The sequence below is a fragment of the Cryptomeria japonica genome, chromosome 3, assembly GCF_030272615.1.
Source record: "Cryptomeria japonica chromosome 3, Sugi_1.0, whole genome shotgun sequence".
Taxonomy (NCBI): domain Eukaryota; kingdom Viridiplantae; phylum Streptophyta; class Pinopsida; order Cupressales; family Cupressaceae; genus Cryptomeria; species Cryptomeria japonica.
The window spans coordinates 242,155,370-242,443,727 of NC_081407.1; the positions used below are offsets into that span (position 1 = coordinate 242,155,370).

At 36.6% G+C, this 288,358-nt stretch overlaps 1 protein-coding gene across 2 annotated transcripts; it reads left to right on the top strand.

Moving 5' to 3' along the window:
- The first annotated feature begins 23,520 nt into the window (after window positions 1-23,520).
- On the top strand, window positions 23,521-31,722 carry LOC131074373 (CBL-interacting protein kinase 5). 2 transcript variants are annotated; one of them, XM_058010981.2, is made up of 2 exons: window positions 23,521-23,719; window positions 29,592-31,722. In XM_058010981.2, the coding sequence occupies exon 2, from the start codon at window positions 30,071-30,073 to the stop codon at window positions 31,412-31,414; it is 1,344 nt and encodes a 447-aa protein (XP_057866964.2). In that variant the 5' UTR covers window positions 23,521-23,719; window positions 29,592-30,070; the 3' UTR covers window positions 31,415-31,722. The 2 variants fall into 2 exon arrangements, with proteins under 2 accessions (XP_057866964.2, XP_057866965.2); XM_058010982.2 differs by lacking the exon at window positions 23,521-23,719 and adding an exon at window positions 23,865-23,990.
- The last annotated feature ends 256,636 nt before the right edge of the window (window positions 31,723-288,358 follow it).

Below are 288,358 nucleotides of genomic sequence, written 5' to 3' on the forward strand. Positions count from 1 at the left end.
TGTGGGTCACAAATCCCACCGTGGTTTTTCCTCTTTGATGTTTTCCACATATAATTCTCTGTGTTATGGTATTCATTTGTGTGATTGGTTTATTGATTTCTTTACTTTTTTCAATCTTATATGTATTGGTATACCGGTTGGTGTATGCATGTTTTAATAAGGTTAAAATTGATCATTCTGGTAGAAAACTAAGTCACCCCCCCCCCTCTCAGTGTTCTTGGATTCCAACACGTTGAGCTAATCTTAGTTTCTTAATTGTAGATTAGGTTTATCTTGATTTCTATAAATCAAGTCATTCATTCACTGTAATATATCAAATTCATTTATAGGTTAATCTAGCTATTAGATTCCTCTGTGGATCAATCTCTGTCAAGGTTGCATAAGCATCAATCATGGCCTTTTCCCTTTATATGTGACAAGCATTTTTCTTGCAAGTGATTCATGGGCTTGTGGGGTTGAATAAACAACTCCAACAAAGTCCTCTCCGAAAATGAAAAATTCATTTGGGAAAATCACCATGAATTGTTCTAGCTGTCTCATGTTTCCTTTTTTTGTGCATGGAATTGGACCATAGATGTTTCTTAAAAGGAATTGCAAATTAGAATTTACACTACTCACCTTGCAACCCATCTAGTTCTTGCTTGTTCCTATCATTTCTAGATTGGTTGTTTGAGGCCTCCAAAGGTGGCAATACTACTTGATGCACCTTTTGCCCCAATCATGACTACATTCTAGAACCTCACTTTCCTTTTAAATTACTCTAATTGAACACTTTTCATCTTTGTATCCTATAACATGACTATGTTAGCCCTAGAATAATACATTTGATGCTTAACCAAGCATTTTTGCAAGAGATGTTTAAGCCCCTAACATTCCACAAAAGGATTTTCATCACTCCTTAGGAAGGGTGACACCCTTCACTGATCTCAATAACCTTGTGATTTTAATCCATCCCTTAACATCCCCATCAACATTTCATTTCTCTTGATGTGTTTTCCTTCCCTTGCCCTTTGTTTCACCACAATATGAAGGTAGTTTTCTACAAATGGACTACTATTTGATGCCCAAATTATCTATCCATTTTTTGTGTTTGACTTTATCAACATACTAGGAAGGGTTGACTAGAGAGGGAATTTCCTACTGTTCTACTAACTCTCCTTCCTCCAAGGTTAACCTTATCCAAGAAGGTGTCTTATGATAGTTCTGATACTTAGTATAAGTATAGATCCAATAGCCAACAAGATGAGAGGGGGGGGTGAATCATACAAACTTAATCATCAATGAAAACATTAGATTCAACCTCGGTAACATATATCAGTCATAGAATAAAACTGTCAAACATGCAAACTCAAAAGCATATGAGCTATATAAACCTCATAACACCAGATTTAACATGGAAACCCAATTAGGGAAAAACCACTGTGGGATTTTGGACCCACTAAGAAATATATTCTTCTAGAGTATGCTCAGTTAAAAGCCAATCCTGTTAAAGATTACAAAACACATTGCTAGATGTTACCCAGTTAAGGGATTTCCCTCAGATCTGTTAGGATCTTCACTTTGTTAAAAGTGACCTTGTCAAAGGATTTCAAACACTCATTTAGAATGTCACCTTGTTAGAGGATTTACTTATAAGACTGTTAAGTCCACTCAGTTAAGAGATTTCCTATTACTTTCACAAGCTAACAGTAATACAATCTATCTGCAACTTTACATCTAAAATGCTAAAGTAGATTCTTATTTGTTCAATCACAATCTAGACATAGAACTAATCTTGTCTATTTGTTGGGCATCAATACTCTGTTATTACAATAGATCTTCAAGCTTCTGTGCTCGGTGATCACTATGTAGCATCCATGTGCATACACTTGCCCACATACATTGTTTATCAACAATTCCTTATTTATAAACAATCTTCTAACCACTTAATCTCCTTGATCACATTTCCCATGATCAATCATAGCCATCAGATCTTCAATCTTGTCCAGGTTCATTGTATCTTACAATCTGAAAAACATTTTACCCTGCCTTGGAACTTGCATAATCATCTTGGAACTTGTGTTACGATAATGCGGTTCAATCCGAACTATAGATCTTCTTGCCGACTTTCCATTGCCTTAGATTTGTTAACAAACTTCTTCCACGACTTGCCAATCATTGATCCGCTCCAGCTCATTAGCTTCTTTCATTAAATATCACATGTAAACATTTAATGCATTCTGTTATAGCTCGGTTACAACTCGGTGAATACTAAACTTTACTCGGTAGACATTCTGTCTTCATTAACCGACTGCGATAACCTTAGGGTTTACCGACTAGGTTCCTTAGGGTTTACTGACTAGGTTCTTTGCCTGATATCATTTTGTAGTATTAACCTTTACATTTTACAACATATGTATGATGTTAAAACAATCTAAAACATTGAGATCTCATCATTGTCTGACTCGGTAGAGTTGCCCATTGAATAACTTATCCTCTTATTCATCATATTCTTTCCTGTGTCTTTACCGACTTCTTTATGATCTTCATATCATGTTTCTTAAGATATGGCAACATCATACTGAATTAGAAAATCAATTTCTTGACATCAATGACAAAATAATAATATCAAGACAGTAAAACATCTTTAATCAGTTATGTCCATAATCATCAACAACCTTCTCAATATCCTTGTTATATTGCCAACAATCTCCCCCTTTGGCATTGATGGCAAAACCAATTGATTTGATCATTAAGAATTCAGATTGCTATGATTCTAAAATGCTGAAATGCTCTCCCCCATACATTAGACTTCTCTTCTGGTTTTCTCTCAATCTTCTCAGGTCTTCTCCCCCTTTAGTCTTCTCCCCCTTGGGTAGTCTTCTCCCCCTTTGACAAAAATGCCAAAAAGAAAAGAACTAAAACATAAGTTGGTTCTGTAAGAAGTTATTCCCTGCTATTATGTATCAACTAAGTCTCGATCAGAGCATTTGTTTACAATTCCTGTCCCTTGTATCATTGTCTGTATTATCTCAATATTGTTCTAGTACACTTTCAGAAAAGCATTCTTAAAGTGTATCACTCCAGCATCAGCTCCCTAAAAGATATTCAATAGATTCATCGAAGTGATGCTTTCACCGAACCCAATAAGTGAGTAAGAGATAGGGGTAGAACACCTAACTTACTTTTGAGATATTCAAAAATGTCCTTTGGTAGTGGCTTGGTGAAGATATCAGCTATTTGTTCTTCTATGTTAACATATTCCAACACCACTTTCTTTTCATGAGATTCTTCTCTAAGATAATGATATTTGATAGATATGTGCTTTGTCTTAGAGTGCATAACAGGGTTCTTTGAAATATTAATGGCACTAGTATTGTCACAGAATATAGTTATTGGCTTGATAACTTTCTCATTTATACCTTCCAACAATTGTTTGATCCATGCAATGTTGGTACAATTCAGTGTTGCAACAACATATTCAGCTTCGGCTATTGACTGAGAAATGCATCCTTGTTTCTTGCTAAGCCAACTCACTAGTCTTTCTCCTAAGAAGAAAGCTCCTCCACTTGTGCTTTTCCTGTCATCAATGTTGCCTGCCCAATCAACATCAGTATAGACTTTCAAATCAAAATTACTTCCTTTCTGATATACTAAGCCATAAGCTTTAGTGCCTTTCAAGTATCTGAAAATTCTTTTGATTGCTGTCATGTGTGTTTCCTTAGGATTTGCAGAGAATCTTGCAACAATACCAACTGCATGTGCTATATCAGGCCTGCTGTGAACAACATATTGTAGTTTTCCAATCATGGATCGGTAGAGTGTCTCATCAACAGATGCAGATTCATCATTCTTTGATAGTTTTCAGTTTGTAGTCATAGGAGTACTTACTGGCTTTGAATCCTCCATTCCAAATTTCTTCAAGATTTCCTTTATGTATTTGGATTGAGTAATGAAAATTTCATTTTTCATTTGCAGTATATGTAAGCCTATAAAATACTTTATCTCACCGATTAATGACATCTCAAATTCTTTGCTCATTTCATTACCAAAGTGTTTGCAAAAAGAGTCATTTCCACAAAATATAATATCATCAACAAATATGGCTGAGATTAGTATTCCATTTTCATCATTCTTCATGTACATGTTGTTGTTCTCACTTGTCCTTATAAAACTAATCTTAATAAAATAAGAGTGCAGTCTTTCATACCATGCTCTAGGTGCTTGTTTCAGACCATATAAAGCTTTGTTCAATTTACATACCTGATCTTTATTATTGTCTTCAACAATTCCTTCAGGTTGTTCAATGAAAACTTCTTCTTCTAATATTCCATTTAGAAATGCAGATTTGACATCCATTTGATGTACCTTGAAGTTTTTGAAAGCAGCATATGCCAACAATGTTCTAACTCCTTCAAGTCTGGCAACAGGTGCAAAAGTTTCACCATAATCAACTCCTTCTTCTTGTGCATAACCTTTGCAAACCAATCTTGCTTTGTTCTGAATGACCTCTCCTTTCTCATTTAGCTTGTTTCTGAAGATCCACTTTATACCGATTACATTTTTTTCCTTAGGTCTTGGGACTAATGTCCATGTGTCATTCTTCTTGATTTGATCAATCTCTTCAGTCATAGCATTTATCCAATCTTCACTGTTAAATGCCTCTTTTACTATTCTTGGTTCAAATTCAAATATCAAATATGTGTTTTGTCTTAGTTTGTTCCTTGTCATCACTGGATCATCCTTATCTCCTATAATCTGACTTGGTGCATGATTTCTTCTGACATATTTGGCTAATACAGGCTCGGTAGGCTCTGTATGATCCTCTTCATCACTCGGTAACTAGATATCTTCCTCATTTCCTTCAATAGTTATCTCGGAAGGACTTTTCGGTTGCACATAGACAAATTCATCATAGTCTTTTGGTTCTTTGGAATCCCTATCATTAGTTCTTTCTGCAAATTCATCAATTTTCACATTTGCACTTTCTACTATTTTGTTAGATGATTTGATCAGACATTTAAATGCTTTGCTTCTAGAGGAATATCCTAGAAATGTTCCTTCTTCACTTTTCTGATCAAACTTGCCATTTCTATCATCTTTATGAACATAGCATTTGCTTCCAAATATCTTAAAATAACTTATATTAGGTTTCTTGCCATACTAGATTTCATAAGGTGTCTTCAAAGTACCTTTCTTCAATTGAACTCGGTTCAAGGTGTAAACAGCTGTGCTTATTGCTTCTCTCCGAAATGTTTATGGAACCTTCTTCTCAATCATCAGTGTTCTAGCACAATCCACAATAGATCTGTTTCTTCTTTCAGCTATTCCATTCTGCTGTGGAGTCCTTGGTGCAGAGACTTGTCTTTTAATACCATGATCATTGCAAAATAGATTGAACTCATCAGATGTGAACCCTCCTCCTCTATCTGATCTAAGACATTTTAGTTGTCTTCCTATTTCATTTTCAACTCTAGCCTTGTACCATTTAAACATTTGAAAAGCTTCTAATTTTTCTTTTAAAAACATTACTGACATCATCCTTGAATAATCATCCACAAATAATATGAAATATTTGTCACCATAATAACTTTTAACTTTCATAGGACCACAAAGATCAGTGTGCACCAGATCTTAAATTCTCTTAGAAGTGTAGGACTTACTTGTAAAGCTGGATCTTGTCATCTTGCCCATTTGGCATCCTCGACATATAGCATTCTCAGGTTTTTCAAGACTCGGTAGACCTCTTACTCTGTGCTTCTTACTTATCTTGATCAGATTATCAAAATTAACATGACAAAACCTTTTATGCCATAACCAGGTGTTATCAATCTTTGCATGCAAGCACTTGTTGTGAGTAGAGTCAAGGTGAAATGTAGTACCTTTTGTTTGTGTCCCGGTAGTAGCTAACTTTCCATTTTTGTCATGAACTTTGGCAATTCCTTCCTGAAATTCTATTCAGTAACCTGTGTTGTTTAGCTATGCTACACTCAACAAATTATATTTCAAACCTTCAACCCAATAAACATCATTACATCTTTCTTTATCAAGAAGTGTTATGGATCCTTTACCTTTTACCGGACATGGTGCATCATTACCAAATCTAACATAGCCTCCATCATAATCTTCTAACATAACAAACTTGTGTTTATCTCCTGTCATATGATGTGAACATCCACTATCTATAATCCAAGAATCATTAGTGTTTATGTGAGATATTAAGGATTTTTATTCATACCTTTCTTCATCTGATCCATCCTTGATAGCCACATAAACAACTTCCTCTGTATCAGTCTCATCTGATTTATCATCTTCAGATTCCTCATCAGCAATTAAGCAGGTCTTTCTATCTCTTCTTCTAAAGTCTCAGTGACCTCTGTAATTATTATCTTTTTCTCTGTCATCTCAGTAATCTCTCTTTTCAGTGAAATCTTTGTCAGGACAGTTAGAAGCCATATGTCCAATCTTATCACAATTGAAACATTTCAAGGGTAGTTTTCCCCTATACTTACCTTTGCCTCTTGGTAGCCTTTTGGCCAATAGTGCTTCAAACTCTTCTTGCTTTCTGATTTCTTCATATAGTTTGTGTACCTCCTCCATGTTCTTCCAAAATCTTTCACTTGCTCCACTATGATCTCCTCTAGAGTACTTATACTTTCTTTCATTGTAATCATTAGATTCATTCAAATGAAAAGAACTAAATGCAGATTCAACTTTATTTACCGATGACCCACTGTTATCAAAATTACTTAACTCAAATGCATGTAGCTTACCAATAGTAACATCCAAGGAAACTGGCATATTAGGTATAGACCTTAATTCATTGATTGCAGAGACTCGAATTGCATAAGCAGGTAGAAGGGTTCTTAACAACTTACTTGTCACATCCTTTTCTTTAATAGTTCCTCCTGCTCCCTTGATTTAATTTACAATCTCCTTTAGTCTTGTACTGTACTGGGTTATGTTCTCGCCTTCATTCATCCTCATAGATTCAATTTGTCCTCTTAGACTATCAACTTTTTCTCTTTGAACATGTTCATCTCCTCCATATACAGATATGAGCTTAGTCCACATAGCCTTCGCATCATTGCAGCCTTCTAGATCATTAAACTTAGAATCAGTCAATGCAGATGTTATTTCAATCATTGCTTGAATGTGTTCTTGCTTTGCCTTTATCTCTTCCATAGTCAATGGATAGGTGCTCGGTGTAACAAAATCATTTTCTAGATAGTATATAGCATATTCTCCAACTCCTGATAGATGTAGCTTCATCCTTTTCTGCCATGTAGAGAAACTTGACATATTCAGCTTGGGTGCATCCCTCTTATACATCTTTGGATCTTTAACTCAAGTGCCTTTAAACTTTCCTTTCGGAGTCCAAAGCTTTGATACCAATTGATAGTTCTGATACTTAGTATAAGTACAAATCCAAAAGCCAACAAGATGAGAGGGGGGGGGGGGTGAATCATACAAACTTAATCATCAATGAAAACATCATATTCAACCTCAGTAACATATATCAATCATAGAATAAAACTATCAAACAATAGCGTCAAAAATTGTACGCACTTGCTAAAGTGGTACAATTTCACACTTGGTTTAGCTCCCGCCTTGGCGCATCTTGCACTTTGCATCGTATTTTCCCTTTAGCACTTAATTAATCAAATTAATTAGGTCTAAGGTCCTATTTCATCATCTTCCAGCTGGGCCCTTTCATTAAAGTGTGCCCTTTTCATTTTATTCCTCCAATACATCATTTAATCAAAAACCCTAATTAGGTCCTATTTTGAACTTGGGGGCTTGATTTTGGGGGTCAAAACATCTTGAAATCACCTGTAACTTTGGGATTCTCTCTAAAATCATCATATCCGACGGCCCTGAAAATTTGGTGAAAAGTTGTCGGGACCATGGTGCCCGGAGTGCACACGGTCCCGGACATTTTTCTCAAAATATTAGGAGCGCGATCCAATCATAAAATAAAGCTTAACCCCAATAAATTGGCAAGAGATTCAATCTCTAGGTCGGCCAAAAGTTGAAATTAAGACCTAGGGTTTCATATATAAGAGCTCTCTTTCTTCATTTGAAAGGATCCGAATTTTGGTTTCAGGGACCTTCTATGCAGCGGAAGAGCAGATCTTTGAAGACTTCAATAACATTCAACATCCATCCATCAAGCATTCATCAATTTCATTCATCCATTTAGGGCTTTGAAGGCATTGAAGAGCAATAAGGGATCAACGACTAAAGATTGGCTTGTACCCCTCCCTTGGGGTTGGGTATGATTTCATGTTGTTTTCATGTTTTTGCATAAGCCTCATTATATCATTTGTATTCATGCTTTAGATCACTTTGAATTTTGATTTGGAGCATTTACATTATCATTTACAAGCAATTAGGGTTTACTTTCTAGGTTGCTCTAGTTTGCTTACTTGCATTTTAGGATCTTGCACACACACAAGGTGTGTACACACACTACTTTTACAATACAAATTGGCTATTCGTGGAGGTGAAAATCACCAAAGCGGGGGTTTGACTAAGGCAAAACCCTATATAGCCGCCCACCATACCTTTTCAGATATAAGTGCAGATTTCAGGATTCGGACGACGCCGCAAGTTGCAGATCCGGTAGAAGCATACAGAAACTGAGCTACACACCGAAATTCAGGGCAAAAGACTAGGACAGGGGCGTGGGGTGGCTTGGTCCTGCCAGGACAAGGGCACTGGGCACCTTGGTCCCTAGGACAGTGGCGCTGGGCGCCCTGGTCCCTCTGTCAGACAGCAAGTTTCAGCATTTCTGACAGCTTTTCAAGTTGCAAAACAACAGTTTCAGGAGCAGTTTCAGGGGCAGAATCAGGACAGTGGCACCTATGCCCTCGTCCTGAACATTTTCACTCAGATTTTAACTCCAGGTACACATCTGCATTCTTATCTTGTCCTTGTGCTTACAGCTTTCCATTGTTTAATTTCAATTCTGCAATCTTGTTATTAGTTCATACTTGCACTTTGGGGTTAGGAATTGAACTTGCATCATTTTATCTTTCAATTACAACAAAGGAATAGAAACCCTAATAGGTAGCCCGTGGCTCTCTCTTCCACAAAAAGAAGTAGCCAATTGTGTGATACCTCTAGGCTCTTTCGTATTCCACAATGTGTGTCAAAAGGTAGGATTAGGGCATGTTAGCCTAGTCTCACTTTTTCCCCTACACATTTTGGTGAACCCGACGTGAAATTATTATTGCTTTCTCTTGCATTGCATTGGTTAGATCTAGATCTAGATTTAGTGTGTTTTATTTAAGTTTCATTTTCATAAAAAAAAGAAAAAAAAAAGAGGGAAAAGAAAGAGTGTGTTTCTTTGTTTCTTTGCATTGTGTGTTTAAGTTTAATGCAATTTTTATTTCAAAATGTCAGATTTTTATTTGCAAGATGTTCATATTTATGATGATGTATGCAATTATGTTGATTATGAGTATAGCCAAGATGAGTTAGATGAAGCTTTAGATGAGTTTTTGAACCCTAAAGATACCAAACCTTCATTTTACCAAAAACTTATAAACATTGTTACTATGCCATTTCGGTGTGATGAGAAAGATAAGTCGAATGATTCTTCTCAAGGGTACATTCCTATCAACTCTTCCACTAAATCTAGTAACATGGTTGTTTTCAATAATCCCCTCTATGAAGAGATGTCTCCTTTTGAATCAAAAGATAAACCTTTTAATAGATATGATCATGCTTTGTTGGATGATTCTCTTGATGACTTTGTGGCTTTATCGAAATCTTTAAACAAGAACAAAACTTCTAAATTAGTTAACATGATAAACCTGAAGTGCATAATAAGCCTCTCTTTGAAGTCCAAGGTGCTTATCCTTCTCCCACCTTTCAAGTTCCTAAATCACCTCTCCTTACTGTCCAAGGAGGGTATGGTCATGATTCCTTTCTTACTCTGAATAAACCTATCATCACTGTGCAAGGAAGAAAACCTATGAGTCCTTATAGTTATGCCAAGCAATTAACTAGAGAGAGTTATCATGTGGTTGCCCATACTTATAATACTAGAAATAATAGGCAGCCTAATCCTCCTCTTGTTACTCCAGTTTCTCTTCCTAATCCTCAACCAATTCTTCCGCAAGCTCCACGTATTTCACAAGTTCTTGGTAAGGAATATGATCTCATAGAACAGCTTAAAGCTACCCCTACTAAGATATCCCTTTGGGATTTAATCCAAACTTCTTCCACTCATCATGGAATGTTACAAGATGCCTTGAAAGATTTGAATGTTCCTCCACCTAATACAACTAGTAGTATAGTGTCTTTGGTTAACTTTGTGATGAATCCTAAAGCTCAAATTGTGTTTTCTCAAGATGAATTGCCTACTAGTGAAATTCAACATCAATATGATCCCTTGATGATTGTGGTTATCATAAATGACACTGCTATAAGACGAACACTGGTAGATAATGGCTCTGGCCTTAATGTGTGTAGCATTAATCTATTGCATAAGATGAATGTGGATACATCCCTTATTGAGCCTGACTCTCGTCCCATTCGAGGCTTTGATATGTGACTAAGTCTTCATTAGGTATTATCACCTTACCCATCACAGTGGGACCTGTTACTTTACCTACTCCTATCCATGTTATGTTGGGAAATCTAACATACAACTTGTTATTAGGGAGACCTTGGATTCACAGTATGCAAGCTGTCCTCTCTACATTGCATAGACAAGTTAAATTTATTTATAACAATAAGACATATACCTTGATAGGTGATACTAATTTTCAAGCTTGTTTGCAAACATCTACTTCCAAAGGGAGTTCCTCTAAACCTTCCTCTTCTAGTGATGACTCTTTAAACAAGATACCTATGGATGAATCATCACCCTCTGATAATCAAAATTCTTTGGATGAGTCTGAAGTTCCTGAAGAAGATTCTTCTCAACTTGAATCTACACATGAAAAGGCTTTTGATCCTGAGAAGGTTCTCGTAGAAGATGATTGGGGATCTCTTGATTTTAATCCCACCTTTGTAGGTGAGTATAGGGTTCCTCCTAGAGAGCTTAAAGTTAAAAAGAAGGAAGAAACTAAAGATCAATCAATCTTACCTGAACCTATGAACAATAATTTTGTGGCCGCTTCTCAAACTTCTTCTCCTCACACCTCTAATTCTGAAGAATTTGATTCTTTGTCTTATGAAAATCCACATTCTCTTTCTGAAATGGCTAATCGTTATGGTCATGGTTTTCATATTTTAGCTAAGTATGGGTTTAATGGAAATGGTTGTGGTGTTCATGAACAAGGGATAAAGGTTCCTCTAGGGAATAATCTTTATGATGAGACCTTTGGACTTGGTTATAATCCCTACAAGCGCACTAAAGCTTCTAAGAGACCATGTATTAGTGTTAATATTATTTCTACGTCTCTACTAATGAGACACCCTGAGTATATTGATAGGGATCCTTCGTGTGCCTATGCTTTGGATGTCTTTCCTACCGATGATGCTTTAGCTGAGTTTTTAGGAGCATATGATACTCTTCCTCATTATCATCACAATAGGGGATTTCCTTATTGTTTGAACATTGAAGCTTATTTTGGAAGAGAGATTGATAATGATGAGATTGTAGAAGAATTCCCTCAGTTAAAAGATATTCCTCAACAAAGTAATCTTCTCATAAGTGACACCATTGATGTTAAGATGGATCCTTGCAATGAAGAAAAAGTTATTAAAATTGGAAAGTGTTTGGATGAAGAAGAACAAAAACAATATGCAAATTTATTGCATGAATTCCCTGAGATCTTTGCTTGGACATACTCTGACATGCCTGGTATAGATCCTAATATTGTTACTCATAATATTGTCTTAGTTCCCAATGCTAAGCCTGTGAAACAAAAGATTCAAAAAATGAATCCTAAGGTAGCTTTGCTTGTTAAGGCTGAGATTGAAAAATTATTGGAGGCTGGATTTATCCGCCCTATTGATTATTCCCCTTGGATTTCAAATATTGTCGTTGTGGCTAAATCAAATAATAAAATAAGAATGTGTACCGACTTTCGAGATTTAAATAAGGCTTCTTTAAAAGATGATTTCCCTCTCCCAAACATTGACATGATAGTTGATTCTACAGCAGGACATGCTTTGTTATCCTTCATGGATGGTTTTTCAGGATACAATCAAATTTTCATTAATCCTCAAGATCAATTCAAAACTGCTTTCACCACTCCTTGGGGTACGTTTTGTTGGGTGATGATGCCTTTTGGACTTAAAAACGCCGGCACAACTTATCAACGAGCGATGACCCTTATCTTTCATGATTATATGCATAAGATTTTAGAAGATTATGTTGATGATATTTTAGCCGAATCCATTCTTCGTATAGATCATATTAAGATTCTTCATCAAATCTTTGAAAGAATTCATAAATATCACATGCGCTTGAATCCCCGAAAATGTGTTTTTGGTGTGGATAGTGGAAAACTATTAGGATTCATAGTTTCGCATCGTGGGATTGAGGTGGACACTAAGAAAATAGATGCTATTGTCAACATGCCACCTCCTAGAAATGTGTCTCAACTCAAAAGCTTACAAGGAAAGATTCAAGCTATTCGTAGGTTCGTATCTCAACTTGCGGATCATACTTTTCCTTTTACTCAACTTCTCAAAAAGAATATCACTTTTCAATGCAACGAAGATTGTCAACAAGCATTTGAAGATTTAAAAGTATATTTGGCTAATCCTCCTATCCTTCAACCTGCTGAACCTTCTAAACCCTTTCTTCTTTATACAGCTGCTTCCTCTCATGCTCTCGCAACATTATTGGCACAACATGATAAAGATGGTAAGGAATGTCTGGTTTATTATATAAGTTGTACCTTACTTGATTATGAGACCCGATATTCTGCGATAGAAATACAATGCTTGGCCTTGGTGTTTGCAACTCAGAAATTGAGACATTATCTTTTAAATTCAGAAGTCCACGTCATGGTAAAGTTTGATCCTTTGAAGCATCTTTTCTCTAAAACTGATTTATCAGGACACCTAGCTAAGTGGGTTATGATGTTAACTAAATTTGACCTTAAATTTGTTTCACAAAGAGCAATTAAAGGGCAAGCGTTGACCGATCACTTAGTTGAGGCCCCTTCACCTTTCTCCTTCCCTAATCCTGAGTCTTTTCACGATGACTTCATCCTTTGTATAGAGAAAGATGAAACTTGGAAGTTATACTTTGATGGCTCTAAGTGTCGTACAGGATCAGGGGCAGGTGTTGTTCTAATTTCTCCTACAAAGAAATCCATTCCCTTATCTTATCGTCTCAATTTCCTATGTACCAATAACATTGCTGAGTATGAGGCTCTTATAGCATGAATAAAGGAAGCCTTGGCTTTGAATGTAAAGCACATACATATTTATGGAGATTCTCAATTGATTATAAGACAAGTAACAGGACTGTATCAAGCAAAACAAGACAAATTATCACAATATAAAGACCTTGCTATCTCTTTGTTACAAAAATTCGATTCTTATACCATGGAAACTGTTCCTCAAAAAGATAATCGACATGCGGACACAATGGCATGTGTGGCTTCTCTTGTATCTTTAGAGGACCCTATGGTTGATCTTAGATTTGTTATTCACAACCTTATTTCTCCAGCTATTATAGATGATTCTAGCTTGGTGACATGTTGTGACTTTATAGACTCAGATGAATGGTATTCGCATATCGTAAGATACTTGACCGATGGTACCTTTCCTGATTCCGCCAATAGGAACACTAGGGCTAGAATCCACAAGCTGTCTGCTAGATATATCATTCTTTCTAATGTTCTTTACCGAAGGGGTTATAACGGTCTTCTCTTTCGCTGTCTTAACAAACCGGAAATCCCTATTGCTCTTGAAGAGGCACATTCAGGTGCTTGTGGGGGGCATTTTGGAGGCAAATCCTTGGTTCAAAGATTGCTTCGTATGGGATACTATTGGCAAACTATGCAGAAGGATTCTTTTTCATTTGTTAAGAAATGTCATCAATGTCAACAACACAATAATCTGATTCATGCTCCTGCCTAAGAACTTCGTTCTCATGTAGCTTCTTGGCCTTTCTCTGTGTGGGGGTTGGATCTCATCGGTAAAATCTCTCCTCCTTCATCTCAAGGACACACTTTCATTATAACCGCAACAGATTACTTTACAAAGTGGGTAGAAGTTGTTCCCCTTCGCTCTACTACTGCTGAAGTGATTTGTCAATTTCTTCTAGAAAACATTATTTCTCGATTCGGGATACCTTCCACTATAATCTTAGATAATGGGACATCATTTAAGAACAAGGACGTGAAGAAATTCTTTGAGAAATATCATATCAAACATCGATTTTCTACACCATACTATCCTCAATCAAATGGTCAAGCCGAATCATCCAGTAAGATAATTGAACAAATTCTTCGCAAAACAATGAATAAGCATGGTAAGGATTGGAGTACTCAGCTAATCTATGCTCTTTGGGCCTACCGAATGAGTGTACGAATTGCTACAAGAACTACTTTTTATAATCTTGTTTATGGTGTTGATGTTATTATGCCTTTAGAGTTAGAGATTCCATCACTTAGAGTTTCTCTCAAAGGTATAGTAGATGATGACTCTTATAGAGAACAAAGACTTCAACAGCTTGAGATGCTTGATGAACAACGTATAAATGCTCTTGAGCATATTCAAGCATATCACAAAACTCTACAACGAAGCTATAATGATAAGGTTATTCAACGTTCCTTCTCAGTAGGGGACTTAGTTCTCTATGAAAATCAGCGCAATGTGAATACCTTACCTGAAGAAAAGGGAAAATTTAGTCCTAATTGGCTTGGACCGTATATTGTTATTGAAGATTATGGATCAGGTGCTTACAAAATAGCGGATGTAGATGGTACACCTCTTAAAGAACTTATAAATGCTATACACTTGCGTAGATACTATGCTTAATTCCTCATTCCTTATCTTTCATTTCATCTATCTTCTTTTCAGTTCTTCAAAATTGGGTAATATGTTAGCATATCTTTGTTAGAGAAAATAGAATTAAATGATATTTTGTTTAATCTATATTGCTTTGTTCTTGACAAGTGTGTTTCTTTACTCTATAGTTTGTCTTGAATTCATTTATGTAAATTGCAAAAGATTTACATTTCCATTATGTTGGCATATTATACAATGTCTTTATGTGTTAAAGTAGAATTGTATCATGTTGTGTTTAAATTTAAATTAAATCACATTAGTTATATGATTCTTAGGTTTAATACATATTTCTTCTCTATCATCAATGTAGTACTTGATTAAATATTTTATTTTAATTAAGTCACGCATGTATCAATTTAATCATGGAGTATTGAGAAATCAATCAAATGGAAATTAAATTCAGAACATACATGTACATCTACCAAATGTATTAACTTTAATCAAAATATACATTGTTTTAGGCATTAAAGATAACACGTTTGAGACAAAGAGAAGCATGTATATATATATGTGGATCATGTTTTCATATACAAAAGTCACTATACATCATGAGATCATCTCCCATCCCTAGGGCTAGTGGCTGGAGAGTGACGACTAGATGCTCCCTCCTGATCCGGCCGTGAAGGTGGACCCATAGGTGTATAGCGTGATATAGACCATGAATGACTCCGAGAGGAACTCCTACGATCCCTATCCATAAGGATCGCACGATACGAGGTAGCCTCGGCCTGAGTTACTGCTAGGTCAGGCTGTGCCCGCTGAAGGTTCTCTGATAGAACTCTCTCTCTCCCCCTCCATATTTCCACCTGTACTCGAAATGGGGAAAACAAGTCCTCATGCCGACCCGCGTTCCCCTGAGGCCTATAAGCAACCTGTGAGGAACTAGGGATATGTGCCATCATAGAAATATCTGTCACTACTTGCTGGATCAAGGAGCACCACTCCTGCACATTAGCTGTAGCAGTAGAATAGATTTTGTGTTAGTACCATTCTATATCATCAAAACATTAATCAATCAATATAAACCTACTATACTTGGATCTCCCTCGCACCAGTAGGGATCGTGATATGGTAGCATTTGTGACTGGGAACTACTAGGCTCCCCATGCTCAAATGATCTGTGCATGATGGGTACAAGTCTCCGTATCACCTCGTGTTCCCCCTTTTGGGGAATAAGAGGAGGATCCAAGGCTATGGTATCAACTCCTGAATGGTGGGGAGCTGCATCTGACTCCTCCTCCTCATCATCTCCATCCTCATCTGCATCATCATCCTCATCCTCATTCTCCTCATCATCATCTCTATCTGTGTCATCCTCTTCTCCTTCCTCCTCCTCCTCGGCACTAGGCTGATCTCCTATGGGTGGATCAGGATCTCTTGCCTCCTCATGACCCTCTCCCTCCTCTGGCTCCTCCGATCTGGATCCCTAATCCTCATCTCGGTCTCCATGTCTCCATGGACCTGGATGGCCTGTCGGGTAATCTGGTGGAAAGATAGGCCCTGGGTATGTCCTCACAAACCATGAGAGATACCTGCGCTGTGCTCCGGGATCTGTAGAGTAATCAGTGACCACATCCTGATCGGACCCCTCTATATCTGTAATCTCGATATCATCTATCATAGGTCTCGCTACTACTCTAGGTCTGGGAAGGACTTGTGAGTGTCGAGTATAGATAGGTACATCGGCTGGAACACACTGCTCTAGCCCAAACTGCCTCCGTACTCCGTCAAAGTAGAATGGGACTATGATATGTGAGTATCGTCCTCTCAGTAGGCGGTTCCTCTATAAGCATGCTAGCTGCCTCTCCATTCCATCCCATCTGTGCATCCACAGATATGGTCTCCATACTGTCACCTCAGCTATCAATCTATCGAATGTCACTCTCCAATATAGTAGATCCCCAAATCTCCACTCATCGGTAAGTGGATAGGCAAACACCCTAGGTCACTCGCTAGCTGCACTCATCAGATAGCCGATAGGCCTGGTGCATGTGAAGTGCTCAAATATCCACACCTGCAAAAGTGTGCATGTCATCAAGCTACAACACTGTCCAAACACATACTCCTCGAGGTCGTGATAGAGATGTGCAAGCATACTCTGACCCCACGCATATACTCTCCTATGTCTCTCCATAGCCTTGATGCACCATGTGAGACCCCCATGCATGTGCGTACCTTGCCCATTAGGGCAGACGACTAATGCAATGATGGCAATCATAAGACGTCTCATAAGGGGCACCTCTCCTATAGGATGTAAGAGCCAACTAATCATGATGCGACCTCTCGTCTCACTCGGCATGACTCTCCCTATGTAGTATATCTGCTCCCTTTGACAGTCCTCCGCTGACCAATCGGTCGCGTATGTCATGGTGGCTCCTCTGATAGGTAGGAGAAGTATGCGGTACACATCCTCAAGTGTAACCATCATCTCTCCTACTGGGAGATGGAATGTACATGCATCAGGATCCCATCGCTCCATAAGTGCCATCAACATCGTAGGATGGAATCGAATGGCCGGCATGAGGATCACATACCATAAACCCGCTACCGATAACGTATCCCTCTCTGCCTAAGTTAGCTAGGGAATCTGATCTCGCAGACTATGAAGAATCTGCCCCGTCGTGTGCTCTCTCATGTATGGGAGACCCTGCGATGCAAAAACATTAGTGAAATCAGTACTCAATCATCAAAATCATCTACGCGAAAAATGAAAATAGTTGAACATCGAAAGCTAGCCCTGACACCCCTTGCCAAGTCTTGATTGGGACCATGGTGCTCTGTCAGGGACCAGGGCGCCTTGAGAGGACCATGGCACCTTTCAGGGACCATGGCGCTCTGTCAGGGACCATGGTGCCCTAAGAGGACCATAGCGCCCTTCAGGGACCATGGCACCCTGATAGGACCATGGTGCCCTGGGTGGGACCCAGGGTCAGATTCTAGGGCCCGCATTCGATCACAAAAAATCAAAGTCAACACAAAAAGTCAAAATCAAAGTTCAGTCAACTCACCTCATCCAATGGCTCGTCACTGATCACGGCCTGTCGCATGATCTCCATCCTCGTGGGACGCTCCGATCATCGTGAAGGCATGATGATGGCTATGTGGGCTCCGCTGCAATGAACAATACTCATAAATCAACAAAGTGACAAATGCAATAGTCACTTTCAAGGTATATATTTTCATTCCTTTACCTTTGGTTTCAAAACCCTAATTTTCCTCTATCACTCATTTCATCATAACTTGAGTTTGGGAGATGCGATTTTCGAACCGTTTGTTGTGTAGGAATCGTATTTTCGTTCCCTTACTCCCAGGATGTTCCAAAACGTGCTCTGATGAAGCCTCTTCAGTGAACATCTCTCATCAATAATCTCTCACACAATTTGTCGTAAGTAAACATACTATCCTTTTTCACCTCCCTAATAAGCAAGCTGAAATAGGGGGGGCATATAGCTACTCGCAAATTTCATCACTTTCCTTAGTAAGCATTAGGTGATTTTGTGATCTAACGTGTGTTTTGTAGGGTGCGGTTCCTAACTGTGTACTGCAGATACCGCTGGGGGCTTCGTTCGATAGACTTATGGATATATCCTTTTTCAAATAATATTTACTTTCCTGTACTTTAGCTTGCATATGCACATAGTACTCATATGACCGCTAAAGTGGGGGCTAAATGTAGCGTCAAAAATTGTACGCACTTGCTAAAGTGGTACAATTTTACACTTGGTTTAGCTCCCGCCTTGGCGCATCCTGCACTTTGCATCGCATTTTCCCTTTAGCACTTAATTAATCAAATTAATTAGGTCTAAGGTCCTATTTCATCATCTTCCAGTTGGGCCCTTTCATTAAAGTGTGCCCTTTTCATTTTATTCCTCCAATACATCATTTAATCAAAAACCCTAATTAGGTCCTATTTTGAACTTGGGGGCTTGATTTTGGGGGTCAAAACATCTCAAAATCACCTGTAACTTTGGGATTCTCTCTAAAATCATCATATCTGACAGCCCTGAAAATTTGGTGAAAAGTTGCCGAGACCATGGTGCCCGGAGTGCATACGGTCCTGGACATTTTTCCCAAAATTTTAGGAGCGCGATCCAATCATAAAATAAAGCTTAACCCCAAGAAATTGGTGGGAGATTCAATCTCTAGGTCAGCCAAAAGTTGAAATTAAGACCTAGGGTTTCATATATAAGAGCTCTCTTTCTTCATTTGAAAGGATCCGAATTTTGGTTTCAGGGACCTTCTATGCAGCAAAAGAGCAGATCTTTGAAGACTTCAATAACATTCAACATCCATCCATCAAGCATTCATCAATTTCATTCATCCATTTAGGGCTTTGAAGGCATTGAAGAGCAATAAGGGATCACCGACTGAAGATTGGCTTGTACCCCTCCCTTGGGGTTGGGTATGATTTCATGTTGTTTTCATGTTTTTGCATAAGCCTCATTATATCATTTGTATTCATGCTTTAGATCACTTTGCATCTTGATTTGGAGCATTTACATTATCATTTACAAGCAATTAGGGTTTACTTTCTAGGTTGCTCTAGTTTGCTTACTTGCATTTTAGGATCTTGCACACACATAAGGTCTGCACACACACTACTTTTACAATACAACTTGGCTATTCATGGAGGTGGAAATCACCAAAGCAGGGGTTTGACTAAGGCAAAACCCTATATAGCTGCCCACCATAACTTTTTAGATATAAGTGCAGATTTCGGGATTCGAACGATGCCGCAAGTTGCAGATCCGGCAGAAGCAGACAGAAACTGAGCTACACATCGAAATTCAGGGCAAAAGACTAGGACAGGGGCGTGGGGCACCCTGGTCCTGCCAGGACAGGGGCGTTGGGTGCCCTGGTCCTTGGGACAGTGGCGTCGGGCACCCTGGTCCCTGGGATAGTGGCCCCGGGCACCCTGGTCCCTGGGACAGTGGCGCCGGGCGCCCTGGTCCCTCTGTCAGACAGCAAGTTTCAGCATTTCCGATAGCTTTTCAGGTTGCAAAACAACAGTTTCAGGAGCAGTTTCAGGGGCAGAATCAGGACAGTGGTGCCTGCGCCCCCGTCCCGAACATTTTCACTCAGATTTTAACTCCGGGTACACATCTGCATTCTTATCTTGTCCTTGTGTTTACAACTTTCCATTGTTTAATTTCAATTTTGCAATCTTGTTATTAGTTCATACTTGCACTTTGGGGTTAGGAATTGAACTTGCATCATTTTATCTTTCAATTACAACAAAGGAATAGAAACCCTAATAGGTAGCCCGTGGCTCTCTCTTCCACAAAAAGAAGTAACCAATTGTGTGATACCTCTAGGCTCTTTCGTATTCCACAATGTGTTTCAAAAGGTAGGATTAGGGCATGTTAGCCTAGTCTTGCTTTTTCCCCTACACACAAACATGCAAACTCAAAAGCATATGAACTATATAAACCTCATAACACCAGATTTAGCATGGAAACCCAAATAGGGAAAAACCACTGTGGGATTTCGGACCCACTAAGAAATATACTCTTCTAGAGTATGCTCGGTTAAAAGCCAGTCTTGTCAAAGATTACAAAACACATTGCTAGATGTGACCCGGTTAAGGGATTTCCCTCAGATCTGTTAGGATCTTCACTTTGTTAGAAGTGACCTTGTCAAAGGATTTCAAACACTGATTTAGAATGTCACCTTGTTAGAGGATTTACTTATAAGACTGTTAAGTCCACTCGGTTAAGAGATTTCCTGTTACCTTCACAAGCTAACAATAATACAATCTATTTGTAACTTTACATCTAAAATGCTAAAGCAGATTCTTATTTGTTCAATCACAATCTAGACATAGAACTAATCTTGTCTATCTGTTGGGCATCAATACTTTGTTATTACAACAGATCTTCGAGCTTCTGTGCTCGGTGATCACTATGGAGCATCCCTGTGCATACACTTGTCCACATACATTGTTTATCAACAGTTCCTTATTTATAAACAATCTTCTAACCGCTTAATCTCCTTGATCACATTTCCCATGATCAATCATAGCCATCAGATCTTCAATCTTGTCCAGGTTCATTGTATCTTACAATCTGAAAAATGTTTTGCCCTGCCTTGGAACTTGCACAATCATCTTGGAACTTGTGTTAGGGTAATGCGGTTCAATCTGAGCTATAGATCTTCTTGCCGACTTTCCATTGCCTTAGATTTGTTAACAAACTTCTTCCACGGCTTGCCAATCATTGATCTGCTCCAGCTCATCAGCTTCTTTCATTAAATATCACATGTAAACATTTAATGCATTCTGTTATAGCTTGGTTACAACTCGGTGAATACTAAACTTTACTCGGTAGACATCCTGTCTTCATTAACCGATTGCGATAACCTTAGGGTTTATCGACTAGGTTCCTTAGGGTTTACTGACTAGGTTCTTTGCCTGATATCATTGTGTAGTATTAACCTTTACATTTTACAACATATGTATGATGTTAAAACAATCTAAAACATCAAGATCTCATCATTGTCTGACTTGGTAGAGTTGCCCATTGAATAACTTATCCCCTTACTCATCATATTCTTTCCTGTGTCTTTACCGACTTCTTTATGATCTTCATATCATGTTTCTTAAGCTATGGCAACATCATACTGAATTAGAAAATCAATTTCTTGACATCAATGACAAAATAATAATATCAAGACAGTAAAACATCTTTAATCAGTTATGTCCATAATCATCAACAACCTTCTCAATATCCTTGTTATATTGCCAACAGTCTTGATGATTCACAAGACTCGAACCTTTGAAGATTTATGATGCCAAATAACACACATCCTACTTCTAGTATTGTGGCATTGTCATTTATCAGATTATGATTCATAATTCATTCCAATGTGGCATTTATAGGATAGAACTCTTTTGAAAAAAGATAAATAGCTCTGATACTAATTGAAATAAGCAAAAAATATAATAAAATTGCTCTCAAAAGTAGATAAATCCTTTTATAGATCGATTACAAAGCTTCTTGATTGTGTGATCAAGGGTGAATTGATCTAATGATCAGAGACAAAGAAAACAATACAAATTTCCTCTATATATAGAGGAATTGAAAAGGTAGACGAGTAACTAAATTTAGACGAACACACATGCACAACTACAACTAACAACTTCATTCTAATTTTAGAATTTTTTTTTAGCTCCATAAACTAGATTTCTACTTCATTCTATATTTAGAAATCCCATTTTTATATATGCAGAAAAACTGCAGTTGACTTCATGCATCATGGGAAAATTAGCATGCCAACATCTTGGTCAATTTGAAAGTGCTTTTCACGCTCCTCTTTAAATTGCCTTGTCTCCTTTGCCTCAATCTCTTTAGCCTCATTTTATAGAAGATCCACCTCTTCAATCCTCATTGGGTCTATCTCAAGCGCCTATTGTGAAGCTTCCCTAAGCTAGTTGGTTAGCATCCTCCTTGCTCCGGTTACCCTCTGACAATACTCCTTCCTTATTTGTCGTGATTGAATTGTTGCATTTTGATGTGGAAAGGCCCCTGTCTTCACATCCTCTAGTTTTGCCGATCCATATTGCTCCCCTATTGCCTTCTCTGAATAGTCTTCAACACTCTACCACAAGCTTTGCTTTAATTTCCATTCACATCAATTTAGTTGCACTCCATAGATTATCCTCCCATTTGAAAATAGGTAAATATAATATATTATTCTAATTTATATTATTGATATATATATCATATTATAATATTTATTATAAACATACAAATTGATTTTTAGTATTTTAAAAGATTGAATAGACTTGTTTCTAAATTTTAAAATATTATTAATATGAATTCTTAAAATAATTTCTAAAATGAATTTAGAAAAACTCATTAATTTAATTTTTAACATATACAATTATTTAATTTTTTATATTATATTATTACATTTTATATTTTTTATTAACATTTTGAAAAATATAATTCCTATTAAGAATATTTAGTTATTTTAAATTATACATAATAATATATTTTAAAATAATAACAAAATGATTTATATATCTTTATTAATAAAAAATAGGTATAAAAGATTTGTACCCCACAAAATAATAAGAAACAAATTGATAAATCATATGCCCTTGAAAAAAGGGTGCATAAAGACTAGTGCTATGAACTCCAAGTCACAACTATCCCTACTTGATGATTGCATGTTATCATTGGAATCTTCAAAACTCATATCTTCAACCTTTGAAGTGGAGATAGATCACTTTAACAGCTAAGAGATAACTCTTCTCAATCGATAGAATTGATAAAAAAGTATTTAAATATATAATATTTAATAATTTTTTTTTTTAATTATTTATATTTTTCTTAAAATGTGAAATAAAAGATATTCAAATGACCAAACTATCATTAAGTTTTCATAAATGACAGGTAAGGGCGACCCTCAAATTACAAATGTAATATTTTATAAATTATATTTAAGATATGCTAATTTTTAAAATCACCACTGCCGACGAAATTCTGTGGGGTAATGACACATATAAACCCTAAATCTTATTCCTTAAAAATCTCGCTTATCAACATGCCGTTTCATGAAAATGACGTGGATATTAATCAGTATTAATAATAGTACTTAAATATTTCAAAAAACAAGTGCATGGAAGAGACGTACGAAGTGCATTTCGAAAATTAAGTGCATGTAAAATCCCTTCAACCCGTAGGTGCTGGTATATTCGATTTCTCATTTTGATGTTGAACACTGATTTTGCGGCGATTTTGAAGAGGTAATTCGATTTATTGTTAAGTATCTCTGTAACGGTAAAATTCCATCGTTTATGGTTAGAATTTGGTACATTTTCTTATGAAGGTTTTATTGGCTTGTTTTTCATCGATTTCTTGGAAGGGTTTTTTTGGCTGTTATAAAGAAAAGAGTATGTGATTTGTTTTGTAATTTTTACTCAGAAAATTATTACTGTTTTCCTTTCCTTTTGTCTGCGTCATTGTATGTAAATCAGGAGATTGTCATCTGCAATGTACGAGGATTTTCTTTTTCATGTGAGATCCAAGCATTTCAATTTTTTCAATATTCTGATTTTTAAGTAGCAATAGATTTGTTATTTAGTTGTTTTCTGATATAAAATGTTGCTGTTTTCTGATTTCATAATATATTATTTGATGGCTGCAAATTTGCCTGAGCTTAAGTCCTGTCTGGGGATTAGCTAGAGATTTATGGTGATTTTTTTGTTTTGAATAAGCAACTCTCTTCCATTTGTTTAGTAGAAAGGTAAGGTGTCTTTTTTGTTAATCAGTGAAATGCTTCATTTTTACTGGGAGGGGCTTATCAGCATTTTGGATGCCGCCACTCAGGTTATCTACCTGGCCTTGTGCGTTGAGTTATGTTGAACCTTCCTCTGTTTCAACAATTTATTAGGCTCTAGGAAGTTTGAAACTGCGGCTTGGATGCCATGCTTTCACTCAGGATTTGCGCCTGGCCTTGTCTGTTGAGATACAGTGTACCTTTTCCAGTTTCAAATAGGAGGTTTGAACCTGTGGCTTGGATGGCACACTTTCACTCAGGATTGCACCTGGCCTTTTCTGTTGAGGTACACTAAACCTTCTTCTTTTTCAACAATTTATCAGTCTCTAGGAGGTTTGAACCTTAGGCTTGGATGCCATACTCTCTATAAGGATTTGCACCTGGCCTTGTCTGTTGAGGTACATTGAACCTAGAATTGGATGCTGTATATTCCTCCATTTCAACTGTTTGACAGTCTCTCAGAGATTTGAAACTGGGTTCCCCAATGAAAGTTACATTGCTATACAGCTTGAGGTCATCCCTTTGATCAAATTGATCTCTAAAGACATGTTATTTCCATGGCCCACTAGGGTATAGTAGTGATTTTCTGGTACGTAACTGCATCACTGTTTTATATTGAAGCATTCTGGATCACATTCTATGATCCATCATCAGAGTGATGAATTTGTCCTTTTTTTTAATTATTTGGTAAAGTACCGGGCACATGTCTTCTGCCAAATTTTCCGTGTAACGTCTCTCTAGGGTTCAAACAGAGGGATCTGCAACGAAAGCTCCATTGATTTATCACTTTCAGGCTTCGGCTCATTTCATTGACATGGTTGATGTCTTCTTTTGTCAGTGCTATTTAGTCTTTTCTCTTCAATTTTCTTTGTGATGGTTCAAAAATTGCAGCTGCACTTAGACGACCCTTTGACCGCCTGTCAAAAAATCACATTTGAGGGGAAGATCAATTGAGAATCAAGACAGAGGGATCTGCAATGCAAGCTCCATTGATTTATCACTTTCACAGCTCATTTCATTGACATGGTTGATGTCTTCTTTTGTCAATGCTATTTAGTATTTTCTCTGCAATTTGTTATGTGATGGTTCAAAAATTGCAGCTGTCTTTAGACGACCCTTTCAGCACCTGTCAAAAAATCACATTTGAGGGGAAGATCAATTGAGAATCAAAACAGACTATTTCATCACAAGACACTGATAGTATCAAAGACTGAAAAGTCATTAAAGATTGACAATGACAGACTAAATAATCAAGTAGAATCGAATATCATGGCCTTTTCTGCTTCATAGTATTACTCAAATATTGTACATTAATATGCAAATTGTAGACTTAATCAGAGACTTGCTACGAAATCCCCATTTATTTAACATTTGAGCTCATCCTATTCTATCGATTTCAAATTTTTAATGTCTTCTTAGTTAATGCAATAATTGGGATGGTCATTAGGGAATATCTTTCCATCTATCAATTATTTTTGCAGGGCCGATCAACTAAAGAATCCAAAACAATCTGTCTCCATCCAAAGAATGTAAAGGACTGATAATATCAAATTCAACAAAAGAACTTTGATAATGTTGTTTCTTATTTATTAATAAATGGCTGCAAATTTTCCTGACTTAGAGCTCTGATTGGGATTTTGTAAAGAATAAATAAAGGCCTAGGGGCTGTTCATTTCTAATATATTGATAAATGGCTGAGATTAATATGAAGAGTTGAAACCCATTCCCCAAGGATGTGCACTTGCACTTGTTTGTTAAACTACACTGAACTGAATATAGGATGTGATACATTATTCAATTTCAACAATATGGCATGTATCTCAGTGATTTTTAATGCATTTATAGATGCCTGTAAATTCTTTTAAGAGTTCAATCCCTGATTGGGGTTTGATGTAAAATTTCAATGTGTTTTTCAATTAATTGCTACCTTCTAGGGAAACATTCTGCTCAGATTTCATGACATTCAAATTCATCCTGAACTAGCTCACTACCTCATCCATTAAGGTACGCCAAGTCTATAATAAGATGGGTCTGCGACTCAAATATAAATATAAAGTTAAACATGTTTCTCAAGGGGGGTATGCTTAAAGGTATGCCAAGTCCATTTGTTTTATGGTTTTATTACATTTCTTCATCCCGACAGACAATTTCCATTTCCTTTTTGTTATGGCTGTTTTCTGGATTTTCTTATTTTGATGGTTGAAAAGTTGGGGCTTTCTAGGGGGTGTGCTTTTTCACCTATAAAAAAATTATATATTTATGTCTGATCATATGAAAACCCAAAGTAATCTGCTTCCATCCAGAGAATTCGTTGGAATGATGATATCGAAGACTCAAGGACTTAAAAGGAATCACGTATTGAACAATCAATCAGGACAGAACATCATAGTCTTTGCTGTTGCATATTGCATATACAAAGGCACTGGATGCGGTATTTTAATCAATATTAGGCATTAATGTCTTTCAGGAATTTGAACCCGCAGCTTTGCTATTTAAGCCCATTAATCGAATACTTGATCTCATCTCAATTGAGAAGATTTCATAGTCCTTTTTGTTATCACTATTCTCTGCAATTCACTTATCATTGACAAATTGGGGTGCTCTTCCAGGGATACCTTCCCAACTGTAAAAGAAATTTTTATAGGGAGCTGATCAACCAAAATCCAAGATCCAAAATTATGTATCTCCACCCAAAGAACTTACAGGATTGAAATGACAAAGACTAAAGGACTTAGAGAGTGAGAATAATTTCTCTTAAACAACTAATTAAGATCCAAAATCACAGTTTTTCTTGCTGCTTGTGAGGTTATTCACAATAGATCATCATTACTGTGAGAATATTGAATAACACTTTTTAATCTTGCTTACACTGGGGAACCCACGTAAATATCATCATAATCATTAAGTTTTTCATTTAAAAACTAAAATAAGCATTTCAGTGAGAACTCTCCCCGTCTCAAAAAGGGCCTATTGTATTCTGGACACTATTTTCTTTCAAGTCAATATCATATCTTTATGGTCATTTTAAAATGTATCCTACACTATTACAGGAGCATTTGAAATATTAATCAGCCAGGAGTGATCTGAAACATCAAAAAAATAGATGAAAGGTTTCTTAGGTTTGCCGATGTAAAGACATTAAAAATAACGGTTGTTGTGATGTAGGAAACTGCTGCCTCACCATCATAAAACTTAAAAATGATATAAAATCCATGAACCATCAAAAGTTGGAGAGGATCCATCAAAAAATTTCCTAAAGTTTAGTAGCAAGCCTTGCTGGAGCTGCGATGCCATCTCTGCGTATGAAATCTTTGCTGGAGCTGCAAAGCCATCTTTGCTTTTGCTATAATCTTGAAAGAATTAATTGATTGGCTTCAGAAGATCATTAATTCCTACCCCTCGTATCAAATCAGATGAAGATGACCATCACCGATTCCATATTTTCCTTGATCTTGTCAGATCAATTGACAAAGTGCTACACAACCATTCCTTGTGTTTTGTAATTTTATTGCTGAAGTTATGTTACAAAACATATGAAAATCTACTTGCTGTAATCAGAGAATCTTGAAATAGAATGCTGGCAAAATAATGACATTACCTGTGACTGCAGGCAGTGCCTTTCTCTACAAACAGCTTCTTCATTCCAGCCACTTGTTATATTGTTCCTTATTTTTCAGTGTCTTGAAACCCAATTTGGAATTTTTCAAATGTCAATTTTATTGAGTTCGAGGATAGACACCATTAAATTCAGAATACATGAGTAAATGAATAAGGGAACAGTTATATATATAAATTAGTCACCAAAAGTTGAGTGACAGGAACATGGTCCCCATTTGCATACTGGAGTTTCCAGGTAATTAGTCTGTATTCCTTTCTTTGCATGATTAACCAGGCCTCACATTATTCTTTGCTTTAGAAATCTTTACAACTATCTCTGGCATTGCCTCTTCCTGCTTCACATCCTCAGGGAGTTCAATCGAATCAAATAAATCTCTTGCATTCTTGATAGAGTTTTTTAATTACCCTTCAATAGAAATAATAGCAATAAGCAAATTAAAAACAGAGGATACACATAACATTTTCCAAACATCATCCTACCAGAAGAGAACAGTACAGTCTTGACAGGTAGGAACAATATTGATAGCAGTTTCTGGATTTGATTGTGTTGAAATTTTTTTGACCATCAACGTTTTGAATCACACTCTGTGATTCATCATTAGGATGCAAGAGAGTTCAGTCTTGACAGGTAGGAACAAGCCAAAGCTCAAGAACTGAAAATGAGACAAAAGAGACACCAAACCCAAGGCTGCTGAGATTCCAACTTATAAAATCCTGTAAAGGAGTGAGTCCATTATATTTGAATGATACCTTTGAAAAAAGAACCAAACTCAGTAAATAAATACCCCAACACTAAGAAACTCCTTCAAAGTTTTCTTTAAAAGGCCAATAGCAGAGATTGCTTGCTTGACCCACAGAAGCAATAACAAAAGGATTGAAGCTATTGCCTTAAGTTTCTTTGACTTTTTTCCTAGCATAATCAACCAAGTTGGATATATAGAAAGATAGAAAAAATAGATTTATTTTTAATTCCAAAGTTTGTCTATTAACAGAGGAAGGTTATTCCAACACACATTTGAATTGGCCTTAGAGTTTAAAATGAGAAAACTCTGAGCATAACACTGACGCTAGAATTCATCTTTTGAGATGAAATCCTTTGAGAAGAAAGAAACTTGTTATGAAGCTACCTGGACATCTTTCTTGATTTGCTTAACAATATAAAAATTTTCATCTATAAAAAATATGTTCAAATATATGTAAAAAGTTCAAATTTCAATTGCAAATATGCTTAAGATTTTGAGGATAAATCTCCTAAAGAAAATACCTTTAGAAGTTTGTCAATTATTGTAGTCGTAAGTTTATGCTGCTCATTTGAGCTTGTTTTAAAAGCATTGCTGAATGCTGACATGGTGGAATATTATGATAGTTTGGTTTTTCTTTTCTAATTGAATGTGTCGCTAATTCTAAGATACTATGTTAAATAATAAATATTAGGCTTTTACTTTCTGGCTTAAGCTAATGCTAATTGTTGCTAACACTAAAATTTCGATTTTTTTATTTTCCTAGAACAATCAATAATGTCACTTTCTGTGATCTTCTCTGAACTTTTTTGTTTTAACGTGAGAAGTTGGCACTTAATTGTTTTTTACAAGAGGTTTACGATTATTTGTTTATAACATAACTTATTTTAGGGAAATTTACAGAGGAAGTTCAAACCATGATTTGATTATTTTCTCATTCTGAAGTATTGTGCTAAATAGTTTCCTTTTTTCCTCTGGCAGGAACTTCAACTACATTGGCAACAAAAAAAATTGAGGGGATTCTCCTATAAGAGAGTTTCTTATTTGTTCTTTATTAAAATGATTCATACTGTAGCCAATTATCATTAACTTTGATTCAGCTTGCTATGGTTTGGGTTTTGTGGTGTGAAAACATTGGATATTTGGCAAGATAGTTTCAGTTAAAGACACCCACAGGGGATGCTGAAAGATGTGTTTCTATGTTAATATTTTGGGCCTAACTGCCAATGGTGTAGCTCTGGAAAAGGTTACTGGAGTACAGCCAGATTGTTTATGGCAGCAATTTTCTGATCGAAGGTTTTATGAACCAGATCGTGTGAATGAGCTAATTCAAAGGAGCTCAACTCTGGAGAAGGTTAGGTTCTTGCTACTGCCAAGATGATGGAGTAATCTATTCAATTTAAGTCTTTTTTTGAATAACTATTTAGTAAATAATATTCCTGGTGAGAAAGGGATTGATTATGGCAAAAGTGGAAAACAAAGGAAGTAATATATTGATGGGAAAGTATGAACTAGGCAAGCTATTGGGACAAGGTGCATTTGCTAAAGTGTATTTAGCAAGGAATTTTAAAACAGGGCAGACTGTTGCCATAAAGGTAATGGAAAAGGAGAAAATCCAAAAAGTTGGCATGAATGATCAAATCAAACGTGAGATATATATCATGAAACAAGTGAGACATCCAAATGTTGTCCAGCTTCATGAGGTAATGGCGAGCAAAGAGAAGATCTATTTTGTAATGGAGTATGTCAGAGGAGGAACACTTTGCAACAAAATAATTGTGAAGGGAAAGCTAAGAGAGGATATTTCAAGGAAGTACTTCCAACAACTCATTCATGCTGTAGACTTCTGTCACTGCAGAGGTGTCTATCATCGTGATTTGAAGCCTGAGAATATCCTTCTTGATGAATGTGGGAACCTCAAAGTCTCTGACTTTGGCTTGAGTGCAGTTTCAGAACAACTCAAGGCAGATGGGTTATTGCACACTACTTGTGGTTCTCCAGCATATATTGCTCCTGAGGTGATTAAGAGCAAAGGCTACGAAGGTGTCAAAGCAGATATATGGTCATGTGGAGTTGTTTTATTTGTACTTGTGGCAGGTTATCTGCCATTTTGTGACGACAATTTTGTGCACATGTACAGGAAGATATCCAAGGGAGAGTTTCATTGTCCAGAGTGGTTTTCTTCTGGGGTATGCAAGCTGCTTAAAAAGCTTTTGGATCCCAATCCCAAAACACGAATTTCAATTCCTCAGATAATGGAAGTTTCGTGGTTTAAAAAAGGTATACGACATGCTAAATTAGAAAAGGAAGATGATGATTTTAGTAGCCTTGCTGATGTGAATTCAGTATTTAATGCATCTAACATCCATCCCAGCAGCACTGAAAAAGAACCAGAAGCACTTGAAGAGAAACCATCATTGTTTAATGCATTTGACATCATTTCTCTTTCACGAGGCTTTGATTTATCTGGGTTGTTTGAGGAAAAGGAAAAATTTAAAGATGAGATACGCTTCACATCCATGCAGCCAGCTTCATTGATAATCTCAAAGCTTGAAGAGATAGCCAAAAATGTGAAATTCAATGTCAAAAAGATAGATTGCAAAGTGAAGTTGCAAGGACCAAAGGAAGGGAGAAAAGAGCATTTATATATTTCTGTAGAGATATTTGAAGTGACATCTTCTTTATTTGTTGTGGAGATGAAGAAAATAGGTGGTGAGACTTCTTCCTATGAAAAGTTTTTTCAACAAGATCTTAAACCTGGTCTCAAGGACATAGTATGGGCTTGGCACGGTGATACTCAATAGTTGCAGTTGCAGTAGGCATTTTTTGTCAAAATTTTTTAGGCAGCTGTCGGAAAGATTTCAAACTTAGCCTCAAAGGCATTGAATAATGGCTTGGCGAGGTGATACTCCATAATATAATTACTTCGGGCATACCTGATTTCAAGCTACAGTCAGCTGCTATAAGAGCTTCCCATTCACCAGGCATTTTTCTTGAAAAAAATTAATTTATTGATATTGTATGTACCAACTCTCAATCTTTCCTCGGGAGTCCAGTATTTGTTCTTTTTCAGTTTGAAGATATGAATATTATGACATTAGTTTTCAAGTTATTATGCAATAGCTGTAGTCACAATTGCACCTTTGTTTCAAAATTCTGCACAGTTATAGGGAAGATTTCAAACCTAGCCTTAAAGAAACTGTGATGGGCTTGGCAAGTTGACAATAACTCTAGTTTCTTCTGGCATATTTCTTCTCATTTTTTAATTCTTTGTAATCTATCTCTGTTTATGTACTCATAAACTTTACTTGGAAGTCCACCATGAGTAGATAGTTGTGATGCTTTCATTTTCTTTTATTCAGTTTGAAAAAATATGAATGTGTTAAAGAAGTTACATCATGAGGAACATTCTGTCTTTCCATTATCGTTGATGATGTAGGTGCTTCTTGATGTACTTATAGACAACTATGTATATCTGTAAACCTTATGGACAAACATAGCGAAGAGAATTAAAACAGCTATAGTAGACATATTCTGGAACTAGAAAATGACAACTATGTCAATAAAAGGTTTCTCTGTCAAGGAATATGGAATACAATAGAGGTAGGCTATTTATATGCATGACACTGGGGTTGCAGAGTTTATCTGTTTTTGTAGTGTTGGCATACTGGAAGAGAAACATAATCCTTATAGCTTTCTTCAAAAGGGACGACTTGACAATGCTTGCATCTCCTCATTCTTGTTCACTAGGGAATTGGTAAAAACATGCTTCCCTTCCCCGGGATGTGTACAATACAACAGTGCTCTTAAATTATGCCATTGATAGTTGGATATAAATTCTTTCCAATTTCTATTGCCAACTCTCAGAGGGACCAGGAGATTTGCATGCTTGAATCATTGGGCATGCCGTAATAGCCTAGTGGAAAAATATAGAAGCAGAGTTTTTATGTTTATGAATTAGATTTTTTTTTGATCGGTAAAGGCAGAGCCAAATTATATTGATTATGTAGAATTTACAGAGCTAAGATAGCAATAGATTTTTTAGCAGAATCCAAACAAGAAGCATCAAAATTCCTTCTAGTAGAAAAGAAGGAATGCTAATGCTACCAAGCATTCTATGGAAGGCATAAGGAGTCCTTCTTAAAAAACATATGTAAGTCTGAGGAAACCCTTTTAAAACAAAAATTTAAAGTCTAAATGGCAGAAGCTTGCTGCCCTATTAACAGAGATTATGTTGATGAAAGCAAATACCCGCTCGAGAGACAAAACAGAAAGCTTAAGGTAGCTAAAGGGGACCTAGCTTGCACTTTCCTTGTGGGCTTCAGATGGCAGATGCTCCTTCCTCGCACGTCCACGGCCTCTGCTCGGAGGGCGATCCCTACCATGGCCAAGGTCGGACCCGCGACGACCCCTGCTAGCACCACCCCTCCGAGCCTTTTCCAATTGAGGGTTTTCATCTTCTGGTTTCGGAGGCAGAATGCCGTTGAGTCTTGCAAACTGAATTAGATCCTCCTCTTTGCCCGGGTCGTCTGAATTCTCTCCCAGGAACCGCCATTTAAGGTAGCCAAGACCAACTCCCGCAAAAACTCGATGCCTATCCAAGTCTTTCCCTTTCAGGTCAAGCAGGAAAGGATAATAGTTAATTAGTTCTCCATGAGCGTTGAAGAGGATTCTATCACATGGCCGAGGAGCCCTAGAGTCATGAATTGCCTTGTTTAGAATTTCCTAGAGGTCTTGGGTGACCTCTTGTGGAAAAATCTTCTTGGTGAGAGTCCAAACTGTCTGCTTGGCGAGTTTTAGGTCGAGTAGAGAGGCGACGAACCTTGATGAAATGCTGGTGTTGTCCCAAGGATACTCGTCTCTGTTCAGGTGTCCGCTACCCAAGATCATCTTGATTGCCAATATGAGAGGGAAATCCGAGTAGAGGAGGAGGCGCTTGAGCCTCAAGTCTGAAATTTTCCTGAAAGAGACTTGACGCGTCGATGCTGAGAGGGAGATTGGAGTGTCTGCTCCAAAACAGGAAATGGGTCTGGGATACACGCTCATGATGAAACCAGAAGGGGGCTCGAACGCCATAGATGGCAGAGCAGGCTAACAACAAAGGAGGAATTCGGACACTGAGAGAAGATAGCAAAGGGATGGGAATGAGAACAGAATGCAGAAAACGAATGCGAAGAAGAAGGTTGGCACACTCTTTAACGCCGAATAATGAGGGTCGGGTTTGCAATAAATTTGCCAGCAAAGGTGGCGAGGGATGTTTGTCCTTGGCATGCCAAATCTCCCGTTCAGGCCATGCAAACCATAAGTTGACTTGACAATTTGTCAGCTATATCTCGAGAGGAGGATCGGAGAAAGCATAGGAATTGATATAACTCTTAAACTTAGCCGCCAAGGTTAAGTTTAATGTTGTCCATAAAGCAAAATGTTAAGTAGCTTCTGCATGATCCTGAAGGGATTCTCGCATCTGAATAAACCTCTGGGGCCCTAGCCTGTCAATTGCAATGGTCTACATGAGTAACAAGCAAATACCCTTGACCCCAATTGCAAAGATAAGATCCTTGAGTGGCTAATTTCGAAAGAACATCTGCCTTTGAGTTTGCTTCTCTGTAGATGTGCTTAGCTTCATAGTTGTCAATCCTGTCCAGGCTTGTGACTATGCTTTCTAGAATTCCCTGCAGTCTCCAATTTGGAGTGTTTTTCCTCTTGATGGCATTTATTGCTATCTCTGAATTGCCCTCCACTAGGATGTTATTAAAACCATGGTTAATGCAATCTCTCAGTCCAAATTGCAAAGCTTTGAACTCCTCTATGTTGTTTGTGTCTGGGGGGATCGACTTTGCCATTTTCCCAAGAGTTGCTCCTGTGTGATCTCTGATTACATATCCCATGTCTGAAGGGCCCGGGTTGCCTCTTGAGGCGCCATCGAAATTTAGTTTTATCTAGGCAAGCTTTGGAGGAGACTAGATAGCAGTCTTTCTCCTATTGTCTTTTTGCCCAAAAGAGGGAGGAATCCTGATTCCATGCCAGTTTTTCCTTATGCTTTCATCCCAAGATGAGAAAACTTTCGGCGGACCTAAAGAGAAGGCTATCTTATAGTTAACTAAATCCACAATAATCAATTCAATTGAGTTCAAGATTGTTTCTATTCTTCTGGATTTGTTGTCAAATAGCCTACGATTCCTCTCCTTCCAAATTTCCCAGACTAAACTTGAAGGGGACAATTCCATGATTAAGCTCAGGGTGGACTCCTTAGTTGGGATAGGCCAGCTTTGAAACAGGGATTTGATGTCATTTGGTAGAGTTGTGATCAAGCCAAGTTTAGCACAGAGCCATCACCAGCATTTGGACGCAAAGGGACAAGTGAGTAGTAGATGGTACATTGTCTCTGATTGAGCTTTGCACATGATGCACCTAGAGGGTCCTGCATACCCCATTTTTGTGAATTTTTCTGCAGTTAAGATCTTCCTTTGATAAGCTAGCCATGCAAAGATCCCTGCCTTAGGGATGACTTTAGAGCTCCAAAACAACTTCTTGGGGAAATCCAGTTGATCCTAAGCAGCATTGTTAACCAGTACTCTGTAACCATCTCTAGGATTGTAGAGCCCTGTTTTAGAAGGAGCTCAAATTAAAGAGTCATTCCCTCTTCTCGGATTAACATTTCTTGCTTTTAAGAGTTCTTTGAGTTGGTCTATATCATTCCTTGTGGTTGGAACTCCTTCCAATGATTTCCATCTCCAACTTTGAGAGCCGAGTGAACCATCAAATTCAGATAATCTCTCACTCTGACACCCCAGTGGTGCTTAAGCCAGTTTTCTGTTGTTGGAATGTTGAGTGAATTAGCAATGGGAGGGTAGCCACCTCAGGAGTCTTCCCAAAAGAGGCTTGAAGCTCCATCTCGGATATCCCATGAGAGCTGTTCTGAGATCAATTTTTTGCAGGAAATTAAAAAATTCCACTTTTTAGAACCCTTGGGGAATGAGTTTGCTCGTAGAAGATTGGTTGGTTCTTGATCTGGTAAATATTTAGTAGCTAGCATTCTGGCCCATGTGATATTAGGATTCCTGATGAACTTCCATACTAGTTTGGCCCCTAGGGCTTTGTTTTGCAATTTGAGATCCTTAATGCCTAAGCCCCCCAGGACTTTAGGCTTGATTATTTTTTCCCATGCAATTAGAGCTATTCTGTGTTTCTCCTCTGAATTTTGCCAAAAGAAATTCCTCATTTTCTTAATAAGAAAGGCATTTGCACTTGCTGTGAGAGATAGGATGGATAATAGATAGATGGGCAGGGCCGATAATACTGCTTGGATCATCACAAGTCTGCCAGCCCAAGACAGCCATTTCCCGTTCCAAGAGTTTGAGATCTGATCCACTTTTAGTTTAAGAGGATCCCACGATTTAGCATTCCCAGTGCCATGATCAATTGGGATTCCCAAATGGATACAAGGGAGGGATCCTTCACTACAATCCAGAATTGAAAGTATTTTAGACTGCAAGAGTCTAGAGGTAGAAAAGAAGTAAACCTTAGACTTGTACTTAGTCCTTATTTGGCCTGAGGCTTTCCCAAAGGTGTCTAGAATTTGTTTTAGATGGGAAGCCTCTTTGATTTTTGCTGCCCCCAAGAGGAGGTTATCATCTGCAAACTACTGATGTGTGACTGTAAAGTTTCTGGTTACTTTGATTCCCTCTAAAAGATTGTTCATATGGCTTCTCTTTAATGTCCTACCCAAAACCTCCCCCATTATAATGTAGAGAAAAGGAGAGATAGGATCTCTTTGTCTAATTCCCCTTGTAGAGGAAAAAGAAGCCTTCTGGTTTCCCATTTACCAAGATTGAAAATTTCAGAGTGGAGATGCATTCAAAGACCCAGTCAATCCATTGTTTTGCAAAACCAAAGGCTTGCATAACCTTGCAGAGGAAGTGCCAATCTACACTATCATAAGCCTTTGAAATATCTACTTTAATCATCATACCTAGTCTTTTAGTACTTTGGAGAGTATGGATTGCTTCTTGTGCTATTATGGCTCCATCAAGAATTGAACGACCTGCAACACACCCTGTTTGTTCTTTTGATATGATTGATTCCATGAGGGGCTTCATTCTATTCATCATGACTTTTGAAAGGATTTTATAAACTGTGTTGCAAAGTGAGATGGGTCTAAAATCACCCAGCTTTACTGCATTCTCCTTCTTAGGGATGAGGACGATGAATGTGTTTTTTACTTCCTTAACCAGCCTTCCTGATCTTCTTGAGCATTCCAGCGTTGCCACAAGATCTTGACCTAAGATGTGCTAGCACTTCTTGAAAAAATCCGCTGGGAAGCCATCCGGGCTAGGAGCTTTACCCGAAGGCAGTTGATTGAGGGCTTGAAATACTTCATCCATCTTTAATCTCTCATTTAGATTTTGGTTCTGCTTATCTGTTATGATCTTTGGTATCACATCCAACATCTTTCCTTGCTCTGATAATTGAGAACCTTCAAAGTTGTTTAGGAGATTGAAAAAGAAAGAAGTGATTTCCTTCTTGATTTCATCAGGATCCTCTATGATCTGGTTGTCCTTGGACTCTAGTTTTGATATCCAGTTCTTACTCCTTCTAATCTTTGTTACATTGTGGAAGAACTTAGTGTTTTTGTCTCCCATACTAAGCTAGTTCTCCCTCGATTTCTGCTTCCAAAAAATCTCTTCTTTGGACAAGATATCCTCATATTCCAATAGAAGCATCTTTTCTTGTTGGAAGGATTCTAGATCCATACCTTCCAGGATGATCTTATCATTTAGGGTTGCCAATCTTCCTTTTATCGAACTTTTTGTTGAGAAGATATTTCTGAAGTGTTGGGAGTTCCATTGAAGCAGTTTGTGTTTGACAATTTTCAACTTAGCACTAAAGAAGAAGAGTTTTGATCCTACCACCGTCGCCTCCTGCCACCAGTTTTCTATCAAAGTGAGAAAGTTTTGGTCCTTCATCCACATGTTCTCGAACCTGAATGGGGCTTTGCAATTTGACTTATTGTCAAGCAAGGAAAGCAATATGGGGTAATTACCCGATCCTGAATAGGGGATAACCGAGCATGAAAGGGTGAATGGGAAGCTGCTTAAGTCTCCTTGCCAAAAGAATCTATCTAATTTTTCGGCAATATTGCTAAAACCTTTCTTTCTATTTGTCCAAGTAAACAAATCACTTGAGTCGATTTCCATCAGACCATTCCTATCAATCCAGTCATTGAAGTCCTGCTGAGATCCACCTAAGCGGATTAATCCTCCCCTTTTATCAGAAGTTCTTCTAATAGCATTGAAGTCACCCCCTATAAAGAGTTGTTCCTTAGTATTAGAAGACAGGACTACATCTAAGGAAGACCATAAAAGGCGTTTGTTGAGGGGGGAGACTGGGCCATAAGTATTAATAACAAAGAAAGATGAATTGGATTGGAGGTGGGATACTTTTACCAGGATCCAATTCCTGTTTGAAGCAATGCCATCAACTTTAACTTGGGAAGGCTTCCAGATTATCATTAGGCCTCCTGAAGCCCCATCTGAATCCACTGTCATTTGTGAGGAAGTAATGAAATGGGGGCTAATTCCACTACCAAATGCAACTGCTTGCATGTTATCCAGCTTTGTTTCTTGTAAAAAAATGATTTCTGCACTGACCAAAAGAATCCTCCGTTTGATCACCCTTTGTTTGTTAAGGGCATTGAGACCCCTAACATTCCAAGATAAGATTTTCATTGTTGTTTAGGAAGGGGATTCCCCTTCCCTACTTTCCAGAGGTCTTGAAGTTTTGATTGGTTTTCAGCAGCACCATATAAAGTCTTGGCTTCAATAAGAGATTTGCAGCCTTTCTTAGGAGGGGAGGAGCCAAAGTCTGGTTTTTCCAATCCCTCATGGATCTGATGAAGGCCTAACTTTCTTTTTTCTTTGACCTAAGAGTACAGTACTGCTAGAGGGGTATCTAGAATTGAGTCCGGGTCTTCATCCTGGATCATTAGATCCTGCAGTAGTTTCTTAGCATTTTGATCTAAAGAAAGGCCTAGATCTTGAGGAGCTGGAATGGGAGAAAACATAGATGGGATTGGGATACCCATTGAGAGACTAAGAATCTGTTCTGCTAGGGAAAATCCAAGGGAGAGTGGATCTCACCATCAGATAGAAGAGGCTCATGATCCTCTTCTAAATCAGCTATAAGATTGTTTTCAATGACCTCTTCTTACAGGATTTTGGCAACATGCAAAGGTTTGAGGATGGGTTTCTTAAGATGGATGGAACCTTTCTGTTTGTTGTGCCTGAGACTATTTTTTTTTTTTTTGAACCTTGGAAGGAGGCTGAGAGAAGATATTAAAAGCTCCTCTGGAGAGGGAAGGAGTTTGCTTTTGGCCAAATAGGCTTCTAACTGCTTTTTGAGGCTGCAACTTATGAATTGGGGAGAGAATAAGAGGAGGACAACTATGAGGGGAAAGAAGAGGGGATGGATAAATCATACCTGTGCTAGAGGGCAGCAACTGGCCAAGAGAATCTTTAAGGCGGGGGGAAGAACTAGGAGTTTATGAATTAGATTGATGTCCATGCTTAGATGATGAAATTTTAATTCTAGATGAAAACAGATGAGCATGTGATGTTTAATTGGATGAGTTGTTAAATGCATATGGCCCGAGGTCCTAGTTGGTTATCTATCTACTAAATTAACATTAAACTATCATGTTTACAGTTTAACACATTTCCATGTGTTGCGTCAGCTTTAAAATGCATTTGGTAGCTCACAGAAAACAATGGAGAAAATAGAACTCACATATTCAACAGAGAGATTGAACACCAATATGCTATATAAAGCCTTTCATCCTTTTAACCTCTCTCAACTAACCAAAACAACTATCATACAACCGACACGTGATTAATAAGCTGATCGGATGGTGGACATGATAATGGATTCAAGGCAGATTTATATGGCTTATTTGCCTGTGAAAAGTCAATATTCACTTCAGGTTGAGGGGTTGTAATATTGCGGCATTTGGCATTACAAGTTGGAGCAACATATAGTGCAACACGTGACAAGTGGGATCTAGAGAATGCACAAATCATAAGAAATGAAGGAAGCTGGAGCCAATTCAAATTGTTGAACTTGGGTTATATTGTTTGATTTGACCGAAGATGTTGCAATGGAAAAGAGGACATGATAAAGTTTAGTTCTTAAATTTTCATGTTAAGAATTCAATGCAGTAAAATCAGATTTTATAAGGGTTTCATGTCCATTTCCTACATTGCTACTAGATCTTAAGGGGCCATGTAACCATATATTTGGTCGAGTTAGAATCCATTCAACTTCTAAGCTGGTGAGAGTGGGCCCTAGTGTTGAATCAAAGTTGGTCTTTAGGCACAAATTAGATTTAATCAACCTCGGGTCTACAAATTTTTTACTCTAGAATAGAAGAGCATTTGTTTCCATTTAGAAATGTAGACAATTTGATAATTACAAAACTCAAAATCTAGAAGTCAAATTAGATGAACAACCAACACCTTGTCTAATTGACAAAAACCATGATGCAATCCATTTTCCTCTATCTTTTTCTAATGAAATTGACATAGACCAAGCAAAATTGGGTTGATTCTTTTACAGGAGAAAGAAGCAAATCAGCTTTTCTTCTGTCTTTTGACTCCAAAATTAAGATGCCCAGTATGGGCAGAATGTTCGTGTAGCAGATATTCTTCATGGGTTTTGTTGAAAATCAAATTTATTTCGTCAGGTCTAGCTTCGAATCAAATATTAATTTCTTTTCAAGACTCTGAATCTATAGGCTTCTTTTTAACTTTGTTAAAAGGGTCATTGAAGGGGGGTGGGGGAGTTTAAACAACTCTGGTTGATTGTTGTCAAGACCTCCAACAATCTTTCTTGATGTACAATTAATTGCAAACAAATTTGATTCCTTTATGTTGTTTGCCTTTGAAATTCAACCTTTTTTCATTGTGATTTATATTTCATACCATTTCATATTTAAATGCTGGATATATACTTGTTTCTCAAATTGTTGAGTTTCTAGAACAGTTTAAAGACAAAATGAATTCCTTTACGTTTTGTTGCTAGCAAAACTGTATCACTTTTTTTTCGGCATCCAGTTTTATATATAGCGGATGAAATTGCCTTAAAGTTAGTTGAATTGTGTTGTTCTGAAGACATTTCTTTTGTTTCTCATCTTCTTTTTCTCCCAAGAGTTTCTTTTTTATCTTTTATGTTAACCTCTTGAAATGAGTCTAGATTTGGACAAAATGACTCCGTTGACTCAATGAATAAGGGAAAAATTTGGGCTAAAATTGTTATTTTGATCCCTTAGAAGGGTAACTAAGCAAGTTCAACCTCAGGTATGGTTCTTTCAAATGGGTGTCAAATCAATGGACTTCAACTTAATTTATAAATTGTAAGTCCATTGCTTGCTTAAATTACATTGTAATAGGGAGGGCTCTTGCATAATCAATAAGTTGAGTCCATATCTTTATTTTATTTGCATTTTCTTTGAATAGTTTGATTTTTTGATGAAGCGAAGTGAATGAACTTTGTGTATAGCAAGGATAAATAATTGATTTCTTGTATGATACAATGACAATAATAAACCATGTTTATATGCTAATAACCAATGTATACTTCAAACATGGAAGCACTATATTTAAATAAATATTGCATGAAATCAATATAGATATGTAACGTTATTATGGTCCTTGAGTTGTTTCCAATAAATAGTAGAAAATCACTTAGTACCTAACTAATTTGATTAGAATATACCTTTAAGCTTTTCTTTGGTGTTGGTAATTAATTTTTCTTTAATTACCTTGTCACCAACCTCAAATTCTTGAGTGTCTTTCATAATAGAGTCTCCTACACTGTCATTGGTATACATAAAAGAATTCTAAAGAATTCTTATATTATTCATCCTATAGTTTTACTTTTTATAGGTTTTGTTTTCAATAGGCATCATCGCCTATAATAGCTCTAAGAAAAATGTATAAAGAATTCATATCAAGTTTTTGAGGCATGCTAACCTCAATTCCATATATAAGAGAATATGAGATATCATGCAAAGGTGTATAAATACTTGTGCAATATGTCAACAAGGTTGGAAATAACTGTATATCCAACTTGTATTATGTTTATTTACCATTTTATCTAGAATTTTCTTATTGGTTTTATTTAATTGTAGATATTGAAAAATCACTTGATAAAAAATGTTGCACATACATTTTTTTTGGGGGGGATAAAACGCGATCACATACTATTTATATTAATTATGAAAATATATACATTACATTAGAGAAGTTTGATAAAATTGATTAACCAAAATGAGCAAAATACAGAGAGCCTAGTTCCATTTATGAGTGCTATCTTCGAAGCTAGAGACCTAAACTTTATACCACCAATACGAAGGAAACATAGAGCATGGCTCAATTTGTACCTAGACCATACAATAATTTCTTGCAAAATGTAAACAAAAAGATCATTTCTCAATTTATTAACCAAGATTATACCCTACCGTGACACCACAAAATTGAGAATAGTAGAGAGTTGTGCTTAATCTACAAATAATAACTAGCATAATATCAAGAATACACAAAAATACTATTCCCTGATAGAGAAAAAATACCACATCCAAATGTAAGGAGGGACCATTGCTAAACAACAAACCAAAAGGGAGAAACCCTGTAAAGACTATGCACCCAAATAATACCACAAAACCCCTAGCTAGTTTTGGAGGTTTCTCTCTCCAACACCTTTGTCATCGCCTGGATCCCATTGCACATGGGAATCACCAAGCTTGAGGCCTACATTACACTGTACTTGGGAGTCACCAAATTTGAAGCCCACAAAGAAATCTTTCAGACCCCTGCATAGACTATCTTTGAAATGTGCCTTTTCAGGCTTCTATGCAAGTGGGTGGTGAAGCATGAGCTGGTGGAGGGTGTAAAAGAGGCCAGAGAAGAGAGAGGCTTTTGAAGAAGATATGATTTATGAGAAAATACCCAATTCTCCCTGAAAGAACTTGCAATTGTTAGACTCTAGGCTAATTTTCATGGCATTGTAAAGCTTGGCATACTGGGATTTCTTTTTTAGGAATTTCCTAGGGAAAATGCCACCAACCCAACCATTGCCATTAAACAAGTCATACTTTTCATAGCTTTTTCTAGGTTTCCAAGGGAAATGAAATCTTGCTTGATAAATTGAGACGCCAGAAGCAGCAAGGAGCCATAATTTTGCAAAATGTCAAAAGAATTAGATAGAAAAATAAATACCACTTGGGAAAGGTAGATATTTCGTGGGGCCTTAGCGTAGATCACCTCTTCTCCAATAACAACGATGATGACTCTTTGAATCTTGCCACAATCCTAGGAGAAGATGTGCTCCATGTGGGGTATGGAGTGAAGGCAACCGAGGTTGGAAACTCCCAACTAGTGAAGGATATGGATATTATTTGGTTAAGGGGCTTGTACTCCATTAATTCCTCCTTAGCTACATGCAGGGATAGTAATTAACATTAGTATGCGAAGCCTTGAGAGAACCCTTATCCTACAGGATAAGAAGGAACATAGACTTTGCAGCTCTAGTGAATAAGTAGATAATGAGTCACCAAAATGCCTTAACAAACACCCCCACTCTACTTTCGCACAAACCTCGACATGTGTTGACATTAAGAAAAATAAATCACACACAAGGGAGGGGTATGAATTGGTAAGAAATTTCAGTGGCATGGTTTGAAATCCCTTCCATGTACCCAACTGTGCACTGATGGTATGATGAAATAATGAGTATTTGGTAGAATACTGAGAGGGGGGGAGGTGAACTAGTATACAGAAAAACTGATACAAAGTTCCCAAACTCAAATTCAATCACACAAAGTAAACATATTAGAGTCAAGATCAATATTCATAAGAATACTTGACATCAACCGATTTGACTATTATGACAACTTAACAGAAAATATCTCCAATCTTGTAAACATCAACAATGCTTAATCATATCTCAACATATTCATCTCTCAATGTTTCTAGTTATCATGCCTTATCAAAAGTTAATCAAATCAACAAATAAGATCATAACCACAAAAACATTCACCACTTGACACAAATGTTTATACGTGGAAAACCCAAATAGGTAAAAACCACAGTGAGATGAGACTCACAAGGATAGCTATCTGAACTCTTATGAAGTTCGCCCTATTAGGAGTCAAGCCAGTTAAAGCCTTACAATAAGTCCTATTAAGAACTAATTCCAGTTAGGAATCACCCGGTTAAGGGATTTACAAATATGCCTTGATGAAAAGCACAATACCTTGTTAGGAGTAACCTCGCTAGAGGATTTAAGAATCCAAGCTAATGGACCACCTTGTTAGAGGATTTAATAAGTAACCAAGCTTGTTAGAGCTTACCCGGTTAAGGGATTTCACTTTTGCTGTAATTGCTATAAAACAATAGGTTTTCTTGATCTGTCTAAATAGCACTACATTTGCTTGATCAGATCCTTTTAAGCTTCAATATGCCTTTACTCAAAGTGCATATCCATTCACCAGTTAGGCAACTACACACTCAACAGGTTTCTGCCAATCTTGCCAACAACTTTTACAAACAACTTCATCGACCTTAAATACAAATCAATTAGGTCGGTAACACAACAAAAACCTAACTCTCGTCATCGAGATTACAAACAAGTCGGTACAATCTTGACCGTTAGAAATCATAACAATCTCTTCACATTCTTCAAGAAAATTCCAACCGCTCCATGATCACCACTTCATTCGACTTTGTAACTCATCATGCGCTATGCATTAGATGCAATCCACTTTGCTCCTTCCCTAGACAAAAAAAAAACGCGCCAAAACAATTTGAACTTATCCTCATAGAATGATCACACGTGTCTCCATCATTACCGCTCATCAGATAATAAACCAACAAACTTGATCGGTTAGGGTTTAACAACTGATAGGGTTTACCGGTTACATTGCATAGAAAGGTTTAACCCTTTACACCGGTTTACCAGTTCAACTAACAAACTTAACATACTAGTTTACAACATCTTCCACAAAGCTCTTCTTATTGATTACTAGCCAATATAAAAAACAACAATATCAACAATAACATGAATACCATTACTGGTTCAATTGACATCAACGACAACATATCATTAATGCAATCTATATGCAAAATTCCAACAAACTAAAAATGCCATCATGCACATCTCCCATGAAAAATTGTCCTTTCTAAGTGCTTTCCACTACTTGATGTGATACCATGCGATGTCAAAAAGATGCCGAATGGAATATATGACTCCAAAAATGGCACATTCCTTAAATGGGCACCGTCAGATGTTAATCAAAATCATTTAATGATCATTTAGAGAGAATGGACACATGGCCCTTGACATGTGGAGGCTACCATATGTAATGATGACATGTTAAGGTTTCAATAAGTCCTGCAAAAGACAACAAATGTTAGGTAAAAAATCAAAGGGATTCCACTCAAACAATTGGTGCCCAATGTTTCATATTTTTGAATTCTATCCCATTTCATTCAATTTCCCCTTACATGAGCCCATGCCCTTTGTTTGCTAAGGCATCAACTAGCTTGTTAGTTTCTCTAAAAGAGTGTTTGATAGCGTAGCTTTGAAGTTTTTGAAGAAGAAGCTAGGTCTCTTGAAGAACATAATTAACTTTCCACGTAGGGGCCTCAAAATTTTTGAGTGCCAAAATGATGTTCAAAGAATCTCCTATAATCAAATTATGGATCCCAAGCTCATAAGCCATGCACAGATCATATACTAGTGCATAGCCTTCTGCCACATTATTGGTGGCATCAAGGATTCGTGCCACTCCTACCTCTAAGATTTCAACCTTGAAGTTGTGAATGAGGAAACCAACCCCTGAAATGCCAAGGCTTCCTTTAGTTGCTACATCAAAATTTAGTTTCTAGTGAAGTCCATTCGGTGGTTCCCATTTAACATCTTTTCTCCTTGCTTTCCTTGTAGAATTCTTAAGAAGGATACCCTTAAAAGGAAGTGAGATACCCTTCCATTTCTTAAGGATTGATCATCCCACGAGGTAAAGGGGGATTCAAGGTTCTTGTATCTGGAAGTATAATCTTTGACGACCTTTGATATTGAGTTTTCTATGTTGTTGATGACATGATTAGCTTCATTGCTCTCCCTTCTAAAGATACTCCTATTTCTCTCCCACCATATGTTCCAGATAAGAAAAGTTGTTGCAACCTCCCATAGAGAAGTAAAGAAAGATTCCTTGAACAAATTTGACCAAGCTTCAAAAACCCTAGTTAGACTCAAACCAATGGAGTTTGTGACATAGCCATGACCAACATTCATAGCCTGAAAAGAGACAATTAAGAAACAAATGATCAATTGTTTCGACCTCCTTATTGCATAAAACATAATTGAAGGAAGGGGATATACCTAAATGAGAAAGCCTTTCACTTACAAGAATTCTTGCCTTGAGAGCTAGCCAAACAAATGCATCAGCTTTGGGAAAGCCTGCATCTATCTAGCAGAAAGAAAAACATCACATTCTAGTGAATAAATGAACTTGGATACTGAGAGATTCATGCCCCTCCTTTACTGAATACGATCCCAATTTAGATTGTGTCCAAATGAGCTTGTCTTGCTAGCTAGATAAATGAATATGTCTATGAGAGAGAGCCTCTAACGAGGTTGTCTTCTGGGATTAGGCAACATCAAATTTAGTAGATAGAAAACTGACTAGACTTTCACCAAACTCCAAAACAATCTCTCAAGTAAATCTCAAAACTAATTGGTTCAAACATTGAAATACAAACTTCAATAGCATTAATAGTTTACCGGTTTGACTGGCATATCAAAATAATAGTAAAATAGCTCTGAAACTTCCAAACCATTTAACCAAAACATCAAAATACTTTACTAATAATAGTAAAAGCACATTTCAGATTACTGCCAATCATCTTATCATATCTAAGTGAATTTAATAGTTAAGAAAATTAACCATATCAAACATAACCACAAAAACCATTCACCACTTGACACAATGATTTTTGACGTGGAAACCCAAGTGGGAAAAACCACGGTGGGGATGAATACCCACAAGTATTATGAAATCTTCTGAAGTTTGACCTATTAGGAGCCAAGCCTATTAAAGCTTTACAAAAGTTCTGTTAGGAATAGATCTTGTTAGGGACCACCTAGTTAAGGGATTGACTATAATGCTCTGTTAGAAGCAATACCCTATTCGGAGTAACCTGAATAGAGGATTTGAAATCCAAGCTAACGGATCACCTGGTTAGAGGATTTAGATAGGACTAAGCCTGTTAAAGCTTACTCGGTTAAGGGATTTGACTAATGTAATTGTTAGAGAACAACAAGAGTTTTCTGATCTGGTAAATAAAACTACTCTGCTTGATCAAATCCTTTTTATGCTCCTATCTGCCTTCACACATACTGTAGATACACCTTCTGGTTCGACAATCAATCACACTAACACTTAATCAAAATTGCCAACACTACATCAAAACAACTCATCGACCTTATAAGCAAAACAACAAGTCGGTAACACATCACAATCCTAAGATCTCATAGAGATTACAAACAAATTGGTTCAAGTATGACCGTTATATTACATAACAATCATTGCGCATTGTTCAAGACAACCTTGACTGCTCCTTGATCACCGCTTCATCGAATCTTGTAACTCATCACGCGGTTTCCTCTTCATGCAATGTACTCACTCATTCCCAAGATAAAATCGTTCTCTACATGCCAAAAACCATTTGAAACTCTTCACATACAACATGCATACGTGGCATAATCATTATCGTTCACCATTTGATCATAAACCAATACAACCGATTCACCAAGCTCCATCGGTTAGGTTTTGGCACATCAAAAGGTAGGGTTACCAGTTGATCTCATTGCTTCTTAAGTAATATTGGTTTCCTTCACTAGCTCACCTATCGGTTGCAAAACAACATCATAACCGGTTACAATTGACATCAATGATAACACAATATTTCATCAATGCAATCCTCAATTAAATACCAACAATCTCCCCCTTTGGCATTGATGGCAATACAAATATCAATACCCTTGTGATGATTGAGAATAGGAATCCTAGTTTACATTATACCATGTACTCTCCTTCAACTAAGTAACCATGTCTTCAGCTGGTAACTAGCTAATTGGTTATTGTCGACCTCTCTATCAATCATACAATTCTTCTCCCCCTTTGAAAACAATGCCAAAGTGAAAGTAAAACATGCAGTGTCATACTTCATTGTTTTGCATCAAAAATCTACAACTTGATGCTCCCCCTGTGGAGTAACTCCACTCTACACCAATCCTGCTTCAAGATTCTTCAATTAGCTCAGGGATTGATGTATTCCATATCTTTTCAATTGACCTCATGTAGGGGCACAACCCCTAGCTGACCTCTAAGATACTCAAAAGTAGTCTTAGGCAGAGGAATCCTGGTTTATATTTTACCATGTACTCTCCTTCAACTGAGTCACCATGTCTTCAGCTGGTAACTAGCTAACTGACTACTGTCGACCTCTCTATCAATCATACAATTCTTCTCCCCCTTTGACAACAATGCCAAAGTGAAAGTAAAACATGCAGTGTCATACTTCACTGATATGCATCAACAATCTGCAACTTGATGCTCCCCCTGTGGAGTAACTCCACTCTACACCAATCCTGCTTCAAGATTCTTCAATTAGCTTTGGGACTGATGCATTCCATATCTGCTCAATTGACCTCATGTAGGGGCACAACCCCTAGCTAACCTTTAAGATACTCAAAAGTAGTCTTAGGAAGAGGTTTAGTAAAGATATCTGCTAGCTGCTCCTTAGTAGATACATGCTCCAATAATACATCTTTACTCTGCACTTTCTCCCTCAAGAAATGATATTTTAGCTCAATATGCTTGTTTCTAGTATGCAAAACTGGGTTCTTTGAAATATTTATTGCACTGGTGTTATCACATAAAATATTTACCGATTATGTAATCTACAAGTTGAATCCTTCCAGAATGTGTTTCATCCAGATTGCCTGGGTACAATTCATATATGCTGCAACATATTCAACTTCAGCAGTGGACTGTGATATACAACTCTGCTTCTTGCTGCTCCAAGATGTAAGTCTTCCTCCAAGAAAGAATGCCCAGTTGTGCTCTTCTTGTCATCAACATTTCCTGCCTAGTCTGCATCTGTATAAACCTTCAAATCAAAGTTACCTGCATATGGATACCATAATCCATAATCAATAGTACCTTTCAAATATGTGAATATCCTTTTAGTTGCAATCATGTGTGTCTCCTTTGGGTTCTTCTGAAATCTGACAACTAAACCAACTGCATAAGCAATATCCGGTCTATTGTGAACAACATAATGTAGTTTTCCTATCATTGATCTATACTCCTTTTCATCAACAGATGCAACATCATCCTCCTTAGACAATTTACAACCTGTAACCATTGGTGTCCCAACTGGTTCATTCCAAATGTCTTCAATACCTCTTTCACATATTTGGACTGTGTGATAAAAATACCACTCGTCATCTACGAAATTTGCAAACCTATGAAGAATTTTATCTCTCCTACCAGAGACATTTCAAATTCACTTTTCATCTCATTTGCAAAGTCATCACTCATGTCATCATTGCCTCCAAATATGATATCATTGACAAACACTTCACTAACTAGTATCTTATCTCCTTCAGTCTTGAGATATATATTATTGACTTCACTAGTTCTCTGAAAACCTATCTTCATCAGGTGTGAATGTAGTCTTTCATACCATGCTCTTAGTGCTTGCTTCAAACCAAATAGTGTCTTGTGTAGTTTACACACCATATCCTTTGCATCAATCAAAGCATAACCATCTTCTTGTTCAATGTATACTTCCTCTTCCAGTATTCCATTTAGAAATGATGACTTCACATCCATCCAATATACTTTGAATCCCCTATATGTTACAAATGCAAGTAAAGTCCTAACACCTTCCAATCTAGCAACTGGTGCAAATGTCTTTCCATAATCTTCTACTTTTTCCTGTGCATAACCTTTGCATACCAATCTAGCTTCATTTCTGACTACTATTCCATCTTCATTCAGTTTATTCCTGAATACCAATTTAGTACCTATCACATTTTTGTTCATCGGTCTGGGTACTAGGGTCCATGTATTGTTCTTCTCAATCTGGTCAAACTCCTCTTCCATAGCTTTGATCAGGTGATCATCTCTGAATGCTTCCTTAGCAATTCTAGGCTCAATAGTGGAGATCATGCAAGAATTGTCTCTAATTATTCTTCTGGTCAACACTCCATCATCCTTATCTCCAATAATCTGGTCAGGATTATGATTGAGTCTCACATACCTTGGAATAACATGATCATTATCTCCATATTCTTCTTCCTCACTATAATCATCTTCTTCTTCAGAATCTACCTGTTCCGGTTGAACTGGTACTACAACATTCACTATATCAACTTTTGGCTTCATCGGTTCTGGTTCCAAAATTAGAATGTAAGGTTCATCTTCCTTTTTCTCCTCACTGGTTTCTCCTAAAACTTCAAGATACTCATCTACTCAAACATCAACACTTTTGATGATTCTCTTTGTCCGGTTGCTGAGACATTTGTAGGCCTTACTCTTGGTGGAGTAACCAAGAAATATGCCTTCATCACTCTTAGCATCAAACTTGCTAACATAGTCACCTCTCTTGATAAAACAATTACTGCCAAAAATCTTAAAATAACTGACATTAGGTGATCTACCATACCAATATTCATAAGGAGTTTTATCCTTACCTCTCATAACCATTTAATTCAAATGCACTAAGTTTACCAATGGTGGATTCAAGAGCTATCTTAGTTTTATCAATAGACTTTAGCTCCTGTATGGTTGCAACTCGGATAGCGTAGACTAGTAGAAGGGTTCTCAACACCTTACTGACCACTCTGGCATCTTCCACTTTACCACCAACACTGTTGATCTCACCAACTATCTCCTTGATCCTCTAACCATACTGTTGAATATTCTCACCTTTAGCCATCTGCATGTCATCAAATTTACCTCTCAATCTCTCTTCTTTGGCAATCTTCACATGCTCATTATCGCTATATATTTCCTCAAGTTTCTTCCATACATCATAAGCAATCTCCAGACCATGGACATCAACATACTCTGAATCAGACAAAGAACTGATAATGGCCTCTAATGCTTGATTATTTTCTTGTTGCTTTTTCTTTTGATCATCAGACATAGTCTCACTAGGTGCAATATATTGTGTAACAACATGTTATCAGTATTGACTTCCTAGACTCTTGATATAAATTTTCATCCTATCACTCCATATTCTATAGTTTTCCCTATTAAACTTCGGACCTTCTTTCTTCATCATGTTTGTCTAGATCTTTACCTTAAGCTGTTAGGCTTAGACACTAGAGGACCTGAAATGCTCTGATACCAATTGATGGTATGATAAATCAATAAGGATCCAAACAATTAATGAGAGGGGGGAGGAGGGGGGGCGAATCAGTAGATAGAATACTGACTAGACTCTCACTAAACTCCAAAACAATCTCTCAAGTCAATCTCATAACTAACTAGTTCAAACACTGAACTACAAATTTCAATAGCGTTGACAATTTACCGGTTTGACTGGCATATCAAAATAACAGTAGAACAACTTCGAAACATCCAAACCATTTAACCAAAATATCAAAATACTTTACTAACAATAGTAAAAACACATTTCAGATTACTGCCGGTCATCTTATCATATCTAAGTGAATTTAACAGTTAAGCAAATTAACCATATCAAACATAACCACAAAAACCATTCACCACTTGACACAATGATTTTTAACATGGAAACCCAAATGGGAAAAACCACGGTGGGGATGAATACCCACAAGTATTATCAACTCTTCTGAAGTTCGCCCTGTTAGGAGCCAAGCCTGTTAAAGATTTACAAAAGTCATGTTAGGAACAGATCCTGTAAGGGACCACCCGGTTAAGGGATTGACTATAATGCCCTGTTAGAAGCAATACCCTGTTCGGAGTAACCTCGATAGAGGATTTGAAATCCAAGCTAATGGATCATGTGGTTAGAGGATTTAGATAGTACTAAGCCTGTTAAAGCTTACCCAGTTAAGGGATTTGACTGTTGTAATTGTTAGAGAACAACATGAGTTTGTTGATCTGGTAAATAGCACTACTCTTCTTGATCAGATCCTTAACATGCTCCTATCTACCTTCACACATACTGCAGATACACCTTCTGGTTTGACAATCAATCACACTAACACTTAACCAAAATTTCCAACACTACAATTAAACAACTCATCGACCTTATAAGAAAAACAACAGGTCAGTAACACATCACAATCCTAAGATCTCATAGAGATTACAATAAATCGGTTCAAGTATGACTGTTAGATTACATAGCAATCATTGCACATTGTTCAAGACAACCTCAAACTCTCCTTGATCACTGCTTCATTGAATCTTGTAACTCATCACGTTGTTTCCTCTTCATGCAATGTACTTTCTCATTCCAAAGATAAAACCATTATCTCTACGTGCCAAAAACCATTTGAAAATATTCACATACAACATGCATACGTGGCATAATCATTATTGTTTCCCATTTGATCATAAACCAATACAACTGATTCACCAAGCTCCATCAGTTAGGGTTTGACACATCAACATGTAGGGTTACTAGTTGATCTCACTGCTTCTTAAGTTATACCGGTTTCCTTCACTAGCTCACCTACCGGTTGCAAAACGATATCATAACAACATCATAACCGGTTACAATTGACATCAATGACAACACAATAGTTGATCAATGCAATCTTCAATCAAATACCAACAAATACCAAGGTCCAAAAGCTACTCTTGTTTCTTCCCAGAAAAAAAAGGACACCTGGATATTTGTAAGGAAGGATCTCTAGCTTAAAACCTAGAAAGTTAGTCAATTTGGTTGATAGAAAAGGGGAACAATTTAAGAAAAAACCCTTGGATTTAGATGCATTGAATTTCTACCCTGAGATGCTACAATATTTGTTTAGAGCTTGTTTGATAGTCTTTGCCTCCCTCATGGTGGCCTCCCCAAAAAGAAGTGTATCATCTGCAAAGAGAATGTGTGTTGTAGTAGCCTGCATATGATGCAACTCAATACCTTTCCAAGACTCCTTAAGATGGTGTGCTGTGATGGATCTTTTCAAAGCCTCAACCATTATTATAAACAAGAAAGGGGACAGTGGGTCCCCTTGCCTTACAGGCTGGGAGGAAGAGAATAAGCCACATGGGATACCGTTTACAATCACTAAGAACTTTGCACTAGATATATAAGAGATAATCCATTTGACCTAGAGTTCAGAGAAACCAAAACACAACATAACTTTTTCCAAGAATTACTAGCTGACCCTATCGTATGCTTTCATCATGTCTAATTTGAGAATCATTGCTTGGGATTTGACTCGATTTACAAAGTGGAGGATTTCATGTGCTATAAGTTCTCCCTCCAATGTCTCTTTCCCTGGAACAAAGCCCCCTTGCTCCTCTAAGATGAATTTGGGGATTAGTTTGGAAAGTCTTTGTGAAATTGCCTTCGTGAAGATTTTATACACAATATGACAAAGAGATATAGGCTTGAAATTCACAAAAGTAGCTGGAGAAGAAGATTTTAGGATGAGGGAAATGAGAGTAGTATTAAATTGCTTGAGATTATTACCATTCCACCTTGATTCTTCCATTGACAGCTATAAATCTCTACCCACAAAATGCCATTATTTCTGAAAAAACAAAGTAGTGAAGCCATCAAGTCCTGGAGCTTTGTTAATTTTCATGGAGAAAATTACCTGTTTTATTTCTTCTAAAGAAAAGGGTTTGAGAAACTATACATTATCTTGGTAAGAGATAATATTTGCGATAAAGCCTATAATTTCTTGAGGGTCCAAGGGATGACTTTTAAAGGGTGCTGAAAAAAGATTGGAAAAGAATTTTATTGCCTTTGATTGAATCTTTTTAATATCATATAAAGTATGAACTATAAAGTCTTTAATCTAAAAGATGGAATTACTAACCTTTCTCATGGTGGCCGATGAGTGGAAGTTTTTTGTATTTCTATCCCCTAGAGCCAAATTTGCCTTGATTTCTACCTCCAAAGAATCTCTTCCATTTTCAAAGTTTCCTCTAATTGGAGCTAAAGGGAATTTTGTTTAGAGTAGGAATTCTCATTAATACCATTAAGGATAATCAATTCGTTGATTTCCTTGAGTCGATCTTGAATATATGATTTTGATGCAAAAATGTTTTCAAACTCCCTAACATTACATTTTTTAATTTTTGCTTTAATATACTAGAGATTTTTGCTAAGCTAAAACATTCTCGATCCTTGAATGATGGGAGTTATTTGCCACCATTGTTGAAGAAATGGAATGAAAGACTGGTCTCTAAACCACATATGCTAGAATTTAACAGAAAATTTGGCTTTTTTATGGTGAGAGGCAAATGACATTTCCAATTGAATAGAATAGTGATCCAAGACCAAAAAGGGAAGGATAAGGGTTGAAGAGGTGCCAAATTTTGAAAGCCATATGGGATTTGAGAAGAACCTATCCAGCCCCTCAACTATGTGGAAAAAAATGCTTCTTTTGTTAGTCCAGGTGACATTGCCATTAGAAGGTGAAACGAATGTCCAGAGAATGGAATTTTGACATGAATGAAGTTTTCCTTTGACTACAATTTTTGAGCTTGAATTTGTTTTCTATTCCAAAGGATGCAAGGCCACCCAAGGCATCTAAAGAGGGGGAGGCCACATAGCTCCAATTCTTCCATGTAGAAAATGGTTTCTCCTTCTCTCTCCTTCCAAAAACTTTATTTCTTGTAACAAGATCAGATTTGCCCCACAAGAATCAATATGAGATTTGATGAGGTGACATTTGTTAGGAGAATTTAAGGCTCTAATATTCTATGAGATTTCTTTCATTGATTTCATGGAGAAAAACATGTTCTCCATGGTCTCATGTTGTCATCCAGGGTAGATTGAATGCCTTCTCTTATCTCCTCCACTATTTTGTTGTGCTTAAGTTTCCTACTCCCTTTGAGCTTTTGATATTTTTGACTTTTAATAGGGATTTTAATAGAAATAGCTAGAGGGGTCTAGAAGATGGAAGCTTTAGAATTGGGGATATTGAGAGAATCATTTAGATAGACCTCTAAGAGTATCTCCTCTGCAACTAGTATTTCTTGAGGAGGCATGAGGGGGAAAGAAAATTCAACTTTCGTATTAGAGTTTATTTCTTGTATGCTAGGGGAAGAAATTTGAGCTTGCAATTCAACTAACCTAGAGAGAGGAGGCTGCAGGGGAATATCATCTTCCTCTAAAGAACTTATTCTACAATTTCAATTATCCGCCAAGAACAAACTTTAAATAACATTTCCTCTACTATCTGGGGTTGTGTGCTTAATGCAATTATGGAATATATTACTGTGGAGGGTCATTTCACCAGGGTCCACACCTACCATTTTGTGCTTCTAAATCACATTAGACATGAGAAGATGATTTCTCTTCCCTATTACCTTTTTAGGTCTTTGTCGCGGTCTCTGAACAACCATAGAAAGAACCCTTCTTCGCATGTGCTTCATTACGACCTTATTTTGCTCATTTATGAGCATTGCAAGATTCTTGCTATCCAGGAAAACAAGAGGTTGTCGGCGTCACCGGGGAAAGGAAAGAGGAAAATTGAGGAATGTGGGCCTAGTAAGGATGAGTTGATATAGAGAAAAAAGGTTAAAAAAGCCACTGTGGAGAAAATTCAAGAGGACATGGGTAAACAAAAAGATATAGAGGTTGATTATGAGGACATGGAAAAAGATGGAAGTGAGATGGAGACCGATGAGTCTGACGGAGAGGGGAGCTGGAAAGAAGAGGAAGTGGGGGAAGAGGAAGGAGGAGCAGAGGATGTTTCTGATCAGAATAGCCCTACCCACAACGTGAGTATTGGTAATGTTAACAGCCAACCTATGGAGGAGCAAGACAATCAAATTAATAAGGAGGAAAGGGAAATGGAAACTGAGAAGGAGAAGGATAAGGAGGAAATGAGAAGGGAACATGATAAAGTTGGAGATGGGATTATTCTCGATAAAGTCAAAAACTAGTCTAAGGCTCGAATGGGTTTTGATAGGTGGGTATATGAAAGAATCAAGAATCTCAAAAAATTTGATAAGCAACAAGAAGAGTAGGGAAAGAAAGATGAAAGTAACCAGGAGCAGTGGAAAAAGGTTATGGAGGAAAAAGTGGAGAAGCTGGAAGCTCAGATTAGTAAGCTAGAGGAAGGAAAAATTGCCATGAAGAACTTTTTGGTTATGATTCTGGATATCCTTACCTCTATGACTATGAATATGGAGGAAATTGCCAAGTTTCTTAATGGCTCCAACACTTCCAAACCTGTTGTGGACCTAGATGTTGATGAGGAGGCTATTGAGGCAAGGAACGTGGAAAATGCTCCTGGTGGCGCGACAAAAAGGACTAGGGCGAGTATGAAAAAAGTTTCTTTGGCCTCTTCCAAGGAAATCCCTATGCTCAGGGATAATATTAAAGATTTGCAAGGGATTAGCGGAAATTTGGCTAATGCCATTAAAAACATTAAGTAATTTTTATTTTGTCTTTTTTCTGTTATGGCTGGATGTTGCTGGTTTTGTTGGGCTTTTATGTTGGTTTTTGCCCAGAACTGTGCTGGTTTTTTTGCAGAATGTCTTTTCTTGTTTCTTAATGCTCTTATCTTTTAAGGATATTTTGTAAAGGGTTTTAGGATCCCTTCAAAACCTATTTTTCCCGTAATCAAAAACAACATTTCCTCTACTAAAAAATCCAAGTCACCTTCTAGGAATGGTTCTCAGAACTCTTCTAATTCTTTGACTATAACAACCTTCTTTATTGGGGCCAATGACAACGTGGAACTCTGTTTACCTGTAGGCAAAAGTAGCAGAGAAAAAAATAGTTTATGAAGCCCATTGTACCAAAACTAGGCGAGGAGGAGAGGACATCTCTAGAAATAGATCCTTTGACTTGAAAGTGAGGTTTAGGGCTTGGAAGCTAAAACAAAATAGTCATATATAGAGAATGATGGAGGTTGAGCAATAGAGATAAACTAGAATGGGACCCAAGATTGATGCCATGAACAGTCACATGAATGGAAAGAGGGGACAATGGGGTAGAGGGTGTTGGCAATTGCCACTCATCCGGTAGTCACCTTCTGAGGTGAATTTCATTTTGGGTTGTCATTGATGGCAACTCATCTTCAAGAGATGGTATTTCTTCATCCGAATTCATCATGTTATCATTTTGTCTAGTTAAGACTAATTGGTATAAACCCTATGATCTACACTTGTTAGCCGCTTATTCTTGGTACCGGTAATTCATATTATGGGACCCAGTAAAGTCATTTGAGGAATTGATGGTAGTGTGCCAGGCCAACATCAAATAAGATCATCGAGATAATTTTCAATATACTTTATGATCTGGGAGGAACCCAACAGGTTTATTTTATTCTGAAGGCTGACATGATGAACAAGTTATAAGGGTATATAAGAGAGATCACTTAGCGATGGATGAGATACATTTATATGATGTGACTTGAGATGCGAAAGAGTCAGAGATTTATTATGTGTGAATTGGTGAGAAAATGTTAGCATATGTGTGTAGTTGCATGCGCATAATCCTAACCAGTAGCAGCATAGAGTATCAATTTCACCGATTCAAATTAAAGAACTCAGAGCTACAATCAAAACTTATCCAGTATGGTCAGATGCATCATTTAAGTTCAATTTTGTTATAAATCATTTTGTAATGATCTGTAAGTCAGTGAGACTTCCATATTTGTGTATTTGAGTAGTGAACTCTAGGCGGTAAGCCTATATGCATGTGCATACCCCTCTATGTAATATTTGTATACCTTGATCAAGTATATAGATATTGTGGGTATCAGCCCCACCATGATTTTTCCCTTTACAGGGTTTTCCATGTATAAATACTGGTGTTATGGTATTGATTTATGTGTTCATTTGGTTATGCACTTTAATTTTATATTCTGTCATTCAGTTAATCAACAATAAGTTGAGAAATTCATTAACCAATAGAACACTGATTCATACCCCTTCTCATTGTTCTTGGATTCCAACAATTGGTATCAAAGCCTAGTTCCTCGAAAGAAGTTTAACAACTTGAGGAATATAAGGAAACTTGGAAACAACGGAAACCAGTTTGTAGCAACAACTCCAACTTTCTCTTGAGGATCGCGATGATGAAAAAGATAAAATCAATAAATTAAAGAATGAACTAAGGCAAGCCAAAGAGTACATCATTTCATTACAAGGAAAGCTATCAGCTGCTCAAGCTAAGAGGAAAAACTCCGTGATCAATTGCAAAATCAAAGTAGTGATGAAGAAGATACTTTGAAAGATCAATGTCAGAAACTCACTCAGGAAAATACTACCTTGAAGAATGAAATGCAAGCCCTAACTATGAGAATGTGCACGGAGATTGAAGACATAAAGAAGAATGAAGAAAACCTAGCTCAAGAATTGAAGGATAGATCAGATGAATGCAATAGACTGATACATGACAATGATATGCTAAAAATTGAATTGATTCAGTCTAGGAATAATGAATAGGAACTTGAAAGACAAATCACAATCATGCGAAATGATTTGGCCATTGCAAATGAGTACAACTTAGACAAGTTCAAAACCATCTCCGCAAGACTTGATGAATTGCTGAAAAACTAGAGAGATTTTAATGACATGAGAGGTCTTGGATATGAAGTAGGAGAAAGATCCAGAACTGCACAACAAGATCAATCATCCGATCAAAAGTTGAATCATGCCAAAAATCCAAATAACTGGAACCAGAGATCATTGGTAAGATAGCCTAATGCTCATAAATTCAATGGTACATGTTTTGTTTGCAATAAATATGGTCATGTAGCAAGCCAATATAGAAATAGGAATAATCAGGACAATGCATCATTCACCGGTCAATGCTTTAACTGCAATAAACATGGTCATAAGTCAACAAAATGCAGAAGTATTAGAAATGTCAGATGTCATTCTTGTAGTAGATAAGGACATATGGCTAACCAATGTAGATCAAAGGAAAATCAATGGTATAGAAAATAAATTCAAAAGAAAAATATTACCTGTTATGCATGCAACAAGATTGGACATATTGCTAAGTATTGTAGAAATAATAATCCTTCAGTAGCTAATGGAAATTCAGATGAGAAAGGAAAGACAAAGGTTGAAGATATCAAAAAACAACATGAGAAAAGATGGGTCCTACACTGGAAGTAGGAACTTCAACTAGTAACTTTAATTAATATATAAATACTAATGAGGACGAGAATACTGAGGACCTGATTCAAGAGGCCCAACAACACGTCGGCTTCCAAAAACTTATGGAAAAATCATAGAAGCTGACAAACAAAAATAGTTCCTCATGCTAGCAAGCAAGGGTGTCAAAATCCCTACATATTTTCACATGGATCAATTAAGGAAAACACATCACGAAAAAAGAGATGAGCCAAGAACACATCATGAAACAAGAGAAGAGCTGAGAACACATCACTGTGATAACTAGGATGAAAATGACCCTATGGCTAACATCACACAACAACTCCAAGCTCTTCAACAATAGATGCAAGACATGCAACAAGGGACAACAAGAATATATTCCTTGGAGGATATTTGCCACTACCCATTTGATAGAATCTTGAACATGATACCATTTCCACCCAATGCGGAAATTCCCAAATATGACAAGTATAATGGCAAAACTGATCCCCAAGCTTATGTAAGGGAGTTTTGCACCATAAGTTTGGAATTCACACACAATGACACTTACATGATGAGATTATTTCCAAGAAGTCCAGGTGGAAAAACTATGTAATGGCTCTCAAAACTCACACAGGCCCTAAGATCATTTGAAGAATTAGTGAACAAATTTGTGCCACGATACTCTTACAATATCCCACATGAGATAACCATGCTCAATCTTCGCAATACCAAACAAAAAACAATGAGCCTTTCACTAAATTCCTACAAAGATGGAGATGATTGATTTATAGAAACCCTCATCCAGTACTTGAAAAGAAAAAGATGGATATCTTTATTGACAATCTTAGTAGTGAAATGAGTTATCAACTCCAATTGCAATGTTCGCCTAGCTTCCAGAAATCGGTCGATAATGGTATCAAAATAGAAGAGTTCTTGATCAAAAAAGGAGTTTTGAAATTCCCTAAGGAAGACACCAGTTCTTCAAACAACTACAATTACAAAAACAACAACAACAACCCCGACAAGTCTAAATTCTAGACAAATAACAAGAATATTGTCAATGATGGTGTAGTAGATGCTCACAATGTGAAAGAAAAACAACCACTATTTAACTTATTAGGTTCTACACCAACCAACAATCAAGGAAACAATAACAAAAAACCAACTCCTACACCATATCGACGGAAATTCACACCTTTGGGGAAATCACTTGAATCCACATTCAGAGAAATTTTGGCAAAAAAACTCATCACATTGCCAAAAAAAAGGGATTTTGAACAACAAGTCAAACCATCGTGGTGGAATGACACACATTATTGTGAGTATCATAGAACCAAAGGTCATTAGATAAATGATTGCCTAATATTGAAGAACTTGGTTCAAGATCTACTAGACAAGGGCGACATAACAATAGACCGACATAAAACTAACGATGATCATGAAGCATTTAAAAATCCCCTTCCCAAGTATGACAAGGGACCAATATCATCCTCAAATAACAAGGGGCCTCATATAAATTATGTGTATGACAACATCATCAATCACATATCAGTATGTGAAAATCAAGTCAATGTCATTGAGATCAAGGACAAACAAGAGCATGTCTCGGTAAATATAACTATATGAGCCCAATCCAAGTATGTATTGAAAGGAAACACCTCCAAAGCATATAATCCTTTGAAAAATCAATACAACTTGGTAGATCAATTGCCGAAAACCCCAACCCAAATATCTATACTAGAGATTCTCAAGATTTAACCGGCACAGAAGGAAATATTAGAGAGAGCTCTTGTAGACACTATGGTTCCAAAAAATTTGGATATTGATCGATTCCAAGCCATGGTGGGACATTTAACCATTCCTCATAATCTATCATTTTTTGAACATGATGATGTCTTTTTAAGTAATCCACATAATACCCCTCTCCATATCGAAGTTTTGGTCTGTAAACAATGGGTAAAAAGTGTACTAATATATGGAGAAGTTGGTCTAAATATTTGTACTCTAAATCTTATCCATGCATTGCTATTTTCAAAAAAATCTATTGATCCAAAGAAAAAGATAACCATAAAAGCATATGATGATGAAGAAAGATCATCAAAAGGATTAGTTGTACTACCCATCCAAGTGGAACCAATTCAAAAAGAAACAATTTATCAAGTCTTAGATATAGACTTGTCTTACAACATACTCCTGGGTCGTCCTTGTATTCATGAGACACAAGCAATACCATCAACATATCACCAATGCCTAAAATTTCCATACAATGGCTAAGAAATATCTGTATCAGCAGGAACCAATCGCTTTCAGTATTGCAACAATCTTAAAATATATCTGAATGTCCTAGTACCACACAACATAGAAGATCTTGCTTCTACATCATAAAGAAGCAAAGTGTAATATCAAAAATATTATCCTTTGTAGTTAATGTGATAAATGATGTTCTTCCTCTATGTCATCAGAGGTCAAGATCCACCACCAAGTCCTTCTGCCCACTCAAACCATCCATGTCAGCTTTGGACGAAGCGTTACCAACTCTGTCAACCTGTCACCTTCGGGGACATAGGTGCAACACAGATACATCTGCATGGCATGCTAGCGTCTTATGAATCTGATAGTATGTAGGTGGTTGTTCGAGCTTTATGCCTGCACTTGGAAAGAATTGTAACGCTTCTGTATGCACCAACTGATGTCTGAATTCTTTCCTGGGACTTTATCTTTCACTTTGGAGGCATTTTGAAAGGATTCTTTGGAAAGTTTGGTAAGCTTCTTGCAGGTTGAGCTCTTGGAGACCATTTTGGATAGCATACTATCAACACCATAATTGTTATGGCATTACCAAGCATCCCAAGCACACCATTCCAAGCACTTCTGAGCATTCCATTCTTCGTTCATCATAGGGGAGTTATCTTAATCTTCTCTCTTGCATATTTATCAACTTTATTTCCAATTTCATATTGCATTGTTATTCTCTTTATCATTTATCTTTCCAGTGGCTTTCTTGGGTTGTCTGTGGAGGTGGAAACACTAAAACAGGGGTCTGACTTAGGCAAGCTCCAAAACACAACTCCCAACATTTTTCATTCTTGCATGTGTGTAGGTACATTGTTGTGAAGAGGAGATTGACTTTTGGGAGGCTTTATAGCATGGACCTTTTTTTTGTCTGCTTCTTTCCCTTTTCTCCTTCAATTCTATTTTGGTTATTTCACATATCACATTTACTAGTTTAGTTTCATTATTTTGTGTACTTTTATTGCATCATAGTCACACTTAGAGCTTCCTATACAGACTCTATACCTCATGTGTATAGGATGTAAATGCACCGCGTTGGTGTCCCAGATCTACGCACTCATCTTAGGGATAGAGGCTCTGCAGAGAAGTCCAAATACACTTCTTGGGTGTCCAACACCTCTTGCATAAATCTGTCATGCCCTGGCTCATCTTAGCACCAGTTTACAAAGGTAATTGGAAGGATAATTTGTCCTCAAGGATTTATCATCCTTGAGGTTGCAAATTCCTTCCATTACACAAGGATCAACTCAACTCTCTATCCATAGATTTGGAGAAGAAGATGTAGTTAAAGGACAAAGGCATGGGAGGGTACTCTTTTGAATCATACCTATGTCTATCACAGTTGCCAATTTCATCGAGGTCTCATGGACAACCATCAACATCAAAGCAAAAATATATACAACCCATCAAGATTTTTAATGGTGCATTTATCCAAGCAGGCACATTAGCAGATGAAATAGAAGATAAGGACATCCTAAATTCGTTAGACAAGGATGAAGAAGAAACCAAAGCAATAGATTTAGAGGTCACAATCCCCAAAGAAAAATATGGAAATGGATTTAAGATCATTGAAAGGATGGGATACAAAGGAAAAGGTCCTATTGGCCAGTGTCAAGTAGGTATCATAGAACCAGTTCAACCTTACTTGCAACTTGCCAATGATAAATCTAGACTAGGATATGGACAACATCAATATCAACTTGATCAACAACATCAACATCAACAACTAAATGAAGAACCCACATGACATCAACAACAACAAAAAGTAACACAACAACAAGAAACAAAAGAAGCAGTTCAAACACAATAGGAAGAGGAGTATGGACAAAGACAAGAAGAGATTTCCATCCAAAGGGAAGAAGCTACTAACAACTTCTATGAGTAGATTCATAGATTACACATTGGTTTAGAATAAGATTCACATGATTGGGAGTGGGATTCAACTACACCTTCATATTGGTCCTAGGATGATATTGAGGTTGATGTAGTCCACACATATACACTCACAGTCCACACAAATCTCATGGTATAGAACATTTGAATTTGGACCACTATATATTTATGATGCTAGCGAGGATGAGCATATTTGATACGAGACGAGAAATCCCAAGGAGAGTATTATCATAGACCTTGTTATTACCGTTGATAACTTTGATAATGTCTCTATCATGACCCTTACAATATCAGACCTTAATCTACCTAACAATTCCTTACTCCTCGTACATCTTGAACTCATAGGCTGGGAACAAATTGAAAAAATCAATATACCTATCTTCCAAAATGATGAAACCATTATTCATTACCTCTATTCAGTAAACCTTGTAACATGCTCCACTAGTGAATCTCATTATGATATCTTCAACAAGGGAGTACCAAGTATTTAGTCACAAAACAAATAAAACACAAAATAGATCTAATGGTGAAAACCATCTAATGGCTGTATTAGATCACAAAAAAATAAAAAAGAAAGGATGTATCCAATGGTGAAAACCTCTTTGAGGTGCTCTAGTGGATGAGAGACTTGACACTCTCCCTGAGCATTATTAGGATAGTGTTGGCATTATGTGAACCGGTATGAGGACATAATGATATTGTATGTTGTCATTGATGTCAATATGTGATATGAAGAGAGAAACGACATATGTGAGAAGCGGTATATATGCCAAAGTAAAGTGGTATATTTGTTCAAGATAAACCAGCATGTCAAGGTGAACCGACATGTAGTCATGGGAATCGGCACATGAAAGCATTGTATGACTACCGGTTGGTAGGTAGTTTCCACTTCAGGATTTCCAGTTGGAGTACCTCAAGCTTGTGTGAGTTAATCGGTGATCTTTGTGTGATGAGTTAGTAGTATAACAAAGAACAGATCATGTTGCCACGTCAGCCTTGTGCGCATGAAGGATCTTGCATGAAGAAGACTATCCCTATCTACCTCGGGAATGTGTGAAGTTTGTAAACCGTGAAAACGCGTGATGGATTATTAGCCACCATGAAATCGATGGATAATGAATGATGGAGAATGTATTGAGATTTATTCAAGATCTGTTGCATTTAATACAGTATGATCAATAGTTAGGATTGAACCGTTTGAATTCCTTAACCTAACAGGTCTAGGGTTTAGGGTTTATGCCACCGACATGTTTGTTGTCCTATAAGGTCGATGTTGTGATTCTTTTAGAAGTTGTTGGGAAAAGTTGTGTGTGAGTATCCAAGATAAGGGATACGTGATTCTTGCTAGACCAGAGGAGAGAAGTGATACCTGCAGAGTGTAAGTGTAGAAGGTGAAGAGGAGCTTAAGCGGATCTGCATTATCATTGAGTGCTGTTACTAGATCATTGTAATACCTATTGATCTCTAACCACCTCAACAGTTGGAAAATCCCCTAACAGGGTAGCCTTAACCGACTTGCTGTAAATCCCTTAACAGGGTAACTCAAAGTTGTTGAGATCTGGGAAGCTAGAGAGCTCTGGAAATCCTTTAGCTATTGAGTTATGGAAATCCTCTAACAAGGTAACTTGTAACAAGGTTTAACTCTTAACTGGGTGATCCCTAATAGGATTGGTTCCTAACAGAACCTATTGTATCTATCTTTAACAGGGCAAGGCTCCTAACAGAGTGGACTTCCAAATAGTTCAACAACAAGCTTGTGGGTATTCATCCCCAACGTGGTTTTTCCCAGATGGGTTTCCACATGAAAAAATATGTGTGTCATGTGTGATGCTTTTATCTTGTGATGCTTTGTTATTGCCTGTTAAGCATATGATGGTTCTATGTTTTATGCTTGTCAATAAAACATGTTGAACTAGCTGTTGTGAAGATATGATGATAGATTACCTATTATACATAAGGGTGAAATGGTAGTGTAGTTTTGAGTTGAGTGGAAAGCTAAGTGAGTAACTGGTTTATGATTGTTTTAGTTGTTCTGGGTTTCATCGGTTGCACTCTGTTTCCAACCGGTGTCACTGTTTGCCAGTCATTTGGAGTAATTGCTGTTGAACTAGTTTAGGTATGTGTTTTGTCTGTACTGATTCACCCCCCCCCTCTCAGTACCGGTTTGGTACTATTCATTCATCATTGAGTTATCAATTGGTATCAGAGCTTCCTCCAGGTCCTCTCTGTTGTAAGCTTAACCGCTTGAGGGAAAGATCCTGTTGTAATGATGAAGAGGGAAGGTCCAGAGTTTAACAAGGAAAATTTTAGTATATGGAAAGACAGAATGAAGATATTCATCAGAAGCATGGGTGCTCAACACTTGAGCTATGTTGAGAATCCCTATGTTGTCCCTACCGGTACTCTCACTGATGATCAAAAGAGAGAGATATAGGAGAATGGACAAGTCATGGAAGCCCTAATCAGTAGTTTATCTGATATTGAGTTCATTGATGTCCAAGATAAGGTAAATCCCAAAGAGGTATGGGATGCTCTTGAAAATATCTATGGTGGTGATGAACATGTAAAATAGGCTAAGGAAGAAAGCCTGAGAGGGAAGTTTGAAGATATGCGGATGGTTGAAGGTGAGACCATTCAACAGTATGGTATTAGAATCAAAACTGTTGTTGGAGATATCAAGAGTGCAGGTGGTAAAATAGAAGACTCCACTGTGGTAAGCAAAGTCCTGAGATCTCTATTGCCAGTCTATGCAATAAGGGTTGCTGCTATTCAGGAGCTAAGATCAATAGACAAGACTAAGGTATCCTTGGACTCTATCATAGCCAAGTTGATAGCCTATGAGCTAAATAGTTTTGATGACAGTGTTCAAAAGACTGAATCAGCTTTTAAAGCCTTTGCTATACCATCCAAAAAAGGAAAAGAAGCTAGCACTAGTGGTGAACCTAGACAAAGCAGAGAAATGGATGATGAGGAGATTCTGATGGCATTTGAAGCTCTCCTTGCCAGGAAGCTTCCTAAAGGAACTGGTAAATACAAAGGTAAGCTACCTTTGAAATGCTTTTATTGTAATCGGATAGGACATATTGCTATAAACTATCCTAATGGCGATAACAAGGACAAACCGAAAAGGTTCAGGAAATTCAAAGGAGGAAACCAGAGAAACTATTTTGTGGCAGTTGATGAAGGTGTCACAGATGAAGAATTAGAGGATGAAGAAAATGAAGATATTGTGTTTGTTGCTGTCAAAGAAGATGTGTCAGACAAGAAGGCTCTTGTCTCCCAGTTTGATAATTCCAATGAGTGGATCATTGACAGTGGCTGTTCTCACCATATGAATGGTGACTGGAGCAAGTTTCTATCCTTAGACGAGTATGATGGTGGTGTGGTTCGCTTTGGCAATGATGCACCATGCATGGTCAAAGGTAGAGGGTCCATCTCTCTGAATGGAAAGAGTAGTGCTGACAATGTGTACTGGGTTAATGGTCTCAGACACAACCTTCTAAGTGTTGCCCAGCTGAATGACAGTGGCCTCACTCTGGAATTCAAGAATGGAGTTTGCAGAATCAAAGGAAAAGATGGTGAATTGGTGGCCACCGGCATGCAGACCAAAGGTAACTTATTTCATCTGAATGCAAATATAAGTACATGTCTTATGGCTAAATTTGATGATAGCTGGATATGGCATAGGAGACTCTGCCATGTAAACTTTGATAACATTGTAAAGGCCAGTAAGATCAAGATAGTTAGAGGGTTGCCGGTGCTAAGAAAACTGGATAATACCTTGTGTAGAGAATGTCAATTAGGGAAAATGTCTTCCTCAACCTTTAAAGGTAAATCTTTCACTGCTAACAACTTGCTTGACCTTGTGCATACTGATTTGTGTGGTCCTATGAAAACTAGGAGTGTGCAAGGTGATAGGTACTTTGTGATTCTCACTGATGACTACTCAAGAATGATGTGGGTCATAATCTTGAAAGACAAGTTTGAAGCCTTTGTAAATTTTAAAGCTTTCAGAGCATTAGTGGAGAAGGAAAGCGGTAAAAGGATCAAGTGCCTGAGAACTGATCAAGGAGGGGAATTCACTTCTGGTGAATTCAACAAGTACTATGAAGAACATGCATCAAGAAGCAATTATCTTCCCCCCAGACTCCACAATAGAATTGCCTAGCAGAGAGGAATAACTGGACTGTGGTTGAAGCAGCTAGAACCATGTTGATTCAAGGAAAGGTTGCTCACACCTTTTGGAGAGAAGCGGTGAGCATTGCAGTCTACACAATGAACCGGGTACTCATCAAGAAAGGTAAGGATAAAACTCCTTATGAGTACTGGACCGATAAGACACCTATGGTTAGCTACTTTAGAGTGTTTGGTAGCAAATGTTACATCAAGAGGACTGAACACCAGAGCAAATTTGATGCAAAATGTGATGAGGGAATATTCCTAGGATATTCTAGCAAGAGCAAATCTCTCAAGTGTTTCAACAACAGGACTCAGAGAATTGTGGAAAGTATCAATGTAAGAGTTGATGAATCCTTTGAGAAAACTGAGGAAACCGACAGTGAGCAAGCTGTAAATGAACCGGTTGCAACCTTCTAGGAACCGGTTGTCAGTCAACCAAGTACTAGTAACAATGTTCCTGAACCCGTGAATGTTGATACTGATGAAGATGAGGATGAAGAGGAAAAGAAAGAAGAACCAGTCAAGACTATTCCTCGGTATGCCAAGCTGAATCATGATCCTAAGCAGATCATAGGAGATAAGGATGCAGGAATCCTTACAAGAAGAAAGATCAGAGAAAACTCATGTATGATCTTTGAATTTGAGCCTAAATCATTCAAAGAGGCTCATAAAAATGAAGACTGGATCAAGGAAATGGAAGAGGAATTTGACCAGATAGAGAAAAATGGTACATGGTCCTTGGTACCCAGACCAGAGCACAAAAATGTCATTGGTACCAAATGGGTCTTTAGAAATAAGCTGAATGAGGATGGCACAGTGATTAGAAACAAAGCCAGACTGGTGTGCAAAGGATATGCCCAAGAAGAAGGAGAAGACTATGGAGAAACCTTTGCTCCTATAGCCAGATTGGAAGGAGTTCGTATGCTTTTTGCACATGCAGCTTTTAAAGGCTTCAAAGTATATGAAATGGATGTAAAATCTGCATTCCTAAATGATGTACTTGAAGAGGTGTATATTGAGCAACCAGATGGGTTTGCCTTATCTGAAGACAGTGACATGGTATGTAGGCTACATAAAGCCTTATATGGTCTAAAGCAAGCACCTAGGGCATGGTATGAGTGCCTACATTCCCATCTTGTGAAGATTGGATTTGAGAGAACAAGTGAAGATAGCAATATCTACTTGAAGTCTGAAGGAGATCAGATCCTAATCTGTGAGGTATTTTTTGATGACATTATCTTTGGTGGAGATGACAAGATGAGTCACGAGTTTGCAGATGAGATGAAGAAAGAGTTTGAGATGTCACTCATAGGGGAGATTAAGTTCTTCATTGGACTATAGATCTAGCAGATGAAGGATGGAATCTTTATCACTGAGTCCAAGTATGTCAAAAAGGTGTTGAAGACCTTTGGCATGGAAGATAGAAAACCGGTTGGTACACTGATGGTGGCCGGTTGTAAACTATCCAAAGAGGATGACTCAGCATTGGTTGATGAGAAGGAATACCGATCAATGACTGGTAAATTGTATTATGTAGTGCATAGTAGACTGGATATTGCACATGCAGTTGGCATTACTTCAAGGTTCCAAAAAAATCCAAGAGAATCCCACTTGGTTGTAGTCAAGCAGATTCTTAGGTATCTGAAGGGAACTGTTGACTATGGATTGTGGTATCCATATAGCAAGGACTTCAACTTGAAAGTGTTCACAGATCCTAATTGGGCTGGTAATGTAGATGACCGGAAGAGCACAACCAGTGGTGCATTCTTCCTTGGTGGTAGACTGGTCTCATGGATGAGTAAGAAGTAGCGTTGTATCTCTTAGTCTATAGTAGAAGCAGAGTATGTTGCAACCTTCATGAACTGCACTCAAACAATTTGGATGAAGCATGTATTGAAAGGCTTCAAAGTTCCTGTATCGAAACTGGTAAGAATATTCTATGATAACACAAGTGCTATCAATATTTCAAAGAATTCGGTTTTACATTCTAGAACCAAGCATTTTGAGCTTAAGTATCATTTCTTGAGGGAAAAGGTTTAGAATAAAGAGATTGCATTGGAACATGTTTCTAGTAAGGAGCAGTTAGCAGACATATTCACCAAGCCTCTCCCAAAGACTACATTTGTGTAATTAAGAGGTGAATTGGGGGTATTGCCCCTTCAAGAGGTAAATTAAAAGTATCTGTTCCACATCAGTCAGGTATTGCATAGTCAAATTTTTTTTGTTGATTGATGTGTTGAAGGATGCTATTCCTCAAGGGGAGCAGCATAATGGAACATGGATGTTTGTGCCTCCGCTTTGGCATTATTGTCAAAGGGGGAGAAGAAGTGTAGCGAAGAAGATATCTGTAGAAATAGGGGAGAAGATGAGTTAGCAGAGAGATACCTTTGTATATTGCCATCAATGCCAAAGGGGGAGATTGTTGGCATTATGTGAACCGGCATGAGGACATAATGATATTGTATGTTGTCATTGATGTCAATATGTGATATGAAGAGAGAACCGACATATGTGAGAATCGGTATATATGCCAAAGTAAAGCGGTATATTTGTTCAAGGTGAACCGGCATGTCAAGGTGAATGGACATGTAGTCATGGGAACTGGCACATGGAAGCATTGTATGACTACCAGTTGGTAGGTAGTTTCCACTTCAGGGTTTCCGGTTGGAGTACATCAAGCCTGTGTGACTCAATCAGTGATCTTTGTGTGATGAGTTAGCAGTATAACAAAGAACAGATCATGTTGCCACATTAGCCTTGTGTGCGTGAAGGATCTTGCATGAAGAAGACTATCCCTATCTACCTCGGGAATGTGCAAAGTTTGTAAACGATGAAAATGCTTGATGGATTATCAGCCGCCATGAAATCAGTGGATAATGAACGATGGAGAATGTCTTGAGATTTATTCAAGATCAGTTGCATTTAATATAGTATGATCAACGGTCAGGATTGAACTGTTTGAATTCCTTAACCTAACAGGTATAGGGTTTAGGGTTTATGCCACCGACCTGTCTATTGTCCTATAAGATCGATGTTTTGATTCTTTCAGAAGTTGTTGGCAAAAGTTATGTGTGAGTATCCAAGAGAAGGGATACGTGATTCTTGCCAGACTAGAGGAGAAAAGTGATACCTGCAGAGTGTAAGTGCAGAAGGTGAAGAGGAGCTTAAGCAAATTTGCATTGGCATTGAGTGTTGTTACCAGATCATTGTAATACTTGTTGATCTCTAACCACCTCAACAGTTGGAAAATCCCCTAACAGGGTAGCCTTAACCGACTTGCTGTAAATCCCTTAACAGGGTAACTCAAAGTTATTGAGATCTGGAAAGCTAGAGAGCTCTAGAAATCCTTTAGCTATTGAGTTCTGGAAATCCTCTAACAAGGTAATTTGTAACAAGGTTTAACCCTTAACTGGGTATTGTAGCCATCCCTTAACCAGGTGATCCCTAACAGGATCAGTTCCTAACAGAACCTATTGTATCTGTCTTTAACATGACAAGGCTCCTAACAGAGTGGACTTCCAAAGAGTTCAACAACAAGATTGTGGGTATTCATCCCCACTGTGGTTTTTCCCAGTTGGGTTTCCACGTGAAAAAATATGTGTGTCATGTGTGATGCTTTTATCTTGTGATACTTTGTTATTGCCTGTTAAGCATATGATTGTTCTGTGTTTTATGCCTATCAATAAAACATGTTGAACTAGCTGTTGTGAAGATATGATGATAGATTACCTGTTCATACATAAGGGTGAAATGGTAGTGTAGTTTTGAGTTGAGTGGAAAGCTAAGTGAGTAACCAGTTTATGATTGTTTTAGTTGTTTTGGGTTTTACTGGTTGCACTCTATTTCCAACCAGTGTCACTGCTTGCCAGCCATTCAGAGTAATTGCTGTTGAACTAGTTTAGGTATGTGTTTTGTCTGTACTGATTCATCCCCCCTCTCAGTACCGGTTTGGTACTATTCGTTCATCATTGAGTTATCAGATAGATCACCAATATTGATTGAGCCAACACAATTAATAAATATTGGCACTACAGAAACACCAAAGCCATTACATCTGGCTGCATACTTAATAGATCAAGAGAAGCCAAGTTTCATAAAATTTTTTAAAGAAAAGAAAATCAACTTTTCTTAGTCATATGCAGATATGCCAAGGGTGGATCCAAATTTGATTAGGCGTGATTTATCCATAGCTTTAGGAGCTAAGCCTATCAAACAAAATTTGAGAAAAATGAATCCACATGTGGCACTACTAATCAAAGCAGAACTAAAGAAACTACTAGATGTTGGTTTCATTCGACCAATAGACTATGCAAAGTGGATCTCCAACATAGTACCTATTTCTAAACCAGACAAAAGTATTAGGATATGCACAAACTTCAGAGATTTGAACAAGGTTTAGCCTAAGGATGATTTTCCTTTGCCCACCATCGACAAAATTGTAGATTTAACAACAGGACATGCCATTTTATCACTTATGGATGGTTTCTCAGGCTATAATAAAATCAAAATAGCACTAGAAGACCAAGATAAAACAATATTTACATGTCCATGGGGTACCTACTACTGGAATGGCATGCCTTTTGGCTTAGAGAATGCAAGGGAAACCTATCAGCACACAATGACCATAATCTTTCATGATATGATGCACACATTCATGGAAGACTATGTAGGTGACCTATTAGCCAAATCAATTAGAAGAGAGGGACATTTGGAGATACTTGATAAAATCTTTTCAAAGGCTAGAACAATTCAATGTGCACCTAAACCCAAAAAAGTGTGTCTTCAGTGTAACATTTGGAAAACTATTGGGATACATAGTATCAGAAAAGGGCATCGAGGTGGATCCTGCAAAAGTATAAAAAATCATGGAGATGCCACCTCCTAGAAATATCAGTCAATTAAGATCTCTAGAGGGATGACTAAATCTATCAGAAGATTCATCGCTCAACTAGCTAACAAGTGCCTCCCTTTCACTCACCTACTCCACAAGAATGTTCCTTTCAAATGGGAGGATAGATGTGCAAAATTATTCCATGAATTAAAGCAGTACCTAATGAATCCACCCATATTGGTGCCATCAATAGTAGGAAAACCTCTACTCCTCCACATATCAACCACCAAGGTATCTTTAGGAGCTTTATTAGCACAAGAAGATTCAACAGGCAAAGAAAGAGCGATCTACTACATTAGTAGAACATTGAATGGATATGAGCTCAACTATACCTTCATTGAGAAATCTTGTTTAGTTGTGGTGTTTTCTTCCAAATTTTTTTGGCACTATATGATAGCTTACATGATCAAGCTAATAGGAAAAATAGACCCATTAAAGTATCTACTCAGTAAAGATGGTTTAGCAAGAAGAATAGCTAAATGGGTGATGATTTTGAGTGAGATTAACACTCTATACACAGACAAAAGAGAAAATCAAGGATCAAGATATAGAAGATCAGTTGGCAGAGGCACCATTACAAGACAATCATCCATTGCATGTTGAATTTACCGATACAGATGTTCTCACAGTCACAACACAATCATGGGTCTTGTACTTTGATGGATCATACACACAACATGGATCAGGTGCCAGCATCCTATTCATCACCCCACAAGGACATACCATCCCAAGATCTTATAGATTAATGTTCACTTGCACGAACAACATAGCTGAGTATGAAGTCCTGGTCATAGGAATCAATGTAGCAGTAGAATGGAAGATCATGGAGTTGCAGGTCTTTGGAGACACCTAATTGGTCATCAATTAGGTCAATAATGACTATCAAACAAAGGATGACAATATGATCCCATATAAAAGAATGGTGGATGACTTCAAGAAATACTTTATGGATATCAAATTCAAACAAATCTTAAGGTTGGATAACAAAGCTGCAGATGCCATGGTGAGCATCCCCTCAGTCTTGTAAATACTGGAAAAACATAATCATTATGAGTTATTGGTGGAACAATTGTTTTCCCCTACCTATGACAATCCCGAATCCCAAGTCATATGTCACCTAGTTGAGGCTGACTCGCCACTCTATGGAAATATCTATGCCTACCTAAAGGATACTACCCTTCAACTAGATCTATCTAGGAACTAGAAATGATACTTTATACGTTAAACAACCTATTATATCCTAACCACTGATACACTTTATCGATGAGATCTTGATGGTACTCTCCTTTGGTGTCTTGATTGTAACGAATTTGAAATAACCTTGCAAGAACCTCACAAAGGTATTTGTGACACACATTCAAGTGGTCATAGTCTAGCCAATAAAATTCTAAGGATGGGATATTATTGGTCGACCATGGAAAAGGAATCTTACCAATTTTCTAGAAAATGCCCGAAATGCCAAATCCATTGCAATATTATACATGCACCGACATAGGAGTTGCAACCATTCACTACATCATGGCCATTCTATCATTGGGGACTTGACCTCATGGGTAAGATCCATCCTTCCTCATCCAATGGACACAAGTTCATAATCACAACTACTACGTATTTTACAAAGTGGATTGAAGCTGTTCCATTGACTACTGTTACCAATAAGAAAATATCCTCTTTCATCCTAAACTATCTCATTTGTCGATATGGAATCCCCAACTCCATTATCACTAATAATGGTAGACCCTTCAAAAATCAAGATGTGCAAGAACTTTGTGAAAGATTCCATATCCAACATTGTTTCTCCACACCTTATTATCCTCAGGGTAATGGCCAAGTGGATTCTTCAAACAAAACCATTTTGAAAATCCTAAAGAAAATAGTGAATGATGCTGGCCGTGATTGGCATATTCAATTGAATCTTGCCTTATGGGCATACAAAACTAGCATCCACCCACCAATAAGAGCCACACCATACTTGCTTGTATATGGATTGGAGGCTATTTTACCCATTAAGGTCAAAATTCCATTTCTTAAAGTGTCACTAAAAGGACTCATTCTAGATGAGGGTACCAAGTAAACCACCTGAAAGAATTAGAGTTGCTAGATGAATGCATTCAACATGCTTTTGATCACCTCAAAGGATACCAACAACGCATGTGCAGGAGCTACAACCAAAGAGTAAAACAAAGGGCATTTCAAATTGGTGAGTTGGTATTGAAGGAAAATCCTTGCAATCAACAGGATTGGGAAAAGAAAGGAAATTTTGAACTAAACTAGTTGGGTCCTTTTGTCATCATATTAGCATATGGATTGGGGGCATATCAACAATCTACATTAGAAGGAGACGCATTGGATGAGTCTATCAACAACATACATCTCAAGAAGTTTTACACCTGAGTCGTCCAATGCATGGTAAAAAATCACAAAAATAAAAAAGATATAAAAATCATCACTATGGTGAAAACTTGGCAATCAAGCACTTTGTGACAAAAAATAAAAATAAATCATAAAAATCAAAAAGTACAATAGAAGCAAGTGGTGAAAATTGGCAGAAGGTGCCATTTGTAATAGATTGACTCTTCTATCTATTAGTGCATGCATCATACCTTTTGCACCCATCTAATCTAAGCCATCGGTAAGTATAGAAAGCTTGCAAAAGCTCTTTAATGTAGTACAATCTTGGACACTCTTAGCACAGTCACTATCCTTCATTGTCTATAATAGTTTTTCCGTATAATATCTCAACATGAATTGGTGATCAGTGTCAAAATCCTAACCTCATTGGGGGCAACTCACCTTATTGGGTTTAAACAAGTGAACAACCACACAAACAAAGACATATCTCACAAAGAAAATATCATGAAACTCAATGATGAATATCAAAACAAGATTCGAACACACCAAATGACATCTGTAACAAAACCAATCAAAAATCTATGGTAGTTTAATTTTGTTATCAAATTTCCTAAGAAACTCAAGGATGTTTTGAAACTAGTTAAGCAAGGAAGGAGTTTGATATTTTCATTTGTCTCTTGTTTGTGAGTGAATACTTAATACTATGCAAAATTGTCTCAAGAAATTAATGGTAACACATCATTGAGGATATTTCAGACTTTTACAGAATGAAGGTTACCTCTTTCCTATTTTATGCAAGCAACACTCAAGTCATCTTGGTTTAATTATACCTCAATTCTTGTATCATCTTGCAATATTAAAATCCATGTAAGTTATACTTAGATCATCATGGTTCAATTATACCATTGATGTTTGTATCAGCGAGTTTTGTAGTGGTGAATCTTCACCAATTGGCGAATTTTGCATTTTTCTTTTGAGGAAACGGTGAATAGTCAGGGGAAACATAATGGTCAAATCGCCCAGAATTTTGGGGTTAACGGTCCACTATATTTTGGCTTCACCATTGACCAAACACCATTCGACGTGCATGCTCATAATATTCACTTGGAATCACTTGGACGTGGGTATTAGATCACCTCCATTATTCGCCAGAAATAGTAAAATGACCCTGTACCCAGGACGTACTTTGCCAGTGATAAATTAAATGTTCATTGCATGCGTCGGCCAATTTTGCCTATTGTTAAATTTAATGTTAAGAATAATGAGGCCCAATTCACCAATATTAATTAAAATATTATAAGCATTTGAGGACCCATTTCACCCCGCGTAAATCAAGATGCATTTTGAAACATCTGCGGAATTTGCCAAAAATGCAATCATGAATTGATATATATACAATTGAAAGTTTGAAACACTCTTTCTTACAATTTGGGAGCTCTCGATTCGCATTCCAAAATTTGAGTTGGAACATCGAAGTTCATTGTAGGGTGGAGGGCCAGAGTTACAATCCTGAAACACAGGCCCAGGCATTCCTGATTCTTGATTCAAAGAATTGAGAAGGCATAAAGGTGAGTAATCATTTCTTCATACTTGATAGTATTATTTTTAATTCGTAGTGAGAGGTCAAGACTCAAGATGTCAGACATGGGTGAGACTCCTCAAGGTGGTGAAGGGATTGAGATGTCAGACAAGGGTGAGACTGAGACTCCTTAGGATGGTGAAGGGATTGGGATGTCATACAAGGGTAAGACTCCTCAGGGCAGTGAAATTGAAGGGATTGGGAGGCCATCAAAATACCCAAAACTTAAAGATACTACCATAAAGTCTTACTTTGGAATTGGTAAATTTTCTAGTCCATCAACTTCTGTAGTTACAGAAGCCATTCACAGTAGCTCACCACCACCACAAGGTGGTATTGCCATTGAGTTAAATGCATCAAATTAGGATGACAATATGAACATGACATAAGATATTATAAGGGACACACACAATGAGATAATTCACTCGGATGCAAATGCTAGTACTGAAGATGATGTTGGTAGGAAGAAAAGAAAAAGGAAAGTAAAACTAGGGTGGGAGTGAGAAATGACAAGGAGTTTTAAGATTGATTGGGTAGAAAAGTACCCATTCATTTAACCAGTCCCAAACAATGATGAGCAACCAACATAATGCAGGTGTAATATTTGTAGTTGGAAAACTAAAAGAGAGAAGAAGATGCAGCTAAATCTTGATACCGTAGAAAAGCATATTGGTAAGCTTTATGAAAAATAGATCATAGATGGAAAGGAAACACAAGTAGTAAGATGGAAATCAAAGGAAGAATGTATTCATGTTAAGTAGGCCGCAAAATATGAAGATCATAACCACAAAATGACACTGATTGGTAATAGTGGACTTGGAAATACAATCAAGGCTAGGCTTGAACATGTAGCGAAAGATGCAAACCTGGCAAAGACTATTCAGATGAGTGTTATTTTTTATATTCTCTCGAGAGGGCGTCCTATGAAATATTTCCCAGAATATAGTAATTTATTATCTTATTTGAATGTTCCTCACTATCCTATGTCACATTGGTTAATAAACGCTGGATGCGAAATGGCAAACTGTCTCGCTGAGGTGGAAAAACAAAATTTATAGGAGAATGTAAAAGAGTAAAAATTACTTTCATTATCCATAGATGAAGTTACTGCGGTAGATAACACTGCTTGGGTCTATATGCATGTGTATATCGTAAAAGAGCATGTTTACTGAGCTCATCTATTGATGATTTTTGATATTGTATTCCTTGAATTTGTCAATCGAGAAAGATACTTATTTCATATTTTTAATTGTGAATTTGAATTATTAGTAAACAATTACAATTTAGTCTCTAAATTATTACTAAACAATTGAATTATTAGTAAATTGGTTCCACATTATGTTGAACATGAAATGCAACAATTTGTGTCACAAGATCCATAAAATTATTCATATTGCATAACTATTTGAACCTTTCTACTATTCTACATTAAATGCTTAACATGATGTTTATGGCGATTAGGGTTTTGTGTTTGTTTTTTGTCTTAGTTGGCTAGTAAATTGAAGTTGTCGTGCGTTCAAAATCTGAGTTGTCCTCTCTTTATTTGTCCATGTCAACGTCAAGTGTGGTCAAATGGTTGGTCAGAAAATGAGACAAGTTTAATATTTCATCTCTAACTCGTAGATAAATTTCATGTTTAATAATTTAAGTGGCGAGTTAGCGAGTGTTGGTTTGGGTTTAAATCGCGAGTTCTCTAGTTTTCTGGGTGTTGGCATTTTATGTTAGCGAGCTAGAGATTGTTAATGAAATTGCTTTGGTCGCGAGGTCTCGAGTTGGTCTGATGCCATGCATTATAGCCGTGAGGGTAAGCGAGTAAGTCATTAATGGTCTATGTGCCATTGCTCGCGCCTGTTTATGAAGGTAATTAACACAAAAAATCAATTTTTGTTGGTACTCGCTAGGTCGTCATAGTCAAGAGATAAATAGTTTGAGATTTTATGGTTATCGCTAGCTTGCAGGTCCTTTATCATCAAGTCAATTTAAGTCGCGAGATTATGAGTACCGAGAGATTTTAGTTGTCGCTACCTCACAAGATGTTTTGCACTTGACTGATTTATATTGAGAGGTTGCGACTGGGTGTGATTTTATATTATTGCAAGGTCGCGAGGTGTTCGCAGTTAAGTCATTTTAATTTCCAATCATACGACGTGGTTGGTATCACATCTTATTTGGTTTCATCGCTTGCTTGTAGGTTTTGAAGTTGTTTAGCATTTTATGTTGCGATCTAGTGACATGTAAGTTTTGGTCTGATTTTGTGGTCATCACATGCTTGCAGGTTTGTAAGTCTTAAGTCAAAAAGTGTTGCGAGCATGCAATGGCGGTTAAGTGTCTTCTTGTCACGAGCTCACAAGAGTTTAAGTCAAGTTAAGTTTTGAGTTGCGAGCTTGCGATGAAATAAGATGTTTTGTTAGATTTGCAGTGGTCGCCAACTCGTAGGTAAAGAAAAAATATTACAAATGCTGTTGTGAGGTTGCGACTAAAGGGCTTGATGAAGATCAACGACTCTCGCTCACTCACCAGATTCTTTGAGGATTTGTAAAATGGGTTGCAAGCTTGTGATTAAGAGGATTTTGTAGCATTGTCGCTAACTCACTGGTTAGGCGGTTACTTTCCAAATTGTTATAATTGGTTGCTAAGCAATCAAGGATTGACACGTGGACTTTTTTGTCGGGTTTTGTAAAAGTTTTGAATGGAAACTAAATAGAAGGGCATGAATTCAAATTTCGCTCCAGTACTTCAACTTTGAATTAATTAATAATTCCACAGTAGCTAGTTCATGCAAGTGTGCCAATTAATGAGAGAAGTGACGATGCCCAAATACCATAAATTGCATGATCGAGCTGAGATTTTGTATAATTGAATTCTATGATTCTATCTTCGAGGTAATCTAGTGAATTGAGCTCTGCAACAACAATGGAGAATTCAGAGTGTTGGTTGTGGGAAATGAGCAAGGCGATGAGTTTAAATGTTTTTTGACAAGGTTGAAACAAAATCAATTAAGACAAAATATGATCATAGAGGAAGGAAATGTAGAAAAGAAAGAGGAGACCATGAACGCACTGTAGGAATATGATCCTGATAGGGAGCAAATAACTGTGGAACAGGCAAGATAATTGATTAAGAGTACTGGTATGATTATGATGCGTGTTTGGGATATCCAATCTATTTTTATTATTGATCAGATTAGGAAGTAAGAGGACCCAATGTTTAAAACTGAATTTGAAATTGGAGATATAATAAGAGGATCAAGATTTAATCCTAGGTCAAAGACACTTGCTGCTTGGTCTTTGGCCCCTTCCACTCAAAAGCCCCACCATTTAAATAACCAAGTAGAAAAGAAAGCTGGCAGAATGATTTGGAATTTGTAGAACACAAGTGACACGAAGATTGCCTCATTTTTTAATCAAGTTTCTTTCATGAATTTATAAAAAACAGAGGATTTCTCAAGAAGATATACAGAAACATATAACCAATTGATTGCATTATCTAAAAAATATGAAGAGACACTGATGAAGAAGGGTGCTCTGGAGGAAGAGTTAGTGGAGTTGAAAGAAAAAATTGCAAATGAGCCCCTCCAATACAGATTATAGAACAAGTACAAGAAATACTAGCTGATGTAACAACAAAAATGGAGGAATACATAGAGAAAATTGAAAAGCTTGAAAAGAAACAAAATGCAAGGCTATCTCTATTGTGTCAGGAATCCTAAAAAATAGGATTAATGTATTGAAAGGAAAATTGATGGTAGTGCATGATTTTCACATTTCTTTGAAAGAGACAAGTAAAACATCCTCTGAGGCTATTGCTTTTCTTGGACCTTTGTTTAATGTTTGGTTAGGAAGAAGCAGATTAATGGATAGGCTAGATACTACAATGTTGTATAGTGATGAGTTCCCTCCCAAGATCAGTGACACTAAAGACATGGTGGAGGTAACGAATGCAGCTTATGAATTTTTCACAGGGAAGGATGTGCTTATAAATGAAAAATTGCAGACATTTGGGGAAGGAACTATAGTAAATTGGTGCCTTCAATTTATGGTAGTAATGGAGAATTGAAATCAGTTTCTGATTGGGCCAGCGAATTTATTTGATTCCAAGGAAGAAGAAATAATCAAGCATATAGACGATCAGGTTGATGTTGATTTCCTTAACGGTACGCTTGATTCACTGTTCAAGGTTGAGGTTGACCATGCAAAGTTTATTGTTGAGGCCAAGGCTGTTACAGATGCCAGATGGACAGATTTAGTTGCAAAGTTGGAAGAAGTAAAGGCATTCAGTTGGCCAACAAACAAAGATGTGGACAGGTGGCAAGCCATGCTAAAGAAAAATAAGAAATGTCAGGTTGCTACCCAAGATTCCTCAAAGTAATTCTAAGCTTGTTCCATCCTCATCTTATAAAAAGATTCCAAGATTAATTTGAGAGGGATGGCCACTATTTTTTTTATCGGTAGAGAGGGATGTCTAGTTGACCACTTTTATTGATGTTGGAAACTCTGATATAGTTATAATAGTTCAACTCTTCAAGAATTTGATAAGTGCATAGCTGAATCACATTTTGAATTTACTTTATGATATCATTATGAATATAACATCAATATCATTTGCAGCTTGAGATCGTCACATAATTGTCTTTGTGTTGAAATTATGTTTTCACTATGAATTGAATGGTCAAGGGTTTTTCAATTTACGTGTCTGCAAGGTAGATTATGGAATTGTTCTAGGATTTATTTTAAGGAAAGAATTAAAGTTCTTGGGGCAGTTTCAATGAAATCAGTTTTTTAAATACGAATCTGATGATTATATCATTTGTATGAATCTAGGTTGTGTATGTAATGGCATATTCATTCTTGTTTATCTGCAAATGAATCTTATTGAAGTTTATTATCAGGTTGTTTTTGAATTGTAAGTGACTCTATGCCCTATGATAAGACACTGGTTTATTGTCTTGATGTTGTCTTGGTGAAGTGACCTTCCAATTATAACAGTTGATTCATTGTGGGTGAATATGTTTTCTTGTTTTCCTTTGATTATGAAAGTGTGATTTGTCTATAACATCTATCATGGAATTGGATCCTCAAAAGAAGTTCTCTTTAATTGAGTTGCATGCATGTTTTACTAATTATGTTGTATTCCTATCTATTGTGGTGTTTGATACTTTCATTCTTAATACTCTTATGATTTTATATGCTATGGATATTTATGTAATATATATGGAGGTGTTCTATGACTATCATGTATGTGTTTTCCCTCCTCCATAAAGTTGGCATTTCCTCATACCTATAATCAACATGTATCTCAACCTTTGTATCCTTGCCATTATATGTGTATATATGACTATAAATTATATATATATATATATTCCATTTTGAACATTCAAGATTTCCTGTATCTTATCCATCAGTATGTTCAGCAAGTTTTCTGGGACCTCAAAACCCTCTTCCCTTAAGTAATTTGCCCACCAATTACAATGAGGTGAATCCTTAATGTGATTCCAGACTAACATAAATTCTGCATTCCTAGGCATAATAGGAAGCATTAAATGAAAAATTACATACATCATAACATTGCAACAAATGAAAAAACTCATGATTCTGTTCATTTGAAAGAGAGAATTATACATGGGAGAGAAATAGATCAGAATTTCATTTCTATTGATTAAAATTACTACTTCCATCACAAAATAAATTTATATATAACTCCTTCAAGAACCTGCACAAAGATTGACACTAAATGCTTTTCATTTGCTCTGTAAATGGCTATACAACTTTATCCCTTCACGTAGAGTCTAGAATCACCACTGGAACTAGAAAAGGAACCCCAAAGGCACTAGAATTTTGGAACCCTCAAGAGACCCCCTCAGAAGGAACCCTTCTAATGGCCTTGATTTCCCTTTTATAGAAGCAAAGGGAGCAACAAGCTTTAGGTCAAGAGGCACATGTCAACAAAATATTTACTCTCAGCAATTAGGCCTAAAAGGCCATATACAAAATTCTGTTACAAAAATATTCTTTATCCATGCGTTGGCCGTGAATCAAAATTTTCAACTGAAAATTGGTAGAAGCAAAACTGCTTGAGCCATGCCATTATCACCCTGATGCCTTTGGATGGAATGTGAGATTTTACGTTCTGTCCAACAGATCATTTCCCTTCTCGAAAGGGATACTAGGACTTGGCAAGAAGTAAAGTCACCCCTAAAAATTAAAATAGAGGAGCTTCAACCTTCATGCCCAAGAACAAAGAAAATGGAAAGAGGAGCTTGAGCCTTCATGCCCAGGATCAGGGAAAGTGGAAAGAGGAGCTTTAGAGTAAATGCAATATGTTGGGGAGGGGTCACAACTCCCATTTCGTCACAACAATGACTGGTTTCCACTCCCCACCCAAACAAATCCTTCTTTCATTCCTTTGTGGGCTCCTTCTTCAAACCCCCTGCCATCCCGTGGCAGAGTAGAAGTAGAGTATGTGCCATGCGTGTCCTTTCTTGATAAGAAAAGGCTTTCACGCCCCCTCTGGCAATCCTTCTCACTTTCACAACCCATCTGACAATAAACAAACTCACATAGGAGAAAAAAAAAACACTCATCCGCTATCATACAACACACAATAACTCCATGCATGATCCTTCTCAAACATCATCTTCCTTTCTCAGGAAAAAACCACTCTCAGAAAATGAAAAAGGTTTCTTTTCTCTTCTACCAATTAAGTCACCACTCCATTGTATTTATAAATTTTTAACATTTCATTTGGTGATGCTCATTCATGTGAAAAATCATCATTTTGGTGCTTTTGAACATGACTCTAAACTCTAGAAGTCATGCATATCAAATCCACTACATCCTGCTAAGGCTCATCTTATGTGAACGATTTTGTTCTAATTTTATTGCTCCTTGATTGTAAAAATTCTTCTTTAGAATCGCTGACAACAAGCAACCTCTGATTTCTCAGAGAAATCCATGATCTCCCATCTCTAACTCAGAAGCTATCCAATTCTTTTTATGCCTCTAAAACCGTCGTCCTTGCTTGTTTAATCAACCTCGACTCAGTAGAAACCTTCAAACTAGTCCCTCAGGAATGAGTCGGTATCCAAGCCTTAAAAATTCCTTGTACATATTAGCTTTCCACCATAGTTGTCGCTAGCTCTCATGTTTATTTAATGTTAGCATTTTTAGGTCGCGAGCTAGCGACTAGATAATTTGTGGTTAAGTTTTATGGTTATCGCTAGCTTGTGAGGTTAAATGTCCAAAGATGTGATCAAGCCGCGAGCTGGTGACAAGTTGGTTTGGGTTTACATCATGAGGTCTCTAGCTTTTTGGGTGTTAGTGTTTTATGTTAGCGAGCTAGAGATTGCTAATGAAATTGCTTTAGTCACGAGGTATCGAGTTGGTCTGATGTCATACATTATAGCTGCGAGAGTATCAAGTAACTCATTTCATACAATTGTCGCTAGCTCTCATGTTTGTTTAATGTTAGCATTTTTAGGTTGCAAGCTAGCGACTAGACAACTTGTGGTTAAGTTTTATGGTTATTGTCAACTCGCTAAGTTAAATGTATGAAGACCTGATCAAGACGTGATCTTGCGAGTGAAGTGCTAGTGCTTAAGAGAAATAGTTTTATGCTGGCAAGTATGGGACAAGGGTTAAAGTTACCACTATCTCCATGTCGTTGTGGTGACGAGGACTTAACATTTTGTGGTTGAGAATTGGCGAGTAGTGGTTCAGTTGCCCTCAGTTGCTAGATCTCGAGGTTATGAAGGCTTAGCATTTTCATCTTGCGAGCTGGAGATAGAGTCGTAAGGGCTTGTCGCTAGGTCGCGAGATTTTCTAATGGGTAGTCTTTCAGGAAGAGGGTTGACGACTATGTGCCACGTTTTTTAATGACTTGACAGGGACTATTGAGGTTCCAATATTTTTTTTTTACATTTTGGAAAAAGGTTGAAATCGTCAATATTTTTTTTTAATGGTTTGAAAATAGCTTGAAATCGCCAATATTTTTTTTTTACGGTTTGAAAATAGGTTGAAATTGCCAATATTTTTTTAATGGTTTGAAAATAGGTTGAAATCGCCAATATTTTTTTTAATGGTTTTAAAAACATTACAATTCACCAGGATTTTTCACAAACTTTGAGCGATCACAGATGATTCACCAAAGGAGATTATTATTTTTTCTCCGTAAACCGCAAAATTTTGCCAATAAAATTAAAATTTTCCTCGGCAATTATACAACTTTCGCCAGGTTTTTACACCATGTCCAAGGGGGGGGTTCTTAAATTTTTCCCTAGTTTGTATTAACTTTAAACATTTAAAAAAGTTCAATGGTGATAAAAAGGGCATAATAATTTGATCAACATAATGACTATCTCTGCAACATTGCATTTAGTTGCATATTATTTTTAATCATCACATTAGGTTGCATATCATTTTAAACATTGTATTTAGTTGCATATCATTTTAAATCATCATATACCAGTACATTAGTTGTATATCATACATATTGCATTTAATTATATTTATTATAATTATTTACATCATCATATATATACATTCCATATGACCATATAAGCATTCATCCATGTGTAAATGCATCACATCATATAAGCATTAACCACATACATATAAAACATCTATCCATAATATCATAGAACATTATCATATACATATCCATATGCATCAGCATCATCATATATAAATAATCATCCTGCATCATCATGAAATCATTCTTCACTTTAATATCTTCATCATTCATCCAACGATCATCTGTATTTTTCTTATATAGGATGTGTCCTTCCTGAAAATCGATGTGATCAAGTATCTTCATCTTATACAAGATGTATCTTTTGTGAAACCAGATGTTTTGATCATCTTTGTCTTATACAGGATGTGTCCTTCCTGAAATCAGACTTTATATAAATCCCAACAATCAATCAATATTATCAAATCATCAAAATTGGATTTTTTATCATAAACTCTTATCAATTAGGTGGTCAATCAAACCTAATCTTATCAATGACGCAGCCATGCACTCATCAAATTTGGAGTTTCTATCAAAACCTCTTATCAATCAGGAGGTTAATCTAACCTATCCTATAAGTGGTGAAGTCACATAATCATCAAACGTGGAGTTTTTATCATAAACTCTTATCAATCAAAAGGTTCATCAAACCTATCCTATCATTGGAATTCATCAATCATGAGGTCATGCAATCAATCATCCAATTATCAAATCTCTAATTTAAATCATTGACACTCATCAATTACCTAGTCAATTAAACTATATCAATCATTTGATCAAGAAAAGACATCAAAGAAATCAAATACTCATACTTTTATTAGGAGATCAATCCCAAAAATTCAAAAATTAATCCGATTCAGCTCTCGAGGGGGCATACTCACATCATCATCCAACAATCAACGTCTGGGGCAAATATATATATATATATATATTGGTAACATCATCAAGCGTATTTTCCTTTGAATCAATGTGTAGCCACAAATCACTTCAAAGAGGGGCAAAATGTATACACCTATTTTTGTCCACTTGATTAAATAAATTTTATACGTATTTAATTATCATTTATCCAACTATTAATTAAATTCATATTTAATTAAGCGTTTCTCCTTTTACAACTATTAATTAAATTAATATTTAATTAAATCATTGTAACCCTCTTCTCCTATTAATTAAATAAATTATTTAATTTATTTGATTTAATTTACTTTAACCAAATTCAAACCATTAATCAAATAAATAAATAATATTTGTTTACTTAAATCTTATTTCACATTTAAATAAATTAATATTTATTTAAATCCCCCTCTAACATTTAAATAAATAAACATTTATTTAAATCCCTTTAGCCTTCACCCACTTGCATTTTCTTACAAAATTCAAGTTGCACTACTATTTAAAATAAATAAATAATTTATTTAAAACCATATTTATCCTCACCTAATGGTTTTCTTCTAGAGTCTTCTCAAGTCTTTAATAGTTTCCCTTAAAGTCTTTAAGCATTTAATGGCTTCCGTCTAGAGTATTCTTAAGCCTTTAATGGTTTCCCTCAAAGTCTTCAAGCATTTAATTCTTTATCCCCCTTTTTCTCATTTAAATAAATTAATATTATTTAAATAAAATCCAACATTCACATGACATTTAAATAAATTAATATTTTTTAACTATCTATCCAAATGCAAGTTGCACCATTTAATTGAAATAAATGATTTTATTCTAATTGAAAACCCAAATTTCCTCCCACTTGCATTCTCCTACAAAATCCACTTGCACACTAATCATTCTTATAGAATCTCCTAATCATTCTTAATTAACCAAATCCTATCCTAATCATTGTCACATTCCTAAATAAAAGGAAGTCACTTCTCAAAAACCTCCAAAGCCTTCAATAATCATTAAAAGCTTTATGTCTTCAAATGGTTAACCTCTAAAGTCTTCCAAACCATTAAAGACTACTACATAACTATTAATGGTTAACTCACATTTGACTTTTGGTGTAGTACCCCGTTTTGATCGGACTTATTAGACTGATTTTGTGTTTCAGTTTACTTTTCAGTTGGCACTTGATTGCTCGTCATTTTGCAGACATATTTGATATTATATCATGTTTATCTGGATATTGGATGCATGAGTTACTTTCAGTATTTCAGTATTGGAGATTTCTAGTGTTTCGTGGATTATTGCTCGTACTGACATTTTACTTTATCTAGTTGATGTGTCATATATATGTTGCGTGTTTGCTATTGTATTGGATGCAAGGGGACGATTTTCCTTCACTCGTTTCGATGAGACAGGGAACGTCGCGATTCTCCTTCATCGGTGTGCGTGCCGTGTATTCTATATCTATATGCATGTATGTGTGCTTCGGTGATGCAGGATATTGCAGGTACAAGTACCGGGTAGGTACGGGGTATCGTCTCCACCTGGCTTCACAGGTCTGAGCGTGCCTTATATGTCCGATGGGAGTGGAGGAGATAGCTTTTGACCCTAGTCCTCACCTCAGTCTGATATTGTGAGTGCCGTCAGTCGGTCGTTCATCCCCTCTGTCTGAATTTCGAGTCTTTTTACTTTTCCTCGATTTGCGTGCTTTGGTGGTTCGGTTAATTATTTAAGTTTAAGTTGTCATTATTGTTGATTTGAGCGATTCATTCCTTTTATGCCTTATGTTTTGAATCAAGCGAAATTGATTAGTTATTAAATTTTAACTGTTAGTTGCTTATTGGAAAAGAAATCGTGTTTAGATCCAACTCACAACTAGGAACAAAGGCATCTACGACCACGCGCACCCCGGTAGCCAACTCTACCTGCCACCTATCCGCCTGCTTAGCAGACGTGAGTCCACACCGCTCCACAATGGATGAAGAAATAAAAGAATCCGATGCACCGGAGTCAAAAAGTACTGAGATAGGGATACCACACAACACACCTGAGGCCTCAATAACTGTCCCCTGATGCTCAGCCTGGCGGTTATCAACCGCTGCAAACACTCTGTGGGTCCTACCGGCATCCCCTACTGTAGGCTCTGATGCAACTGGCCCCTGATTCCCTGTCTGGTGGATACGCTGAGGACACTGCACGGCTATATGACCATACTGCCCACAAGAGTAGCAAGCTCCTCTACCAGGTCCTCTACCTCCAGTCGGCCCACTGGACTGCTGAAAGCTTCCCCTACTAGGGGCCTGTGATGCACTCTGAGAAGACTGTCCTGGAAAACCCTGTTTGCTTCTCCGCCAGTTCCTGTTTCTTCTATGAGGAGGGTTGCCACCCTGCTGGCCCTGAGACTGTTTCGGTTTCTGCTGCTGCGGTTGCTGCTGCGGCTGCTGCTGCTGTCCACCCTTAGCGGGTGCCTGAGGAGTCCTGAATGGTGCCGCTGACTGGGACTGATTCCCACGAGCTCTGTTCCCACTGGAAGGAACACTCCCTATCTGAACTCCTGCCTGTCCACCATGTGCACGGATGAGGTTCTGCTCAACCAATCTGGCTTTCGCCACCGCTGCCTCCACTGAAACTGGCTCAAAAACTCTAACCCCTCCACTAATGCGGTCGTTAAGACCTCTCAAGAAATGCTGTACGAGCATAGCCTCATCGTTGCCAATCCCGGCATACTGCTTCAGCTCATAGAATCTATGCTCGAACTGGTCAACTGACATACCAAACTGCCGCAATGAATAGAACTCATCTGCCCGAGTCTGTCTCCACTGCGGTGAAAGACTTATTAGACTGATTTTGTGTTTCAGTTTACTTTTCAGTTGGCACTTGATTGCTCGTCATTTTGCAGACATATTTGATATTATATCATGTTTATCTGGATATTGGATGCATGAGTTACTTTCAGTATTTCAGTATTGGAGATTTCTAGTGTTTCGTGGATTATTGCTCGTACTGACATTTTACTTTATCTAGTTGATGTGTCATATATATGTTGCGTGTTTGCTATTGTATTGGATGCAAGGGGACGATTTTCCTTCACTCGTTTCGATGAGACAGGGAACGTCGCGATTCTCCTTCATCGGTGTGCGTGCCGTGTATTCTATATCTATATGCATGTATGTGTGCTTCGGTGATGCAGGATATTGCAGGTACAAGTACCGGGTAGGTACGGGGTATCGTCTCCACCTGGCTTCACAGGTCTGAGCGTGCCTTATATGTCCGATGGGAGTGGAGGAGATAGCTTTTGACCCTAGTCCTCACCTCAGTCTGATATTGTGAGTGCCGTCAGTCGGTCGTTCATCCCCTCTGTCTGAATTTCGAGTCTTTTTACTTTTCCTCGATTTGCGTGCTTTGGTGGTTCGGTTAATTATTTAAGTTTAAGTTGTCATTATTGTTGATTTGAGCGATTCATTCCTTTTATGCCTTATGTTTTGAATCAAGCGAAATTGATTAGTTATTAAATTTTAACTGTTAGTTGCTTATTGGAAAAGAAATCGTGTTTAGATCCAACGAAAGAAATGGAATAGATTAGTTAATTGCTTTTAAATATATTCAATTAAGTTAACTCATTGCTTTCTTATTTAGTAAAGAAAAAAAAATTGATTAAGTTGATACTTATGAAAATGTAATTTTCAAAAAGAGAATTTTTCATTTATTGTTTTGAGAAATTTGAAAAAAAAAAGGAAAATAGAAAAAGAAAAGAAAGTCAATGGGGAATTTTAATATTTTTTTTTATAGAAATTTTGGGCAACCTAGAAAATTAGGTTAAGAGATTTTTCTTCTAAGCCATTTTGGAGGAGATTTTGGGGATTATGCTTATTTTGGAGGAGGAGAAAGGAATTTTGGAAAATTGGCTTGAAGGGAGGATTTGGGTGTGAACCAGTTGGGATTCTTGCTTGGAGATCAAAGGTTGGTTGAATCCTTGCTTATTGCAACAAAAAAAATCATTGCTTTCCTTCCTCTTGCTGTTAGTTGTTTTAAAATCTTGAAGTGTTTGCTTGATATGGGTTTGGAGGAAGAATTCAACTATTTTGGTTATCAAATTTAAACTTAATTTCTCCCATGAAGCTTCCTTAACTGAATTCTTAATGTTTCATCTTTGCTATGCAAGAAATTTCTTAGTTTATCATGCTGTTTGTAATTAGAAATTTGATGGATTTTGGGTAGTGTTATGCTGGCAAAATTTTGCCAAGCATTCATAAAATCTCTTTCCCTAAATATTTCCAGTCTTAGAAATGATAGTTATGAGTTAAAACTCCTTGTTTATGCTTGATTTGAACAAATAGCTTCAATTGGGGTTTGGGGATTTAGTCTATTCTCATTTAATTAAACTTTTAAAACAAACTGGGCAAATTTGAATGAAATATGAATGCCCCTGTTTTGTCTCAGAACATTTGTTAATGCTGGTAAAATTTGCATTTCCAGTGACTCTTTTAATTTATTTTTTTGGTTGTATGTTTGTTAAAATGCTGTGGCTGGGATAATTGATTGCTAATTTTATTTTAACAGAGGTTTTCCCCTCTATCCCTGTTATTAGTTCTTGAATTTTGTCCCAGGCGTTTTCGCCCAAAAAACGAAATTTAATTATTAATTAAACAAAAAAAAATTTAAAATTGATAGCAAAAAAAACTGCAGGTTTGGTGTTTGGGGATTGGGGGGCGGTGGCGGGGGAGCTGGGCTCAACCCAGCCACGCTACTCCCCTCTCCCAGCGCTCCCAGCAGCCTTGCTGCTTTCCTCAGACTGAGAATGCAGCAAGCGCTGCATTCCCAGTCTGGGAACAGCAGCAAGCTGCGTGGGAGGTTTGGGGGGGGGGGGCCCACGTTGGGTTTGAACTTTGTTTTTTTTTACATTTTTTTGTTAGTTTTAAAAAAAAACGAAAATGTTAATTATTATGTTAGTGGTAAGTAAGATGATTAGTGTTATTGTATATTTAATATTATGTGATAAGATATTGTTATTTTAATAAAAATAATAATATGTTATCATTTAATATTAAATAACAATATTATGTTAATGGTTTTTAATAAATTCAATAAGCTTTATTTTGTGTTAGTATTAAGTAATAATATATTGTTATTTTGACAATAATGACAATATGTTATTATTTAATATTAAATAATAATAACGTGTTAAATGTAGTTTATGATGATGTTAAGATTAATAAGTAATTCTTTTGATTTAGTAATGAGGATTAATTGATTGGTATCGTGAAAATATAATCAAATGATTTAGAGGTTAGTGGTAATGTTGGGATTAAGGAAAGTCGGATTAAATTTAATATTGGTGTTGTTATCCAAGTATTATAAAATAGTTGTATGAGGATTGTATTCGTCAAATAGATGTTATTGTGGAATTATTTTATAGTAGCTTGTATACATTTGTTCAATTTGATTTAAATGATTGACTGCTCAAAGAAAGATTGTTTGTAGTGTTTTTATCATTGCAGTCTAGTCGTTTTAATGTCGTCGCATTATGTTTAAAATGGTCATTATGTTGTCGATGTTTGCCCTTGGTCAGGTGTCGTTGTTCAAACCTTGAGGAAGTGGGCTTTTATGTGATATGTCCCTTAAGGTTAACTCTGGGTTTGTGACTGTGAGTCCTACACCTGCGTCATGTCTGGATAATTTATGGTTGTAGTCCACCATAGAGTTCTCATAGTTAGCCCTATCCAGTTAGTGACCTAGTAGAGAGAGTGGCTTTCGGGCGGGGGCCGCACCCAAAGTGGATGGCAGGATAACCCCTCGAAAGTCAGCTATTAAGTGATAACCTAATAATTGTTTAGGGGGTGGGTAGTTATTAATTTAATTAAGATAATACACCCCGTACACGGTTGAGTGCTTGTATAGGCTCAAGGTGTTTGGGAAGGCCTGGAATGGCAAACCTACCACCTTGTCTTCACGAAAGGATGGTAGGGTCCGCATGATGCTTAGATGGAGCCGGGGGTTCGGGAGAGGTTACCAGGATAACCCATGATGGGGGCCGGGACCTATGGAGACCTTCCTAGGGTAACCATGTTAAGCCATGTGATGACACTCTCTCTCTAGGGTCGCTAGTGTTTTGTGAGTCGAGTCACTTGTGTACTGCGGAGTCATCTGTACTGTTGTTCTTTTCTTGCTTGCTTGAGGGTCGTCTGCTATCTCCTAGCACGGTGGGGTGGTTCCATTTTGGGATCACATGGTCGGGTGGTAGTGCCACTTCCCATCGGATGCCTTGTTCCTACCTTCACGCGAGGATTGGCTTCGCCGGTGCATCTTGGTTCGTGCTTCTTGTAGCACTTATATTCTTGATTTTGTACTATTGAGGCCGTATGGTCATTGTATCAACAACTTGTAAAATTGTAATTTATTGTTCTATGGAAGCCATGTAATTTTATGGAATATTGTAATTTAAGTCATGGGATGTATATTGTTTCAGTTATCTTTCCTATTTGTATAAATGAATCTTTGGAAGTATGTATGTTGTAATTCTGTAAGCCTATCTTTTGAAGATCAATTTATGAATATGAATTATTTTATCGTTATTGGCTTTCCTAGCTTTAAATGGAAGATTGGATTAATATTGTGATGTGGTTTTTATTTTGAAGTAATCTTCGTTGGTAACCCTTTAGGATGTAATGTTAGTCTTCCGCTTATGTTAATTATTGAGCAAGGTTATGATTATTTCCCTTAATCTTTAAAAAAAAAAAATTTATTGCGCCTTTTAGTTGCCTTATTGTGTTGCTATCCTTTAGGGTTCCTGGCGGGGCATTACATTTGGTATCAGAGCCCATGTTTCAACATTGGGTACTCTGGGATTGTAGTGAGCCCATTCAGTTTGACCTTGTGTGTAGATCTTAGTGTTTGGATTTCCCTTGCTATATCCTTGTCATTGATCTGAACCGTTTTCTCTTTTGCAGTTTTGGTCATGGTTAGGAAAGCTAGGGGTGTTGGCCGTGTCGGTGGCCGCAATAGAGGTAGAGGTGGGAGACGGGGCCGAGGTTCAGACCGCCATAGTCCTTCACCACCTCCTACTCATGTGAGTGTGGATCAGGAACAGTCAGTGCATCAGGAGTTACCGCATGTGGAAGAGCCGGTTCCCGAAAGGGAAGAGTTGAGGCAGATGTTTCAGGAAGTTCTAGCTAGGCTAGGCCCCAGGCCTGAAGTTGAGCAGCCCATCCATGCTCAGGTTGGGGAGTCGTATCAGCATGTTTCAGAGGAGAGAGAGAGAGAGAGGTCTCCTAGGAGGAGAGAGGTTCCTGTTGGTCATGATTCAGCTCCCTCGAGTCACATCAAGGATCTTTTGAGGACCAACCCTCCTTTCTTCGATGGCCGAGGCACAGGTCTCGAGGCAGAGACTTGGTTGATTAGTTTGGATAGGTGTTTCGCTATGTTTCCATACAGTAGCAACACCCGAGCGAGATGTGCGATCATGCGTCTCGATGATTTTGCTTCTATATGGTGGAAGTTAGAGGAAGAGAAGATTGGTCTGAATATCAATACTGTTTCTTGGGAGATCTTCTTAGAGAGGTTCAGAGCGCGGTTTCTTTCACCGCAGTGGAGACAGACTCGGGCAGATGAGTTCTATTCATTGCGGCAGTTTGGTATGTCAGTTGACCAGTTCGAGCATAGATTCTATGAGCTGAAGCAGTATGCCGGGATTGGCAACGATGAGGCTATGCTCGTACAGCATTTCTTGAGAGGTCTTAACGACCGCATTAGTGGAGGGGTTAGAGTTTTTGAGCCAGTTTCAGTGGAGGCAGCGGTGGCGAAAGCCAGATTGGTTGAGCAGAACCTCATCCGTGCACATGGTGGACAGGCAAGAGTTCAGATAGGGAGTGTTCCTTCCAGTGGGAACAGAGCTCGTGGGAATCAGTCCCAGTCAGCGGCACCATTCAGGACTCCTCAGGCACCCGCTAAGGGTGGACAGCAGCAGCAGCCGCAGCAGCAACCGCAGCAGCAGAAACCGAAACAGTCTCAGGGCCAGCAGGGTGGCAACCCTCCTCATAGAAGAAACAGGAACTGGCGGAGAAGCAAACAGGGTTTTCCAGGACAGTCTTCTCAGAGTGCATCACAGGCCCCTAGTAGGGGAAGCTTTCAGCAGTCCAGTGGGCCGACTGGAGGTAGAGGACCTGGTAGAGGAGCTTGCTACTCTTGTGGGCAGTATGGTCATATAGCCGTGCAGTGTCCTCAGCGTATCCACCAGACAGGGAATCAGGGGCCAGTTGCATCAGAGCCTACAGTAGGGGATGCCGGTAGGACCCACAGAGTGTTTGCAGCGGTTGATAACCGCCAGGCTGAGCATCAGGGGACAGTTATTGAGGCCTCAGGTGTGTTGTGTGGTATCCCTATCTCAGTACTTTTTGACTCCGGTGCATCGGATTCTTTTATTTCTTCATCCATTGTGGAGCGGTGTGGACTCACGTCTGCTAAGCAGGCGGATAGGTGGCAGGTAGAGTTGGCTACCGGGGTGCGCGTGGTCGTAGATGCCTTTGTTCCTAGTTGTGAGTTGGATCTAGGTCCCTTTGTGACTTCTGTTGACCTTCGTGTCATTCCTTTGGGATCCTATGGAGTAGTGTTGGGGATGGATTGGTTATCATCCCACAGTGCTCATGTGGACTGTCGTCAGAAGACAGTAGAGTGTTTAGATGACCATGGCAGGAAAGTGGGGATCGTTGGAGTTCAGAGATCGATATCCTTACGTATGATTTCCGCTATGCAACTTAAGCGGTGTATGCGTAGAGGATGTCAGCTTTTTGCAGTAACTCTTGAGGATATGGATGAGGGAGAGAGTCGAGAAATCGCTCTTAATGGTCACCCTATTCTTCGAGAGTTTGCTGATGTGTTTCCTTTGGAGATTCCTGGTATGCCTCCGAAGCGAGACACAGATTTCCGCATTGATTTGGTTCCTGGTGCAGAACCTATTTCGAGAGCTCCATATCGGATGACTACTCAGGAGTTGAGTGAGTTGAAGTTGCAGGTGGAAGAATTGTTGGCCAAGGGATTCATTCGTCCTAGTGTCTCTCCTTGGGGTGCGCCTGTTATCTTCGTAAAGAAGAAAGATGGTTCTCTTCGGTTATGCATTGATTACCGACAGCTGAATAAGGTAACCATCCGGAATCGATATCCATTGCCTCGTATTGACGATCTTTTCGATCAGGTGAAGGGAGCCATGGTGTTCTCTAAGATTGATCTAAAATCCGGGTACCATCAGTTGCGCATTCATGATGCAGACATTCATAAGACAGCGTTTCGCACTCGTTATGGTCACTATGAGTTCACAGTAGTACCATTTGGGTTGACAAACGCGCCTTCAGTTTTCATGTGCCTCATGAATGGGGTTTTCCGTGCATACCTGGATCATTTTGTCCTTGTGTTCTTGGATGATATATTGATTTATTCCAGATCTATGGAAGAGCATGAGGGTCACTTGCGTCTAGTTTTGCAGTGTTTGAGGGAGAATCAGCTTTATGCCAATTTGGCGAAGTGTGATTTCTTCCAGACTGAGGTGAAATATCTTGGTCATGTGGTTTCAGGAGAGGGTGTATCTGTGGATCCTTCGAAGATCCAAGCCATCGTGGATTGGCCAGCGCCGACCAATGTTTCAGAGGTTCGGAGCTTTATGGGATTGGCCGGATATTACCGCCGTTTTGTTAAGGATTTTTCCCGTATAGGTCACCCGATTACTTCTCTTCAGAGGAAAGGGAAGAAGTTTGTTTGGTCAGAGCAGTGTGAGTCAGCGTTTCGTGCCTTGAAGGAACTCCTTGTCAGTGCTCCGATTTTGGCAGTCCCTGATCCATCCAGAGAGTTTATGGTATGCACAGATGCCTCTTTAGAAGGTATAGGTGCGGTGCTTATGCAGGATGGACGTGTGGTTGCCTATGAGTCTCGCAAACTCAAGGACCACGAGTTGAACTATCCAGTTCATGATTTGGAGTTGGCAGCTGTAGTGCATGCGTTGGTTAGGTGGCGTCACTTTCTGTTAGGGCGTCGGTTTGAGCTGCATAGTGATCACCGCAGTTTGCAATATATCTTCACGCAGCCGAACTTGAATGCTCGACAGCGAAGGTGGATGGAATTCCTCTGCGAGTATGATTTTGAGGTTCGATATATTCAGGGGAAGGAGAATGTAGTGGCTGATGCCTTGAGTCGTAGGCGGCATGAAGTCTCAGCTTTGTCCCTTGGAGTGGACTTGAGACAGAGAATTCTTGGAGTTCTTCCTCAGGACTCTTGGTATCAGGATGTTAGAGCCGTGTTGGAGTCCGGAAGGCCCGTAGAGGGTAGATTCGCTGGGTTTAGTCTTGAGGCGGATGGCATTCTACGTCATCTTGGTCGGATCTATGTACCTCCTTTGGAGGGTCTTCGCACTTTGATCATGACTGAGGCCCATCGTGCACCTTATTCGGCACACCCAGGTGTCAAGAAGATGCATGCAGATCTTAGACAGATTTATCATTGGGCTGGTATGAAGCGTGACATTGCCGATTTTGTGTCGAAGTGTTTGGAATGTCAGCGAGTGAAGGCGGAGCATCAGCACCCAGCAGGGCTTTTACAGCCTAATTTAGTACCGGATTGGAAATGGGACATCATTTCCATGGATTTCATTGTTGGGTTGCCTGTTTCTTCACGTCGTCATGATGCCATCATGGTCATTGTTGACAGGTTGACAAAGGTTGCTCATTTTGTTCCTATCCGAGCTTCCTATACAGCAGCAGTGGTGGCTCGTGTCTTCTTGGAAGATGTGGTGAGATTGCATGGGATTCCGAGGCGGATAATCTCGGATAGAGATCCAGTCTTTACCTCAGCATTGTGGACCTCACTTCAGCATGCTTTGGGAACTCAGTTGAACTTCAGTTCAGCTTATCACCCAGAGACGGATGGTCAGACTGAGCGTGTGAATCAGGTTTTAGAGGACATGCTTCGCATGTATGTTATGGACCAGCAGTCGCGTTGGGAGGATTATATTTATCTTGTGGAGTTTGCTTATAACAACGGATATCATAGCTCCATAGGTATGTCACCCTTTCAGGCTTTGTATGGTCGTCCTTGCCGTACTCCGTTGAGTTGGGATCGGTTAGAGGACAGGGTGCTCATAGGCCCGGATATCCTTCGAGAGATGGAGCAGCAGGTAGAGCGGATTCGTGAGCATTTGGTAGCTGCACAGGATAGGCAGAAGAAGTATGCAGATGCTCACAGGGTAGATCGTCAGTTTTCTGTTGGCGACCGTGTATTCTTGAGAGTGCGTCCGCGTAAGAGTCCGATCCGTTATGGAAAGGATAGCTCATAGGCCCGGATATCCTTCGAGAGATGGAGCAGCAGGTAGAGCGGATTCGTGAGCATTTGGTAGCTGCACAGGATAGGCAGAAGAAGTATGCAGATGCTCACAGGGTAGATCGTCAGTTTTCTGTTGGCGACCGTGTATTCTTGAGAGTGCGTCCGCGTAAGAGTCCGATCAGTTTTCTGTTGGCGCCTCGTTTTGTTGGCCCGTTTGAGATCCTTGAGAGGATAGGACCTGTTGCCTACCGTCTTGCTTTGCCACCGAGTCTATCCCGCATCCACGATGTCTTTCATGTTTCAGTTCTTCGGCCTTATCACCCAGATGTGACTCATGTTCTTGATTGGAACGCTTTGCAGGTCGAGGACGGGCAGCTTTCTATGGAGCCCGTGCGCATTCTTCAGCGTCGGGATTTGACCCTCAGGGGACGCACCATCGACCAGGTAAGGGTCCTATGGGACCCAAATGATGAGACCTCGGCGACATGGGAGGATGCAGCGAAGATGAGAGAGCTCTATCCTTATCTGTTTTAGGCTTCCAGGAGTAAGCCTAGTTTTGTGGGGGAGAATGTAGTACCCCGTTTTGATCGGACTTATTAGACTGATTTTGTGTTTCAGTTTACTTTTCAGTTGGCACTTGATTGCTCGTCATTTTGCAGACATATTTGATATTATATCATGTTTATCTGGATATTGGATGCATGAGTTACTTTCAGTATTTCAGTATTGGAGATTTCTAGTGTTTCGTGGATTATTGCTCGTACTGACATTTTACTTTATCTAGTTGATGTGTCATATATATGTTGCGTGTTTGCTATTGTATTGGATGCAAGGGGACGATTTTCCTTCACTCGTTTCGATGAGACAGGGAACGTCGCGATTCTCCTTCATCGGTGTGCGTGCCGTGTATTCTATATCTATATGCATGTATGTGTGCTTCGGTGATGCAGGATATTGCAGGTACAAGTACCGGGTAGGTACGGGGTATCGTCTCCACCTGGCTTCACAGGTCTGAGCGTGCCTTATATGTCCGATGGGAGTGGAGGAGATAGCTTTTGACCCTAGTCCTCACCTCAGTCTGATATTGTGAGTGCCGTCAGTCGGTCGTTCATCCCCTCTGTCTGAATTTCGAGTCTTTTTACTTTTCCTCGATTTGCGTGCTTTGGTGGTTCGGTTAATTATTTAAGTTTAAGTTGTCATTATTGTTGATTTGAGCGATTCATTCCTTTTATGCCTTATGTTTTGAATCAAGCGAAATTGATTAGTTATTAAATTTTAACTGTTAGTTGCTTATTGGAAAAGAAATCGTGTTTAGATCCAACGAAAGAAATGGAATAGATTAGTTAATTGCTTTTAAATATATTCAATTAAGTTAACTCATTGCTTTCTTATTTAGTAAAGAAAAAAAAATTGATTAAGTTGATACTTATGAAAATGTAATTTTCAAAAAGAGAATTTTTCATTTATTGTTTTGAGAAATTTGAAAAAAAAAAGGAAAATAGAAAAAGAAAAGAAAGTCAATGGGGAATTTTAATATTTTTTTTTATAGAAATTTTGGGCAACCTAGAAAATTAGGTTAAGAGATTTTTCTTCTAAGCCATTTTGGAGGAGATTTTGGGGATTATGCTTATTTTGGAGGAGGAGAAAGGAATTTTGGAAAATTGGCTTGAAGGGAGGATTTGGGTGTGAACCAGTTGGGATTCTTGCTTGGAGATCAAAGGTTGGTTGAATCCTTGCTTATTGCAACAAAAAAAATCATTGCTTTCCTTCCTCTTGCTGTTAGTTGTTTTAAAATCTTGAAGTGTTTGCTTGATATGGGTTTGGAGGAAGAATTCAACTATTTTGGTTATCAAATTTAAACTTAATTTCTCCCATGAAGCTTCCTTAACTGAATTCTTAATGTTTCATCTTTGCTATGCAAGAAATTTCTTAGTTTATCATGCTGTTTGTAATTAGAAATTTGATGGATTTTGGGTAGTGTTATGCTGGCAAAATTTTGCCAAGCATTCATAAAATCTCTTTCCCTAAATATTTCCAGTCTTAGAAATGATAGTTATGAGTTAAAACTCCTTGTTTATGCTTGATTTGAACAAATAGCTTCAATTGGGGTTTGGGGATTTAGTCTATTCTCATTTAATTAAACTTTTAAAACAAACTGGGCAAATTTGAATGAAATATGAATGCCCCTGTTTTGTCTCAGAACATTTGTTAATGCTGGTAAAATTTGCATTTCCAGTGACTCTTTTAATTTATTTTTTTGGTTGTATGTTTGTTAAAATGCTGTGGCTGGGATAATTGATTGCTAATTTTATTTTAACAGAGGTTTTCCCCTCTATCCCTGTTATTAGTTCTTGAATTTTGTCCCAGGCGTTTTCGCCCAAAAAACGAAATTTAATTATTAATTAAACAAAAAAAAATTTAAAATTGATAGCAAAAAAAACTGCAGGTTTGGTGTTTGGGGATTGGGGGGCGGTGGCGGGGGAGCTGGGCTCAACCCAGCCACGCTACTCCCCTCTCCCAGCGCTCCCAGCAGCCTTGCTGCTTTCCTCAGACTGAGAATGCAGCAAGCGCTGCATTCCCAGTCTGGGAACAGCAGCAAGCTGCGTGGGAGGTTTGGGGGGGGGGGCCCCACGTTGGGTTTGAACTTTGTTTTTTTTTTACATTTTTTTGTTAGTTTTAAAAAAAAACGAAAATGTTAATTATTATGTTAGTGGTAAGTAAGATGATTAGTGTTATTGTATATTTAATATTATGTGATAAGATATTGTTATTTTAATAAAAATAATAATATGTTATCATTTAATATTAAATAACAATATTATGTTAATGGTTTTTAATAAATTCAATAAGCTTTATTTTGTGTTAGTATTAAGTAATAATATATTGTTATTTTGACAATAATGACAATATGTTATTATTTAATATTAAATAATAATAACGTGTTAAATGTAGTTTATGATGATGTTAAGATTAATAAGTAATTCTTTTGATTTAGTAATGAGGATTAATTGATTGGTATCGTGAAAATATAATCAAATGATTTAGAGGTTAGTGGTAATGTTGGGATTAAGGAAAGTCGGATTAAATTTAATATTGGTGTTGTTATCCAAGTATTATAAAATAGTTGTATGAGGATTGTATTCGTCAAATAGATGTTATTGTGGAATTATTTTATAGTAGCTTGTATACATTTGTTCAATTTGATTTAAATGATTGACTGCTCAAAGAAAGATTGTTTGTAGTGTTTTTATCATTGCAGTCTAGTCGTTTTAATGTCGTCGCATTATGTTTAAAATGGTCATTATGTTGTCGATGTTTGCCCTTGGTCAGGTGTCGTTGTTCAAACCTTGAGGAAGTGGGCTTTTATGTGATATGTCCCTTAAGGTTAACTCTGGGTTTGTGACTGTGAGTCCTACACCTGCGTCATGTCTGGATAATTTATGGTTGTAGTCCACCATAGAGTTCTCATAGTTAGCCCTATCCAGTTAGTGACCTAGTAGAGAGAGTGGCTTTCGGGCGGGGGCCGCACCCAAAGTGGATGGCAGGATAACCCCTCGAAAGTCAGCTATTAAGTGATAACCTAATAATTGTTTAGGGGGTGGGTAGTTATTAATTTAATTAAGATAATACACCCCGTACACGGTTGAGTGCTTGTATAGGCTCAAGGTGTTTGGGAAGGCCTGGAATGGCAAACCTACCACCTTGTCTTCACGAAAGGATGGTAGGGTCCGCATGATGCTTAGATGGAGCCGGGGGTTCGGGAGAGGTTACCAGGATAACCCATGATGGGGGCCGGGACCTATGGAGACCTTCCTAGGGTAACCATGTTAAGCCATGTGATGACACTCTCTCTCTAGGGTCGCTAGTGTTTTGTGAGTCGAGTCACTTGTGTACTGCGGAGTCATCTGTACTGTTGTTCTTTTCTTGCTTGCTTGAGGGTCGTCTGCTATCTCCTAGCACGGTGGGGTGGTTCCATTTTGGGATCACATGGTCGGGTGGTAGTGCCACTTCCCATCGGATGCCTTGTTCCTACCTTCACGCGAGGATTGGCTTCGCCGGTGCATCTTGGTTCGTGCTTCTTGTAGCACTTATATTCTTGATTTTGTACTATTGAGGCCGTATGGTCATTGTATCAACAACTTGTAAAATTGTAATTTATTGTTCTATGGAAGCCATGTAATTTTATGGAATATTGTAATTTAAGTCATGGGATGTATATTGTTTCAGTTATCTTTCCTATTTGTATAAATGAATCTTTGGAAGTATGTATGTTGTAATTCTGTAAGCCTATCTTTTGAAGATCAATTTATGAATATGAATTATTTTATCGTTATTGGCTTTCCTAGCTTTAAATGGAAGATTGGATTAATATTGTGATGTGGTTTTTATTTTGAAGTAATCTTCGTTGGTAACCCTTTAGGATGTAATGTTAGTCTTCCGCTTATGTTAATTATTGAGCAAGGTTATGATTATTTCCCTTAATCTTTAAAAAAAAAAAATTTATTGCGCCTTTTAGTTGCCTTATTGTGTTGCTATCCTTTAGGGTTCCTGGCGGGGCATTACATTTGGTTAGAGACTTTCCTCTAACTTAACCATCCTTTTAATTTATAGGTCTCTTCAAATAATTTATTGCTTTAACTAAGGTAGCCATTTAACCCTTGTGCATTCATTTATCCCTTGGATAAAAGGAATATCCATTAACCTAACCCTAACCCAACCCCATAGGGTAACCATCATGTCCCCTCAAGCATTTAATTCTCCTTATCTTTCCTTTAAGCCTTCTCATGGTGACACTTATCAACATGGGATTGGGTTAAAAGTCTCACATGGATTTATTATCCTTCAATCTTAACCCTTGTTAAGATTATTCAATCTTAACCATCCAATTTCCCATTTCTTCTATAAATAGGCCTCATTTCTTCATTATGATGATCCTAGGTTTTTTCATCTAGGTTATGCTATTTGCTTGTGTGCAGGTTATCCAACAATCTCATTTTCTTCTCTTTGCAAGTTTGATCACTTAGGGGAATTTTAGTGTTGAAAATCATCAAGTTAGCATAGCATATCATGTTAGGGTAGCATATTATGCTAGGGTAGCATATCATGTTAGCATAATATTTATTTTAATATCATCATCTTGATAATATCTTAGCTTCATCAAGATCATATTATAGATCTTAGTTGCACTTATATTTAGATCTTTATCAATTCATCCCTCATTCTTTTGGTAGTCATTCTAAAAGATCAAGTGCTCAAGTAATTTGAGAACAACCTTGATTTGAAGAATCCTTGGAGATAGAGAACAATGGAATGATTTTAGGAGAATAATAGTTTAACTTGTTTTGTTCATTTGATCTATTTCATGTAATGTTTCATTCGTATGCAGGTTGTTTGCACTCTTGATTGACTAACCCCTCTTTCCTGCATACACTAACATTTCTATAGAAATCAATGAAGAGTTTTACAATTATGTTTATGATGGTATGATAGAAGAATAAGTATCCAGTAGAATACTGAGAGGGTGGGGGGTGAATAAGTATACTGAAAAAATTGATACAAAGTTCCCAAACTCAAGTTCAATCACACAAAGTAAACATATCTCAGTCAAGATCAATATTCATAAGAATACTTGACATCAACTAGTTTGACTATTATGACAACTTAACAGTAAACAAATTCAATCTTGTAAACATTAACAATGCTTAATCATAACTCAACATATTCATCTCTCAATGCTTCTAGTTATCATGCCTTATTAGATGTTAATTAAATCAACAAATAAGATCATAGCCACACAAACATTCACCACTTGACACAAATGTTTATACGTGGAAAACCCAAATAGGTAAAAACTACGGTGAAATGAGACTCACAAGGATAGCTATCTGAACTCTTCTAAAGTTCGCCCTATTAGGAGCCAAGCCTGTTAAAGCTTTACAATAAGTCTTGTTAAGAACTAATTTTGGTTAGTAATCACCCAGTTAAGGGATTTACAAATATGCCTTGATGAAAACCACAATATCTTGTTAGGAGTAACCTCACTAGAGGATTTAAGAATCCAAGCTAATGGACCACCTTGTTAGAGGATTTAATGAGTAACCAAGATTGTTAGAGCTTACCCAGTTAAGGGATTTCACTTCCATTGTAATGGTTAGAAACCAATAGGTTTTCTTGATTTGTCTGAATAGCACTGCATTTGCTTGATCAGATCCTTTTAAGCTTCAATCTGCCTTCACTCAAAGTGCAGATCCATTCACTAGTTAGGTAGCAACATACTCAACAGGTTTCTGTCAATCTTGCCAACAAATTTTATAAGCAACTTAATCAACCTTAAATACAAATAAATTAGGTCGGTAACACAACAAAAACCTAATTCTCATCATCGAGATTACAAAAAAGTCGGTACAATCTTGACCATTAGAAATCATAACAATCTCTTCACATTCTTCAAGAAAATTCCAATCGCTCAATGATCACCGCTCCATCGAACTTTGTAACTCATCACGTGTAGTGAATTAGATGCAATCCACTTTTCTCTTTCTGTAGATAATAAAAAAACATGCCAAAACAATTTGAACTTATCCTTATACAATGATCACACATGTCTCCATCATTACTGCTCATCGGATAATAAACCAACAAACTTGATCAGTTAGGGTTTAAGAGCTGATAGGGTTTACCAATTACATTGCATAGAAAGGTTTAACCCTTTATACCGGTTCAACTCACAAACTTAACATACTAGTTTGCAACATCTTTCAAAAATCTCTTCTTATCGGTTACTAGCCAATATCAAAAATAACAATATCAACAATAACATGAATACCATTACCTATTCAATTGACATTAATGACAATATATCATTAATGCAATCTCTATGCAAAATGCCAACAAACTCAAAATGCCAACAATCTCCCCCTTTGGCATTGATGGCAATACAAATATCAATGCCTCTGATTGCTGCTGAGATTGGTGAATATGAATCCTGGTTTACATTACCAAGTATTCACTTTCCATTGTCTGTCTTCAGCTTGCCGCTGGTTCACCTAATCAAACACATAATTCTTCTCCCCCTTTGACAACAATGCCAAAGTGAAAGTAAAAACATGTAATTCTTCTTTCACTGTGCATAAGCATCATACTGCAACTTGATGCTCCCCCTGTGGAATACATCCACTTCTTCATCAATCCATGTAAGATTCTACGAGTAATTTCAGGGACTGATCCAATCAACATCATGCTCAACTAACTTCATGAAGAGGGACAACCCCCAATTGAATTCTAAGATACTTAAAAGTGGTCTTAGGTAGAGGTTTGGTAAAGATATCTGGAAGCTGCTCCTTGGTAGAAACATGCTCCAAGATAACATCTTTACTTTGAAATTTTTCCCTCAAGAAGTGATACTTCAATTCAATGTTCTTAGTCCTTGCATGCAAAATAAGATTTTTAGAAATTTTTATTGCACTTCTATTATCACATAAAATCTTTATTGGTTCTGAGATTTCCATCTTCAAACTTCCAAAATGTGCCTCGTCCACATATCTTGTGTGCAATTCATATAAGCTACTACATACTCAACTTCAGTAGTAGATTGTGAAGTACAACTCTGCTTTTTACTACTCCATGAAACTAACCTTCCTCCTAGAAAGAATGCTCCAATGGTAGTACTCTTCCGGTCATCAATATTTCATGCCCAATCAACATCTGTGTATGCTTTCAAATCAAAATTTCCACCATATGGATACCATAACCCATAGTCAACAGTACCTTTCAGATATCTAAGAATTCTTTTGGTTGCCATCAAATGTGCCTCCTTTGGATTCTTTTGAAATCTAGCAACAATACCAACTGCATGGGAAATATCCGACCGACTGTGAACAACATAGTGTAATTTGCCAATGATTGACCTATATTCCTTTTGATATACAAACTTAGATGCATCTTCCTTGGACAACTTACAACCTGTAACCATTGGGGTTCCAACTAGTTTACAGTCAGTCATACAAAAAGCCTTCAAAACCTCTGTCACATACTTGGATTGAGTATTGAAAATACCATTCATGATTTGTTGTATCTGCAAGCCTATGAATTTTTCTTTTTCCCCTACTAATGACATCTCAAACTCATTCGTCATTTCATCTACAAATAAATTACTCATGTCATCATTACCTCCAAATATAATGTCATCAACAAATACTTCACTAACTAGTATTTCATCTCCTTCAGACTTGAGATAAATGTTGTTGTCATCACTGGTTCTAGAAAAGCCTATCTTCATCAGATGAGTATGAAGTCATTCATACCATGCTCTGGGTGCCTTCTTTAATCCATACAAAGCTTTATGCAATTTGCATACCATATCTTCCTTATCTATCAATGCATAACCATCAGGCTACTTTATATAAACCTCTTCTTCCAATATCCCATTCAAGAATGCAGACTTAACATCCATCTCGTATACTTTGAACTTCTTATGAGCTGAAAATGCAAGCAATGTTTTGACAACTTCTAGTCTTGCTACTGGTGCAAAAGTTTCTCCATAATATTCTCCTTCTTCTTGCGCATAACCTTTGCATACTAATCTTGTCTTGTTGCGAACTACAACACCATCTTCATTTAACTTGTTTTTGAACACCCATTTAGTACCTATAACATTCTTGTTTACCGATCGGGGTACCAGGGTCCAAGTGTTGTTTTTCTCAATTTGATCCAACTCCTCCTCCATAGCTTTAACCCAATGATCATCACCAAATGCCTCCTTAGCAGTTCTAGGTTCAAAGGTGGAGATCATACAAGAGTTCTCTCTTATTCTCCTTCTAGTTAGTACTCCAACATCCTTATCCCCAATAATCTATTCAGGACTATGATTCAGTCTCACATACCTAGGAATAACATGATCATTCTCTTCAGGTTCAACTTCTTCATTATCATCTTCTTCTGAATTTATTTATTCTGGTTGAACAAGTACATCAGGATTTACTTTACCGGTTTCTGATTTAGAAGTTTCAGGTTCCAAAACCAAATGCAAGGATCTTCATCCTTCTTCTCAGAACTAGTTCCTTATGAAACTTCAAGACATTCATCTACACGAACGTCAGCACTCTCAACAATTTTTTGTGTCCAGTTGTTGAAGCATTTATAGGCCTTACTATTGGTGGAATAGCCAAGAAATATGCCTTCATCACTCTTAGCTTCAAACTTTCTTATGTAATCACCTCTTTTAATAAAACATTTGCTTCCAAATATCTTAAAATAGCTAACATCAGGTGATCTCCCATACCAGTATTCATAAGGGGTCTTATCCTTACCTCTTTTCACTAGAACTCGGTTCATTGTGTAGATAGCTGTACTTACAACTTCTTTCCAAAATGTTTTTGCTACACCTGCTTATATCAACATAGTCCTAGAAGCTTCAACCAATGACTGGTTGTTTCTCTCTGCTATACCATTCTACTGTGGTGTCCTTGGTATATAAAGTTGCCGCTAGATACCATTCTCATCATAGTACTTAGTGAATTCCTCAAAAGTAAATTTACCGCCTTGATATGTTCTCAAACATTTTATATTTTTGCCACTCTCTTTCTCAACTAAGGCCCTGAATGCCTTGAATTTTCCAAAAGCTTCATTCTTATCCTTCAAGAATGTGACCCACATCATCAGTGAAGATCATGAAATATCTGTCACCTTGAATGCTTCTTGTTCTTATTGGTCCACATAGATCTGTATGAACCAAATCTAACAAGTTCTCTACTGAGAAGGACTTGCTCTTGAAAGTTGAAGAAGTCATCTTTCCTAACTGACATTCTTTACAAAGAGCATTAATTGATTTTTCTAGCTTAGGAAGACCTCTTACTACCTTAGACTTGCTTACTTTAACAATATTGTCAAAATTTATATGACAAAATCTCTTATGCCAAAGCCAACTATCATCCATTTTTGCAATCAAATAGTTGCTAACTTTAGGATTAAGATGAAATGGATTACCTATGGTCTGTTTCTCGGTTGCAATCAATTCACCTTTGTTGTCAAAGATTTTGCACATACCATTTCTAAACTCCAGTGGGTATCCTTTGTCATTAAGTTGTGCCACACTCAAAAGATTATACTTTAGGCCTTCAACCCAATAGACATCATCATCACTACTCTTCCCATTAAGAGAAATAACTCCCTTACCTTTAACCATACAAGGTGAGTCATTGCCAAATTTGACAACACTACCATCAAATTCCTTCAGGGAAAGAAATTTGCTCTGATCATCGGTCATGTGATGTGAACAACCACTATCAATGATCCAATCATTAGAGTTATCCATCCTGGATACTAGTTCCTTATGATCTAATATTTATTCCTTAATAGCTACAAACATAATATCTTCACTAGCATCATCATCAGATTCTTCATCAGTAATACCACTATCCATAGCTACAAGAAAATATCTCTTTCCTTTACCCTTATACTTCTTACATTTGTCTCTCTTGTATTCATTTTCACCATTAGGCCAATTAGCTACTATATGACCAATCTTGTTGCATGCAAAAAATTTCAAATGTAGCTTACCTCTATATTTACCAGTGCCTCTAGACAATCATTTTGCCAACAATGCTTCAAGTTCCACTAAGCTATCTTCATCATCAACATCTCTTCTAGATCTAGATTCATAACCATGGCCGGTATCTCTACTTCTTCTCACAGATGGGTTAGAGAAAAAAGCTTTGAATGCATATTCAAATTTTTGTACACTACCATCATAGACATTTAGTTCAAAAGCAGTAAGTTTAAGAATAATAGAGTCAAGAGTTACCTTTGTCTTGTCAATGAATTTCAACTCCCGAATAGCTGCAACTTGGATAATGTAGACCGGTAGAAGGGTTATTAGTACCTTACTGATTACTATGGCATCTTCCACTTTCCCTCATGCACTCTTTATTTCACCAACTATCTCTTTAATCCTTTGACCATACTACTGGATATCCTCACCTTCAGACATTCTCATGTCATCAAACTTTCCTCTTAAACTCTCCTTTGGCAATCTTAACATGTTCATCACCGCTATAAATCTCTTCAAGTTTTTGCCACACTTCATGTGCATTTTTAAGACCATGAACATCTACATATTCAACATCAGACAGGGAACTGATAATAGCCTCTAATGCTTGGTGATTTTCTTGTTGTTCTTTCTTTTGATCATTAGTCAGGATTCCAGTAGGTATAATATACTTAGTTCCTATATGATCCCAATACTGACTACCAAGACTCTTAATGTAAATCTTCATTTTGTCGCTCCATATTCTATAGTTATCTTCGTTGAACTTTGGACCTTATTTCTTCATCATGATCTACAAGATCTTTTCCTCAAGCTGTTAGGCTTTTAGATTAAAGAGGACCTGAGATGCTCTGATACCAATTGATGGTATGATGAAAGAATAAGTATCTGGTAGAATACTGAGAGGGGGGGTGAATTAGTATACTGAAAAACTGATACAAAGTTCCAAAACTCAAATTCAATCACACAAAGTAAACATATCTCAGTCAAGATCAATATTGATAAGAATACTTGACATCAACCGGTTTGACTGTTATGACAACTTAATAGTAAACAACTTCAATCTTGCAAACATCAACAATGCTTAATTATAACTCAACATATTCATCTCTCAATGCTTCTAGTTATCATGCCTTATCATAAGTTAATCAAACCAAAAAATAAGATCATAACCACAAGAATATTCACCACTTGACACAAATGTTTATATGTGGAAAACCCAAATAGGTAAAATCCAAGGTGAGATGAGACTCACAAGGATAACTATCTGAACTCTTCTTAAGTTCTCCTTGTTAGGAGCCAAGCCTGTTAAAGCCTTACAATAAGTCCTATTAAGAACTAATTCTGGTTAGGAATCACTTGGTTAAGGGATTTATAAATATGCCTTGATGAAAAGCACAATACCCTATTAGGAGTAACCTCGATGGAAGATTTAAGAATCCAAGCTAATGGACCACCTTGTTAGAGGATTTAATGAGTAACCAAGATTGTTAGAGCTTACCCGGTTAAGGGATTTCCCTTTTGCTGTAATTGTTAGAAAACAATAGGTTTTCTTGATCTGTCTGAATAGTAATTCATTTGCTTGATCAGATCCTTTTAAGCTTCAATCTTCCTTCACTCAAAGTACAGATCCATTCACTGGCTAGGCAACAACACACTCAACAGGTTTTTGCCAATCTTGCCAACAACTTTTACAAGCAACTTCATCGACCTTAAATACTAATCAATTAGGTCAGTAACACAACAAAAACCGAATTCTCATCATCAAGATTACAAACAAGTCAGTACAATCTCGACCATTAGAAATCATAACAATCTCTTCACATTCTTCAAGAAAATTCCAATTGCTCCATGATCACCACTCGATTGGACTTTGTAACTCATCACGTACTGTGCATTAGATGCAATCTACTTTTCTCCTTCCCTAGACAATAAAAAAACACGCCAAAACAATTTGAACTTATCCTTATATAATGATCACATGTGTCTCCATCATTATTGCTCATCAGATAATAAACCAACAAACTTGATCGGTTAGCATTTAACAACGGATAGGGTTTACCAGTTACATTGCATAGAATTGTTTAACCCTTTATACCAGTTTACCGGTTCAACTCACAAACTTAACATACCAGTTTACAACATCTTCCACAAATCTCTTCTTACCGGTTACTAGCCAATATCAAAAACAACAATATCAACAATAACATGAATACCATTATTGGTTCAATCGACATCAATGACAACATATCATTAATGCAATCTCTATGCAAAATGCTAACAAACTCAAAATACGAATGGTTTATTTGTTCTTTTTTTTTTTTGATCGATAATTGGCCGAAGCCTGAATAGCTTTTGACTGGAGCTATGAACCAGTGGGGACATAGTAGGGGGCCCCATTCCCATTACATATATTTGAATTATTTTTATTATTATGTTTGATTAGATTGACCCCAAGACCTTCCCCATCCTATGGAAGGCCAAGAGTCACAGCTTAGAATTCCACTTCAGATGTCCCTATTGGGAATTGAACTTGGGTCTCCACAGTGAGAACCCCATGTTTTAGCCAGTTAAGCTCAACCCCTTGGACCGAACGGTTTATTTGTTCTTCATAAATGATAATGGTTAGAATTATAATAGGAAATAAATATATTCTCTCAAAAAACCCGTTGCACATAGAATTGCAACAAAAGTTAGAACTATTAATGCAATTGAAGGATGTTCACATGACGATCTTGATATGGATTTATTGGTTAGTAAGAATGGAAGAGCAATGCTAACTTATAATCTATGCATATAAGCGGGTCTTGTAAATGGAGCATTAATTTATATTCAAAATATTGTATACAAACTTGGAAACATGCCACCAGAACCACCAACATATGTAATGGTTAAGTTTGATAATTACTCTGAATTTCCATTTGAGGATCACAATCCACAAACAATTCCAATTACTATAAGACAAAGAGGTTCTACAATCCAAATACCATTAAGACTAGCTTGGGCATTGACAATACACAAATAACAAGGTTTCACACTTAGAAAATACGCAGTTGATGTAGGACCAACTAAAGGAATAAGAATGACATTTGTCACTATATTTTTGTGTAAAGTGTTTATGAGGATTTATAATAATGCCACCTTTCACATATGATCGCTATGAAAAAATGAGAAAGGGAAAACAACTTGGAAAGCGAAAAGATGAAGAAAATATATTGAAAGCTTTAGAAATAAGTTGATGTAATACATTTTCATAAACATTCATTATTTCATGCCATCAATATTAATTTTGCATACTTTATTTGATTATTTAGTAATCTCCATTTCTTTTTATCATTCTATTTTTAATCAATTTAACTACATTTACATGTTTATGCAATAACTATCATTCTATACTATATTATTATTAAACTAATGTTAATTCTAACTCTAATGCCAACATTCAACCTTATTGTAACCCTATCATTAATATAACTATTAATAATAACCTTAACACTACCACTAACCCTAACATTAACTTGGATCTTGATTTTCATATGACCAATTGAAATTAAAGTTCACGCCATTCTATACTCTATATTTTTTTCAAAAATATTCTAACAAATTTGAATATGTTGACATGTTGCAGGTTTGATGGAGGATAAAAGATCAAAATACATGTGGGAAGAGATACCAAAATAATTGGTGTTGATGATTAAAGCAAGATTGTTTACCAGGCTTTTCTCAAAAATGAAGTTGGTATGTAAGAGGTGGAAGGAGATCTTTTCTTTACCCAATTCTTTGAAAACCATGTTTATAGATTATTCTCCTCCAAGAAGTACTTTCTTATTACACTTTTTTCTGTTTCGGTCCAAAAGGATCCAATCATGGGTCATTGAAGGTGATGCGGATTTTTATAGGGTACCTTCAGTAAAATTTCCAAACTATTGTAAGTGCATAGATGTGGTTTCCAACAATATTTATTGTTGCTCAAAATGGATAAAAGATTTTGATTCTAATTTATACATATATGATAAATTGAATGCAAGCACTCCAACTTGGATAAAAATTTCTCCCATAAGACATATTACAACAACTATACATATTGATTTTATTGCAACAAGTTATGTATCCTCTAGCAATCGGCTTATAATCTTGCTTGGGTAGTACTATAGGAATTGTAATGGTTGAAGCTATGTTGAAATTTAAGAGTCAAATTCTGAATCATGGAATCAATTGTTTGTTGAAAATTATTATTATCCTTTGGGAAGAGGTTTTTGTTGTAAAGGAATATTTTACTGGATGAGAAATCATACAAACAATGGTGAGATTATTAAATTCAATTATGCTACATTGAGTTGGACTATAATTCCATCACCATTAGATACTACTACAAAGCACACACCAATTGCAGATTTTGCTTCTAAAGAAGTACAAAAAAAAGCTTATGAAAATTATTATGATGTTATGGTTCATTGGAAAAGTTCTACTACACCTTGGGAAATAGTTGGATGTGACAATTGCATATTGTTGGTTGACAAATAGCATCATCAAATTTGGAAGCTAGAAAATGATGATAAATAATGTGAAGAAATAAATAAATGGTCTCCTTTACAAATTAATTTACCCTAGAAATTTATAAGGAGATAGTAAATAACAATAGATGCATATTAATTGTGGGGGAGAAAGTACCATTATATAATACTGAAAGAAGAATAATATGAACCATTGAATTTCTAGAGTTTGACCCATGACTTCTTATTGAAATGAATAATTATGGAAGTTATATACCATTGCTTAGCATGTCAATATATTGTGCGAATATATGGTGGCCACAATAATTTTCTCTACTATGTTGTATGAATATATGGTAGCCACAATTATTTATAAAATTTAATATTTTGGAATGTGGAATTAGAATTTTGCAATGACTTCCTATAATTTTTAATGTACTTTTACATTTTGTATTTTGAAACTATGCTAACATTTTATTGTTATTATTATTTTCACATTAATTAAATTTACACAACTATATACATATTTAATAGCATATATTAAAAATATTTAATATATTAAGATTATTCACTGTATTTAAAGAAATTTGTTAAAGTTATAACATTTGTTAAAATTATATTAGTATACTTATTAAATTTATTAAAGTTATTTTAATAAAGTTTTTAAACTTATTAATATTATTAAATTTATTAAACTTATCAAATTTACAAAATTCAATAAAGTTATTGAGTTTACTAAATTTATTAAAATTATAAAATTTATCAAACTTACTAATATTAAATTTTGTAACTTAATAAATTTATTCAATTTATAAGTATTTGTGGTACTATTGCAATTGGTTGTCATTGTTTTTTGTTAACTCATTATTATTAAAATATTTTTTCACCAATTTAAATTATGAATTTTTTATTTTGGTATATGTTTTTAAATTTTTATAAAGTTAAGATGCGTCATTTTTAAGTTTATAAATTATAGAAATTATTTTTCTCCAATCTAATTGACTTATTAGCCGATTTTCAGGATCCACTAAATGAATTCTTTTAGCAAGTTTAATTTTTCTTATCAAATTTATTTTACAGATCCACTTTTAACCAAATGTTTAGGCAAATTACTAGGTTTTTAATAATAATTATGATCATCACTGTTCAAAATAGTTTTTACGTAAATTAAATAACTCAAGAAACACATAAATCAATATTATAATACTAAAAAAAAGTGAGAAAATTAAATGACATGGTAAATATTATGTGTTAAAATAAGAAACACCTAAATAAATATTATAATACTAATAAAAAGTGAGAAAAGTAAATGACATGGTAAATATTATGTGTTCAAATATTTGGTTTAGTAAAAATTGTAGAATGGTAAGAACAAACTAACATAGTAAATCAATTCAACAAATGTAAAAAATTTGTAAGTGAAAGAAAATTATTTTATGGCAAATTTTAGATTAGAATTGTTTAATTGTATTATAATTTTTTAACTATAAATAGGTGAATTTTTTTTATGATAATTAATTAATCAATTTAGATTTAAGTACTTGCCTTTTTAGTATTTTAATAATAAAATAATAATAAATTTTTTGTTTAGAGGTAGGTTGGATAATAATTTTAGCCTAGCCCAAATTTTTAACCTAATTTTAACTCTAAATCTAACATTAAATACAACACTAATCTTATTAAATACAACTCTAGTCCTTTTTTTTCAAATTTTAACCCTAATTATGAATCTAATTCTAAGCCTAAGAAAACTTATTACAAATACTAGCTCCTTTCGAGCACCAAACTAGAAAAAATAATTGGAAGACCAAGGGTCAAAACTTAGAAATCCACTTTAAATAACCAATGGAAGACAAGGAGTCAAAACTTAGAATTCTACACAAAGGTGTCCCTCATGGGAGTTGAACTTGGGTCTCCACGTTGAGAACTCAATGCTTTAACCAACTAAGCTCAACCCTTTGTACTTAATAAAATTATTAATAAGAGATTTATTATTATTATATTTTGGATAATATTTTTGAATAAGGGAAAATAGGTTTTGATGGGCCCCTGAAACCCATTACAAACAAAAGATCATAAGATATACATTAAAGCACAACAAAACACAAAAAATAACAAACAAGAAAAGGATAGCTGACGAGCAAAATAGTCAGCAAACTAGAGACACCTAACAATAAACATGAGCGATAGAGAAAGAACCCAGGTTAGGTAAAGTTTTGAAGCATCTCAGTAGCTTCCAACTCCAGTTGTTCCATATTATTAGTCGCTCGCTTGATATCATCAATTTCTTTTCTTTGGCTATGCATCTTTTTGGTGCTCGCTTGAGTTCTTCTACCAAGCCCTGTCTCCTTATCATCAGGGGTGTCTTTCTTCACATCAATGATGCCTGTAGAGGCCTTATCCCCATTGTCATTCTCAATCTTATTGAAAAGAGTCTTCATACTAGCAGAGGCTGCCTTAAGGATCTTATGACTTTTCTCACCAATCTTCTGGAGCATGTTCTCAACTCCTTCGAGTCTTTTTTCAGTAGCCCCTGCTCTATTCTCCAAGATTTCCAAGCTATTCTGATGATCATTAATGATCTCCTCAGCATTACTGATAAATTTAGTAAGCTCATTAAGACATTCAAGGAGGGAGTTAAATTTACCCATTCCAATAGCTTCTAAAGTCTCAATTTTTTGGGCTGCCTGGGCTTGCTTGGTTTTTATGTTAGTAATTTCCTTTTGCAGCTAGAGGAACACTTTGTTCAATCTATCCATGCCATTTTTGATGCAAAGTTCGATATCTAGATGATGGCCTTCCCAGGCCTTGTCTCCAGTAGGCTCCAAATTCACCTCAAGACCCACCTCCTTGACATTAGAGCTATAAGATTCTTTCATGGCTGTGTCCTCCCCAACCAAATCCTTATCCTTAGAATGAGTCATGAGAGGCGACCGATTCTTGGTTCCCACATTCTCATTTTTAGGAGTTTTCTTTTTCTTCTTCTGGCTCGAGAAGATTTGGACCTCCTCGCTTTTAGTATCCATGTCATCATCAGTCTCATTATCCTCCTCATACAAGCTATCATCTCCCCACCCCCTCTACTTCCTTTTGGCCGACCCTTTGTTCTGTAGCTCATGCCTTGTTTTCCTTTTTCTCTTTCTCGACCCAACAATTTGGGGGTCATCCTCTGCCTCAACTTTTGTTTCATAGCCATCACCCTCCTCATCATCAAAGTCATCCAAATCCTCTTGCATCTTAGAAACCTCAGCAATGTTTAGATGAACGGTAGTATTTGTGAGGCCCTACCCCGATTCAGTTTGACATTTTCAGTTATTTGCATATTGAGACTATTATGGATGCTTTATTTTATGCATTATGGACTTAGAACACATATGATACCATGATTTGGACCGCACTGACATTTGTTGATGTTTTATTTCATGCATGATGATTATGGAACCTTAGATATCTTACTAGAATAGAATTACATTATGATGGTGAATGTCATTTGCAGGATTTTATTTTGATGAAAGAAAAATGATGCATATTTATGAATGGTTCATTTTTGGGAAATTATGTTGTTTGCTTATGTGAAATTGAATGTGAAAACAAATGAGATATTGAATCATTGTTGCCTAATGTATGAGTGATTGAATTGCAATGGAATCCATGTATTTGATTATGAATAATTGTGATTATTTGGAGTTACTAATGTGTTAATTGAGATGCGCAGGAAATTATCCATGTGACCATGGAATTTATGGAGAATCAAGCCTAGACCAATGTGCGTTTGTTAAGCCGGGAGTTGTCTATTTGGAGAGACAACACCCCTCCCCTTGTAATGTATTTTATTTGTGATGTGTATAATGCTTGAATGTAAAATTTAATTTATATGTAATTGTGTAATCCTTCAAGAGACCAATTTTCCATGTGTGATTTTTATATTTTATTTTTGTTGTGTCACTTGACACATGTGCTGATTAAGTGTCATTGAGTTGACTTGTCGCTTGGAGGGAGTTTTGTTTCTACCAAAGCCATTAAAAAACATGAGTGTGGTCCCAAATTTGTCTTGGGTAGGGAGTCATGGGAGTGGTCAACTCAAGCTTGACCCGTAGGTAAACTTCAGTGGGGTTTCCAAAGGGTTTAATGGACTCCTAGGGTAAGTTTTTAGGCTTTTCCAAAGGTCCTAAGGGTATACCTATGGGTTAGGGGTGTTTTGCAACATGTGGCTTCTCCCATGTGACTATGAAGTCACTTCAAAAAGTGATAATTCCAAGATGCACGAAAATTGAACTTAGAAAGTTCTTCCTAGGATAGAGAACCTTCCCTTTAGGAGTTAAACTCTCTTCCCCATCTTCTTCCACCTTTTTCCCTTTCCAATTTGAGTAATGTGCAAGAGTTTGGGAAGGGCAACCAATGGGAACTCTCACCTCACCCAATGGGATTGGGAAGTGTGTGAGAGGCCTTCTTAGGCAAGAATTTGCAAACTTAGTGAGTAATCACCCACTCTCCTTTCTTGGAGATTTTGCTTGTTTTGAAAAAAATTAGTAGGAGTTTGACATTTTTAGTGGAATTTTGGAGAAAGATAGGGTGGAATTGGGCAGCTCATCCCCAACTAAAGTTAGCAAACCTTTTGGCAGAATAAGGTTGGTTACTCCCTTCTTTCTCTTGTTATGTTGTAAATGATAGTTGTGTTGTTTTGTAAAAGGGAAAGAGTTGCTTGTAAGATTGTGTTTATGAAGTTTTTAGTTGAAGTTATTATGTGTAGTTTCTTTTCTATGTGTTTGTTTGTGTTCTTGTGGTTTTTGGGAGTGTCCAAGATCTCCTATCCTTGGGAGGGTAGGAAGATCTTGGGGTGGAAGAAGTTTGACAGCCATGGGTGAGAGGCTCTCCTTATGGAGAGTGTTCTCAAGGGAGTCCTTGGTGACCCTTGATGCATAGCCTTGTGTATGCATTTGGGGGTCATAAGGGGAGCATATATGGCCTTGAGCCTTTTTGGGGGGCATAAGGTTGGAAAGTATTTGGGTTGCATTTGTGTTGCCATGAGGTGGCTAATGTAGTATTGTTTTTTTTTGGCATGCATTCTCCCCATAGGTACTTGGTCCACTTCCACCCATGGAAGAGTCACCATGAAAGTGGTGAATGTGAAGCTTGGGAAGGGGAAATTTGATTGTAAATATGTTCCTATGTTTTGTAGTGGTTTTGCATGTTTGTAACCCGTCTAGTGCTTGGTTCTCCAAGCTCAGGGGTGGCTTCTTGTAAGGCTAGGCTGGGAGGTGAGCTTCCCATGGTCAAAAAGTGTTTTGTTGCAGATTGCAAGGGGATGGGACAAGATGGATTAAAGAGCTATGTGGCTGATTTTGTTGCAGAATAATGTCTAAAAAAAAAATAGGGAAGAAATGGAAGCATTCAATGTTGTAGTATTCTCCGTCAAAAGTTGTATTGTTTCCAAGTTATTATGTAGAAGAAAAAAAAAAAAGTATTGTTGGGACTTCATCCCATTTGTAATAATATTTATTTTGTACCCTTATCAGTTTGTATTTATATTTGACAAGGGATACTCATGTTTTCTTTTTCCCCTATTGGTAGTCTTGCAAAGAAAAGGAAATATATATGATTTTTTTTAATTTTATTTTTGTTAGTTGCAAATGAAAGAAATAGTATACTAGATTGTATAAAAATTTGTGTTTAACAAGGAAGGAAAAGTAGATGCATTTTATATTCTTGTATCCTGCAAGTGAAAGAAGTTATGCTGCTGTAAAATTAATTTAAAAAAAAAAAAAGCAGTCTGTTAATTTGCTGTTTATTGCAGAAAATAAATCTGTTTACAATAGTTCATATCTTTCAAAAAAAAATATACATGTAGCAAGTAATTTTAGTATGTTTGTAAGAAAATATAAATACATGCTCCTTTCTCATTAATAAATCTGTAGTGAATATAAGCATGGTTCTTATGTTTTTTTCTAAAAAAAAGATGCCCTAGTAGTTTAAAGGGAAATACACTATATATATATATATATATATATATATATCCCTTCAAAATCAGATATAATAAAACAAAACAGTAATGCTTGGTTACAGATTTTAACATTACAAGAAAAGAAGAAATCTGTTAAGATGATATATATATATATACATAGACTTATATATATATATATATATATTTATATATATATTCCTATTTTATTCCTTTGTTAAAAAAAAATCTGACAGTTCAGACAGTGAATCCCCAAGCATTTTAATCTACCAAAGGAGATTTATATATATATATACATATATATATATATATATACATATATATATATATATATATATATATATATGATATTAAATAAGAAAGAAATAAAAAAAAAAACCACCTATTAACAAGAGGGTTTGAAACCCCGTGTAAAACATCATACAACTTTGCCACGAAAACGTTTCAAACGCAGGTATCATGCAATGTGCGGGCCGCAGCACCTGGCGGCGACCGGCCGCAGCCTGCGGCAACCGCAGACTGCGGGCGGCGACGCCGCAGCCTGCGGGAGCCGCAGACCGCGGCGGCGCCGTCCGCAGCCGGCGGTGCCGCGGCTGTGGCGGCCGCTCCGCCTCTCCTGCACTTTCCCCTCTTTCGCTGCGGTGTTAAAAAAACAAACACGCACACGCCTCGTTAAATCAACAAAAAAAAAATAATGTAAATCGAAACCCCCACGGTAACCCGCCGAGTTGTAAGGAAATAAGGTGGGGGGGGGGAAACGTGGTGGCCCGGGTTCGGCCCTGCGCGCCCTCCCGCGGTCGCCGTCTCCCCTGCACCACCTGCACGCGAATGAAAAAAAAATATATGGGGTTTCATCCCCCTCTCTAAAAAGGGGGTTGGTCATTAACGTGTTCGCCCTAACCCTAATTTTCGGGTTAGGGCAACACTCTCACAGTTTAAAAAAAAAAAGAAACTTGTGGGGTTTTTGGGTTATATGAAGTTTCTACATAAATACATCAATGATTATATATAAATTAATATATATATATGTGCATATATGTATATATATTTAGATATATACATACATGTATATACATATATATATAGATATTTAAGTAGTCGTAAATATAAAAAAAATTGTTTTAAAGGGGGGAATTTATAAAGTGGAATTTAAACCCCCACTTCTTTTGGAAATATACCCATAATCAGGGTATGTAAATAGACAACTATGTAAAAATGTACACACATATATATATGTATGTATATATATATATATGTATATGTATATATATATATATATATATATATATATATATATATATATATATATATATATATATATATATATATATATATATATATATATATATATATATATATATAAAAGTAGAATTGTATTGATTTTAAATCTGAATTAAAATAGTTAGGTATAAAGTTAAGTTTGAAATACTGTTGCGTAATACTGGGCTTATGTAGAGAAATTTCATAAGCGGGGTTTTAATGATTAGGTAAATTAGAATTAATAATAATGGGGAATAACCATTAAGTTCTTGTAGGGCCGAGAAGGCCAAATCAAGTAAAAGGTTATAAAGTGAATTTTAAATATAGATGTTTCAAATTAAATAAAATGTTTTTTTTAAATTACCAGGATAATTAAATTAGGAATCCTAGTGGGTTAGATAGATTAATAAGATAAATTTTAAAAGGGTATATGGTCAAGATTAATTCGCCATTTTGGAATTTTTAATTATTCATTAATGAAGTTTAGAGGATTTCCGTTTTGGGAGAAATCCTAGTTCATTGATAACTTAGTTACCCTCTCTTCTTATTTTGGATTTAATTATCTGATTGACTCAAACATAGTTATGACCTAACCCAAATTGCATTATTTATTTAAGTTAATCGCACTAAGATGCGTTATTTTAATTTAGTTAGTGGATAATTAGTTAAGTATTTTAAAAAAAAAATTATTCCGTTCGTGCCCAAGAGTGGGCATGACATTTTGGTATCAGAGCAAGGTTGCCAACACTAGGGAACCTTACTCCATTACGTTTCGCTATAATTGTTTAATTATTTAGATTGTATTTAATTTAATTTTTAAAAATTAGCTAAAATATTTTCGCCTAAAATTGTTATTTATTTCATTTTATTTTATTCTCTTAAAAAGGATGCCTCCAGCTACGCGACAAGCTCGCAAACGTGGTAGAGGCCCTAGGCGTGCACGCATGGCACGCGAAGAGGTCATTAGGGAGGAATCGGTTCAGGAAGTGGACCCAGCAGCTCCTCCCGAGCAACCAGTTGACCCAAACCGAGACATCTTGGTAGCTCTTCAGAACCTGATTGGATTAGTACAGGATAGGCTTCCAGCAGTAGACCACAATGTTGAAAACCAGAACTCAGGAAGTCATAGGACAGTGGAACGGGAACGGAGTAGGAGTCCACCTCCTAATCCCGTAGAGAGTCAGGCTGTGCATGAGCCCGAACCCATTCACCTACCAGCACCACCTCCAGCCGTAGCACCAGTGTATATTGAGAGGGCACGTAGAGATCCAGGGGATCTAATCAGAGAGGTTATGCGACTTCAGCCACCATCATTTGGAGGATCTACCGATGGGGTAGAGGTAGAGGCATGGCTTTTAAGCCTGGATAGGTGCTTTGCATTGCGCTCTTATGAGAGCAATCTAAAAGCACGTGCAGCGGTCCACCTATTGCGAGGAACAACCTCCACATGGTGGAGACAGGAAGAATATAAGTGTGGCTTAGAGATAGAGACCCTCACTTGGGAGATTTTCATAGAGAGATTCAGGGAGAGGTATCTATCAGAGCATTTCAGATAGCGTAGGGTGGATGAGTTTCATGACCTCCAGCAGAAGGGTATGACAGTGACACAGTACGAGAACAAGTTCTTTGAGCTCTTACCTTATGTAGACTACCTGAAAGATGAAAAGCTTCTCGTCAACCGATTTATCAGAGGATTGAATTCCGGCATAGCAGGACCAGTGAGAATGGCCGCTCCAGGGAGCCTCCGGGTTGCCGTGGAGAAGGCTTTGATAGCCGAGGAGATTCAGGCCAGACCACATGACTCGAAGGATCGGTTTCAAAACCGTAATCCTTCACCACAGACTTATGGGTTTCAGAAACCCCATTGGAAAGGTAACAACAGGCACTCATCGGGGTTCTCCAAACCCCCTCCTCCGCAGCAGTCACAGCAAAACCAGAGGCAAAAGCCTCCGCAGAATCAATAGGGCACAAAGCCCAAGCAGTGGCAGTCACAAGGTTAGAGGCGAGATCAGAAATCTTAGGCTCCTTACACACCTCCGGCTAGGACTCAGCAGTCTTCTAGAGGTGGGTACAGTGGTTCTAGTAGGACAGGGGGACAGTCTTTCTCCAGACCATAGGGAGTACAGTTTCAGGCACGAGGCCCTTGCTTCACATGTGGAGCCATGGGACACATAGCGAGAGAGTGTCCCCAGGGTCAGATGACAGGAAATCAGAGGATGGCAGCATCAGAGCCGACAGTTGGGGACATGGGCAAGTCCCACAGAGTCTTCACAGCGGTTGACAACCGCCAGGCAGAGCATCAGGCCACGGTCATTGAGGTAGCAGGTATGATCAGAGGTAGCAGTGTATCTATATTATTTGATTCAGGAGCTACTGATTCTTTTATATCTCCATTGGTTGTGGAGCGTTGCGGGCTAGTGGCAAATAGGCAAGAGGTCAGTTGGGAAGTTGAATTAGCTTCAGGAGCTAGAGTGTCAGTGGAATCAGAGGTTAAGGGATGTTAGCTTCAGATTGGTAATATCACCACCTTAGTAGACCTTAGGGTTACACCACTTGGATCATATGGCGTTGTACTTGGCATGGATTGGCTTTATGCCCACAGAGCCAAGATGGATTGTCGCTTGAAGAGGATCGAGTGTGAGGATGATCATGGCTCTCCTATAGTGATCACTGGAATTCAGAGATTCGTGTCTCTTCGTATGATCTCCGCCATGCAGCTTAAGCGGAGCATGCGAAAGGGATGTCAATTATTTGCCATCACCATTAGTGATAGAGAAGAAGAAGAGGAAAGAGAACCATCTATTGACGACCATCCTATCCTTAGAGAATTTGTAGATGTTTTTCCTTCAGAGTTACCTGGTATGCCGCCCCGTAGAGAGATTGATTTTCATATAGACCTTGTTCCAGGAGCCGAACCTATTTCTAGAGCACCATATAGAATAACTACAAATGAGCTTAATGAGCTCAAGATTCAGCTTGAGGAACTCCTAGAAAAGGGGCACATTCGCCCTAGTGTATCCCCTTGGGGTGCACCAGTTATCTTCGTAAAGAAGAAGGATGGATATCTCCGATTATGCATGGATTACCGTCAGTTGAACAAAGTAACCATCAAGAACCGATATCCATTGCCCAGGATCGATGATTTGTTTGACCAACTTCAAGGTGCCAAAGTATTTTCCAAGATTGATCTAAAATCAGGATACCATCAGTTGAGAATAGTGGAAAGTGATATCCACAAGACCGCATTTCGCACTAGATATGGCCACTATGAGTTCACCATGGTCCCATTCGGTCTTACGAATGCCCCAGCAGTTTTCATGAGTCTCATGAATGGAGTATTCTGTACATTCCTCGACCGCTTTGTGATTGTATTTCTCGACGACATTTTGATATATTCGCGGAATGAGGAGGAACATGAGGAGCACTTGAGACAAGTTTTGCAGTGTTTGAGGGAAAATCAGTTGTATGGCAGTTTGTCGAAGTGTGCTTTCTTTAAAACTGAGATCAAGTACCTTGGTCATGTTATATCCGGTGATGGGATCTCAGTGGACCCATCCAAGATCAGAGCCATTATGGATTGGCCAACACCGACCAGTGTGACAGAGGTCAGGAGCTTCATGGGCTTAGCAGGTTATTACCGACATTTTGTTGAGGGATTCTCTAGAGTTGCTCATCCTATCACTTCTCTTCAGCGCAAAGGGAAGAAGTTTGAGTGGACGGAGAAGTGCGAGAAGGCCTTTCAGGAACTTAAAAAGGCACTTACTATCGCACCTATCCTTGTAGTACCAGATCCTTCAGCTGATTTCATGGTTTGCACAGATGCTTCCCTAGATGGTTTAGGAGCAGTACTTATGCAGAATGGCAGAGCTATAGCGTTTGAGTCTAGGAAACTCAAGACTCACGAGCTTAATTACCCCACCCATGACCTTGAGCTTGCAGCCGTAGTGCATGCACTTGTGAGATGGAGACATTTCCTTTTGGGTCATCATTTTGAGTTGCACTCAGACCATCAGAGCCTTCAGTACATATTCACTCAGCCGAATCTTAATGCACGACAGAGGAGATGGATGGAATTCTTGTGTGAGTATGATTTTGACGTTCACTACATCAAAGGGAAAGAAAATGTAGTTGCAGATGCCTTGAGTAGGAGACGTCACGAGGTATACACCATGTCTATGAGCACGAATTTGAGAGATCGGATCATGCAGCGATTGCCAGAGGACAGATGGTATTTAGAGGTTTGCGAGGCTATTCGATCTCAGGAAACTTTAGAAGGGAAATATGTGGATTATTCCTTAGAGCCCGATGGTTTATTACGCCATAGAGGGCGCATCTATGTACCTTCTTCCGGGGGATTGCGAGAGTTCATTATCACAGAGGCTCATAGAGCTCCTTATGCAGCACATCCCAGGGTCAAGAAGTTGCATGCAGATTTGAGAGAACTATATCATTGGCCAGGAATGCGACAGCTTATCGCCGAGTTGGTAGCCCGATGCCTTGAGTGTCAGAGAGTCAAGGCGGAGCACAGCCATCCAGGTGGGTTGCTCCAACCTCATGCTATACCAGAGTGGAAGTGGGACACTATATCTATGGACTTCATCATTGGTCTCCCTATGTCATCTCGTCGCCATGATGCCATCTTGGTGACGGTTGACAAGTTGACCAAAGTGGCTCACTTTTCACCAGTTCGTACCACCTTCACAGCACCAGCAGTAGCACAGGTGTTTTTGCGAGACATTGTCAGACTACATGGTGTTCCACGTAAGATCATTTCCGACAGGGATTCCCTCTTCACTTCCTCTTTTTGGAAGGCGTTACAGGCAGCTATGGGTACCAAGCTCAACTTTAGTACAGCCTATCATCCGGAAACGGATGGCCAGACAGAGAGAGTTAATCAGGTGTTAGAGGATATGCTTCGCATGTATGTCATGGATCACCAGACCAGATGGGAGGAGTACCTTCCTTTAGTGGAGTTTGCCTATAACAATGGGCATCACACGTCCTTGGGGATGCCACCCTATCAGGCATTATATGGTAGACCTTGTAGGTCACCATTGAGTTGGGACCGCATAGAGGACAGAGTTGCTATTGGTCTAGAGATAGTCCGGGATATGGAGCAGCAGGTAGATTTGATTAGGCAGCGTCTTAGAGAGGCACAGGATAGACAGAAGAAATATGCAGATGCAAAGAGGGTTGATCGTAGCTACTCAGTTGGGGACAGAGTCTTCTTGAGAGTGCGACCGCATAAGAGTCCAATCCACTATGAAAAGGGTTCTAAGCTCGCACCTCGATTTGTAGGACCATTCGAGATCCTTGAGAGGATAGGGCCAGTTGCCTACCGTCTAGCATTGCCACCTAGCCTGTCACGCATCCACGATGTGTTTCATGTTTCAGTTTTGAGGAAGTATATCTATGATGAGTCTCATATTCTAGATTGGGATGCCTTGCAGGTGGAGTCGGACGGGCAGCTAGCTTTGGAGCCCATTCGCATTTTGGCACGCCGGACGCTGAGCCTTCGAGGGCGAGAGCTGGACCAGGTTAGAGTCTAGTGGGATTGCTATGATGAGGTCACAGCCTCATGGGAGGATGCAGCACTTATGAGATCACAGTACCCCCACCTTTTTGATGAACTCCAGGAGGAAGTTCATGCCTAGAGGGGGAGGGTGTGAGGCCCTACCCCGATTTAGTTTGACATTTTCAGTTATTTGCATATTGAGACTATTATGGATGCTTTATTTTATGCATTATGGACTTAGAACACATATGATACCATGATTTGGACCGCACTAACATTTGTTGATGTTTTATTTCATGCATGATGATTATGGAACCTTAGATATCTTACTAGAATAGAATTACATTATGATGGTGAATGTCATTTGCAGGATTTTATTTTGATGAAAGAAAAATGATGCATATTTATGAATGGTTCATTTTTGGGAAATTATGTTGTTTGCTTATGTGAAATTGAATGTGAAAACAAATGAGATATTGAATCATTGTTGCCTAATGTATGAGTGATTGAATTGCAATGGAATCCATGTATTTGATTATGAATAATTGTGATTATTTGGAGTTACTAATGTGTTAATTGAGATGCGCAGGAAATTATCCATGTGACCATGGAATTTATGGAGAATCAAGCCTAGACCAATGTGCGTTTGTTAAGCCGGGAGTTGTCTATTTGGAGAGACAACACCCCTCCCCTTGTAATGTATTTTATTTGTGATGTGTATAATGCTTGAATGTAAAATTTAATTTATATGTAATTGTGTAATCCTTCAAGAGACCAATTTTCCATGTGTGATTTTTATATTTTATTTTTGTTGTGTCACTTGACACATGTGCTGATTAAGTGTCATTGAGTTGACTTGTCGCTTGGAGGGAGTTTTGTTTCTACCAAAGCCATTAAAAAACATGAGTGTGGTCCCAAATTTGTCTTGGGTAGGGAGTCATGGGAGTGGTCAACTCAAGCTTGACCCGTAGGTAAACTTCAGTGGGGTTTCCAAAGGGTTTAATGGACTCCTAGGGTAAGTTTTTAGGCTTTTCCAAAGGTCCTAAGGGTATACCTATGGGTTAGGGGTGTTTTGCAACATGTGGCTTCTCCCATGTGACTATGAAGTCACTTCAAAAAGTGATAATTCCAAGATGCACGAAAATTGAACTTAGAAAGTTCTTCCTAGGATAGAGAACCTTCCCTTTAGGAGTTAAACTCTCTTCCCCATCTTCTTCCACCTTTTTCCCTTTCCAATTTGAGTAATGTGCAAGAGTTTGGGAAGGGCAACCAATGGGAACTCTCACCTCACCCAATGGGATTGGGAAGTGTGTGAGAGGCCTTCTTAGGCAAGAATTTGCAAACTTAGTGAGTAATCACCCACTCTCCTTTCTTGGAGATTTTGCTTGTTTTGAAAAAAATTAGTAGGAGTTTGGCATTTTTAGTGGAATTTTGGAGAAAGATAGGGTGGAATTGGGCAGCTCATCCCCAACTAAAGTTAGCAAACCTTTTGGCAGAATAAGGTTGGTTACTCCCTTCTTTCTCTTGTTATGTTGTAAATGATAGTTGTGTTGTTTTGTAAAAGGGAAAGAGTTGCTTGTAAGATTGTGTTTATGAAGTTTTTAGTTGAAGTTATTATGTGTAGTTTCTTTTCTATGTGTTTGTTTGTGTTCTTGTGGTTTTTGGGAGTGTCCAAGATCTCCTATCCTTGGGAGGGTAGGAAGATCTTGGGGTGGAAGGAGTTTGACAGCCATGGGTGAGAGGCTCTCCTTATGGAGAGTGTTCTCAAGGGAGTCCTTGGTGACCCTTGATGCATAGCCTTGTGTATGCATTTGGGGGTCATAAGGGGAGCATATATGGCCTTGAGCCTTTTTGGGGGGCATAAGGTTGGAAAGTATTTGGGTTGCATTTGTGTTGCCATGAGGTGGCTAATGTAGTATTGTTTTTTTTTGGCATGCATTCTCCCCATAGGTACTTGGTCCACTTCCACCCATGGAAGAGTCACCATGAAAGTGGTGAATGTGAAGCTTGGGAAGGGGAAATTTGATTGTAAATATGTTCCTATGTTTTGTAGTGGTTTTGCATGTTTGTAACCCGTCTAGTGCTTGGTTCTCCAAGCTCGGGGGTGGCTTCTAGTAAGCCTAGGCTGGGAGGTGAGCTTCCCATGGTCAAAAAGTGTTTTGTTGCAGATTGCAAGGGGATGGGACAAGATGGATTAAAGAGCTATGTGGCTGATTTTGTTGCAGAATAATGTCTAAAAAAAAAATAGGGAAGAAATGGAAGCATTCAATGTTGTAGTATTCTCCGTCAAAAGTTGTATTGTTTCCAAGTTATTATGTAGAAGAAAAAAAAAAAAGTATTGTTGGGACTTCATCCCATTTGTAATAATATTTATTTTGTACCCTTATCAGTTTGTATTTATATTTGACAAGGGATACTCATGTTTTCTTTTTCCCCTATTGGTAGTCTTGCAAAGAAAAGGAAATATATATGATTTTTTTTGATTTTATTTTTGTTAGTTGCAAATGAAAGAAATAGTATACTAGATTGTATAAAAATTTGTGTTTAACAAGGAAGGAAAAGTAGATGCATTTTATATTCTTGTATCCTGCAAGTGAAAGAAGTTATGCTGCTGTAAAATTAATTTTAAAAAAAAAAAAAACAGTCTGTTAATTTGCTGTTTATTGCAGAAAATAAATCTGTTTACAATAGTTCATATCTTTCAAAAAAAAATATACATGTAGCAAGTAATTTTAGTATGTTTGTAAGAAAATATAAATACATGCTCCTTTCTCATTAATAAATCTGTAGTGAATATAAGCATGGTTCTTATGTTTTTTTCTAAAAAAAAGATGCCCTAGTAGTTTAAAGGGAAATACACTCTATATATATATATATATATATTGCCCTTCAAAATCAGATATAATAAAACAAAACAGTAATGCTTGGTTACAGATTTTAACATTACAAGAAAAGAAGAAATCTGTTAAGATGATATATATATATACATAGACTTATATATATATATATATTTATATATATATTCCTATTTTATTCCTTTGTTAAAAAAAAATCTGACAGTTCAGACAGTGAATCCCCAAGCATTTTAATCTACCAAAGGAGATTTATATATATATATACATATATATATATACATATACATATATATATATATATATATATATATATATATATGATATTAAATAAGAAAAAAAGAAAAAAAAAAACCACGTATTAACAAGAGGGTTTGAAACCCCGTGTAAAACATCATACAACTTTGCCACGAAAACGTTTCAAACGCAGGTATCATGCAATGTGCGGGCCGCAGCACCCGGCGGCGGCCGGCCGCAGCCTGCGGCAACCGCAGACTGCGGGCGGCGACGCCGCAGCCTGCGGGAGCTGCAGACCACGACGGCGCCATCCGCAGCCGGCGGTGCCACGGCTGTGGCAGCCGCTCCGCCTCTCCTGCACTTTCCCCTCTTTCGCTGCGGCGTTAAAAAAACAAACACGCACACGCCTCGTTAAATCAACAAAAAAAAAAAATGTAAATCGAAACCCCCACGGTAACCCGCCGAATCGTAAGGAAATAAGGTGGGGGGGGGGGAAACGTGGTGGCCCGGGTTCGGCCCTGCGCGCCCTCCCGCGGTCGCCGTCTCCCTTGCACCACCTGCACGCGAATGAAAAAAAAATATATGGGGTTTCATCCCCCTCTCTAAAAAGGGGGTTGGTCATTAACGTGTTCGCCCTAACCCTAATTTTCGGGTTAGGGCAACACTCTCACAGTTTAAAAAAAAAAAGAAACTTGTGGGGGTTTTGGGTTATATGAAGTTTCTACATAAATACATCAATGATTATATATAAATTAATATATATATATGTGCATATATGTATATATATTTAGATATATACATACATGTATATACATATATATATAGATATTTAAGTAGTCGTAAATATAAAAAAAATTGTTTTAAAGGGGGAAATTTACAAAGTGGAATTTAAACCCCCACTTCTTTTGGAAATATACCCATAATCAGGGTATGTAAATAGACAACTATGTAAAAATGTACACACATATATATATGTATATATATATATATATATATATATATATATATATATATATATATATATATATATATATATATATATATATATATATATAAGTAGAATTGTATTGATTTTAAATCTGAATTAAAATAGTTAGGTATAAAGTTAAGTTTGAAATACTGTTGTGTAATACTGGGCTTATGTAGAGAAATTTCATAAGCGGGGTTTTAATGATTAGGTAAATTAGAATTAATAATAATGGGGAATAACCATTAAGTTCTTGTAGGGCCGAGAAGGCCAAATCAAGTAAAAGGTTATAAAGTGAATTTTAAATATAGATGTTTCAAATTAAATAAAATGTTTTTTTTAAATTACCAGGATAATTAAATTAGGAATCCTAGTGGGTTAGATAGATTAATAAGATAAATTTTAAAAGGGTATATGGTCAAGATTAATTCGCCATTTTGGAATTTTTAATTATTCATTAATGAAGTTTAGAGGATTTCCGTTTTGGGAGAAATCCTAGTTCATTGATAACTTAGTTACCCTCTCTTCTTATTTTGGATTTAATTATCTGATTGACTCAAACATAGTTATGACCTAACCCAAATTGCATTATTTATTTAAGTTAATCGCACTAAGATGCGTTATTTTAATTTAGTTAGTGGATAATTAGTTAAGTATTTTAAAAAAAAAATTATTCCGTTCGTGCCCAAGAGTGGGCATGACAGTATTCTTGATGTGATTATACAAAATCACCATCAGGCCCTCATGCATTGCAGGATTTATATTGGGGTTGGAAATTGCATCCTTTATCCCAATATTTAGGACGTATAAAAGATAATATGGAATGAAAATTTTCTCTTTATACTGAAAATAGTTAAGAACGCCAAAATGATAGTTGTAAATCCTAGTAAATCTCCCATCTAAAGTGATAAATTTCATAATAGCAAGAAAAATCCTTTCGTTAATTACCTTTGGTGAGTAGTACGTATGGATGCCCTTCACCAATCTAGCTTTCTCCTCCTCATCCTTAGGAAATTTCTTCACAGCCACATCATAAATCTTTCTATCCCTATAGAGCTTGATTCCATCCATCAGAAGACCCATAGCCTTAGCGATCATAGTTTCAGTCACCTTGACCTTCCTGTTGCCTATGGTCAATGTGCCTTTATTCCAACCCTTTTTAAAAATTCTAGTAATTTTGGTTCATTTCTCTTGCATTCTCTCCATAAAATAACTCATCTTGGTAGCTTAAAGTACCGCCCAGACCTAAGGATGGTTCCTCCATTTATCAATAGTGGTAGCCTTCGTTCTCTTGTAGTTTCTACCCATATTGTTATTGAAATCTATCAACTGTGATTTCCTGCAAATAACTTTCTTTGCTATGAAATTTCTATGAGAAACCATTAGAAACCTATGTAAATTTCTAATGCTTCCGCTCGATAGAGAAAAAAGCACCCATAAAGCATGCGAAGTGATCCTGCAATTATTAATGTAACTCTTTCTCGGCTGCATACAAAACCGACTCTTGTTGCCACGAACTCCCCTATCATCTCGGGAAATGATTTCAAATCTGGCCTTGCTTACCATGATATATTTCATAAGTTAAGATGTCACGTGCCACACGAGGGAGCTCCTCCTTGCTATTCCAAATCTTGATTTGCTCACTCCGTACTGCCTCATTGGCAACCCAGTCAACACACCTCTTGGCCTCTCTGTAATCATGGGATATGTGGCACTTATGAAACCCCTCAAGCAACTCCCTAGCATAATCAATGATGTTTTTAATCATCCACAAGGGTTGGTGTTTACCAAGGACATAATTAATAATGTTTTTAGAGACCCCTTCCAACCATAATACTTTGACACCCATATTACAAGCTAGTTTAATAGTTTTTAGGGTGCCCATAGCTTCAGGCAGATGATTAGTCTAAATCCCCAAGGGAAAGACAACCACCCCAATATAAAAGCCAACACCATTCCAGATAACTCCACCACAACCAGCAAGCCCTGGGTTACCTTTTGCAACACCATCAAAGTTATCCTTAACCCAATCATTAGGGGGAAAAGACCAACTGCACATACTTCTTTTGATTTGGTTGATGTTGATGTCCATAAAGGCTGGGATATTCCAGCTCTTGAGAACATCAAAGTCCTCCTCCTTATTATAGCAATGCTCTCCCCTCACCATCACATTCTCAATGCAGTTATATATTATCTTGGACCACACCACTTCAAAGGTGTTAATATCATTCCTGAAGATTCTCTTATTCCTCTCTTTCCATATACTCCAAAGGATATGAGTGATGGAAAACTTCCATAAATTTATTATGGTCGGATTGTTAGTAGTGTAGTGCCAGTGTAGTGCCCCTACCCTAGTCAGCTTTGTAAAATCGGTTTGACCTTGGTTGACTTTTATGTGGCATTCTTGAATGGTTGAATTATAATGAGGTAATGTTGTAGTTAGATATTATGATTATTGTGCGTACCTGTTAATGTGCTTTTGCATTGATTCTTATGTAAGTTTAATTGTCCTCCTGATTCTTGTTATTAATCTTGAGCTAACACCTTCATTAAATATATATATATATATATGTATGCTTGTGTGACTCTTGGTTGCAGGAGATTGTAGGTACAGTACCACCTAGGTGCGAGGTTTGTCTTCACCTGGATTCGCGGGGTTGAGCATACCTCTTTCATCCTTAGAATTTGGGTTAGGTGGTCGTAAAACCCTTAGTTTACCCTAGTCATGCTCAAGTGAGCGTTGCCTATGATCCGTCAGTTCCCTTTTCATTTGGGTTTGCGGGTCGGGTATTTGGTTGGCTTTCTTGGGTTGCTTGCTTGGTGTGTGGTTAAACCGAGTATGTAATCCTAAGTAGTTATTTTCATTTAATGTGTTCATTTACGCATTAGTAATTAAGAAACTAAAGTAAATAGGTTTATTTCATATAACTAATCATTACTTAAAATTTGCTCTATTCATGTTTGTAGAAAGTTTAATTTAATGGTTAATTTTAAATAATAAAGTTATTCAGTTTATGCATTTTGAAAGGAAATATTTAAATTTATTCGAAATAGAAATAATTTAATCTCTTTTGCTTTTTGGAATAGAAAGGTTAATTTTAATTATTTAAGAAAATCAATTTTGATTAGAAAAGTAAGTTTTATTCATATATATTTGTTATAGTGTAAAAGATTGATTTTGAGAATTTAATTTAATTAAAAATATTTTACCCTCATTAATATTGTGAAATACAAATATTAGCTTTGTTAATATTGAGAAAATTAAAGTTAAATGAGGGAGAGAAGCATTTTGATTTTTAATTAGAAAAACAAGTTTAGATTATTTGAATAGTTGAAAAGAATAATTTTTCTTTTTTATTCAAAAGTTGTTTAAATTCTAAAATAAGGGATTAGGTCAGGGGATTTTTCTATTTAACCCTAGGTTTGGAAATATTTTTGGGGGATTATTTTTGGAGAGCATTTTGGAAAATATTTTGGAAGAAGGAAGGTTTTATTGAGTTGCAGGTTGGACCGTTCATCAGATCTTGGTAGGAATGCGAAATGAGGTAGGATTCGGGTGCATCTTTTTGATTTCTTGTGTTATTGGGTTTGTCTCTTAAAAAAAAAAAACAAATATTGGGGGAATGGTTGTTCTTAAAGATTTTTTTCTTAAAACCTACATGAATGATCTTAAAATTTAAGTTTTAGTTTTCGGAATATTGGTTGTTTTTGGGCCAAGATGGGTTAAATAAAGTAGATAAATGGGTGTAAATCCATCTTAGGTAGCCAAATATGGTTTTGTGGTTGAGAAAATCTTACCTATTTGAAAGTTATTATGTATTTGGAAAAACCATGAATCATGTTGGGAAAATTTTCATTATTGTTGTTTCTTGATCATTCTGGAAAATATATTAGACTATGAATAAAAGAAAATTTGGAAAAACCATGAATCATGTTGGGAAAATTTTCATTATTGTTGTTTCTTGATCATTCTGGAAAATATATTAGACTGTGAATAAAAGAAAAATTGGGGGTTTTAGTTGATTTATAATTTTATCTTATGGGGTTGTTGTTTTAATTTTAAAATCAAATTTTTTTTATTGTAAACCAAATTTATTTTATTTTATTTTTTTGGGGGGGGAGTTAGGGTTTGGCAGGCGGAGGAGCCAAAGCTCAGCTCACGCCACCTCCCTTCCTTCCTCCCCATAGGTTCCGCAGAGACCTGCACCCACAACAACCGTAGGGTCCTGTGCCCGCGGTGGCCACAGGGACCTGCGCCTGCGATGGTCGCAGGAGCCTTGCGAGCGGTGGCCACAGGGGAGGCTGCAGAGGTTCCCACCACTCCCGTGATGGGAGGTGGGCCCTGCAGCGGATCCCCATTTTGTTTTAGTTTTTTTTTTTAAATAAAACTTATTTTATGAAGAGTTGATTTTATTAGTTTTTTATTTATTTAATTATTATTAATTATTATTAATATATATTTTATCAATGAGGATTAATAAATATATATTAATTAATATTTAATTTGAAGACGGTGTATTATTAATGAGGATGAATGGTTGTTCTTGAAGATTTCTTGCTTAAAACCTCCATGAATGATCTTAAAATTTAAGTTTTAGTTTTGGGAATATTGGTTGTTTTTTGACCAAGATGGGTTAAATAGAGTACATAAATGGGTGTAAATCCATCTTAGGTAGCCAAATATGGTTTTATGGTTGAGCAAATCTTACCTATTTGAAAGTTATTATGTATTTGGAAAAACCATGAATCATGTTGGGAAAATTTTCATTATTGTTGTTTCTTGATCATTTTTTTTTGGGGGGGGGGGGGGGGGTTAGGGTTTAGCGGGCAGAGGAGCTGAAGCTCGGCTCAGGCTGCCTCACTTCCTTCCTCCCCGCGTGTTCCGTAGAGACCTGCGACCACAGAGACTTAGGCCCACGGTGGCCGTAGAGACTTGCGCTCGCCGCAGCCATAGGACCCCTACGAGCTATGGGCATAGGGGAGGCTATGGAGGTTCGCACCACTCCCATGATGGGAGGTGGGCCCCGTAGTGGCTCCCCATTTTGTTTTAGTTTTTTTTTTTAAAAGGTTTTAAAAAATAAATAAAAAATAAAACTTATTTTATGAAGTGTTTATTTTAAAAGTTTTTATTTATTTAGTTATTATTAATTATTATTAATATATATTTATTAATGAGGATTAATAAATATATATTAATTAATATTTAATTTGAAGACGGTGTATTATTAAATCATTATTAATATATATTTTATTAATATAGATTAATAAATATATATTAATTAATAGTTAATATTAAAATTATCTATTATTAAATTATTAATTGTTTATATTTTATTGTCTAGGGATTAATAAATATATAACAATTAATATTTAATCTAGGTATCTATCTTAATGAGGAAGTATGCTTTGGAAATAGATAGAACACTATTTTAATTGGAGATTTTTGAAATAAAAACATATTTATTATTTTGGATTTTTAAATAAAATATTATTCAGGAATATATTATTTTTTGATTTGAATGATATAGGTCATTTGGGAAATTTAGAAATGGAATACTAAAGTATATGAGTAATTTGGAAAAGGAAATATTTATCATTGGATATTTTGAAAGTTTAAATGATATGCTATTATAATTATTGGAAATTTAATAATGTATCGATCTAGAATTGGTAAGTTAATGACATCTACATTTAGTAAAATAAATGGCTTAATTATATTCTTCCTCTGTATTGTAAAATAGACAAATGGTAATATTGCAATTTTAGTATTGTATTCACCTTGTAATGGCGATTTTTTTGTTAATGTATTTTTGAAAACTTAGATCATTTAGAAAACTTGATCGACTTTTATTGTTTATACCAATAGGAAAGAAGATTGTCTTTTTCCAGTTATTGCCTATGCAATGTTTAATTTTTGTATTCGCTTTTGTTTAAAGTAATAACAAGGCCTTGATATGTTTGTTTAGACCTTGTCGTTTGGTTGATTTGGGGTACCTATTTATGTCTTTGGTCTTTAGTTTGGCTATTGCCTTGTGATGGTGTTATAACTGGTCTTGTCCTTTATGCAGGTGTCGAGTGTTGATTTGTGATTGACCATAGCGGGTCAGATCTCTAGTTAGAGTACTATCGGGCAATGGACCTTGTATTAGCTTTTAATATGTTTAGTTGGATCCGTTTCTATGTAGGGATCATTTATGTATTTATTGACCGATGTGGTCGATTGTTTATTGGTATGATTCGCCTGGATGGCAGGAATGTAAATGATGTGAAACTTATGTACCCTTAACTTATTTAAATGATCAGAGGGGTCTTGCAGTTGAGCAGACCCAAAGATGTAGCCTTTACAGGTGAACTCCGATATCAATTTGGTGTTATGTGTTGCTTTTGTTCTTATGCTTCATGCTTTAGTGTTAACATGTATGGATGACATTTTGATGGAATGTATAAGTGGATTAGATGAGATTTATTGTAAATGCATGTACGCAGTTGTCTCTTAATGCAATAAAGTGGTTAATGAAAGAGTGTAGTTTGATTAAAAGAATGAATTCTATTATTGTTAATAAAAATAAGTATGCATGAAAAGTTCTCATTAGTTATGATGAAATTATAGTGCGCTTTGAAACAAGATGCATGGCACGTGTTTAATGTAAAATTGAATGATATGAATGGATAACAATTGTTGGATGAACTCGTCATGTTACCTAAATTGTAATTCTAATGGATGAACTTCATTTTGTTACTTACATTTTAACCTTAATAAATGAACTTCATTATATTAGCTATATTTTAACTAAAATGGATGAACTCATCAAGTGAACTATATTCTAACCTTAATGGATGAATTCATATGTTATCTATGTTTTAACTTCAATGGGTAGATTTCCTCATGTTAGACTCATCTTCAACCATAATGGATGAACGCATTTTATTTATCTATAACTTTAAATTACTAAACAATTATATCCTTGTTTAAAGTAAAAACGTGAAATTAAATTAACCTGTTTTATTGGGTCAGACGTCTTGAGTTGAGTTATATGTTAAGTTACGTAATCATGTTGGGAAACTCCTTAGGTTTTGTTTAGTCTTCCATTATGTTATCGAATCTTTTGATAACTCATTGTATCTTTATGTTGTGTCTTATTTAAAAAAAAATATTTGCACTCCATTTGTGTGTTTTAGCTTTATCCCTTTGGGGTTTCCTGGCGGGGCATTACATTTGGTATTAGAGCCAAGTTGCAAACACTGGGATCTCTCATTTCGCTTGTGCCCTTAGTTGGTGTGTGGTGTATCGACCTTATGTGTATGCTTGTCCTCCTTTTTATATGTGTGTGATTGAGTAGGCCTTAACTTGTGTGTAATGTGTGTGTTCACACCTTGTTTTCACCTTCTTGATGTGGGTGCTTTGGAGTGATTGTATGTGATATGTCTGTTTATTGAGGTCTTGGTCTATGATTTCTCTTATTCTGAAGGAGAGTCATATGTACCTTCCTTATTGATTGTTGTACTCGTTTGATTAATCCATTTGGGTTGGTTAGTGTTGTCTTGAATCTAAAAGCATGAAATGTGCATGTTTAAGAGTATTATCTAGCTTAGTGTTGTCCACTTGAAGGACTAGTATGGTAAATATTGAATGCTTATTTTGTAGTAAAATGAATAATTATCATCCTTCCTCTTCTCTCTCTCTAGGAAATTAAAATGTATCTGATATGTGTAATTATCTCTTATTTGAGTTTTCTTTTTTTTTTGTAAGAGAAGGTTGTGACTTCTTGAGCGTTGTGTGAGCCGTATAATGCTTATGTGTTTTTAAATTATAAAAGAGATTTGGTTTGAATGTTCATATTGGTTATTGAGAAGAATTATATGTTTACATTACGGAATTCTCCATGTGTTTCATAGGAGTAACATAATTAAATTCTATCTTAAGTAATGTGCATTAAGGTTTGAATAGCTGGATTTTGTGGAACTACTTTTTTGTAAAAGAAGTACCAAAAGGGAACATGCTATAGTATCTTCGAGAGTGTATTAATGTGTTCCATGAAATATTGTTCTATATGTTTCATTAAACCGGTTTGATTCAGGATCTATTTTAACAATTCCCATTGAACTTGTTTTTGGGTATATGTAATTAACTTAATATGTTTATAAAGTGCAAATGAAAGACTTGTTTGATGCATATACATTAATGTGTATTATTTAGTTGATAGTTCCTCCTTTACCTTCTTGTCATAGTTTGATTTTCAATGATAGGTTGTAGAGTATGATATGTTTTTGTATTGAACTAAGAATAGTGAGTGTTCTCAAGAGGTCTTGTATTATTGAAGGATTGTCTATCTTGATTTCTTGTTCAGAAAACTAGAAAATTTAGTTGCAACCATAATGATTGTAAATGTCATGTTAGGTTCTATGGCATCCTCCTAAAATGATAGCGAAATGAGAACCATACAACTAAAATGATAGACTTATAGTGAGAAGTTTTAGCTTGTAGTGTGATCTTGTTAATCTTGTGCCTTTGTAGGAAATAGTTTGATTATCAAACTCTCTTTCCCTTTTCTTTGCCTAAATCATAAGATTTTTAGAAATTCCACTAAGAATGCATTGATTTAAAAAGAATTTTTATAATGCATATGTAATTGTATGTTTGCTTTTGGGCCTCTTATAGAAAGATAAAATTCTTAAGCTTCATAAAGAAAATTGCATAGATAGTAAATGTGAATTTGAATGATTAGTGGAATTTGAGAAGGATATAGGAATGATGTTATTTCCTTATGTAATGGTGAATTGTTAAGAATTTCAGTACTGATATCTAGAGTAAACTTTATTCAGTGATTCATGTGGAAAGCATAGGTAAAACCTTTCTTGAGTAGATGATAGCATATTGAAAAGTACTCCCCGTAAATGTGACTAAACTAGTAATGGTGATATTCCTTGTGTATTGTAAGAAACCCGTGCTTACTATGTGTGCCCATGGGATGGTGAAGTAATCAACCATAACGGAAATGTTTACCTATGAGTATGGGAAACCATATTGTTTATGTGATGTTGCTTATTTGTTTCCTTACTGAGTGCCAACCCACTAGTTGTTGGTAAGTCAGTATATGAAGGGGTAGTATTAGAAGTCAACATTCCTTGAGTAGTATGGAATGACATACGAGTAATGTTGATGCGAAGTGACTTTATGTTCTCTATTTCAAGGAAAAATTTAGTTATGTAATGAAACTGTATTATAGGTGTACTCAATACTTTCCCTTGTGATGAACCGATTTATAAGGTTCATGTGTGCCAGCCTATTCCTTTCCTTTATTTGAGCACGTTGTTGTCAGTTCTTGAGTAGAATGATGGTTTTATTGGAGGATATTTTGCCTTGTCTTCATGAAAGGTATGCTATTTTTCACATGAGTTGCCAATTATCCAGCGTTGGTAGACATGTGAGTGGACCTTAGCCATGCATACCTGTGGCTTACAATGAGTATCTTGAGAGGTACATCACTATGCAAGGTGTGACCTATGCGTGCCCTTTTTGGTGAGGTACACTACGATGCAGGATACGTCCATTGCATGCCCTTTCTTCTTGGAGTATTGTTATGCCATGCTGAGACACGATGCATGATGTAGTAGACATTGCCATGTGTCCTATCGACAGGTTTAGGGTACATCCATGCCACGTGATGACGTGATGCGGGGTGATGTTGAGGTGCACACTACCATGCCATGCGAATGTGTGACTAGGACACACCACATGATGAGCTACTGCGATAGCTAGATGATTGTTCCTTCCTTCCTCGTTGGTGGCTAGATTCTAGTCACATAGTGATGTTATGTGCAATTGTGATATTCTTATTTATTTCTTTGGGGGACCAGGAATATATTTTATTTTGATCTTGAACGTTTAGCCACAACCTTGTGATATTTTGCTTACTTGATTTGGTATTGCAATTCCATAATTATTTTCTTGCCTTACTATTGGAATTGATGATTATTATCTTTATTCTTTTGTACTTTGGTGGCTAAATTGGTTTATCCTTATTGTTTTCATATGCTGGTTTTGTGTTCTAATGTGAATTCCTCTCCAAGAACATAAGAGGCGGTCTTAAATGAGTGTATAGGAGCAAGTAGACGTAGGAAACCTTGAGGATGTGCGTATGTGAGGCTGTGAAACAACTAGTATCCACTACCTACCTATGTGTGGTGACTATCTCTTGGAGGCCAACCACCTTACACAACAAGGGATGTTCACGAGGGTCTTGTATGGAAGGTAGCACCGCTATGGTGTGCCCTAGTACCATTAAGCCCTTGAGTGAGATATTGGATATATATGATCATATTATTATTCTGCGATTAGGCATAAAGATGCTGATCATGCATGTTATCTTTGACCGAGCATTAGACATGCTCACATGTGGCCTTTTTAGTTGCGTATTCTATTTATGTGGATGGTTATTATGTGTAATCATGGATTAAATGGTGTTAACTTGTCATTATGTTATGGGACATAGTCATTGGAAAGGTTCTTATATGCTTGGAAAGTATAAACAATTGAGTTATTTACGTTGCTCTTATTTCATGAAAGTTAACTTGGTTGTAGAATTTGACATTTGAAGCTAGTTCTATGCAATAAAGTTTTATGAAAAAGATGGATTGGTAAAGGAAATTGATCATGATGGCATGTTTTCTTGTGATATTTGTAGATGAGTATGGTAATTGTTGTCTATATCTTTTAATGCTTTAATTTGGTGTAATGAAAGGAAGAAAATTCTTATTTCTCTACTATGATTGTGGATATTTCCTAAAATATTTTAAGAATTGTATGGTTTCAGATGTATCTTGCCAATGGATAATGACATTCATAAAGGTTTTAGAAATAATGTTTCATTTATTTATGGAAGGATTCATATGTGCAAATTGATAATTGTTAATTAAGTTTCAGGGTTAATACTTGCTGCATGATTTCCGCTTAGCCTTATGACTTCCGGGAGTAAGTCAGAACCTAGGGGGGAGAATGTAGTGCCCCTACCCTAGTCAGCTTTGTAAAACTAGTTTGACCTTGGTTGACTTTTATATGGCATTCTTGAATGGTTGAATTACCATGAGGTAATGTTGTAGTCAGATATTATGATTATTGTGCGTAGTTGTTAATGTGCTTTCGCATCGATTCTTATGTAAGTTTAATTGTCCTCCTGATTCTTGTTTTTAATCTCGAGCTAACACCTACATTATATATATATATACATATATATATATATGTATATATATATATGTATATATATATATATGTATATGTATATGTATATATATATATGTATATGTATATGTATATGTATATATATATATATGTATATATATATGTATATATATACATGTATATATATGTATGTATATATATATATGTATATACGTATATATATATATATGTATATATATATGTATGTATATGTATATATATGTATATATATGTATATATGTATATATATATATATATATAGATATATATATATATATATATATATATATATATGCTTGTGTGAGTCTTGGTTGCAAGAGATTGAAGGTACAATACCGCCTAGGTGCGAGGTTCATCTTCACTTGGATTTGTAGGGTTGAGTATACCTCTTTCGTTCTTAAAATTTGGGTTAGGTGGTTGTAAAACCCTCACTTTACCCTAGTCATTCTCAAGTGAGCGTTGCTTGTGGTTCGTCAGTTCCCTTTTTATTTGAGTTTGCAGGTCAGGTATTTGGTTGGCTTTCTTGGGTTGCGTGCTTGGCGTGTGGTTAAACTGAGTATTTAATCCTATGTAGTTATTTTGATTTAATGTGTTCATTTATGCATTAGTAATTAAGAAACTAAAGTAAATAGGTTTCTTTCATATAACTAATCATTAACTAAAAATTGCTCTATTCATGTTTGTAGCAAGTTTAATTTAATGGTTAATTTTAAATAATAAAGTTATTCAGTTTATGCATTTTGAAAGGGAAGATTTAAATTTATTCAAAATAGAAATAATTTAATCTCTTTTTCATTTTGGAATAGAAAGTTTAATTTAATTATTTAAGAAAATCAATTTTGATTAGAAAAGTAAGTTTTATTCATATATATTTGATATAGTGTGAAAGATTGATTTTGAGAATTTAATTTAATTAAAAATATTTTACTCTCATTAATATTGTGAAATACAAATATTAGCTTTGTTAATATTGAGAAAATTAAAGTTAAATGAGGGAGAGAAGCATTTTGATTTTTAATTAGAAAAGCAAGTTTAGATTATTTGAATAGTTAAAAAGAATGATTTTTCTTTTTTATTCAAAAGTTGTTTAAATTCTAAAATAAGGGATTAGGTCAGGGGATTCTTCTATTTAACCCTAGGTTTGGAAATATTTTTAGAGGATAATTTTTGGAGAGCATTTTGGAAAATATTTTGGAAGAAGGAAGGTTTTCTTGATTTGCAGGTTGGGCCCTTCATCAGATCTTGCCAGGAATGCTAAATGTGGTAGGATTCAGGTGCATCTTTTTGATTTCTTGTGTTATTGCGTTTGTCTCTTCAAAAAAAATAAATATTGGGGGAATGGTTGTTCTTGAAGATTTATTTCTTAAAACCTCCATGAATGATCTTAAAATTTAAGTTTTAGTTTTGGGAATATTGATTGTTTTTGGGCCAAGATGGGTTAAATAGAGTAGATAAATGGGTATAAATCCATCTTAGGTAGCCAAAATGGTTTTGTGGTTGAGCAAATCTTACCTATTTGAAAGTTATTGTGTATTTAAAAAAATCATGAATCATGTTGGGAAATTTTTCATTATTGTTGTTTCTTGATCATTCTGGAAAATATATTACACTGTGATTAAAAGAAAAATTGGGGGTTTTTGCTGATTTAAATTTTTATCTTATGGGGCTGTTGTTTTAATTTTAAAATCAAAATTGTTTTATTGTATACTGATTTTTTTTATTTAGTTTAGTTTTTTTTTTTTTTGGGGGGGGGGTTAGGGTTTGGCAGGCGTAGGAGCCGAAGCTCAGCTCATGCTGCCTCACTTCCTTCCTCCCCATGGGTTCCGCAAAGACCTACGATCATGGCAACCGCAGTGGCCGCAAGGTCCTATGCCCGTGGCGGCCACAAGAGCCCTTTGAGCAATGGCCATAGGGGAGGCTACGAAGGTTCCCACCACTCCCGTGATGGGAGGTGGGCCCCGTAGTGGCTCCCCATTTTGCTTTACTTTTATTTTAAAAAGGTTTTTTTTTCAAAAAAAAAAAAAAATTTATTATATATATGAAGAGTTTATTTTAATAGTTTTTATTTATTTACTTATTATTAATTATTATTAATATATATTTTATTAATGAGGATTAATAAGTATATATTAATTAATATTTAATTTGAAGACGATGTATTATTAAATCATTATTAATATATATTTTATTAATAGAGATTACTATATATATATATTAATTAATATTTAATATTAAAATTATGTAATATTAAATTATTAATTATTTATATTTTATTGTCTAGGGATTAATAAATATATAAGAATTAATATTTAATTTGGGTATCTGTCTTAATGAGGAAGTATGCTTTGGAAATAGATAGAACATTATTTTAATTGGAGATTTCTGAAATAAAACATATTTATTATTTTGGATTTTTAAATAAAATATTATTCAGGAATATATTATTTTTTCGATTTGAATGATATAGGTCATTTGGGAAATTTAGAAATGGAATACTAAAGTATATGAGTAATTTGGAAAAGGAAATATTTATCATTGGATATTCTAAAAGTTTAAATGATATGCTATTAGAATTATTGGAAATTTAATAATGTATCAATTTAGAATTGGCAAGTTAATGATATCTTCATTTAGTAAAATAAATAGCTTAGTTATATTCTTCCTCTATATTGTGAAATAGACAAATGGTAATATTGCAATTTTAGTATTGTATTCACTTTGTAATGGCGCTTTTTCTGTTAATGTATTTTTGAAAACTTAGATCATTTAGAAAACTTGATCGACTTTTATTGTTTAAACCAATAGGAAAGAAGATTGTCCTTTTCTGGTTATTGCCTATGCAATGTAGTATTTTTGTATTTGCTTTTGTTTAAAGTAATGGCAAGGCCTCGATATGTTTGTTTGGACCCTATCGTTTGGTTGATTTAGGGTACCTGTTTATGTCTTCAGTCTTTAGTTTGGTTGTTGCCTTGTGATGGTGTTAGAACTGGTCTTGTCCTTTATGCAGGTGTCGAGTGTTGATTTGTGGTTGACCATAGCGGGTCAGATCTCTAGTTAGAGTACTATCAGGCAATGGACCTTGTATTAGCTTTAAATATGTTCAGTTGGATCCATTTCTATGTAGGGATCATTTATGTATTTATTGACCGATCTGGTCGGTTTTTTATTGGTATGATTTGCCTAGATGGCAAGAATGTAAATGATGTGAAACTTATGTACCCTTAACTTATTTAAATGATCAAAGGGGTCTTGCAGTTGAGCAGACCTAGAGATGTAGCTTTTAGGGGTGAACTTTGATATCAATTTGGTGTTATGTGTTGCTTTTGTTCTTATGTTTCATGTTTTAGTGTTAACATGTATGGATGGCGTTTTGATAGAATGTATAAGTGGATTAGATGAGATTTATTGTAAATGCATGTACCCAGTCGTCTCTGAATGCAGTAAAGTGGTTCATGAAAGAGTGTAGTTTGATTAGTAGAATGAATTCTATTATTGTGAATAAATATAAGTATGCATGCAAATTTCTCATTAGTTATGATGAAATTATAGTGCATTTTGGAATAAGATGCATGGCATGTGTTTAATGTAAAATTGAACGATATGAATGGATAACAATTGTTGGATGAACTCGTCATGTTATCAAAATTGTAGTTCTAATGGATGAACTTCATTTTGTTACCTACATTTTAACCTTAATAAATGAACTTCATCATATTAGCTATATTTTAACTAAAATGGATGAACTCATCAAGCTAACTATATTCTAACCTTAATGGATGAATTCATATGTTATCTATGCTTTAACTTAAATGGGTAGATTTCATCAGGTTAGACTCATCTTAAACCATAATGGATGAAGGTGTTTTATTTATCTATAACTTTAAATTTCTGAACAATTATATCCTTATTTAAAGTAATAACATGAAACTAAGTTAACCTATTTTATTGGGCCAAACATCATGAGTTGAGTTAGATGTTAAATTACGTAATCACATTGGGAAACTCCTTAGGTTTTGTTTAGTATTTCGGTGTGTTATCAAAGCTTTTGATAACTCATTGTATGTTTATGTTATGTCTTATTTCTTAAAAAAATATTTGCACTCCATTTGTGTGTTTTAGCTTTATCCCTTTGGGGTTTCCTGGCAGAGCATTACATTTGGTATCAGAGCCAAGTTGCAAACACTGGGATCTCTCATTTCGCTTGTGCCCTTAGTTGGTGTGTGGTGTATCGACCTTATGTGTATGCTTGTCCTCCTTTTTATATGTGTGTGATTGAGCAGGCCTTAACTTGTTTGTAACGTGTGTGTTCACACCTTGTTTTCACCTTCTTGATGTGGGTGCTTTGGAGTGATTGTATGTGATATGTCTGCTTATTGAGGTCTTGGTCTATGATTTCTCTTATTCTGAAGGAGAGTCATATGTACCTTCCTTATTGATTGTTGTACTCTTTTGATTAATCCATTTGGGTTGGTTAGTGTTGTCTTGAATCTAAAAGTATGAAATGTGCGTGTTTAAGAGTATGATCTAGCTTAGTGTTGTCCACTTGAAGGACTAGTATGGTAAATATTGAATGCTTATTTTGTAGTAAAATGAATGATTATCATCCTTCCTCTTTTCTCTCTCTAGGAAATTAAAATGTATTTGATATGTGTAATTATCTCTTATTTGAGTTTCTTTTTTTGCAAGAGAAGGTTTTGACTTCTTGAGCCTTGTGTGAGCCTTATAACGCTTATGTGTTTTTAGATTATAAAAGGGCTTTGGTTTGAAAGTTCATATTGGTTATTGACAAGAATTATATGTTTACATTAAAGAATTATCCATGTGTTTCGTAGGAGTAACATAATTAAACTCTATCTTAAGTAATGTGCATTAAGGTGTGAATAGATGGATTTTGTGAAACTACTTTGTTGTAAAAGAAGTACCAAAAGGGAACATGTTATAGTAGCTTTGAGAGTGTATTAATGTGTTCCATGAAAGATTGTTTTATATGTTTCATTAAAACAGTTTGATTGAGGATCTATTATAACAATGCCCATTGAACTTGGTTTTGGGTATATGTAATTACCTTTATATGTTTAAAAAGTGCAAATGAAAGACTCGTTTGATGCGTATGCATTAATGTGTATTATGTAGTTGATAGTTCCTCCTTTACCTTCTTATCATAGTTTGATTTTCAATGATAGGTTGCAGAGTATGATATGTTTTTAAATTGAATTAAGAATAGTGAGTGTTCTCAAGAGGTCTTGTACTATTGAAGGATTGTCTGTCTTGATTTCTTGTTTGGAAAACTACAACATTTTGTTGAAACCATAATGATTGGAAATGTCATGTTAGGTTGTTTGGCATCTTGCTAAAATGATAGCAAAATGAAAACCGTGCAACTAAAATGATAGACTTATAGTGAGAAGTTTCAGCTTGTAGTGTGATCTTGTTAATCTTGTGCCTTTGTAGGAAGTAGTTTGATTATAAAACTCTCATTCCCTTTTCTTTGCCTAAATCATAAATTTTTTAGAAATGCTACTAAGCATGCATTGATTTAAAAAGAATTTTTATAACTCATATGTAATTGTATGTTTGCTTTTGGGCTGCTTATGGAAAGATGAAAGTCTTAAGCTTTAGAAAGAAAATTATGTAGATAGTAAATGTGAATTTGAATGCTTAATGGAATTTGAGTAGGATATAGGAATGATGTTATTTCCTTATGTAATGGTCAATTGTTAAGAATTTCAGTACTGGTATCTAGAGTAAACTTTATTCAGTGATTCATTTGGAAAGCATAGGTAAAACCTTTCTTGAGTAGATGATAGCATATTGAAAAGTACTCCATATAAATGTGAATGAACCAGTAATGGTGCTATTCCTTGTTTATTGTAAGAAACCCGTGCTTGCTATGTGTGCCCATGGGATGGTGAAGTAATCAACCATGGAGGATATGTTTACTTATGAGTATGGGAAACCATACTGTTTATGTGATGTTGCTTATTTGTTTCCTTACTGAGTTCCAATCCATGAGTTGTTGATAAGTCAGTATGTGAAGGGGTAGTATTAGAAGTCACCATTCCTTGAATAGTATAGAATGACGTACGAGTAATGTCGACGCGAAGAAACTTTAGCTTCTCTATTTTGAGGAAAAATATAGTTATGTAATAAAACTATATTATGGGTGTACTCAATACTTTCCCTTGTGATGAATCGATTTATAAGGTTCATGTGTGCCAGCCTATTCCTATCCTTTATTTGAGCATATTGATATCAGTTCTTGAGCAGAATGGTGGTTTAATTGGAGGATATTTTGCCTTGTCTTCATGAAAGGTATGTTTTTATTAATATGAGCTACCAATTGTCCAGCGTTGGTAGACATGTGGGTGGACCTTAGCCATGCATACCTCTGGCTTATGATGAGTATCCTAAGAGGTACGTTGCTATGTGGGGTGTGACCTGCGTGTGCCCTTTTCTGCGAGGTACACTGCCATGCGGGATATGTCCATTGCGTGCCCTTTCCGCTTGGAGTATTGCCATGCCATGCTGAGACACGGTGTGGGATGTAGTAGACATTGCCATGCAACCTACCAATAGGTTTAGGGTAGAGCCATGCCGCGTGATGACGTAATATGGGGTGATGTCGAGGTGCACACTGCCATGCCATGTGGATGTGTGACTAGACCACACCACATGATTAGCTACTGCGATAGCTAGATGATTGTTCCTTCCTTCCTCATTGGTGGCTAGATTCTAGTCACATAATGATGTTATGTGTAATTGTAATATTCTTATTTATTTCTTTGGGGACTAGCAATTTATTTTATTTTGACCTTGAAGGTTTAGCCACAACCTTGCGATCTTTTGCTTACATGATTTGATGTTGCATTTCTGGAATTATTTTCTTGCCTTAATGTTGGAATTGATGATTATTATCTTTATTCTTCTGTACTTTGGTGGCTAAACTAGTTTATCCTTATTGTTTTCATATGCTGGTTTTGTGTTGTAATGTGAATTCCTCTCCAAGAATGTAGGAGGCGGTCTTGGATGAGTGTATACAAGGAAGTAGGCGTAGGGAACCTTGAGGATGGGGGCATGTGATGCTTTGAAACAACTAGTATCCACTACCTACCTATGTGTGGTGACTATCTCTTGGAGGCTAACCACCTTATGCAACAAGGGATGTTCATGAGGGTCTTTTATGGAAGGTAGCACCACTATGGTGTGCCCTAGCACCATCAAGCCCTTGAGTGAGATATTGGATATATATGATCATATTATTATTCTGAGATCAGGCATAGAGATGTTGATCATGCATGTTATCTTTGACCGAGCATTAGACATGCTCAAATGTGGCCTTTTGAGTTGTGTATTCTAGTAATGTTGATGGTTATTATGTGTAATCATAGATTAAATTGTATTAACTTGTCACTTTGTTATGGGACATAGTCATTGGAAAGGTTCTTATATGCTTGGAAAGTGTAAACAATTGATTTATTTACATTGCTCTTATTTCATGAAAGTTAACTTTGTTGTGGAATTTGATATTTGAAGCTAGCTCTATGCGATAAAGTTTTATGAAAAATATGGATTGGTAAAGGAAATTGATCATGATGCAATGTTTTCTTGTCATATTGGTAGATGAGTATGGTAATTGTTGTCTATATCTTTTAATGCTTAAATTTGGTGTAATGAAAGAATGAAAATTCTTGTTTCTCTACTATGATTGTGGATAATTGCTAGAATATTTTAAGAAGTGTATGGTTTTAGATGTATCTTGCCAATGGATTATGACATTCATAAAGGTTTTAGAAATAATGTTTCATTTATTTATGGAAGGATTCATATGTGCAAATTGATAATTGTTAATTGAGTTTCAGGGCTAATACGTGTTGCATGATTTCTGCTTAGCCTTACGACTTCCGGGAGTAAGTCAGAGCCTAGGGGGGAGAATGTAGTGCCCCTACCCTAGTCAGCTTTTTAAAACTGGTTTGACCTTGGTTGACTTTTATGTGGCATTCTTGAATGGTTGAATTACCATGAGGTAATGTTGTAGTCAGATATTATGATTGTTGTGCATACGTGATAATGTGCTTCTACATCGATTCTTATGTAAGTTTAATTTTCCTCCCGATTCTTGTTATTAATATCGAGGTAATACCTTCATTATATATATATATATATATATATATATATATATATATATCTGTGTGTGTGTGTGTGTGTGTGTGTGTGTGCGTGCTTGTGTGACTCTTGGTTGCAGGAGATTGCAGGTACAATACCGCCTAGGTGCGAGGTTCGTCTTCACCTAGATTCACAGGGTTGAGTATACATCTTTCGTGCTTAGAATTTGGGTTAGGTGGTCATAAAACCGTCAATTTACTCTAGTCATGCTCAAGTGAGCATTGCCTGTGGTCCGTTAGTTCCCTTTTCATTTGGGTTTGCGTGTTGGGTATTTGGCTTCTTTTCTTGGGTTGCATGCTTGGTGTATGGTTAAATGGCGTATGTAATCCTAAGTAGTTATTTTGATTTAATGTGTTCATTTTTTCATTAGTAATTAAGAAACTAAAGTAAATAGGTTTCTTTCAAAGGAGTAATCATTAATTAAAAATTGCTCTATTCATGTTTGTAGCAAGTTTAATTTAATAGTTAATTTTAAATAATAAAGTTATTCAGTTTATGCATTTTGAAAGGGAAGGTTTAAATTTATTCGAAATGGAAATAATTTAATCTCTTTTGGTTTTTGTAATAGAAAGGTTAATTTTAATTATTTAAGAAAATCAATTTTGATTAGAAAAGTAAGTTTTATTCATATATATTTGATATAGTGGGTATATGCATGAAGTTGTGGTACCATAAAGGTGCCACACTTCAAAAAAATTTAAAAAGCACATAAGGCGCATGCACTATAGGGCGCGCACCCTATAGTCTTGGTGTGCCAAGCCTTAGGCTTGGCACACCAAGCTTATAGGGCATGCGCCCTATAGTGCGCACACCTTATAAGGCATGTGCCTTATAAGGTGTATGTGCATTGTAAACAGCAAAAAAACCTTGCTCCACATTTCTGCATTCCAAACCCGCGTTTTGGCATTTTTGGGTGCTATTTTCTTGCACTCGCCCTTTGTAAAAGCTTGAAATTAGGCACTAAGTTGTCCATCTCTCATCAAAATGCCGCCATGCCATCAAAGAGCTCGAAGAGGCATGTATTTTTATTTTCTTATTGTCATTTTTTTTTATTAATTTAAAGATTAAACTAGGTTTATTGATTTAAATTTATTTTCATTATTAGAAAATGAGATTATACAAGAAAATATTGAAAACACTCAATCAGCTCCTCATGAAGACCCTAATGAATAAGAAGCACATCAATCAGCTCCTCATGAAGACCATATTGAAGAAGAAGCACATCAAGAACCTCCTACAATCCCTAGACACCCCATAGGGACACAAGAAAACCTATTAGGTCAAATAGAAAATAGCCAAAAAGAGCTTGAAGGTTTAATCACAAGGCTAAAAGATCCCACTGGAACAAACTTCCATAGGACAAACCTTGCTAGTTCATTGCAATCTATTGTATCTCACATACAATCTATGAGTGGGCAAATAAATTTTTGGTCCTGTAAGAAGGAAGAACAAAAGCAATTTTATGCTGACAAATTATCATATGCGGCAGTGAAGAAAAAGAAAATTAATAAATTTGACTTGTGTGCTCTTTTTACGGACCCCCGAACGAATCAACCTTTACACCCTAGATGTAGGAGATTCCCTATTCATTGGTGTCATCCTGAAGGGATTAAGAACCATTTTTGGGATAGGTGGTGGATGGTATTTGATTAGCCCCCATGCAATAATCATGAGGTACCCCAATACTTTTTGAGAAAACTGTACTGAGTTTGTCCTTAACGAGATCCCAAACTATTTTGATTTTATAGATTTCCAAGGTAGAGGTGGGGGTTCCTCGCATGATAGAGAGGGTGCACAACATGATCGAAATATCCCACCAAGACCCTTGGCCAGACCTATGGTGGAGCATGTTATTATTCCTTCCATTGTGATGGAGAGTATTGAGGTCAAAACTCTAGACTCGATTAGCTCACTCACTTAGACCCTTATACAGTATGCTAATCCTCTAGTAGAGGGTGATGTGAGTGATGATGTTGATTCTTCTAGGCATCAGGTTCCAGCTCATTTTTGTCGATCTTGTGGTTCTCTTTGCACTTATGATCCTAATAGTTCTGAGAATGCACATGCACGAGCAGAGTTTTCTACAGAGAACATTGTCATGACAGAATCCTTGCCGAACAAAACATTTGGCATTGATACCCAGGTGAATTTCATTACAAGTTCATTTCGTTCTTTTTATTAAATCTTATATGTAAATTTGAGAACATATCTAAATTAGTAAATTATTGTGATAAAAAATCAGGGTCAAAAGTGTTCACAATACTAGCAACATTCCCGCAACACCCTTTTTCACTACTTCATCGACTCCACAGGTATACGACGAGTGAAAAAATATAATTATTATATGTAGATACTTGAACCTTATGTGAATGATTTTCTAATTACTCATTTTGGATGTCAAATAGTTTGATGCTAGAGCTTCAACATCAACACCTTGTAGTGTATTTCATCGACAATCTTTCACCTAGGTAAACAATTTATCTTTAATGTTGTTATTAAATAATATAGATAGTTTTGGCGATTAACCAATATACTTTGTTTAATTTTCAGATGTTGAATTCAGAGACTCCTCTTTTTGTCCGCACGTCAATGGAGCATAGTGTTGCTGCAGCAGTAGCAAGTTCAACTGCTTTAATAGAAGTATGAGACATATTTGTAAATTTAGTAAATTTAGCATTACATTTGTTATCTTAATAATATGTTATTGAAAATTTTAACGACACTTGTATTTAGTTTAATTTATATTGTGATGCTTACAAGAGGGGCTTGTCACTCCAGATCATGAACGTGCACCTGTTGTGGATGAACATCATGATTATTTGTATGCGGTAAGTGACTATTCTATTATATGTCATTCTAAAATTCAATTTTTGCATATGCTAATATCATTCTTTTCATTGTATTAGGTGGAGTTACAAAAAAGTTTGGAGAGGAGGTCAAGTGGACATACTCGAAAGACACCTGCATCATATACATCTCCATCCCCTCGACAGGCAAAGATATCTCGTGATCTGTTTCCTTCCCCTAGAGGGAAATGAATAGAATAGGGTCCTATGTTGTATGCCTATATGGCAATTTTTAACATATGTTTTGTATTACAAATATGTGACATTCTATCGCCATATGGATTTTGGCAAGCTCCTATTTGACTTTATTGGATACCATGTTGTATGCCTTTATAGCAATTTTGAACATATGTTTTGTTTTATGAATATGTGAAATTCTAAGTCCATATGGCTTTTGGCAAGCCTATTTGTTTGTATTGGATATATTTGATAGTTTTAATGGTATAAAATGTTGCATGGATTTGTAGCTTTTTGGTTAATGCAAATCATTTATCATGGTTATCCATAATTGCAGTACAAATGATTAGATGAATAATTGCACAAAGTTTATTATTACTTAAGATTTGAACCTAAATATGTGTTTATAATCCAAGACACAAGCCACCTCGATGTGTGCGATTTAATGGTTCATTGCCACAACATGACCCTATAGGATCAGACGGATCATTCTTATGATTAATGGGCACGAAGAAATGCGATGCCGAATATTGACAACTTTGAACATATTGAGCACTTGGGCGATTTGGCTGCTAGGGTGTGGCCCGCAATGATTGGGAAAGTTGGAGAGAAAAAAGAAGGCATTCCTAGTGTAAACCTGGTCACCTTGATGTGTACGATTTGATGGTTCGGTGTTGTGATGAGTAGATTGAAAGATGGGGCATTGTGTAACTTTTCATTGAACTCATCTGTCGCTTTTTGTTGCGACTGATAAAGAGTCACCATGAGCAACTGGATCTGAGTCTACCAAAACTGAGAGAGGCTTTTTTAGAGTACCATAACACGACCCCGTAGGATTAGATGGATTGTTCTTATGATTAACGAGCACAAAGAAATGCGATGCCGAATATTGACAACTTTGAGCATTTTGAGCACTTGGGCGATTTGGCTGCTAGGGTGTGGCCAGCAACGATCGGGAAAGTTGGAGAGCAAAAAGAAGGCATTCCTAGTGTAAATTTGACCACCCCGACACATGTGAGCTGACGGTTTGGTGCCGCGATGAACGGATTGAAAGATGGGGCATTGTGCAACTTTTCATTAAACTCATCTGTCACTTTTTGTCGCAACCGAGAAAGAGTCACCACGAGCAATTGGATCCGAGTCTACCCAAACTGAGAGAGGTTTTTTTATAGTTCCATAACATGACCTTGTAGGATCAGATAGATCATTCTTATGATTAACGAGCACAGAGAAATGTGATGCCGAATATTGACAACTTTGAGCAATTTGAGCACTTGGGCGATTTGGCTACTAGGGTGTGGCCCACAACGATCGGGAGAGTTGGAGAGAAAAAAGAAGGAATTCCTAGTGTACGCCCGACCACCCCAACATGTATGAGCTGAAGGTTCAGTGTCGCGACGAGTGGATTGAAAGATGGGGCATTGTGCAACTTTTCATTGAACTCATCTGACGCTTTTTGTCGCAACCAAGAAAGAGTTGCCACAAGCAACTGGATCTGAGTCTACCCAAACCGAGAGAGGCTTTTTTAGAGTGCCATAACATGACCCCGTAGGATTAGATGGATTGTTCTTATGATTAATGGGCATGGAGAAACGTGATGCTGAATATTGACAACTTTGAGCATTTTGGGCACTTGGGCGATTTGGCTGCTAGGGTGGCCCGCAACGATCGGATGAGTTGAAGAGAAAAAAGAAGGCATTCCTAGCATAAACCCAGCCACCCCGATGTGGTGCCATGATGAGCGGATTGAAAGATGGGGCATTGTGCAACTTTTCATTGAACTCATTTGTCGCTTTTTGTCGCAACCGAGAAAGAGTCGCCACGAGCAACTGGATCCGAGTCTACTGAAACTGAGAGAGGCTTTTTTAGAGTGCCATAACATGAACCTATAGGATTAGATGGATCATTCTTATGATTAACGGGCACAGAGAAACAAGATGCCGAATATTGACAACTTTGAGCATTTTGAGCACTTGGGTGATTTGGCTGTTAGGGTGTGGCCACAACGATCGGGCGAGTTGGAGAGAAAAAAGAAGGCATTCCTAGAATAAAATCAGACACCTTGATGCATATGAGCTAACAGTTCGGTGCTACGACTAGCGGATTGAAAGATGGGGCATTTTGCAACTTTTCATTGAACTCATCTGTCGCTTTTTGTCGCGATCGAGAAAGAGTCACCACGAGCAACTGGATCCGAGTCTACCCAAACCGAGAGGATTTTTTAGAATGCTATAACATGACCCCGTAGGGTTAGATGGATCATTCTTATGATTAACGAGTACAGAAAAATGTGATGCCGAATATTGACAACTTTGAGCATTTTGAGCACTTGGGCGATTTGGCTGCTAGGGTGTGGCCCGCAACGATCGAGCAAGTTGGAGAGAAAAAAAAGGGGATTCCTAGCATAAATGTGGCCACCCCAATGCGTACGAGCTGATGGTTTGGTGCTGCGATGAGCAGATTGAAAGATGGGGCATTGTGCAACTTTTCATTGAACTCATCTGTCGCTTTTTGTCACGACGGAGAAAGAGGCGCCATGACCAACTCGATCCGAGTCTACCCAAAATGAGAGAGGCTTTTTTAGAGTGCCATAACATGACCCTGTAGGATTAGACAGATCATTCTTAAGATTAACAGGCATGGAGAAACGTGATGCCGAATATTGACAACTTTGAACATTTTGAGCACTTGGGCGATTTGGCTGCTAGGGTGTGGCCCGCAATGATCAGGCGAGTTGGAGAGAAAAAAGAAGGCATTCCTAGCGTAAAACCAGCCACCCCAATGTGTATGAGCTGATAGTTTGGTGCCGCAATGAGCGGATTGAAAGATGGGGCATTGTGCAACTTTTCATTGAACTCATCTGTCACTTTTTGTTGCGACTGAGAAAGAGTTGCCATGAGCAACTGGATCCAAGTCTATTGAAATTGAGAGAGGCTTTTTTAGAGTGCCATAACATGACCCCATAGGATCAAACAGATTGTTCTTATAATTAAAAGGCATGGAGAAACGTGATGCCGAATATTGACAACTTTGAGCATTTTGAGCACTTGGGCGATTTGGCTGCTAGGGTGTGGCCCGCAATGATTGGGCGAGTTGGAGAGAAAAAACAAGGCATTCTTAGCGTAAACCCAGCCAACCTAATGTGTACGAGCTAACGGTTCAGTGCCGCGATGAGCAGACTGAAAGATGGGGCATTGTGCAACATTTCATTGAACTCATCTGTCGCTTTTTGTCGCGACCGAGAAAGAGTTGCTACAAGCAACTGGATCCAAGTCTACTGAAACTGAGAGAGGATTTTTTAGAGTGCCATAACATGACCCTGTAGCATTAGATGGATTGTTCTTATGATTAATGGGCAGGGAGAAATGTGATGCCGAATATTAACAACTTTGAGCAATTTGAGCACTTGGGCGATTTGGCTGCTAGGGTGTGGCCCGCAATGATCGGGGGAGTTGGAGAGAAAAAGAAGGCATTCCTAGCGTAAACCTGACCACCCCGATGTGTACAAGCTGACAGTTTGGTGCTGTGATGAGCGGATTGAAAGATGGGGCATTGTGCAACTTTTCATTGAACTCATCTGACACTTTTTGTCATGACCGAGAAAGAGTTGCCATGAGCAACTGGATCTGAGTCTACCCAAACTGAGAGAGGATTTTTTAGAGTGTCATAACATGACCCCATAGGATTAGATAGATCATTATTATGATTAATGGGCACGGAGAAACATGATGCTGAATATTGACAACTTTGAGCATTTTGAGTACCTAGCCGATTTGGCTACTAGGGTGTGGCCCACAATGATCGAGCAAGTTGGAGAGAAAAAAGAAGGTATTCCTAGCGTAAACCCAACCACCCCAATGCGTATGAGTTGATGGTTCAGTGCTGCGATGAGAGGATTGAAAGATGGGGCATTGTGCAACTTTTCATTGAACTCATTTGTCACTTTTTGTCGCGACTGAGAAAGAGTCACCACGAGCAACTGGATCCAAGTCTACCCAAACCGAGAGAGGATTTTTTAGAGTGCCATAACTCAACCCCCTAGGATCAGACAGATTGTTCTTATGATTAATGGGCCTGGAGAAACACGATGCCGAATATTGACAACTTTGAGCATTTTGAGCACTTGGGCGATTTGGCTACTAGGGTGTGGCCCACAATGATTGGGCGAGTTGGAGAGAAAAAAGAAGGCATTCCTAGCATAAACCTAGCCAACCCGATGCGTACGAGCTGACGGTTTGGTGCTGCGATGAGTGGATTGAAAGATGGGGCATTGTGCAACTTTTCATTGAGCTCATCTGTCACTTTTTGTTGTGACGGAGAAAGAGTCGCCACGAGCAACTGGATCCGGTGTACCCAAACTGAGAGAGGCTATTTTATAGTGCCATAAAATGACCCCGCAGGATCAGACGGATCACTCTTACATGTCACTAACATCGAGAAAAACCATGTTGAATTTTGATAATTTTTCACACTTTGAGTGATTAACAACAAATGAGCATTTTTTACATCTTTTACCATATTAATAGGGTATACTTCATGAAATGATCCCATGTGATCTCTAATGGTCCAAAATGACATTATTTACATAAAATCACACAAAACAAGGCAAAAACATAATTTTTTATATTACAATGCCTCAAGTAGTCAAAAATACAAGTCATGTACATATATCCAAATAAGATTGATATTATAATTTTTTACATTTACATTTAATCTTGAACCATCTGGATCTGCTCAACTCTTTATCATGTCTAGTATGGCCTCATGGTCAGACTCACGAACCTTCCATAGGTTCTTGTTTAGTGGTCTACCCCTATATCTGATCAAATGAACATTTAAAGCTACAACAAGGTTAGAATAATGAAGAATCTTCCTATGTGTCTCGAAGTCCTCGAACAACCACAAGTTAGACTTCTTCATTGGGTACCTTCTAAGCCATGTACTAGTAACAACTATTGATCCTGTGGGGTACTCAATATTTTCTCCATCTACCACAGAGCGACCCAATTTCTTTTTTGCATCCACACAACGACACAGGTAATAATCTGTTCCTTCTTTATTGTCTTCAGCTGCAATTATTGCATAAACATGCCCTGCAATGATAAAGTATGAAGAATTTAGCAAACAACTAAGGTAAAATATTAAAGTACAAAATTTCATGTGATTAATTTACCTGGTTGGACTAAATCTGACACATGGTCAAAGTCAATTGATGCTTCCATCTATGTGAGTTGTAGTGCACTCGGAGGTTGGTATGTCTCAAGTGGGATTAGAGGTCTCATACACCATTCGTCCACCCACTCCTTTGACTCATAGTCATTATAGGCACCATCTCTACATGAAGAACAATAACATGCCATCTACTATGTATGGATAGTCCATGAACCTGCATTAGAGATTTTGAAAGAGTGTAGCTCACTCGATCCTGTCAATGTACAACAATCTTCTAATTTTGCAATGTTAGTATCATCTACCAACCAAAAAAATCTACAAACTAAAGACTTACCTTGATTACCTGGACCAATTGTACCATTGCACCATTGAACAATTGATTTTGCATCTTTCAAGTTTGCATTCCCTTTGTACTTTAACTCTTCTCCTGCTAAAGCTCTTTTAATACATGCTTCTGCACCATCATGCTCCCCTTTTCCATGCCCAGCCTCAGAGAAATTCCACATATGTTGAATAGCAGTCAACTTATGCATCTTACTCAACCAATAAAACATCCAAGAGTTCTTAAATTATGATGCACAATTATCTGACCATATGATATGTTGACGGAATGATATGCCTCGGCTAGCCAAATCATCAGATCATTTATGTTGCATTCCTGCAAAACATTGTTAGCATGCAAATCTATACATATGTGTTGATAAACATCATAATGGTTAGAAAATTCAATATGTACTCTACAATAGCAAGTTGTGCGTGTGATTTATTTTGACATAAAAAGGATTTACCATTTCAAAGAACCTTTGACTAATTTTTATTTGAGGATACATACGTTGAAACTTGGCAAAAAATTGTGTTTGAGTCATATCCAAATAATGTTTTGGATGTGGATCACGGATTTTACTACCAATCCTCCTTCTTACAACATCTCTTTGATTTGGAGAGACCCTTGTGTTATTCTTCCAAAAATCTTCAATTAGGGATCTCAAGGCTTCAACAATTGCTTTATCTTTCCGTGGTAATCTACCGGAAAATGCCCATAACTCATTGTTATATGGATCCTTCACTCTTTGTCACCTTCCCAAAGCTCTCATTATAGTTTGTCTACTTATCTTCAATTGTTTACTTGTCTTTCTAAGGAGGCAAGCTTTCTTAGTTTGAGTGCTTACAATTGTTGATGTAATGACATGTCATGTGGCATTACTATCTTTTGTGCATGAGTTAGAACCAACAGTATCATATGCATTCATCAGATTCTTCACAATAGATTTGTTGCTTGATTCAATAGATGTTGTTAGCCCAAGAATCTTCATTATAGGCCTAAATTTCAGATTTCTCATCATTTCAACAAATAGTTGACATCTTCCTGTCTCATTTAAAGGCTCAAAAAATATTTTCCATATCCGGTTAGCATGTCTTTGACAAGTATGCTTCGGAAACTTGTCAACCATTAGTTTCAAAACATTAGCATCAATATCAATCAAATAATTAGGATTTCTATGCAAAACTCTAGGAAGTGTTCTCAAACTTTGAGTTATCTCAAGATTAGGAATGTCAACAACATTAGGGATAGGTGGCATACCTTCAAGTGGAGATGAAAATGATGACATACCTTGAAATTGAGGTGTACAAGATGGTGTAGCTCTAATACTTGATGTTAGTTGTGAAGTACTTGCAACGTCAAATGTCATAGAGGGAGTGCATTCAATATGAGATGTTGTAGACACCAACAATGTGCCGATAAGAGATGGTGTGCCTTCAACTTGAGATGTAAGAGATGGGGTGCCTTCAACTTGAATTGTTGTAGACATGCTTTCAACCTCGGGATTCAATTGTCTCATTGCATGAAGGTTTTGCATCCGTTGCCTTTGTGTGGCCAATTTTGTCTCTCTCTTAGATTGGATGGATATTTCATGTTCCTCTTAAATTGGCACCTCTTCAATTGACACCTCTTCTTCTATGGTATTCAATTTCCTTTGTTCACGAAGTTGCTTCATTCCTTCTCTTTTTTTTGCATTCTTAGCTTTACGCTCTTCCGATGTTACATTTTTTGGTCGTTTCCTCGGCATGATGATGATGCTGCATATGTTAAAATGGATATATGAAATTGAAATTATTTCATGTATTCCTTTTCTAAATTATTTCATAAGATCTTAAAAAGGATGTATGAAATTTTAAATTTTGTTTTAAACCACTAAACAAATAATTTTCTTATGCAACTTCCTTCAAATGCATTGTTAAATCTAATGTAAATATAATAGGATTATAATCAATTTTGACTCACACTTTTATTCTAACATTTAAACAAAATAAAACTTAATAAGTATTTGAATTCTAAAAACAAGAAAATATTACCTCAATTATTCAAATTTGATAAAAAATCTATGTTCTTCCTCTTTGACATTGCCAAATGAAAAAAAGGTGGTGGAGAGCTAATGAAATGTATAAAATAACCTTGCATAAAATGTCAACACCATGCAAAAAGCATTTTTTTGTCTGATCATGCGCAAAAAGAAGACAAAATGAGAGAATGTGGGCTTGGATCACGGGTCAAGGGTCTCATATAACTATTTTTTAGTGCAGCTCATTTGGCTAGCACCAAATGACTTCCATTGAAATTTTTTACCTTAAACTAAACACTATCTATATACCCTATAACCTTTTTTTTGTGCAGCTCATTTGGCTAGCGCCAAATATGGCACTTTTTTTTTACCATTGATAAATTTCAACTCTATACCCTATAACCTTTTTTTGGTGCAGCTCATTTGGCAAGCGCCAAATAGATTCCATTGAAATTTTTTAACCTTTGATAAATTTCTACTCTATACCCTATAGTTTGATAGCCACAACCATAAAAATTAAACCATATGACTCTTCAGGACATAATATGGTGTCTTAGGAAACCATATGACCCTTTAGGTGTTGTTATGGGTCGTATGGTGTCATAAGGGGTCATATGGTGTCCTCTGACCCCTTAGGACACAATAAGGTGTTGTTATGGGTCGTATAGTGTCCTAAGGGGTCATATGGTGTCTTATGACCCCTTAGGACACCATATGACCCCCTAGGACACAATAAGGTGTCGTTATCGGTCGTATGGTGTCCTAAGGGGTCATATGGTGTCTTATGACCCCTTATGAAACCATATGACCCCTTAGGACACAATATGGTGTCATTATGGGTTGTATGGTGTCCTAAGGGGTCATATGGTGTCTTATGACCCCTTAGGATGCCATATGACCCCTTAGGACACAATATGGTGTCATTATGGGTCGTATGGTGTCCTAAGGAGTCATATGGTGTCCTATGACCCCTTAGGACACCATATGACCCATTAGGACACAATATGGTGTCGTTATGGGTCGTATGGATACCTAAGGGGTCATATGGTGTCCTATGGGGCCATAGGACACCATATGACCCCCTAGGTGTTGTTATGGGTCGTATGGTGTCATAAGGGGTCATATGGTGTCCTATGACCCCATAGGACACCATATGACCCCATAGGACACAATAGGGTGTTGTTATGGGTCGTATGGTGTCCTAAGGGGTCATACGGTGTCTTATGACCCCTTAGGACACCATACGACCCCCTAGGACACAATAGGGTGTCGTTATGGTTCGTATGGTGTCCGAAGGGGTCATATGGTGTCTTATGACCCCTTATGGCACCATATGACCCCTTAGGACACAATATGGTGTTGTTATGGGTGGTATGGTGTCCTAAGGGCTCATATGGTGTCTTATGACCCCTTAGGACACAATACAGTGTCGCTATGGGTCGTATGGTGTCCTAAGGGGTCATATGGTGTCCTATGACCCCTTAGGACACCATATGACCTATTAGGACACAATATGGTGTCGTTATGGGTCGTATGGACACCTAAGGGGTCATATGGTGTCCTATGGGGCCATAGGACACCATATGACCCCCTAGGACACAATAGGGTGTTGTTATGGGTCATATGGTGTCCTAAGGGGTCATATGGTGTCTTATGACCCCTTAGGACACCATATGACCCCTTAGGACACAATATGGTGTTGTTATGGGTCGTATAGTGTCCTAAGGGGTCATATGGTGTCCTATGACCCCTTAGGACACTATACGACCCATAACAACAACATATTGTGTCCTAAGGGGTCATATGGTGTCCTATGACCCCTTAGGACACCATATGACCCATTAGGACACAATATGATGTTGTTATGGGTCGTATGGACACCTAAGGCGTCATATGTTGTCCTATGGGGCTATAGGACACCATATGACCCCTTAGGTGTCATTATGGGTCGTATGGTGTTGTAAGGGGTCATATGGTGTCCTATGACCCCTTAGGACACCATATGACCCCTAGGAAACAATAGTGTGTTGTTATGGGTCATATGGTGTGCTAAGGGGTAATATGGTGTCTTATGACCCCTTAGGACACCATATGACCCTCTAGGACACAATAGGGTGTTGTTATGGGTCGTATGGTGTCCTAAGGTGTCATATGGTGTCTTATGACCCCTTATGACACCATATGACCCCTTAGGACACAATACAGTGTCGTTATGGGTCTTATGGTGTCCTAAGGGGTCATATGGTGTCCTATGACCCCTTAGGACACCATATGACCCCTTAGGAAATAATATGATGTTGTTATGGGTTGTATGGACACCTAAGGGGTCATATGATGTCCTATGGGGCCATAGGACACCATATGACCCCTTAGGTGTCGTTATGGGATGTATGGTGTCGTAAGGGGTCATATAGTGTCCTATGACCCCTTAGGACACCATATGACCCCCTAGGACACAATAGGGTGTCGTTATGGGTCGTATGGTGTCCAAAGGGGTCATATGGTGTCTTATGACCCCTTACGACACCATATGACCCCTTAGGACACAATACGGTGTCGTTATGGGTTGTATTGTGTCCTAAGGGGTCATATAGTGTCCTATGACGCCTTAGGACACCATATGACCTGTTAGGACACAATATGGTGTCGTTATGGGTCGTATGGGGTCCTAACGGATCATATGGTGTCTTATGACCCCTTAGGACACCATATGACCCCTTAGGACACAATATGGTGTCGTTATGGGTTGTATGGACACCTAAGGTATCATATGGTGTCCTATGGGGCCATAGGACACCATATGACCCCTTAGGTGTTGTTATGGGTCATATGGTGTCGTAAGGGGTCATATGGTGTCCTATGACCATTTAGGACACCATATGACCCCCTAGGACACAATAGGGTGTCGTTATAGGTCGTATCGTGTCCTAAGGGGTCATATGGTTTCTTATGATCCCTTAGGACACCATATGACCCCTTAGGACACAATATGGTGTCATTATGGGTCGTATGGTGTCCTAAGGAGTCATATGGTTTCCTATGACCCCTTAGGACACACTATGGTGTCGTTACGGGTCGTATGGACACCTAAGGGGTTATATGGTGTCCTATGGGGCCATAGGACACCATATGACCCCTTAGGTGGTGTTATAGGTCGTATGGTGTCGTAAGGGGTCATATGTTGTCCTATGACCCCTTAGGACACCATATGACCCCCTAGGACACAATAGGGTGTCGTTATGGGTCATATGTTGTCCTATGACCCCTTAGGACACCATATGACCCCCTAGGACACAATAGGGTGTCGTTATGGGTCATATGATTTCCTAAGGGGTCATATGGACACCATATGGCCCCTTAGGACACAATATGGTGTCGTTATGGGTTCTATGGTGTCCTAAGGGCTCATATGGTGTCTTATGACCCCTTAGGACACCATATGACCCCTTAGTACACAATACAGTGTTGTTATGGGTCATATGGTGTCCTAAGGGGTCATATGGTGTCCTATGACCCCTTAGGACACCATATGACCCATTAGGACACAATATAGTGTCGTTATGGGTCATATGGACACCTTAGGGGTCATATGGTGTCCTATGGGGCTATAGGACACCATATGACCCCTTAGGTATCGTTATGGGTCATATGGTGTCGTAAGGGGTCATATGGTGTCCTATGACCCCTTAGGACACCATATGACCCCCTAGGACATAATAGGGTGTCGTTATGGGCCGTATGGTGTCCTAAGGGGTCATATGGTGTTTTATGACCCCTTAGGACACCATATGACCCCTTAGGACACAATATGGTGTCGTTATGGGTCATATGGTGTCCTTAGGGGTCATATGGTGTCCTATGACCCCTTAGGACACCATATGACCCCTTAGGACATAATATGGTGTTGTTATGGGTCGTATGGACATCTAAGGGGTCATATGATGTCCTATGGGGCCATGGGACACCATATGACCCCTTAGGTGTCGTTATGGGTCGTATGGTGTCGTAAGGGGTCATATGGTGTCCTATGAACCCTTAGGACACCATATGACCCCCTAGGACAGAATAGGGTATCGTTATGGGTCGTATGGTTTCCTAAGGGCTCATATGGTGTCTTATAACCTCTAGGACACCATATGATCCCTTAGGACACAATACATTGTCCTTATGGGTTGTATAGTGTCCTAAGGGGTCATATGGTGTCCTATGACCCCTTAGGACATCATATGACCCATTGGCACACAATATGGTGTCGTTATGGGTCGTATGGACACCTAAGGGGTCATATGCTATCCTATGGGGCCATAAGATATCATATGACCCTTAGGTGTCGTTATGGGTCGTATGGTGTCGGAAGGGGTCATATGGTGTCCTATGACCCCTTAGGACACCATATGACCCCCTAGGACACAATAGGGTGTCGTTATGGGTCGTACGGTGTCCTAAGGGTTTATTTGTTGTCTTATGACCCCTTAGGACACCATATGACCCCTTAGGACACAATATGGTTTCATTATGGATCGTATGGTGTCCTAAGGGGTCATATGGTGTCCTATGACCCCTTAGGACACCATATGATCCCTTAGGACATAATATGGTGTTGTTATGGGTCGTATGGACACCTAAGGGGTCATATGATGTCCTATGGGGCCATAAGACACCATATGACCCTTTAAGTGACGTTATGGGTCGTATGGTGTCATAAGGGGTCATGTGGTGTCCTATGAACCCTTAGGACACCATATGACCCCCTAGGACATAATAGGGTGTTGTTATGGGTCGTATGGTGTCCTAAGGGGGAATATGGTGTCTTATGACCCCTTAGGACACCATATGACCCCTTAGGACCCTTTAAGTATCGTTATGGGTCGTATGGTGTCCTAAGGGGGCATATGGCATCTTATGACCCCTTAGGACACCATATGACCCCTTAGTACACAATACCGTGTCGTTATGGGTCGTATAGTGTCCTAAGGTGTCATATGGTGTCCTATGATCCCTTAGGACACCATATGACCCGTTAGGACACAATATGGTGTCGTTATGGGTTGTATGGACACCTAAGGGGTCATATGGTGTCTTATGGGGCCATAGGACAACATATGACCCCTTAGGTGTCATTATGGGTCATTATGGTGTCGTAAGGGGTCATATGGTGTCCTATGACCCCTTAGGACACCATATGACCCCTTAGGACACCATATGACACCTTAGGACACAATAGGGTATCGTTATGGGTCGTATGGTGTTGTAAGGGGTCATATGGTTTCCTATGACCCTTTAGGACACCATATGACCCTTTAGGACACAATATGGTGTTGTTATGGGTCGTATGGTGTCGTTATGGGTCATATGGTGTCCTAAGGGGTCATAGGAAACCATATAACCCCTTAGGACACAATATGACCTCTAACAACACCGAAGGGGTCATATGGTATCCTATGACCCATTAAGACACCATATGGTGCCACTATGTGTCCTATGGTGTCCTAAGGGGTCATATGGTGTCCTATGACCACTTAGGACAAAATATGGTGTCGTTATGGGTCCTATGGTAACTTAAGAGGTCATATGGTGTCCTATGACCCCTTAGGACACCATATGACCCCTTAGGTGTCGTTAGGGGTCATTTTGTGTCCTAAGGGGTCATATGGTGTCCTATGACCCCTTAGGACTTAGAGAGAGGAGGGAGTGAGGAAAAAACTGACGGAAAGAGGTGAGAGAAGGAATTAGATGGTTGTAAGGATGAAGAGGGAGATAGATCGAGAAATAGGAGAATAAGGGAATTATGAGATCTAGAGAGGGGAGGGACAAAGAAGAGTTTGTATCTATTCCACATTTGGTGCTCTCTTGTAGTTCCATCTCTCTCTATGAACTAGATCTCATATTCTCTCTCTCCCCTTACCTCTTCTCGGGCTCTTCATTCTTATAGATACATACTCTTCTTTGTCCCTCCCCTTTCTAGCTCTCACAATTCCCTTATTCTGCTATCCCTCGAGCTATCTCCCTCTTCATCCACATTTGGCATGTGCCAAATGTGGAATATGGACCACATTTGGCACACGCCAAATGGAATATCCATTCATCACATTTGGCGCATGCCAAATAGGGCGCTCGCCATATTTGGTGAGCGCCAAATGTCCCGCTTTGGGAAACACCAAACCTATGGTTTGGATTTGCCTTGGGCATCCAACCCAAAGGTTTGGATGACCATTTTAGGCTAGAGATGTGTTTTTGTTAGAACATTAAAAATTTTGACATATTTTTGGTCGTGCTCTCCATTAGGTTTGCACGTGTTTCAATGAAGTTAAAAAAAAATACTGTGGTAAACTTGAGCTCCCTCTTAGCTATCCAAAAATGTAATTTATTTCAAATTTTGATTTCGTTAAGTCTTTCATCTATAATTTGTTTTGTTAGTGTGTCCGTTTTTTGTCAAAAACCAACATGCACTATTTTGGGTCTAGATTTTTACACGTTCATCAAATTTTGAAAAAAATTAGATTTTTAGAAACTAGACTCCATTATACACAATTTAAAAGAAAAAGGTTTTGATTTTTGATTTGTTTTCAATGATTTTAGGGGGGAGCACGCTCAAATTTCTATTTTTCAGGATGTGTCCACTTTGAAAATTAGTAAAAAATCATATATTCATTAAAAAATTAGTTGACAATTCTGGCATAAACTTCAAGGTGTTAGCTAATTTCTCATTGAAGCGATTTTAAAAATTCAAAAAAAAAATTAACATTTTAGGGGGGCCACAACAGACGCTAGGTTATGTTTTTTGCATAAAAACAGGACCACTTTTTGTGGCTCCCCTTTTTGAAGCCCTTAATCTCCACCATTTTAAAAAAAAATTAGTACCTTAGAAAGTAGACTCGAAGCACTCTGACTCTTGTTCTTGTTGCATCTTCAAATTTGGAGTGTAACTATCTTCAATTTGTCATTGAAGTTCAGCCTGTGCTGAATTTAGAAAAAAAGTGGCATCTTAAGACCCCCTTTTGGTACCATTGGTGCACATACCCTAGTGTGAAAGATTGATTTTGAGAATTTAACTTAATTAAAAATATTTTACCCTCGTTTATATTATGAAATACAAATATTAGCTTTGTTAGTATTGAGAAAATTAAAGTTAAATGAGGGAGAGAAGCATTTTAATTTTTAATTAGAAAAGCAAGTTTAGATTATTTGAATAGTTGAAAAGAATGATTTTTGTTTTTTATTCAAAAGTTGTTTAAATTCTAAAATAAGGGATTAGGTTAGGGGATTCTTCTATTTAACCCTAGGTTTGGAAATATTTTTGAAGGATTATTTTTGGAGAGCATTTTGTAAAATATTTTGGAAGAAGGAAGGTTTTCTTGAGTTGCAGGTTGGGGCCTTCATGAGATCTTGCCAGGAATGTGGAATGAGGTAGGATTTAGGTGCATCTTTTTGATTTCTTGTGTTATTGGGTTTGTCTCTTTGAAAAAAACCAAATATTTGGGGAATGGTTGTTCTTGAAGATTTATTGCTTAAAACCTCCATGAATGATCTTAAAATTTAAGTTTTAGTTTTGGGAATATTGGTTGTTTTTGGGCCAAGATGGGTTAAATAGAGTAGATAAATGGGTGTAAATCCATCTTAGGTAGCCAAATATGGTTTTGTGATTGAGAAAATCTTACCTATTTGAAAGTTATTATGTATTTGGAAAAACCCTGAATCATGTTGGAAAAATTTTCATTATTGTTGTTTCTTGATCATTCTGGAAAATATATTAGACTGTGAATAAAAGAAAAATTGGGGGTTTTAGTTGATTTATATTTTTATCTTATGGGGCTGTTGTTTTAATTTTAAAATCAAAATTGTTTTATTGTAAACTGAATTTTTTTATTTATTTATTTTGGGGGGGTTAGGGTTTGGTAGGCAAAGGAGCTGAAGCTCGGCTCACACCACCTCACTTCTTTCCTCCCCATGGGTTCTGCAGAGACCTGCGCCTATGACAACTGCAAAGTCTTCCGTCCATGGTGGCCAAAGCATTCCTCACCTATAGAGACCTGCGCCCACGGCGGTGGTAGGAGCCCTATGAGCAGTGGCCACAAGGGAGGCTACAAAATTTCCCACCACTCCCGTGATGGGAGGTGGACCCCACAGTGGCTCCCCATTTTTTTAAAGTTTTTTTTAAAAAGGTTTTTTAAAAAAAACTAAAAAAAAAACTTATTTTACGAAGAGTTTATTTTAATAGTTTTTATTTATTTACTTATTATTAATTATTATAAATATATATTTTATTAATGAGGATTAATAAATATATATTAATTAATATTTAATTTGAAGACAGTGTATTATTAAATCATTATTAATATATATTTTATTAATAGAGATTAATATATATATGTAAAGCGGAAAATCAAGATCGAACCCTAAGTGTTCCCCCCACCACTCCAAGGAGAGAGAAAGGGGGTCACTAGGGTTGATGGTTTTCACTTAGGGGAGACTTTACATTCAAAAGAGGGGTTGAAACCCACAAGATCCAATCCCACACAATGCAAGATTGGATTCTAAATGAGTTTCAAGGGTTAAGACAGCAAGGCTACCCTCTTTTGTAAAGAATGTAAATAGAAGGATTAAGCTAGGAATGCATGAAAAGTGAGAAAGATTCACTTATAAACAGAGATAGGAATATAGGATGAAGCTGCAGACCTAGAATTAGTAGTAAAATGTCGAGACAACACTGTCCTGCAAATTTGAGCGAAAGTTGATGGGACGATGGCGCCCGGCGTGCACATGGTCCTCTGAAAAATCCGCGAAACGAAGGGGGATCTATTCGTCTCTGGACAAGGATTCCAGATCTTCAATTACAGTCGCGTACCTGCAACCTACAAATAGAAAAGAGAGGATGATTGGGGGGTTAGGGATTTTCATTTAGGTCAAACCCCAGTTTTGGAATTAACCAAGAAATGAGAAATGCTGTAAATGTAAATGATTGTAATGTAAACAAGTACTGATACCTTGTTGTAAGAATGTTTGTATTCTTACATGCGAATGTGTAATGTTGTTGTATGTGATCTCCTCTTCAATGGTTGAATCCTTGTCTTGAATGCAACACTTAGCCTTGAATGGAGACTTGGAATGATCAATTGCTTAAAGGAATGCTTGAATGCTTGAATGTTTGAATTTCGCTTCCGCCTTTTTTCCCTCTACCAAAATGGGAGAGGAAATGTAGTTTATATAATTGTCAATTAGGGTTAAAAGATTGATTTTTCTGACCTTAGGCCGACCAGGAAATATTATTTTCCAATTTGCAAACTTGAAGACCCGAAGCCCCATAAGAGACCGGGCCCAAAATAGGGCCAAGGACCAGGGCATTGGGCGCCATGGTCCCACCTCCAGGGACAGCAGGGTGCAAGGAGGATCAGGCCAGGGTGCTGAAAAATGCAGTTTTTGGTGTCATGAACAAGTTTTGGGGTCTCCATTCAGGTTCAGTGTTGCGTCACCATCGTGAAGACCCAAATGCGGTCGAAATTGCAAGTGTCCCAATTTTAGGACGCTACATTTAGCCCCCACTTTAGCGGGAGTATAAGCGTACCACCATACTTCCGGTAAAGTACAAGGAAACAACATTAAAAAACTTTCACCACATGAAGGAGGCAAGATACACCAAGCCCCTGTGTACTAAGGATCTTACGACTTCGATTGACAAAGTAAAAGGGAAGATCACGAGGGAGAACCATGACTGTCAGTAGTAAGGTTCCCTCACTATGAGTCATGCAAGAGAAATACCAAAAATTTTCAAGGCAAAGCTAAGTTCGCCAAGAAATTTTCAAGTATCTTGAAGAGATATGGATGGGGTGTATGCCCCCCTACGTTAAAGTGATCACACATGCCTCAATGGGGGTGATTGCTTTAAGGTAGTGATACACATAAGAAATGAGAAGGGAAAGGAGCATGTTATCACAAGGATTTAGCCCCCAAGTGTGAGACAAACCCAAGGATAATAGACACAAAACACAAAGCACGAGGTGACTTCGCTTTCCTCGAGGTCAGTATGCTGTATGATAATTCATGTATATCATATGTATGTATTCATAATTGTTCTTCATTCCCCAATTAAGGAAGGTCACCTAGAAGAAGGGAACACATGTGTCTTTTGAGTCAACATGAGAGAGACCAAAAGAGATCTCAATGCTTTGCATCATCCTCAAGTAGACAATACTAAGGACAACAAATAGAAGAATGAGAATAACACATAGAAGAAGTAACAAAAGAGAGGAGGAGAGAATTTGCTATGCTAATGAAACTAGTTTAGCACGTCATCTACCCCCCGATCTTGCTGATCAATATTTCGGGAAGGCAGGAAACACGCTAAAGGAGGAACATTCAACACAGCAGATGGAGCTATCACAAGATCCAAACAAGGGCTATGTTCATGTTCCAAGCCACATTGTTCTTGTCTAGGAGCTAGGATAAGTGCTTTAGAAAATTCGTTAGATAAATGGTTATCAACATCAACATATTCATATTCACTATCAGAAGCAAGAGAAGTAACATTTTCATCATGAATAACATTTTCATCTATATCATCATCAAGATTTATAAAAATAGGATCTTTAACTCGCATAGGATCAAAACCATCATGCATCTTATGTTTAGGAGATTTTGGAGAAAATGGAATAATGCTTGTTGAAGGTGTTTTTGGAGATTGCAAAGTTTGAGAAGCAGCTGCCTGAGCTCTAAGACGACGCTTTCGTCGGCGTTCACGTGTAGAACGATTTCGTCTAGTCTTAGTAGGAAGTGGAGAAGATTGAGGAGAAGAAATGTTCTCATCCTTATCACTTGGGTGTTTAGGTTGTGGTCTCTTAGGCTGGATAATAGGAGAAGAGGAAGGTCTCTTCTCTTTATAAAAGGAAGGAGGAGGAACTGCTCCATATAAAGGAGGAATATTTGGTTTAGGAAGGAGACCAAGTCCATCATGACGAGGAGGTATAGGTCTACTTTTAGAAAGTTTATTAGACATAGACATAGTCACATCCATAGGAATGGGTTGGGAATCTTCTTGAGGAAAGACATTAGTTTTATCTTTCAAAGCAAGAACTTCCTTCTGAAGAATGATAGGAATATCAAGTTTGGGTGTTCTAGGTTCACTTAGAGATAGGATCATATCTATTTTCCACTTTTGATAAGATTTGAAAAGATGATCACTTCACGGAGGAAGAGATTGGAATTGTTTAGGCCAAAAATAATCAATAGGAACGCTAGAAGTTCTTTCAGCTGGTTTAAAGAGACTATGATTGATAGTAACAACTTCACCATTATGGGGAAATTTCAAACACTTGTGAATAGGAGAAGCAATAGCTTTCATGGAAGATAGCCAAGGATAGCCTAGCTTCACACGAAATTGTTCGGACGATGGAATAATAGCAAAGTTCACATCAAGGGATTTGTTATGGACCTCAATAGGTAATGTAATAGAACCAATTGCAGGAGAAGAAAATGCATCAAATAATTTCACAGTCACATTTGTTTTGTCATAGATCACTTGATTCAATTGCAAAGTAAAAAGAAATTCTTCAGTAATAACATTAACCATGCACGAAGGATCAATAAGCACTCCACGACAAGGTGTATTCTTCACTTTTGCAACTATATATGAAGGACCATCAGGTGCCCTAATAGTTTCACTAGAATCAAATGTGATGGAAGGTTCTTTAGGGTTTTCTTGCTGCTCTTCAAAGTTAATCACATTCGGAGTCATAGACACAAGACCATCAGATGAGAAAGAGGAATCATTAGCCTCAATCGCATTAGAGGTATGAGAAGGTAATGGATCAGTAAAAATCTTAAGATTTTGGTTAGGAGGAGCTACAGATGTGTTGCCTTTATCATTCATACCAGAAACAGAGATAGTATTATTATCAATCAAATCTTGAATTTTACCCTTTAAAGAAAAACATTTTTCAGTATCATGCCCAAGTTGACGATGAAATTGACAAAAAAATTTGTTATCAAAATAGGGTGAATTAATCTTTGCAGGATCTATTTTCTTTATAGGAGGGAGAGTAAGCACATTTTGTTCCAATAACTTATTCATAATACTATGCAATGATTCATTCAAAGGAGTAAACTTTCTTTCTTTCTTGAAAAATTTAGAAATAGGAGGCACACCTGATGCTGCATTCACATTGTTGTTGATGATGTTTTTATTGAATTTAACGGACTCTGTTCAGTTTAAACTTCCCAAATGGTTGTTGACTACTATCACCCTTATCACTCAGAGCCATAGGATTTGCTTGTTCCATTTGACTCACAGTTAGTTGATAATTGTGAAGAGTTGCACACAACTGTTGGAAAGAAGTAAACTTAGAAAATAGAAGTTTGTCTCGAATATCTTTTTGTAAATTAGAAATAAATATTCTTTGAGTATCATTGTCAGGTACAGGAAAAGAAATTTGAGCATACAAATGCTTATATCTACCAATGAAATCAGTCACTTTTTCTTTAACACCTTGTTTACAATGCATTAAATCAATCAAAGTAACTTTAGGACTTATATTGTTTTGAAATTGTTGAATAAAACCATTTGCAAGTTGTTCGAAAGAAGTAATAGAATAAGAAGGCAACGAGAAATACCATTATAGGGCTTTATCTCTTAATGTCCTAGTAAATAGTTTTGCAAGCAACCTTTGGTCATAAGCAAAATCGGTACATATTGTTTGAAAAGTCTTAACATGTGTTAGAGGATCACCTTTACCATTATAAAGCTCCAAATGCCGGATTTAAACATGTTTAGGAGGGATAGCTCGAACAATGTCAAGATAAAGTGGGCTCGCAACATCAAATGTGGGCACACTAAACTTAGATTGATTCATAGAGGCAATTTGTTGCTGTAAAGAAGAGATAGTTTGTGCAAGATTGTTAATGGTTGCTTTAGTCGAAGAGTTCATATTAGACATGTTAGATTGTGATGGAGGTATTATGTTATTGAAAGAAGGTATTGATTGAGAGTAAGGTGGCGGGACACTATGATAGTTCATCATAGGAGAGGATTGGAAAAGAGGAGCACTACAAGGAGGAATGGAATGGTTGAATGAATTTCCCCCTTGCGTCATGTTCATTTGTGGAGATGTAATAGGAACACTTATTGAAGGAATAAATGAAGAAGTCGGATTGAATGAAGGGAGAGGGTTAATTGAAGAGGAAGGATTGCCCCCATGACTGGTGATCATAGGTGGAATGTCTTGTATAGAAGTAGTCATTATGTTTGATGTAAAGGTAGGTATGCTAGCAATAGAAGTTGTTAAAGGAACAGAATGATTAACTTGAGTGGGAGGTTGTGTATAACCTAAAGTTTCGGCACAACTCTTCATAGGCATCACATTCAAATCCACAATGTGTGAAATACCACGCAAAATATCAATTCCATTCTTATCACTTTGAACCATACGTTTTAGACCCTCAATTAATGAAAGAGCTTGACTATCGGGATACTCTTGAGACATCCATTGCTGAAAATCATCAAATTGGTTATCCAATTTCGAAAGTTGTTCTACAGAAACCTCATGGAGAGCTTCTTCATCATTAGGAGGATTAGAGGAGTTACCCATATCCTCGTTAAAAAGGCCATTCAAATTAGGTTCCATCTCCTCGGTAATTAAACCTTGGAAAGACTTAATTCTAAGGCTTCGTCTAATGGGAATAGTGTAAATAGGGCTTATTGTTGTAAAACTCATGCACTAGAGAGGGAGAGAAGATTTTGAATTTTGAAAATATTTTTGAATTTAGAGGTAGCAAATTTCAATAAAATCAGCCAATCTCCTAGATTTAAGCTGTTAAATGTAATCACGACAATCTCCCGAAATTTCAGAAAAAATGTCAGGGACCGTGGCGAACGGAGTGCACACGGTCCTCACAACTTTTTTCAAAATTTTCAGAGATGAAAGTTATGATGATTTTAAAGATAATCTGAAAAAATTGAGTGATTTTACGATCCGTAGATAGGCCAAATTAAAGTTGCAATCTCAAAACTGAATCCTACCAAGATTGTTGAAAAATGCAAAATTTGAATTTTGAAAAAGAGAGGGAAATTGAAATTTTGAATTTTATGATTTTAGAGGGAATACTAAGAGCAGTGAAAGCTTTGAAATTTAAAAGTTGATTCAATTTCACACAAAATTCAATTTTGAAAGCGAAAATCAAAGTTGTTGCAATTAAACACTTAATTTCAAAAGTCACAAACTGCAAGAATTTGAATAAAGCACTGAAATTTCGAATGAATGCCAACATACTTTTCAGATTTAGGACAGTAAGAACACAATTTTGACACAAAATTTCAATTTCAACAATTTTTGAATGATTAGGAGCCTTAATCCAAGCAATCACTAGACCAACTTTGACTTTAATTTTGAAAGTGTTAGAATTGATGAAATCAGCCAAAATTCTGGATTTTAGCAGAAAAATACAGTAAGATCTAGCTCCCGAAATTTCGAAAAAAATGTTGGGGATGATGGCGCTCGGAGTGCACACGGTCCTCGCAACTTTTTTCCAAATTTTCAGGGATGAAAGATATTATGATTTTATTGCGGAATCCAAAGTTACAGCCGATTTGGAGATGTTTTGATCAGTGAAATTGTTGGTCAAAGGTTGAATCAAGAGGGTTCTAAAAATTAGGGTTTTGACACTTAACCACTTAATTTTTAGAATTATAGCACAAATATGAATTGATAATTTGCAATAGAAGGGTAGATCTGAAACAAGCATTAACAATTAAACATTTCGCAAGCTCAATTACTAAAAAGAAAATTTAGGGTTTTTATGCAATTAACCTCTAAAATTTGCAAAAGATCAAACATGGAAATGTAATCAAGGCATCCAATTTTCAGATCTAACCATGAATAATCAGAAAGGATGTTCACATCAGGTTCACCAAAATGTAAAGAGGAAAATCACGATCGAACCCTAAGTGTTCCCCCCACCACTCTAAGGAGAGAGAAAGGGGGTCACTAGGGTTGACAGTTTTCACTTAGGGGAGACTTTACATTCAAAAGAGGGGTTGAAACCCACAAGATCCAATCCCACACAATGTAAGATTGGATTCTAAATGAGTTTCAAGGGTTAAGACAGCAAGGCTACCCTCTTTTGTAAAGAATGTAGATAGAAGGATTAAGCTAGGAATGCATGAAAAGTGAGAAAGATTCACTTATAAACAGAGATAGGAATATAGGATGAAGTTGCAGACCTGGAATTAGCAGTAAAATGTCAAGACGGCACTGTCCTCCAAATTTGAGCGAAAGTTGATGGGACGATGGTGCCCGGCGTGCACACGGTCCTCCGAAAAATCCATGAAATGAAGGGGGATCTGTTCGTCTCTGCACAAGGATTCCAGATCTTCAATTACAGCTGCATACCTGCAACCTACACATAGAAAAGAGAGGATAATTGGGGGGTTAGGGATTAGGGGTTTGCCTTTAGGTCAAACCCCGATTTTGGAATTAACCAAGAAATGAGAAATGCTGTAAATGTAAATGATTGTAATGTAAACAAGTACTGATAACTTGTTGTAAGAATGTTTGTATTCTTACATGCGAAGGTGTAATGTTGTTGTATGTGATCTCCTCTTCAATGGTTGAATCCTTGTCTTGAATGCAACACTTAGCCTTGAATGGAGACTTAGAATGATCAATTGCTTGAAGGAATGCTTGAATGCTTGAATGTTTGAATGTCGCTTCCGCCTTTTTTCCCTCTACCAAAATGGGAGAGGAAATGTAGTTTATATACTTGTCAATTAGTGTTAAAAGACTGATTTTTCTGACCTTAGGCCGACCAGGAAATATTATTTTCCAGTTTGCAAACTTGAAAACCCGAAGCCCCATAAGAGACCGGGCCCAAAATAGGGCTAGGGACCAGGGCACTAGGTGCCATGGTCTTGGGGGACCAGGGCGCTGGGCGCCATGGTCCCACCTCCAGGGTCAACACGGTGCAAGGAGGATCAGGCCAGGGTGCTGAAAAATGCAGTTTTTGGTGTCATGAACAAGTTTCGGGGTCTCCATTCAGGTTCAGTGTTGCGTCGCCATCGTGAAGACCCAAATGCGGTCGAAATTGCAAGTGTCGCAATTTTAGGACGCTACAATATATATATATATATATATATATATATTAATATTTAATATTAAAATTGTGTATTATTAAATTATTAATTGTTTATATTTTATGTTCTAGGGATTAATAAATATATAACAATTAATATTTAATTTGGGTATCTGTCTTAATGAGGAAGTATTCTTTGGAAATATATAGAACATTATTTTAATTGGAGATTTTTGAAATAAAACATATTTATTATTTGGGTTTTTAAAAGAAAATATTATTCAGGAATATATTATTTTTCGATTTGAATGATATAGGTCATCTAGGAAATTTAGAAATGGAATACTAAAGAATATGAGTAATTTGGAAAAGGAAATATTTATCATTGGATATTCTGAAAGTTTAAAGGATATGCTATTAGAATTATTGGAAATTTAATAATGTATCGATTGAGAATTGGTAAGTTAATGATATCTTCATTTAGTAAAATAAATGGCTTAGTTATATTCTTCCTCTATATTGTGAAATAGACAAATGGTAATATTGCAATTTTAGTATTGTATTCACCTTGCAATGGCGATTTTTCTATTAATGTATTTTTGAAAACTTAAATCATTTAGAAAACTTGATCGACTTTTATTGTTTAAACCAATTGGAAAGAAGATTGTCCTTTTCTGGTTATTTCCAATAAAATGTTTAATTTCTGTATTCTCTTTTGTTTAAAGTAATGGCAAGGTCTTGAAATGTTTGTTTGGACCCTGTCGTTTGGTTGATTTGGGGTACCTGTTTATGTCTTTGGTCTTTAGTTTGGCTATTGTCCTATGATGGTGTTATAACTGGTCTTGTCCTTTATGCGGGTGTTGAGTGTTGATTTACGGTTGACCATAGTGGGTCAGGTCTCTAGTTAGAGTACTGTTGGGCAATGGACCTTGTATTAGCTTTTAATATGTTCAGTTTGATCCATTTCTATGTAGGGATCATTTATGTATTTATTGACCGATCTGGTCGGTTGTTTATTGGTATGATTCGCCTAGATGGCAGGAATGTAAATGATGTGAAACTTATGTACCCTTAACTTATTTAAATGATCAGAGGGGTCTTGCAGTTGAGCAGATCCGAAGCTATAGCCTTTAGGGGTGAACTCTGATATCAGTTTGGTGTTATGTGTTGCTTTTGTTCTTATGTTTCATGTTTTAGTTTTAACATGTATGGATGGCATTTTGATAGGATGTATAAGTGAATTAGATGAGATTTATTGTAAATGCATGTACGCAGTCATCTCTTAATGTAGTAAAGTGGTTCATGAAAGAGTGTAGTTTGATTAGTAGAATGAATTCTATTATTGTTAATAAAAATAAGTATGCATGAAAAGTTCTCATTAGTTATGATGAAATTATAGTGCATTTTGGAACATGATGCATGGCATGTGTTTAATGTAAAATTGAACGATATGAATGGATAAGAATTGTTGGATGAACTCTTCATGTCACCTAAATTGTAATTCTAATGGATGAAGTTCATTTTGTTACCTACATTTTAACCTTAATAAATGAACTTCATCATATTAGCTATATTTTAACTAAAATGGATGAACTCATCAAGTTAACTATACTCTAACCTTAATGGATGAATTCATATGTTATCTATGTTTTAAATTCAATGGCTAGATTTCCTCATGTTAGACTCATCTTCAAGCATAATGGATGAATGTGTTTTATTTATCTATAACTTAAAATTACTAAACAATTATATCCTTGTTTAAAGTAATAACGTGAAATTAAGTTAACTTGTTTTATTGGGTTAGAAGTCGTGAGTTGAGTTCAATGTTAAGTTACGTAATCACGTTGGGAAACTCCTTAGGTTTTGTTTAGTCTTCCATTAGTCTTCCATTGTGTTATTGAAGCTTTTGATAACTCATTGTATCTTTATGATGTTTCTTATTTTAAAAAAAATATTTGCACTCCATTTTTGTGTTTTAGCTTTATCCCTTCGGGGTTTCTTGGCAGGGCATTACATTTGGTATTAGAGCCAAGTTGCAAAAATTGGGATCTCTGGTTTCGCTTGTGTCCTTAGTTGGTGTGTGGTGTATCGACCTTATATGTATTCTTCTCCTCCTTTTTGTATGTGTGTGATTGACCAGACCTTAACTTGTGTGTAACGTGTGTGTTCACACCTTGTTTTCACCTTCTTGATGTGGGTGCTTTGGAGTGATTGTAAGTGCTTTGTCTTCTTATTGAGGTCTTGGTCTATGATTTCTCTTATTCTGAAGGAGAGTCGTATGTACCTTCCTTATTCATTGTTGTACTCTTTTGACTAATCCATTTGGGTTGGTTAGTGTTGTGTTGAATCTAAAAGTATGAAATGTGTGTGTTTAAGAGTATGTTCTAGCTTAGTGTTGTCCACTTGAAGGACTAGTATGGTAAATATTGAATGCTTATTTTGTATTAAAATGAATGATTATCATCCTTTCTCTTCTTTCTCTCTAGGAAATTAAAATGTATCTGATATTTTTAATTATCTCTTATTTGAGTTTTCTTTTTTTTTTTGCAAGAGAAGGTTGTGACTTCTTGAGTCTTGTGTGAGCCTTATAACACTTATGTGTTTTTAGATTATAAAAGGGCTTTGGTTTGAAAGTTCATATTGGTTATTGAGAAGAATTGTATGTTTACATTAAAGAATTCTCCATGTGTTTCATAGGAGTAACATAATTAAATTCTATCTTAAGTAATGTGCATTAAGGTGTGAATAGCTGGATTTTGTAAAACTACTTTGTTGTAAAAGAAGTACCAAAAGGGAATATGTTATAGTAGCTTCAAGAGTGTATTAATGTGTTCCATGAAAGATTGTTTTATACATTTCATTAAACCAGTTTGATTGAGGAGCTATTTTAAGAATGCCCATTGAGCTTGCTTTTGGGTATATGTAATTACCTTAATATGTTTAGAAAGTACAAATGAAAGACTTGTTTAATGCGTATGCATTAATGTGTATTATTTAGTTGATAGTTCCTCCTTTACCTTCCTGTCATAGTTTGATTTTCAATGATAGGTTGTAGAGTATGATATGTTTCTGTATTGAATTAAGAATAGTGAGTGTTCTCAAGAGGTCTTGTATTATTGAAGGATTGTCTGTCTTTATTTCTTGTTCGGAAATCTAGAACATTTTGTTGCAACCATAATGATTGCAAATGTCATGTTAGGCTATGTGGCATCCTCCTAAAATGACATCAAAATGAAAACCGTGCAACTAAAATGATAGACTTATAGTGAGAAGTTTCAGCTTGTAGTATGATCTTGTTAATCTTGTGCCTTTGTAGGAAATAGTTTGATTATCAAACTCTCTTTCCCTTTTCTTTGCCTAAATCATAAGATTTTTAGAAATGCTACTAAGAATGCATTGAGTTAAAAAGAATTTTTATAATGCATATGTAATTGTATGTTTTCTTTTGGGCTACTTATGGAAAGATGAAAGTCTTAAGCTTCAAAAAGAAAATTGCGTAGATAGTAAATGTGAATTCGAATGCTTAGTGGAATTTGAGAAGGATATAGGAATGATGTTATTTCCTTATGTAATGGTGAATGGTTAAGAATTTCAGTATTGATATCTAGAGTAAACTTTATTCAGTGATTCATGTGGAAAGCATAGGTAAAACCTTTCTTGAGTAGATGATATGTATTGAAAAGTACTCCCCGTAAATGTGACAAAACTAATAATGGTGCTATTCCTTGTGTATTGTTAGAAACTTGTGCTTTCTATGTTTTCCCATGGGATGGTGAATTAATCAATCATGGATGTTATGTTTACTTATGAGTATGGGAGACCATACTGTTTATGTGATGTTGATTATTTGATTTCTTACTGAGTACCAACCCATGAGTTGTTGATAAGTCAGTATGTGAAGGGGTAGTATTAGAAGTCACCATTCCTTGAATAGTATGGAACGATGTACGAGTAATGTTGAGGAGAAGCAACTTTAGCTTCTATATTTCGAGGAAAAATATAGTTATGTAATGAAATTGTATTATAGGTGTACTCAATACTTTCCCTTGTGATGAACCAATTTGTAAGGTTCATGTATGCTAGCCTATTCCTATCCTTTATTTGAGCATATTGATGTCATTTCTTGAGCAGAATGATGGTTTTATTGGAGGACAATTTTCCTTCTTTTCATGAAAGGTATGTTATTTTTCACATGAGCTGCCAATTGTCCATTGTTGGTAGATATGTGGGTGGACCTTAGCCATGTATACCTATGGCTTACGATGAGTATCTTGAGAGGTACGTCGCTATGCAGGGTGTGACCTATGCGTGCCCTTTTTCACGAGGTACACTGCGATGTGGGATATGTCCATTGCGTGCCCTTTTCACTTGGAGTATTTCCATGTTGTGCTGAGACAAGATGCAGGATGTAGTAGACATTTCCATGTGGCCTACCCACAGGTTTAGGGTAGAGCCATGCCGCGTGACGATGTGATGCGGGGTGATGTCGAGGTGCACACTGCCATGCCATGCGGATGTGTCCCTAGGTCACACCACATGATGAGCTATTGTGATAGATAGATGATTGTTCCTTCCTTCCTCATTGGTGGCTAGATTCTAGTCACATAGTGATGTTATGTGCAATTGTAATATTCTTATTTATTTCTTTGGGGACCAGCAATATATTTTATTTTGACCTTGAAGGTTTAGCCACAACCTTGCGATCTTTTTCTTACTTGATTTGGTTTTGCAATTCTGGAATTATTTTCTTGCCTTACTGTTGGAATTGATGATTATTATCTTTATTCTTTTGTACTTTGGTGGCTAAACTGGTTTATCCTTATTCTTTTCATATGCTGGTTTTGTGTTGTAATATGAATTCCTCTCCAAGAATGTAGGAGGCGGTCTTGGATGAGTGTATACGAGGAAGTAGACATAGGGAACCTTGAGGATGGGGGTATGTGAGGTTGTGAAACAATTTGTATCCACTACCTATCTATGTGTGGTGATTATCTCTTGGAGGCTAACCACCTTAGGCAACCAGGGATGTTCACGAGGGTCTTGTATGGAAGGTCGCACCGCTATGGTGTGCTCTAGCACCATCAAGCCCTTGAGTGTGATATTGGATATATATATAATTATATTATTGTTCTGAGATCAGGCATAGAGATGCTAATCGTGCATGTTATCTTTGACCGAGCATTAGACATGCTCACATGTGGCCTTTTGAATTGTGTATTCTAGTTATGTGGATGGTTATAATGTGTAATCATGGATTAAATAGTGTTAACTTGTCACTATGTTATGGAAAATAGTCATTGGAAAGGTTCTTATATGCTTGGAAAGTGTAAACAATTGAGTTATTTGCGTTGCTCTTATATCATGAAAGTTAACTTGGTTGTAGAATTTGATATTTGAACCTAGTTCTATGCGATAAAGTTTTATGAAAAAGATGGATTGGTAAAGGAAATTGATTATGATGGCATGTTTTCTTGTCATATTGGTAGATGTGTATGGTAATTGTTGTCTATATCTTTTAATACTTTAATTTGGTGTAATGAAAGGAAGAAAATTCTTGTTTCTCTGCTATGATTGTGGATAATTCCTAGAATATTTTAAGAAGTGTATGGTTTTAGATGTACCTTGCCAATGGATAATGACATTCATAAAGGTTTTAGCAATAATGTTTCATTTATTTATGGAAGGATTCATATGTGTAAATTGATAATTGTTAATTGAGTTTTAGGGCTAATACGTGTTGCATGATTTTCGCTTACCCTTACGACTTCCAGGAGTAAGTCAAAGCCTAGGGGGGAGAATGTAGTGCCCCTGCCCTAGTCAGCTTTGTAAAACCAGTTTGACCTTGGTTGACTTTTATATGGAATTCTTGAATGGTTGAATTACCATGAGGTAATGTTGTAGTCAAATATTATGGTTATTGTGCGTACCTGTTAATGTGCTTTCACATCGATTCTTTTGTAAGTTTAATTGTCCTCCTGATTCTTGTTATTAATCTTGAGCTAACACCTGCATTATATATTTATACATATATATATATATATATATATATATGCTTGTGTGACTCTTGGTTGCAGTAGATTGTAGGTACAATACTACCTAGGTGTGAGGTTCGTGTTCACCTGTATTCGTAGGGTTGAGTATACCTCTTTCATCCTTAGAATTTGGGTTAGGTGGTTGTAAAACTGTCTGTTTACCCTAGTCATGCTCAATTGAGCGTCGCCTATGGTCTGTCAGTTCCCTTTTCATTTGGGTTTGCGGGTCGGGTATTTGGTTGGCTTTCTTGGGTGCCATGCTTGGCATGTGGTTAAACTGAGTATGTAGTCCTAAGTAGTTATTTTGGTTTAATGTGTTCATTTATGCATTACTAATTAAGAAACTAAAGTAAATAGGTTTCTTTCATATAACTAATCATTAATTGAAAATTGCTCTATTCATGTTTGTAGGAAGTTTAATTTAATGGTTAATTTTAAATAATAAACTTATTCAGTTTATGCATTTTGAAAGGGAATATTTAAATTTATTCAAAATAGAAATAATTTAATGTCTTTTTCTTTTTGGAATAGAAAGGTTAATTTTAATTTTTTAAGAAAATCAATATTGATAAGAAAAGTAAGTTTTATTCATATATATTTGATATAGTGTGAAAGATTGATTTTGAGAATTTAATTTAATTAAAAATATTTTACCCTTATTAATATTGTGAAATACAAACATTAGCTTTGTTAATATTTAGAAAATTAAAGTTAAATGAGGGAGAGAAGCATTTTGATTTTTTATTAGAAAAGCAAGTTTAGATTATTTAACCCTAGGTTTGGAAATATTTTTGGAGGATTATTTTTGGAGAGCATTTTGGAAAATATTTTGGAAGAAGGAAGGTTTTTTTGAGTTGCAGGTTGGGCGCTTCATTAGATCTTGCGAGGAATGCGAAATAAGGTAGGATTCAGGTGCATCTTTTTGATTTCTTGTGTTATTGGGTTTGTCTCTTAAAAAAAACAAATATTGGGGGAATGGTTGTTCTTAAAGATTTGTTGCTTAAAACCTCCATGAATGATCTTAAAATTTAAGTTTTCGTTTTGGGAATATTGGTTGTTTTTGGGCCAAGATGGGTTAAATAGAGTAGATAAATGGGTGTAAATTCATCTTAGGTAGCCAAATATGGTTTTGTGGTTGAGGAAATCTTACCTATTTGAAAGTTATTGTGTATTTGGAAAAACCATGAATCATGTTGGGGAAATTTTCATTATTGTTGTTTCTTCATCATTCTCAAAAATATATTAGACTGTGAATAAAAGAAAAATTGGGGGTTTTAGTTGATTTATATTTATATCTTATGGGGTTGTTGTTTTAATTTTAAAATGAAAATTGCTTTATTGTAAACCAAATTTTTTAATTTATTTTGGGGGGTGGTGGTTAGGGTTTGGCGAGCGAAGGGGCTGAAGCCCAGCTCACACCGCCTGCCTTCCTTCCTCCCCACGGGTTCAGCAAAGACCTGTGCCCATGGCAATCGCAGGGTCCTGCGCCCGCGGTGGCCGCAGGAGCCCTGCAAGCGGTGGCCATAGGAGCCCTGTAAGCGGTGGCCACAGGGGAGGCTGCGGAGGTTCCCACCACTCCCGTGATGGGAGGTGGGCCTTGCAACAGCTCCCCATTTTGTTTTAGTTTTTTTTTAAAAATGTTTTTTTTTAAAAATAAATAAAATAAAAGTTATTTTCTAAAGAGTTTATTTTAATAGTTTTTATTTATTTACTTATTATTAATCATTATTAATATATATTTTATTAATGAGGATTAATAAATATATATTAATTAATATTTAATTTGAAGACGGTGTATTATTAAATCATTATTAATATATATTTTATTAATAGAGATTAATATATATATATATATATATATATATATATATATATTAATTAAAGGAAAATCTATCTGCAATGGTATGAATGAATCTAACCAATGAAAGAAAACAAACTATTGTTCAAATGAGCTTGTCGTGTTGAACAAAAAATTCTGGAACTCTGAAATTTTTTGAGTGGTTACAATTATCTTCGTACTACCAACTTGGTTTCTTATAGAGAAATGCAAGTTTGAAAAAGTATCAATACACTGTATATAAATATTAGGGCAAAGACATTGTGAGCCATCTGGAACCACGCTCAGAACCAAATACAACATCCATGGAGGAAAGAGTTGTTGCGATTCCTGCAAAGACATTTTGAACCATCTAGAACCACACTTAGCACCAAAAAGTTTTTGAACAATATTTTCGTTCATGCAAACAAAGAAAATTAGGGCACAAAAAATCAAATATAGGAAGGAGGATTGTGTTTTACAGTTTGAAATGTCTTATCCATCATAATAATATTCACGCAACTATGGGGTATTTGGTCATGCGAACAGAGAAAATTAGGGCATAGAAAATCAAATACAAGAAGGAGGATTGTGTTTTATGGTTTACAATTTATTATCCATCCTCTTCTCTTCTTATTGTTTTATGGTTTACAATCACAACATGCACCGTTGGAGTAAAAACTGCACTGTTGGGTAATGCATTTTTTTAGGGTATCTTCAAGTGAAGAAAAGCGTTTATTGCTGATTTCTCTTCTCTGCAAGGCAATCTACATTTCCTTAGGGGACAATGATCACAATGAAATTTGTTTTCATTAGAATATGCATTATACAGAGATTGCCAAGTTGGGTTTGTGGAGTGGATAAACATTTTCCAGCAGAGTTTAGAGATTTTCAGAGCTTTTTTAATCAATCATTCTCTCTTAGATTCAGTAGAAATTTAATACAGTGATCGGACATGGTTGATAGAGGAGATTTGGGTTCATGGGCAGATGTGGGCTGGGAAGACCCGCCTCATGTTCCGCAGTGGGTCTACATGAATGACAGATGGAAGGACATGGTGATATAGGTAAACCAGAGCAGAAATAACAAGGTTTTTTGGCCAACTTCAAAATACTTTCAAGGCTTCTTTGGGAACAGATGCAGTGTGGCATGGAGGTAGAATAACAATGGAAGGAGATTCACTCAAGGGCATTTTAATAATGGTGCGAATCAAGGGAATTATGAGAAGCAATTCAAGGGATTTTCAAGGAAATGGTCTTTAGATCCGGGCAATTAGTGAATGTTTTCTAGGGTTGTTGGCTTGGCAAATAAGGAGACTGTGGGTAGGGTTTCTATTTCTTCATAGTAGGTGGGAAATAAGGTAAATATGAACCTCAAGGAAGCTAGTCCAGAAAAGGTAAGTAAGATACCTATTGATCCTATTCTGCTGGGGGTTTCTTCATCACAAGTTTGGGCTCCTATCCCTTGTATCGATCTTTTGGGTTCCTATGTCAATAAGAAAGCGAATTATTTGCATACAAATGCTATTTCTGTGGAAATTTGGGGTGATCAAATTAGTTTGTTAAAGTTTTATCATAAATTGCAGAAAAGATGGGGGGATATGCATTATTTTCAATTATTGTCTATGAATGCTTTTATTATTGTCTTTGATTCTCATTCTTTTAGAGATGAGGTATTAAGAACTTCGCATCATTGGTTTGGAAAATATTTAATTTCAATTGCAGCTTGGAAACCTTTTTTTGTTCCTTCTTGGTCTAGTTTGAAACTTCTCCCTTTCTGGTTTGGTTTACTTAAAATTCCTTTTGAATTTATGGATCTAGATGTTCTTGAGAAAATTGGAAATACTATTGGAACTTTTTTAACTTCTAAAATGGACTTTATGGAGGGGGAGGTTCTGGTAAAAATTTGTGTTCATATTAACCCTAACAATGTTTGCCCTCGTACTTGTAATATCAAGTCTCATGATGGTATTTGGCACCAGTCAATTGAGAAATTAGATACAGAGCTTCTTAAGTCTCCTTTACTTTTGGATTCTCCGTTACTTATGGATTTTAAGAAAAAACAATAGGTTGTTGGCTCGGTCCCTAAATCCCTTAATAAAGATAGTTTGTCGGCAGGACCTTCGGTTGAAGGATGTGGAAATGTCTCTTCACATAAATTGGTAGAAAAAGGTCACATTAATCTTGAAGATAATCCATTGTGTCGCAGTTCTGGGAAACCAAATGATCACACTTCAGGTTCGGTCTCACTTTTGTCTTTGCTGAAGACATTTTCTAATAACGGGGGTATAGTGGATGGTAATCGCCTGATGAATTGAGTAGATCATCCATTGATGATAGATTTCCCTAAGATGCCAAATAATCACACAAAGGGTAAGGACGACAATTTGTCTTCATGCACTCAAAAGGAGGTTTTGGATTCTTCAAAGAATGTGAATTTCGATAAAAATGCAATGGTTGATATGGAAACTATTAAATAGGTACCTACCATAGGTTTTCCTAATGACGCTTCTTTAGTTCAGGAAATTAAGAATTTGGTGTCTAATAATTCCCCTCTAAATGTTGAAATTAATATGGCTAATGAATCTTCCTTAGGGAATAGTAATCTGTCAAAGGTTGTCCCTGTTATTATGCCAGATGAGAATCTAGTTCAGCAAGTAAATGATATTTTTAATGATCATGCACATCAAATGGATGAGGGTATTACTGATAGAGTTGTTTGTTTAATTGATAATGATTTGGGGGGTATAAAATTGATCCTTGCAAGTTCTGCATTTGCTAATCCTTTTGTGGTTTTGGCTACAACAGAGTTGGGTTTTGAAGATAATCCAATTATCCTAGCTTCTCCAAAGTCATGCAAGATTTTACCAATTGTCCAAACAACTCCGGTTTTTTCACCATTCATAGTTTCTCCTAGGAGAGGTAGGCCTCCAAATAATCTTAAGACTCAAATGGAAATTTATGTTGGAATTCATAAGACTTTATCCCTTTCTCCTGCTAGTGGGAAAGGGAGGCATTCAGTCTTTCTTGGTAGGCCTAAGAAAACATGCCTAACTCCTATCAGTGTAAAAAGAAAGATGAGTAAACGATTTGTGACTAGTCCTCCTGTGACAAGATCAGGGGTTGTGAAACGTAATTTGCAAGGTTGCTTTGGGGAAAGAAAAAATTCTCTGATTAATGGGAAGAGGGGAGCTTCGGCCTCCCCTCGAGGACAATGAGAATTATTTATTGGAATGTGAGGGGCTTAAATTCCCCTAACAAGAGACGCTTAATTAAGTCCCAGATGGACTTAATTAAGTGTGATATTTTTATGTTGCAAGAAACAAAGTTGTCAAAGGAGTCTGCTGATTTGGTTTTTTAACCTTGGAGAAGGTGGAATTTTCATTCTTCTCTGGATTGTGGTGCTTCAGGAGGTTTGGCACTGCTTTGGAATAATTATAATATTGAGGTACAGTTAGTGGTATTTGCTACAAATTGGATATTGGCTTTAGTTATAAGCAAGATTTCAAAGGTTAAATTTTGGCTTTTTAACATTTATGCTCCGTCAAGAATTCAAGGGAAGAGTATGTTATGGGGTGAATTAAAGAGGATTTGTTCTCCCTTAAAACATGGTTCCTTTATGATCTTCAGGGGTGATTTTAATGCTATCACTGATTTAGATGAGAAAAGAGGAGGTGTTTTCCCTAATAAAAGGATTATGGATGACTTAGGGGATTTCATTTTTGATATGAGCCTTTTTTATTATAAGTCTCAAAATGTGGTTTTTACATGGACAAACATGAGAAGGGATTTTTCTCAGATTGCTGAGAGATTAGATTAGTTTTTGTTATTTGAGAATTGGATTGATTCAGATTTTGAATTCTTTTCCTCTATTCTACTGGTCTCGGGTTCTGATCATTTTCCAATTTCCCTTTCAGTTACTAAGGATAGGGCTTCTTTTAAGTCTCCATTTAAATTTGAGCCCATGTGGTTTAGGGATTCTTCCTTTTTGCCTCTGCTTATGAAATGGTGGAATTCTGCTCCTTTTTGTTCTGGGTCCCATATGTTTTAGATTGCTAAGAAGTTAAGTTATTTGAAATTGAATATTAGGGAATGGAATATCTCGCATTTTAAGAAAATTTTTCAGGAGAAACAAAGGATTCAAGATATGATTGAGTGTCTTAATACTCATGTGCTTCAACATGGTATGGTGCCACAAGTTTTTGATGAATTGAAGTCACTAAAATTAAAACTTGAGGAGGTGTTAGCTAGAGAGGAAATCTATTGGAGACAGAAATCTAGAGAGTTATGGCTTTCCAATGGTCACAAGAACACAATTTTTTTTCATTCTTCAACTAAGATTAAAAGATATAATAATATGATATCTTGTATTCAATGTCAGAATGGGAATTTTTTGACAGAGCCAGAGGACACTGCTTCAGAGGTAGATAGGGTTTTTAAGTCATTATTATCTTTGAAAAATGGAGATCTCAGCAATGATATTATATCTAATATTCCTCCTTTAGTATCTTTGGAAGACAGTAAGATGTCGATGTCTCCATTTTCCTTAGAAGAAGTTAAGCGTGTTGTCTTTTCCATGAATCCGGATAAAGCTCCGGGACCAGATGGTTTTACTCCTTTATTTTTTCATAAATGTTGGGATTTTGTGGGAAATGATGTTTTATTGGCTCTCGAGGAAGCTAGGAGAAATAGGTCTATTTTAAAAGAACTTAATACTACAATGATTGCAATTATTCCTAAAAAAGTGGATACTAGGACTTTTACTGACTTCTACCCCATTGCTTTATGTAACCCTTTGTATAAGATATCTACGAAGGCAATTTCTCTTAGGTTGGCAAAAATTCTACCTAGGATCATTTCATTGGAGCAAGGTGGTTTTGTTCCCGGAAGAGAGATGATAGAGGGTGCAATTGTAGCACATGAGGTTTGGCATTCTATTTGAACCCAAAGAACCCCAGCCATGATACTTAAACTAGACATGATGAAGGCTTATGATAGAGTAGAGTGGGGGGCTTTATGTGCTGTTCTTGAGAAGTTAGGTTTTTCAAAGGCCTGGGTCAAATGGATTCATGAATGTATTTGTTCTGCAAGATTCTCAGTTTTAATTAATGGTTCTCCTTGTGGTTTTTTCAATTCCTCTAGGGGTTTGAGACAAGGAGATCGCCTTTCTCCCTTTTTGTTTATTCTCCTAGCTGAAACCTTTAGTTGGGCTATGAGGGCTGCTAAAGTGGGGGGGATTTGGAAAGGTATAAGGATTCAGAATATTCCCCAAAGTACTTCTCATTGTCTCTTTGCAGATGATACTCTGTTATTTGGACATGCTTCATTAGTTGAGGCAAAAGTGATTAAAGGAATAATACAGAATTATGTATCATTTTCTGGTCAGAAAGTGAATGGTGATAAATCAAATATTTTTTTTCTTAGTACATCACAACTGGTTCAGCATAGGTTGCAATCCTTTTAGGGATTTGAGAATGGAAATATTCCATGTACTTACCTTGGGATTCCTTTCTTTGTTAAACAGGATAAAATTGGATTTTGGGATAAGATTATTTTGGTCATTTCTAAAAGAATTCTCTCGTGGAATCATAGATGGTTAACTTTGGCGTGTAAAATTGTTCTCATCAAGTCTGTTTTGAATGTTGTTCTCATATATCTCATGTCCATTTTGAAGTCTCCAAAAGAAGCTATTGTTAGTTTATAGGATTCTCTTAGAGATTTTCTTTAGAACAATAATAAAGATGGCAAGAAGAAACTCCCTTTAGTTGCATCGGATAAGGTGTGTTTGCCTAAGGAACTTAGGGGAACAAGAATTCAAAGTCTGGAGAATCAGAATTTAGCCTTAGGTGCTAAGTTGGTTTGGAAATTATATGACAAGCCTAGCTCCTTATGGGCATAGATTATATTTGCCAAATATTTAAATAATGGACCGATAGAGTACATTTTTGAAGTCTCAAATTTGCCTTCGGGTTCTGCTATTTAGATTTTCCTTTGTAAATGTAGATCAGTTATTTTGCTTCAACTCTCATGGATTGATCATAATGGTAGAAAGGTCAGATTATAGGATGAAGTATGGAATGGACACACACCTTTGGTGAATATTAGGGATTGGTCTCCTCTGATCACTGTGCTTTCCTCCGTTTGGGGTGTTTTTGTAGCAAATTATTTTGAAATTGTGACTAGTGGACCCCTTAAGCTAGCTAGATGGAAGTCGATTGATTTCTTAGATGTTGTTCAAAGCGTGAAATTAGATTTTGAGAAGATTTTTGGGGATAGAATTGTATTTCTTTCTGATTTTGAGGATGAACTTATTTGGACAAAGAATATTTCTGGTAAGTACACTGTTGAAGATGGTTACAACTCTCTTATGGTTGCTAAAGATTTATCATCTTGGCCTTATCAGTTGTTTTGGCATTTTGCTTGTCTTCCTAAAGATGGAGCCTTTGCTTGGTTGGCAGTTGAGGACAGTGTCCTTACAAGTATGAGACTAGACAGGGTTGGTATTACTGTTGTTTTCCCTTGTGTCCTTTGTAATAGAAATTTGGAATCTTCTTCACACCTGTTCGTACATTGTGATTATTCTTATGAATGTTGGTAGTGGTTGTTTGAGAAGTTAAATATATCCTTTGTTATTGGTAAGGATCTCATTTCCCATTTTAGATCTTGGCCCTTTATGTTTGCCTCAACTTTTTATGCATGCCTTTGGATCATATCTCCATCTATTGTGATTTGGAATGTTTGGCTAGAGAGAAACAACAAGATATTTAAAAAAACAAGGTCTCCAATGTCTGAGGTTCTATTAAAAATTGAGTCTTCAATCTCTGAGGTTGCTTTGTTGTTTATTTATAAGAATTTGGAAAAAATTACTTCTTTTTCACACTGGGATAGTAGAGTTACTAGCATTTGGAAGATGTAGTCTGTTTTACCCTCTCATTGTTCAATTTTAAAAAAGAATGATGCAATACGTAAGAGACGCTCTGCTAGATGGAAACCTCCTCCGCAGGGGCACTTTAAACTGAATTTTGATGGGGCCTCTCATGGTAACCTTGGGCCGGCTGGGGTAGGCATGGTAATTTATGATCACAATGCAAATTTTATTTGAGCTAAGTGTCATGCTATTGGTTTTAAAACTAACAATTATGCGAAATTTCATGCTTTGTCTTTTGGATTGGATATGGCAATCTCTTTTGGAATTAAGGACTTAATAATTGAAGGTGATTCTATGGTGATTATTCAATGTGCTATGAAAAAGAAATCGAATTGTTGGAATTTGTAGTATATACTTGATCCCATTTTACAAAAATTAGAATTGTTTGAATCTTTCTTGGTATCCCATTGTTGTAGAGAAGTTAATAAGATTGCAGATTATTTGGAAAATTTAGCCATTGATAGCAATGCTAATTAGTGTGAAGTGGGTTTTGAGAAAATTCCTTCTAGGGTATGGGAAGGTTTGTAGCAATAGTTATGTGATTTTCTTGAGTAATGTTGATGTAAAATTTTATGATGATAATTTTTCCAGCTTCCCACTTTCATTTCACGTATTCATGTTCATTGTTTGGAGGAGAGTTCGAGCTCATGGTATTTGATACAATAGTATTTTTCCAAAGGTTTTTTGATACTTTCATTTTTGGCAAGAAGGTTTTTGGCTCATGGGATTTGGCACAGGGCTTTGGAAAATTTTGTCTTCTTCCATTGATAGCAGCTGTGGAGTCTACATTTCAAAATTATCAGATGGGTTCTTTTGACAAATTGTCATATGGGCTCTATGCAAAACTGATATTATATGTGTTGTGACCACATTTTGTATGTGGTTTTGGGCGTGGTGTATAAAATGATCCGTTAGATACTATAAGTTTATTTTATGAGCTGTGATCGAAGGTTTTCTTCCCAGGGTTCTTTCGGCTGGTATGCTCTTTGAATCCTGTGTAAAAAATAAAAAATATTAATAAAAAAAGTTTAGTGGAATAATCCACTTTTATTGATATATATATATATATATTAATTAATTAATATTTAAAAATAAAATTATCTATTATTAAATGATTAATTATTTATATTTTATTGTCGAGGGATTAATAAATATATAACAATTATATTTAATTTGGGTATCTATCTCAATCAGGAAGTATGCTTTGGAAATAGATAGAACATTATTTTAATTGGAGATTTTTGAAATCAAACATATTTATTATTTGGGATTTTTAAATAAAATATTATTTAGGAATATATTATTTTTCGATTTCAATGATATAGGTCATCTGGGAAATTTAGAAATGGAATACTAAAGTATATGAGTAATTTGGAAAAGGAAATATTTATCATTGGATATTCTGAAATTTTAAATGATATGCTATTAGAGTTATTGGAAATGTAATAATGTATCAATTGAGAATTGGTAAGTTAATGATATCTTCATTTAGTAAAATAAATGGCTTAGTTATATTCTTCCTCTGTATTGTGAAATAGACAAATGGTAATATTGCAATTTTAGTATTGTATTCACCTTGTAATGGCGATTTTTATGTTAATGTATTTTTGATAACTTAGATCATTTAGAAAACTTGATCGACTTTTATTGTTTAAACTAACAATAAAGACGATTGTCCTTTTCCGGTTATTGCCTATGTGATGTTTAGTTTCTGTATTTCTTTTTGTTTAAAGTAATTGCAAGGCCTTGATATGTTTGTTTGGACCCTATCGTTTGGTTGATTTGGGGTACCTGTTTATGTCTTCGGTCTTTAGTTTGGTTGTTGCATTGTGATGGTGTTAGAACTGGTCTTGTCCTTTATGCGGGTGTCAAGTGTTGATTTGTGGTTGGTCATAGCAGGTCAGGTCTCTAGTTAGAGTATTGTTTCATGTTTTATTTATCTATAACTTTAAATTACCGAATAATTATATCCTTGCTTAAAGTAATAACGTGAAATTAAGTTACCCTGTTTTATTGGGCCAGACGTCGTGAGTTGAGTTAGATGTTAAGTTACGTAATCACGTTGGGAAACTCCTTAGGTTTTTTTTAGTCTTCAGCTGTGTTATTGAAGATTTTGATAACTCATTATATCTTTATGTTGTGTCTTATTTAAAAAAATAATATTTGCACTCCATTTGTGTGTTTTAGCTTTATCCCTTTGGGGTTTCCTGGCAGGGCATTACATTTGGTACTAGGGCCAAGTTGCAAACACTAGGATCCTTGTTTTCGCTTGTTCCCTTAGTTGGTGTGTGGTGTATCAACCTTATGTGTATGATTATCATCCCTTTTGTATGTGTGTAATTGAGCAGGCCTTAACTTGTGTGTAACGTGTGTGTTCACACCTTGTTTTCACCTTGTTGATGTGGGTTCTTTGGAGTGATTGTATGTGCTTTGTCTGCTTATTGAGGTCTTGGTGTAGGATTTTTCTTATTCTGAAGGAGAGTCGTATGTACCTTCCTTATTCATTGTTGTACTCTTTTGACTAATCCATTTGGGTTGGTTAGTGTTGTCTTGAATATAAAAGTATGAAAAGTGTGTGTTTAAGAGTATGATCTAGCTTAGTGTTGTCCACTTGAAGGACTAGTATGGTAAATATTGAATGCTTATTTTGTAGTAAAATGAATGATTATTATCCTTCCTCTTCTCTCTCTCTAGCAAGTTAAAATGTATTTGATATGTGTAATTATCTCTTATTTGAGTTTTTTTTTTTGCAAGAGAAGGTTGTGACTTCTTGAGCCTTGTGTGAGCCTTATAACGATTATGTGTTTTTAGATTATAAAAGGGCTTTGGTTTGAAAGTTCATATTGGTTATTGAGAAGAATTGTATGTTTACATTAAAGAATTCTCCATGTGTTTCGTAGGAGTAACATAAATAAATTCTATCTTAAGTAATGTGCATTAAGGTGTGAATAGCTGGATTTTGTGACACTACTTTGTTGTAAAAGAAGTACCAAAAGGAAACATGTTATAGTATCTTTGAGAGTGTATTAATGTGTTCCACGAAAAAATTGTTTTATACATTTTATTAAACCAGTTTGATTAAGGATCTATATTAACAATTCCCATTGAGCTTGCTTTTGGGTATATGCAATTACCTTAATATGTTTAGAAAGTGCAAATGAAAGACTTGTTTGATGCCTATGGATTAATGTGTATTATTTAGTTGATAGTTCCTCCTTTACCTTCTTATCATATTTTGATTTTCAATGATAGGTTGCAGAGTATGATATGTTTTTGTATTAAATTAAGAATAGTGAGTGTTCTCAAGAGGTCTTGTATTACTAAAGGATTATCGGTTTTGATTTCTTGTTCAGAAAAATAGAACATTTTGTTGCAACCATAATGATTGGAAATGTCATGTTAGGTTGTTTGGCATCCTCCTAAAATGATAGCGAAATAAAAACCGTGCAACTAAAATGATAGACTTATAGTGAGAAGTTTTAGCTTGTACTGTGATCTTGTTAATCTTGTGCCTTTGTAGGAAATAATTTGATTATCAAACTGTCTTCCCCTTTTCTTTGCCTAAATCATAAGATTTTTAGAAATGCTACTAAGAATGCATTAAATTAAAAAGAATTTTATAACACATATGTAATTGTATGTTTGCTTTTGGGCTACTTATGGAAAGATGAAAGTCTTAAGCTTCAGAAAGAAAATTGCGTAAATAGTAAATGTGAATTCAAATGCTTAGTGGAATTTGAGAAGGATATAGGAATCATGTTATTTCCTTATGTAATGGTGAATTGTTAAGAATTTCAGTACTGGTATCTAGAGTAAACTTTATTTAGTGATTCATGTGGAAAGCATAGGTAAAACCTTTCTTGAGTAGATGATAGCGTATTGAAAAGTACTCCCCGTAAATGTGGCTAGACCAGTAAAGGTGCTATTCCTTCTGTATTGTAAGAAACACATGCTTTCTATGTGTTCCCATGGGATGGTGAAGTAATCAACCATGGAGGATATGTTTACTTATGAGTATGGGAAACCATATTGTTTATGTGATACTGCTTATTTGTTTCGTTACTGTGTGCCAACCCATGGGTTGTTGATAAGTTAGTATGTGAAGGGGTAGTATTAGAAGTCACCATTCCTTGAATAGTATGGAACGACGTATGAGTAATGTCAACATGGAGCGACTTTAGGTTCTCTATTTTGAGGTAAAATATAGTTATGTAATGAAATTGTATAATAAGTGTACTCAATACTTTCCCTTGTGATGAACCGATTTATAAGGTTCATGTGTGCCAGCCTATTCCAATCCTTTATTTGAGCATATTGATGTCAGTTCTTGAGCAAAATGATGGTTTTATTGGAGGATATTTTTCCTTGTCTTCATGAAAGGTATGTTATTTTTCACATGAGCAGCCAATTGTCCATCATTGGTAGACATGTGGGTGGACCTTAGCCATGTATACCTCTGGCTTACGACGAGTATCCTGAGAGGTACATCACTCTGCGAGGTGTGACCTACGCATACCCTTTTCCATGAGGTACACTGCCATGCGGGATACACCCATTGCGTGCCCTTTCCGCTTGGAGTATTGCCATGTCGTGCTAAGGTATGATGTAGGATGTAGTGGACATTGCCATGCCGCCTACCGATAGGTTTAGGGTAGAGCCATGCTGCGCAACGACATGATGCAGGGTGATGTCAATGTGCACACTGGCATGCCATGCGGATGTGTGACTAGGCCACACCAGATGATGAGCTACTGCGATAGCTAGACGATTGTTCCTTCCTTCCTCATTGGTGTTAGATACTAGTCACATATTGATGTTATGTGCAATTGTAATATTCTTATTTATTTCTTTCGAGACCAGCAAATTATTTTATTTTGACCTTGAAGGTTTAGCCATGACCTTGTGATCTTTTGCTTACTTGATTTGGTGTTGCAATTGCAGAATTATTTTCTTGCCTTACTATTGGAATTGATGATTATTATCTTAATTCTTTTGTACTTTGGTGGCTAAACTGGTTTATCCTTATTGTTTTCATATGCTAGTTTTGTTTTGTAATGTAAATTCCTAACCAAGAACATAGGAGGTAGTTTTGGATGAGTGTATATGAGCTAGTAGATGTAGGGAACCTTGAGGATGGGGGTATGTGAGGCTGTGAAATAGCTAGTATCCACAACCTACCTATGTATGGTGACTATCTCTTGGAGGCTAACTACGTTATGCAACAAGGTATGTTCACGAGGGTCTTGTATGGAAGGTAGTACTGCTATGGTGTGCCCTAGCACCCATCAAGCCCTTGAGTGAGATATTGGATATATATGATTGTATTATTATTCTGAGATCAAGCATAGAGATGCTGATCATGCATGTTATCTTTGACTAAGCATTGGACATGCTCACATGTGGCCTTTTGAGTTGTGTATTCTAGTTATGTGGATGGTTATTATGTGTAATCATGGATTAAATGGTGTTAAATTGTCACTATGTTATGGGACATAATCATTGGAAACGTTCTTATATGCTTGGAAAGTGTAAACAATTGAGTTATTTACGTTGCTCTTATTTCATGAAAGTTAACTTGGTTGTAGAATTTGATATTTGAAGCTAGTTCTATGCAATAAAGTTTTATGAAAAAGATGGATTGATAAAGGAAATTGATCATGATGGAAATTTTTTCTTGTCATATTGGTAGATGAGTATGGTAATTGTTGTCTTTATCTTTTAATGCTTGAATTTAGTGTAATGAAAGGAAGAAATTTTGATTTCTCTACTATGATTGTGGATAATTCCTAGAATATTTTAAGAAGTGTATGGTTTTAGATGTATCTTGCCAATGGATAATGACATTCATAAAGGTTTTAGCAGTAATGTTTCATTTATTTATGGAAGGATTCATATGTGCAAATTGATAATTGTTAATTGAGTTTCAGGGCTAATATGTGTTGCCTGATTTCCACTTAGCATAGGGAGGAAGAATGTAGTGCCCCTACCCTAGTCAGCTTTGTAAAATTGGTTTGACCTTGGTTGACTTTTATGTGGCATTCTTGAATGGTTGAATTACCATGAGGTAATGTTGTAGTCAAATATTATGATTATTATGCATACATGGTAATGTGCTTTCGCATCGATTCTTATGTAAGTTTAATTATCCTCCTGATTCTTGTTATTAATGTTGAGCTAACACCTTCATTATATATATATATGTGTGTGTGTGTGTGTGTGTGTGTGTGTGTGTGTGTATTTATGTATGTATGCTTGTGTGACTCTTGGTTGCAGGAGATTGCAGGTACAGTACCACCTAGGTGTGAGGTTCGTCTTCACCTGGATTTGCAAGGTTGAGTATACCTCTTTCATCCTTGGAATTTGGGTTAGGTGGTCGTAAAACCCTTAGTTTATCCTTGTCATGCTCAAGTGAGCGTCGCCTATGATCTGTCAGTTCCCTTTTCATTTGGGTTTGTGGGTCGGGTATTTGGTTGGATTTCTTGGGTTGCATGCTTGGCGTGTGGTTAAACTGAGTATGTAATCCTGTTGGCATTTTTTATGTTTATGATGTGATTGTCATTGATGGACACACACTTGCATTGAGATCTTCTTTATATGTATGAGCTTAAGCTCAACCAAAATATGTTGCAACTGGTATGTTGTATTATAGTCGTTAGACTATTGGTGTTTTGTAGAATGTGTTTACCGGTCTGAAGTGGCATGTTAACCCCAAGCGGTTTGAGGATCTCATGTAGTACGAAGGATCAAAGTGACAGAACACATATTTCCTAGTCTTCATTTTGTCAAACCAGCAACTGGCATTTTGTATGAGTCGGTAAGATCTGTGATGAGTTACCATCCATCGATTGTTTAATGGTGCCAACACTTTAACGGTGCTTTTTTTGTGTCGTGTTCCCAAACATGTCTAGGTGCATTGAACCTAGGGAATTGGATTGTAATCCTATTGGACCGACATGAAATCAGATTCCTTTATAAGGACATCATGTCTAGGGTTTTAGGTTGTTGTTTTTGTTGCTATTGGTGAAGTTGATATTGTTGCTAGGGTTTAAGGTGGTTGAGGAGTTAGAGAGAGTATGAATGTGTAGAAGACTAAAGTAATGCTGGAATGCATTAGAAAAGAGCTATCAAGGAAATAATCAAGCAATTTGTGCTATTTGCTAGATCACTCACTTGTTGATTACTCACATCTTCGACAAGTCTGTAGCCCTTAACTGGGTAGGCCCAAAAGCCTTTTGTAAATCCTCTAACAAGGTGGTTCACATCTGTGGATCTAAAATCCTCTAGCAAGGTAGTCTTTAATCAGACTTATCTCCTAACAGAGATTGAGATTCCTAACAGGATCCGTTCTGGTAAAGAACATTGTAAGACCTTAAGCGGTCCGGTTCCTATTCTGCAGATAGTTACTTGTGAGTTCCATCTCACCATTGTTTTTCCCATTTGGGTTTTCACGTCAAAATCCCTTGTGTTATGGTGCTTTTGCTTTTGTGGGTGAATGCATTATTTTCTATTTGGTTTGCATGTGTGCTAACCGGTTTGTCTGCTAAACTGTTTTACCGGTTTACTGTTAGTCTTGCAAAGTGTTTAAGTGCAGAGATTTTTGGCATACTAATTCACCCCCCCTCTTAGTATTCATAAAATCCTAAGTAGTTATTTTGATTTAATGTGTTCATTTACATATTAGTAATTAAGAAACTAAAGTAAATAGGTTTCTTTCATATAACTAATCATTAATTAAAAATTGCTCTATTCATGGTTGTAGCAAGTTTAATTTAATGGTTAATTTTAAATAATAATGTTATTCAGTTTAGGCATTTTGAAAGGGAAGATTTAGGTTTATTCAAAATAGAAATAAATTAATCTCTTTTGCTTTTTTGAATAGAAAGGTTAATTTTAATTATTTAAGAAAATCAATTTTGGTTAGAAAAGTAAGTTTTATCCATATATACTTGATATAGTGTGAAAGATTGATTTTGAGAATTTAATTTAATTAAAAATATTTTAACCTCAAATATTGCGAAATACAAATATTAGCTTTGTTAATATTGAGAAATTTAAAGTTAAATGAGGGAGAGAAGCATTTTGATTTTTAATTAGAAAAGCAAGTTTAGATTATTTGAATAGTTGAAAAGAATGATTTTTCTTTTTTATTCAAAATTTGTTTAAACTCTAAAATAAGGGATTAGGTGAGGGGATTCTTCTATTTAACCCTAGGTTTGGAAATATTTTTGGAGGAAAATTTTTGGAAATAAGGGATTTTCTCAGGGGAGTTGCAATTTGGGCCCTTCATCAGATCTTGCCAGGAATGCAAAATGAGGTAGGATTCGATGCATCTTTTTGATTTCTTGTGTTATTGGGTTTGTCTCTTCAAAAAAATATAAATAATGGGGGAATGGTTGTTCTTGAAGATTTCTTGCTTAAAACCTCCATGAATGATCTTAAAATTTAAGTTTTAGTTTTGGGAATATTGGTTGTTTTTGGGCCAAGATAGGTTAAATAGAGTAGATAAATGGGTGTAAATCCATCTTAGGTAGCCAAATATGGTTTTGTGGTTGAGCAAATCTTACTTGTTTGAAAGATATTGTGTATTTGGAAAAACCATGAATCATATTGGGAAAATTTTCATTATTGTTGTTTCTTGATCATTCTGGAAAATATATTAGACTATGAATAAAAGAAAAATTGGGGGTTTTAGTTGATTTATATTTTTATCTTTTTTTTTTTTTTTGAGGGGGCGGGGGGGGGTTAGGGTTTGGTAGGAGAAGGAGCTGAAGTTCAGCTCATGTCGCCTCCCTTCATTCCTCCCCATGAGTTCCACAAAGACCTGTGCCCAAGGCAATTGCAGGGTCCTGCGCCCGCGGTGGCCGCAGAGTCCTACGCTCACGACGGCCGCGGAGACCTGCACCTGGGGCGGGCGCAGGAGCCCTTCGAGCGGTGGCTGTATTGGAGGTTGTGGAGGTTCCCATTGCTCCTGTGATGGGAGGTGGGCTTCCCAATGGCTCCCCATTTTGTTTTAGGTTTTTTTAAGTAAAATAAAATAAAACTTATTTTATGAAGTGTTTTTTTAATAGTTTTTATTTATTTACTTATTATTAATTATTATTAATATATATTTTATTAATGGGGATTAATAAATATATATTAATTAATATTTAATTTGGAGACGGTGTATTATTAAATCATTATTAATATATATTTTATTAATATAGATTAATATATATATTAATTAATATTTAATATTAAAGTATGTATTATTAAATTATTAATTATTTATATTTTATTGTCTAGGGATTAATAAATATATAACAATTAATATTCAATTTGGGTATCTATCTTAATGAGGAAGTATGCTTTGGAAATAGATGGAACATTATTTTATTTGAATATTTTTGAAATAAAACATATTTATTATTTGGGATTTTTAAATAAAATATTACTCAGGAATGTATTATTTTTTGATTTGAATGATATAGGTCATCTGGGAAATTTAGAAATGGAATACTAAAGTATATGAGTAATTTGGAAAAGGAAATATTTATCATTGGATATTATGAAAGTTTAAATGATACGCTATTAGAATTATTGGAAATTTAATAATGTATCGATTGAGAATTGGTAAGTTAATGATATCTTCATTTAGTAAAATCAATGGCTTAGCTATATTCTTCCTCTGTATTGTGAAATAGACAAATGGTAATATTGCAATTTTAGTATTGTATTCTCCTTGTAATGACGATTTTTCTTTTAATGTATTTTTGAAAACTTAGATCATTTAGAAAACTTGATCGAATTTTATTGTTTAAACCAATAGGAAAGAAGATTGTCCTTTTTCTAGTTATTGCCTATGCAATGTTTAATTTCTGTATTCGCTTTTTTTTAAAGTAATGGCAATGCCTTGATATGTTTGTTTAGACCCTGTCGTTTGGTTGATTTGGGGTACCTGTTTATGTGTTCAGTCTTTATTTTGGCTGTTGCCTTGTGATGGTTTTATAACTAGTCTTTTCCTTTATACGAGTGTTGAGTGTTGATTTATTGTTGACTATAGCAGGTCAGGTCTCTAGTTAGAGTATTGTCAGGCAATGGACCTTGTATTAGGTTTTAATATGTTCAATTGGATCTGTTTCTATGTAGGGGTCATTTATGTATTTATTGACCGATGTGTTCGGTTGTTTATTGGTATGATTCACCTCGATGGCAGGAATGTAAATGATGTGAAACTTATGTACCCTTAACTTATTTAAATGATCAGAGGGGTCTTGCAGTTGAGCAGACCCAGAGATGTAGCCTTTAGGGGTGAACTCTGATATCAATTTGGTGTTATGTGTTGCTTTTGTTCTTATGTTTCATGTTTTAGTTTTAGCATGTATGGATGGCATTTTGATAGAATGTATAAGTGGATTAGATGAGATTTATTATAAATGCATGTATGCAGTCATCTCTTAATGCACTAGAGTGGTTCATGAAAGAGTGTAGTTTGATTAGCAGAATGAATTTTATTATTGTTAATAAAAATAAGTATGCATGAAAAGTTCTCATTAGTTATGATGAAATTATAGTGCATTTTGGAACAAGATGCATGGCATGTGTTTAATGTAAAATTGAACGATATGAGTAGATAATAATTGTTGGATGAACTGGTCATGTTACCTAAATTGTAATTCTAATGGATGAACTTCATTTTGTTACCTACATTTTAACCTTAATAAATGAACTTCATCATATTAGCTATATTTTAACTAAAATGGATGAACTCATCAAGTTAACTATATTCTAACCTTAATGGATGAATTCATATGTTATCTATGTTTTAACTTCAATGGGTAGATTTCCTCATGTTAGACTCATCTTCAAGCATAATGGATGAACGCATTTTTTTTATCTATAACTTTAAATTACTGAACAATTATATCCTTGTTTAAAGTAATAATGTGAAATTAAGTTAACCTATTTTATTGGGTCAGATGTCGTGAGTTGAGTTCAATGTTAAGTTACGTAATCACATTGGGAAACTCCATAGGTTTTGTTCAGTCTTCCACTGTGTTATCAAAGCTTTTGATAACTCATTGTATCTTTATGTTGTGTCTTTAAAAAAAAATATTTGCACTCTATTTGTGTGTTTTAGCTTTATCCCTTCAGGGTTTCCTGGTGAGGCATTACCATCAGCTTCTGAAATAGTGTTGAATCTCCTTTAGGAAAGCCCAATTCAAATCCCAAAGTTGAGAAAACACCCCTCAGATAGGAAGGACATAAGGAAAGTGTATAAAAGTGTGGTTCACTGATTCCTCATCATTAAGAGAAAGATAACACCTGTTGGGGATGCAAAAATCCCTCTTTCTCAAATTATCAGTAGTTAGAATCTTATTTTGCAAAAGAATTAAAAAAAAGATATTCATTTTAGGTGTCAACCTTGGATACCATGCCTTAGCCCAGCAAGGGGTAGGGTCTTGGGACTGAGCCAACATAAGGACAACAAATGAAACAGAATAAATCCTTGAAGAGGACCCAGTCCACACCATGTGGTCTTCCCTATCAGTTTTTAAGATTCCATGGTTGATCATTAAGTTTACCTACTATAGTTTGGGATCAATAGAGTTGAGGTCTACCCACTTTTTATCTTTCCAGTAATCAGCCACTTTAGCACCAAAATTCTCCTTACAATTCTGAATGAGTATTTGAGAGGCACACTTATTAAGAGGGGCTCCTCCCATCCATGCATAATATCATAGATCCACCTTCTTGCCTTAACCTATGGCCCAGACATTACCTAAAATAATAGTACATTTAGCCTAGATAAAACTGTTCCAAATAAAAGAGCAACTTGGTATCAGATCAGTGGCAAGAAAATCTTCCATAAAGATTTTCTCTGAAGCCAGAAGAGGGGGAGATTCCATAAAGAAGCCCCTAAGAAAAAAATTTGCAAATAAATTTACCCAGACATTCAACCATAATAATGAAGAGAATAGGGGATATGGGATCCCCTTCCTGATGCCCCTAGAAGTTTTGAAGAAGGGGGAAGGCACACCATTCCCATTAACAGAGAAATAAGGGGTCAAGTTAAGTTGATCGATCAATTGAATAAACCTAGCACGAAAGACAAAAGCACTAAGCACCTTACCCAAGAGGCTCCAGTTAACATGGTCATAGGCTTTTGATAGGTCCAACTTCATTAGAAAGCCTTGCTTCTTTGAATCCACCAATGAATGTATGTTTTCATGAATAGAAATGATAAAGTCAATGATTTGTCTATCGAGAACAAATCCACTCTATTGGGGTGAAATAATGAAAGGAAGGATCCTTAGCAGTTTGCCAGTCACCACCTTATAGATGATTTTATAGAAAGAATTGCATAAGCTTATTCGACGAAACTTATCCATAGAATCAGCCCCAAGGCATTTGGGGGTTAGAACCAAAAAACTCTTGCAAAACTTTAACCACATCACTTTTGAGGATGTACCAAAAGGCTTGAAAGAAGAACAACGAAAAGCCATCCAGGCCTGGGGCTTTATTGCCATCAAAATAAAAGACCTCTTTTTTAACTTCCTCCTCAGAAGGGATGGCCACCAAAGCCTTGTTGTGATCCTTATTGATGATAGAAGGAATGTTCTCTAAGAGGGCCCTCTGAAATTCCCAATCTCATTGTCCTTCCTAGTTTCAATTCCCCAAATTCTCAACTTAGAGATCCTATTTGCAGCCTTGTGTTTCATAGCATTCATGTGGAAGAACCTGGTGTTTTTGTCCCCAACTTTAAGCCATAGAGATCTAGACCTTTTTTTTTTAGAATTTTTCTTCTCTTCTGATAATCTTATGGTACTTTAGATCTACTTCATTTTTATCCCTTATTGATACTTCATTGTATCCGCTAGTTTAGATTTTATCCTGCATTTCCTTAAGCTCCAACTGGGTTTTCAACTTGGCAGCAAATAGATCCCCCAAAACCTCCTTGTTCCATTTTTTAATATTATCTTTCACATACCTTAACTTTTTAGCTATTCTATACATCGCATTACCTTTGACATCAATAGACCACCACATCTCAATGGTCTTCTCAAGGCTAGGATGGTCCAGCCACATCCTTTCATATCTAAATGGGAATTTTCTTTTGACACTTGTATTCTCAAAAAAAAAAACCACAAGGAAATGGTTAGAACCAATCCTAGAGATTGCCAATAGGGAGCACTCATAATGGTTAAACGACTCATTAGAAATAAGGGCCTTGTCAAGTTTGACTTGAATAAGTTCATCCCTCATCCTCCTGTTGGTCCAGGTAAAATTAGCCCATTAGAGATCAATATCATGCAGAGCCTGGTTGTTGATAAAGTTTAAAAGATCCATTCTACTATCTAACTGAGATGGGACACCTCCAAACTTATCGTTATCATGGAGAGGGGTGTTGAAGTTCCCCATAACTATCCACATCATCCTTATAAAGAGCCCGAATAGCTTCCAGCTTCTTCAAGAATTTACTTCAGCCAAGTCTTTTATTTTGAGCATAAATATTGGTCAGGAGCAAAGAGGTACCATCCCCAAGGTTATGAAACCTGATAAAAGACAGATTTCTATCCTACTTCATAGGTTCCCTAGAAACCCGCCTTAGATTCCAAAAAATGGCGATGCCCGCAGAAGCACCATCAGAGCTGCCATGTAGAACTCCTCCATCCTTAAAAATCTTTATCTTCTCTACTTTCTCTTTTGTCATTTTAGTTTGTTGGATAACAACAATGTCTGGTTTATGTTCTTTGACTAAATTTTTGAGAACATCCTGTTTATGTGGACTATTCAATCGATGTATATTCCATGATACAATTTTCATTTTCTAACTAGGGAACATACCTTATGGATGGTCATTTGAGTACCATCCGCTATATTCTTGCTTTCCTCTTGATCTCTGATATGGCTTTCTTGTTTCCTCCTAGGAGGAGAGGGATTAGAACCCATGTCGGATTTGATCTGATTTCTTGTCTTGATTGGTGTAGCCTGAGGGGTAGATTTTGGTCCCTTTTTTCCAACTTTCTTTCGATCCGCTCCTTCACTTATTTGGTGATCTTCCTCTTGGATATTCTCGATGGTCATCTTCTGCTCAACCTCATCAACCTCAACCCACTTGGTACTTATATTAAGCAATGAGGTCGTAGGGGATTGCTGGAAGGTTGATTTCACCATCTCCACTGATTGTTGTGATTCTGACGACGAGATTCCTCCAAGGATCAAACACTTCTAGGCTTCCTCATAGTTGAGTCTAAGGTCATCTCTGATGGTGTTTTCCATAATATTATTGAATCTACTCCCTCCTTGGTCTGTAACACCACCTATAATATTTTGGGTAATGTTATTCTAAATAAACTATTTATAATTAATATATTAATCTTTATACAATATTTTAGACTATAAACTTTGGGTTCTCACTGTGGAGACCCAAGTTCAATTCCCAATAGGGACATCTGAAGTGGACTTCTAAGCTGTGACTCTTGGCCTTCCATAGGATGGGGAAGGTCTTGGGGACAATCTAATCAAACATAATAATAATAATAATAATTCAAAGATATGTAATTTAATATTTAATTTTATTATATACTATATAGAAAACATATATTAATATATTTATATTATCAAATTTTATGATAAAGCTTTAAAAGATTTAGATAAAAAAAAAAAAATTGAAAAGAAAATTAAAACATACTAAACATTATTTTAATGACCTAAAAAATTTCCTAAAACGTTTCATGTAGAATGTGGATCTGGAAATCCGGTAATAAGATGCAAATCATTTGAGCCAATTAGATTCAAGAAAAACAATTTATGTAATTTGAAAACTTAAAAATCTTGCATCTTAACTATTTAGATTTTTTCAAATAGAATCAAATGAAAAATTCATAAATATGATTGGTAGACAAGCAATTGAATAATCACAAGTTAATCAAAATAGGGTGCAACCAATTGCAATAGTACTAGCCTAATGACAAGTGCTAATAAGTACTCCATGTCTAATAAACACTCCTTTCATCTTGATTATAAGTTTAAAACATTTAATAAATTTATAATATACTTTTATTCAATTAAATTATTCATAAATATGTTACAATCAAAGTTATTATTATTATTATTCTATCAATAAAATGATGAAAATTAAATTGTATTTGCACATTTTAGGTTTAAAAGAAATTAGATTTAAAATAATCAAGCGCCACGTAGTGGCTAGTACTTGTCATTTAAACTTGTAATAGTAATTGAATATTCTTTTTATGGTTACCAAATTAAATGCTAACCTTCATATAAAATCATTTATAACCCCATTTGTGAGGCTAATTAAGCCCCATCTATAAGAGCAAAGCTAAACACTAAACCAAATTCAATATTAACCCTAACACTTCACCATTTTTTATCCTAACCCTAACCCTAAACATAACACTAAATCAACTCAAACCATAATACCAAACCTAAGTGAACACTAAAGAAAACAAATCCCAACCCTTATTAAATTATCATTAGGTTTTTAATGCCAACCCTTACTCAAACTCTATATCAAACTTAACATAAATTGAACCTTAACTATAAATTTAATTGAACCCTAACCCTAGCACAAAACCTTATAAAACCCTTATTGAAATTAAATCCTAATCCTTAATAAACCTTCATCCAAATTGAATCCTAACCTTAAACTTAATTAAACACTAAACTATATTGATCCATAACCCCAACCTTGAACCAAATTGACACTTAACCCTACTACTAAACAAAAGTGAACCATTATCATCATATTAATTGAATCATAACCCTAAATCAAATTCAACACTAACCCTAATTGTGACCTTAAGTAAACATAATTGAAAATTACCCTGATCATAATTGAACCCTAAATAACACTAGGTTAAATTAAAACCTACTGCTAATTGTAACCCCAACAAAATTATACCGTTACTTTAATCATAACCGTAAACCAAATTGAACGATAACCCTAATTTTGAACCAAATGAATTTATAACCTTTAAAAATTAATAATCTTAAAACTAAAACTAAAACAAATGGAAACCTATCCCTAACAAGAAATCAAAACTTTATTAAACCCTAACCCTAATAGTAAACAAAACTAAACCATGATCCTAAATAAAGTAGTAAACCATAACACTAACCTAAAACCAAGTTGAACTCTAACCCAAAACATAATTGAACACTAAACCAAATTAAATACTAACCCTAAACCAAATTATATGCTAACCTAAACACTATACCTAATTTAACCCTAACCCTAAACTCTTAACCCAATTGAACACAAAGTAAAATTAAACCCTAATCCTTATTAAATTAGGGGTTAATTTTTTAATCCCAACCCTCCCTATATTTATATATCTAATATTATTTTAATTATAATTAAACCCTAATTAAATTCTAATTAAAATTTATATATCCTAAGTTGACACTAAGTCAAATTAAACCCTAACTATAATTGTAATTAAACCATAACCCTAACCCTATTTCTAAGACTCTTTGAAACATAACCTTGATCCTAATTGTAATAAACCCTAGCCATATTTTAACACTATTCCCAAATCAACCCTAACCCTTAACCAAATCGAACGCCAACCGTAACCTTTCACTAAACCAAATTGAACCCCATCCCTAAAACTAATTGATCACTAAACCAAACTAAACTGTAATCATTAATCAAATTTTATCAAAAAGAAACCCTAATATTAAACCATATTGAACACTAATTATGAATGCAATTAAATAATAACCCTAGTAGTAAACCTTATTGAACCGTAACTCTAACCCTAAACCAAGTTGAACCCTAGCACTAACCCTTCCACTTAACCAAATTAAACACTAACGCTAAACCAAATTAAAACCTAAACCCTAAATCCTAAATCAAATTGAAAACCAACACTAAATAAAATTAAACCCTAATTCTAAACTAAATTGAACAATAATTCTAATCCTAAACAAAAATTGAACCATAACCCTTAACATTAATAAAATTGTATCATAAACCAATCCCAATATTCAAATTGTAGCATAAACCAACCCTAACACTAAACCTTATTGAACCCTAACCCTAACCCTAAACCAAGTTGAACCCTAATGCTAACCCTTCCACTAAACTAAATTAAATCTAAATCTTAAATAAAATTGGAAACTAACAATGAATAAAATTAAACCCTAATACTAAACCAAATTGAACCGTGATTCTAATCCTAAACCAAATTGAATCATAACCCTAAACCTAAACCAAATCAAACCTTAATCCTAAACATAACTAAACACTAAATTGAATTCGACTATAACCCTTATTAAATTAGTGCTAGTGTTATAATCCCAACCCTAATTTTGATTCTAAAACTAAGTGAAATTAAACCCTAACCCTAATTAAAACCTAGTCTTAAATATAAATCAAATTTAACCTTAACCCTTAAATAAATTGTTTGCCCAACCATTAATAGTGAACATAAATTCAGTTGCAATCCTAAACCACATCAAAATCTAACCCAAAAACTAGATCAAAGTGAACTATAACCTTAAATCATATTGAACTCTCAACCTAAACCTAATTAAACATATTAACCATTGAATTAGGGTTAGTTTTAGGGTTCAATCTAGATTGTAGTTTCTATTAAGGTTAGGTTTTAATTTACGTTTGTATTTTGTGAAGCTCAACTCAATTTTTTTAAATGTTGAATTAATCTTATTAAAATTAATTGAAGAATGGGCAGGCAAAAAATAGCAAGGTGGAAAGAATGAAAAGAAAGAAAAATAAATGCACATTACTCCAAAGTAACCAGTGAAAGCTTACCTACATGGAGGAGTCCTTACACACTCCTGCATGATTTTGAAATTAAGGGTGACAAAAAATTTTGGACACTAACCAACAATTTTGAGGAGGGCGAATTCAGATGCAAAAATATAATGGCGAAATGGATAGAAATATTACCGCCAACAGTGTAAAATGGGCAGACTTTGACGCAGAGATATTAGCATGTGAAATATAATGAAAGCTATGTAGATTAAAATTGGTAGTTTGGTGTTGAAAGGACTTGCGAAAGTAAACCCCTATTTTTGTATGTGGAGAAAGATATAGCCATCTGAAGAAACCCTAGTGATATCAGGGAACAACAAAATTTTTACAAAATATGACTTGATTCGTAGATGGGGTCTGCAAATTCGGCGATTGCGAATCTGACATTTGCCAACCTTGGGGCTTGCGAGCGCTAAGTCTGGTTGTCTGCAAGCTGATCAAGGCAACTATGGTGACGTGGTCACAGTGACATCTTTGTGGAGGGGTTAATTCTCCTCCACCCAATTTGAAACTCCTCTCCACTACTATTTCCTTCCATTTGCATATTTAATTCTGCACTTCATTTAATTTGCAACTCCCCCCGCCTACCTAGTCGCTCCTGCGGATTAATATTTGGCTCCCTATGGAGTCAGAATCGGATGGCGGTGCCATTAATGGCCCTAAATCCGCAGACCAATCTAAATCTCTGCCAAAAAAATGTTTTGCCCAAACCGTCTCCTCGCCTGTAAATGGAGTCAATCTTAACGCGCGATTTTCTAAGGCTCCTGGAAAAGAAAGATCCAGTGATGTAGGTAAGTGCCCTAGCACTATCTCAGGCTCCTTCTGCATTTTGCCCAATTTGGAAATGTTGAATGAAATTGCCTTGGAAAAGAACAGGTTAAGTAATACGGCCATTTTCTTTTCATGTGTTGATGTCGAGAAATGCCCACCTAGGAAATTTTTAGACGACTAGTTTCATAACCTCTGGAAATTAAAATTAGGGCTTAAAATATCTTTTTGTAGAAAAATTCAAAAGGGTCTCTACCTTATTTTCTTTAATTCTCACAAGGCTCAAAGGGAGGCACTAAAGCATCAATAGCGGACTGTTGGAAATAATTCCTTCTGTGCCCTAGCTTGGTCTCCAGAGGCGGTCTGTGATGAGGTTGTCACACTATCCTCCCCAAGGTGGGTCATCCTCAAGGATGTACCCCCCTTCCTTTGGTGTTTTCTTCCATAGTTAATGGAACCCTTTGGAAAAACGATCCATATTGATGAAACAGCCCGCCTTGTCCCTAACCTAGATGCCACAATGCTTATATCGATCAAGCCAGGGATTGATATCCCACCATCTTTAACCCTAAACGTCAATGAAGAAACCTTTGTCTGCCCTATTGAAATTCTTGGTTGATTAAATGCATGCTTTCTCTGCAAAAAAAAAAGGGCATCTTCGAAAAAATTACCCAATCATTAATCGCAGGAATCATAAACCTAGTAGTAACTCATCTGATGCCCCCACGAACCCTAGATCCAAGGTTTCTCAACACTCATCCACCCCACTCCCTGTTAACGAAGAAGCTACTATTCCCACACCAATTATTCAGAATTAAAATCCATGCACATTGATCACTCGTCCCTTTGTCTCTGATCACCTCAGTCTGGCCTCTAACCCACCAATTGGTCCTCCAGAATCGCCCTTTGACTATTTTCAGTTGGTCACTTCTAAAAAGTGTAGGAGGATAAACAACAACCAGAATGCCCCTAATCAAAGCCTTCCTTCTATCCCATTTATCAACCAAACAACGGGCATCTGTGATTGCCCCCTCCCTTCAAATATTAGCTCACCCGCTCCCGCTTGAACCCCAACAAACTCGGTGGTAAAGAAAATGGTTAAGAAACTTGAGAACCCTAGTTGAAGTGCTGATGTTGCTAGCAACAATGATAACCCTACAAGTGTGATGATCAGATCTGAAACCCCTAAGAATTCAAACTCCTCATTACCTATAGGGCTTACCCCTGAAGTTAACATCACCAACCCTTTGACAACCTCTATGCTCAAAGAGTTAGAAGATAATCATGTTATTGAAGTAATCTATGCCAATAAGGGTCTTGAAGAAATTAGGTCTAGCACAGTGCTCCATGGCTTTCCAGACTCCCAGATGTCTGAGTCCGACATAGGAGGAATTGTAGATACTAGGAATGAACCATCTGAAGTTAGTGAAGATGAGGATGACCTTATAAAAGGATCCTCCTTAACAAAAAAAAAAGGTAGGCCTATGGGCTCTAAGAATAAAAAGAAGTCTAGAGATCCTTGCGGTCTCCGTAGTTGAACTTCCTAACCCTCCTCTGTAATGAAATACATCTCTTGGAATATAAGAGGCCTTGAGTCACCTGATAGGAAGTTTGTCATCAAAAGCTCTCTGAGCCACCACAAGAACATAGATTTCCTGATGCTGCAAGAACTTAAATCCATGGGCTTCCATCTTGACAGCTCACTTGACTTTATCTAGAGAGATGCAATCAAAATTTACACCAACCACTCGAAAGGAAAGGGAGGAGTTGGCCTTCTTATCTCCCCCAAGTGGGCAAGTAACATTAAGGATAAAGGGATCTCCCCTTGCAATAGAGCAGCCTGTGCTACCCTAGATATTAGGGGCTCCAACTTTGGCATTTTCTCTATCTATGCACCTAATGACTACAAGGAAAGAGTGTCCCTTTGGATTTGGCTGAATTCCCTCCCAAGTATCCCCTAGATAGTGGCTGGCGAATTCAATATGACTGAGCATCAAGATGACAATGCAGGGGGACTTCCTTTTGAATGGAAAAATGCAAAAAAACCCCACTGGGACAAACTTAAACAAAAACTCTAGTTATTTGGCCCCCTCGAGGGCACTAAAACCACTGCTTCTAACATATGGTACACTTGGTGCAATTTTCAATAGGGCTTCAATCATATTTACTCCAGACTGGACAAATTTTATGCTAAAAATGACTTCTTCTCCTTCTCCCCTAACCACTTGGGGAGTATGGTTGCTGTCCTGCCAGTTACCCTTTCTGACCATTTCCCTATCCTTGTGGTCATTAACACTAGAAACGCTATCCCCATCAGTAGCCCCTATAGCAAGAAATTTATTCTCAACACCTCCCTCCTCAAAGACCAAGATGTTCTAGGTTCCCTTAAGGTGGTCAGGTTTTTTAACCTTCAGCCTCAGCCTCCCCAATCCTGCACTCTCAGGTGGACAAGGAATGTCTCCTCCTAGTAGAAAGTACTCCAAACTATTGGCTAAAAGAAAGCCAAGGACTCTAGAGCCATAGAAAAAACTCTCACCCTTCACCTCCAATCCCTAGAGCAGGATAATCAGACTAAACCCTCCTCCCCCACCTTGGCCAAGCATTGGTGGCTAGATTCTAGTCACATATTGATGTTATGTGCAATTGTAATATTCTTATTTATTTCTTTGGGGACCAGAAATATATTTTATTTTGACCTTGAAGGTTTAGCCATGACCTTGCAATCTTTTTCTTACTTGATTTGGTTTTGCAATTCTGGAATTATTTTCTTGCCTTACTGTTGGAATTGATGATTATTATCTTTATTCTTTTGTACTTTGGTGGCTAAACTGGTTTATCCTTATTCTTTTCATATGCTGGTTTTGTGTTGTAATATGAATTCCTCTCCAAGAATGTAGGAGGTAGTCTTGGATGAGTGTATACGAGGAAGTAGACATAGGGAACCTTGAGGATGGGGGTATGTGAGGTTGTGAAACAATTTGTATCCACTACCTATCTATGTGTGGTGATTATCTCTTGGAGGCTAACCACCTTAGGCAACCAGGGATGTTCACAAGGGTCTTGTATGGAAGGTCGCACCGTTATGGTGTGCCCTAGCACCATCAAGCCCTTGAGTGTGATATTGGATATATATATAATTATATTATTGTTCTGAGATCAGGCATAGAGATCCTGATCGTGCATGTTATCTTTGACTGAGCATTAGACATGCTCACATGTGGCCTTTTGAATTGTGTATTCTAGTTATGTGGATGGTTATTATGTGTAATCATCGATTAAATGGTGTTAACTTGTAACTATGTTATGGGAAATAGTCATTGGAAAGGTTCTTATATGCTTGGAAAGTGTAAACAATTGAGTTATTTGCGTTGTTCTTATTTCATGAAAGTTAACTTGGTTGTAGAATTTGATATTTGAACCTAGTTCTATGCAATAAAGTTTTATGAAAAAGATGGATTGGTAAAGGAACTTGATCATGATGGCATTTTTTCTTGTCATATTGGTAGATGCGTATGGTAATTGTTGTCTATATCTTTTAATACTCTAATTTGGTGTAATGAAAGGAAGAAAATTCTTGTTTCTTTGCTATGATTGTGGATAATTCCTAGAATATTTTAAGAAGTGTATGGTTTTAGATGTACCTTGCCAATGGATAATGACATTCATAAAGGTTTTAGCAATAATGTTTCATTAGTTATGGAAGGATTCATATGTGTAAATTGATAATTGTTAATTGAGTTTCAGGGCTAATACGTGTTGCATGATTTCCACTTACCCTTATGACTTCCAGGAGTAAGTCGAAGCCTAGGGGGAGAATGTAGTGCCCCTGCCCTAGTCAGCTTTGTAAAACTGGTTTGACCTTGGTTGACTTTTATGTGGCATTCTTGAATGGTTGAATTACCATGAGGTAATGTTGTAGTCAGATATTATGGTTATTGTGTGTACCTGTTAATGTGCTTTCACATCGATTCTTTTGTAAGTTTAATTGTCCTCTTGATTCTTGTTATTAATCTTGAGCTAACACCTGCATTATATATATATATATATATATATATATATATATATATATATATATATATATATATATATATATATATATATATATATATGCTTGTGTGACTCTTGGTTGCAGGAGATTGCAGGTACAATACTGCCTAGGTGCGAGGTTCATGTTCACCTGTATTCGTAGGGTTGAGTATACCTCTTTCGTCCTTAGAATTTGGGTTAGGTGGTTGTAAAACTGTCTGTTTACCCTAGTCATGCTCAATTGAGCATCACCTATGGTCCATCAGTTCCCTTTTCATTTGGGTTTGCGGGTCGGGTATTTGGTTGGCTTTCTTGGGTGCCATGCCTGGCGTGTGGTTAAACTGAGTATGTAGTCCTAAGTAGTTATTTTGGTTTAATGTGATCATTTATGCATTACTAATTAAGAAACTAAATTAAATAGGTTTCTTTCATATAACTAATCATTAATTGAAAATTGCTCTACTCATGTTTGTAGGAAGTTTAATTTAATGGTTAATTTTAAATAATAAAGTTATTCAGTTTATGCATTTTGAAAGGGAATATTTAAATTTATTCGAAATAGAAATAATTTAATCTCTTTTTCTTTTTGGAATAGAAAGGTTAATTTTAAGTTTTTAAGAAAATCAATATTGATAAGAAAAGTAAGTTTTATTCATATATATTTGATATAGTGTGAAAGATTGATTTTGAGAATTTAATTTAATTAAAAATATTTTACCCTTATTAATATTGTGAAATACAAACATTAGCTTTGTTAATATTTAGAAAATTAAAGTTAAATGAGGGAGAGAAGCATTTTGATTTTTTATTAGAAAAGCAAGTTTAGATTATTTAACCCTAGGTTTGGAAATATTTTTGGAGGATTATTTTTGGAGAGCATTTTGGAAAATATTTTGGAAGAAGGAAGGTTTTCTTGAGTTGCAGGTTGGGCCCTTCATTAGATCTTGCGAGGAATGCGAAATAAGGTAGGATTCAGGTGCATCTTTTTGATTTCTTGTGTTATTGGGTTTGTCTATTAAAAAAAACAAATATTGGGGGAATGGTTGTTCTTAAAGATTTGTTGCTTAAAACCTCGATAAATGATCTTCAAATTTAAGTTTTTGTTTTGGGAATATTGGTTGTTTTTGGGCCAAGATGGGTTAAATAGAGTAGATAAATGGGTGTAAATTCATCTTAGGTAGCCAAATATGGTTTTGTGGTTGAGGAAATCTTACCTATTTGAAAGTTATTGTGTATTTGGAAAAACCATTAATCATGTTGGGGAAATTTTCATTATTGTTGTTTCTTCATCATTCTCAAAAATATATTAGACTGTGAATAAAAGAAAAATTGGGGGTTTTAGTTGATTTATATTTATATCTTATGGGGTTGTTGTTTTAATTTTAAAATGAAAATTGCTTTATTGTAAACCAAATTTTTTAATTTATTTTGGGGGGTGGTGGTTAGGGTTTGGCGAGCGAAGGGGCTGAAGCCCAGCTCACACCGCCTGCCTTCCTTCCTCCCCACGGGTTCAGCAGAGACCTGTGCCCATGGCAACCGCAGGGTCCTGCGCCCGCGGTGGCCGCAGGAGCCCTGCAAGCGGTGGCCATAGGAGCCCTGCAAGCGGTGGCCACAGGGGAGGCTGCGGAGGTTCCCACCACTCCCGTGATGGGAGGTGGGCCTTGCAACAGCTCCCCATTTTGTTTTAGTTTTTTTTTTAAAATGTTTTTTTTTTTAAAATAAATAAAATAAAAGTTATTTTCTAAAGAGTTTATTTTAATAGTTTTTATTTATTTACTTATTATTAATCATTATTAATATATATTTTATTAATGAGGATTAATAAATATATATTAATTAATATTTAATTTGAAGACGGTGTATTATTAAATCATTATTAATATATATTTTATTAATAGAGATTAATATATATATATATATATATATATATTAATTAAAGGAAAATCTATCTGCAATGGTATGAATGAATCTAACCAATGAAAGAAAACAAACTATTGTTCAAATGAGCTTGTCGTGTTGAACAAAAAATTCTGGAACTCTGAAATTTTTTGAGTGGTTACAATTATCTTCGTACTACCAACTTGGTTTCTTATAGAGAAATGCAAGTTTGAAAAAGTATCAATACACTGCATATAAATATTAGGGCAAAGACATTGTGAGCCATCTGGAACCACACTCAGCACCAAATACAACATCCGTGGAGGAAAGAGTTGTTGCGATTCTTGCAAAGACATTTTGAACCATCTAGAACCACACTTAGCACCAAAAAGTTTTTGAACAATATTTTCGTTCATGCGAACAAAGAAAATTAGGGAACAAAAAATCAAATACAGGGAGGAGGATTGTGTTTTACAGTTTGAAATTTCTTATCCATCATAATAATATTCACACAACTATGGGGCATCAGCTCATGCGAACAGAGAAAATTAGGGAATAGAAAAACAAATACAAGAAGGAGGATTGTGTTTTATGGTTTACAATTTCTTATCCATCCTCTTCACTTCTTATTGGTGGAGGATTTAAGTGATACTCCAATTTGGAACAACATTGAATCACGACATGCACCGTTGGAGTAAAAACTGCACTGTTGGGTAATGCATTTTTTTAGGGTATCTTCAAGTGAAGAAAAGCGTTTATTGCTGATTTCTCTTCTCTGCAAGGCATTCTGCATTTCCTCATGGGACAATGATCACGGTGAAATTTGTTTTCGTTAGAATATGCATTATAGAGAGATTGCTGAGTTGGGTTTGTGGAGTGGATAAACATTTTCCAGCAGAGTTTAGAGATTTTCAGAGCTTTTTTATTCAATCGTTCTCTCTGAGATTCAGTAGAAATTTAATACAGTGATTGGACATGGTTGATAGAGGAGATTTGGGTTCATGGGTGGATGTGGGCTGGGAAGACCCGCCTCATGTTCCGCAGTGGGTCTACATGAATGATAGATGGAAGGACATGGTGATATAGGTAAACCAGAGCAGAAATAACAAGGTTTTTTGGCCAGCTTCAAAATACTTTCAAGGCTTCTTTGGGAATAGATGCAGTGTGCAATGGAGGCAGAATAACAATGGAAGGAGATTCACTCAAGGGCATTTTAATAATGGTGCGAATCAAGGGAATTCTGAGAAGCAATTCAAGGGCTTTTCAAGGAAATGGTCTTTAGATCTAGGCAATCAGTGAATGTTTTCTAGGGTTGTTGGCTTGGCAAATAAGGAGACTGTGGCTAGGGTTTCTGTTTCTTCACAGTAGGTGGGAAATAAGGTAAATGTGAACCTCAAGGAAGCTAGTCCAGAAAAGGTAAGTAAGATACCTACTGATCCTATTCTCCTGGGGGTTTCTTCATCACAGGTTTGGGCTCCTATCCCTTGTATCAATCTTTTGGGTTCCTATGTCAATAAGAAAGCGAATTATTTGCATACAAATGCTATTTCTGGGGAAATTTGGGGTGATCAAATTAGTTTGTTAAAGTTTTATCATAAATTGCAGAAAAGATGGGGGGATATGCATTATTTTCAATTATTGTCTATGAATGCTTTTATTATTGTCTTTGATTCTCATTCTTTCAGAGATGAGGTATTAAGAACTTCGCATCATTGGTTTGGAAAATATTTAATTTCAATTGCAGCTTGGAAACCTTTTTTTGTTCCTTCTTGGTCTAGTTCAAAACTTCTCCCTTTCTGGTTTGGTTTACTTAAAATTCCTTTTGAATTTATGGATCTAGATGTTCTTGAGAAAATTGGAAATACTATTGGAACTTTTTTAACATCTAAAATACTATGTGTTCTTATTAACCCTAACAATGTTTGCCCCTGTACTTGTAATATCAAGTCTCATGATGGTATTTGGCACCAGTCAATTGAGAAATTAGATACAGAGCTTCTTAAGTCTCCTTTACTTTTTGATTCTCCGTTACTTATGGATTTTAGGAAAAAACAATAGGTTGTTGGCTCTATCCCTAAATCCCTTAATAAAGATAATTTGTTGGCGAGACCTTCGGTTGAAGGATGTGGAAATGTCTCTTCACATAAATTGGTAGAAACAGGTCACATTAATCTTGAAGATAATCCATTGTGTCGTAGTTCTGGGAAACCAAATGATCACACTTCAGATTCGGTCTCACGTTTGTCTTTGGTAAAGACATTTTCTAATAATAGGGGTATAGTGGAAGGTAATCCCCCGATGAATTGAGTAGATCATCCATTGATGATAGATTTCCCTAAGATGCCAAATAATCATACAAAGGGTAAGGATGACAATTTGTCTTCATGCAATCAAAAGGAGGGTTTGGATTCTTCAAAGAATGTGAATTTAAATAAAAATGCAATGGTTGATATGGAAACTATTAAACAGGTACCTACCATAGGTTTTCCTAATGACGCTTCTTTAGTTCAGGAAATTAAGAATTTGGTGTCTAATAATTCCCCTCTAAATGTTGAAATTAATATGGCTAATGAATCTTCCTTAGGGAATAGTAATCTGTCAAAGGTTGTCCCTGTTATTATGCCAGATGAGAATCTAGTTCAACAAGTAAATGATATTTTTAATGATCATGCACATCAAATGGATGAGGGTATTACTGATAGAGTTGTTTGTTTAATTGATAATGATTTGGGGGTATAAACTCGACCCTTCCAATTTCTGCATTTGCTAATCCTTTTGCGGTTTTGGCTACAACAGAGTTGGGTTTTGAAGATAATCCAATTATCCTAGCTTCTCCAAAGTCATGCAAGAGTTTACCAATTGTCCAAACAACTCCGGTTTTTTCACCACTGGTAGTTTCTCCTAGGAGAGGTAGGCCTCCAAATAATCTTAAGACTCAAATGGAAATTTATGTTGGAATTCATAAGACTTTATCCCTTTCTCCTGGTAGTGGGAAAGGGAGGCATTTGGTCTCTCTTGGTAGGCCTAAGAAAACATGCCTAACTCCTATAAGTGTAAAAAGAAAGATGAGTAGAAGATTTGTGACTAGTCCTCCTGTGACAAGATCAGGGGTTGTGAAACGTAATTTGCAAGGTTGCTTTGGGAAAAGAAAAAATTCTCTGATTAATGGGAAGAGGGGAGCTTCGGCCTTCCCTCGAGGACAATGAGAATTATTTATTGGAATGTGAGGGGCTTAAATTCCCCTAACAAGAGACACTTAATTAAGTCCCAGATGGACTTAATTAAGTGTGATATTTTTATGTTGCAAGAAACAAAGTTGTCAAAGGAGTCTGCTGATTTGGTTTTTTAACCTTGGAGAAGGTGGAATTTTCTTTCTTCTCTGGATTGTGGTGCTTCAGGAGGTTTGGAACTACTTTGGAATAATTATAATATTGAGGTGCAGTTAAAATTGGATATTGGCTTTAGTTATAAGCAAGATTTCAAAGGTTAAATTCTGGCTTTTTAACATTTATGCTCCGTCAAGAATTCAAGGGAAGAGTATGCTATGGGGTGAATTAAAGAGGATTTCTTCTCCCTTAAAACATGGTTCCTTTATTATCTTCGGGGGTGATTTTAATGCTATCACTGATTTAGATGAGAAAAGAGGAGGTGTTTTCCCTAATAAAAGGATTATGGATGACTTAGGGGATTTCATTTTTGATATGAGCCTTTTTTATTATAAGTCATAGAATGGGGTTTTCACATGGACAAACATGAGAAGGGATTTTTCTCAGATTGCTGAGAGATTAGATTGGTTTTTGTTATTTGAGAATTGGATTGATTCAGATTTTGAATTCTTTTCCTCTATTCTACCGGTCTCGGGTTCTGATCATTTTCCAATTTCCCTTTCAGTTACTGAGGATAGGGCTTCTTTTAAGTCTCCATTTAAATTTGAGCCCATGTGGTTTAGGGATTCTTCCATTTTTCCTTTGCTTATGAAATGGTGGAATTCTTCTCTTTTTTGTTCCGGGTCTCGTATGTTTCAGATTGCTAAGAAGTTAAGTTATTTGAAATTGAATATTAGGGAATGGAATATCTCGCATTTTAAGAACATTTTTTCAAGAGAAACAAAGGATTCAAGATATGATTGAGTGTCATAATACTCATGTGCTTCAACATGGTATGGTGCCACAAGTTTTTGATGAATTGAAGTCACTAAAATTACAACTTGAGGAGGTGTTAGCTAGAGAGGAAATCTATTGGAGACAGAAATCTAGAGAGTTATGGCTTTCCAATGGTCACAAGAACACAACTTTTTTTCATTCTTCAACTAAGATTAAAAGATATAATAATACGATATCTTGTATTCAGTGTCAGAATGGGAATTTTTTGACAGAGCCAGAGGACACTGCTTCAGAGGTAGATAGGTTTTTTAAGTCATTATTATCTTCAGAAAATGGAGATCTCAGCAATGATATTATATCTAATATTCCTCCTTTAGTATCTTTGGAAGACAATAAGATGTCGATGTCTCCATTTTCCTTAGAAGAAGTTAAGAGTGTTGTCTTTTCCATGAATCCGGATAAAGCTCCGGGACCAGATGGTTTTACTCCTTTATTTTTTCATAAATGTTGGGATTTTGTGGGAAATGATGTTTTATTGGCTCTCGGGGAAGCTAGGACAAATAGGTCTATTTTAAAAGAACTTAATACTGTAATGATTGCAATTATTCCTAAAAAAGAGGATACTAAGACTTTTACTGACTTCTACCCTATTGCTTTATGTAACTCTTTGTATAAGATATCTATGAAGGCAATTTCCCTTAGGTTGGCAAAAATTCTACCTAGGATCATTTCATTGGAGCAAGATGGTTTTGTTCCTGAAAGAGAGATGGCAGAGGGTGCAATTGTAGCACATGAGGTGTTGCATTCTATTTGAACCCAAAGAACCCCGACCATGATACTTAAACTAGACATGATGAAGGCTTATGATAGAGTAGAGTGGGTGGCTTTATGTGCTGTTCTTGAGAAGTTAGGTTTTTCCAAGGCCTAGGTCAAATGGATTCATGAATGTATTTCTTCTGCAAGATTCTCAGTTTTAATTAATGGTTCTCCTTGTGGTTTTTTCAATTCCTCTAGGGGTTTGAGACAAGGAGATCCACTTTCTCCCTTTTTGTTTATTCTCCTAGCTGAAACCTTTAGTTGGGCTATTAGGGCTGCTAAAGTGGGGGGGATTTGGAAAGGTATAAGGATTCAGAATATTCCCCTAAGCACTTCTCCTTGTCTCTTTCCAGATGATACTCTGTTATTTGGACATGCTTCGTTAGTTGAGGCAAAAGTGATTAAAGGAATAATACATAATTATGTATCATTTTCTGGTCAGAAAGTGAATGGTGATAAATCAAAGATTTTTTTCCTTAATACATCACAATTGGTTCAACATAGGTTGCAATCCTTTTAGGGATTTGAGAATGGAAATATTCCATGTACTTACCTTGGGATTCCTTTCTTTGTTAAACAGGATAAAATTGGATTTTGGGATAAGATTATTTTGGTCATTTCTAAAAGAATTCTCTCATGGAATCATAGATGGTTAACTTTGGCGTGTAAAATTGTTCTCATCAAGTCTATTTTGAATGTTGTTCTCATATATCTCATGTCCATTTTGAAGTCTCCAAAAGCAGCTATTGTTAGTTTATAGGATACTCTTAGAGATTTTCTTTGGAACAATAATAAATATGGCAAGAAGAAACTGCCTTTAGTTGCATGGGATAAGGTGTGTTTGCCTAAGGAACTTGGGGGAACAAGAATTCAAAGTCTGGAGAATCAGAATTTAGCCTTAGGTGCTAAGTTGGTTTGTAAATTATATGACAAGCCTAGCTCCTTATGGACATAGATTATATTTGCCAAATATTTAAATAATGGACCGACAGAGTACATTTTTGAAGTCTCAAATTTGTCTTCAGGTTTTGCTATTTAGATTTTCCTTTGTAAATGTAGATCAATTATTTTGCTTCATCTCTCATGGATTGTTCATAAAGGTAGAAAGGTCAGATTCCGGGATGAAGTACGGAATGGACACACACCTTTGGTGAATATTGGGGATTGGTCTCCTCTGATCACTATTCTTTCCTCCCTTTGGGGTGTTTTTGTAGCAAATTATTTTGAAATTGTGACTAGTGGACCCCTTAAGCTAGCTAGATGGAAGTCGATTGATTTCTTAGATGTTGTTCAAAGCATGAAATTAGATTTTGAGAAGATTTTTGGGGATAGAATTGTATTTCTTTTTGATTTTGAGGATGAACTTATTTGGAGAAAGAATATGTCTGGTAAGTACACTGTTAAAGATGGTTACAACTCTCTTATGGTTGCTAAAGATTTATCATCTTGGCCTTATCAGTTGTTTTGGCATTTTGCTTGTCTTCCTAAAGATGGAGCCTTTGCTTGGTTGGTAGTTGAGGACAGAGTCCTTACAAGTATGAGACTAGACAGGGTTGGTATTACTGTTGTTTTCCCTTGTGTCCTTTGTAATAGAAATTTGGAATCTTCTTCACACCTGTTCGTACATTGTGATTATTCTTATGAATGTTGGTAGTGGTTGTTTGAGAAGTTAAATATATCCTTTGTTATTGGTAAGGATCTCATTTCCCATTTTAGATCTTGGCCCTTTATGTTTGCCTCAACTTTTTATGCATGCCTTTGGATCATATCTCCATCTATTGTGATTTGGAATGTTTGGCTAGAGAGAAACAACAGGATATTTAAAAAAACAAGGTCTCTTATGTCTGAGGTTCTATTAAAAATTGAATCTTCAATCTCTGAGGTTGCTTTGTTGTTTATTTATAAGAATTTGGAAAATATTACTTCTTTTTCACACTGGGATAGTAGAGTTACTAGCATTTGGAAGATGTTGTCAGTTTTACCCTCTCATGGTTCAATTTTAAAAAAGAGTGATGCAATACGTAAGAGATGCTCTGCTAGATGGAAGCCTCCTCTGCAGGGGCACTTTAAACTGAATTTTGATGGGGCCTCTCGTGGTAACCTTGGGCTGGCTGGGGTAGGCATGGTAATTTATGATCACAATGCAAATTTTATTTGAGCTAAGTGTCATGCTATTGGTTTTAAAACTAACAATTGTGCGAAATTTCATGCTTTGTCTTTTGGATTGGATATTGCAATCTCTTTTGGAATTAAGGACTTAATAATTGAAGGTGATTCTATGGTGATTATTCAATGTGCTATGAAAAAGAAATCGAATTGTTGGAATTTGTAGTATATACTTGATCCCATTTTACAAAAATTAGAATTGTTTGAATCTTTCTTGGTATCCCATTGTTGCAGAGAAGTTAATAAGATTGCAGATTATTTGAAAAATTTAGCCATTGATAGCAATGCTAATTAGTGTGAAGTGGGTTTTGAGGAAATTCCTTCTAGGGTATGGGAAGGTTTGCAACAATAGTTATGTGATTTTCTTGAGTAATGTTGATGTAAAATTTTATGATGATAATTTTTCCAGCTTTCCACTTTCATTTCAAGTATTCATGTTCATTGTTTGGAGGAGAGTTCAAGCTCATGGTATTTGATACAATACTATTTTTCCAAAGGTTTTTTGATACTTTCATTTTTGGCAGGAAGGTTTTTGGCTCAGGGGATTTGGCACAGGGCTTTGGAAAATTTTGTCTTCTTCCATTGATAGCAGCTGTGGAGTCTACATTTCAAAATTATCAGATGGGTTCTTTTGACAAATTGTCATATGGGCTCTATGGAAAACTGATATTATATGTGTTGTGACCACACTTTGTATGTGGTTTTGGGCGTGGTGTATAAAATGATCCGTTAGATACTATAAGTTTATTTTACAAGCTGTGATCGAAGGTTTTCTTCCCAGGGTTCTTTCCGCTGGTATGGTCTTTGAATCTTGTGTAAAAAATAAAAAATATTAATAAAAAAAGTTTAGAGGAATAATCTACTTTTATTGAAATATATATATATATATATTAATATTTAAAATTAAAATTATGTATTATTAAATTATTAATTATTTATATTTTATTGTCGAGGGATTAATAAATATATAACAATTATATTTAATTTGGGTATCTATCTCAATCAGGAAGTATGCTTTGGAAATAGATAGAACATTATTTTAATTGGAGATTTTTGAAATCAAACATATTTATTGTTTGGGATTTTTAAATAAAATATTATTCAGGAATATATTATTTTTCGATTTCAATGATATAGGTCATCTGGGAAATTTAGAAATGGAATACTAAAGTATATGAGTAATTTGGAAATGGAAATATTTATCATTGGATATTCTGAAATTTTAAATGATATGCTATTAGAGTTATTGGAAATGTAATAATGTATCAATTGAGAATTGGTAAGTTAATGATATCTTCATTTAGTAAAATAAATGGCTTAGTTATATTCTTGCTCTGTATTGTGAAATAGACAAATGGTAATATTGCAATTTTAGTATTGTATTCACCTTGTAATGGCGATTTGTCTGTTAATGTATTTTTGATAACTTAGATCATTTAGAAAACTTGATCGACTTTTATTGTTTAAACTAACAATAAAGAAGATTGTCCTTTTCCGGTTATTGCCTATGCGATGTTTAATTTCTATATTTCTTTTTGTTTAAAGTAATGGCAAGGCCTTGATATGTTTGTTTGGACCCTATCGTTTGGTTGATTTGGGGTACCTGTTTATGTCTTCCGTCTTTAGTTTGGTTGTTGCATTGTGATGGTGTTAGAACTGGTCTTGTCCTTTATGCGGGTGTCAAGTGTTGATTTGTGGTTGGCCATAGCGGGTCAGGTCTCTAGTTAGAGTACTGTCTCACGCTTTATTTATCTATAACTTTAAATTACCGAATAATTATATCCTTGTTTAAAGTAATAACGTGAAATTAAGTTAACCTGTTTTATTGGGCCAGACGTCATGAGTTGAGTTAGATGTTAAGTTACGTAATCACGTTGGGAAACTCCTTAGGTTTTTTTTAGTCTTCAGCTGTGTTATCGAAAATTTTGATAACTCATTGTATCTTTATGTTGTGTCTTATTTAAAAAAAAAAAATTTGCACTCAATTTGTGTGTTTTAGCTTTATCCCTTTGGGGTTTCCTGGTGGGGCATTACATTTGGTACTAGGGTCAAGTTGCAAACACTGGGATCCTTGTTTTCGCTTGTTCCCTTAGTTGGTGTGTGGTGTATCGACCTTATGTGTATGATTATCATCCTTTTTGTATGTGTGTGATTGAGCAGGCCTTAACTTGTGTGTAACGTGTGTGTTCACACCTTGTTTTTACCTTCTTGATGTGGGTTCTTTAGAGTGATTGTATGTACTTTGTCTTTTTATTGAGGTCTTGGTGTAGGATTTCTCTTATTCTGAAGGAGAGTCATATGTACCTTCCTTATTCATTGTTGTACTCTTTTGACTAATCCATTTGGGTTGGTTAGTGTTGTCTTGATTATAAAAGTATGAAATGTGTGTGCTTAAGAGTATGATCTAGCTTAGTGTTGTCCACTTGAAGGACTAGTATGGTAAATATTGAATGCTTATTTTGTAGTAAAATAAATGATTATCATCCTTCCTCTTCTCTCTCTCTAGCAAGTTAAAATGTATTTGATATGTGTAATTATCTCTTATTTGAGTTTTTTTTTTTTGCAAGAGAAGGTTGTGACTTCTTGAGCCTTGTGTGAGCCTTATAACGCTTATGTGTTTTTAGATTATAAAAGGGCTTTGGTTTCAAAGTTCATATTGGTTATTGAGAAGAATTGTATGTTTACATTAAAGAATTCTCCATGTGTTTCGTAGGACTAACATAATTAAATTCTATCTTAAGTAATGTGCATTAAGGTGTGAATAGCTAGATTTTGTGACACTACTTTGTTGTAAAAGAAGTACCAAAAGGAACATGTTATAGTATCTTTGAGAGTGTATTAATGTGTTCCACGAAAAATTGTTTTATACATTTTATTAGACCAGTTTGATTAAGGATCTATATTAACAATTCCCATTGAGCTTGCTTTTGGGTATATGCAATTACCTTAATATGTTTGGAAAGTGCAAATGAAAGACTTGTTTGATGCCTATGGATTAATGTGTATTATTTAGTTGATAGTTCCTCCTTTACCTTCTTATCATATTTTGATTTTCAATGATAGGTTGCAGAGTATGATATGTTTTTGTATTGAATTAAGAATCATGAGTGTTCTCAAGAGGTCTTGTATTACTGAAGGATTGTCGGTTTTGATTTCTTGTTTGGAAAAATAGAACATTTTGTTGTAACCATAATGATTGGAAATGTCATGTTAGGTTGTTTGGCATCCTCCGAAAATGATAGTGAAATAAAAACTGTGCAACTAAAATGATAGACTTATAGTGAGAAGTTTTAGCTTGTACTGTGATCTTGTTAATCTTGTGCCTTTGTAGGAAATAATTTGATTATCAAACTGTCTTCCCCTTTTCTTTGCCTAAATCATAAGATTTTTAGAAATGCTACTAAGAATGCATTAAATTAAAAAGAATTTTATAACACATATGTAATTGTATGTTTGCTTTTGGGCTACTTATGGAAAGATGAAAGTCTTAAGCTTCAGAAAGAAAATTGTGTAGATAGTAAATGTGAATTCAAATGCTTAGTGGAATTTGAGAAGGATATAGGAATCATGTTATTTCCTTATGTAATGGTGAATTGTTAAGAATTTCAGTACTGGTATCTAGAGTAAACTTTATTTAGTGATTCATGTGGAAAGCATAGGTTAAACCTTTCTTTAGTAGATGATAGCGTATTGAAAAGTACTCCCCGTAAATGTGGCTAAACTAGTAAAGGTGCTATTCCTTCTGTATTGTAAGAAACACGTGCTTTCTATGTGTTCCCATGGGATGGTGAAGTAATCAACCATGGACGATATGTTTACTTATGAGTATGGGAAACCATATTGTTTATGTGATATTGCTTATTTGTTTCCTTACTGTGTGCCAACCCATGGGTTGTTGATAAGTTAGTATGTGAAGGGGTATTATTAGAAGTCACCATTCTTTGAATAGTGGTGGTCGTGCCCGCAAAAGGATATGAAAATCACAGTAAAACCTTTCCTGGGAGTTGGGAATTCCAACAAGTGACCAATATCTCTCTCTGTAGACGTTCATTTACTCTTTCAAACCAGGGGGTCCGTATACTTTAAATGGCGCAACAAAATATATGCACTAGGAACTTATTTTGGTCAAATCTTAGCAGAAATACATACTGAAAAGAAATCCTACCTACACTACAGGAAGGTAATGCAAAGCTCTTTAACTCAACTATGATTTGATTACGATAGAAACCATAATAACTACAACTGAAACACAAACTATGAACTGGCCTTATGCTGCAGGAACAGACACAGTGATGGATTCCTTGTGCTGCAGGAGCAATGTAAAGCTGAGTTTGTATAAAAACTTTAAAGATAAAAGCAAACTGAAGCTTAACAGGAAAGAACAACTAACTAACTAGCTACAGATACCTACTAAGTGGGCCCCCTTAGCAAGCATCTTCTGATTATGCAGATACTAAACTCAGAACTTCATTGAACTTTATTCATAAAAACAGAATGATATACATTGTTTTGTTGATATGGAAACTAACAACAAACTCTGCTTCTGGTTAAACAGATTCTGTCTTTCATTATCATCTCATTCTTACATGACATCTACTATTCTTATTCTACCCCTCTCTTACCCCTCTCTCGCGCAGGAGGAGAAGCTTTATTTAAAAACAGGGGAGCAACTAACTAACTAACTAACTCCATCAAAGAAAGATGTGGAAGTAAAACATATCTTCAAATCAAGGAACAAACTTCATAAATGAATTTATGCGTTCAACCCGATCCAGAGAGAATCTAGCGCTCCACTCTTTGTCATTTAAAATTCTTTCTCATGATTTCGGTCAAAGAGTCTTTGCCGGAGCTTCCTCGAAGTCGTGCAGGAAATGGACTTTACTACAAGGCTGAGATTGGCTGCACTTGACTCGATCGTTCTTCAACAACCTGCGAAACAAAAGGCAATAGGCAATAGAAAAGGCATATGGCACATACACGATATCCATTCATTAATCACACATTTTAGATTTACTTCATCATTCAAAAACTGTATATGATATACCAGTCATTTTAGGGGGGTCAACGAGGCAATAAATGCAATCAAGTCAATCACAAAGAGCTGCAGGAATATAAAAGTATCTTGCTACAGGATATCCCAAAAAGGTTTCACAAAGTCTGAACATCCATAAAATAACAAAAGTAAAGGCATTTAAAAGTTTATCATAACATTTAAATTATGAGCATATTTTAAGCTCATCACTGCCCCCTACTTAGCCCAATGCTAGTCCTCCAGCATTAACTTTCCTGGTGGTTTCTCTGAAGTCGGTGGTTGCTACATGACTCTGAAATGCATTTTTAAACTTGTAATAAAATCCTCTGAAATCCCGACATTTTTCATACCTTTGGTCTTCTAATTCATTATTAAGATTTGTAGCCTGGTGAGGATAAAGTGGCCACATTAGCACAGGGGGTCTGAATGACAGCGGCAACCACAGTTCAAATCTTGTTTGAAGGCCCAATTGAATATATCTGCTGGTTTGTTTGAGAGCTGCTGTGAAATTTAAGGGACCATGTGGTTCTGACTTTCTTAACCCAACAGTTAACCTCTCCCATCTTTTCTCACTTCTAGAGAATGCCAATTTCCAAAATGAATATTGTTGTGCCTAGAATTCATCATATACTTTTTTTCTGATATCAAATATTTTTCCTCTTGCTGAAACATTATTAACACCATATGCCAAAGTAAACCAATCTTTCAACATTGCATAAGGGTTTGAACTGTGAGATCATAATGGAACAGGCTTTGTTTTCTCAACTTCCTCATATGTTTCCCATTGCCTACCATAATTTGCCTCATTTGCTGCCCATGACATAAATGCTCTCAAATGAATATCACCAATATATAGAAGAGGATTCCATTCTGTTTCAAATGGTATTAAAAAGCCATGTCAATAGAATTCATAGAGAGAATTCCTTAACCAGTTAGGGGCTGCCTGGTATGCTTCATAGAATTCTTTGGCAGTATGAATTATAGGATCTTGGTTTCTGAAAATTCTCATTAATTGGAACCATAAAAATTGTTCTTTAAGGCATAGAGCATAAACTTTGGGTGGGGGTTTACATTCCATAATCTGACCAGTTACTTTCAACATTTCGTCTGTTTTTACTTTCAACTCAGCAATTTCTTGCTTCTGACTTTCAATTTTCTTTTTTAATTTCTTCTTTTTTATTTCCCATAGACTTTGCTGCATGACAGTCTGGGCTATGTATCGGAAAGTCAGGGTTTGCAATGTAACTGTTTCCCAATTAGCTTTAACATATTCCCGAAACTTCATTAAAAATGTTTTCTTATACACAACAATGGCTTTACAAACTACAGGATGAGATACAATTTCACTAGGCACATTCAATTGTTCAGTCTGTTCTTGCTCTTACTGCAAGATAAATTCTTCTTGTTCCTATGGTGGAGAAGTCTATGCTTCTTCCAAAAATTGCATAGTAGCAGTAGCCAAATCATCAAGATTTGGTAACCCTTGCTCATTATGCCCTATTTCTTTTGTCTCAACTTGTTCCACTTCAGGAACGAACGAACTCTGGGCAGCATTTTCGGACACATTTTGAGAAACATTAAATTTGGACTCAACAGACCCTTCTGAAATTACAATCACCTCTGGTTGCGGTGAAGCAGGGGAGGTCTTAGATTGTTTCCTTGTGGAAACCCTTCTTGGCACTGATGCAGCTGCAGGAGGTGTTCCGATAGCTTTCCTCTTCCTTGCTTATTTAGAGGGCTTTGCCCTACTAGAGGATGACGGTGAACTAGAAATAGCAACAAGCGTTGCTATAGGAGAAACGGCTGCAGGGGAAGGTGCTGCAGGAGAAGGGCATTGCCTTTTCCAAGAATGAGGGTCAGATTCTGGGGACCCTTCTGCCTTTGTTTTTCCCTTCTCACTCCTAGTGGCAAACCTAGTTTTTACCCTAGCAGAGGATTCAGGTGCGAAATCTACAGGACCAGGTGCTACAGGAGTAGATGACCCTTGCCCTATTTTACTAGTAGATGCACTTTCTTTCTTCTTTTTTTGAGGCCGTGGGGTAAGTACCCTAGGAGGTTGTGAAATTTGCAAACTCTTTTGGGCAACAAATTATTGCCAGGAGAGAGATGAGACATCCCTTAAAGAGCGCTCAATCAGTAATTTAATGAAGCCATGATGAGTGACAAATTTATCTTTCCCTTGTTGAGTTCCGTGGGCATTGTGTTCTAAAAATTTTAACAAGAAATTCAGAACATTTATAACTAACCCATGCCTCATATGGCTCAATAATTTGAAATGATGAGAATGCAGATAGGAAAAACAGCCTTCACAGGTCAAATACCTGATTATGTAAGTAGCATACTCTGAATAAGGAGGAGACAACGATACGCGCTTGCATCCCTGCTTGGAGACTTCTAGAGGTCCATCAATAGGCATTGAAAACTCAGCCCTTGCAGCTGCAGCATCTGAAAAAAAGTTTTTTCCAACGGCTAGAAGCCCAGTTACTTCTGCAATTCTGCTTTCAGTTGCAACAACCATTAGACCCCATACGGTGGCTTCCCCTTCAGAAAGGGTTCTCAGAAATTCTGCAGCAACCTCCTCATCAAAATCATTTAAGCTCAAAAAATAATTTAACCATCCACAGAAGCTGAATGCGTGAACTGTTTACGGATTTTGCAGTAATGTTTCATGAGCTGTAGGCTCATGTCACACCAACTGACCACCCATGTTTGCAGTTTTCCTTTAGCTAAACTCGATTCCTTGCTGAAGATTCAAATTCACTGCTTCCCTTTTTGTTTTGGTTTTTTTTTCTTTCGTGCCGTCACATTACTTTCTTTCTTTTCCAAAAATGAGCTTTTTTGAACAAGCAGTCTTAATCGTGATTATGCAATAAAGAAAGACATGCGATCATAGTTGGAAAGTACCAGAAAAGTATTAAAGAAGATTATTTTGCAGTTATGGCAGCAGCGAAAAGATAGGTTTTAAAAGATGGATTACCCCGCTCCCTACTTAAAGTATGACATGTGTCCTCACATGTTGCAAAGAACAGGTAGAAGTTCAGGTAATAATGACCGGTACATGCATATCAGAAAATGAATAGAATGAAATAAATCAAATATGCGATAAGAAAAGATATGGCATACCTTTGATAATTGCACGTACGTGTGAAGAAATATGACGACATCTGCATGGATTGACAAGTGGGAAAGATATCTTAATTAAGTTTGATGCGGATGGATGATGTGGATGGGTGAAATGGGTGGATGAAATGAACAAATGAAATAAATGGATGGAAGTGAAAGAAGTGAAATGGGGGCGATAAATGAGAATGGAGAAAAGGGGTTTCCTTTTGTAAAAAGAAAACCTTTATTATGGGCATGCTTTTTGAAAATTACGGTAACGCTACAGGAGAAAGGCAAAAGCCTTCAGCTGCAGGAAGAGTAGTGGGAGGAACCTGAACGAACTGCTGCATGAATTCTTCCTTGGAGACTAGTTTGTGCTATAACCGGAGTCAGTGGCCATTCACTAGCAATTTGAAGCGGACTGGGTCTATTGTTACCAGCTGTACAGCTTCATTGTTGAACACATTTTCAACTTCATAGGGGCCAAGCCAGCGTGTTGTGAGCTTACCTTGGTTTTCTTGATATCTGGAATCATATAACAGAGCCCAATCTCCAGTAGAAAATTTCCTGGTTTTGATGTGCTGATCATGCCATTTCTTCCTTTGCTATTGGATTGCTTCTGTATGCTACAAGGCAGCTTTTCTCATTTCGTCCAAAGCATTTAGCTGCAGGAGACGGTCCTTCTGTGCTTCAGATATGTCTATATTGAGTTCAAGAGCTGTCCTCAAAGTTTTATGTTCAAATTCTATGGGTAACATGGTTGTTTTCCCATAAAGCAGCTCAAAAGGTGTAAACCCAGTTGTTGTTTTCCATGTAGTTCTGTAAGCCCAAACTGCTTCAAGAAGTATATTGCTCCAATCTTTTTTATGTATCTGTACTGTCTTTGTGAGGATCACCTCAATTTCTCTATTTATTACCTCTGCTTGACCATTGGCTTAAGGGTGATAAGGGCTGGACTTCCTATGTTTGATTTTATAGTCATTCATTAGTGCAGTGATCAGATTAGACGTAAACTGAACTCCTTGATCGGTTACAAGCTCTCTGGGAACCCCAAATCTTGTGAAAACTTGTTCATTTAGAAACTCAGCAACTTTGTTATCTCGAGCATGAGTCATAGCTGTTACCTCGACCCATTTTGTTACATAGTCTGTGCAAACTAGAATGTATGACTTTCCATTTGATGGTGGATCAATTGGTCCTACAAAATTCATCCCCCATTCATCAAAAGGGGTGACTATTATCTGTGGATATAGTGACATTTCATCGGACTTAGTTGGTCTTCCCATACGCTGGCATTTGTCACATTTTCTTATATAGGCCACAACATCCTTATGTAATGTTGGCTAGTAGTACCCTGTTGTAAGAACTTTCATTGATGTTCCTTTTGCTGCAAAATATCCTCCACATGGTTCATCATGGCAAGCATGCAATATGTCATAAGTTTTGTCTTCTCTTACACATCTTCACATTATCTGATCAGGTCTAGTATAAAACAAACTATTTGCAATCCAGGAAAAGTTAAAACTTTTCTTTATTAACAATTTCTTTTTTTTTGGAGAAAAGTAGTCTGGTATTCTGTTTGCTGCTAGATAATTGACAATGTCTGCATACCAGGGTATATGTGCAGCGATGGAAAATAAGTGTTCATCTGGGAACCTATCATCAATGATCTCATGTTCAACATTAGCTCTCCCTGGTTTGTCAATTATGGAAATGTCAAATTCTTGTAACAACAGGAGCCAACGTGCCAACTTACCAGAAATGGCAAGTTTGTTCATCAGATATTTGATTGCTGCATGGTCAGTATGGATGAATATCTGATAACCTGTGACATAATGTCTAAATTTATTCAAAGCATATACTACTGCAAGCAACTCCTTTTCTGTGACAGTATAGTTGAGCTCAGGACCTTGAAGGTTCTTGCTGATAAAGTAAATAGCATGTTCAATTGAATTTTCTTTTTGATTCATAACTGCTCCTATGCCAAAGTCAGAAGCATCAGCATGTATGTGAAAAGGAAAATTCCATTTTGGACCTTGAAGAATAGGAGCTTTAGTAAGCAAGTCCTTTAATTGTAGGAAGGATTTTTCACAGGCCTCTGTCCACTCAAATTGAGAATCCTTTGTTAACAAAGCATAAAGTGGACTGACAATTTTACTGAAGTATTTTATAAACCTTCTATAATACCCTGCATGACCAAGAAAACTTCTGACATCTTTCTGTTTTGCAGGAGTTTGTAAATTCTGAATTACTTCAATTTTAGCAGGGTCAACCTGAATTCCATTTTTTGAAATATGATGACCTAGAACAATACCTTCTTCCATCATTAGAAAACACTTCTCACTGTTTAGAGACAAATTTTGCTCTCTACATCTTTTCAATACTTTTTCTAAATTTACCAGTGCTTCTTCAAATGTGACTCCATAGGCAGTGAAATCATCCATGTAAATCTCCATACATTCATGAGATATATTAGCAAAGATACTAATTACTGCTCTTTGAAATGTTGCTGGCGCATTGCATAGGCCAAAAGGCAAGACCAAATAAGCAAATGTTCCCCATGGACAGGTAAAAGTGGTCTTATCTTGATCTTCAGGTGCTATTTTTATCTGATTGTATTCACTGTAACCATCCAAAAAGGAAAAATATCTTTTGCCAGACAGTGAGTCTAGTACGTGATCTACAAAAGGTAGTGGAAAGTGATTTTTTTTAGTGGCACTGTTCAATTCTCTGTAATCTACACATACTCTCCATTTTCCACCTTTCTTGGGAACAATGACTAAGGGAGAAACCCATTGATTGTCAGAGATTGGATAAATAAAACCAGCATCAAACAACTTTTGAAGCTCACTTTTAACTATTTCCCTAAGTGCTGGATTTACTCTTCTTTGAGGTTGTCTAATTGGTGAACAATCTTCTTTGATATATATCCTATGAGTACAAACTCGAGGATCTATTCCTTGCATGTCCCCATATTCCCATGCAAAAGCTTTATGCTGTTCTTGTAGCATTTTTAGTAGATCAACCTGTTGAGACTATGACAGCTTGTTATTGATATTCAAACAATGACCTTGAGACAATTCTATCTGCTCCGTGAGATCACTCATAGAGCCTACAGGTAATGTTTATATCTCTTGTGGAAGCAAATTATGAAAAATCACTGGAAGTTTAGATAGTGAATTTTTAGAATCTGGTTGCTGCAGGAAACATTGTAAATGAGTATCATTTGGATCAGATGAACCACCTTTATCAGAGTTGTTTTGTAGAATTTGAAACAGTAAGACATCTTCACTCTGAAGTTGTGAGAATGGGTTATTTTGAATCATCATTAATTGAGCCAAAGAATTGGCTTCTTCAATTTCCTCCCCCACATTTGGCCACACAGGTTGGGACAAATCTGGCTGAGGTCTAGCAGGAGGATACAAAGCCAATTTCTTTGTGGACTGCCCATCAGAAATGGTCATATCTCCAGAACGGCATCCTATAAAAGCATCAGCAGTTGCTAACCATGGTCTACCAAGAATAACTAGATACCCTCCTAAAGTTGCCTTAACTGATAATATTGTGAAATCAGCAGGATACTCCCAAGATTCAAGAATGACAATTACATCTTCTACTATCCCATCAGGTTTAACTGTGGAGCTGTCTACAAGCTGCAGGACTATGGGTGTAGACCTAATGTTTGAAATGTTCGGGGAGTCCACAGTATGCTTTGTCATGACATTAATGGCAGCACCTAAATCAATCAAAACATTTTTTACAACTTGGCCATTTACATTTATCTGCACTACAGGACTTCCAGGGTCAATATACTTTGGAATAACTACATTTCCCAACATTATATCAGCCAATTTTCCTAAGACATGAATTGTTTGAGGGTCCTTTTTCTTTCATCCGGGCTTCTTTAAACAGGCTTCTTTAATAGCTTTTCCAAAAATAGGAATATCTTTAATAGCCTGAAATAAAGGAATTTGAATCTGCACATTTTTTGAGCTGATCCATAATATCAAAAGTGGGTTGTTCCATGGGTTTATATGCAGTACTTTGCAACCTCTGAGGAAAAGGTGGGTTATCTTAATTTTGCAGAATAGGCTCTTTAGGAATGGTATCTGTTATGGGCATGTGCTCAGTAGGAACAACAGGTGTGGTAGGTTCTTCATGGGGAGGATTTGATATTTCAGTAATCTGAGGCAGTTTTGGAGCAGGTAAAGTAGTTCCAGACCTCAAATAGATGTCATTAATGTTTAAGGCATAAGCTTGATATTGGTTGGCTTCGGCAAGATACGCAGGCTGCTGAGGCTTATTATTGGGATTGGGCATTGGCTGGGCAGGCATAGGCGTTTGTTTTGGAGGTCCAGGATTTGTGGCAGTTACTGCAGGAGGTGGCATAAGGGCTTGCGGTTGCGGTTGTGGAAGCTGCAGGAATCCAGAGGACTGGTTTTGCTATTGTTGAGGGCCTCGCCATTGAGAATTTTGCTGCCAATTTCCTGAAGGTGGGGTCCATTGCCCCTGTGGCTGCTGCCATCCTCCTTGAGGGAATTGCCATTGCTAGTTCTGATAATTAGGCCAATTTGGTTGAGGTGGGTTCCAGGATGGTGGTGGTCCATATGCATGTTGCCATTGGTTATTATATTCAAAATAAGAATTACCAAAAGTTAAAGGGTCTTGAGGCATACCTTGTCTTTGGGCCCATGGTCTCCTTTGTGCAACAAAGAACACGTGATCATCATCTCCTTCTACTGGCTTAAATTCAGTAGGTAGTTGTTTAGCTTCCAAATTAGCCACCATCTTGCATCTGCAGTCATGCTTCTTTTGTCTGCAGTATGGACAAAACTCGGTCAAAACTGTGTCAGCCTCCTCATGTTTCTTTCGAGTTTGTATAGTGTTCAGTTGCGTAGCCATATTATTAATGATGTCCTGCTTGAAGTCAGATAGCAAATTTGCTATCTCTATTCAGGAAACTCCACCGGAAGAAGACTTCCCTATTGTAGCATGATGACCTCTATCTTTCTTAACTATTGCTCGAGAGTAGTTAAGACATATTTTCTTTATATCATCCCAAGGCACCTAGGTTATATCACCTCCTCCTATCAGGTCCAAGGCATCTATACAAGCATCACTGATTCCCTTTAGAAACAACAGTTTCTGAGAGTCCTCGTTGAGAGTATGGTTTGAGTTCCTTTGTAGTGCAAACAAGAATCTGGAAATGTAATCTTCCAGACTTTCATCTTCCTTCTGCTGAATTCGGAATATATCATCACCTTTGCTGGCGCTCTTACAATATTCCTTATACTTTTCAAGGAATTTTGTCTGCATGACCTCCCAACTATCAACTACACCTCTTCCCAGACTCATGAACCATCTGAGAGCTCCTTCCTTCAAGGTGGAAAGGAATAACTTCAATTTATGAGCATCTGTGTTGTGGTCATAACTGCGACAGAGGACATCAAATTCAAACAGAAAGGTTTCTGCGTCCTCTGTGACCAAGCCATAAAACTTTGGAAGCAAAGAAGAGGGAATGTTTTTAAGATTGTCAGTATCTCCCTGGGGAACAATAGGAAACTCAAATGCAGGAGGTGGATTATTGGGTGGATTATTTTCCATGTTTGGTTGCTGAAATAACAGAGCGAATGGATTTTCTTCAGGTTCGTTGTCAGTTGGGTTAAATGGTAGTTCAATAAATAGATTTTCAGGGAGGAACCTTCCCAAGGCATCTCTTCTTCTTCTATGCATGCAATATAATGAATAGTGGCTTGAAGAATCTAGAAAATTTTACTAACAAGCTAAACTAATGCCAAAAATGACTTCTAATAAACTCCTAGCTAGACGCCATCCCCGGCAATGGCACCAAAAATGGTGGTCGCACCCACAAAAAGATATGAAAATCATAGTAAAACCTTTCCTGGGAATTGGGCATTCCAACAGGTGACCAATATCTCTCTCTATAGACGTTCATTTACTTGTCAAACCAGGGGACGTATACTTTAAATGGCGCAACAAAATATATGCACTAGGAACTTATTTTGGTCAAATCTTAGCAGAAATACATACTGAAAAGAAATCCTACCTACGCTACACGAAGGTAATGCAAAACTCTTTAACTCAACTATGATTTGATTACGACAGAAACCATAATAACTACAACTGAAACACGAACTATGAACTGGCCTTATGCTGCAGGAACAGACACAGTGATGGATTCCTTGTACCGCAAGAGCAATGTAAAGCTGAGTTTGAATAAAAACTTTAAAGATGAAAGCAAACTAAAGCTTAATAGGAAAGAACAACTAACTAACTAGCTACAGATACCTACTAAGTGGGCCCCCTTAGCAAGCATCTTCTGATTATGCAGATACTAAACTTAGAACTTCATTGAACTTTATTCATAAAAATAGAATGATATACATTGTTTTGTTGATATAGAAACTAACAACAAACTCTGCTTCTAGTTAAATAGATTATGTCTTTCATTATCATCTCATTCTTACATGACATCTACTATTCTTATTCTATCCCTCTCTTACCCCTCTCTCGCGCAGGAGGATAAGCTTTATTTAAAAATAGGGGAGCAACTAACTAACTAACTAACTCCATCAAAGAAAGACGTGGAAGTAAAACATATCCTCGAATCAAGGAACAAACTTCATAAATGAATTTATGCGTTCAACCTGATCCAGAGAGAATCTAGCGCTCCACTCTTTGTCATTTAAAATTCTTTCCCATGATTTTGATCAAAGAGTCTTTGTTGGAGCTTCCTCGAAGTTGTGTAGGAAATGGACTTTACTGCAAGGCCGAGATTGGCTGCACTTGACTCGATCGTTCTTCAATAACCTACGAAATAAAAGGTAACAGGCAACAGAAAAGGCGTATGGCACATACACGATATCCATTCATTAATCACACATTTTAGATTTACTTCATCATTCAAAAACTGTATACGATATACCAGTCATTTTAGGGGGGTCAACGAGGCAATAAATGCAATCAAGTCAATCACAAAGAGCTGCAGGAATATAAAAGTATCTTGCTACAGGATATCCCAAAAAGGTTTCACAAAGTCTGAACATCCATGAAATAACAAAAGTAAAGGCATTTAAAAGTTTATCATAACATCCAAATTATGAGCATAGTTTAAGCTCATCAAATAGTATGGAATGACGTATGAGTAATGTCAACACAGAGCGACTTTAGCTTCTCTATTTTGAGGTAAAATATAGTTATGTAATGAAATTGTATAATAAGTTTACTCAATACTTTCCCTTCTAATGAACCGATTTATAAGGTTCATGTGTGCCAGCCTATTCCAATCTTTTATTTGAGCATATTGATGTCAGTTCTTGAGTAGAATGATGGTTTTATTGGAGGATATTTTTCCTTGTCTTCATGAAAGGTATGTTATTTTTCACATGAGCTGCCAATTGTCCAGCGTTGGTAGACATGTGGGTGGACCTTAGCCATGTATACCTCTGGCTTACGATGAATATCCTGAGAGGTATGTCACTCTGTGAGGTGTGACCTACACGTACCCTTTTCCACGAGGTACACTACCATGCGTGATACGCCCATTGCGTGCCCTTTCCGCTTGGAGTATTGCCATGTCATGCTAAGGTATGATGCAGGATGTAGTGGACATTGCCATGCGGCCTACCGATAGGTTTAGGGTAGAGCCATGCTGCGCGACAACATGATGTAGGGTGATGTCGATGTGCACACTGGCATGCCATGCGGATGTGTGACTAGGCCACACCACATGATGAGCTATTGCGATAGCTAGACGATTGTTCCTTCCTTCCTCATTGGTGGCTAGATACTAGTCACATATTGATGTTATGTGCAATTGTAATATTCTTATTTATTTCTTTCAGGACCAGCAAATTATTTTATTTTGACCTTGAAGGTTTAGCCACGACCTTGCAATCTTTTGCTTACTTGATTTGGTGTTGCAATTGCAGAATTATTTTCTTGCCTTACTGTTGGAATTGATGATTATTATCTTAATTCTTTTGTACTTTGGTGGCTAAACTGGTTTATCCTTATTGTTTTCATATGCTAGTTTTGTTTTGTAATGTAAATTCCTAACCAAGAACATAGGAGGTAGTTTTGGATGAGTGTATACGAGCTAGTAGATGTAGGGAACCTTGAGGATGGGGGTATGTGAGGCTATGAAATAGCTAGTATCCACAACCTACCTATGTGTGGTGACTATCTCTTGGAGGCTAACTACCTTACGTAACAAGGGATGTTCACGAGGGTCTTGTATGGAAGGTAGTACTGCTATGGTGTGTCCTAGCACCCATCAAGCCCCTGAGTGAGATATTGGATATATATGATCATATTATTATTCTGAGATCAAGCATAGAGATGCTGATCATGCATGTTATCTTTGACTAAGCATTGGACATGCTCACATGTGGCCCTTTGAGTTGTGTATTCTAGTTATGTGGATGGTTATTATGTGTAATCATGGATTAAATGGTGTTAACTTGTCACTATGTTATGGGACATAATCATTAGAAAGGTTCTTATATGCTTGGAAAGTGTAAACAATTGAGTTATTTACATTGCTCTTATTTCATGAAAGTTAACTTGGTTGTAGAATTTGATATTTGAAGCTAGTTCTATGCAATAAAGTTTTATAAAAAAGATGGATTGATAAGGGAAATTGATCATGATGGAAATTTTTTCTTGTCATATTGGTAGATGAGTATGGTAATTGTTGTCTTTATCTTTTAATGCTTGAATTTAATGTAATGAAAGGAAGAAATTTTTGTTTCTCTACTATGATTGTGGATAATTCCTAGAATATTTTAAGAAGTGTATGGTTTTAGATGTCTCTTGCCAATGGATAATGACATTCATAAAGGTTTTAGCAATAATGTTTCATTTATTCATGGAAGGATTCATATGTGCAAATTGATAATTGTTAATTGAGTTTCAGGGCTAATACGTGTTGCATGATTTCCACTTAGCATAGGGAGGGAGAATGTAGTGCCCCTACCCTAGTCAGCTTTGTAAAATTGGTTTGACGTTGGTTGACTTTTATGTGGCATTCTTGAATGGTTGAATTACCATGAGGTAATGTTGTAGTCAAATATTACGATTATTATGCGTACATGGTAATGTGCTTTCGCATCGATTCTTATGTAAGTTTAATTATCCTCCTGATTCTTGTTATTAATGTTGAGCTAACATATATGTATATGTATGTATGCTTGTGTGACTCTTGGTTGTAGGAGATTGCAGGTACAGTACCACCTAGGTGCGAGGTTCGTCTTCACCTAGATTCGCAAGGTTGAGTATACCTCTTTCATCCTTGGAATTTGGGTTAGGTGGTCGTAAAACCCTTAGTTTATCCTTGTCATGCTCAAGTGAGCGTCGCCTATGATCCATCAGTTCCCTTTTCATTTGGGTTTGCGGGTCGGGTATTTGGTTGGATTTCTTGGGTTGCGTGCTTGGCGTGTGGTTAAATTGAGTATGTAATCCTATTGGCATTTTTGATGTTTATGATGTGATTGTCATTGATGGACACACACTTGCATTGAGATCTTCTTTATATGTATGAGCTTAAGCTCAATCGAAATATCTTGCAACTGGTATGTTGTATTATAGTCGTTAGACTATTGATGTTTTCTAAAATGTGTTTACCGGTCTGAAGTGGCATGTTAACCCCAAGTGGTTCGAGGATCTCAAGCGGTATGAAGGATCAAAGTGACAGAACACATATTTCCTAGTCTTCATTTTGTTAAACCAGCAACCGACATTTTGTATGAGTCGGTAAGACTCTGTGATGAGTTACCAACTGACATTTTGTGATGAGTTACCATCCACCGATTGTTTAATGGTGCCAACACTTTAACGGTGCTTTTTTTGTGTCATGTTGTCAAATATGTCTAGGTGCATTGAACCTAGGGAATTGGATTGTAATCCTATTGGACCGACATGAAATCAGATTCCTTTATAAGGACATCATGTCTAGGGTTTTAGGTTGTTGTTGTTGTTGCTGTTGGTGAAGTTGATATTATTGCTAGGGTTTAAGGTGGTTTAGGAGTCGGAGAGAGTATGAATGTGTAGAACACTGAAGTAATGTTGGAATGCATTAGAAAAGAGCTATCAAGGATCTAATCAAGGAATCTGTGCTATTTGCTAGATCACTCACTTGTTGATTACTCACATCTTCGACCAGTCTGTAGCCCTTAACTAGGTAGGCCCAAAAGCCTTTTGTAAATCCTCTAACAAGGTGGATCACATCTATGGATCTAAATTCTTCTAGCAAGGTAGTCTTTAATCAGACTTATCTCCTAATAGAGATTGAGATTCCTAATAGGATTTGTTCTAGTAAAGAACATTGTAAGACTTTAACTGGTCTGACCTTAACCGGTATGGTTCCTAATCTACAGATAGTTACTTGTGAGTTGCATCTCGCCATGGTTTTTCCCATTTGGGTTTCCATGTCAAAATCCCTTGTGTTATGGTGCTTGTGCTTTTGTGGGTGAATGCGTTATTTGCTATTTGGTTTGCATGTGTGCTAACCAGTTTGTGTGCTAAACTGTTTTACTGGTTTACTGTTAGTCTTGCAAAGTGTTTAAGTGTAGAGATTTTTGGCATACTAATTCACCCCCCCTCTTAGTATTCATCAATTGGTATTAGAGCCTACCTTTCTATAAGTTTAACCTCTTGGAAAGAGATATGGGGGAATACACATTGAGGGAACTTACTCATCAGCTCACTCAGTCTGAGCAAGCCTATGATGACCTTATGGTCAAATACAAGGCATCTCAAGCAAAAATGAGAGCACATGTAGAAAAGTTGATGGAGCTATCTGAAAATAGTTCCTTTGATGTAATGAACATGGAAGCCCTGATTCAAGAAGTAGAAAAGCTAAATGAATCCAATTCTAGCCTGAGAAAAGAATTGGAAGGACTAACCATTCGAATTTGTCAAGAGCTTGAGAACTAGAGGAAAGCTGAAGATCTGGTCAAAGACAAAGATCATAAAAACTCCAAGCTGAAGCAAGAGATCAGTGCCCTAACTGCTCAACTCAATGCGAGAAAAGTAGAAAAGGAAGACATGCAAGGAGAACTGAACATTGCCATCTCTGAGAATGAAAACCTGATGGAAACAAATGCTACTATTTCCAAAGAACTCTCTGAGTCAAAGGAAATACCTGTTAAGTTCAACAAGAGTACTGTCAAGCTAGAGAAAAAGCTTGAATCTTCCAAACCGGCAAAGAATACAAATGGACTTGGTTATTCTGGTCATGAGGAAGGCGAGACCTCTGGTAAAAATGCTAGAACATCAAATAGTCAACTGATATCAAAGGACACAGGTAAGCAAAAGTTTAAACCTGTTTGCTTCAACTGTCTTAAAGAAGGACATACTGCCAATGTGTGTAGGAGTAAGGCTTACAATAATTTTCCCTATTTTCTAAATGATAAGCCTAGATCCTATAAATTCAATGGTAACTGTTATGCATGCAACAATTTTGGGTATAGAGCATCTAAATGAAGGTTTATTATGAATAACACTGGAAGATATCCTTAGAGGACCCAAGGAGTTGGTCCTGAACCTTTTATGAACCGGAATCACAACCGGTTTAATGCCTTCAATCATCAGCTAAGAAGCGGTGGCTATCAAGCGGTAATCAGATGGAGAGAAAATTGTTGGATTTGTCATGGCCATGGTCACACAACTGCAACATGCAGAAGAAAAAATGGAAACATGAACAATGGACCTTGGAGAGCACCTGGATTGGTCTGCTATCACTGCAACAAATTGGATCACATTGCCAGATTCTGTAGATCAAGAAAGAGTATATCAGATGATATATCAGTCACTCTGGAAGGAAACATGGATGTTGACACTGTTCAAGTGGATATGAACAAAACCTAGAAGAAGAAACCAATGGTGTTGCAAGAGAAACCAGTTTCTGCACCTAGTGTGGAAATCACGGAACTGACAAACTAAGCTTTAGAATGGCTTAGGGGGAGCAAATGGCGAAATGTTTTGAACCCTCGGTTTACACCGGTAAAAGACCTTAACTAGTATGCGATACCTATCAAAAGGTGGAAGACTAGAAATGGTAAAAGGCAAATTAGGGTTTATGCCCTAATGGTGGAGCATTAATTGCAGTAGGTGAGGAATATGTTTAAAAGGATTTTTCAAATCATTTCTCACTATCAGTTTTCAAAGCAAAGGAGGTTTTCAAGTAAAGAGCGATGACAAAGCAATTTGTGCTATAATTATGAGAATTTAAGGAACCTTGAAGGAGATTCAAATTCAAATTGCAGATGGTCAAGTGAAGAACACAAAGCAGTGATTCTGCAACCGACGGAGTGTGAGGTGGAGAAGAATCTAAAAGCCCTAAATTCACGATTTTTGAAAGGTATTTTTTGAGTTTTCAGTTTCTATCATGGCTTCTGCATCCCAGATCTAGTACATCTGTAGAATCAGCAAGCTTTATTCAACACAAGTCTAGATATAATGCCCTATCACAAGTTCCAGCTAGTGTGATAGTAGAAGAGGGAATCTCAGATTACATAGATTGTAAAATCAAAGACCTAGAGTCTGTAGCAATTCACTCGCAACTAGGTTTATTTTGTGGAAAAAATAAAAAGATCAAACCAGAGTATAGTATCTTGGAGAAGAAGAAGCTCCACAATGCTGCTTATTTTCTGGAGGATTTCATAGATGATCACATTAGGATCATTCTGAGTAGAGTTCATGGTGACAAGATGTACCTAGAAAGAACGCATGATATAACCCCACAAGCAATTCATGCCGTCACCAGTTTCTGCAATACAGGGGAAGTGCTAGCTCTAAGGATGGTAAGAAAAACTAAAATGTCCAAGCTCATCAGTTCAATGAGTGACTCACGAGGTATGACTGTCAATTCTATCAAGGACGATCTGGTGAAGTATGCATGTATGGTGATTGGATACCAGATGTTCTTAGCCAGTAGAATTAACTTTGTATCTGCTGCAGTGGTAAATGCCACTTACTAGATGATCAAGGAGGATGCATCATTTGACCTATGCACCATTATGCAAAGACAACTCCTATTGAATCTAAAATCAATCAAATAGGATAATGCATTCAGGTTCAAGTTTGGACAACTACTGGTTGGGTTATTCTTTTACTTCCAAGGCTACTTTCTAGGAGTAGGTGATGTCTAGTGGTCTGCTAACCAACCGATAACCAAGCAAATCAAGGAAAGCATTCAAGTAGTTGGAACTAGTTACCCTGAAGTTTTATTACTTGAAGGGAAGGGAAAAGAAGTGCTCAAGAATACACACACCCTTGCTCTAGAAACTCTGAAGATGCATAGAGTGGCTGAAGCCAACAGGAAGGCCGATCAAGAACTGACAATAACAAAACCAGATGAAGTGTTTGATGATGAAGGAAACCCAGTCGTTGAACCTAATGCCACTATTGATGTTGATGTTGTGGATGGAGAAGATGCTACTCAAGGTACACCATCGAAAGTTACAGGACAGGAGAAGTAGGAAAAAAATGAAGTAAAGATAAAGGAAGTTGAGGACAAAAAGGAGGAAGCAAAGAAGAAAACAAAGAAGGAGAAAGATGAAGAGGAGAAGAAGAAGAAAGATGAAGAGGAGAAGAAGAAGAAGAAGAAGGATGAAGCGGAGAAGAAGAAAAAGGAAGAAGATGAGGAGAAACGGAAATAGGAAGAAAAGAGAAAAGAAGAAGAAAAGAAAAGAAAAGAAGAGGAAGAAGAGAAAAAGAAACAAGAAGATGCAAGGAAGAAGAAAGAGGAAGAGGATGAGAAAAAGAGAAAGGAAGAGGAGAAGTGAAAGGAAGCAGAAAAGAAGAAGGAAGAGGAAGATAAGGAAGAGGAAGAGAAGGAGGAGGAAAAGAGAAGAGAAGACAAAAGGAAGAAAATAGAGGAGGACAAGGCAGGAGAAGCAACAAAGAGCATGTAGATGGAGACACCTAAGGCAAATTGGCTGGCCTCACCAGTCTGATTGACCTCCACTCTGCAAGTGAATGGAGCTACTGCAGAGAATCAAGGTTGCTCAATAATGCCTTGAGGTGTTAAGGAGGAAGAAGGAGGAAGATGTGATCCAAGCTGCGGTGGACACTCTTACCAGTTTGTTACCCTGTACAAACCTTCCCAGTACTAACTCATCATTGGCACAACTAAAGCTCCTATGCACAGTAGTAGATGATCATGTGCAGAGATTAGAAGAGGTAGCAAAGGAAAATGCTAAGAAAGAGAATCAAAAGGCTCTAAATATTGCTCTAGTGAAGAAGTTAAATGGGCTCCAGACTGAACTCCAAAAAGCACAAAAGGATATAAGGGATGCTCTGGATGAGGGGAATCATCTACTTAGCAAGATTTGCCAACCCCATCTATTCTGTGACAATGTGCTTGCACAGAAGCAAAAACTTCAATCTGACTTGCAGTCCTACATGAGCACATTCAAGCCGCCTTATGACTCCTTTACAACCTATGGGAAAACCGTTCACTGGTTTCACATCTAGATAGCAAATATGGAGCATGAGATCAGCACCCAGTCTTGAGATTTGCAGTAGCTACAACTAGTTCTACTCCCACGTCTGCAAATTCTTCAGAAGGGCTATCTAAATTTGGATAGCTTAACAGTGACACACAAGATGAGCACAATTGATGCCATGGAAGAACAGGCCTCCTAGATGCAGACAGAGAAAGAAGTAGCCACCTCCCTACTTGAGTCCTAGTCTTTATTTATGAAACAATTCTTGCAGGACTTTAAATCTGTTTTTGACATGTTTTATTCCTTATTGTCATAAACTTTTATTATTTTAATACCAAATGAAAATAGGGGTTGTTCAGCTGTACTTTGTCATTGTTGGCAAAGGGGGAGAAGTATTCTAAGGGGGAGAAGTATCTGGTATTTAAAATTTTGATGTATGCTCTGATATCTCTATGTGCAAAATAGTTATACATTGTATTGTTAAAGGAATAGTGTATATGCTTAGGGGGAGCAATTTTGCTAATGGCATGATTTTGTTGTAAAACACTTAGATGTCAAAATTTTATTTTCCTAAGTGTTGCCATCAATGCCAAAGGGGGAGATTGTTGGCATTTTTTATGTTTATGATGTGATTGTCATTGATGGCAACACACTTGCATTGAGATCTTCTTTATATGTATGAGCTTAAGCTCAACCGGAATATGTTGCAACCGGTATGTTGTATTATAGTCATTAGACTATTGGTGTTTTGCAGAATGTGTTTATCGGTCTGAAGTGGCATGTTAACCCCAAGTGGTTTGAGGATCTCAAGCAGTACGAAGGATCAAAGCGGCAGAACACATATTTCTCAGTCTTCATTTTGTCAAACCGGCAACCGACATTTTGTATGAACTGGCAAGACTCTGTGATGAGTTACCAACCGACATTTTGTGATGAGTTACCATCCATCGATTGTTTGATGGTGCCGACACTTTAACGGTGTTTTTTTTGTGTCGTGTTACCAAATATGTCTAGATGCATTGAACCTAGGGAATTGGATTGTAATCCTATTGGACCAACATGAAATCAGATTCCTTTATAAGGACATCATGTCTAGGGTTTTAGGTTGTTGTTGTTGTTGCTATTGGTGAAGTTGATATTGTTGCTAGGGTTTAAGGTGGTTGAGGAGTCAGAGAGAGTATGAATGTGTAGAAGACTAAAGTAATGCTGGAATGCATTAGAAAAGAGCTATCAAGGATCTAATCAAGCAATTTGTGCTATTTGCTAGATCACTCACTTGTTGATTATTCACATCTTCGACAAGTCTGTAGCCCTTAACTGGGTAGGCCCAAAAGCCTTTTTTAAATCCCCTAACAAGGTGGTTCACATCTGTGGATCTAAAATCCTCTAGCAAGGTAGTCTTTAATCAGACTTATCTCCTAACAGAGATTGAGATTCCTAATAGGATCCGTTTTGGTAAAGAACATTGTAAGACCTTAAGCGGTCCGGTTCCTATTTTGCAGATAGTTACTTGTGAGTTCCATCTCACCGTTGTTTTTCCCATTTGGGTTTCCATGTCAGAATACCTTGTGTTATGGTGCTTGTGCTTTTGTGGGTGAATGCATTATTTGCTATTTGGTTTGCATGTGTGCTAACCGGTTTGTCTGCTAAACTGTTTTACCGGTTTACTGTTAGTCTTGCAAAGTGTTTAAGTGCAGAGATTTTTGGCATACTAATTCACCCCCCCTCTTAGTATTCATAAAATCCTAAGTAGTTATTTTGATTTAATGTGTTCATTTACACATTAGTAATTAAGAAACTAAAGTAAATAGGTTTCTTTCATATAACTAATCATTAATTAAAAATTGCTCTATTCATGGTTGTAGCAAGTTTAATTTAATGGTTAATTTTAAATAATAATGTTATTCAATCTAGGCATTTTGAAAGGGAAGATTTTAGTTTATTCAAAATGGAAATTGTAGATGTATAAAAATGACCATATTCCTAAATGAATATTTTATGTTCATTTCCCTATTTAATTAAATCCAATTTAATTAAATTATCCACATTCTTCTATTTTATTAAGTAAACTACTCAATTTATTTAAATAAAATTCACTATACCATTTAATGAATAAATCATTTTATTCAATTAAATCCCCCTAGCCACTTTTAATTAAATTCAAATTTAATTAAATAGTTATCCTAAATTGAATAAATCTAATTTATTTAATTTCCCCAAATTGTAACCAAATTGAATGAAAATCATTTAATTCAATTAAATCCTATTATCCCCCCATCCACTTGCAAAATCCCAAACCCCTTCCTAATCCATTCTAGAATCTTCTAATCGCTTCTAATTAACCTAACCCTCCCCTAAACTTTGTCACATCCCTAAGCAAAGGGAAGTCACTTCTCAAATGGCCCAAAGTCTTTGATAACAATTAAAGGTTTTCAACCTTCAACCACTAAATCCTTAAAGTCTTTGAAAACCATTGAAAGCTTCCAACCTTCAACCACTTAGTCCCCAAAGTCTCCAATAACCATTAATGGTTAACTCAAACCCTCCCACATGGTTAAAACATTTGTTTTGACTTAACCTCTACCCAACCCAAAGGTCTCATCAGGCCTTTAATGCTTTGACCATGATTATCTCTTAATCATTTGCACAAAGGTTTATCCTTGGATTAGCTCTTAATCCAGTGGGTAATCTTAATTTAGACTTGACCCATAGCCTTTAGATAACCATGAGGTCTTCTCAGGCCTTTAATGCCTCCAACCTCTTCTCTCAACTCAATCCTATGTTGACACTTGTCACCATTTTATTGGTGCCAATTGTGCACATGGATCCCCAACTTTCAAACTTGGCCCTTGATTAAACCATTCAATCTTGACCATCCATTGCCCTGTTTGTGCTATAAATAGAGCTCTCATTCCTCCATTTTTAACAATCATCTTTCAAATTTAAAGCATTATACTTATGCTCAAATTATTTCAAGCTTTCATATCATTTTATGCTCATCATTTAGCCTCTTTTAGATCAGGAATTAATCATAAATATGCATGTTAGAGTACTTACTTTATCATTTTAGTTCAATCATAGACTAAATATAGAATGCTAGGATAGTATTCATACTAACCTCATCATCTTATCATCTAGTTTATTGCATTTTTAGCATCATATATAGCTTAATATCTATTTCATACTAAATTTAGCAAAAACATCTCTCGTTCTCATATTTGCCATCCCTAAACCATTTTGCTCAGTAATCTGAGAGCAAAAACATTGGTTTGAGGGACATTGTGAGATAGAGAACCATGGGACCCTCCTTGGGAAGCTGAGTAACACATCGTTACTCCATAGCTTGCATCAAGAAGTCCTGTGTGTGTGTGTGGACTAGTATTAACTAAATTTTCACATTTTAAGTTTTATAAGTCCACTTTTTTCGCATACATTTCTAGCGCCTACCGTGGGGCACGACTCCAAATAAAAAATCGATTTTTCAAATTAATGACTTTTGCAAGTCCACGGGAAATAGGAATTAGTGCATAAGAAACATTTCATAGCGCATCCACCTAACAGTCTAGCGCTTCTAGCCTACTGTTTAGCGCATGGGATCTATTCTTTAGCTCGTAAAGACCTTTTCTTAGCGCATGATTTTGTTTTAAAAATTTTTCCTGTAGGTCTCGACGCGGGCAAAACACAAATCTTAGCACATCAACTTAACATATTAGCACATTCGATCCCCAGTTTAGCGCTTATAATCTATCATCTAGCGCGAAAAACTCAAAAGTTAGCACATCATATTTCAAATTTTCCTGCAGAACTAACCGCAGAAAAAAGAAAAGGAACAGAGCAGCGCTTCCAATTCACAGGGTAGTGCATCCCAGTAACAGTATAGCGCAGAGGAACATAATTTTAGCACATCTAAATTTTATTGTAGCGCATACAGTCGATTCTGTAGCGCATCACAGACAAAAACAAAAAAAACAATTTTTGTAACCGAACTAAAATTTTAGAGTTGTAGAAGTCCCCCAAATCATCTGACATTTTATCTCTTTTGTTTGCTTGCAGGATGCTAACAGTTTCTTGCAGGTAGAGCGAGGAATTTTATGTTAAAAATGATTTCTTTTGTTGACATCCAAATCAAAAATTTGCTTTGTTGACCATTTCCTTTTTATAGATCAGAAAATCTTTCTTTTAAGATTAAAAAGAACATCATGTTTTTGTGGAGCAACATCTCTACATAGGTTAGCAAATCACTGAATTGGAGGTTTAAAAAGAATTTTTGATTGCTTTGTCTCGAAAGTGGAAGGAATATGCTCTCCCCTTAACTGGGTGATCAAAAATCCAGACCACTCTTACCGCTTTTAGTAATTCAAGCATTAAAACCTTTAGCAAGCCTGCCTTCCCCAAGAGTTGCAATCAACTCTTAAAGCTATTTATGGCCGGTGTGAAGGGAACGACCTAAGTGGGGAATGACTTTGACGCCAAGAATTCCAACCCACTATAATCAAATATGGAAAGTGACGAAAGTCCTTTTCAACGGTTGCGTGCAGTGATTAGCCTTCCCCCAGTATCCTCGAGATATGTAAAGTCTTTGTTCTAAAGGTTGGGAAGCCTTCTGAGGGAGTTTATCATTGATGGATGAACGGGAAGCTTGATTACGAACCATAGAATTAGAAACTTTGAACCGAGTCAGTAACCAAACATTTGTAACATCATAGTACAAAGGTGGGGAAGAATCCGCCCCCAAGATTACTCACCATATATCTCCCAAGATAACTACACAACCTTGAAGCAATTTATTTTGGGTTAACTTCTGGCAAAAGGCAAAAAAATAGGCGCCCTCTAGGAGGTGACACGGCTGTTTGAGTTGACGGAGTATCGAGACTAGTGGGCTATGATGTTATTTATGACCCTTGACTAAAGAGTCTATCTGAAGTGTATTACTTGTATTCAAACCTGTTAAAACATTAGGGATTTGAACACATCCTCGCAGAACATACACTTTCTGTTAGATTAGGCAAAATGGTCATATTTTTTGTGTCGTGCTTGCGTTTATTATTTCAGAAAATCATCTACACTTGAAAATTTCTTAACAAAATTCAAAATCATCAAAGAAATCATCCAAACGGAAAAATCAGGGCAGTCTAGCGCATAAGAGCAACATCTTAGCGTGTGGAACACTTCTATTAGCGCATCCAAACCATAAATTAGCACGTGCAGTTAAAACAGTAGCGTTTTATCATCAGGCAAAATAGTATACAATCATTTAGCGCATCCGAAACACAGTCTGGTGTGTGGCAGCAACATTTTAGCACGTAGGTGCCCATAATTAGCGCATGAAGTAAAATAGTTAGCGCGTATCAGGTCCAGTATAGCGCATAGCTTTTTCGAACAAATTTCACAACATTTTTCAACAGTCCTAATTTTAGCGCATGGCAGCAATAGCTTAGCGCGTGGCATAGATACATTAGCACATTCACTCAAACCGTTAGCGCATGACAGGCCCAGTATAGTGTGTAGCTTTTTCAAATAAACTTAACAGTGATTTTCAACAGCCTAAATTTTAGCGCGTGAAAGAAATAGCTTAGCGCGTTAAATCCAAATTTTAGCGCATAAAGTCGAACAGTTAGCATGTATAAAACCCAGGATAGCGCATAAACTTTTCAACTGTTAGACTTCCATTTTCCAAAAATCCAAATTTTAGCGTCTGTATGGGGGCAGATTAGTGCATGTGCTTGATCCTTTAGCGCATCAGAGAAATTTAGTAGCGCATGTAAACTCTGCTTTAGCGCGTGATCAAAAACAGAGAAACAGAGAGCAAAAACCATGAAAATTTTGAAAATTTCAAAAATATTTTTAGAAGTCTTTTTCAAAAAAAAAAAAAAAATTATCTTTTATCAAACCAGAGTGACAAAAAAAAAAAACCATTAAAAAATTTTCTCAAGCTAAATTTGTGTCAAACAAAGTTGTCAGAATCCGAAATGAATTGAGCCATAGAGGATGTCTCTCCTATCATAATCTGGAAAATTTTCATCATCAGTATTAATCAAATCCTTTACCATCTTACGAATTTTTATCTCAAAAACACTTGTCTAAAATTTTCAAATTGTCAAATCTAGTTTCCAAATCGGGAAACTTTTTATCCATATCATTTGGCATGCTTTGTCGTGAAGGGGCATCTAAACCTTCATTCTGATAAAGTAAGATTTGAAATTTTCAAAACAAGAATCAACTGAATCCAAATAAATCAAAGGAAATCATTGATCACTCATGCATGACTAATCCCCTTATTCTGAGAAGAAAGAACCTCTATCATAACATCACGTTGAAGAAACAACAACCTAGCTTTTCCAAATTCATCAAGAGAAATAAGTTTTTATACATCAATCGTCAACTCTTCAAATCTCATCAGGTATTTCTTCATCACGTCAAACGTTATATCCAGAACAAATCTAGCGAATTTGACAAAGAACCCCTGAAAACAAGAGCATACTGTCAAAAGTCTGCTTTTAATCAAAAGATAAACCATGGAGGAAAGATCAATCCAGCATTCCTGCCCGACGAGTGCATCACATATAACATATCTTGGCCAGAACCACCAACGCCTGAACAACACATCAACGAGGTTTTTGTCCCTTTCATCACTGAGAGTTTCTACTAAAATGCCTATCACTCGCTCTCAAAGAAACAAACAAAGTGAGACACACGCAAAATCAAGTATGAATCGCAGATTATTAAATCCTTTTGAAGTTCCATCCTTGAAAGAGCCTAAAATTACTGACGCAATTCTTCGGGAATGTCAAGAAAATCCTTCATTCCAAAAACTCATCGAAAAACTCATAGAAAATGACAAAGAAAAATATCTGCTCATGCTTACGAGTAAAGGCGTTAAACTTCTTGAAGATTTTGACACCAATGTCTTTCAAACTGGGTCTCAACAATATACATATCAAGAACAACAAAGAGAAGAATAAAATCGCATACTTGAGGAACATATTCCAGAGCAATGTATACCAGAAATGCGTATACCTGAGCTCGAAACCCCAGAACAACACATACCGTTTACTACACCTTTTCAGTTAAGAACAAATATGAGGGAAGAATTCATCCCTCGACATGATAATGCACCCTTGGTTGCTCTTACTCAACAAATGCAAATGTTGCAAAGACAAATACAAGATATGCAACAAGGGACAACAGTGCGGTATTCTATAAACGAAATTTGTCCTTATCCATTTGACAAAAGATTAAACATGGTACCTTTTCCTCCAAACTCAGACATTCCCAAATTTGATAAATATGATGGGAAAAGTGACCCTCGAGATCATGTTCGAGAATTTTGCACCATGAGTCTTGAATTTGCTCATGATGACACTTATCTGATGAGGTTGTTCCCAAGAAGCCTGGGAGGACAAACAATGGAATGGTTATCCAAGATTACACCACCTGTCAGATCATTTGACGAATTGGTTAACAAATTCATCACCCACTATTCTTACAACATCCAACATGCCATAACCATTCTAGATGTTTGCAACACCAAACAAAAGAACAATGAAACATTCATGTTGTTCCTTCAGCGTTGGTGATGCATAGTATCCAGATATCCTTGAGATATTCCTGAAAAGGAGAAAATGGAAATCTTCATCAATAACTTAAATGGTGAAATGAGTTACAGACTCAAACTTCAATGCATACCATCTTTCGCCAAATTGATTGAAAATGGCATTCAAGTAGAGGAAGCTTGTGTCAAAAAGGGAACACTCAAGTTCTACAAGGAAGGAACGAACTCATCAAACTACAATAACCAAAACAACACCAATCTTGACAAATCTCAATTTTGGACTCAAAACAAAAATGAAGGCAACAATGAATCATATGATCCCAAATCTAAACAACCAGTGCTTGCATTATCAGGAAATACTCAAAATGCGAAAAATCCTAAAAATGCTACTCCCAGTGCTAACACATACGCACCAAATAATGCTCAAGGACAACTCAACACCAACAATGCCAATGATAATCAAAGCAAACACCTGAGTCCAGGACCTAACAATAATTCACACAACAACACTAACAATTTCCAAAAGCGTATCTTCACACCACTGGGCCAATCATTAGAATCTGCATTTAGAGAACTGTTGGTAAACAAGATTCTTTCTTTGCCTCCAATCAACAATTATTAACCCCCAATCAAACCACCTTGGTGGAATGATTCACACTATTGTGATTTCCATCACAACAAGGGTCATAGAACAAACGAGTGCATGAGATTGAAACACATAGTCCAAGACATGATTGATTGAGGTGACTTAACGGTGGATGGTCTCAAAACAAATAATGATCACGAAGCCTTCAAAAATCCTCTCCCAAATTACAACAAAGATGGAGCATCAACTTCAAATGATACACGCGGAGCTCGTATTAATCACATCTACAACAACACAATCAACCACATATCAGCTGAAGACCATCAAGTCAATGTCATAACCATTCGAGATCGGCATGATCATGCATCTGTCAATGTAACAACCCGGACTCAGAAATATGTCTTGAAGGGACATACTGCACCTCCAACTGCCACACCAAAAATCCAATACGACTTGGTTAACCAACTACACAAGACTCCAGCTCAGATATCTATCCTAGAATTGTTGAAACTATCCCCAAAACACAAAGACATATTGGAGCAAGCGTTATTGGAAACAAATGTACCTCAAAATCTGGATACAGACAAATTTCAAGCCATGGTCGCCCATATGACAGAACCTCATAACCTCACCTTCTCAGAGCATGACAATACTTCATTGAGTCATCCGCATAATACTCCTCTACATATTGAAGTCATTGTTTGCAAACACCGAGTAAAAAGAGTCTTAATAGATGGAGGAGCCGGACTTAATATATGTACTTTAAAGCTTATCCGTGCACTAGGCTTCTCAGAAGAATCTATTGATCCTTGTAAAAAGATTACCATAAAAGCATATGATGATGAGGAAAGGTCCTCTAAAGGAACAATAATATTACCTATTCAAGTAGGACCAGTGCAAAAGGATACTATATGTCAGGTCTTAGATATTGATCTCACCTACAATATCTTATTAGGACGACCTTGGATACATGAAATGCAAGTAGTACCTTCTACATATCACCAGTGTGTCAAGTTTCTTTATGATGGACAAGAAATCTCCATATCAGTTGATCACAATCCATTTCAACATTGCAACGCAATGGGGGCAGCCCAAGACAGTTTGGTTCCTCATAATAGAGAAAAGCAGCGGTCTTCAACATCCGATCCACCAACAACAAAATCCAACTCCTTATGGGGAGACTTCAAACAGAAAATGCAAATCAAAGACCAGGGCATGGGAGAATATTCTCTGGAGCCTTTATGTTTGACCAGATTGCCAACATCACCTAGATCGCATGGTTTACCTACTATATCAACACATCTGGCAACTCAGCCCATCACTAAATTTGATGGTACCTTCATCCAATTGGGTACTCTAGCATATGAATCAGAAGATAAGGACGTTCTTAGCTGGCTATACAAAGATGAAGATAAAGATAATAGAGCAGCCACTCTGGACATTGTTCTACCAACGCACCTGTATGGAAAAGGCTACTTAATCATGAAGCAAATGGGATATGGCGGTAAAGGACCTATTGGGAAATGCAAAGAAGGAGTCACTGAACCTATAGATCTTCCTTCACAACCTAGTAGAAATAAAGTAGGATTAGGTTCTAAATTCACCTTCCTATTGAAACGGCCGCCACACACAAATACAAAACCTAAATGGAAGGAAAAGAAGAAGTACAAGGAAGAATCCTGGCAGGAAGCACTCTTTGAATTAGCAAAAACAATCCGCAAGGCACGAGAACGTCAAGATCAAAAGTTGCATCAGGGAAAGCTTTTAAATCATAAGAAGGCCATATCTATAGCAGTGGCTCATATTCACACACCAATGGCTCAAGAACAAATCATGTCATCACAAGAAACCGTCATTCCTCCCCGAGGAAGCACAATCTATGAACAAATCTAGACCATGGAAGATGGATCGGATACAAAATCAACACAAAATATCAAAATAGTATCCATCATCAAAGATTTGTTTTCACCATACAACATACCTATTTGTAGCATAGATAGAATTTGGGATGATGCCTATGAGACAGATTCCAATGAATATGAATGGGGTACCTCTTCCGATGTTGCTACAAATATCCTGGATAATACTGATTCTATATCCCTTTATTCAGAAGAACATAACGCAGAAGATAGACCTCTTGAATTTGGACTACAACATATCTATGACGTTCAGGAAAGTGAACTGAAATATTACGAACAAGTCTATGTAGAAGATGATACCATTGAAGACCTTGATGAAACCCTAGACTTCTTTAAAACCAAGACCCATCACGATGACAACTCTATCCTAACACTTACAGTAGCCGAACTTGACCCACCCAATGATTCCTTATCGCTTGTCTTTCCTGATCTCATCGACTAGAATGAACTTGAAACCCATGATATTCCCATTTTCCCAGATGATGAATCTATTATCCATTACCTATGTACCATAAATCCCAAAATAGGCTCTACCAGTGAACAAAATAATGATGTCTATCCATCAGGGAGTGCCAAGTCTCTCCGTCGCAAAAATGAATCAAATAAAGAATTTGATGCTGAAAACCAGTTAATGGCAGCTCTAGATCCCAAAAAAGTAAAAATAAAGGATGCATCTGAGGGTGAAAACCTTTTTAAGGCACCTAACGATGGGAGACTTGACACTCTTCCTGAACATTTTCATGAGTGATCACCCATATTGATTGAGCCCACTCATTCAATCAACATTGGTACCACAGAAGTAGCCAGAAACATTCACCTTGCAGAATCTCTGACAGAGGAGGAAAGATCGGCATTCATCATCTTCTTTAAAGGACAACAAATTAACTTTGCCTGGTCATATGCTGATATGCCCAGAGTTGATCCACACTTAATCATGCATCACTTGTCCATTTCTACAGGAGTCAAACCAGTCAAGCAAAAGCTACGAAAAATGAATCCACAGGTGGCACTCATGGTCAAAACTGAATTAAAGAAACTCTTAGACATCAGATTCATTAGACCCATTGACTATGCAGAATGGATTTCCAACATTGTTCCAGTCTCAAAACCAGATGGTAGTATTAGAATATGCATTGACTTCAGGGATGTCAACAAAGCTTGTCCAAAAGATGATTTTCTTCTGCCAAGTATCGATATAATTGTAGATCTCACAGTAGGCTATGCAATGCTCTCATTAATGGATGGTTTCTCAGGCTATAATCAAATCAAAATAGCTCCTGAAGATCAAGACAAAACAAAATTCACCTGTCCTTGGAGAACATACTATTGGAATGTTATGCCTTTTGGCTTAAAGAATGCGGGAGCCATTTATCAAAGAGCAATGACAACCATATTCCATGATATGATGCACACATTTATGGAAGACTATGTGGATGATTTACTAGCAAAATCCTTCACCAGAGCTGAACATCTCAGCATCCTAACAAAGATCTTTGATCGATTGCAGAAATTTCAAGTCCGACTCAACCCTAAGAAGTGTGTCTTCAGGGTTACATCAGGCAAGTTACTAGGCTACATAGTCTCAGCTAAAGGTATTGAAGTTGATCTAGCAAAGGTACAAGCCATCATGGACATGCCACCACCAAAGAATATCAGTCAACTTAGATCTCTACAAGGATGACTTCAATCAATCAGGCGATTCATCGCTCAACTAGTAGATAAAAGTCTGCCATTTAACCACTTGCTACACAAAAATGTACCATTCAGATGGGAGACTAAGTGTGCAGAATCTTTTTACCAAATTAAATAGTACCTGATGAATCCACCGGTTCTAGTACCACCAGTTGTAGGAAAACCTCTTATACTATATATCTCAACAATAGATATTTCACTGGGGGCACTATTGGCACAAGAAGATCAACAAGGAAAGGAACGTGCCATATATTACATCAGTAGAACATTGAATGGCTATGAACTCAACTATACATTCATTGAAAAGGCTTGCCTAACAGTGGTCTTTGCATCTCAGAAGTTCTGACATTATATGCTAGCACACATTATAAAGCTAGTGGCAAAAATTGATCCTCTCAAGTATCTACTCAGCAAGGCAGCTCTCACAGGCCGATTAGCTAAATGGGTCATGATTCTCAGTGAATTTGACATCCACTACACAGAAAGACAAGCCATCAAAGGACAAGCAATTGCAGATTAGCTGGCTGAAGCACCGCTACCAGGAAAACAAACCATGGAGATCAAATTTCCAAACAGGGACGTTCTTTCTCTTTCTTCCAAATAATGGACCCTATACTTTGATGGATCCTATACACAACATGGTTCAGGGGCCAGAATTCTATTCATCATTCCTGAAGGACACACTATGCCACGATCATATAGATTTATGTTCCCATGTACAAATAATGTGGCTGAATATGAAGCATTGGTCATAGGCATCAAAATGGCTGTCGAATGGAAAATCATAGAGTTAAAAGTCTATGGAGACTCACAACTGGTCATCAATCAAATCAACAACAACTATCAGACAAAGGATGACAAGTTACTACCCTACAAACAGATGGTGGATGACTTCAAACAATATTTTGTGCACATCACCTTTGAACAAATACCAAGGTTGAACAACAAAGCAGCCGATGCAATGGCTACGATCGCTTCATTACTACAAATTACAGAACAATAGAGTCGTTATGAGTTCCTGGTAGAGCAACTGTTCTCTCCCGCCTATGACCACTCTGAATCCCAGGTTATCTATGCCTTGACCGGTTCAGGTTCTCCATTATATGGACCAATATACGACTACCTCAAGCATAATATCTTACCCATTGACCAATCCCGTAACCAAAAACGTAACTTTATCCGACAAGCTGCCCGTTACACCCTTACCGCTGACACCTTATATCGTCGAGGTCTAGATGGTACTCTTCTTCGTTGTCTTGATCGTAATGATTCCGATTCGGCTTTACACGAGCTTCATGAAGGTATTTGTGGTACACATTCAAGTGGCACTACTCTTGCTAAAAAGCTTCTACGAATGGGATACTACTAGCCTACAATGGAGAAAGACTCATATCATTTCACCAAGAAATGTCCTAAATGCCAGATCCATGGCAACTTGATACACGCTCCAGCACAGGAACTGCAACCATTCACAACATCCTGGCCCTTTTGTCAGTGGGGACTAGACCTGGTTGGCAAAATACATCCTTCATCTTCAAATGGACACAAGTTCATTATAACTACAACAGAATACTTTACCAAATGGATAGAAGCAGTTCCCATGACCACAGTGACCGGGAAACAAATTGCCTCTTTTATCCTAAATTATCTGATCTGTAGATATGGTATTCTAAGTTCAATCGTCACAGATAATGGATGACCTTTCAAAAACTAAGATGTACAGGAACTATGTGAAAAATTCAAAATCCAACATCGGTTTTCTACACCATACTACCCACAGGGAAATGGTCAAGAAGAAGCATCTAACAAGACAATCCTAAAAATCCTCAAGAAAACAGTGAATGATGCAGGCAAAGATTGGCATGTACAACTCAATCCAGCACTTTGGGCATATAGGACCAGCATCTGCACACCTACAAGAGCAACACCATATTCATTGGTATATGGATCAGAGGCCATTTTACCCTTGGAGGTAGAAATTCCATCTCTTAGAGTCTCTTTGAAAGGTTTAATCCCCGATGAAGAGTATCGAGTTAACCGACTGCAAGAACTGGAACTATTAGATGAAAGACACCAACATGCTTATACTCATCTCAAAGCATATCAGCAACGCATGTGCAGGAGCTACAATCACAAGGTCATTCCTCACAACTTCAAGGTTGGTGATCTAGTCCTTAAAGAAAATCCAAGAAATCAGCAAGATAGAGAAAAGAAAGGGAAATTTGAACCTAATTGGTTGGGTCCCTATGTCATCATATCAATCTATGGATCAAGTGCTTATCAGCTAACAAATTCTGAAGGAGATGTGCTTGATGATCCAACTAACAGCATTCATCTGAAGAAGTACCATACTGAAGGTAGCCTAGTGCATGGAAAAAGCCAAAAACAAACAAAAAAAATCAAAAAAAAAAATCCAGAAAAAGCAAAAATACAAAGTACAATAAAAACAAATGGTGAAAACCTGGTAAATAGGAACCCTTGTGAAAGAACGACTCCTTTATCTATATCCATGCCATTTTATCCATCAAAACACTATCGGCCATTGCCCGACACTTAGCATATATCCATTCAGGACATACTTAGCGTAGTCACTATCCTGGGTTATCCATCTGTATCTATTCTCTTACCGCATTCGACCATGGCTTGGAAATCACTGTACATATTCACATCAAGAGGCACACTCAGCTAGGGGCATAAATTGGTTCAAAACTTTGCAAACATTCCCAACATCACAAAATTGCACAAATCAGAAACATGACATCCAATAAACACAACTACGCTTCATCGCAACAACCAAAACAAAAACAATACACAAGAATCTCAAGGATGGATGATTTTCTAAAATACTAAATGTTGCATTATCGCATAAAAGTCTTGATTATTTTGCATTTTGAACTTTTTAAATTGTTGGAATCTTCTCCTTATCTCATAAAAAGCTTCAAAGCTAGAGATCATGAGGAAACTCCAATATTTTTATTAGTCTTCTGTCTGGGAGGTGATCACTTGTACTGTGTGAATATTTGCCTCGAGACGTGATACATTATATATCACTGAAGGCCTGATTCCATTTAACACATATAAATGATCTACTCTTGTCTATTTATGCAATACACACTCAGGTCATCCTGGTTCAATTATACCTTGATGCTTGTGCTATCTTGCAAAATCAAATATCATGTAAATTTTACTCAGGTCATTATGGTTCAATTATACCATTATGCTTGTATAAATTTTCAACATATCCAAAAATCAATAAATGCTCCATGATGATATTTACAAAGAAAGCAAACAAATGGTTATATCGGATGACAAATACAGAATGAGAGATGCTCCAAAAACAATTAGCTGCACATCATTTTACACTTAGCTGCACATCATTTTACAATTAGTTGCATATCATTTTACAATTAGTTGCATATCATTCTTACATCATTCATTACATATCATTTTGCATCATTATTACATCATTTTACATCATATCATATTACAATTAGTTGCATATCAAAACATACATCTCATTTTCAAAATACATCTCACAGCATATAAAAGCATACATCTTGCATCACACATTACATCATCATATGGAAAAGGAAGTTGCTCACAAAACATGCATCCATATACACATCATATGATAAAAAATGGTGCCATCCATATATATATCTCAAAAATGATCCAAATGTACAAAATATGTCAAAACTGTGTCCAGTACAACGAATACAATGCTCAAAAATACAACAGAGACCATGTCTCTCACGTATGACTATCCCCTGATGGGGATGGTCTCGCTCTAGATGCACCTACCCCTGGATCTCCAGGAGGGTCCTGTCTCGGTGGCCCCGTCACACCTCGGCTCTCAGATCGTGTCCTAGTGGTTCAAGATCGACTCGATCTCGACTGTGCAAAGCTCTCCACTCGCCGATCTTTGGGTACTGCAGCCTCATAATGCCACCTATACTACTCTACCTCCTGCACTCTCCGCATCAGCTCTCTAAGGGTGTCTCTCAATGGACCACCTACCGCTGCTCTCTGCACACTTGCCAACACCTCCTCCGCTCGTCCTCGCCGCTCTATCTCAGTATCTCTCTCAGTGGTCAACTAAGAAATCTGCCACTGATAGGTCAAAATCTACGCTTGCAGCTGCTGAACGGTAATCTGCAAGGTCCAGATCTGTGCATCCTCCACATGACTTGACACTCGAACCCGTAGCGGTACCTGTGCTGGAAGCACCCCTCGCACTCACCCTATCCTCAGTACTAGAGGTGGGAGTATATCTACCCTCCTCCTCTGTGCTGGTCTACTCAGCTCCTCCTCACTCCCCACTGCAGCTAGCACCTCCGTCACTCTCCTCTCTCTCCTGGCTCTGATAGCCAATCCTCCTCTCCCCCTCTCAATCCTCCCCTGCTGTACCGCTCTCTCCACACCTCTACCTCCCCGCCTCCCTCTGGCTCCTCTACCTCCTCCATCCTCCCCATCATCTCCATCATCTCCCCCATCTCCCTCCTCCCCATCCGAGTCAAACGCTGGCCTCATCTCCTCCGGATCTGAGATCCTCGCCACTGCCCGCACAGCAAACAAACAGGCAAACTCATCTGTCATGCCCGCATCTTGTATCTCTGGGGCATAGTCCCAGATCTGTCCAACCAACCCTGTAAACTCCTCTATAGCCACCGCACTATCAATAGTGGGCCCCCAATCCGCAACATCCTGCTATCGCCGTGCATACAAACATGCTCCCTGAGGAATCCCCTGCTGGTGCCCGAACTGCCTCAAAACTTAGGTCACCACAAACCGCTCAATGACGAATGGGGTCCTCCCAATCAGATACCTCATCATAAATACAAAGGGCATCTCCACCCCATCCTCCACCCATACCTCACAACCTGTATACGGTCTCCAGGTGACCGTATCTATGTCATCAAAAACCCTCCTCCAATACTCTAGTTTGCCCAACTTACGCTGGACAACTAGACCTCTATATCCATAGGCATATGCTGCACCTACGAGCCTGTCTCTATCTACCAGTGGCCTCGCTGATGGAATGTGCTCCTAGCACCATACCTGTAATAGAGTCACGCTAGTTGATAAACTGTCGTAACCGAGGTATACTACCTCATGAAGGCTCCTATAAAGATGGGCCAGCATCGCTGACCCCCATGCAAATCTCTGGCCCTGTGTGACCATCTCCTCCAACACTAACCCCCATCCCACCGAGAATCCCTTTGACCTGCGATCAGGACAAAGGAATCCCCCAATAAAACCTGCTAGTACAGATGGTAGGGGTGCATAGTCTAGGTCCAAAAACTCCTACCAGGGGATCTCATATCCATAGACAGTCTCATCGTGAAATATGTGGCACAGTGCCTCTGTGCCACCCTCCTCTGACTGCTCGTAGGGTAGTAGTGCCCCTACTACAGGAATACGCAAAATCCGGTAGCAATCCTCCGGTATCACTGTCATCTCTCCAGTGGCAAAATGAAAGGTGTTGGTGTCACTATGCCACCTCTCTGCCAATGCTATCAAAAGCCCTCGGTTCACAGTGAACCGAGGCATATCTAGAAGAGAGGTCAATCCACATCTCTCTATAATGTCCAAATCTGCCTGTGACAATCTTGGTATCAACGTCCACGGTCTCGGGAATCTCTTCCTCGACTGAACAACACCCAATCACTCCTGTCAACAAACCAAACATATCCAATATCAGTTTCCACATCAAAATAAAGATACCAAAATCAAACTTACATCAACAACATGAAACAATTTGCTCATCTACAATCAAAGTTCAAAATCCTATCATTTTATATCAAACTTGTAAAACAACTCAAGTTTTCAAAAACCATATCAAAACTTGTAAAACAACTCAAGTACCAAAATCACATAAACTTGTAAAACAACTCAAGTTTCCCACCCATATCAGCTTGAAAAACAACTCAAGTTTCCAACCCATATCGACTTGTAATACAACTCAGGCTTCCCACACATTGAATTTGAAACAAAGCACGCAAATACATTATATCTTGATCAATACAACAAATTGATATCTATACATAACTTGAAAAATTGCACATCAAAACAAGTTATACAAATACTCATCTTGGATAAATTCATCAAAACACGACAGGCAAACAAAACAAATTTTCAACTCGGCCAAAACTGCAAAATTTTTCAGATGCACTAAAACAGATCTTCAATGCGCTAAATCACCCCCACGCGCTAGGCTGCCTCTCCTACGCGCTATTCTATCTAACCTATGCGCTAGATCCAGTCTACGCATTGAACTTTTCACCCAATGTGCTACCTAACCTACCCCATGCACTAGACTCTGCCTACGCGCTAATCTACCTTTCCTAAGCGCTACCCTTTTAGCCCTATGCACTAGGTTAGTCCTATGCGCTAAACCCCCTTCCCTATGCGAACCCCGGCGGCCCCTATGCGCTAGGTTACACCTACGCGCTACCCTGTTGACGCGACGTGCTACCCAACACTTTATATGTGCTATTTTCCATGCATGCGCTAACCTAAAAGTTTTATGTGCTAGCCTACATTTTTCGGACACGACCCCTAAATTTAAACTTGATGCGCTACTTCACACTTTGTATGCACTACTGTTGACCCTATACACACTAAAACGAAACACCCGAACTTTGAAATTCAAAAAAATGACTAAAAATGACAAAACAAAAAATCAAAAAGGGGTCAAAAACGTTGACTTACTGGTGGTCCACATGCTACTGGTCTCCGGTACCTCCGAACGCGCTCAAAATGATGTCTGTGATAGGGAATAGGCATTTTCTCTCCAGAGCAAATTCTCTTTCTTCAAAGTCAACAAAGCACAAATGACTTTAAATCAAGCCCTTTTCCCCTTTTATAGGAGGAAAATGAAATTAGGGTTAGCCGTATGGACCTGTAATATGGTCGCGGTCCCCCCTATACCAAAACAGTTGTAACTTATCAGGAGATGAATCAATTTGCACACTTTTTACATGCACGAAATCATACACATCATACGAACTTCATCAATTTAAATCAACAATTTTCCAAAAAAATTGATTCATCTCCCGAGAGGGCATCACCATCAAATATTGAATCTGGGGCATCACATCAAATCTGGGGCACAACTGGCAAATCAAAAGAACGACTCAAAAATTGCATTTGATCATAAATCATGATAAGACATCATTTTCTTTGAAATAACATGTGCACACACGTCACTTAAAAGAGGGGCAAAATGTAGACGTATAAAAATGACCATATTCTTAAATGAATATTTTATGTTCATTTCCCTATTTAATTAAATCAAATTTAATTAAATTATCCACATTCTTCTATTTTATTAAGTAAATTACTCAATTTATTTAAATAAAATTCACTATACCATTTAATGAATAAATCATTTTATTCAATTAAATCCCCCTAGCCACTTTTAATTAAATTCAAATTTAATTAAATAGTTATCCTAAATTGAATAAATCTAATTTATTTAATTTCCCCAAATTGTAACCAAATTGAATGAAAATCATTTAATTCAATTAAATCCTATTATCCCCCCATCCACTTGCAAAATCCCAAACCCCTTCCTAATCCCTTCTAGAATCTTCTAATCGCTTCTAATTAACCTAACCCTCCCCTAAACTTTGTCACATCCCTAAGCAAAGGGAAGTCACTTCTCAAATGGCCCAAAGTCTTTGATAACCATTAAAGGTTTTCAACCTTCAACCACTAAATCCTTAAAGTCTTTGAAAACCATTGAAGGCTTCCAACCTTCAACCACTTAATCCCCAAAGTCTCCAATAACCATTAATGGTTAACTCAAACCCTCCCACATGGTTAAAACATTTGTTTTGACTCAACCTCTACCCAACCCAAAGGTCTCATCAGGCCTTTAATGCTTTGACCATGATTATCTCTTAATCATTTGCACAAAGGTTTATCCTTGGATTAGCTCTTAATCCAGTGGGTAATCTTAATTTAGACTTGACCCTTAGCCTTTAGATAACCATGAGGTCTTCTCAGGCCTTTAATGCCTCCAACCTCTTCTCTCAACCCAATCCTATGTTGACACTTGTCACCATTTTATTGGTGCCAATTGTGCACATGGATCCCCAACTTTCAAACTTGGCCCTTGATTAAACCATTCAATCTTGACCATCCATTGCCCTGTTTGTGCTATAAATAGAGCTCTCATTCCTCCATTTTTAACAATCATCCTTCAAATTTGTAGCATCACACTTATGCTCAAATATATTCAAGCTTTCATTTCATATATGCTCATCATTTAGCCTCTCTTTAAATCAGGAAGTAGACTAAATATGCATGTTTAGAGTAATTTATTTATAATTTTAGCTCAATCATAGACTAAATATAGTATGTTAGGATAGTATTCATACTAATCTTGTTATCTTATCATTTAGTTTATGGCATTTTAGAATCATACCTAGCTTAACATCCATTTCATACTAAAATTCATCAAAACATCTCTCGTTCTCATATTTGCCATCCCTAAACCATTTTGCTCAGTAATCTGAGAGCAAAAACGTTGATTTGAGGGACATTGTGAGATAGAGAACCATGGGACCCTCCTTGGGAAGCTGAGTAATACTACGTTACTCTATAGCTTGCACCAAGAAGTCCTGTGTGTGTGTGTGGACTAGTTTTTAATCATATTTTCACATTTTAAGTTTTATAAGCCCACTTTTTCACCATACAGAAATAAATTAATCTCTTTTGCTTTTTGGAATAGAAAGGTTAATTTTAATTACTTAAGAAAATCAATTTTGGTTAGAAAAGTAAGTTTTATCCATATATACTTGATATAGTGTGAAAGATTGATTTTGAGAATTTAATTTAATTAAAAATATTTTAACGTCAAATATTGCGAAATACAAATATTAGCTTTGTTAATATTGAGAAATTTAAAGTTAAATGAGGGAGAGAAGCATTTTGATTTTTAATTAGAAAAGCAAGTTTAGATTATTTGAATAGTTGAAAAGAATGATTTTTCTTTTTTATTCAAAATTTGTCTAAATTCTAAAATAAGGGATTAGGTCAGGGGATTCTTCTATTTAACCCTAGGTTTGGAAATATTTTTGGAGGAAAATTTTTGGAAATAAGGGATTAGGTCAGGGGAGTTGCAATTTGGGCGCTTCATCAGATCTTGCTAGGAATGCAAAATGAGGTAGGATTCAATGCATCTTTTTGATTTCTTGTGTTATTGGGTTTGTCTCTTCAAAAAAATATAAATAATGGGGGAATGGTTGTTCTTGAAGATTTCTTGCTTAAAACCTCCATGAGCAAATCTTACTTGTTTGAAAGATATTGTGTATTTGGAAAAACCATGAATCATATTGGGAAAATTTTCATTATTGTTGTTTCTTGATCATTCTGGAAAATATATTAGACTATGAATAAAAGAAAAATTGGGGGTTTTAGTTGATTTATATTTTTATCTTTTTTTTTTTTGGGGGAGGAACTGAAGTTCGGCTCAAGTCGCCTCCCTTCATTCCTCCCCACGAGTTTCGCAAAGACTTGTGCCCAAGGCAACTACAGGGTCCTGCACCCGCAGTGGCTGCAGAGTCCTACGCCCGCGATGGCCGCAGAGACCTGTGCCTGGGGCGGCCATAGGAGCTCTGCGAGCGATGGCCGTAGGGGAGGCTGTGGAGGTTCCCACCACTCCTGTGATGGGAGGTGGGCTCCGCAACGGCTCCCCATTTTGTTTTAGTTTTTTTTAAGTAAAATAAAATAAAACTTATTTTATGAAGTGTTTTTTTAATAGTTTTTATTTATTTACTTATTATTAATTATTATTAATATATATTTTATTAATGGGGATTAATAAATATATATTAATTAATATTTAATTTGGAGACGGTGTATTATTAAATCATTATTAATAAATATTTTATTAATATAGATTAATATATATATTAATTAATATTTAATATTAAATTATGTATTATTAAATTATTAATTATTTATATTTTATTGTCTAGGGATTAATAAATATATAAGAATTAATATTCAATTTGGGTATCTATCTTAATGAGGAAGTATGCTTTGGAAATAGATAGAACATTATTTTATTTGAATAATTTTGAAATAAAACATATTTATTATTTGGGATTTTTAAATAAAATATTACTCAGGAATGTATTATTTTTTGATTTGAATGATATAGGTCATCTGGGAAATTTAGAAATGGAATACTAAAGTACATGAGTAATTTGGAAAAGGAAATATTTATCATTGGATATTCTAAAAGTTTAAATGATATGTTATTAGAATTATTGGAAATTTAATAATGTATCGATGGAGAATTGGTAAGTTAATGATATCTTCATTTAGTAAAATCAATGGCTTAGTTATATTCTTCCTCTGTATTGTGAAATAGACAAATGGTAATATTGCAATTTTAGTATTGTATTCTCCTTGTAATGACGATTTTTCTTTTAATGTATTTTTGAAAACTTAGATCATTTAGAAAACTTGATTGAATTTTATTGTTTAAACCAATAGAAAAGAAGATTGTCCTTTTTCTGGTTATTGCCTATGCAATGTTTAATTTCTGTATTTGCTTTTTTTTAAAGTAATGGCAATGCCTTGATATGTTTGTTTAGACCCTGTCATTTGGTTGATTTGGGGTACCTGTTTATGTCTTCGGTCTTTATTTTGGCTGTTGCCTTGTGATGGTTTTATAACTAGTCTTGTCCTTTATACGAGTGTCGAGTGTTGATTTATTGTTGACTATAGCAAGTCAGGTCTCTAGTTAGAGTATTGTAAGGCAATGGACCTTGTATTAGGTTTTAATATGTTCAATTGGATCTGTTTCTACGTAGGGGTCATTTATGTATTTATTGACCGATGTGTTCGGTTGTTTATTGGTATGATTCACCTCGATGGCAGGAATGTAAATGATGTGAAACTTATGTACCCTTAACTTATTTAAAAGATCAGAGGGGTCTTGTAGTTGAGCAGACCCAGAGATGTAGCCTTTAGGGGTGAACTCCGATATCAATTTGGTGTTATGTGTTGCTTTTGTTCTTATGTTTCATGTTTTAGTGTTAGCATGTATGGATGGCATTTTGATAGAATGTATAAGTGGATTAGATGAGATTTATTATAAATGCATGTATGCAGTCATCTCTTAATGCAGTAGAGTGGTTCATGAAAGAGTGTAGTTTGATTAGCAAAATGAATTTTATTATTGTTAATAAAAATAAGTATGCATGAAAAGTTCTCATTAGTTATGATGAAATTATAGTGCATTTTGGAACAAGATGCATGGCATGTGTTTAATGTAAAATTGAACGATATGACTGGATAACAATTGTTGGATGAACTGGTCATGTTACCTAAATTGTAATTCTAATGGATGAACTTCATTTTGTTACCTACATTTTAACCTTAATAAATGAACTTCATCATATTAGCTATATTTTAACTAAAATGGATGAACTCATCAAGTTAACTATATTCTAACCTTAATGGATGAATTCATATATTATCTATGTTTTAACTTCAATGGGTAGATTTCCTCATGTTAGACTCATCTTCAAGCATAATGGATGAACGTGTTTTATTTATCTATAACTTTAAATTACTGAACAATTATATCCTTGTTTAAAGTAATAACGTGAAATTAAGTTAACCTATTTTATTGGGTCAGACGTCGTGAGTTGAGTTCAATGTTAAGTTACGTAATCACATTAGGAAACTCCTTAGGTTTTGTTTAGTCTTCCGCTGTGTTATCAAAGCTTTTTATAACTCATTGTATCTTTATGTTGTGTCTTATTTAAAAAAATATATTTGCACTCCATTTGTGTGTTTTAGCTTTATCCCTTCAGGGTTTCTTGGTTAGGCATTACAACCAGCTTCTGAAATAGCCTTGAATCTCCTTTGGAAAAGCCCAATTCAAATCCCAAAGTTGAGAAAACACCCCCTAGATAGGAAGGACATAAGGAAAGTGTATAAAAGTGTGGTTCACTAATTCCTCATCATTAAGAGAAAGATGACACCTGTTGGGGATGCAAAAATCCCTCTTTCTCAAATTATCAGTAGTTAGAATCTTATTTTGCAAAAGAATAAAAAAAAAGATATTCATTTTAGGAGTCAACCTTGGATACCATGCCTTAGTCCAGCAAGGGGTAGGGTCTTGGGACTGAGCCAACATAAGGACAACAAATGAAACAGAATAAATCCTTGAAGAGGACCTACTCCACACCATGTGGTCTTCCCTATCGGTTTTTAAGATTGCATGGTTGATCATTAAGTTTACCTGCTAAAGTTTGGGATCAATAGAGATGAGGTCTACCCACTTTTTATCTTTCCAGTAATCAGCCACTTTAGCACCAAAATTATCCTTACAATTCTAAATGAGTATCTGAGAGGCACACTTATTAAGAGGGGCTCCTCCCATCCATGCATAATATCATAGATCCACCTTCTTGCCTTAACCTATGGCCTAGACATTGACTAAAATAACAATACATTTAGCCTAGATAACACTGTTCCAAATAAAAGAGCAACTTGGTATCAGATCAGTGGCAAGAAAATATTCCATAAAGATTTTCTCTGAAACCAGAAGAGGGGGAGATTCCATAAAGAAGCCCCTGAGAAAAAAATTTGCAAATAAATCTACCCAGACATTCAACCATAATAATGAAGAGAATAGGGGATATGGGATCCCCTTCCTGATGCCCCTAGAAGTTTTGAAGAAGGGGGAAGGTACACCATTCCCATTAACAGAGAAATAAGGGGTCAAGTTAAGTTGATCGATCAATTGAATAAACCTAGCACGAAAGACAAAAGCACCAAGCACCTTACCCAAGAGGCTCCAGTTAACATGGTCATAGGCTTTTGACAGGTTCAACTTCATTAGAAAGCCTTGCTTCTTTGAATCCAGCAATGAATGTATGTTTTCATGAATAGAAATGATAAAGTCAAGGATTTGTCTATCGGGAACAAATCCACTCTATTGGGGTGAAATAATGAAAGGAAGGATCCTTAGCAGTCTGCCAGTCACCACCTTATAGATGATTTTATAGAAAGAATTGCATAAGCTTGTTAGACGAAACTTATCCATAGAATCAACCCCAAGGCATTTGGCTGTTAGAACGAAAAAACTCTTGCAAACCTTTAACCACATCACTTTTGTGGATGTACCAAAAGGCTTGAAAGAAGAACAACGAAAAGCCATCCAGGCCTGGGGCTTTATTGCCATCAAAATAAAAGACCTCTTTTTTAACTTCCTCCTCAGAAGGGATGGCCACCAAAGCCTTTTTGTGAACCTTATTGATGATAGAAGGAATGTTCTCTAAGAGGGCCCTCTAAAATTCCCAATCTCATTGTCCTTCCTAGTTTCAATTCCCCCAATTCTCAACTTAGAGATCCTATTTGCAGCCTTGTGTTTCATAGCATTCATGTGGAAGAACCTGGTGTTTTTGTCCCCAACTTTAAGCCATAGAGATCTAGACCTTTTTTTTCCAGAATTCTTCTTCTCTTCTGATAATCTTATGGTACTTTAGAAGCACTTGATTTTCCTCCCTTATTGATACTTCATTGTATCTGCTAGTTTGGATTTTATCTTGCATTTCCTTAAGCTCCAACTGGGTTTTCAACTTGGCAGCAAATAGATCCCCAAAACCCTCCTTGTTCCATTTTTTAATATTATCTTTCACATACCTTAATTTTTTAGCTATTCTATACATCGCATTACCTTTGACATCAATAGACCACCACATCTCAATGGTCTTCTCAAGGCTAGGATGGTCCAGCCACATCCTTTCATATCTAAATGGGAAGTTTCTTTTGACACTTGTATTCTCAAAAAAAAAAACCACAAGGAAATGGTCAGAACCAATCCTAGAGATTGCCAATAAGGAGCACTCATAATGTTTAAATGACTCATTAGAAATAAGGGCCTTGTCAAGTCTGACTTGAATAAGTTCATCCCTCGTCCTCCTGTTGGTCTAGGTAAAATTAGCCCATTAGAGATCAATATCATGTAGAGCCTGATTGTTGATAAAGTTTAAAAGATCCATTCTACTATCTAACTGAGATGGGACACCTCCAAACTTATCGTTATCATGGAGAGGGGTGTTGATGTCCCCCATAACTATCCACATCATCCTTATAAAGAGCCCGAATAGCTTCCAGCTTCTTCAAGAATTTACTTCAGCCAAGTCTTTTACTTGGATCATAAATATTAGTTAGGAGCAAAGAGGTACCATCCCCAAGGTTATGAAACTTGATAAAAGCCATATTGCTATGCTACTTCATAGGTTCCCTAGAAACCCACCTTAGATTCCAAAAAATGGTGATGCCCCCAGAAGCACCATCAGAGCTACCACGTAGAACTCCTCCATCCTTAAAAATCTTTATCTTCTCTACTTTCTCTTTTGTCATTTCAGTTTGCTGGATAACAACAATGTCCGGTTTATGTTCTTTAACTAAATTTTTGAGAACATCCTGTTTATGTGGACTATTCAATTGATGTATATTCCATGATACAATTTTCATTTTCTAACTAGGGAACATACCTTATGGATGGTCATTTGAGTACTATCCATTATATTCTTTCTTTCCTCTTGATCTCTGATATGGCTTTCTTGTTTCCTCCCAAGAGGAGAGGGATTAGAACCCATGTCAGATTTGATCTTATTTCTTGTCTTGATTGGTGTAGCCTGAGGGGTAGATTTTGGTCCCTTTTTTCCAACTTTCTTTCGATCTGCTCCTTCACTTATTTGGTGATCTTCCTCTTGGATATTCTCGATGGTCATCTTCTACTCAACCTCATCAACCTCAACCCACTTGGCACTTATATTAAGCAATCAGGTCGTAGGGGATTACTGGAAGGTTGATTTCACCATCTCCACTGATTGTTGTGATTCTGACGAGAGATTCCTCCAAGGATCAAACACTTCTAGGCTTCCTCATAGTTGAGTCTAAGGTCATCTCTGATGGTGTTTTCCATAATATTATTGAATCTACTCCCTCCTTGGTCTGTAACACCACCTATAATATTTTGGGTAATGTTATTCTAAATAAATTATTTATAATTAATATATTAATCTTTATACAATATTTTACACTATATATATTTAATATTATATGATAAGGATATATCATATTATATTTCATTTATTTAGTAAATATAATTTAAATTATAATTAAATATGTTAATAATATTGGTCAATAATATGCATAATATTAAATTATTTATTCACACGTTAATCTCAAACCTTAATTACAAATTTGCTTATATTTTAATAATTTATATATTTAAACTTACTAATATTTTTTTTTTTTTTAACCAAGCGCTTTTGACTAGAGCTATGAACCAGTGAGATCACAAGGAGGACCTCATCTCTGAAACGAGGGTCAAGGCATCCTCTTTGAAGCACCCTACACAGCTTGAGAGCACAGCTATCAATTTCCTAACCAACGAATGGAGAGTAATCGACCAACCAACATCGGGGGGACCAAGAGCACACTCCAAATTTATCATTCATTCACTCCACAACGTGCACCAATAGCAAATGACCTCTCCGGCCAAGTCAACAGAATAGATGGTCAGTAGTCAACAACGGGGGCTGGCGAGGGTGGTCATGGCGAGGGCCGACGGGGGCAGAGAGGGGCCAAGCCCCGAGCTTTGAACTCATGACCTCCACTATGGGAGGCTTACAGCTGTACCGCTGTGCTATGGGGTGAACCCCATAAACTTACTAATATATTATTATATATAATTTTATTATTCATTGATTATATATAATTAATATGTTTAATTTTGATTTTCTTTTATTATTAAAAATGTATTTAATCCTAATATAATAATTTTAATTATATTATTGTATATTTAGAGAATTAAGTATATTTATAATATTAATGTCCAAGGGGTTGAGCTTAACTGGTTAAAACTTTGGGTTCTCATTGTGGAGACCCAAGTTCAATTCCCAATAGGGACATCTGAAGTGGACTTCTAAGCTGTGACTCTTGGCCTTCCATAGGATGGGGAAGGTCTTGGGGTCAATCTAATCAAACATAATAATAATAATAATAATAATAATTCAAAGATATTTAATTTAATATTTAATTTTATTATATACTATATAGAAAATATATATTAATATATTTATATTATCAAATTTTATGATAAAGCTTTAAAATATTTAGATAAAAAAAAATAAATTGAAAAGAAAATTAAAACATACTAAACATTATTTTAATGACCTAAAAAATTTCCTAAAACGTTTCATGTAGAATGTGGATCCGAAAACAATTTATGTAATTTGAAAACTTAAAAATCTTGCATCTTAACTATTTAGATTTTTTCAAATAGAATCAGATGAAAAATTCATAAATATGATTGGTAGAAAAGCAATTGAATAATCACAAGTTAATCAAAATAGGGTGCAACCAATTGCAATAGTACTAGCCTAGTGACAAGTGCTAATAAGTACTCCATGTTTAATAAACACTAACCCTAATTGTGACCTTAAGTAAACATAATTGAAAATTACCCTGATCATAATTGAACCCTAAATAACACTAGGTTAAATTAAAACCTACTGCTAATTGTAACCCCAACAAAATTATACCGTTACTTTAATCATAACCGTAAACCAAATTGAACAATAACCCTAATTTTTAACCAAATGAATTTATAACCTTTAAAAATTAATAATCTTAAAACTAAAACTAAAACAAATTGAAACCTAACCGTAACAAGAAATCAAAACTTTATTAAACCCTAGACCTAATATTAAACAAAACTAAACCATGATCCTAAATAAAGTAGTAAACCATAACACTAACCTAAAACCAAGTTGAACTCTAACCCACAACATAATTGAACATTAAACCAAATTAAATACTAACCCTAAACCAAATTATATGCTAACCTAAACACTATACCTAATTTGACCCTAACCCTAAACTCTTAACCCAATTGAACACAAAGTAAAATTAAACCCTAATTAAATTCTAATTAAGATTTATATATCCTAAGTTGAAAATAAGTCAAATTAAACCCTAACTATAATTGTAATTAAATCATAACCCTAACCCTATTTCTAAGACTCTTTGAAACATAACCTTGATCCTAATTGTAATAAACCCTAGCCATATTTTAATACTATTCCCAAATCAACCCTAACCCTTAACCAAATCGAACGCCAACCGTAACTTTTCACTAAACCAAATTGAACCCCATCCCTAAAACTAATTGATCACTAAACCAAACTAAAATGTAATCATTAATCAAATTTTATCAAAAAGAAACCCTAATATTAAACCATATTGAACACTAATTATGAATACAATTAAATAATAACCCTAGCAGTAAACCTTATTGAACTGTAACTCTAACCCTAAACCAAGTTGAACCCTAGCACTAACCCTTCCACTTAACTAAATTAAACACTAATGCTAAACCAAATTAAAACCTAAACCCTAAATCCTCAATCAAATTGAAAACCAAGACTAAATAAAATTAAACCCTAATTCTAAACTAAATTGAACAATAATTCTAATCCTAAACAAAAATTGAACCATAACCCTTAGCGTTAATAAAATTGTATCATAAACCAACCCCAATATTCAAATTTTAGCATAAACCAACCCTAACACTAAACCTTATTGAACCCTAACCCTAACCCTAAACCAAGTTGAACCCTAATGCTAACCCTTCCACTAAACTAAATTAAATCTAAATCTTAAATAAAATTGGAAACTAACAATGAATAAAATTAAACCCTAATACTAAACCAAATTGAACCGTGATTCTAATCCTAAACCAAATTGAATCATAACCCTAAACCTAAACCAAATCAAACCTTAATCCTAAACATAACTAAACACTAAACTGAATTTGACTATAACCCTTATTAAATTAGTGCTAGTGTTATAATCCCAACCCTAATTTTGATTCTAAAACTAAGTGAAATTAAACCCTAACCCTAATTAAAACCTAGTCTTAAACATAAATCAAATTTAACCTTAACCCTTAAGTAAATTGTTCGCCCAACCATTAATAGTGAACCTAAATTCAGTTGCAATCCTAAACCACATCGAAATCTAACCCAAAAACTAAATCAAAGTGAACTATAACCTTAAATCATATTGAACTCTCAACCTAAACCTAATTAAACATATTAACCATTGAATTAGGGTTAGTTTTAGGGTTCAATCTAGATTATAGTTTCTATTAAGGTTAGGTTTTAATTTACATTTATCTTTTGTTAAGCTCAACTCAATTTTTTTAAATGTTGAATTAATCTTATTAAAATTAAATTATTTAAGTAAAAAAATAATTAATTGAAGAATGGGCAGGCAAAAAATAGCGAGGTGGAAAGAATGAAAAGCAAGAAAAATAAATGCAGATTACTCCAAAGTAACCAGTGAAAGCTTACCTACATGGAGGAGTCCTTACACACTCCTGCACGATTTTGAAATTAAGGGTGACGAAAAATTTTGGACACTAACCAACAATTTTGAGGAGGGTGAATTTAGATGCAAAAATAGAATGGCGAAATGGATAGAAATACTACCGCCAATAGTGTAAAATGGGCAGACTTTGAGGTAGAGATATTAGCGTGCCAAATATAACGAAAGCTATGCAGATTAAAATTGGTAGTTTGGTGTTGAAAGGACCTGCAAAAGTAAACCCCTATTTTTGTATGTGGAGAAAGATATAGCCATCTGAAGAAGCCCTAGTGATCTCAGGGAATGACAAAATTTTTACAAAATATGACCTGATTCGTAGATGGGGTCTACAAATTTGGCGATTGCGAATCTGACATTTGCCAACCTCGGGGCCTGCGAGCGCTAAGTTTGGTTGTCTGCAAGCTGATCGAGGCAACTATGGTGACGTGGACATAGTGACATCTTTGTGGAGGGGTTAATTCTCCTCCACCCGGTTTGAAACTCCTCTCCACTACTATTTCCTTCCATTTGCATATTTAATTCTGCACTTCATTTAATTTGCAACTCCCCTCGCCTACCTAGTCGCTCGTGTGGATTAATATTTGGCTCCCTATGGATTCAGAATCGGAAGGTGGTGCCATTAATGGCCCTAAATCTGTAGACCAATCTAAATCTCCGCCAAAAAAATGTTTCACCCAAACCGTCTCCCCACCTGTAAATGGAGTCAATCCTAATGCGCGATTTTCTAAGGCTCCTGGAAAAGAAAGATCTGGTGAAGTAGGTAAGTGCTCTAGCACTATCTCAGGCTCCTTCTGCATTTCACCCAATTTGGAAATGTTGAATGAAATTGCCTTGGAAAAGACTAGGTTAAGTAATACAGCCATTTTCTTTTCATGTGTTGATGTCGAGAAATGCCCACCTAGGAAATTTTTAGACGACTGGTTTCATAACCTTTGGAAATTAAAATTAGGGCTTAAAATATCTTTTTGTAGAAAAATTCAAAAGGGTCTCTACCTTATTTTCTTTAATTCTCATGAGGCTCAAAGGGAGGCACTAAAGCGTCAATAGCGGACAGTTGGAAATACTTCCTTCCGTGCCCTAGCTTGGTCTCTAGAGGTGGTCTGTGATGAGGTTGTCACACTATCCTCCCCAAGGTGGGTCATCCTCAAGGATGTACCCCCCTTCCTTTGGCGTTTTCTTCCACAGTTAATGGAACCCTTTGGAAAAATGATCCGTATTGATGAAACGGCCCGTTTTGTCCCTAACCTGGATGCCACAATGCTTGTATCGATCAAGCCAGGGATTGATATCCCACCATCTTTAACCCTAAACGTCAATGAAGAAACCTTTGTTTGCCCTATTGAAATTCTTGGTGGATTAAATGCATGCTTTCTCTGCAAAAAAGAAGGGCATCTTCAAAAAATTTACCCAATCATTAATCGCAGGAATCATAAACCTAGTAGTAACTCATCTAATGCCCCCATGAACCCTAGATCCAAGGTTTCTCAACACTCATCCACCCCACTCCCTATTAACGAGGAAGCTACTATTCCCACACCAATTCTTCAGAATTAAAATCCATGCACATTGATCACTCGTCCCTTTATCTCTGATCACCTCGGTCCGGCCTCTGACCCACCAATTGGTCCTCGAGAATCGCCCTTTGACTATTTTCAGTTGGTCACTTCTAAAAAGCATAGGAGGAAAAACAACAACCAGAATGCCCCTAATCAAAGCCTTCCTTCTATCCCATCTATCAGCCAAACAACGGGCATCTGTGTTTGTCGCCTCCCTTCAAATATTAGCTCACCCGCTCTCGCTTGAACCCCAACAAACTCGGTGGTAAAGAAAATGGTTAAGAAACTTGAGAACCCTAGTCGAAGTGCTGATGTTGCTAGCAGCAATGATAACCCTTCAAGTGTGATGATCAGATCTGAAACCCCTAAGAATTCAGACTCCTCATTACCTATAGGGCTTACCCCTGAAGTTAACATCACCAACCCTTCGACAACCTCTATGCTCAAAGAGTTAGAGGATAATCATGTTATTGAAGTAATCTATGCCAATAAGGGTCTTGAAGAAATTAGGTCTAGCACAGTGCTCCATGGCTTTCTAGACTCCTAGATGTCTGGGTCCGACATAGGAGGTTTCGCAGATACTAGGAATGAACCATCTGAAGTTAGTGAAGATGAGGATGACCTTATAAAAGGATCCTCCTTGACAAAAAAAAAAGGTAGGCCTATGGGCTCTAAGAATAAAAAGAAGTCTGGAGATCCTTCTGGTCTCCATAGTTGAACTTCCTAACCCTCCTCTCTAATGAAATACATCTCTTGGAATATAAGAGGCCTTGAGTTGCTTGGTAGGAAGTTTGTTGTCAAAAGCTCTCCGAGCCACCACAAGAACATAGATTTCTTGATGCTGCAAGAACTTAAATCCATGGGCTTCCATCTTGACAGCTCACTTGACTTTATCTAGAGAGATGAAATCAAAATTTACACCAACCACTCGAAAGGAAAGGGAGGAGTTGGCCTTCTTATCTCCCCCAAGTGGGCAAGTAACATTAAGGATAAAGGGATCTCCCCTTGCAACAGAGCAGCCTGGGCTACCCTAGATATTAGGGGCTCCAGCTTTGGCATTTTCTCTATCTATGCACCTAATGACTACAAGGAAAGAGTGTCAATTTGGATTTGGTTGACTTCCCTCCCAAGTATCCCCTAGATAGTGGCTGGTGACATCAATATGACTGAGCATCAAGATGACAATGCGGGGGGACTTCCTTTTGAATGGAAAAATGCAGAAAAACCCGACTGGGACAAACTTAAACAAAAACTCCAGTTATTTGACCCCCTAGAGGGCACTAAAACCACTGCTTCTAACATATGGTACACTTGGTGCAATTTTCAACAAGGCTCCAATCATATTTACTCCAGACTGGACAAATTTTATGCTAAAAATGACTTCTTCTCCTTCTCCCCTAACCACTTGGGGAGTATGGTTGCTGTCCTGCCAGTTACCCTTTCTGACCATTTCCCTATCCTTGTGGTCATTAACACTAGAAACGCTATCCCCATCAGCAACCCCTATAGCAAGAAATTTATTCTCAACACCTCCCTCCTCAAAGAACAAGATGTTTTAGGTTCCCTTAAGGTGGTCAGGTTTTTTAAACTTTAGCCTCAGCCTCCCCAATCCTGCACTCTCAGGTGGACAAGGAATGTCTCCTCCTAGCAGAAAGTACTCCAAACTATTGGCTAAAAGAAAGCCAAGGACTCTAGAGCCATAGAAAAAACTCTCACCCTTCACCTCCAATCCCTAGAGTAGGATATTCAGACTAAACCCTCCTCCCCCACCTTGGCCAAGCATGTCTCTAAAGCTAGAGACATCCTTAGAAAGCACTAGCAGGTTAAAATTAGGGGAACCTTCAATAGAGTCTGCAACCACTGGCTCCAATTCAGAGATAAAGGCTTCAAAATATTCTTTAACCTCCTTAAGCAGAAACAAAATAGGGAAAAAATCGATACAATAATTGTAGACAACAAGGAACTCCTGGATCTCAATGATATCCAAGAGGCCTTTGAAATGTTCTATAGAACTCTCTTTACCTCAGAAGATAATGAGGCCTCGTAAGAGGCTCGACACAAATGTAGTACCATCATCCCTAAAAGGATCTTTGATGGTGATGCTCTCCTCCTCAAAGCCAGGATCTCTATACAAGAAATTGCCAATGCCATTAAAGCCCTCAAGGATAATAGGGCCCCAGGCCCTGATGGTCTCCCTACGGAGTTCTACAAAGCTAATCTTGATTGGGTCACACATGACCTCTATGACATATACAATGAAGCTCTTGACAATGGCACTCTAGGGGAATTCATAAATAAAGGTATTGTTAAACTCATCCCTAAAGATGGAGACAAAGAACTCATTAAGAACTGGAGGCCAATCACCCTCCTCAACGTCTCCTATAAAATCCTTGCCAGAGCCTTAGCTACCTGCCTTGAAAATATTCTTACAAAATTCATTTGCTCTACACAAACTGGATTTATTAAAGGTAGGTACATATTGGAAAACCTTGTCACTAGCTGGGAATCCATGGAATGGGCCAGAACCTCTAACCAAGATGCTGCCATGTTCCTTGTGGACTTTGAGAAAGCCTATGATAGAGTTGAGTGGGATTTCATCCTCATGATGCTCCGAGCTTTTTTCTTTCCTAATGAGTTTTGTGACTATGTCCGAATTCTCCTCAAACATGCTTCCGACATGATTGAAGTTAATGGAACCCTATCCCAGTCTATTCCTCTCTCTAGATCCATAAGGCAGGGCTGCCCTCTTGCCCCTGCTCTGTTTGTTATTGCCTCAGATGCCCTCTTCTATCTCCTTAGAGATGATACTCTATCTCCTAGAGTCCATGGCATCGCGCTGCCAGATAACTCTGAATTGCCGAATATCCAATTTGCTGATGATACCTCTCTTTTCCTGGAGCTCTCAAGGAAAAACATAGATTCCCTCAACCTAAAAATTGACACCTTTAGTAAATCCTCTGGAGCCAGGATCTCCAGCTCCAAATCTATTTTACTTGGCTGGAAGGATGAACCTCTAGACTGGCTACAACAAGACAGGTACTCATGGGGAGGACCCAACATCATTGTTAAATATCTTGGTATCCCCTTCTCTATCTCCCCCTCTTCGGGACATGTGGTCCTGGGTTAAGGGGAAAATTGATAAGAAGCTCAACAAGTGGGACAATAGGATCCTCTTCCTAGTAGGTAGGGTTCATGTATGTCAAAAAATCCTATCCTCATACAGTATCTACTACTCTTCGGTTTGGATGTTCAACAACTATAAAATTTATGAAATTCAAAAGGCTATCAGGCACTTTCTTTGGTTTGATGGTAAGGGAAAAAGAAAGGCCCATGCGGTAAAATGGGCTTGGTGCCACTTAGATAAAAAACTTGGAGGTTTGAGCCTTAAGGATCTTAAGATGCAAGGAATCTCCTTTGCCACCAAATGAATATTTTATGCACTAGATGGGCAAGAACCTTGGAAGATTCTTATTAGAAACAACATTCAAAATGGATTCCCAAAGGCTGCCAAATCATGGAAAGCCCTCCCACTTAGTGATCTACTTGCTGGAAGTTTCTCGATGTCTATCCAAGGCACCTAGGTCTTTAAGTCCATTAGGAAAGCCTGGGAGCATGCGCGTAGACTTATCTGCAACTCTAGCATTGACTGTGACAATACTATACATGGTGAAAGGTTGATTTGGTGGAACCTCCACTACAACTCTAAGCCACTGGCCTTAACCCAAGGCTGTTTTACTAGATTCTGGCATAATAAGGGGATCAAGTATCTTATGGATATCCTAAAAAATGACAACGTCATCACTTGGGAGGAACTTAGTAGTAAATTTAATCTCCTTGCTTCACATAAGCGGACCTACAATATGATTAGGGATGCTTGTAACACCCTCAATCTCCCTAAGAACACTCATGTCGACACCCACAAGTACCTCTCATTCCTTTGGAAGGATGGTTCCCCCCTCCCTAAAATTAAATCCAAAGCTATCTACAACCTACTTAACCAGGACACCTCTGTGATTGACCATGTCAACACCCTATGGAATGTCCACCTCAGCCCTACCACTTGGTATAAAACCTTTGAGAACCTTTGGAAATCTCCCATCGCCCCTAAGATCAAGTGTTTCAGATGGTAGCTCTTACTAGATAGATTGCCTATTAGGAATAATCTAGTTGCATATGATCTTTGTTCTAAATGCAATAAACCTGAATCCACTCGGCACATCTTCCATGACCGCCCTTTTGCTAGGGAGATCTGGTTGATGTTTGGAATATACATTACTAAGCATGTCTTTTCTTATGATATAGTTACTAGTTTCATCCATAATCTTAAAAAGGATGCTAACTTAATTTGGAAAATTTTGTCCTCTTTTATCCTTTGGTTTATTTGGAAACTCATAAATGAGGAGAAGTTCCAAGGCAATCCTAGGGAACTTACTAGTTGTTTTAAAAAACTAACACATTATAAAAATGCTGTATAGGTTTGCTTCCTGATGAATGTTGAATGAAACAAACTCTTACGGTTCCTCAAAGAAGGCCGAGCCACCATGTTTGTATACGAGATGCAAGATGGTTATGAATGGGCAAGGATCGCAAAAAATCAAACTACCTTCGAGAGTGCAGTTAAGAAACTGATTAAAGAACTCCAAGATACCAGAGCTCCACCCTTCAACAGGGTTGACATGTGCATACAAATCATGGAAAGGAAGAAGGTGGTCTAGATGGAAGGGCCACAGGGGTGGACCACATGGTTGGAAGACCAGGATGAAATCCTCCTCTAGTTCCTTATGGTAGCAAGTACAACTTTATTTTGGAGCTTTCTTTTAGTACATTGTATATGACACTCGTCTAGTTCTTTTTGGTTTCACTGTTGAGGCCCTACCTCCCTTGAACTCATCTGTATAAACATCTTTTTCGTCTCTCGATTTATAATATAAAAAAATAAATTTATTTTCCATTAAATTTTATTTAAATAATTTTATTATTATTCATTTATTTACATATAAACATTGAATAAAAGTTAACTTAAATTATTAAAGTTAAAAATATTATTATTTTACATTTAGTTTGATTTTAAATAGAATATTTTTCAGTTATAAAATTATTATCATTATCTTTTATATTTCTTTTATAATTCATATAAAGTAAGCTAGGCTTTAATTTTTTTATTGAATAATGTTATACTATTTAAGTGAAATAATAAAGAAAATTAAAACCTAGATTATAATAGATATATACAAATTTTTTTATACTCTGAAATCCTAATAATAACTTATTTTTTGTTTTATGTGAAAAAAAGTAAAGCCTATAGGTGTTTTTGGCCATCTTATTACAACTTGCATTGTTTTGGAAGGGTCAATCCAGAAACTTTTTCTTTTCAGTATCTATTGTCTTTTCTTATCTCTCACAACATGTAGGGCCGTTGTTCTTCTTTCCTCCATTTGGCTGTGTTATTTACAGTTCAAGGTATCTTTGGTTGTCATGGTGTTAACCAGTTCACTGATTGTCTTTTCCAATTCAAAGTGTCTATGGTTGAAAGTTTTGGGGTCCTTTCAAAAACCAGGTTGTGTTTGAGATGTATTAGTTGTGTCTCTTGTGTTCTATCGATTGGCGTTCTGAGTCTTGTTAGTATATTATTTTGGTTCTTACTGTTTCTGCGCTATCTGAAAGGCTGATATGTAAAAGGGTTTGGATACTATTTTCTGATCTACCTAATCAAAACATAGGGAAAAAAAGAGTTTCTATCAGATAATGTAACTAAATTGGTAAGAATATAAATGTAAGGTAAATTATTTTTTATTTTTATTTTTATAAAATATTTTATATCATTTTTAATATTTTTTTAATATGATATGATATGAACCTTGAATTTTTTGAGATATTTAGCCAATATACTATATTATGTGTTGGTTCCTAGCCAAAACAATGGCTCATACTTGAAATCAACATACCTCACAGCTGAAAACACCCTACCATGAAGTAACTTTCTAGTTATGCTGGATCTTGACTGTCCATGCAATGTCTCTTTTCAATTAATTTTAGATATACCTAGTCTAGAAAAAAATCAGATACCTTAAGATCAAATCAGATTATGTTCTGAAATCGGATTCTGTCTAAATTCAGTTAGTTCTACTTTTCCCGAGTTGGATTAAGAAGCATTTAGCTCCTTGTCTATATACAGAGTCGCATTTTGAGCAGATAAAACTTTAGTGCAGTTCGAAATACCAATATTGTTGCAAAAACATATATCCAATGTCAATAAAATACAAGATATGGTGCTGCTAGATGTGTGAATGAGTTTTAAGAGTTAAGTAAAAGATATGGTGCTGCTAGCTATCTTTGCTAATTTCAGCTCGGAAAGAGTTTACTGAAGTTGAAGATATGACCACAGTAGAGGTATACCGTGCAAATTGTTTGGTTGAAAGTGGTGGACAAATGAAGATTGGTGTAGATGTCAAAGACACAATTCAAATTCAAAAGATAATTTTGAAGTAAAATGAATTCAGCAGTTCGATATACAATGAGTAATAACACAAAAACCTACCAAACGAATTTAATTGGATTTATTATCCTTTGTTACTTATTATCATGTCATTAAGTTAATCAATTTAATTGGATTTATTATCGTAAGTTAAATTCAGTGTTGAATCCAGTAATCACGTTGGCAAACACTTTAGGTGTTATTTAAGTCTTCCCTTGTATAATCTGAACTTAATCATAATTCATTGTATCAATATGTTGTGTTTAATTTTAAAAAAATAAAAATATTTGCACTCTATTCTTGTGTTTTAGCTTTATCCCTTCAGAATTTCCTGGCAGAACATTACATAAAACATTTCTTCAAGAAAAACAACCCCACAATCAATAGTGGTAATTTCTTTGTGCATGTCAGGAAGAATCTCCCACTCATCTTTATCTACTTTATATACTGTTGCTTTACGTGAGACACAATCTCCTGAAAAAAATGATCCTTGACAGTTGTTATTTGAGCACCTTGATTCCATTTACAAGATAATAAATCTTATGTCAGAATCATTGAAGTACAATCCCAATTAAAATTCAAGCCCAACGAAACAAGCTTATGTTTAACAAACAAAATATGACAATTCATTTGGACTAGAAAACCTGTGGGAAGACTGGTGCACATTATACTTGATTGATCAACTGGATCGTATATAGTTATTGTAGAATCCTCAAGAAAGCATATATATTTCTTAGCCAGCCCAAATTTAACTCTGTCATAATAAAATTGGGAACATTCCATCATTTCTTTAGCAGGTTCCAACAACTCCTTAATCTTTGGTTGTGGTTTATATGACACTCTCAGTAAGATGTCTCGAAATATTTGTTCAGGGAGTTCCTGCAGAAAATCCATTATCAAGTCTTTCTTTGTAAATACAATGAGAAGCTCTACTCTTTCACACCAATTGCAGGGTGTACAGAAATTTGGAAAATTATATGCACCTGTGTGTTAATGGGTTTTTAAATTGTAGATATTGCTTTATACTAAAAAACACTTCCCCAGATTCAAAGACCACACCCTTTGGAATGCCCTCATAGTAGAAACTAAATTAATGGCAATAACTTTTTTGTTCAAATTATTTCTTTTAAATTAAAGTCTTAATTATGTCATCAATAGGATAGATATAATGATATAACATGTATTAAAAACAAAGTTTTGTTTAAATATTTTAATTAAGTCATTTAAATAAATAATATGTAATATTTAGTTTGGTATAAGAATGTGTAGTCACATAAACCTATATATTTAGTATTTATTTGATTAATTAACCACCAATAATCAATTAATTAAATTAATATGTAATTAATTTATCCTCAACCCCTTCTCCTATTAGTTAAATAAATTATTTAATTTATTTAAATTAATTCATTAAGCCACACTCTAAATCAATTAAATGAATAAAGCACATTTATTTAATTTAACTCCTTTTCCACTTTTAAATAACTAATCAAATATTTTTTTAAATCCCTAAACTACTGCCCCCCCCCCAACCCCTCCCACTTGCATTCTCCTACAAATGCAAGTTGCAACCACAAGTTGAAATAGAGTAATTTTATTTTAATTAAAATCCTATTTTCCGTCACCCATCAAACCCAATTGCATCCTAAACCCATTCTAGATTCTTCTAACTAGTTAGCCTAATCACCCTCTCTAATTATTGTCACATCCCTAAGAAACTTGATGTCTCTTCTCAAAGCCTCCAAAGTCTTTGAAAAGCAATAAATGCTTTATGTCTCCAACAAGTTAAACACTAAAGTCTTCCAAACCATTAATGGTTCTTACATAACCATGTATGGCTCTTACATAACCATTAATGGTTGATTCCACTTGCCCAAATGGTTAGAGGCTTTACCTCTAACTCAACCTCCATTTAACTCAAGTGTCTCCTCAAGCATTCATTGATTTGACCATGGTTATCTCCACTAACTCTTGCACAAGAGTTTGTCCATTGGATAAAGACATTATTCATTCAACTCAAGCTTAACAGTACCTCCCAAACTAACCTTCATGTCATCTCAAGCACTTAATTCTTCTTCCCTCTCCTCTCAAGCCATCTCATGTTGACATTTGTCATCCTTGGATTGGGTTGAAAGCCTTCACATGGATCATAAATCTTTCAATATTGACCCTTGTTGAGATTACTCAATCACAACCATCCATTTCTCTATTTTTCCTATAAATGGAGCCCATTCCTTCATATTCCAGATCCAAAAATATTGTATGCATCTAATCTATAGTGAAATTTAAGAGAGCATTTTAGGAGCAAATCATAATCTACATTGTTATTTTGGTTAAAATTAATATAGCTTAATTAGGTGCTTTTTCATATTTAGCTTGCATTTTTGCATAGTCTTTTGATCATTTTTCTTAAATCTTGAATCTCCATAAGACTTCCATAGCAGTGCAAAAAGCTGAGGGCTGCACTCATGTGAAACTTGGAGAGGAGAGGAACAAGGGAGGAACAACTATGAACATGTTGGCAAGCATTTGGAGAAGTTTAGTGTCATTCTTTTGTTTTTGCATGCTTTCCATTAAATCTTTGATATCTCTCTTGATATGCTTGCTTAGGATGGTATTTCGTTTATGATACTAACACTAACATTTGACTGTCCTTGTCTTATGTTTGTGTTTCCTAACATCCTTTTTGCATAGCATCATAATGCATTGTTGAAAATGGGGAAATGACTAGTCAATGTTTAGAAAAAGGTTCATTGATGTATACACATCTTATCTTGTTTTCGAAATTATATTATTAAAAAACATTTGTAAACTCATTACACTCAATTTTGTTTAAGGTTAGTTTCTTGAAATTCTCCTTTTTTGATGTGGTTAAATTTGATGACGGTATGCTTGATTTTAGGTATATTTATATTAAAAAGCTACTAAATTGTGGGAAGATTATAACTCATCAAAGATTTTTTTTGGATAGGCTATCAAATATTATATAAAATTATAGTAATATATTGTTGGTGTAAATAATTATTCATCATGGATATTATTACACCTTACTTAAGTTTACTTAGGTACATGCATTTAATAGTAGTTTGGGTATGAGACACTTGGGTGTTTGTGCCACATTGGGATAGTGTGTGTAGGAGAATTTCCACCTTTTATGGTGTTGATCTTATCTTATTGTTACATTCCACCTCATGTGGAATATTATATTATTTCTCCTACCTACCCACACCTATTTCCTACCTACCCTTGTTTCTTATTGAGCCACATGTCATTTTTGTGTGCTCACATATCCCCAGCCTTGCCTATATAAGAAGGTTCATCTACATTGTTTGTATGAGAAATCAATCAACATCTTGTAATGATCCAGTTGATCATATTTTGCATCTTGATAGAATACAGTTTATTCCTATCATATATTTTGTCTCTCTTCTTTGTGCTTTCCATTGCCTCTTGATCTTGGCAAAATATCACATGGTATCAGAGCCATTAGAGTGTCATTGGTTTGCCAATTGAGAGAAATTTGATGCTATTTGGGGTTGTGTATTTTGGACTATTGCAGGTTATTATTGAAGTTTGATGGGTCAAATATGAGTTCATCATTGGATTGAAGAGGTCCAAGAAAGTCAGTTTTGCCTTTTGCTTCATCTAAATTGAACTTTGGAGGCCAAATCTAGAGACATTTGAAGTTTGAAGCTGTAGCAGAAATTTTTCAGAAATTATAATTTTGCAGGCAATTTTCAAATAGCGATATCTCACTCATCCGGACTCATTTTTTTGTGCAATTTTTTGTTTTGTTTTGGGGTAGAATTTTTTTATCTGTACAATGGTGTAGGAATTTTCTATTTTTCAGATACAGGTTTTTCGAAAATCATGAAATCTCGATTTTTACAACTTTGGAGGCTTCATTTGGGCTCATATGGACTCCTTTTCAGGTGCCATTTTTTTTAAAGTGCATATTTTTCATCTACTTTCATAATCTGCCATTTGTTTGCAGTGATTTTGAGTAGAAAATGTACTTTTAGTATTTGGCCATTCTTGGCATACTTGGTACTTGCATTTTGCTTGGATCTCAATTTAGATCTCTAGCAGTATTTATTGAAGTCTCTTATATCTTGTTTTGAGAAGTTGTAATCATTGAAATTAGAAGTCCACTTTGCCATTATTTGCAAGTACCAACATGATCTTTTTATGAGGGGTCAGTTCTTCATTTATATCTCTTAGTGAAATTCTATTCAGAGGCATCTTCATCTGTAGTATTCTACAGGGCTTCTTTGTTGGTGGCATCATTTTCATGTTTCCACATTTGAATATTTAATCATGATGTATTGTCTTGCTTGAGAAATTTTGTACTCGCACTATCATAAAGTGCCACACCTCTTTGTATCTTGTTATTGTTGACTATTTGATGTAATCCTCTTGTACACGTAGATTAGGAATATCTTGTGAGACTTGGTGCATGGCTCCAGTTGAGACTTAGATTGTACACATTTGTGCATGGCTCCCATGAGACTTGGATTGTACCAGTGTTTTTGCTATTTTTGAGTATCTAGATGATGCTCACAGTAGGTTGTCTCCATGCCTGATCTTCTTTTTGTTGCAGCAAGTGATTCATCATCATCAACTTGGTACCTGGTTTTGTCACACTTTGACATTATTGGTGCAACATTGGCTCTCTTTCTTCCTTATGGGGAGGAATTTTGGTCATCATCATTGGACCATCTTTGTAGGAGATTCGACATTGGGGGAGGGGGGCTTCCTGGTCTCTTATGGGGGGACTTTTTCCACTTTGAGGTTTTTTCCTTCTTCTTTGAGAGTCTTTTGTACATTCTCTCTCTTTTGGGGGGGATTTTTTTCCCACCAGGTTTTCTCCCTTTCTCCGTTTGTGAGAGATTGCATTGCATATTTTTGCTTGCATTTGCATTTGTACATGGATACCTAACATGGCCTCGTAGCTGGGACCCATCTTGCATTTCTTAGTTGCATTGTAGACTTTAGTGCATTCCCCTAAGTTGCACTTAAGGGGGGTGTTGGTGTAAATAAATATTCATCATGGATATTATTACACCTTACTTAAGTTTACTTAGGTGCATGCATTTAATAGTAGTTTGGGTATGAGACACTTGGGTGTTTCTGCCACATTGGGATAGTGTGTGTAGGAGAATTTCCACCTTTTATGGTGTTGATCTTATCCTGTTGTTACATTCCACCTCATGTGGAATATTATATTTGTAGCGTCGTAAATTGTATGCACTTGCTAGGGTGGTACAATTTCACACCTAGTTTAGCACCCGCCTTAGCGCATTTTACATTTTGCATTGCATTTCTCCTTTAACACTTAATTAATCAAATTAATTAGGTCTAAGGTCCTATTTCATCGTCTTCTACATCATAAAGTTGGGCCCTTTTGTTAAAGCGTGCCCTTTTCATTTTATTCCTCCAATACATCACTCAATCAAAAACCCTAATTAAGTCCTATTTCGAACTTGGGGGCTTGGTTTCGGGGTCAAAACATCTCAAAATCACCTGTAACTTCGGGATTCTCTCTAAAATCATCATATCCGACGACCCTGAAAATTTGGTGAAAAGTTGTCAGGACCATGGCACCCGGAGTGCACATGGTCCTGGACATTTTCCTCGAAATTTTAGGAGCACAATCCAATCACAAAATAAAGCTTAACCCCAAGAAATTGGCGGGATATTCAATCTCTAGGTCGGCCAAAAGATGAAATTACGATCTAGGGTTTCCTACATAAGAGCTCTCTTTCTTCATTTGAAGGGATCCAATTTTTGTTTTTAGGGACCTCATATGCAGTGAAAGAGTAGATCTTTGAAGACTTCAACAACATTCAACATCCCTCTATCAAGCATTCATCAATTTCATTCATCCATTTAGGGCTTGGAAGACATTGAAGAACAATAGGAGATTACCGACTGAAGATTGGCTTGTACTCCTCCCTTGAGGGTTGGGTATGATTTCATGTTATTTTCATGTCTTTGCATAAGCTTCAATATATCCTTTATTCATGCTTTAGATCACTTTGCATCTTGATTTAGAGTATTTACATTGTCATTTACGAGCAATTAGGGTTTACTTTCTAGGTTGCTCTAGTTTGCTTTCTTGCATTTTATGACCTTGCACACACACTAGGTCTGCACACACAATACATTTTACAAAACAACTTGGCTATTCGTGGAGGTGGAAATCACCGAAGCGGGGGTTTGACTAAGGAAAAACCCTATATAGCCACCCACACACCCTTTTTAGATATCAGTGCAGGTTTCGGGACTCGGACAATGCTGCAGGATACAGATCCGGAGAGAACAGGTCGAGACAACACTCTGCATCAAATTACAAAGCAAAAGACTGGGACAGGGGCGCTGGGCACCCTTGTCCTGCTAGGACAGGGGCGCTGGGCACCTTGGTCCCTGGGACAGAGGCATTGGGTGCCCTGGTCCTCCGGATAGACAGCATTTCTGACAGTTTCCGACAGTGTTCCAGAGTGCAAAACAGCAGTTTCCGGTGCAGTTTCCAAGACAGAATCAGGACAGTGGCACCCGCACCCCGATCCCAAACATTTTCAGTCTGAT

Excerpts from the sequence above, each read along its gene's own strand:
- LOC131074373 (XM_058010981.2), top strand. The coding sequence starts at position 30,071 with ATGGCAAAAGTGGAAAACAAAGGAAGTAATATATTGATGGGAAAGTAT.